The 237,800-nt window shown below is 42.1% G+C and overlaps 3 protein-coding genes across 4 annotated transcripts; all 3 read right to left on the bottom strand.

Moving 5' to 3' along the window:
* Nucleotides 1–35,416: 35,416 nt before the first annotated feature.
* On the bottom strand, nucleotides 35,417–40,079 carry Cox7a2 (cytochrome c oxidase subunit 7A2). Its single transcript, XM_075965133.1, has 4 exons — nucleotides 39,931–40,079; nucleotides 38,699–38,788; nucleotides 36,350–36,434; nucleotides 35,417–35,614 (listed from the first exon to the last, which is right to left on the bottom strand). The coding sequence occupies exons 1-4, from the start codon at nucleotides 39,946–39,948 to the stop codon at nucleotides 35,556–35,558; spliced, it is 252 nt and encodes an 83-aa protein (XP_075821248.1). The 5' UTR covers nucleotides 39,949–40,079; the 3' UTR covers nucleotides 35,417–35,555.
* Nucleotides 40,080–47,860: 7,781 nt separating this feature from the next.
* Nucleotides 47,861–76,320, bottom strand: Tmem30a (transmembrane protein 30A). Its single transcript, XM_075965132.1, has 7 exons — nucleotides 75,753–76,320; nucleotides 59,438–59,545; nucleotides 56,147–56,254; nucleotides 55,131–55,218; nucleotides 54,096–54,245; nucleotides 52,888–53,094; nucleotides 47,861–50,387 (listed from the first exon to the last, which is right to left on the bottom strand). The coding sequence occupies exons 1-7, from the start codon at nucleotides 76,275–76,277 to the stop codon at nucleotides 50,194–50,196; spliced, it is 1,380 nt and encodes a 459-aa protein (XP_075821247.1). The 5' UTR covers nucleotides 76,278–76,320; the 3' UTR covers nucleotides 47,861–50,193.
* Nucleotides 76,321–86,683: 10,363 nt separating this feature from the next.
* Filip1 (filamin A interacting protein 1) lies at nucleotides 86,684–237,398 on the bottom strand. 2 transcript variants are annotated; one of them, XM_075965131.1, is made up of 7 exons: nucleotides 236,949–237,136; nucleotides 168,388–168,666; nucleotides 128,551–128,724; nucleotides 127,312–127,490; nucleotides 101,574–104,379; nucleotides 98,642–98,699; nucleotides 86,684–87,868 (listed from the first exon to the last, which is right to left on the bottom strand). In XM_075965131.1, the coding sequence occupies exons 2-7, from the start codon at nucleotides 168,658–168,660 to the stop codon at nucleotides 87,828–87,830; spliced, it is 3,531 nt and encodes a 1,176-aa protein (XP_075821246.1). In that variant the 5' UTR covers nucleotides 168,661–168,666; nucleotides 236,949–237,136; the 3' UTR covers nucleotides 86,684–87,827. The 2 variants fall into 2 exon arrangements, with proteins under 2 accessions (XP_075821246.1, XP_075821245.1); XM_075965130.1 differs by lacking the exon at nucleotides 86,684–87,868 and having other exon boundaries at nucleotides 97,872–98,699; nucleotides 236,949–237,398.
* Nucleotides 237,399–237,800: the final 402 nt, after the last annotated feature.

Below are 237,800 nucleotides of genomic sequence, written 5' to 3'. Positions count from 1 at the left end.
CACCACCGTCTCCACCTTCTTTTCCCTCTGTCCTGGGTGCACTTAAAACCGATTTACAGGGTTTCCATTAACTAACTGTCTGTGCACGCGGCGGGCCTCTGTCTTTCCCAGTCTCCAAGCCGCTACTGAAAACTCGGACAGCCTCCTGCTCCCGGCTCATGGATGGGATGACTTTCCCAGGCCTGTCTGCCTAACCTGGTTTTTCAGGAGAGAGCTGGGCAGCTTCGATTCAATCTGGAGGGAGGGAGAGGAAAGCTACTGGTACCTTAGGGTCATCCCAACAAGTCACTCGAGAACAAGTTTTATTCACCATAGAAATTTCTTGCCAGGTTGGGAGCAACAGCTTGGCCCAAGTTGGAGATTCAGACTGTCAGCTCTGCCCTTAAAAATTCCTAGAGGTGAAAAGGATTAAGAGGCACACACACACACACACACACAGAGAGAGAGAGAGAGAGAGAGAGAGAGAGAGAGAGAGAGAGAGAGAGAGACGCACGCATGCTACCGAAAAGGCCAAATAAGAGCCAGACACTCTGCCAGCACACAGCCTTTTTCTATGGCTCCCCGATTCCCCAGCACTCCACCCCTTGGCCGCAGTGGGAGTCTGGCACTTGAGAATGCCAAATTGTACAAGACGCATGGGAGGAAGCGTCCAGCAGTCACACGATGTTATCCGAAAAGCGCTCGAGGACGGGTTCTTCTTACTCACGTTTGTGAGCTCGGAGCTCGCCTCGTGGCTTTCGGCCTCTTGAAGACCAGAGAAGTAGTTGCCTCTGCGGGATTGAACTAGTGGGTACTGGGAACAGGAGTACGCCCTGGACCCCGGATTTAATCGCCCCCTAATAGCAGAAGTTTAGCTAACGCCTGACGTAAGCCTTTCTTGCTTGCTTGATCTCACCTCGGCAGATTCGCTCTTCCGTTCTCTAGGCACCATAGTCTTCAGAATGACAAAAACTCTCTACACTATGTGTTCCTTCCCAGCCCTCTTGCGCCCTCGCCCCACGCACAGACTGTCTCTGGCCAGAGCCAACCGGAGCAAGAGTCTGGATGGAAAGAAACGAGAAAAATGAGAATGGCCACCTCTGCACATTCTTGGAGCACGCGAGGCCCACTCAAAAGCCACTGGGCAACTTGCACAAAGCACCCACACAGGGCGCAGGCTTTTCCCTCCACAGTTCTGATGTCTGACTGATCTCTAGCTTGTGATCGCATCTGGAGGGTGCAAACCCCAACGTGGGCGACACAGCTGATGGCTCACACCCCTGTGGTGCTTAGAGTCACCCAATGGAGCAACGAGCCCTGCAGGACCTCAGCTTCCAAGCCTGCTCTTCAGATCCACAGTGCCCGGGTAGGAAACAGAGTCCATCACGGTTCCCAGACACGTGAGGGAAGGCAGTAACAAGACAGAACAGAGAAGTTCCCAGGGCCATGGTCCCAGCACAGTGGAAGTGAAGGCCTACACCAGTCATGGAATACAGAGACAGAAAGACAGACACACAGACAGACAGAGGCACGCACAACGACACTCCCTATCTAGAAATGGAAAACTGCAGGAGTGAGGAGTGTCTGTCTTCCCAGGCTTCCTCTTGCTTAGTCTGCAGCCTGAAGACTGAGTGGAAGAAGCTTCTGGGCACATACATCCTCCCCAGCCTAGAGCAACGCAGAGGTGCAGGGCGTGGTGTGGGGAGGCTTCTTTTGTTCTGGTTATTCTTAAACAGGAAGGCTGGGAAATAATCGCTGCAATATATATATATATATATATATATATATATATATATATATATCACAAACCAACATCTGTAAAACAAACAAACAAAAAAACAAAAGCCTTCTCACCCTCAGAAGAACAATCCCTGCGCAAAATTTCAGGGTACTAGAAGAGGAAAGGGGAGCTAGGGGAGATAGGAACAGTTACAAATTAATACAAGGGCGCTTATTCCCAAGGGAATATGGGGCACTTCAAATACTCCTTCCCGTCTGAATTGTTTGGTCTCCTGGGGCCTGTACGCTTGGCTCTTAGGACAGTAAACCGGCAAACGCGGACGAACCCTCTTCTACTCTGTGCCTTTCAAATGGCGCATTTAGTCCTTAACTCCGCTTGGAATCCGTTAGGTTTGCAGGAAAGCGGTGGTTTTTGCTGACTGCGGCACAGCCGGTTGTAGTCGTCCAGTCTAGTTGCTTCCTGTGGGTCTTCCTCTTCAGAGGACACCACCGGGACCCACTCTCCTGGCTCTCCCTCTCTTGGGCTCCCACCTCTTCTCCCTCCGAGTCCTGGGTTCCCGGGGGTTCAAGATCCTGAGATTTCTTGTCACACAGCGCAACCTAGTGGCCAACTAAAAATCTAAATTGGGAAGTCAAAATTAGGGAGATGAACCTGAACTTTGAGAGTTGGGGGTGACTAGGGGAAAATCTTCCACTCAGCTACCTTACTCTTAGGACTGTTACTTCCGGGAGGTTGGACGCAAGATCTTGGCGTCTTAAGGCACTTTCTGTAGAAAATCCGGCCCTAAGACTGTGAGGCTCTGGACAGTTTTTGAAGTAAATGAGGAAAGAGCCATTTCAGGATGAAGCTAAGACTACAGCACCAATATTAACTTCCGGAAAATTAAAAGTGCATGAAATCAACTTAACTAAGGTCCCTGGAAAGAGCATAAACAGTTTCTACTTCCGCTGCTGTATTCTGAGCCGCCTCACAGAGAGGAAGGGAGAGGCCTGGCCTGAACATTCAGGCGTTATCCAACGCGGAGGACTGTGTGGGCCCAGCCAGTGCCTGTGAGCATCATGAGACAAAGGTCTCAAGAGAGGTTCTGCCTTTCCTCCACCTGGTTCTCAAGAGGCCGATGGGCAGCCTGACCAGGAGGAGCAGGAACCGAGTCTGAACATTTCCAGTTTCTGCGGGTAACTCTATGCATTTAATCAGCACCTTCTGTATACGGTCTGCCTTAGTCACTGTTCTACTGCTGTGAAGACACCTTGGGCCTTTCAAACAGCGCCAATCTCTGGTGACCAAGCACTCAATTCTACGAGCCTATGGTACCATTCTTATCCACCATCACACACGCTCCAAGCAGCCAATATTAAGATAATGAAGACGAGGCCTTTCTTCAAAGCTCTGTCAAATAACAGCTGGGCACCTAAGGCGACTTCATGGACCCTGATCGAGTATTCTGAGTACCTGGACCCCATAGACAACAATCCTGTCTCGCTAACAAGTTCAGGAACCCCAAGGCTAAAGCCATTCTTTTGTTTGTTTGTGTTTGTTTTTTTTTTTATTTTTATTATGTATACAACATTCTGCCTCCATGTATGCCTGCAGGCCAGAAGAGGGCACCAGACCCCATTACAGATGGTTGTGAGCCACCATGTGGTTGTTGGGAATTGAACTTAGGACCTTTGGAAGAGCAGGCAATGCTCTTAACCTCTGAGCCATCTCTCCAGCTAAAGCCATTCTTAAGGGAAAGAGTGGGGTGCAGAGCACGCCCATCTTCTAGGTAGGCTATCTTTATGGGTTTTTTTTTCCAGTGAAGCCAGAGACATTGCAGACCCAATCTCACTTCTGCTAAAAGCACAACCTCTCTGACCAGTGTCCAGGGTGTGAGCAGCTGTGGAGGAAAAACCAGAAAAACTTTACTAAGCAAGATTTCAGCTCAGAACTCATAGGTTGCATAGAAAATTAGTTTCTGAGCCATGTAGTCACAGGCAACACCTGGTTAAAATGGACTACTTGGGTTCATTAAAAGTCAAAGACTGCTTGAAATGTATTTGGAAGTTAGTTAACTCTGATATCTTTGGACAAAATGTAAAAGGTAAGAGGAAATAAATCCATTTACAAATGAAAAAAATCATGTGCCACTTCCTTCATTCCCTCAGTACAGTCAGCACTGAACACTCTCTCTTTCCAACACAGGAGACACAGAATCTCTTTGTTCGTAGCTGTCAAAGTGACCTACAGTGGGAATTTCTAGTCAGGCTACTACTGTCTACAGTCAGTATGTGCGTGCTGACATATATTTTCAATTTGTAGAAATTGAAATCACGGGAACTCGTGTTCTAAGATCTGATCTTTGCTCTCACCTGCAGCTTCTGCTTGATTCAGTGTAACTAAACAAAGGTTCCATTTTCTAATGTTTTCTAGTATAGTTTTATACATTCACTAACGCATCCTGTTAAGGACATGACTGACGCACAAGTCTCTAAAGCAGACATTGAAACGATCCTTAAACTACGGTGACGAGCGCCCTCTGGTGGAAACAATAACTAATTCCTTGATCTGGCTTAACTTCGTCAGCTATCCAGAGCATTCATTAGCAAGGGTTTCTCTACTCACAGAGTTCACCAAGGCACTCTGGGAGAGGTATTGAAGACCAAATCAAAAGAATCACCTTTCATACAAAATGTGTTAATGACAAGCAGAGAATTTGTAAAATTCAGGAAATAGCTAAGAGCTCGTGTCTGGAAGCTGAAGGACCAAAGTTAAAAATAATTTGGGGGAAAACAGGTGGAGCAGAAGATAATCAACACCGGAAGTAGAAACCAGTTCAGCTCATCCCAGTGACTCAGTCTTTCCTCAAACAAGTGACAAGAGAGAAAGAGGCGTATGCTTTGTGATGAGATGGATTTTATGCTATAGAAACTAATTAAGAATTACAAAGGGTGGTTTGAATGAGAATGGACCCATAGGCTCATATATTTTTGTACTTGGTCCATAAATCCACACCAGGTTCAGTCTCTCTCTCTCTCTCTCTCTCTCTCTCTCTCTCTCTCTGTCTCTGTGTGTGTGTCTGTCTGTCTGTCTGTCTGCCTCTCTCTCTCTTTCTGTGTGTCTCTCTCTCTATCTCTATCTCTCCCGTTCCCTCCCTCATCTCTACCTCCTGCTTGTGGATCAGCTGTAAGCTCTCAGCTACTGCTCCAGCAGCATGCCTGCCTGCCTCTTCCTGCCATGTTTCCTGTTAGGTTGGTTGTGGATTCACCCTCTAGTTTTAAATGCAGTGCTTTTCTTTTGTACATTGCCTTGGTCATGGTGTCTCATCACAGCAATAAAAAAATAAAATAACTAAGACAGACCAGAAAGTAGCATATTGCCATGACAGGCCAGATCCTTACTGCTTTGTGAGGGAAAGAGGAAAACTTTAAATCTTTGGACTGGAAAATCAGTTGAACACTGTATGCAAGGATTAACGGGCAGTCCTAGTAGGAGCTTGGAAAGCAATAGTACTGAGAGTAGTGTGGACTATGGAAGAGGCCTGGTTCAAGAGCTTTCAGAGGGGAACAATATTAGCAGCTGAACAAGGGATTATTCTTGGGATATTTTGGCAAAGAATATGAATGCTTTATGCCCTTGACTCTGCAAGAGGCTGAATTGAAGTGTTTTGAACTAATTTCATTGGCAGAGATGTCAGGACAGCCTCACAGTGACTCTGTCGGGTAGCTCTTAATGATCGCTTTTATGGAGATCCGCAATGAAAACGAGCAAGCAGGGCAGGGTCAAAGGAGGTACAAAATACACAATTTGTGGAGGAAAAGAGCGGCAGGGAACGCAGTGTTGAAGCCAAGCCTCATGCTCAAAGATGTAAGTAGTTTAGAGAAAAGGCCTGATGTTAAATGGAATAAAGTGAGTGGCTCACTTAAGGTAGGACCTCATCCTGCTTATCCAGCAATCCACAAAAAGAAAAGGCCGAAAGAATTTCTGTTCCAAAAGAGCAACAATAAGGAAAAGCTATGCAAATATAATTCAAGGAGGGGCCATATTCCATCCCTAGCAGGCCATGTGGTTCTAACTTTAGAGTCAAGTTGTGAAATCCTCTTCCTTGGTTAAGGAAATCTGCTGAGCCCTAGCGTATGTCAGGGGTATCCCTGCATGGAAGCCCGGAAACAGCACTGCATGAAGCTGTGAAGATGAAGCCTAGATTTTGTTGAAGACTCCAAGATGTTGAAGATGCCAGAGCCATGGGATATCTGCCAGGGAAAGCTGCATACAGGAAGTAGAACCAGCCCAGAAGAGAAAAGAGTATTTCAGTCGTTAAAGAAGGAACAGGAGGTTTGAGGAATCCTACAAGCTCTTTGACATGAGACAAGGAGCTACAGAGTTTAAAGTTTGCCCTGCTTGGTTTTGGTCTTGCCTTGGTTCAGTATCTCCTCACTACGTTCCCATTCCTCTATCTGGTAATGATTATGTATATTCTGTGCCACTGTAGGTGGGAAGTATTCAATTTGATTTTTGGTTTTACAGGGGCTTACAATTAAGAGATTGCCTTGGATCTGAGAAGAGACTGGGTCTTATAAATTTTTAAGACAAAGATTTGGGGGGTGGGGGGTTGAAGTTGAGCCAAATACATTCTGCACTATGATAAAGACTACAAACCTGTAGGGACTAGGAAAGGCAATGTGGTTGTTCAATGAGAACGGTCCATAGGGCTCAGATATGTCAACATTTGCTACCTAGTTGATGGGACTGTTTTGAGAAGGACTAGGAGATATGGTCTTATTGAAGGAGGTATGTCACTGGGATGGACTTTGAAATTTTCAAAAGAACAAAGCAGACCCACCACATCCCTCACTCTGCTGTGTGCTTGTGGATCGGATGTAAAGCCCTCAGCTAGGGCTCCAGTTCCATCCTTGCCTGCCTGCCACGTTCTAGGCCACGATGATCATGGACTCTAACCCTCTGGGACCCTGAGACCCAAATTCAAGGCTTTCTTTTATAAATTGCCTTGGTCATGGTGTCATGTTACAGCAATAGAAAAGTAACTAAGATGGGATTCTAATATTTTTATCCCTTTTGCCAGCTAACAAGTGTTACCTGCAGAATATAAGAAGCCGAAGACGGTTAAACACAGAATCAGCAGCAGTCACTGGGCAAAGCAGCATCTTTGTCCCATGAATGTTACATCAGAGGAACAGCACCTGAGTGTGGAATCTTTACTAAGAGCAGGAAGCTTGTTTGGCCTTTGTCCAGGAGGAGCTCCTGGTCTGCACTATGCTGGATACACCTGCCCTTTGCTCCTCAGAGAAATTATCTCTATCTTCCAGAACTTCTGCTATAAAGACACTCCCAAAGGGGTATCTTGGAACAAAGAGGGGTCCCTCTGTTGCACAGGAATGCAAAAATATGAGAAAACCATGAAGCTATGTCTCCCAATAATAAAAATTGTTGGGAATTCTTGGGAAGGAGCAAGCACTGTGTCTTTAAGTGATTCCTGAGAAATTTCTGAAAGAGGCAACTGCTAAATTGCTGAATGCCCTTACTACTTTCATTATAAGTAACTCAGAAGATTAAACATAGTGCTGTAGAAAATCATACAGTCAATAGCCTTTAAGTTAACCGCCCATTGGGCATGGCCTCTTATACTATTTATGCCGATGAAAAGCATACATCAGGTCTCTTTTCTGGCTGCCGGATTCGGTTTCTGTTTTCCGTTCCAGCAGAGGATTCTGATTTGTGAGTCTACCCCTAAATAAATCCATCTATTATTCTCAATTCTGAGCTAGTGTGGGATTTCTTTTAAACATCCTTCTTCAGCATGGGAATGATAATGATTTTAAAAAATCATGTCTAATTTCACAATAGAATTCCTGGCAATTCTATGGAAGAACGGCCTGTGCCAGCAAGGAAGTAGGACTGAAGGGAAAGAGTGCTGAGGTCCCTATAAGAGCAGAGTGTCTCACTCCAGGGAGATAGTTCACTGGGTACACGCTTGTCTCCAAGCATGGAGATCTGAGTTTGGATCCTCAGCATCCATTCAAGTGGAGGTGGCAGCATATGTCTGCAAGCTCAACACTAGGGGACAGGGAGCTGGGAAGTCAGGAGGATACCTGAAGCTTACTAGCCAGCCAGCCTCCAGAAAAATTCAAACTCCAGGTTCAGTGAGAGATCCTGTTTCAAGAGAATAAGACAGAGAGTAATTGAGGAAGCCACCCAGCATGGCCTCTGGCCTCTGGAAGGACACAGCTGTGTTCACGTGTGCACAAGCATACACACGTGCACACACATGCACCAAAGAACTCCAAGTCTCTCATCAAGAAATGCTGTTTATACCAACAACACACAGTGGAATAAGGCTGGCTTAATAAACAATGGTTGGTCCTTCTGAAGGAAGAAGCAGAGGTGGGGATGAGGAGTTCACGGTGAGCCTAGACTACATAATGCATTCTAGACTGCCACAGACGTCATAACAAGACTTTGTACAAAAAAAAAAGAGGAAAGAATAAGAATTGAAAACACATTTTAAGATGACCTAGCACAGTCAAGTGACAGAGGACAATGGTGATGCTATGGCCAAATGTGGGGAAGTGAATCAGATTCAGTGGTACAATCAAATGGCTTTAGATCTACTCCATATACAATCAAAATCCTCAGAATTTTTCCTAATAAAAAGTCAATTGGTGATTTTTCCCATGAGATAAAAGGTTTGCATTTCAGGATTACATACAGAAGAGTTTTTTAATATTTTTTCTACTTTTTTTGGGGATTTTCCAAGTATGGAAATCACCAAAGAACCAAATATACTAGCCAATCAGGGATATTCAAAGGGAAGGGATAGCATACTCATTCCTCAGATCCCAAGTAAGCATGTTCATGAATAAATACGTAATACTGCATGGTATACAAATAAGCATCTAAGAAACTCCCACCTTACTGTCAATCAACTGCCCAAGTTGATTGATGGCTTCATTCATTGTGTAAATTGAAAAGGTTTTCTGAAACTCTCATAGGCATCTACTTTTTCAAGAGAAAAGGAGTTGTCATTCTACTTATTAAACAACTTCCTGTCATGGATTTGTTTTCTCCTAATAGATGTAGCTTTTGAACACAATTTCAAAGTCCCCCCACGGTGAAAGACCTTGATCACCAGCGTTAGGAACAGGCAGGGAGCATACATGATAGAGCAGTACTGAGAAAGGCAAGTGTTGGTGCTGTGCTAACATTTCCACTCTGTTTTGAAACGAAACTTGGGTTTTACTATTTATTGTTACTCTTAAAGAGGTTGAATACTCTTCAGTACTTATTCTGACCACTCCATGGGAGCTAAGGGTAAGGGTCTCAGCAAATAAGAACTCGTTCTAAATTCAATGACAAGACAATCTTCACACCTGAGACCTGAATGGGCCATGGCAGGGCTAAGACAATGGGTCTTCAGCCAAACTGCACAAAAGTTTAACTCGGAGAGATGAAAATCCTCCCTGCTAACTATCTGAACTCTACCCTTAAACCAACTAAATTCCACCCCCAGGGAAGGCTAGAGCATCTCTGGAGTTCTGAAGGTAGTTCTTATGGCCAATGAGTAGACACACAGGAATCTGAAACATGTTGATCGAGGTGCCACCCGGAGGCTGGAGTTGAACACTAACCACTCTAAGACTAGTCCCCAAATCATAGTACAAGAAGATATTTACATGTGGATTTGATATAAGAATTAGAATTAAGGAAGTTACAAGGAAAGAAAGCTGATTGCCCGGGGTCAGAGAGCTGATATGCAGAGAAACCAGAATCAAAAGCCAGGCTGCCTGCTTCCTCAGCCTCTTGCATTTCCACTTCCATGTGGCACCCAGAAAGGATTCTGTTTACTGTCATCACTGATTTAAAATTTAAATTAGACAAAAACATGGAACAATTTCGTGTACCAATGGACACACTAATTGCTGCTCTATTTCCTTGTTCTTACTGAAGTTTACACTGCTACATACATACCCAAAAATGAGATTAGGCTGTTTCTCTTCCAATGAGCTGCAGTTCATATTTCACTGCATTGATACCTAACAGATTGTAAATATACTTCTGGCAAAGCAATGGCATTGGGTAGTCAGCCTGACCTGGTGGGGATGGAAATGTTCACAGCACTGAGATCAAGAAAACAAGGTTCTTTGACATCCTATAACCAATGCCTTCATCTTTCAGCAACAAAAGCTGAGAGCCACAGAAGTCAAGAGGCGTGCTCAGTGTCTTGTCGCTGTTAGCCACGCCATGAGTACACTCCAGGTACCCCCCTGGATGATCTTCTTTCAGCTAATTCTGGTACCCTGCTTCTGGGGATTTTGTTACTTTTACAAAACGTGTGAGAATTTATTACCTCACTGTCTCCAGAACGGGGTTGGAAGACAGCCAGGAAGGCTGACGCCAATCACAATGTATCTGCGTCTGCAACCTTTCAAAAGTGGAATGCAGCAAACACGCAATGATGAGCTACTAGATGAGCCTGGACCACCCAACACTGCCCAGCCAACTGACACAGCTAGCTGCAGAGAAGACCAGATGCTGGGGCTCCTGCTCCAAAGCAAGAAAACGGGAGGGATCTTAGGTCTTCATGCCGCATGCACTTGGCAGCACTGAGTATATACTCACGTTTTTAGGTAGAAGGACATAATATGGACAACAAGGCAAGATATGCCTATTTCTTGAGCCTTGGAGACCTTGAGAACATTACCTCACCTTTCCATACTCCTCTCCCAAGATTCCCAACACTGGCCCTCTACTGCTTTGGCAATAAAACATTCATATCAAATACTGAAACTCAAAAGAACTCATGAGCAGAGGTTCTCAATCTATGGGTTGCAACTTCTTTGAGGGTCACCTATCAGATATCCTGTATATCAGATATTTACATTATGATTCATAACAGTAGCAATGAAATAATTTTGTGGTTGGGGGCTCACCACAGCGTGAGGAACTGGATTAAGGAGTCACAGCATTAAAAAAGTTGAGAACCACTGCTCATGAGGCAGCTGGTCCATGTGTGCTTCCCTGAACACCTTGGACACTCAAGTTCTTTCTATATATGCTCTGTATAAGAAGGCTCTGTTTGAGAACACCACCTAAGGCAGCGTGTTTGCAGAGACATGGCACAGGGATTCCACTAAGGAGACAGAAGCAAGGGGCAGAAGCAGCTGGGAAAAGGGCTTATCTGGTGGTGTCATCACCTCCCTTTCTGAAGGTACTATCCTGTACATGAGAGTCCCACTTACTTCTCCAAGCCCACATTTCCAAATGCCCTTATCTTGGAGCATAGACTTTCACCATGTGTATTTTATAGAGACACAAACATTCAATCTACAAAAGCAACACTCTCTCTTAAAGAAGATTATGGTCTTGTGATCTTACCACTTTGGCAGCCAATCTTTTTCGTGGACTCTTTCCTCAGTAAACAGTTCCTGGCAGCCCATGCACATTGTGCCAGGCACTAAAGCCAAACCCTCTCAAAGTGTCAATATTCCTACTTAAAGACACCAGGCTTACCAAGAAATTGACATTTTTCCTCATTCCACTCAGTCTGGAGAAACAGCTGTCAAGCACAGAGGAAGCGTGCATCATTGTCTCCAGAAATTTCTTAGCTCTTGGCCTTCACGTATAACATAATTTTGACATTTGCTCTACTTGAAACCATGCTTTGAACTATGGAAACAGCAGGTCCCCAGGAAACAAAGGAGCATGGAATCCTCATGAATGATATCACTCTTGGACATGTGTTTTCCCTGGCAAGTCATTTATTCCATTAAGATTTTCATAACAACTTACATTTGATCTTTCCTATCACAGACGTCATTGAAAAGATTACAGGACACCTTTTTTTATAAACAAACATTATGCTGGAAAGTAAAGAAGGAAAAATAAGTGGAGCTATAAATGGACAGGAAATATAGGTTTCCAGAAAAATCCAGGAGTCTTATAAATGACTGTAATAGAACCACTAGTACGAGAAGACTCTATCTGTACACAGGAAGTAAGTTAGAGTAGGACTCACATGCTCCCAAACACCCAAAGGCTCTCTCTAGCACTGCAAACTCCTTCAGCTTCCCCAGAACCTGGGACAGAAAGCAAGCTTCTACCATACAATCCCAGGCTGCTTGGCATTTCCTGCTGTTATCATTTTTTTTCACTCGGAGACCTCCTCAAACCTTCTGCCCTAAGACTCAGAAGATAGCTCAGCTGGTAAACTGCAAATCATGAGGATCTGAGTTCAGCACCCACGTAAAGCCTGTCTTGGCAACACATAGCTGTAAGCCCAGGGCTAGGGGCAGAGACAGAAGTATCTGTAGCACTTTCTATCCAGCCAGTCTAACCAAATTGGTTAGTTCTTCATTAAGTGAAAGACCCTGTCTCAAAATGGTAGGTGGGAAGCAACTAAGGAAAACACCTGGTATTTACTTCTGGCTTACACACACACACACACACACACACACACACACACACAAACGTGTAGGAGAAGCCCAGCCCAATGGGAGGCGTGTTCGCCTCGGGCTAATGTTTACGTATAAATCTGGTGGGTGTGAGCCACGCCAGTCCTTTTTGTATTTCCTGCCCATCGCTGGATCCCTGGTGTTGTAAGCTATCCCTTCATTAAAATTTGCTGTTTCATATTAAGCTAGCCTGGTATTACGCCAATTACACAAACACACACACAAAGACATGCACACAAACACAAAAAAAAACCCTGAAAGGTGAAAATACATGTACATATAGATATATCAATGCAAGAAAGTGTGTGTGTGTGTGTGTGTGTGTGTGTGTGTGTGTGTATGTGTGCGTGTGTGTGCATGTGTAGTTCTGGGGATGGTACCCAGGGCCTCATACATGTTAGGCTTCACCTGGCTCCATTCCCATTCTTATTTTTATCAGAATTATTAATATATTGTCCATCAAATGAATAAACACATGCTATGCCTTTTTGTGGGATATTTGTACACTGTGTGAAGATATATTGCTGTGATTAGTTTAATAAAGAGCAAACTGGCCAATAGCTAGGTAGGAGGTATTTGTTGTAGGAAGGCCACTTGTTTGTTCTGGATGCTCAGCCCCAAAATAACCACATAGAAACTGTATTAATCAAATCACTGCTTGGCTCATTAACTCTAGCTTCTTATTGGCTAACTCTTACATCTCAATTTAACCCATTTCTATTAATCTGTGTATCACCACGTGGCTGTGGCTTACAGGTAAGGTTCCAGCATGTCTGTTCCCGGTGGCAGCTACATGGTGCCTCTTGACTCTGCCTTCTTTCTCCCAGCATTCAGTTTAGTTTTCCCTGCCTGCCTTTGTTCTGCCCTGCTATAGGCTCAAGCAGCTGTTTTTATTCATTAATTGTAGTCACAGCATACAGAGAATTCCACATCACCTCCCCTTTTCTGTCTAAATGAAAAGGAAGTGTTTTTTATTATTATTATTACTTGTGTGTGGAGGGGTAGCTGCCTGCGCAGGCCAGAAAACAGTGTGAGACCCCCAGGACTGGAGTAATAGGCGGTTGTGAACTCCTGATGTGGGTGCTGTGACCTGAACTCTGCTCCTCTACAAGAGTGGTATGCACTCTTAATTGTTGAGCTATCTCTCTAGCTTCTTTGTTTTGTTATTTTTTAATTTATTTTTTATTGCTTTATAAATAATACCATTCAAAATTTCCACTTCCTCCCCTCCTCTCACTTCCTTTCTGCCCCCCCCACACACCCTTCCCCCTCCCACTCCAGTCCTAAGAAAGGGCAGGGTACCCTGCCCTGTTGGAAGTCCAAGGCCCTCCCCGCTCCATCCAGGCTTAGGAAGGTATGCATCCAAATACACTAGTATCCCAAAAAGCCAGTACATGGAGTAGAGATAAAGCCCAGTGCCATTAACATTGGCTTCTCAGTCTGCCCCAATTGTCAGTCACATTCAGAGGGTCCAGTTTGATCCCATGCCTACCAAGTAAACATGTTGGAGACATGTTCACTGCCTCTGCAAGCCATGCACAGTGCCCCAGTTCCAAATGTGCAGAGGGTCTATGTCACACCATTAAGCAGTTTGTAACACATTGCTCACAAAACCCATTTAAGTGCTCCATAGCTGGAGCTCCCAAATGAGCCAGAGTTAGTGCTGGCAGCATGGCCCAGGAAGCTGCTATTTTGAAGCCGTGCAGTTTTTTTTCTGCTGCTGCTGAATCAGGAAGACCTCTCTTAAAGGAGCTTCGGCATGCCTCCAGCAAGCAGAGCCCATCTGGGAAAAAATACAGCTAAACCTTGTTTTTTGTGTCTAGAATTCCTTTCCAAGCCCTCTCAGGTGTTATGTGGATTTAGCTAGCACACGTTGGAACACCAATTTGTTGTAGGAGGCCACTTGTTCATTTCCAAGCTGCCCAGACTCTCAAAATAATCACACAGAAACTGTATTCATTAAATCACTGCTTGGCCTATTAGCTCTAGTTTCTTATTGGTTATCTCTTACAGATTAATTTAACCCATTTCTATTCATCTGTGCATCGCTGTATGGCTGTGGCTTACCAGCAAGGTTCTGGCTCCTTTGTTCCTAGCAGCAGCTACATGGATCTCACTTACTCTGCCTTTTTTCTCCCAGAATTCAGTTTAGTTTTTCCCACCTACCTCTATTCTGCCCTGCCAGGCCCAAGACAGATTCTTTATTAACCAATGGTATTCACAGCATACAGAGGGGAATACCACATCATAGGTGGTACTTCCAGACAGAGAAGAGAGTAGGGGGAGATAATTGAGGTACAGAAAGACACAAAGGGAGTAGAACATACTAAATGAAAGAAAGGTAAAAAAAAAACCATACGGTAAAATTTAGATTAATAAGAAAAAGTTAATTTAAGTTATAAGAGCTAATGGGACAATCTAAGGTAAGACCAAGCATTCATAATTAATAATAAATCTTCATGTCATTATTTGGGAGCTGATTGGTGGGTCAGAAAAAGACTCATTACAATATGTACGGTGGAATAAACTTACATATGAAAAGAAAAAACTGCTGGTAATGTGTGACATGGACTGTGCAAGTGAGAAGGAGTAAGATGCAAAAGCGTGAATACTACATATGATTTCATTTCTTGATGCCTCAGCACTAGAAAAATGAAAGGGAAAGAAATAAAAGGGAGGATAAGAGAGGAACCGTGAAAAGACTAGAATGTAACCCTAGCACATGGTGGAAATGTTCTATATCATAATTATGGGATAGTTACAGGACTGGGTACATTTTATGGCAGATTAACTCTTCTGGGACAGGCTTACTTTTGCTCTCCTCTCAATCCGGAATGCATTTTTCTCCCCCTTGGATATGATGACCCTAGGTTCTCCAGCCTTTGTCCTTTGGATAAAAACCCCACTGTTGGCTCCTATGGTTTTAAGGCCTTTGGAATTGAGCTGAGTCACACCACTCACCTTCCACATTCTCCAGTTTTCAAATGGTTGGTATAGGATTCAGCTTCCGAAACTGTGTAAACAAATTCTCTTAATAGGCTCCTCTAAAAGCTAGAAATAGAACTATAACATGAGCCAGCTATACCACCCTTTGACATATGTCCAAAGACTCAGTACCTTACTACAGAGATGCTTACTCATCCGTGTTTACTGCTGCTCTTTTCACAATAGCCAAGAACTGGAAACACCTCATTGTCCCACAGCAGTGGCACATTACACAGTGTAATATTACTTAGCTGTTAACAAAAGTGAACAACTTGAAATTTTGAATTTTGAAGGTTATTCCCAAATTCATCAATATTAGACAGTTTGTTTTTTTAAGAAATTAGATATTTTTAAAGATTTATTTTCTTTTTATTTATGTGTATGTGTGTTCACACAATGGTGCCAACGAAGCTCAGAAGAGGTCATCTATCTTATGATACTTCCGTTACAGATAGTTGTGAACTACCTGACATGGATCCCAGGAACTGAACCTGCGTCTTCCGCATGCAAAGCAAGCTCTCTTAACTGCTATGCCATCTCTGTGACCCAAAAAATTCATTTATTATTCTGACTGGCAGTGAGCTACAGTGTAAGAAATACTATATCAATATATACACTCTATTTTAGTAGATACTTCTTGATGACCAGTTTTAAATGACTGACCTGAGAAAACTTAGATAAGCTTATTGTTCTGTTACTATTTTATCAGAAAACACCCTAAATAAATTCATATTGTCAAAATTTTCCTCGAGGGGAAAGGGAGTAACTGCAAATTTCCAGGGAGATTGCTATGTTAATAACAAACAACTGCTACAAAGGACATCCTATCTAATTTCCTGAAACAGAAACAGTTTCTGGAACTGAATTTAGAACTGGGTCACAAGAACAAATTAGCCTCTAAACTATCGTAAAAATGAGTCAATCAACAGAGGATACTCTTTAAGAATGTGTTTACCTACTAACTGTGTAAGAGATAATAACCATCAAAAAATCTTCCACACGGTCCCTTATTTATCAATGAAAGCCAGAAATGTCTCTCACTTTATCATGATTGTCAACAATCTTAAAATCAGTGATTCAAATTTTACTCTATCTCCTTTACACAGACTACATTATCACACACAAAAAGGCTCCAATGTAGTTAATGAAAAAAAAATCCCTCTAACAATCTTTGCTTTTTCAAGTCCCTTCTTTTGTTCAAGATTAAAGCAAAATCTTAGATGAACTTGTCAGCCGAAGAGTTTGATTTTATGTTGTTGTTATTTTGGATTTTTTCGTGGTTTTTTTTTTTTTTTACTTTTTCTAATTTGGGAATTATAACACAATTATATTTCTCCCCTCTCTTTCCTCCCTTCAAACAGTCCTATATACCTCTCCTTGCTCTCGTTCAAATTCATGGTCTCTTTATTGTTGCTGCATGGAACTATGTATACATATATACATATATATTTTTAAATATAATCTGCTCAGTCTATATAATTTTACTTATACGTATATTTTCAGGGCCAACCATTTGGTATTGGGTAAGCAATTGGTGTGCCCTTCTCTGGAGAAGGGTAATTTCTTCCATTCTCAGAATTTCTTACATGCCTACAGTTCTTTGTGGAAGGCTGAGGCCTTGTGATCTTTCTCCCGTACATTTTTGCATGTCTGTCGGTGTTACGCTTGTTCAGCTCATGGTTAAGCAACCATGTTGGTGGGACATTTCTAGAAGACACAATCTCACAGAAACCTCTCTGATCCTTTGTCTCTTACAGTCTTTCCCACCCTCTCTTCCACAATTATCCTGAGCCTTAGGTGCAAGAGTTATGTTGTAGATGTAGATGTATGTAGGGATTGGGCTTCACAACTCTGTATTTTGATTAGTTGGGATTTTACCTAATGGTCTTTATCTTTTGAAACTAGAAGTTTCCTTGATGAAGACCAAGAACTACACATATCTCTGGGCATAAGGGCCAATATTTAGAATGTGGTTAGGGATTGTTGATGTGGGATGTCCTTCTATATGCTGTGAATATATTTTATTACCATTGGTTAATAAATAAACTGCTTTGGCCTATGACAGGATAGACTATAGCTAGGCAGGAAATCCAAGCAGGGATAAAGAGAGCAAAAAGGTGGAGTTGGGGAAACACCATGCAGTCACCAAAGGAGCAACATGCCAGAGCACCACTGACAAGACACAGGGCACGTGGCGATACACAGATTATTGGAAATGGGTTAATTTATATAGAGAGCTAGCCAGCAAGAAACCTGAGCCATTGACCTGCTTGTAAATAATACACGTTCCTGTGTGATTACTCAGGACTGGGAAGCCAGGAAATGAAAGCACAGCCTCAGCTACAGATTATACTGGTTTAGTAAAGTGGCACTGATCTTCCAAGATCCATTATTTCACTAGCCTTGGGTAGTTAGCTAGGTTTCCAGTATCAGGTATGATTTTGCTCTTGTTGAATCTTAAGTTCAATTAGAGAGTTGTTGGTTACCAATAAGATATGTGTGCTGCTACAAATCCTTAAGGCTGTTGTTTCATGCTTGTTGTTAATGTGGTTCACAGTTTGTAGGAGGAGATCATTCATTCATTCCAGACCCAAATAATCACACAGAAGCTATATTAATTACAACACTGCTTGGCCTGTTAGCTCAGGATTCTTATTAACTCTTACATCTTGAACTAACCCATTTCTATTATTTTGTATTTTACCATGAGACTCATGGTTTACTGGTAAGGTTCTGGCTGGCATCTGTCTCCTTCAGTGGCTACATGGCATCTCCCTGACTCTGCCTTCTTTCCTCCTCTGTCTGCTTGAAATTCCCACCTTGCTCTATTATGCCCTTCCATAGGCCAAAACAGTTTTATTCATTAACCAATAAAAGCAACACATATGCAGAAGGACCTCCCACACTAGTAATTGGGTAGGACTTTTGCTTGTTACCCTCATGTGTGTGCATGGAATTTTCAGGTATCATTAAAAGCAGTCCTTGGAAAGGAGGCTTTCAGTCTAACAGAATTTCAAAGAAGATCTACAATAAATACTTCTTAAAAATTCTAACAACAACAAAATAGAAGCATAAGATGTACTTTATTCCTACAAAGTTGGAATTACTCTAAAACAAACAACAGTTAGGTCAATATGATTGATAAATATAGTTGCAAAAATGCAAAAAAATATTTATAAACCAAATACAGGCACATATTGAAAACTTTACTTTTTAGCTGTTTAAAGTACATAGTGACCTGGCTGTTCTGATTTGTTCTCCTCACAGTCAGGGGGCCCATCTGACCTAGGATGGAGATTTTAGGGAAACTTAAACAGGCATGCTTGGGTCAGAAAAGGGGAGGCCATAACCCAACTCCAGAGTCAGCTTTTGTATAAAATAGAAGAGCATAAAACATTATTTTAATATGATCCATACTCCAAAAACACCTGAATCCCTACAAAACTGAATCAGAGGGTCAGAGATAAGATAAGATTTGGAAGTAAAGAAAGTTTAAAGATAAGAGACAAGTGATAAGGGATCACTTGTTTGTGTAGTGTACCAGTTGAAATAATCACAAGAATTTGAAAATCTAGTGCCCATCAAGCTGGAAGTCCTGGGTTCATGCTAGCTGCAGGAGCACAGCAAGCAGCAGGTGGTAGAGCAGGGGGCTTCTGGTGCCTGTGGGAGCTGCCAATCACTATTTCCTGCATCACCCTAGTCCAGCTGGAGTGGGGCAGAGGCATCCAGAGAGACCAGTGGTTAGAGATAGGAGCCAGCTGAGAGACAGAGCAAATGGGAAAGAAGACATCCATTCAGATCTTTTCAGCAGAGGAGGTGGGAGAAGCTTAGAGGAAAAGATGACAGACAGGAATTTCGATGAAGGGAGAATTGCTACATCTTAGAGACCTAGGAAGTCATAGAGAAGTGCCTAAAGTACAGCAGGCTCTGGGGAGGCAACCAAAGAGACAGAGACAGAGCAGGCAGCTCCTAAGGAAAGAAGAGGAGAGACAGTGGTTGGCCATGGCTGGGGCCAGAGCAAGCTCCCGAACAGAGCTAAGAAGCAGAGCTGGCTAACAAGGAGGCAGCCAAGGACAGAGCAAAGGGATGGGCAAGAGAGACAGAGCAAGCTCTGGGAGGGAGCTGGAAGACAGGGATAGCGAAGAGGCTGCCAGGAGTCCTAGAGGCCCAGGAGGGTGTAGACAAGTTGTCTGCTGTGACTTTTGTAGCAGTGGTAGAAGCCAAAAAAGCAGGCAACTCTGTACTGACTTTTACCCAGGTACCAGGAGACAGCATCCATGAGGTTCAGTGTCCCATGTCTGCCTGAGCCATAGGAAGTTTTTCTGTACCTACTGTCTACTCCCTGTCCTAGTAAGTAGCTGCTTCCAAATACCACATGGAAACTTATATTACTTATAAATGATCAGATGATACCTCAGGCTTGTTTCTACCTAACTCTTACATTTACTTATTATTTTTAAAGGTTTATTTATTTATTATTTATACAACATTCTGCCCGCATGCCAGAGGAGGGCGCCAGATCTCAGTACAGATGGTTGTGAGCCACCATGTGGTTGCTGGGAATTGAACTCAGGACCTCTGGAAGAGCAGTCAGTGCTCTTAACCTCTGAGCCATCTCTCCAGCCCTAACTGCTGATTCTTAACTCTTACATTTAAATTAGCCAATATTTCTATTTATGCTTTGTCATATGGCTCACAGCATGATACTTCATTTTCTACACATCTTGCTTGCTCAGAGGCTGGCTGGAGTCTCCTCTGACTCCATTTTCCTTTTTCCCATCACTCTCAGTTTGGTTTTCCAGCCAAAACTTCTTGCCCATCTACTGGCTTGTCAGCTTTTTATTAACCAGTGAGAGTAATACATATTCACAGTGTACAGAAGGATTATTCCACAGCATTTCTCCCCTTTTGTTTAATTAAAAAGGAAGGTCTTAACTCTTTCATAATGAGGTTTTAAAAATTATAATTACAATATCCAGTCCATTTGCATTTGGCAAAATAAAAGAAAATACTAAAATATCTAGCCTATCTTGGTGAGTCTAAAGTTTTCAATCTAATTCATTTTTTTATCATAACTAAGAAAAATGACTATCTAGTCTTAAACTCCACTAAAGATCCCAGAAGAGTGAAGTGTTACCTAACAACAGGGATTATTGCTACTTGGATAGTTACCCAACGTTCCTCTGTAACATTGGGGTATCTAACTCTGGCCTACATCCCTAGCATATCTGACAGAGTTCTTGTGAAGAAGGGAATTTTGAAGTACTGACCTACCTTGTCTTGGCAAAGTTTAGCAGTTGCCTTTCTTGTATCCTGCTGGTCCCATTTATCAGCAATTGAGGTAAGGGCAGTTTCTTTGCCCACATGGCTAACTTTTGCCATAGAGAAAACAAACTCCATACAGAGTTTCTTTGATGCCCATCATCTTCTCTGAAGTAGATTGGTGCTGCCAGTAACAGATGTGTCTCACTGTCACGAAAAGCCTGAGGTTATTAAACATATGAAATACCATAATATGTAGGTCTTTGAAGTGTTTGAAGACCATCTATTGAAATATATCTGTGTATGACCTTGAAAACATACCTAACATGACTATAATTTTGACTATTATAGATGACTATTAATTTGTATTTCTTAATTTTGTTAATTTTGTTATGCTCTAAGTATATTTTAACTCTTGTTTAAGGTATTGTGTTTATGCAGCTCATTTAAAAGTATAATGTAAATTAACAAATTTGTATCAATAAACTAAAATCCATACCAATGTAAAATATTTAAGACTAGGAGTTGCTTTTTTTAGTTAAAAGTAGATTCAATGATTTACACTTTTATCCTATCATTTCTATATTACCCCCTTTTTCCTTTCAGAACAAGATCCCTGAATCTAATCTCCTTTGTTTAGTTTTTCTTCCTGACCATTACTAATAACAATTTATAACCAAATCCCTAAATAATGACAAATATCCATAATTTATTTTGGGGAATGTGGGCATAGTTCTCTAGATTACTTTCTGTTGATTAGGGGTGCTGGTAATCTTTGGAGGATCCTGAGAAAATTTAGGATTATGGCCAAGTCCTGACTCGAGTATTTTGTGAGGCTGGATCATCTCAGCTTGCAGCCATTCTAGGTGCAGAATTCGGAAGAAACTGCAACAGAGGTGCTCTGAAATGTTGCGTCATCTGGGCCATCCATTCTCATCAGAGGTTTTTTTTTTTTTGCAAAGGACAAAAAAAATGGTGGAAGACTGAGTAGATTTTATTAGTCTTGGTGATCACATCCAATAAAAATATCTTACTATGGTGGCTTGAAAGAAAATAGCCCCTAAAGGGAGCACCACTGATAGGGGGTGTGGCTTTACCAGTGTAGGTGGGACCTTCTTGGAGCACGTGTGTTGTGGAGGCAGGCTTTCAGCTCTCCTTTGCTTAAGCTATGCTCAGTGTGGTAGACAATTCATTTTATGCTGCTTGTAGATCAAGTTGTAGAACTCTGAGCTCCTTCTCCAGCACATTGTTTGCCTGCTACCATGTTCCTGCCATGATGATAACAGACTGAACCCCTGAAGCTGTAAGCTAGCCTCAATTAAACGCTTTCATTTATATGATCATGGTGTCTCTTCACAGCATTTGAGACCCTTGGACACTTATATACTTGAAAACTATTGTAAAAGTGTATTTTACAATATTATGGGGGGGGGGCTGTGGTGCACACCTTCAATTCCAGCACTTGGGAAGCAGAGGCAAGAAGATTTCTGTGAATTCAAGATCACCCTGATCAACTACAGGTTGAGTTCTAGAACAGGCAGGGCTACACAGAGAAACCCTGTCTTAAAATATCTCTCTCTCTCTCTCTCTCTCTCTCTCAAAATTAGATTTTTCAGTGTTTTCACCAAAAAAGTAAATGGATTTATGCATTTTTTGTTTTGTTTGGGGGCCAGAGGTTGAAACAGGTGGCTTACAACCATCTACAAATCCAACTCCAGGGGACCCAGTACCGTCTTCAGGCCTTTATTGGCACCTGTGCTTGCATGCACATTCCCTTACATAGACACACACACACACACACACACACACACACACACACACACAACAATAAAGTGAGATCTTCAGAGTTGGAGAGATGGCTCAGCAGTTAAGAGCACATCTGTTATTTAAGGGGAGCAAGGTTCTGCTATCAACACCCACTTCTGGCAGCTCCCAACCACCTGTAACTTCAGCTCCAGGAAATCTGAAGCCCTTTTCTGGACTCTGAAGGCTCCTGTGCTCAGGTGTTTATATATCCACACACAGACACGTATATATATATAATTAAAAAATTCTTTAAAATCTTAAAGGAAATTTAAATTTTTAAAAAAAGGTCTGCGGGCTGGGGGGAGACTTAATTGGGGGAGGGGGAGGGAAATGGGGGCGGTGGCGGGGAAGAGACAGAAATCTTTAATAAATAAATAAATTAAAAAGAAAAAAAAAAGGTCTGTATATTATTGTTTGGTTAAAAGTGAGACATCCCTTATATCCAAAAAGGCTGGAATGTAATATTGAGTTGGAAGTGTCACTCCCAGCCTGCCAAGCGCTGACCACTCCCACAAGGTATTTAGGGTCGCACTGGAGCAAGGAACACGTGATTTTGGGTTTGTGTGTGTGCTCCCTCTGTCTTTCCCTCGCCATGCTCTCCCAGCCACCCAGGAGTGTGCTGTCTATTAAACACGGGCATTTAATTTGGCTTAATCTGGTTTGATTGGAGTTCTTTGCGCCAGTGGAGAGATATTTCTTAACAGTTATAAATACAATTTTACATGTAAGAATTAAAAAAATCAAGATCAAATTCTTATAAAAAATTTCTCAAATATTATGAAGTCAGATTGCATCCAAAGATGTTTATCCACTGTTCTTTCCTTCAAAAAATAATTGAAACATGCAAAGTGTAGAGGGAAAATGAGTAGAACCCTTGTATCTAGTGTAAACATTAGAATGAAATAGTTGTTTTCACTGTGTTTGGGGTAAACATCAGGATGAACAGCTGTTTTCTTGAAGTACTTAGACCTTGGAGAAATCAATGTGGAAAACTGTGATTGTTTTCTACTGTTTATTGAGTTGTTTTTCCAAAGGCACTTTACAGCTTTTGTGTGACTTCTTGCACTATGGGGTCCTGCAAACAGTGCCCATAAGGACAAAGGTTGCAGGGGTGTGATGCCATAGATTCGATCATGCGCTTTGGTATAAGGAACTTGTTTTACCCAAAAAACATCTTTTGTATAACAATCAATAAATACACTTCTAAATGGCTAGTCAGAAATTCAGTTCCTCAAAATTGTCCATGCTGCCACGGAGTCTGAATTGCATTTCGAGTGACCCTTTTTCTTTGAATATTCTGCGCAACCCAGAACACAAACAGCAAAGCATGCTTGTTACTGGATGTGCACTTAAGCAGTAGCTGAAAGAGGCAGACTTTTCCCCCTGGCACAATCAGCAAGAGAACTGGTATCCTTTCCTCCGTATCCAATACTGCCCTCTTGTGGTAACATGGCTCTTTTGCAATCCCTCACAATTTAAACACCCAAACACAGCAAAACCACTACGAATTTTTACTGTATCAGCTAATTGCTGAGTTGAACTGATTGCGCTCCAGTTGGGCTCTTTTAACTGAAATTGTTATTTACCATTAAAGTATCATGACATCTTGAATTTCAGCATTATATTTGAGAGTGCAATGGGAAAGAAAGCAAAAGAAACAAAGCAGCATCTGTTGCAAAGAGCTTCTGGCTGTTTTAGGAAGTAACTTCCTGGCAGAGGCTGACAGGAGGAAGTTCAGAATTCCAAGTTTGTACCTGATTGTAGCACAGGCCAAAGAACTTTGAACTATATATCTAAGTATCAAACGTCAAAAATCATGTCATGTCAAACACAAATAAGGATTTTCTGTAGCTACTCCACTGGTATAGGCACATAGAAAGACCCCACTATAGGCCAAGCTGTCTCTGGTGCTTTGAATAAGAATGACCCCACAGACTTATAAGTTTAAATAATTGGGGAGTGGCACTATTTAAAGGGATTAGTAGATGTGGGCTCATTGAAGGAAGTGTGTCACTGGGGATGGGCTTCGAGGTTCAAAAGCCCAAGTGGTTCTCCTCCTGCCACTTGCAGATCTGTGCGGAACTCTCAGCTCCTTCTCCAGCACACGTTAGTCTTCATGCTTCTCGCTGCCAATGGACTAACCCACTGGAACTGTGAGCAGAACCAAATCGCTTTCTTTTTGTAAGAGTTGCCATGGTCATGGTGTCTCTTCACGGCAACAGATAGTGGCTAAGACACTGCCACCCAGGGAAAAAGCAGTGGCCCCAGAACCATCTGGAAGGTTGTAAATCAGTGAGCAGTTCCATTTTGTTCTGCTGATAAAAGAACAATGTGAATGTCCTGAGTCATGGCATTATGAGTTTTCCATTTTATTTGCTTTTCGCTCTGACTTGAAGGCTTTGTGAGGGCTGCTAATGGGAATCCTGAAACAATCGGTACCACAGTGGTGGCTTCCTGGATTTGATAGGGTGGAAGCTGACTTCCTTTACTTTTAAATTAGAAGCAGAGGCAATCCTTTCATTTGTATCCAACCAAAATTCCTGCATGGAAACCCTAACCCCCAAGCCCCATAACTAGAGATCAGAACCAAGGGGACAGCAGTTAGGTGAGGTCATAAGGGTTGTGCCCTGCTCAGTATTGGTTCACAAAGGGAAGAGAAAACACAGTGTGTCCTCTGTGGACACACCAGGAAGAACCCTGTGAGAATGTGTCAAGAGATTGCATCTGCAAGTCAGAGAAAGAGAGCTCTTACCAGGACCCAAATGGGCTGCTACCTTAATATTGAACTGTCCCACCTCTGAAACTAAGGAATAAATCCTGTCCCGTGTCCCATTCAGTCTGTGGTTACCATTCTCTTACAACCTGGGTTGGCTGACACAGGTTACAAAGCTCTAGAAGGCATGAGTTATCACTAACCATGTTTGCCATGATGAAAAGGCGACTGTGGACACTGATGGAAGGTGTGTTATGAAATAGGATTTTAACTAGGCAAAGATTTTAACTATTTGTTGTGCTGTATTTGTTTAATTATGTAAAATTGTGTTGCATGGAGAGCCAGGCTTATTTGTCCCGGCCACCTGGCTAGCTTAGCCCTGAAATGACCACATAGAAATTGTATTAATTAAATCACTGCTTGGCCCATTAGCTCTAGTTTCTTATTGGCTAATTCTTACATCTTAATTTAACCCATTTTTATTAATCTGTGTATCACCACATAGCAGTGGCTTACCAAGTAAAATTCCCAGCATCTGTCTCCAGTGGATCCATGGCGTCTCTCTGATTCCGCTTTTTTTCTTCCCAGAAATCAGTTCTATCTTCTCCACCTACCTAAGTTCTGCCCTATCTGGCCAAGGCAGTTTCTTTATTCATTAACCAATACAGGCAACACACAGAGAGGACTCCCACATCAAAATTGTGTTCTATTTGTTTCACCTTGCCTGCCTAAGGCACCTGATTAATCTAATAAACACCTAAATGACCAACAGTTAGGCAGGAGGGGGATAGGAAGGGCTGGTGGGCAGAGAGGGTAAGTAGGAAGAGAAATCTAAGCTTTGGGGAGAAGGCAAGAACAGGGGAGAAAAAGATGTATACTCCTTGGGCCAGAAGCCAGGCAGCTTCCAGTCAGCCAGATAGGAGAAGCAGGAAAGTAGAACATACAGAAAAAGAGAAAGAAAAGTAAAAAGCCACAAGGCAAAATGCACATGAAGAGAAGCAGGTTAAGTTATAAGAGTTAGTGGGACAAGCATGAAGTCTCCATGTCATGATTTGAAAGCTGGTTGGTGGCCCAAAAGAAAGCCTGTTAAAGAGGTGAGAAGCGGAACATTCTGGAAACATTTCTGCACTCAAAGTAGAATTCTATCAGAGTATTCTCTTCCCCTTTCCTTACTAATTCTATTACTGAATGTCTTCTAAAACAATCAGAAAAACTTTTGGTCCTCACACACCTTGCTTCATAACACTTTTTAGAGACTGATTTTTTTAAGGTTTATTTATTATACATACAGTGTTCTGTCTGCACATATGCCTGCAGACCGGAAGAGGGCACCAGATCACATTACAGATGGTTGTGAGCCACCCATGTAGTTGCTGGGAATTGAACTCAGTATCTTTGGACGATCAGGCAGTGCTCTCAACTGCTGAGCCATCTCTCCAGCCTGAGACTGATTATCTTTTACACAAACGAAAAGCTTGCAGCAACCCTGAACCAAGAAACTTGAGCAGCACAGTGCTCATGTGAAGTACCTGTGTCCCATTTTGATAATTCTCAGTTTTCGAACTTTACACTACTGGTAAGCCTCATGTGGTGATCAGGAGCTAATGACCTTTTGTGTTACTATAGTAATTTGTGGTGGGGACTATGAACCTAACCCATACAAAACAGAGAGCGGAACTAAGATATGTGCCACTAAGTGGCCATCTACCATCTTTCCCATGTTCTCCTTAGGTCTATCTCCTGTGACCCTAGGATATTGAGATTATACCATGGCTTCCTAAGTTCTCAATGAGAGAAATAGTCACAAGACTCTCATCTTAAATCGGGAGCTGGAAAGGCTTCACTTAGTGAGCAAGGTGTGTCAAAACTCCACAAAGGCCAATAGCCAGGCTACTTGACCAAAAAGTTAACCATACTGCGAATACAAAGGGAAACTTCTAGAAGAAAATCTGAAGTACTGCTCTGGTAAGCATATGAACAGTAGAGAAGTGAGTCTTATTGCTGACATAAAGCTTCAGTGACCAGAGGAGACCAAACCAATCACATTTCCTTAAGCCAAGCCTACACCACAGCAAGTCACCCTTCAACTCTATGAAGGCAGGATGTCAGAAGGCTGCAGAAGTTATGGTAGAAGCTAGAATGCACTCTCCGTGATGCTGAGCCACCTGCTGTATCACACTATCCCCCATGATGGTCTGCAAAAAACAGGGGGAAGGCACTGGCTTGGCTTAAGAGACTTAAGAAAAAGAAACACCATCATAACATGAACATGCAAGGTAAGGATGCAAATCCTGTGTTGCATTATTCGGAGCTCGGAGCAGGCTCTCTAGTGGCTTTAGCTAAGATAACTGATGACAGCAGACACACTGAACAAGACTGTCAGATGAAAGAGATGCCATCAGGAGCGTCAGGACTAACAAGAAGTCCACACCTGGATTCAGATGCCAACAACAGGCTGGCTTTGCCGGAACTAAAGCACTTGGTCGCTGAAGAGCCATGAGAGATGAGCGACACTGACTTAGGAAGCTGCAACCGCTGCCCCTCACAGGTGACCAGGAGGTCAAGACCCCAATGAAGGAAGCCTGTGGACACGTGGGACGTACAGGAGGTCTACAGCTAAAAGTGGGTATGAAGACATGACCGAATTGCTCAAAGTTCCTAATATTTAATGGATGAAAAATTATTATTTTTTTATTTTCAAGACAGGGTTTCTCTGTGTAGGAGCCTGTCCTAAAACCTGCTGTGTAGACGAGGCTGGCCTCAACCTCACAGAGATCCACCTGCTTCTGTCTCCCAAGTGCTGGGATTAAAGGCGTGAGCCAATGCCAACAAATTACTTCTTATGTTCAAGCAAAAGGTTATATATTTAGACAAAATCAATCCTAGTAAAGGCATAAAAATGCTATTAAAGTGATAAAAGATCCAGAATATTTTATGTTTAGTTGATCAAGCATCATCAGAATTTGAGAGAACACGTTCCAATTTTGAAAGAAGCTCTAGGCATGCCAAACAATATTACATAGAACTCCTTCATGAAATGAAGATCCAATTGGTGTGACCAACCTTATTATCTTAGAAACTGCCACAGCCACCATTCAGTAGTCACCACTCTTTATCAGAGGGCGGCCATCAAAATCCAGACAACACAAGGCATTATCAAAAAAGATTAGCTCACCAAAGCACAAATGATCACAGGCATTTTGGTTTTGTCTTTGTTTTTAGCAAGAAGGTATTTATTTTTTCAGCTCTACCAGTGATTATTTGTAATTAGCTCTACTACTTTGTTTTTTGTTTTTGTTTTTGTTTTTTTGATTTTCGAGACAGGGTTTCTCTGTAGCTTTTGGTTCCTGTCCTGGAACTAGCTCCTATAAACCTGGCTGGCCTCGAACTCACAGAGATCTGCCTGCCTCTGCCTCCCGAGTGCTGGGATTAAAGGCATGCACCACCACCGCCGGGCTTTTTTCTTTTTTTACTACTTTGCTTTTTGTTGCTATGAAAAAATAATGACCAAGCACTGGGTGGTGGTGGCACTCGGGAGGCCAGCCTAGTCTACAAGAAGTAGTTCCAGGACAAGCTCTAAAACTACAGCGAAACCCTATCTCAAAACACAAACAAAAACCAAACAAACAAACAAAAAAAAACACTGACCAAAAGCAACTTGGGGAAGGAAATCATTTATTGGTTTACAGGTTATAATACACCATAAGTGCATGACAAGGCAGAAATAAATGCAGACATCATGGAGAAACAGCTTCTGGCTTGCTTCCTCTGGTCTGCTCAGCTACTTCAACAGTTCAGGACCACCAGCCTAGGCATGAAACTGCCTGCAGTGCGCTGGAGCCCCCTACACAAGCCAAATTGATGGATACAATCTCAGTTGAGGCTCTCTTTCCAAGAGTCTCTGGTTTGTGTCAAGTTGACAAAAACTAACCAGCACATTAGTGTACATTCATTGTAAAAGTTTCATTATGAAATCCTTGTCCATATATATTAATGTACTCTGGTGATAGTCAGCCTCCATCCCTATCTCTATCCCCTCCTCCCAAGTTTCCTTACCTCTTCTCAGACACTTTCATATCTTTTTAAATACCAGATTCTGCATATGAATAGACATGTTATTTCTTTCTAAATCTGGCTTAGTTAGCTTACCATGATTATCTCGTTCCATCTACATTGTTTTGAGAAACACAACTGTTCTTCTCTAGTGAAAAAGAAAACCCACGATGATGTATATGCCATGTTTCTTAACCCACTCACCTGTCTGTGGGCACCTAGACTAGTTCCCCAGTGGAGCTGTTGTGACTACGGCCCCGATAAACAAGGGTGTGCAGGTGTCTTAGGGACCTTAGATTTCTTCAAGAATTAGTTACATTAGTGAGGTAAGCTTCTCTGGAAGGAGAATTAACAAGGGTAAAGAAAGCCACCTGCCTTTATTCATTAAAATAATATCAAGAATATTTTCAACAACTCACTAAAGGGAAGACTGTACCTCCTACAAGAGGTTAATAAGGACCAGGCATCTTTTTTTTTTTCTGGTATTTTAGGTTAGGTTTTTAAAATGAGCTTTCTTGTTCATATAATGAAGTATTGCCAGTTATATCACATTAGTATCTTTTTTATTCTTTATTTTTATTTTTTTTAAAAACAATCTTTTCTACTTTTACATACCCTATCCCAGTTCCCACTCCCTCCCCTCCTCCCACTCCCCTAACCTTTTCCCCCCATCCACTTCTCAGGGAGGGTAAGGCTTCCCATAGGGAGTCAACAAAGTCTGACACATCACTTTGAGGCAAGACCAAGGCCCTCCCCCTATATCTAGGCTGAGCAAGGTATCCCTCCAAAAAGAATGGCCCAAAAAGCCAGTTCAAGCACTAGGGATAAATCCTGGTCCCACTGCCAGTGGCCCCAGACTGCCCAAGCCACACAACTTATCACCACATTCAGAGAGGCTAGTTTGGTCCTATTCAGGTTCCCCTGCTATCAGTCCTGAGTCAGTGAGCTCTCACTGGTTCATATCAGCTGTTCCTGTGGGATTCCCTATCATAGCCTTGATGCCTTTGCTCATATTACCTCTCTTCCCTCTCCTCTACTGGTTTCCAGAAGCTCAGTCCAGTGCTTAGCTGTGGATGCCTGCATCTGCTTCCATTAGTTGCTGGATAGAAGTTCTATGATGACAAGGTAGCAATCAATCTGATTACAGGGGGAGGCCACTTCAGGCACCCATTAGAGCTTAGGGTCTTAGCTGGGGTCATCCTTGTGGATTCCTGGGGATTTTCCTGGTGTCAGGACTCAACAAATCTTAGACTGAGAAACAGCCCATCTACTGTGGTTCCCCCAAAAGGTTAAGGTTTGATCTTCAGATAGCAGTTCAGTCATTTCTTACATTTCATTATATTAATGGCATGCTTGTAATCGGAAGTCAATACTCAAATTCAGCTATACATGTATGTGTATGTATGTGTGTGTATATATATATACTTTGCACTAAGTGTACACGTCTAAGTTCCCTTCCTTTAGCAGACTTCACTTACGCTTCGAAGTGACCATTTTCGGGCCAAAGCGATGGCTCTTCTAGTTCAATTCCCAGCACCCACGCCAGGCCTGCTGCCTGTAACTCCAGCTCCAGGGGGTGATTGCCTGTAGCCAATAAGAGCACCTGCACCAAGTACACATACCCACATTCACACAATTAACTTAAATATGTTTAAACGGAACTACCATTTTAGTAGGCAGTTCTCTACCTCCCAAGCTATCTAATTGTAAATAGTTTAAAATTTCTAATCTACCAGGAATGAGAAAATACCTTGGGTTTTGACTGGTTTTCTTCATTAACTGAATCCTTCAAAATATCTGACTTTGTGGAAATGGTTTCTTTTTTACGATAAGGATTTACAGGGCTAGAAATATGTCTGAACATTAAGAGCACAAACTGTTCTTAAAGAGGGCCAGTTTGGTTCCCAGTACCCATACTGTACGGCTCAATCACTGGGTAACATCAGCGACTGGGAGATCCATGCCTCTGAACTGAACAGGGACCTGCAATCATGCATGCACTGGAAAATACACACACACACACACACACACACACACACACACACACACACACACACACTTAAAAATTAGATATTTCAATTAAAAGAAGTAGTTGCTTAAAACCTACAGATCCAGTAGGAGGCATCAAAGGAGACTCAGGCCAGACTGATGCAGATATCTGAAACAATATTAAAATGTACATCAAACATAACCAGTGACAAAACCACATTCAAAGACAGACCTCTGTGGAGAAACTAACTGGCAATCTTCGCCCTGGCCCTTTCTTCTTCATTCCTTAGCTAGGTACATAGTAGATAAACACAGAACTTCAGACTAAAACAGATCTAAGCATGAGGTCTAGTTCTATATAATTGTCGTGCTTGGTCTGTTTCAGTGTCTATGTCTTGCTAGCAGTAGTAATAACTTTATGTGTCAGAGTATCTATGGTATTTTGTTTAGTTACATCAACACCATAGTTATCAAGTAATATTGTGTAATATTAGAAAACAAGAAAAGATCACTGTGGAGCTACACGTAGAGGCACAGCCATTTGCTCAAGTCTCTGGGGAAGAGGTAACAATTTCCGATTTCTCCATCTCCTGTGTTTCAACACCGCCTGTCTCCGTAATCTGAAGAGAAAAGGCAATCCCCCTTTCCATGATGTTTTTCTCTTAGGTGCCTTTTCGGTTCTCAGCTCAAATGTCATCTTGGGTTCTACCTCAATACTTTTAAGAGATCTCTCCATGGACCTCAAAGTCCCACAAGAGGCAGTGATAATGTTTATGAATTAACCCAGGTTTTTTTTTTTTCTTTTTTGGTGTTTTCGAGACAGGGTTTCTCTGTAGCTTTGGAGCCTGTCCTGGAATTAACTCTGTAGACCATGCTGGTCTCGAACTCAGAGATCCGCCTGCCTATGCCTCCCGAGTGCTGGGATTAAAGGCGTGCGCCACCATCACCCAGCAACCCAGGTTATTTTTATTTCTTAACCTAGAATACTAATTTTTTTTCCAAAAGTAGATTTTATGTGATTTGGAAGCAGGGATGATGGATAGGAAAGATTAATAAGTTCCAGATTATTGAAGATCTCTCTGTTCAAATCTGGCTAATTTTTATCCACTTTGCCTTATGGTCCATTTCAACAAACAGGCTCGTCTTCTCTAAAGCAGAGTACTGTAATAGCTCCCTCCTTGTAATACACTGCAAGACCCTACCTGACGGGCCTCATCTCTTGGTCACCCAAGCAGTACCTACTCTACCCTTTGCTTTGAACTCGGCCAGAAACCTCAGGGCATTTGCTCTGGATGGTTCCTTTTCCCTTGAATGCCTTTCTCCTTATACCTAAACTGGCTACAGGTATACTCAGCTTCTACAGTCCTGAGTTAAGCCCATTCCAGTTCTCTCCCCTTTGTTAGAAGAATAGAACTTCTAACAATTTTATACAATGAAGACCTTCCCTGAATGAAGACCTTCCCTGACACCGCTTGTTAAACTGTAAGCTTTCTATATCAGGAACGTGATTCTCCTTGCATGAATTATCAGTCTTGACATATACACAAGTCCTAGGTATAGGTCCATAAGATACTCTTCACTCGGTACATACCAGAGCCAGAAAGAGGATTCCTTAGCTAGATGCCTGCACAGCTGCCAGCTCTGTACATAGCTACCTCACTCCGAAAGCAGGGAAATCCATGAGCACTAAACCTACCCACAGCAGTACAATGCTTCTCATAGCCCTTGTTTTGCTAAATCTGTTTATATTCTGTATCCCCTAAAAAGCCCAATGTCAAAACCAAGAAAACTGACTTTGTGGCCTATTTCACAGACTTCTGCTCCTAGTAAACCAAACCCCAACTATACTCTGGGCAATGTTTTCAGCACCATCACTTCTATGATTGTGAGTTACTACTAAAGAAATAAAAGCTCAAATTCTGTAGCTGGCTGGGAGCAAACATACCTAGTGTGCTCTTTCATCTTCCCACATGGACCACTCAAAAGAACTGAAGTTGAAGCAGCCACCTTACGAGGAAAGCAGAGCTGAAAAGACGACAGGCACCATGTAATATGAAACTGTGACCCTGTGCTAGTCCTGTTGTATTTGACTGACAGGGCCATGAAGAAAAGCTACGAGTTCTTGCTCTCAAGAGCTAACAGCAGACACATGAAATTTACTGCATACTTGGTATATGGCAAACCTTTTCTCGTGCTTTCTACATATTAGAATAACTATATCCCACTTGCACAGATAGCACAGGCTTAGTAGCCTTAGTGCACCACAGCAAGTCACAGATGGAAGCTAGCCATATTAATTACAAGGCTAAAGTGGGGCCTGCTCTTAATTCTGAGTGAAAACTTGATGTGCACGACAATCAGGAACACTGGAAGCATGCTGAACAAGGGCTGACAGCCAAAGTTCTAGTACAATATGGAAAGCTTTCATATGCAAGAAAATAATCAGGAAGTCTGTGATGTAACCCTGACATTAGATTTCAAACAGAAGGTAGACAAGACAGACAGGGATAAATGATTAAGTAGACAGGAAACTGGAGATCAAAGTACAACTGAGTAATCTTCTGATGGAGGAAGGTCATTGGCTAATAAAGGAACTGCCTTGGCCCATTTTATTGGTTAGAGCATAGGTAGGTGGAGTAAACAGAACAGAACACTGGGAGGAAGAGGAAGTGAGCTCAGACTCGACAGCTCTCCTCTCCGGAGCAGATGCCTCAGAGAGACGCCATGCCCCAGCTCCGACCCAGGATGGACTTAGGCTAGAATCTTCCCGGTAAGACCGGTGCTCACAGATTATTAGAGATGGGTTGATTGGGATATCAGAATTAGCCAGTAAGGGCTAGAGTTAAAGGGCCAAGCAGTGATTAAAAGAATACAGTGTCCGTGTAATTATTTCGGGTAAAGCTAGCCGTGCGGGCAGCGGGGTGCTGGGGACGCAGCCCCGCCGCCCATATTACTACAAGCCTCACTTACATAGGGGAAGAAGTCTGTAGGGTTTCCTATATGCATATAGGAAACACTATAGCACTATACAATACTATACAATGTATCACAGTCATGTATTTAGTCAAACTGTGAAGATAAAGTATACCTTTTCAATCATGGAAAACTGGACTCAGAATCTTAAGCTGCCATTTATTTCAGCTTTATAAAATCGCAGTAGACTACTTCACCCACAAATCCAGATTAGCAGTAACTTCACCTCAAACAGCTTTAGTGTGTTAAATCTGGCAAAGTTGTCAGGCCCCAAGCAGAATATTGTGGCATAAGCTTTCAAGGAAATTTTATATAGAGTTGAGCCAAGTGTTTTAAACCTGGGATTCTGCCTCAACTTTGGGAGGTTGAGGCAGAAAAATCCTGAGTCCCAGGGCAACCTGGGCAATACATTGAAACATCGTCTCAGGAAACTGTTTCTTGTACAACTGTTACCAGGTTAAGCAGAGACAGTAAGTCTATGAGATATTAACATGAAGGTTATAGAACACTACCAAGCTACTTTTCCTCTTAAATGACTTTCATTATCATATTAAGTATTTTAAATCACTTATGAAAATGAACTGAAATCCCCCTTATACAATGCTACCATTCTTTTCAAATTATCATCAGTGGTTCTTTTCACCATGAGACACTGGCTGGGCCCAGGTTCTAAGCCACAGGGGAACACTTCCTCCACACTCAGAGACATCTAATGTTTACTTCCTTCTAAAGCTAGCAAGATACCTACTACAGCCAAACAACCCTTTAAACTGCAGGATCTAAGACTAAAATATCAGCAATTGGTAACCCCTTGAGAAAAATTAATAGCACAAATCTGCATGTTTTTATAGCAAATTTTAATTTGGTTATTTTAAATGTCTCAAGTTTTCCAAATAGTTTTTATTTTTGTCTAGAAATTTAAGTTATAAAAACTTTACTTATAGATTTTTCTTAATTCTGACATAGGTTATTTTTAGAGATTAGCAAGGTCACCCTGTAGAAGGGGGGAAAAAAAGCAAGTTTGATTCCCTATAGTCCCCCATAACTTTTATAAGGTTTTTAAGCTTATGCTAAGGATTAGAATAAAATCATAAAAACCCATTCTGCATGTAATAAGAGTCTTCAGAGGCCTCGAACACTCTAGTTCCCAGACAGAATACACCAACATTTCAGCAAAGACAAAGAAGCGCACACAGGCCCCACCTGCACGCCTCACGCAGCCCAGCACTTTACCCCATGAACACATGGAAGGGGGTAGAGAGCTAAGCAATATCCTATCACGTTGAAGACCCTCTAACTAATTCTCAGCTGCTGAAAGCAAAATTTCCTAAATAATGTCACAATGACAGTACTCTGCACAAATTCACAAAGGACGTTTTAAAAATTTTTTGTTCCTTATCTAAGATCTCAAGTGCTGACTCAAAACTGTGAGCAGAAATGTCTTCTTAAGTGAAAAAGGAGACAGAGCATGGTAAAGACTGCTTTATTGCTGACAGTTAGTACACGTCAATAAATAGTGATCCCCAAAGAGCTCAGTTACTCATCAGATTCCTGGTCCATCGAGCGCTGAATGCAATCGAACCATGTGAAGCCTGGGATGACCAAGTCAGTTCTGCTTCTTGGGAAATGCAGCCATGGCCAACTGATAGATGGCGTATGCTGTTCCTGAGAAACACACAGAAATATACTAAGGATTCTGAGACTTCGGTACATACGCTCAATATTGTAGCTCAAATGCTAATTTGCCATTAAGACAAGCTTAACGGCTGGGAATACAGCTCAGAGGTAGGGTGTTTGATTTCTAGTGAGAACACACACACACACAAGTCTCAATCATAAAAATGTTTTGATAGATGGTGAAATTTTAAAACTTAAAACAGTTTCATCATTACTTCATTTCTATTTATTCTTTTTATTTTGTTTTGTTTTGTTTTTGTTTTTCGAGACAGGGTTTCTTTGTGGCTTTGGAGCCTGTCCTGGAACTAGCTCTGTAGACCAGGCTGGTCTCGAACTCACAGAGATCCGCCTGCCTCTGCCTCCCGAGAGCTAGGATTAAAGGCATGCGCCACCATAAAGGTAGATATGTCACAATATTCTTCAACATAACGAGTGCAAATTTTTTAAAGCCCCTACTACTGGAGGCAGGGCAGTATGAAGGTCTGGGGAGAGGGGTTTGAGAACTAGAGACACTCATAGTAGGCTATCTCTATCAGAGCTTAACCACATACCTGCCAGGTCACGCCTGTTTGAGAGGTTAAAATGCTCTTGGGTAGTATACTCTAACTTGCTTATCTGAGGTGTAGTGAGATGGCATACACACAGACTGCCCACAATAAACACTGCCACAGCAGAAACAAGCTGTCACTGATGCTCCTGTCCTGCAAACACTCAATGTCTTACCACCAACTGTCAGAGCCATTGTGAGTCTGTAGAGGAGGGCATCAGCAGCCCCGCCCTTCAGATGCACTGGGATTCCATTATCCTCCTGGGTTAAAAAGAAGAAAAAAAAGACATTGATATATGTGTCACTTGTTTGCTGTTAAGAATCGGAATATTAATTATTCATATAAATTCCAACAGCTCCTGACACTCCCAGAATTTAAATAATTTAAGAGGCTTACAATTTTTACTCTTTATTATTTTACAATTACAAACAAGTAAAACACTGCCAACCCTTTCAAACTAATTTGAGACCTAATGATGTCTTCTTGAGGAGTATATAAACTTCAGAGCAGGAAAATAGTCCTTGAATTCAACAATGTAAATATAAGATAACAGCCCATTGATCATTAGGAAGTTTTTTCCCCTCTTATAAAAGGCGGGGGCAAGGGGCTTTGGCTTATAACATTAGTCGAGCAGCTTTTATATCCACTTAAGATTTTTGTTTTTATAAAACATACATAATACTTTTACTACTTAAAATTCTACTCAGGAAAAAAATTATAAATCACAATAAAACAAAAACCATTCGCAATCTAATTACTGATAAAGGTTAAGTGCTCTGTTCCACTCGGCCTTTCCCCAAGATACATTAACCATTAACAGTAGTTAGTATATATCACCAGTTTTAATTCATATATATATATATATATATATATATCAATTCTAAGTTATATGTACTTACTATACAAAAGGCACTATGCTATACAATGATGTCATACGCTATTTTCAAAAACAGTTTCTTAGTCCATTTAAATCTCTCTTCAATGGCTACATATTCTACCAGCTGAAAAATGTCTTAACTGAATTAGCCAATCTTTTAGTAATTTCTAGGTTGGGTTCCTTAACATCTTTTATCAATTTTCATACACATATGCATGTATTCTAAAGTGCCCTACAGAGAGCTTCTTAGATGAAAGGGCATGTGATTAGTTTATAATATTTCAACTACCAGCTAAAGCTAAACATCTGTCCCTAGTATACTACTGCTTGTCTTGTATAAAAATCCTGTGAATGGTCTGTCTTTCTCCCAAACCTGGCAAACACAATCTATTTTAAATCTTTCTATTTAGATTGAAGGGAGTGGGGTTGTCACTCATAATCGGTTTGCTTTAAGAAAACTCAGTTTCAAGAGCTGACCTAAAAGCTATAGTTTTTTCAGTCCTTTTTTTAATATTTACTTATTTATTATGTATACAATATTCTGTCTGTGTGTCTGCCTGCAGGCCAGAAGAGGGCACCAGATCTCATTTCAGATGGTTGTGAGCCACCATGTGGTTGCTGGGAATTGAACTCAGGAGCTTTGTAAGAGCAGGCAATGCTCTTAACCACTGAGCCATCTCTCCAGCCCCGTTGTTCAGTTCTAAAACAGTTAAAGCCAGGGTAATATAGCTTTAATCTATAAAACTGAAAAGACAATGACAGGGTTACAACCATTTCTTGGTGACACTCATATGGTCATATAGCCAAGCTGCTGTATAAGTCTGTGCCCAGAAAAGGACTGGAAGAACAGTACTGGCAGCCTTCATGGCTTTGAAGGAACCACCACAAGGCAATACTTTTCTGCTCCACCAGCAATAGGGGCCAGAAGGGGTCCCTCATCCAGATCTCCAGAGATGTCACATCTGGCTCAAAAGAAAGGTGTAGTCAAACCTCTACAGTTTCCCAATCCACTAGCTAGAATGTTTGGGGGGCAATCTACTGAACAGAAGATCAACAATCAGGAAGACAATGTCTGCCACATCCCACAGTAATCTTTCTTGTCCTGACAGCTGTGGCAAACTTAATTTGCATTTCTTACAGACCTGTAGTTCTTTGAATACCAATGATATAATCATACTTTGAAAAACTGCTTATCTATTCCACCTCTTTACAGCAATAAATCATATACTTTGAGGTATTGATTTCTCTCGTCGGGTCTTTTGAAGTTTCTTTAGAAACCTTCCCCACCTAAGATACTATATACTCTTTCCTGAAGGTATCTTATAACATCTACTGAATTTCTGCAATATACACTTTTGGTTTCTAAGCCTTTTCTTATAGTTTATTTTCTTACACCTATTCAAATATTTTCCAAAGAATGGCAATTCATCACAAATTACACACACTTACACACATATACACACACACATTCATTGATCTATGCATTTTTCCCACCTCCCGAGGTACTTGCTGGATACAGCAAATAGAGAGTCCCATATGCTCAAGCTAATACAAAAGAGGCTCTAAGATGCAGACCTCTGAATTTACTCCCTAAATCCACCTTCTGAGCTCTATTACAAATAATGATCACCTAAAATATTTTGGTACCTGAAACAGCTTTTGTTTCTCTGGAACTTTATTTTCAAAATTCCTCCGTGAAGTAGTGCTGATGGTCCTCTGGGCAATCTGACGGAGGGCCTGAAGCAGAAATTCACATCTAGTAACCAAGACTCAGAGCCTAAAGAAACCTTCAAATTGCCAATCCTTCACACTTTGAAAGGAAACTGAGCTTTAAGCCATATTTAACTCACCAGAGATAAAGACCAGAACCAGCACCCGGGCTTTCCAGATGCTGTCTAGCCTCTGCTCTGTGCTTCACACTATAATCTGCAGTCTCCAGAAGCCATTGCCTACACAACCTGTTCCTAAAGTCAATCAGTAGTATTTTTTTGTTGTATCAAAGCACAGGGAAATAAAGAATAAAAAATAGACTATATTAAACCATTATCATTTTGTATTCACCTATGTTAAAAAATATCTATTACTTGACCATAATTGGGATTAAGGATGTAACCACTGACAGCTTTTTCTTTCCTTTTTTTTTTTGCTTTTGGCTACCAGAATGATACTTATTAAAAATTATTTTGGAGTGGAGGGAACATCCTAGCCAAGTTCCCCACCAGCTACATTCCTAGCTATTGAAGAAAATTTTAATGGGGCGTAAGTCTTGTTTAAATGTAGGTTTATTTGAATCAGTAAACACGCATTTCACTTTCTAAATGGTATTGATAAGTTATTAAAACTGTTAAATAATTATAAAAGATAATAAAATCACATCTTTTCAAATTCCGGAAAAATATTTCACAAGCTCAAAGCAAGAAGTGTTAAAAGGCAATTCAGAATTGCTATTACACTTCAGTAGTGAATATCCATTAAATCCCAACCAAAATTAAATAATTTAGCTCTTTAGCTTACTTATGATTCAAGTAAGAACCATGTAAATTTATGTCTTTCCATTATGCCACAAAATAAAATAACAACAAAAAGGCACTTTTCTGCCTAGTGTTTCTGGTGTCAAAAATCCCCCGCACTGGAGCCTACAATCTCATCAATAATCACCAGTTAACGGTAGTGAGCGGGAAAGCAAATTTGGTCACGCTCTTCCCTGAACGTCTGCCCAGCAACGACTAGGGGAGAGTAGTCGGAAAGGTCAGAGGAAAAGGACGCGGCCAAGGTGACTCCGCATCTGTCTCCTGCCCCACTTCCAGCACGGCTTTCTGTCGGGGTCCCTGAGCCTCCGCCCCGACACCCCAGACCAGCCAAGCCCCAAAGCTACCTACCAGCAGATTCCGCAACATCTTGGCTCAGCTGCTGCCCACCAACCGCGGCTACTGAATGCCAAAAATCGGAAATCACCAGGCCGGAAACGGAACTCCCTCCTGGCGCTGCGCGTGCGTCCAGTAAGAGCGCTCGTTCCTGGAGGGGGAGGGGCTCGCGCTCCAGACCATAGAGAGCAGAAGCTGAAATAGAGCGGCTGCAGCGGCCGCTCTAGCCCCGGCCCTCCGGTCCGTCTGCACCACCTGTCTCGGCACTGCGGGGCCAGCAGCCGGGTCCGGGACTGGGGTCAGAGGAAAGCACACGCCGCCTGCGACCGGAGGGCGTCACGTCTGCAGCCTTCACTCTTTGGTGAAGCCAGGCTTTCCGGAAATTAGCTTGCCTTTTGAGCAGGCCTTTGAGCTGCTGTTTACAGACTGAAAGAACAATGGATAACCAGGCTACGTCATGCAAGCTTAAAAAAATACAAAAGCTTCTCGACACGAATACAGTCCAGTTTGGGGGTTTGTTTTCCACAGATGAAAGTGGGGAGTGTGTCTTTGTGCTGAGAACGTACTGGAAAAAAGCAGTGTTGGTATCCACAGGTATCTAGCACTTTGTCGCGCTAACCTTCGCGTGCTGGAAGCGCTTGCCGTGTTCCCAGACTGTGAAATTGGCTTCATTATGAGTCTAGGAAAATGCTGAAAAGAGGGGAGTATATTTTTAATTGAGGTTCAACACAAACACCGACTGCCTTTTGCTTTCTCAGATGGAGTTGTGTATTTTAAATAGGCTGTCGGCGTTTTGCATCGGTCTTAATTATTCCTCCTTACATCTGCCTTTATTCTCTCTTCTCATCCACATATATGTACAAGCAAAAACAATCTTCCCAGCATTACAGCAAATGTCTTTCCGCCCCTTTGCAAACTTAGAAATGATCTCATTGCCATTTCAGGTAAAAGCTAATGATAAATGGATTCAACAATAGTAAATAAAAACTGGTAACGCTTAGTTCCTTCAAATCCCAAGGTATTTTTTCATAAGCTACTTGAAGGGGCTCTAGCAGGCCCAAACATGGCTCAGGCAGGCCTTGCCCTTCCACCATTCCCTCTTCCTTGCTAAAAATTGTTGAGATTTTTTTTTTTTTTTTTTTTTTTTACTTAAAGACAGGTTTCTCTGTGTAACAGGCTTGGCAGTCCTGAAACTCACTTAGTAGATCTTGAACTCGCAGACGTGCAAGTGCTGGGATTAAAGGTGACTTACATTCTTAAAGTTAGCCCCTAAGGTCTATTACTTGGCCCCTTCCTCCTCCTAAGGCTGACTACCAAGGTTCAGCTATCAGGTATTGAACTCCAGCAATCAAAACTCCCTTTAGGCTCATCTAATTAGCACACCCAATAAAGATTAAACACCTCGTCCTAACAGGAGTTCCCCCTTTACCTTTATAGAATACTGTCATTTGCCTATGGCCACATCTGTCTCCTCTCTACCCAGAAGCAGTCCTTTTTTCCTCTGGGACAAATATTCCCTTCTCTCTCCCTCGTCCTTTATCTCCTGTCTTTGTCCCTCTGAAGGAAATAATCTTGGTGTTGAGAACTTGGTCTTGGGGTGTCTGGTGCCAATGCTTATCCTTTTATTCTTTTATCTGCTCTGTTAATTTGCCCAAGTTACCTAACACGGTCCAGTTTTTCTTCCTTACCAGGTTTATAAACACCCATCATGACCAACTTATTTTTTACCACCTCTGAATTATTCAATGTAACCAAATCTTTTAGCATAATTAACATATATACCAATAGTTGGGGGTGTAGAGAATTTTCTACATTTATTTTCTGTAGTTGGAATTCATTCGTTTGTTTTTTCATTTTACCACAGGCTATAAATTTCCCCAGGAAAGACTGTATACTTACCATTCCCCTAGCACTATTAAATTAAAGGCAGACCCACTAGCCAACAGTGAGTGCATACTGTTTGACAGACCTGGGAATACTGATTGTCCAAAAAGAACCACGAGTTCACATTAAAAGGACCTACTGTAGATACAGATCCTTACAGTCCTGTCACTTAGGAGTACAATTTTTTTCTTGCTGGATCATTCTGTAAGCAAACATGTTCCATGAAAGAAAGAAAGGAAGGAAGGAAGGAAGGAGGAAGGAAGGAAGGAAGGAAGGAAGGAAGGAAGGAAGGAAGGAAGGAAGGAAGGAAGAAGAAAGCACATATCCAAAGCAAAACAATGTTTCTATCCCATTCTCATCTTTAGAAAAGACTTTTTAAACTTGTGTGCCCTTTCTTTGGTACTAGTATTTTTCTAAATTCCATTTTAGACAAGCATCTGCATTACCAGCAACAGATAACACAGCTGTCATTCCCTGTAGAGTTTATTTTAATTTGGAAATAGACCAACAAGGCAACCTGAGTTTGAAATAAGGGGCTTTTAAGTTAGGTTTCCATGCACAACTCTCCTGAAGTCCTATTTTACGCTGCTCCTCGTAGTTTTTGATGGACTCCGCATGCTTTCAACAGCAAAATTTGAAAGTGTCCTATAGCAGCACATTAAAAACAAATACCTTGCAAAACCAGTAGTTTGTGACTTACTTAATTTAAGCAGCTGAAAAGCTTGGGGTTTCTAGATTAATTCACAATAATCAGTCTATCCAGCAATCCATGGAGAGTAGTAGGAAACTCCTTGGGGAAGGGGTGTGTGTAGCCCAGTAGAGTCTGGGCACAACCCCCAGTATCCATTCCACCCCGAACAACAAATGGAGATCCAGGTCTCTATGGAATAATTACTAGTTTTGTGTTATTAACAGATTAATTCCATGTTAATCATTCTTCAAGAGAAAGAGTAGATAACCTAGAGTTCAGGAGAGATATCAACAAATACACATAAAGATCACTGTAAAGATGGAAGTGAAGATGGTAACTTCCTAGAAGGCATAGTAGTGCACATCTTAATCCTAACACTCACAACGCAAAGGCAGGTAGAGTTCTGATTCTAAGGGCAACCTGGTCTACATGTAGAGTTCAAGGTCATCCAGGGCTACACAGTAAGACACTGTCTATAATAAATAAGACATAAAAGTGCTTCTTTTGTTCCAGAAGTGTGTAAGAGTCCAGAACACAATCTCTAAAACTCCCAATATAGCCAGTATAATTGACCCCTTGTCAGCTTGACACATAAGCACATCACCATTAGGTCATAACCTTTCCTTTCTTGTTCATCCCCAAAAATCTCAAGGTAATATCAACATCACAATATAAAACATTACAAATTTTTGTTTGGTGTGTGTGTGTGTGTGTGTGTGTGTGTGTGTGTGTGTGTGTGTGTGTGTGTGTGTGTTTTGAGATAGGGTTTCTGTTTAACAGCCCTGGCTGTCCTGAAACTCTACCTCCCAAGTGCTGGGATTAAAAGCATGCACCATCACTCAGGACTTAAAACATTCCAGCATTAAAAATTCCTAGTCTTTAAAAATGCAAACACTTGAAAGTTCAAGGTCTCTTTAAAATATCCAAAACTTTCTAAAACTCCAAAGTCTCTTTAAAGTTCAAAGTATCTCAACTGTTGGACACCTGTAAAAATAAAATCAAAATACTTTCCTATCCCATGAAGGAATAACCAGGGCCCAGTCACAATCAAAAACAAAACCAAAGTCCAACAGTATAAACTTTAATGTCAGAATTCTGGGATTTACTCATGATCTTCTGGGCTTCAAAGAACTTGGCAGTGACATTTCTCTAACTCTGTCACACAAAATTCATAGACTGTCTCCTAGGAGGCACAAGCCCAAGCAGTTTCACTCCATGGATGCTGCTTTCCTTGATGGTCATCCCAACATAGTGACATCTCCAAAATACTGGGGTCTCTATTGCAACTGGGTTGCAGCTTTATTAGGAGCCTCACCTGGGCTCTTTTCAGGGACTCTGACCTTACTACATGGTGCTACAACTAAACTTCCGTCCATAACCTTATCAGCCCTAGGGCTTCTAGGACTACACATTCACCATTGGCCTCTGTCGGTACCAAGTCTCAGCTGCTCTCCATGACCCCTCTGTCTTCAAAAGACCAGAGCCACCTGGGAAACTCTTGCACAAGTTGGCTGCCAAAATGAGATGCATTCTTGGCCCTCTCTGAAATACAGGTCTTGTGGGCAGATTCCAAGGAACTGTTGCTGCCCTCCATTACCCCTCCAGGATCTATGTCAGATGTAGATAAAGCAGGCTAGCCTTGAACTCATAGAGGGTTAGGATCCTTCTGCCACTGCTTCCTGAGTGCTGGCATTAAAAGCTTGTGCCATCAAGTCCAGCTACTGGTCTCTTCTTAATTACCACCAATTTTTCAACTGATAATCAGCATCAACTATCCTAGTAAAGCTAAGGCTTTTACTTGGTGGTACTGGTCACTTGTTAATCGCAGCCAACACTTAAGTTCCAGCTGATCAGGCTCAAGAGTCTTTAAGAGACTCTCAAAACTTCTCTCTGAATTTTTTTAAAATATTTATTTATTATGTATACAATATTCTGTCTGTGTGTATGCCTGCAGGCCAGAAGAGGGCACCAGACCCCATTACAGATAGTTGTAAGCCGCCATGTGGTTACTGGGAATTGAACTCAGGAGCTTTGGAAGAGCAGGCAATGCTCTTAACCTCTGAGCCATCTCTCCAGCCCCTCTGAATTTTTTACAACCCAGGCCTTCATTGTCTTCATTACTCCACTTCCAAGCTGGCATACAACAGTCCACTAAGCTCTCAGCACTAAACAGTTTTTCTAGTCCAAAGTTCCAAAGTCCCCTCAGAATCCTCCCCCAAAACATGGCCAAGTCTATAAATATCCTCACTATCTGGTACAAATTTGTGTCTGAGTTTCTACTGATGGGATAAAACTCCATGACCAAGAGCAGCTTGCAGAGGAGTTTATTTCAGCTTAGGTTTTCACATTACAGTCCATCACTGAGGGAAGCTAGGGGAGGAACTAACAGGGCAGGAACCTGAAGTCGGGACCTGAGCCAAGGACACAGAGGAGTCCTGCTTACGCTCCTCGTGACTCGCTCAGTTTGCTTTCTTATATATACCCAGAAATAGCACTGCCCACAGAGGCTGGGCCCTCTCCACATGGGAGTGGTATGTAAAATACGATTGTTTTAAAAAAATAAAATAAAAACAAAATAGCCCAAAGCCAGTCTGGTGGTGGCATTTTCTCAACTGATGTTCTCTTCCCAAATGACCTTAGAACTTGGGTAAAGTTGACAAAAATCTAGCCAAAATACCTAGGTTGGTATAATTTTTCTACATGCTTTTCATCCATCACTTCTTTTACTTCTCAAAACAAAATGTCAAGTAGGTGAGGAAATCCCAGTTTTACAAACAGGAGACAAAGCAATCTAAACATACAGCTTGTAAGTGCTCAATCATCTATGGATCCAACTTTAGACTTTGTATCGAATTTTTCAGACAGTGAACCGAATGCAGCGCAATTCTGACATGCAAGGCTAACTCTAAATTGAAAATGAAAAGGCAAATTACTGCTTTATAAGCTTCGGTGTAAAGGAAAGCAAGCAAACGCCAGGGATTAGTATAGAGTTTTGGTTCTCAAGTGGGGAGATGGAGAAGCTCAAATGTAACTTGACACATACTTGTAAAACTGTACTTCTACATTTCTGGTGCTTGAAATAACATGACATGTCAAGCCTGAAAAGATGTGAAGAGTGAGTTAATTTTCATTACCAAGACAGCAAAGATGGTGCCTGACCTCAGGAGTTTCTCCTGCTTCCTCCTACTGCAGTAAAAGAAGATGAGGGGAAAGGGCACAAGAGAAACTGACAGACACATCACCCTAGCCCAATTTCAAAATATCCTAAGTAAAATGTATTAGTTTCAAAAGGTTGCATAGTGTTGTACTGTTTTATACTACTACTGAAGACAGATGCATGCAGACCATATTGGTGGTTTCCAGGGGAAAGGGCACACAATGAGGATATGGTTCACAAGAGTTATTGGACATAGTGACCTGTTTGGCACCCTATTGGGAAGATAAAACTCACATAAGTATACAAAGCAGGAAAAAAAGTAATGTTTACCATAAAATCTTAAAAAAGTTTAAGCCCCCAAAAGGCAAGGAGATTATTGATTTCACAAAGTTCATGGAAAAAAAAACAAACAGATTTACTAAAACTAAAGTGGACAGAGGAAGCTGTAGGATGAAATCAGTATGAAGCATGCCTGTTGGTCCACGGTTCCTCAGAAGCTTAGATCTGGAGCAAAACTTACAGCAAAGGATAGACTTGGGGATAGGCCTGAAAATGCCTAGCTGAAAAATATACAACAGATCTCTACGGTGTATTTTTCTCAGTAAACTATAATTCTGGTCAAAAGTCATGGTTTAGGAGCTCACAGGCCCCAAGGGTGACGTACTACTGTTATTCTGCTAAAAGGACACAGAATCAAAATGTCCTTGAAATTCCTATTTTTACACCCATAGATTAGTATAGTTAATTAGAGAAGTTTCTTCACACAGTGGACGGCAGTTAACACAGAAACTCACAATTGACGATGTCAATAGAACATTCAGACAAAAATGGGTCATCTACAGCACCCCAACAAGACCCATCATGGAAGTCAGGGTGGAAAGACTAGAAAAGCCAAAGGTCGAGGAGAACAGAAACAAAATGCACGTGTGCACACACATACACACACTCATGTATGAGGCACTAAAGCACACACACACACACACACACACCAAACAGGACACAGCAATCTGAGAGGATCAGCATCTAATATCAGATTCATCAAAAGTGGTAGAAAGAAAATTGCTTTTGACCTGAAACTGTATTTGTAGTCAAGCTATTAGTGAAATATGAACGTTAAAAATAATTTATAAGTAATTTCTTTTTAATTATTAATTAATTTATAAATATAATTTATAAATAATTAAATAATTATTAATATATTTATTTTGTATGTCTGTGTGTATAAGTCTCTGGGGAACAAAAGGAAATTTCTGTTGAATTATTGTTTTTCATCATAATGGCTTTAGAATAACTATCTGACTTTGGAAACTGCACATAACTCACTTTAATATATAAAAGCAAATAAAGTCACCGTGGTCTCATTTGGTTTATAGACAATGTATTTATTTTAAAATTTCAAATGACATGATGAAAAATGTGCTTTTCACATTTATTGACTGATGGGTGCATGGACCAAAGTGAGCTTTAAAATATGTTACCAAATCATCCCAATCTACAACAGGCATTTATACATCAAAACTATGTAACAGCAACACCTTTACCCTCTAACACACTTAGTACTACCATGCTCACAAAGAACAAAAAGCCTGCAACTTAAAGAGCAGATGTAATAACCCTCAAGCAGTGTTTCTTCCATGCAGACAGCTGAGCATAATTGCCAAGTACCCACCTCTCACTTGTTCCTGCTTTTCTAGGGTTTTCGCTAACTGCCTCCTTGACTAGATTGCTATCACTGTCCATTCCCCAACCTTAGCCAGTCTGCCTAGAAGTTGGGTAACAATCTTACTACTTCCTGGTAAGAATAGATGATCTTCAGTAACGTAAGTCTTGTGATTATGTTGTCACTGATTAATAAATATAATAATTTGATAATTGATGACATTTTATCAAATGCACAGATAGAGAAGTTAAAACAGTGGTTCTCAATCAATGCAACCCCTTAATATACTTCCTCATGTTGTGGTGACCCCCCCAATCATAAAATTATTTCATAGCTACTTCTTAACTGTGATTTTGCTACTATTGCGAATAGTAATATAAGTATCTGATATGCAGAACATTTGATATATGATCATTGTGGGGGTCACGACCCACAGGTTGACAACCATGGAGTTAAAACCTGGTCTCCCTAAGCCTGGTTAAAACTGAGCACTAACCACTAGCAAGAACAAAGGGACATTTTTACTTTAGTAAGACACTTAAGCATAGCACAATTAATTTTGTTCACTTTTATTAATACAAACAGAATGTTAACTTTTAATATAACTAAGGTTACAAATAAACTGTCACTATCCAATAAACAAATAATAGTCACTTGAATCTTAATTGAATTATTCTCTATTAGAACAGTCATTTTCTCCAGTTTATTTTAAACTGTCTTATAATTTCAATGAAACATCTTAGCTTTTGCTTACTGAATAATTTTTTTCAGTTGGAAAATATCTCATGCCAAAACACTTCCTTGCAAATTAACACATTTTTCTAAGCCTTCTGCTTAGTTGCCTTGATGCCATCAACTTTTCTAAACATGAATGTCCCGTTTTCTTCATATATACAATAGTTTTTGATTTCCAATGACAGGAGCCAGGGAAGAATACAGATCATCAATGCACTTGTAAAACAAAAAGTTTCCATTGTACTTTTAAAGACTGTATCTTCTCCAGGGTGTGAAAATGTTAGGCCTCTCCAGTGCTTCTTCAGACCCCTTGGCCCAGGCAGAGAGATGCAGGTTAGCAGTCCTCTTTAAACAGCACTCACTCTGGGAAGACTGGCAGAAACATCTCACTCTTATGAAGAATCCCCCAAATAAACTGAACATCACATGCAAGAGGGACAATTTTCAGAATAATAGCATTCCGAATGACTGACAATAGTTTTAGAGAAAGAAGAACTTATGTCCTGAGAAATTTTTGTATATCCATCAATCAAGTAACCCATGCAAGTAATATTTTTATAAGTTAAAAGTCACCATGAATTACAATCTCTTTTAACAGAATTTCATATCATACAAAGCTTAAGTGTGTCACGTTTCTACTATGAACCATTGATTTTTTTTGTTATTTTAAGCACATAGTAATTTAAACTGAAACATTACTCAGATTTTAAAATATAACCGAAGGAAATCATAACCAAGTCTAAAAACCCAAGTATTTACTACATAAATATGAATTACTTTAGTGTAAAAACAATTAAGAGATTTCAATGCAATGAAGTCAACTCTGATTAATACATACATTTTCATGCATGTGAAAAAATAATTTACATTCACTTCAGGAATAACTTCCATAGCAAACAAATTACAGCATTTATTCAATAAAGGAATATTAAAATAATTCTAGTTAGAAAATAAAATAACTTCAATCAGATATATTATAATTTTTTATCATGTACATACTCCAAATCCCTGCACCACCCCCAAATTTAAGTAGGAAATGTATAGAACATCTTTTTTAAGGTTTATCTTAGGAAAACTAATCAAAACATTACCTTCATTAAAGAGAATATATATATATACACATATCCATATTTGTTTGACCTGTATGCGAAAATTTAATGAAATATGGAAGAAATTAGGATTTCAATTTTTTCTGGGCTATAATATTAGTACTAAGTCAAAATACTTACCTGCTAAGTAAGAACAGCTTGAGGTATTTCCAAGGCAGAGCAATTATCTTAACACTACACACCACAATAATGAAAAGTCTCTCTTGAACATTTACACCTGGTTTACAGTTGACAGAGGATGAGGGTTGCCAAGCAGCTGTCCCATCTCACCTAAATTCTTTCTTCCCCTACGAAGTATAAGCTTCCAGGGAGAAGATCACATAAAAACATTTCAAGTAGCTTGGACTCCGGAATGCAACATTTTAGTCAAATTAAAAAGAATTTAAAATTCTATCCAAGACCTACCTGATCTTTTTAGATATTAAAATTTTCTATACTGGACAAGGGAAGTACATTTTCTGAAATCAAAGTCATTATCAAATAACTATAATAGAGAAACTGAACACATGACCCCCTCAACAAGGAGGGATCTTAAGCCTTTACACACAACACAAGAAAATGAAGTGCTTTACTTATGTTTAGACTTTCTACAATCTGAACTGTAACCAAATTTCAAAAGGTTAGTTAAGTCATACACTCATACATCTCAGAAACCCTTTCTGCACACAGTAGGCACACGTAACCAACATCATGTCAATGTAATGTTATCAACACAGCACAAGCGTTTAAGCAGTAGACTCATTTCACATGACAGAGGCTGTATGCATCACACGTGGCCTGTCCCAATAAAAAGCAGACATTAGAATGCCATTTTAGCAGTTACAATATTGATATGATCAATATAACTAATTTTTATACCCGTCATATATTTTCATAAGTCATCCATATGTAAGAAGCAAAGGACAAAGGCTGTTTTGTTTTGTTTTTTAAATTATGTGCCAACTTCAAAATGACATACTAACCAGACATCAGCATTCAAAAGCTAGGTTGAAGAGGACTGGCCTTGATGCACATGCAGTAGATTTGTTTTCAGAGTATAAAATTAAATGGTGATGTCAGCAGTATTACTACTGTTTCTATATTTATGATTAATTACTAGTAGTACAACTCCCAGAAGGAAGGAGATGGATCCAATAGTGATATAAGCAATTCCCAAAAATGGATTTTTTCCTCCCATCCAAGATATAGTGCTTAAGATCATCCGTTTTCGTCCATCAAAAGAATGTACGGGGTAATCTGACAAGGGTATAGGAAAACTTTTTGTCTGTGGTACTTAGTATTTAAAACACAAATTTTAAAGTTAACATTTAAAGCCTATAATTCACTTATATAAATACCTTGCTTGTATATTCTGAATCACAATAAATAGAATAGACGGACAGACAAACGGATGGATGGAACTGTATTCTTTTGTTGTTTTTGAGACAGGGTCTCACTATGTAGCTCTGACTGTTCTGGAACTATGTAGACAAGGATGGTCTTGAAGTCATAAGAGATCAGCCTGACTTATTTCTAAGTGCTGGAATTAAAGACATGTGCCACTATGTGCTACAAATAAAACCAACTTAAAAATCTAATTTAGGAGTCGGGGCAGTGGTGGCGCACACCTTTAATCCCAGCACTCAGGAGGCAGTGGCAGGCAGATCTCTGTGAGTTCGAGGCCACTGGTCTACAAGAGCTAGTTCCAGGACAGACACCAAAACTACAGAGAAACCTTGTCTTGGAAAAAAAAAAAAAAAAACCTAATTTAGAAAAAAGTCTTCATATATAACTAGACACTAAACCCAGGGCAAGGCACTCTATCCCTGATAAACATTTCCAGACCTGATCTAGTGCAATAATATTACTAGTAAAGGCCAAAATGTTTTATCAAAACAATGAAATTCAGATCTATATAGTATCTTGGGTAGTTTTGCTCTTTTTTTATTACCTAAGAGAGACTAAAAGCTTCAAAGCAATGTAATATGGAAAAATATTTCAGATGAGCAGCGATGATGCCCAAATAGGATGTTAACAGACAAAAAGCAGAAAAAAATCTGAAGTCTTAAGCTCAAAGGGCATGTTTACGCATGTAGCCACAAGACAGAGCACTCTAAGTAGAGGGTCACAAAGTATGATGCTCAAGTTTTAGCCGGCTCACTTGATGCAATAACAAAACTCATGTTCTGAAAGAACTGACAGCTCAGACAGAGCAGAAGTCAAAAGTGACTGTTAAGGAGAGACCAGGGAGGAGAGAGGAGTGTGTGGCGGTGAACTATTTACATGGCCCATTCTAGGGTGCTGGCAAGAGAGGAGAGAAGACAAAACTAACACTACAATTTGAACTGAAGCTCCTGAAAAGGGGCACAGCTGCAGCGCCTCAGGCCACAGCCTGGAGGTGTGGCAGGCCCCACTCTAATTACGGAAATCAATCCTAGCCTAAGGCAGGAATCATGACACTTAATCCAACTCTGCAAGTACAGTATCAAATCAACTATGTCCTTCCTCTAAAAATATGGGCTTCCACTTTAACTCCATTCAACTGTGCTCTTAATTTCCCCTTACCTTGTACTTTAACAGCTAACTCCTGAAAGTCTGCAAGCCTCCAGGTCCCTGTCAGTCTTTGAGATGTCCTGCATTCTTCCTCAAAGTATTCTCAGTCCTCGGGACTCTGCTGTAGACTCCCCGCATGAGAACTCTCTGCCCTTTATGAAGTGCTCCAGACCTTCTCCTGTGTTCTAGAGTTGGCTACACACTGGCAAAACTGCTCCTCAACGGGCATAGTTTCAAAGCCATGCTGCACTCAGTCAGTCACTATTAGACCATGTTCAGTTGTATAACCAAAAGCTCAAGAACTAAAGGTTATCTTTATTTTAAAAATTAGCATATTAGTCACTTACTAATTTACTATACAACTCAAACTAGAAAACAAAAACAAAACCCTAGTGTCAGAGGCAGCTGAATCTGTGAGTCTGAGGCCAGTCTGATCTATGGGGACAGAGAACTCCAGGCCACTCAGGGCTGCATGAGAGCCAGTCTCAAATAACAAACAAACAAAGAATGTACTTATGGTTTATCCAGATAATAAAAAGTGCTAAAATCCAACACACATTTAAAAGATTAATATTTGGATATCTTTATGTTTACTGTGTATATTTGGGCAAAATACTTAAAATAATGGGCAAAATACTTAAAAACACTGAACTTTGTTAAGGATAAAAGGAACTGTCCAAGCCGGGCAGTGGTGGCGCACGCCTTTAATCTCGGGAGGCAAAGGCAGGCGGATCTCTGTGAGTTCGAGACCAGCATGGTCTACAAGAGCTAGTTCTAGGACAGGCACCAAAACCACAGAGAAACCCTGTCTCGAAAAAAACAAAAAACAAAAAACAAAAAAAAAAGGAACTGTCCAGTATTTCTTTTTTTATAAAAGTCTGCTTCTGGCCTAAAAAGATCACCCAGTGAGCAAAAGCACTTGATGTACAAGCATGATGAGGTAAGTTCAATTCCTGGAATCAACTCCACAAAGTTGTTCTTTTACCTCCACACATGTACCTTGGCACATGTGCACATATCATACATGAATGCATAACAATGAAGACCTTTAAAACTAAAAATGGAAGTATAAGAGTCTATATTCAACTATCAATACCACAAAATAAATAAATCTAGAGTACAAAGTAACATGCCACATAACTGACGTAAGACAATCAAACTCTTTGAAGCTCTATGTGTGCACACAACCATAAAAAAAGGATACTGTATGTGATGTTCAAATAGTACTGTCCAGCTGGTAATGTTGGGTGTAAATCATCTCTCCGCTCTATAAGACGATACAACTTACGAAAAGTAGGTAACGCTGCAGTACGCATCCAAACAATGAAGTCCTCATTTATGAATCCATTATTATCCTCATCAGGGTCTAGCATAAAAACTGGTTTATGCCAGTTTACTGGCTTTATTGTATCTTAAAGATAATTTGGGGAGGGAGAGAGATGTGAAAATAAAATATTCAATTCTATGAACAATTTCAATGAAAATGCATAGTACTAAAAAAAGTAAAAAAAAAACACAATCTGAATATTAGTAAAGCTATAAATATATCCACATCCTAAGGATATCTTAAAATCTAAAGAAAAGCCAATTCTATCTATAACAAAAACTAAAAAGACAACTGCTACCTCAAGAGACTACAAAAAGGATACTAACTAAATAAGAGGCAGATTACTTAATGCAAAAATATAATGTTAAGAAACATGGGGGGCAGTGAGATGGCTCAGCAGGAAACGGCACTTGCCACCAGATCTGAGGAATGAAGTTCAATCCCCAGGACCACATGGTTAAAAGGAAGAACAGATTCCCACAAGCTCTTCTGACTTCCACATATGCACTATAACACATGCATACATACATACATACATATATATACATGCGTATAAACACACATACAAAATAAATATATAAGTGCACAAATAAATTTTAAAAAGAAATATTGCATTACGAAACTAAGGCAGCACAGAAACAAAAATATACGTGCATTATAAAATGAGGGCCAATTAAAACAAACTGTCGCAGTTTGTAAAGACTACAGCTGAAATCATCAAAGAAATTCAAATCAATAAAAAGCACACATTTCCTTTACAATTTTAGTACATATGAACATTTACATAACTTAGTATAATGCTGAGAAAGAAAATGCTGTTCTTTAAAAAAAAATAAATGAATTAAGCCAGGCAATGGTGGCGCAGCCTTTAATCCTAGGACTAGGGAGGCAGAGGCAGGCCAATCTCTGTGACTTCAAGGTCAGCCTGGTCTACAAAGCAAGTTCCAGGACAGGCCCCAAAGCTACAGAGAAACCCTGTCTCGAAAAACTAAAAATTAATATTAATTAAGACTGAAGACAAAATTTCAGTTACGTTACTAAAACTACTAGGTTTTGAACAAGAGGGGATATTGGTCATGTTTTACCTTTAAATTTTTCTTCGAGGCTTTCTTTTCCAGGTGGATTTCTGAATTTCACATTTTTATCTGTCCACCAAGCAATACCTTTTCTCTTCAAAGGAATTGGTACAGGTGTGGGATCAGATTCATTGGCAACCAGAAACAATTCTAATGTATCTAAGCATAAGGAACAGAAGCTATTATCAACAACTACTAAAATCCATAGCATCTTATTTACTCTATGAGAAATGAGAATCTAGAACTTGCTCTGTAAGTAGATGACAGAGAAGGCCCAGGCTAAACGCACATCATTTTGAAAAACTTTAGAATCTTCGTTTACTAGACATCTAGGTCACTTTCCTAAATGACTAGCTGACATTAGAAGATCAAGAATTTTAATAACACTCCAAATAAAAGGGCAACAGCATCCTTTTTCTCTTCTCTTTCTTTGGCTACTATTGAATTCCTAACAGCTCCTGCCTTTCCCATTTTCTGTACTTGGTAATCACACATGGTATTCAGTTCCTGAAACATGGTTGGTACAAATGAACAAGTTCTGTTGAACCAACTATCAGGAACAGTGTAAAAACACACACAAAAATATTTCATTAATGTTTATATTCTAAAATGATACTATTTGTGGGGGAATGGGTTAAATAAATTATTCAAGCTAATTTTACTTGTTTCCTTTGAGGGTTTTAAAAATAAGTACTAGAAAATTTGAAATGCTTTGTATTTATGGTTTGAATTATATTGCAATAAGGCAATATTTTAATGGTATAAATCAGTGAAAGTAGCTCTGTGGTTTTTACTTTTTTACAAGAAATAGGAAGATTCTATTTTCTTCTCAGAGATAGGAATCTATTTTCATAAAAGAACATTCAAAGGGAAGCCACAGAGAATTTAAATCCTATTCATTATCTGAGTATTTTTATCTTGAAGGTGAATTTCATAATTTCATTCATATTACTAGACTATTACAGTTTCCTACTCCCAAGCATAGTTTCCTAAGTGCACTCAGTCCTATTCATTTGCCTACATGGATGTTTGTATCTAGCATACCGTTAAACATGCTGTTGGCAATAGCTCCACATGGAGCAATTGGTTTGTCTTCATTTCTTCGATAAGGTTCACATTCCTTACTTGGATTCTAGTTTCCAGGACAAAAAAGAAAGAGAGAGAAAGAAACTGTCATCTAGATATCTGGAGAAATGATGGGCTACTCCTAATTACTAATTAAAAATTCTGCCCCTGTATTTTCCCCACTCATAAAATATATGAGTCTGTAAAGAAAACAAGCTCTAAACTAGCACATTTAAATACTCAAAATATTCTTTAATGTCACAGTACTTTTTAAATACAATGCTTATTCAACTAGATCTACATAGCTATACATAACTTAACAAATTTAATATTTTGATTTTCTTTTTATTTCCTTTTTTGGTTTTTTGAGACAGGATTTCTCTGTAGCTTTGGAGCCTGTCCTGGAACTAGCTCTTGTAGACCAGGCTGGCCTCAAACTCACAGAGATCTGCCTGCCTCCGCCTCCCGAGTGCTGGGATTAAAGGTGTGTGCCACCACTGCCGGGCAATATTTTGATTTTCCTATCAACAGAGAAACCACAACCACAAAGATTTTTGATTGAGAAAATCTAAATGACTTATCAATCCAGCTGTGATACCCAATAAAGGGCATAATAGCTGGGAGTAAAGACATTCTAGCCTCATTAATAAAAACTGAACACAACCAATGCTTTAAATTTTGTAATTTGGAGTTAAATCTAAAAAATAAGACCCAAACAGAACACACTTACCCATCATTCATCAGAACCCCGTCCCAAACAGAGCTAGAGCCCAAACTCCCAATGACTACCAGAAACGAGCAGGGAGTGGTGGGCTAGAGAAGTTATTAAGTAAAAAAGCATTTTAACTAAAAACTTCTGTCAAAATTAGACATAACAAGTAATACTTTAGCATTAGTATCCCATGAGATTAGGTACTTTAATATTTCAGAATGAATATTTACGACGTTCCTACTTCACAGACGCCACATTTCTATATATCATCATTTTTACTTACAAGCAAAGCACTAGGGTCTCCATTTAACTGGCTATCATCTCGAGATTTTACATAACGACGATGATTTTGATAGAAGTTAGACAGTCCATAATACATAAACACATTGCCCTAGAGAAAACAGAAAGGGAAAAATGTTTTAACAAAAAAAAAATTTGTTTCATATTTTGTAAAACTTAAGCAATCAGTAGTGGTATGGAACAATGGTCTGTATTCTGTCAATTATATTTTAAATAAACACTGACTGGCCAGTAGCCAGGCAGGAAGTACAGGCAGAACAACCAGACAGGAAGTAGAGGGGTCAATGAGAACAGGAGGATTCTGGAAAGAGGAAAGCTTGTCTGCAGTTGTGACCCCGCCACAGAAGAAGCAAGATGTGACTGCCTTGCTGAATAAGGTACTGAGCCATGTGGCTAGCACAGACAAGAATAATGGGCTAATATAAGTTAAAAGAGTTAATAAGCCTGAGCTAATGGGCCAATCAGTTTATAACTAATGTAGACCTCTGTGTGAGTTCTTTGGGACTTAACTACTGTGGGAACCAGGCAGGACAGAAAACTGATACCGAGATGAAATAGCAACAAATTATACAACAAAAATTGTACAATTAAATATAAATGAATTCATAGTAGAACAACTATACTCTAACTCTTAAATTCTTAAGTTTTAAAAGAAGGGGAAATATTACTACCTTTGAATTAGGTACTGAACTAAGCAGTCCTAGGTACACTGCACTAACTGGCTTAGGAAAGCTATTTACCAAATACTTGATAATCACTGGAATTACAATTGTGATAGAGTATTTGTCGGGAATGTTCATGTGTAAGGCCCTGAATTCAATTTTCAACACCACAAAAGCAAACAAAAACACAAAAATAAATTATGCAATTGTAAATAAAATTAAAGAAGTTATGCTATAAAAGCACACAACTTTTAAACTATCCTTAAAGTGTTGTGTGCAGTCTGCAGAGATGACTCACTAGGTAAAGTGCTTGCTGCACAAGCATGAGGACCTCAGTGTGAATTCCAGCACCAACATGAAAGTCAGGCATAGCAACATCCGTCTATAATCCCAGAGATGGAGAATGATGGGGATGGAGGAAAGGGAGGAGACAGGCAAATACAGGAACCTTCTGGCTAGCCAGTCTCATTTAAATGACAAGCTCCAGGTTCAGATAGAAACTTGTCTCATAAAATAAGGTGACAGGAAGACATGCACACAGCATACTGCACACCTACACACAAGCATGCACAAATTATTATTTTCATTAAAAAATAATACTGAAAAATATTAGTGTACTCTGAGCTACTTTCAATATAAAATTTTCTCTAATTCAAATTGGTTTTTATCCAATTAGCATCTGACTTTCAGAAAAATGATCTGAAAACTCCATGCCCCACCACCACCACTACCAACACAGTGTTTCTCTGTGTAGCTTTAGACCCTGTCCTGGAACTCATTTTGTAGACCAGGCTGACTCTGAACTCACAGATATCCACCTGCCTCTGCCTTCCAAGTGCTGGGATTAAAGGTGTGCGCTACCACCACGTGCTTAACTTTTTTTTAAAGATTTATTTATTTGTCTATTTATTTATTTAATGTGTATATGAGTGTTCCAACTGCATTTACATCCTTGCACCAGAAGAGGGCATCAGATCCCTCTATAGATGGTTTCGAGCCACAATGTGGTTGCTGGGATTGAACTCAAAACCTCTGAAAGAGCATCCAGTGTTCTTAACCGGAGTCCTGACCTGAAAACTTTTTATTGTCCAAATAAACTGTAAGTGGAATAAGAGTATATAATTTCAATAGGATGTTACATATACTATTTTTCCAATTTTAAAGTTACTGTACCAAATATTTAATAATAGCATCTTTATACATATATATCCTTTTACTTTGCTCTTATTTTTGCTCATTACTCTGCTTCCCACCTTGCATTGGTCCCCTTCTGTCCTCCAAATATTCACCCCAATGCCATAGACTGCTAGAAATTAGCAAATTAGTAATTGTTAAAATATATTAAGTTATAATGCTTTATAATAATAATTAAGAGTGGTACTCTTATGAAATCAACTTCAAAAATATCTTGGGGAAAATAAATAATACCCATATATTGAATTAACTACAAGGTGCTAAGAAACCATCTGATTAGCAGCAGGAAAAATGTTCTTTCTCCTTTCTGATTACAACGTCTCTAGAGAGAGAAAGAGGAAGAATGAAATATAAAGAGAATATATATATATATATATGAAATATATATATATTTCATTTAAAGACTTGAATACTGATGGGTTTGGTGGAAGAAGCATGTAATCCCAGCACTCAGGAGGCAAATGGAAGATCATTAATTCCAAGCAAACCTGAGTTACACAGCAAGCCTAATGCTGACCTAGAACACATAATGAAATTATGCATCAAAAAGTAAATAAATGAATGAAAATGTTCATTTTTAAATAGCAAACCATAAACCCCTACACTCTACACAAAAGAGGAGATAACAGAACTTCTAAGTTGTTCAAACTCTCCCATTTCTTCAGACTCCCAGCATCTTTATAGTTTGCCCACCCACACTGAAACTGCACTTTTCAGTCTTCTCTCAAAAGGGTTTTCACAGCTTTGTCCAAAGCCAAAGGCACTGTTACATCAGTGCAAGAGCATCAATAACCACTAGATGGCTTCTATCCACCAGAAGCTATTAAAATTATCACTACCTGTAGAAAATCTAAACAAGGAAACTTGAACCTTGGCATGAACTATGTGACAGCTTTGCTTCCTGAAGAATGTTTTTAAACTGCATTTTCAGATGAAGAGCAGGAAAAACTCTATCCATGCCAATTCTGAAATTTTATATCCTTTCCCATATGCTCAGTTCCCAAGAACAGAAACCAGTATTAACACTACACGGGTGCACGAACACATGCACACCCACACCTATAGCCACACAAACACGGGCTGTGTTGAAATACCAAACTATAAAATATCAATAAAGTTATAACTTAAAAATACAAGCACAAGATTTCTACCATTAAAAATGTGGCTAGTGAATATCAAAAAGATGCCTTAAATTTTGTCAACAAAATATTAAAAGGCAAAAAATTCAAATAATGCATTTAGTTATCAGATTTAATTAATTTAATTATGCAACAACTAGATATATAGAATAATCTTCAAATGTCTATAGATTCAAATAAACTAAGCTGATTTCCCAATACAAATTAAGAATAAAAAAAAAACCTATTAGTATTTTGTACAGCATGCCTTTTTCTAACATAATACTTTAAGACACAAACCTCAAATGACTGTTCCAGTGTGAAGTTAATGGTACAAACACAAGATGTCACATTCGGAGACAAACATTTATTGCAGGGGCTGGAAGGTTCTGTTCCAGTGTAATCAATCTGTAAGAGAAAAAGGTTGAGCAAGCAGTTCCTTGGAGCAGAGAGAAACCTAAAACTTGCATAACCTACTATTAAAAGAAAAAGTCAGTCCAACAAAGCAGTGTGCATCCTAGACAAAACTGCTGCTGTGCCTTTATCAATGTGAGGCACTAAATACGAAAGAAGCTTTTGTGTACTGTTTTCAAAGTACTCCCTTTACACCCAAAGAAATCTATGTACTGACAGAACTGTAAGCGTAAGATTTGAAAACTCGACTTATAAAGATGCAAATGGCTAAGAGCTCTAAACTAATAAAATGCCAGATTCATAGATTAAAAACTTTTCTTCTTAAATATGACAATTTTAAAGACTCTCATAGTCACCTCTGTTTTCTACAGAACATTTCCAAATTGAGAAAAATAACAAAGAGGGGAAAAAAGGATGGGAGGAGGGAAGGAAACCTATGGGCTGAGAAAGTAACTCATGGTAGAATGCTTGCCTTGCATGCACAAGGAACGTACTTGATCCCCAGAACCATCAGAAATTGCAGAATACTTCTCCCCACCAAAAAACCTGGTGCTAAGTCTGTCACCAATTTGACCTTGGTTCCTGCATGCTTCAGCATAGGAATATCCCGGTGACTATAGTTTCTTTAGTTACTTGGGTGTGCCCTTGATTCACATCAGAGTTTACATGAAAACAAGATTCACTGGTCACAGAAAGACTAAACCTGTGACCAGGGGCTTTGGCTCAGCAAAACCTCTATGGAGAGAAGTAAGGCTATAAAGGTACAGTTAAACTACTATGCAGCCAGTATTCAATCAATTATGCCTAATCATGTAGTCCTGCACTTCAGTCATAGACTGCTGCACAGGGAACTTTCTGGTTGGTAAGGCACAAATATGTTAGAAACTTGATGTACCCTAAGTACACAGGGAGAAGGCATGGAAACTCTATGTTCAGACCCCACCCTTTGTGGTTTCTTCCAAAAACCTTCCTCTTCCCTAGCATATGGCATTTTAAGGAAGACAATCTTATGAGAGGCAGGAAGATGAGATCATGGGGACCTTCTGACTTTGGAGCAAAAAGTGTGTTTAGCCTAGGGAACTGTTTTGTATCCAAAGTAAGGCCAGTTATTAGGGACTATGCTTTGAACCTGTAACATCTGATGCTAACTCTGTCAAAACTGAATTTTACAATACCAGGTAGTCAGAAGACCAGCCCTCGTACCCAAAATTCTTCTTTTCCATTATAAATAAGAAAAAAATTAAACATACTTTATTTATTTTTTTTAAGAGTACTTTTAGTAGAATCCCCATATAGCTTCTGTGTGTAGAAGCACAGGCTAACCTGTTGTTACATTTGGTTAGGAAGTGTCACCTCAAAAGAGCCTATATACGTTGGGATCTTGCTTCTAGCTGGAGTGCTATTTTGTGATGCTCTAGAAACTGAGACGTGGCCCTGACTAGAAGCAAGCGGCTGGATAAGGTCCTAGGGTAGTAGCTTCCTGTCCCTGTCCACCTCCTCTAACTACTTCCTACTCACCATGAGTAACCCCCACTACATGTTTCTGCTACCATGATGCTCTGTCTCATTTCAGACACAGGAACAAAGCAAGTTATGAGCTGAATGTCTGAAGCTGTAAGCCAACATGAACGAATCTTTCCTTCCTTGAGTTGTTTTGCTCAGGTAACTACTACATCCACAATTAATATCTTCCCCCAAAGTGAGCTATTACAACAGTAAATGAACATTGACATTATCATAATCTTAAGTTTATAGTTTAAGGTTCACTCTTGGTTGGCAATTAACAACAGAGAATTATATATAATATAAAATACTTCAAATGACTTTTAAAATTTTTCCTGTCTAGATGGTGGTTGTGACATGTGGCTTTAATCCCAGCCAGCGCTCAAGAGGCAGGTGGATCTCTGTGAGTTCAAGGCCAGCCTAGTCTATAAGAGCTAGTTCTAGGACATATTCCAAAGCTAGAGTCTCTATAAAACCCTGTCTCGAAAAAAACAAACAAAAATCTGTCTTTTATCCATTCATCCTCTGTATTAAATCATAGTAAGCACTGCCTTTTTTACTGTCTTCACAGTTTTGTCTTTTCCAAAGTTGGAGTCATACTGTAGGTAGCCTTCGCACACTGGCTTCACTTGGTAATCTGCACTTAAGTTTCCTCTACATCTTTGCAGAGTTTGATGTACTATAGATTATTTATTCACCTACTAAAAGACCAAATTGTCTTGAATGCACAAAGATCCTCTTGCTTCTGCCTCCAGAGAGCTAGACTAAAGGCGTGTGCTACCATGCCCAGCAGTCTACAGTATTTTTTACAACAGTCCCAAGTGGTTAAGGCTCTGTCTGTCTTCTTTGAGGAACGTGTCTAATCAGGTCTTATGCTCACTTTTATCAAGCTGCTTCATTTTCATATTTTAAGTGTTCTTTAACAATTACCAGGTATTTTAAATTATTTTCTGCCAGTCTATGATGTATCTTCTAAATCTTGATAAGAATAAACAGTCCAAAAATTTAAAATAAAAGTTACCTTTATAATATAAAAAATTAAAATTAAAATTTGTACCTAGAAAACAAAACACCATATAAATTATAACATAATTTTTCAAAAACTACAATTGCCTAAGAAAACTTGGTTTTATCAAATTGTTAATGTCTTGTACAACTGTTTTTCACAGAAGCTTGTTAACTAGTAGAGCTGTGTTTTAATTATTTTTCATTGCAAATATCACCAATAAACAAGGCATGTAACTAAAAAAAGAAAACTAAATGAAGATAGGAAAGCACACATGAATTTCATTAGACCAGCAAGCTACAAATCGGTACCAAAGCCTGCTTGTACACATCAGTCCAATTACATACTAAATTTGTCAGAATAAGTCACAAAGGAAACTGTATTTTTAATTTCACATTTTCTTTCTCTTAAGACTTACCTATGAAATAAGTATAGAAACCTTTCAAATCACCCTCTTTAACTTGACCACCACTTGTTAGTGTTGAACCCTGAACTCCAATCACAGAGGAGTTGACCCAAGAGACCACTCTCACACCACAGGTGATGTAAAAGCAGAGGATTTAATTAATTCTGTAGCAACAGGGTCTTTCAGCATTCAAGAAGCCAAAAAAGACCCAGAATAGATGGTACAGGCTACTTTTAAAGCAAAAAGCCATAGAAACAAGGGGGGGGTGGAGAACTCTGGTATTGTTTTCCAACTATTGGGACTGGCTTATTCAAAGGGCTATTAACAATAACTGGTCTGAGCCAGGACTGGAGGGCAGCTGCCAGATCAGGTGAGATAAGAGGAAACATTTGAGGGTTACTTTGACCCCTTCCCAGGGACTGAGTCAAAACATCAGGAAATGAGTCAACATCTTAAGGGTTATCTTGCCCCAATTTCAATAACTGAGTTCTATCTGGAGAACATTCACAAAGACTCAGGGAGATGGAAAGTTTCCAACATTTCAGTACGTATGTGGGTAACTGTTAGATTCCTGGTTCCCAGGGGAGGAGAGAAAGCAGTAAAAGTAATAGTAAGCAAAAAGATAGACTTAACTAAACAAAAATAATCTGATGGAATTGGAAATCATATTATACTTTAGTATAATAAAACTTTGTATTTTATTAGAATAATTATTAAATATCAAATAATACTTAAAATAGCCATAACATTCATCATGAACTGCTGATTATAAAAATGCATTAAGCCGGGCGGTGGTGGCTCACGCCTTTAATCCCAGCACTCAGGAGGCAGAGGCAGGTGGATCTTTGTGAGTTCAAGGCCAGCCTGGTCTACAAGAGCTAGTTCCAGGACAGGCTCCAAAGCTACGGAGAAACCCTGTCTTAAAAAAAAAAAAAAAAAAAAAAAAAAAAAAAAACAAAGAAAAAAAGCATTAAAAGTTACAGCTTTTAACTTCAGGTAACTCTGAAAACAGTGTTTTTAAAAGTCATTATAATTAACCTTTAAATTTTAATAGGAGTAAGGCACAGTAGAAGGTACAAGAACATACAAAATAATGGCATATTGTACCATCAACAGTTGACAGTTTTCCTTTATACACATATTTTATCTGATCCTTACCAAAATCCTACTACACTACATAAAAAGAACATTCTCAGGAACTTTCCCACATGCTAGTCTAGACTCCATCATCTCTGACTCAAGCCCAATCAACACTCCTCCTACTAAACACCTTCCCCCAGGAACTGTCTTCCACTCTACCATCAGGCAGCCTTCATTAGCAAAGACAAAATACAAAGAAAGCTGTCAATTGGTTGGCACAGAAACAATCATTAGCAAAGAATCAGTACTTTTTAAAAGAAGTAAGAATTTAAACAAATTCAAGAAAAGAAAGAAAAATATATAGGCAACATTGGAAAAGAAATATTTAAAGATGATGAGAATAAACTTTGCATTGTGGAGAATTTTCAAGATGGAAAAGAAATGAGACAACGCTAAGGAAGGAAGTGAGCCACAAAGGCATGCATAGCACATTTTACTACTTTTATCACATGTGTTGTGTCTGACACATACACACTTAATACAAATCATCTTCAAGAGTAGGGGCTGAAGACACGGCTCAGCAGTAAAGAGCAGTAAAGAGCTCTTCCATCCCAAGCACCACCTTTAACTCTAATTCTAGGGGATCTAAGGCCCTCTTCTTACCTTTGTGGGCACCAGGCATGGATATGGTAAACAGACACATATACAAGCAAAATACTGGTACACATAAAATAAATAAATCTTTTAAAAAGTAGGTGACCCTTGTTGGGCGGTGGTGACACACACCTTTAATCCCAGTACTTGGGAAGCAGGGGATCTCTGTGAGTTAGAGGCCAGCCTGGTCTACAAGAGCTAGTTCCAGGAGAGAAACCCTATCTCGGAAAACTAAAAAAACTTGTGATTATGACTATTTTCCTTATTTTAAATAAGAATAGCACTTGGTTCAATCCCTAGCACCAAAAAACCCTGAGCACCAAACCAAATACACAAAACCAGTCCTTAATCAGGTGGATCTGATGCTATTTTGCATTTCTGAACTGACTTAAATTATAAGGCACCCCAGCAGGTGTACACAGAAGCATATAGGGTAAGAACTGCTGCAGAATGGGGGGTGGTGTCAGGTCCCCATATATGCGGTGTGAGAAATGGTTTCTACCAACCACAAATACTCCACTTCTACTCTTTCTTTAAAAAATACTTTAAAGATTTATTTTATGGACGAGTACTCTATCTGCATGTATGCCATAAGAGGGTATCAGATCTCACTATAGATGGTTGTGAGCCACCCTGTGGTTGCTGGGAAATGAACTCAGAACCTCTGGAAGAGCAGCGAGTGCTCTTAACCTCTGAACCATCTCTCCGGCACCCCCTACTTCTACTTATGCCCCAGGCAATACGACCCATGCTATGCCAGGCCCACTGTTAAAATCTTAACAGTGCCATGGTGTCACTTTATAATAATGATCCCTGTTACAAGCCAAATCTGCCAGCTGCTGCAGCCAAAGAACCCCACAGATGTATGCACCCCCACCCCCAGCATCTCACTTCTCACAGCTGCTGCAAACCGGAAAGGCTACACAGGTCTCACAAGGAAAGGGGCCTCCACCCTCACAAGCCCATGAAGCCCAAGGCAGCTAGACTACACTGACTCTCCTATCCAGAGTCTCTGTGATGCGGTCACCTACCACAGGCTGCATAGTAACACAGCCCACATCCTCACAGTTCAGGACTTCCCCTTCTATGGAACCCTTTAAGAATAGACACTTCACTTTGTCTACCCACTACTCAATCCTCATACAACTTGCTGTAAGATTAATAAATCTCTTATCTGAAGGACCACTGTCACTCTAGAACCCTCCTTCTGCCCTCCCTCTCCAAAACCTACACTTCAGTCCTAAGGAGAGGAAAGACAGAGACACCTGTGTGTCTCCTTTCCACTACCAGACTATCATTACCTTGTTTCATTGGCAAAATTGGTGCGTTTAATATAATGTAGAGCTGAATGTGGTCTCCCAAGAGAGGTTTTTCACTTGTTTTAAAAAAAAAAAATCCAAAATGCTTCCATCTATGCCTATCCAAGAAAATGGACAAAGAATTCTGACTGAATAAAAGGGATGGGGACTTTAGATCTACAAACCAGGACTCTTCTTTTCTAAAAATATTAGATATCTAAGACTCCATTTTCCTCCACCTAGGACAATAAATAAATAAAAAACACAACTGTCTCTGTGGCAGAGAAGAAATGGGAGCAGTCTGAGGCCCAGACCCTTTTACCCCTATGAAAGGACCTGTAATCTTGTCTTACACTTAATGTGCACCTTCTAGTCAGTCCAGTGGTTTTCTGTGCACTTAAGATAGCATAGTGGGAAGGAATTGGATTTTTGCTCCTCTCTCACTTAATCACACTGAAAAAAACCACACACACACACACACACAAAACAAAAACAAAAAAAAGACAACTTACTTTCCTTCATCAATTTGAGTTCATTCATTTCTTTTACAGCGTTGGGTTTATAGATCCAAGTGCTCAGAATGACTTAGCTATACAAAACTGTTTAATGGCTTCTCACTAAATTGCCTGTAGTCATAATATCAGCTGTGTAAAGTGCACCCTAACATGCACTACTTTAATCTGATCTATTTCCCCCTCTTCTCACTCTGCCACTGCCACACTGGCTTCTTTGTGGTTCCTTCTTCTAAACACACTCCTCCGCTGCTCTTACTATTTCTGCATGGGTAGTTTTCCCCAACATATCAATACTATTACTTAGGGTTCCCCAGCACATGCTATTTTGTGGCAATATATTACAATAAAATACATTCTAAGAGAGTGAAACTTTGTGGGACCTCACACTCAGAATTAATAATATACCTTAAGGTCACTTTTGACAGCTATCCATTGTGTACACAGCCTGTTTGTTTAACCTGCTTTTAAGAGAACAAAGTAGCAATCAACCTTGAGTGCCTGAGATTTCCCATTGTAGCTCAACGTTTACAATCAATTGTAATCAACAGTAGCTGTTACAGTAATACATAGCTGTAATCTCAAAGTGTGCACTTTTCCATGGCCCTGACCTATGCAAGTGTATAATTTGCTGAAAGCAGCAAACATGGAGGTTGAAAGCAATCTTCTAAACTGAATGTCCACTATAAATATTGAACACAACATTTAGATATTGCTTGATAAACAGTATTTGTAGTACTGTTTAGTGTCTGAGTCAGTTGTGGTCTGTTGAAATCAGTGACTTAATTTCCTTGTAAGCTCTTAAAAGATTTTTGTAAAGTATCCTTCATTCCTTCCCCCATATAATACTTTCTGTGCTATTCAATAAAGATAGGGCAAAGCCCTCTGTTAGGGACAGATATACACAGACGGGGGGGGGGGGGGGAGACAGAGAGAGTCAGAGTCATACAGATACACAGGGACAGACATAGATACCAGCACAAGAACAGAATAACAGATTCGCACAGATTCAGATACATGGAATGGTCAGAGAACAAAAGACACCAGAGGCACGAAGTAGAAAATTCAAGTCTGGACTTGCTTTGGTTAAATGACTCCAAAGGGAAGTTCTTTTATTTCTTTCCTTAATGTGATATCGAAGTATTACTGGTGACTTGCAAGTTAATCACTAATTTGTTTAATCCATGCACTACTTGAAACTGCAAACCATCCTTCAACCCTTCCTTTTCCCTCTGAGCATTTTCTTTTCTTTTGTTAAAAGATTTATTCATTTATTTATCATGTGTACAGTATTCTCAGTATTCTGCCTGCAGGCCAGAAGAGGGCACCAGATTTTATTACAGATGGTTGTGAGCTACCATGTGGTTGCTGGGAATTGAACTCACAACCTTTGGAAGAGCAGGCAGGGCTCTTAACCGCCAAGCCATCTCTCCAGCCCCCCCCCCCCTGAGCATTTTCTACCATCTAACACACCTCAAAAGCAGCAAATTAAAACGTTAATTAATGATTGATAAGAATGAACAAAATTGGCCGGGCGGTGGTGGCGCACGCCTTTAATCCCAGCACTTGGGAGGCAGAGGCAGGCGGATCTCTGTGAGTTCGAGACCAGCCTGGTCTACAAGAGCTAGTTCCAGGACAGGCTCCAAAACCACAGAGAAACCCTGTCTCGAAAAACCAAAAAAAAAAAAAAAAGAATGAACAAAATTGGGCTAGAGAAATGTCTCACACAAAATAATATGAGAATAATAATAGAATCGCATTAAATTAAAAACTAATAAAGTCCTAAAATATTAGTTAAGTTTTATTTGCAAACAATTCATGTAGGATGTTTTAAGAGAAAATTACACAAATTTGTAAGCTGAACAGAACTCACTTAAAAGGTTAAAGAAAAAAGTAATGATATTCAATATCCCTTACATAGTTTATATTATATATATTTATAATATAACATATTCTATCCTAATGTATTAGCAAAACCACATACCAAATTTGTTCTTCACATAAAAATAACACAATCTATTTTCCTATGAAATTCAACTCAATACTACATATTTACCCAGGACTTTCATGTCTAGAAGACCTAATTCTCATTTGGCTGATGTACCATTTTACTAGATGGTGAATATTACTACAACCCTGTGATGCAGAGAATGACTACTACCCAAGCTCTCACCCCAATTTTTGTGTTACTTTTCTTGTTAGCAGAATAAAGCTAAAATTTCCAGCCTGCCTTGGAGCTAGTGTGACTATGGTAACAAGTAGGGTTGGTGCAGTGTATCAGCTTCCAAGAATCTTTTTCCCTTAGCCCTTTGTTCGTCCTTCACTCTACACTGTTGATACCCAGAAAAGACAACCAGAAGTCTGGCCTCCAACTTGAACCTTGAGCTTGAAAGCCAGTCACAAAGAATTGTTCTGGTGGAAGCTTCACCCCAGCCCCTGGCATCCATAGACCCAGAGTATGGATCATTCTGGTGGAAGCTCTAACCCAAATCCCCTCCCCCATCTCTTTCCAAATCCTGCTGCATCTCAAAAAGCCAAATGATGACCCAGACCTTAGAGATGCTCAAGATCACTCCCATGGGGCATTTAAACTGCCCTCCCCCCCCCGCAGAAAACAGACACGTGGTTTTCCAGTATTCCTTGCCCATCTCCTCTGGGGGGGTGGGGCTGAAAATCAGGAGTGTTTTTATCCATTAAACCTGGGCTTTTTCTAATTCAGTCTGATTTGGTCTAATTTGGATTGCTGTGTTGGTGGAGAGGCTTATCAGGATGCAGAAACTTTTCTAGAATGTAAAAGGCAGCTTAAAAGCTTTATACAGATGGTTCTGTATCCACCATATTATGTTCCTAAGGCATGTGATATGCAATGAAAATCTTGACTGCCCACTGTTGAACTGCTGATGGGTATATATCATGTCAATCATACCTGCTATTGAATGCTGGAAGCAGAGCTTAGTGAACTGTTCTTGTACAAGCATAAAAGGTATTAAGAATGCTGAGACAAACGAGGACAATGGAGGTCCAATTAACAAGGTTTCAGAAGGGAACAAAAACTCTATCAGAAACTGGGACATGGGCCAGTGGTATGACATTTTGGACTATAATTTGATTTTTTCTCTGCCAATATCCTGAGAGCCTAAATAAAGTTTAATTTAAAGATAATGAACTGATTGGTTTGGCAGAAGAATGTTCAACACAGGATGGCATTCAGATTGGTGCTGAAGATGCAGCTGTGATACAGAGATCAGAACCACTGTAGATAAGACGCCTGTGCTACACAGGGTCAATACAAGCTGAAACCCAAAGAGACCTGGGGTATATCTCAAGCTGGCAGCAAAAGCTGGCAATAAGCATCCTCCATGTGATAGAAGATTGATATTGTCGTGAAGAGAAACTAAGAGGCAACATATGTCAAGTCAGAGTTCCCTCAAAGAAGTCATGAGAAGACACTGTAAGTAGCTGTGAAACTGAAGACTCAGACTCCAGGAAACTGAAGATGCCAGGGCCTTAGGGGGACTGCCAAGGCCAGCTACAGAAATGGAACCCAAACAATTACTTTAGAAGCCCCACTCAAACGCTGGACACAGAGCTGTAGTATTTGATGTTTCCCTGGCAGATTTTTGTTTTGCTTTGGTACAACTCTTTTATGCCCCTAGCTGTTCTTTTTTAGAAGAAAAATGTTTGCTTAGTATCATTATATGTTAGAAGTATGTAGCCTGGTTTTAATTTTCTAGATGCACACTGTTAAGAGACTGAACTTTTAAAGGGTTAGAATTTTTTAAGACAATGAGGACTTTTATGGCTGAACTGCATTTTAAGCCTTTGGGGACAAGGAATATCATGTCTTAAAGGTGATGTTTTAAACATCAAATTGACAAGTAGAATTGTGGCGGTTAGTTTTAATCTCCATCTTGCTATAGTCTAGAATCATTTGAAAAGGGACTCTCAATGAGTGGTTGTCTAAACCGGGTTACCCTGTGGTATGTCTGTGGAGAACTGTCTTGAACAGGATACAAAAATATCTAGACGAAAAGGGTAAGGCACCATTCCCTGGGTTGGGTCCTGAGCCACATAAAAAAGGAAAAAGTTCTTGGCTGCAATGTGGACTGAAACCCAGAAATGAGCTAATATAGCCCCTTTCTCCACCAAGTTCCCTTGTCAAGGTGTCTTATCACAACAAGAAACAAAACCAGGGCACATGCACTACCACATCAGCAAAAGCTCGTCTTTCTTTGAACTGCTCAGGCACACTCTGCTCCTGCCACTCACCTAGCAACGATTAATTTTCCTATAATGCTTCTTTGCTTTGCTCCACACCCCCATAGTTTTTGGGTTTTGTTTGTTTTTGTTTGGGGGGGGTTGTTGGTTTGTATAAATCTCTATGTAGCTAAGTTTGGCCTTGAACTCCTGATCTTCCTGCCACCCATCTTTTAAATGTTGAGGGGTGATACACTATCACAGCCAGGGAAGTGCTCTGTCACTAAGTGACATCTGCATCTCCTGCTACTCTAAATCATTTCTTCCCCAAAAGGAATGCTCTCTGCTGGAAAAATAAAATAAAATAAAAGGAGGGTGGGGAGAGTTCTGTCCTCAAACTTTTTCAAAGAAGTACTTTGTATATAGAAAATGTCCACAGCGGGCTGGAGCGATGGCTCAGAGGTTAGGAGCACTGACTGCTCTTCCAGAGGTTCTGAGTTCAATTCCCAGTACCCACATGGTGGCTCACAACCATCTTTAATGAGATCTGGTGCCCTCTTCTGGCCAGCAAGCATACAGTCAGACAGAATACTGTATACATAATAAATAAATAAATCTTTAAAAAAAAAAAGTAAAGAAAATGTCCAACGCTGATCAAAAATTCTTGATAAATAGAGAATGTATGAGTTTTCACTATCAAATAACCACTACATCCCCTGTCAGCTGAAACTCAAGGGGAGCCTGACTAATGAAACCTGCCAGTTGTAACATCCACTAGTTTTCAAAGACAAAGTCTACACAGGAGGAACAGTTCTAAACCTCAAAGGAAAAAGAGGCTCTCAAAGTAGAAGAGGGGATGCAAAACTCCTATTTTGAAAATTAACATTGTTTAAACGGCAAAAGTATATATATATATATATATATGCACAGTTCAGAATACAGTAAGCTTAAGACCTTGCAACTAGCTTAAATCCTAGTGAGGAAGCACCAGGGGCAGTACAGGACAGAGAGGGCTAAGGAGGTTGGCTAAAATGTTACAGACAACTATGAATGTTCCCCTAAGTCAACCCAAGACTTCTTAGTAATCCTAAAAGCACATCTTATTTCTACGTAATAGCAATGTGGTGACAAAGAGAAATTTGAAGGACGTGCATTTTTACACTGTATACAAGGAGAGCTGGAAAACTCCATTTTTGAATGTAGATTTACCTAAATGGAAATCAATAGAAGACCTAAATAAGTCACATAACAAAATGCTGACTAATAAGGCAAGTCACTTTAAGTATTAGTCACTTTAAGTTAAAAGGGGCATTTTAAGTACTTAAAGAATTTTCTGAAGTCCTCAGAATGAGTAATTTGCACTACCATTTTAGTATTAACTGCTAAATTTACCAGTACGTGTCTTTAAAACTCTGAATATGGGGGGGCGGATTGTTTTGTGTCTATAAAAGGTTAGAAAATAAATATTTTAGGATGCAGAGACAGAAGAAAGTTCTTGACTAAAAAGAAAGAAGGGTGCACCTTTTTGGCTGATGAAATTCAAGATATAATCACAACAGTTATATACAATTTCTTGGCAGCAACATAGCTCTACTTCTTAAGAACCTAATTCTTTGAGGAAAACATCCCATACAACTGTTACTTAAGTTGGTATTTCCTATAACCAAACTGATTGCAAATGCTCTTCTGGAAAATCAGTCTCAGTCCTGGCCCTAAAATAAACACTCCAGCAGCTACTTACTGGAAACAAAACCCTATTACTCAAAGCTCTTAATTGCCAACGGTTCCCTATTTAGTTACTGCAATATATTTGAGCATTAAAATCTTTAAATTTCTTAACATAAATGCCTAATCTTCAACCATCATTTCTAAGAAACAAGTTATCCTTCCTTGATTCTACACTAAAGTTTAAGTAAAAACAAGATTACTAAGTGCAGATGAAAGACTTAATCTTCTTCAAGATCCTTACAATCTAAAGATTCAAGCTAGAAAGAAATAAAAATATAGATAGCAAATTTTTATCAGAAACAGAAAATAATCAAGACAAAATAACACTAGAAAATGAAAGTTAAAAAAGGAGTATAAGAGGGAATTTAGCAAATTGGGGGAATGTTGCTAAGATTTCAACATTTTAGGCATTATTAATTTCATGTAAATGTTTACTTCTAGTTATTACTGAATTTATGTTATGTTAAATGTCAAATGTTGCTTTAAATAACACACCCATCTGACTCTAACGATTAATTAGTTTTTCTTTTACTGATTTTTGGATACTAGATCTTTGTCACCCAAGTTAGCACAGAATTACTGGATTCATTTGTACCTCAAGCCTGCCTAAAATACATGGGGCTATAGGAACAGCCCTCCTGACTGGGCTCTCTAAGCACTAATTTACAACCACATAACTTCACACTGATAAATGCTTTTGTAGAAGTTACAGATGGCACTTTCAAGTTAGCTTTGTATCTCAGCCTGGCCAAAAGTCTTAAAGGAGCCTTGAATCCTAATGCTGCCACATTAAAAGAAATACTCAGTATTTGCTACAAATAATAAAGATATTAAGTATTAAAAATATATTCATAATAAAAATATTTTTAATGGCTAGTTCTTTTCTAAAAACCTCATTTCACTTAACCTAGAAAATCTAAAAACCAACCAAATAAAATTATAAAATTCACAAACTTAGCCAGGTAGTGGTGGCGCACACCTTTAATCCCAGCACTAGGGAGGCAGAGGCAGGCAGATCTCTGTGAGTTTGAGGCCAGCCTGGTGGTCTACAGAGCTTGTTCCCAGACAGCCAGGACTACACAGTGAAACCCTGTCTTGAATTCCCCACCCCCCCCCAAAAAAGGAAGAAAAGAGAGGGAGGCAGACAGACAATTCATAAACTTAACAAGTGAAGTTACTACTAAATATGAGCATTAAAATAAAAAATATAAAATAAATAAAATTAAAGTAACTTTTACCAAAAAAAAAACACTGTTTTAAGGGGAGTCTGGAGCATTATAAGAGTAGTAATATTTTACTATAGTATTTCTGGGAGAATGTCCATTAGTTTTACTTAAAAATTTCAAGTTCTGAGCAAAACACTTAAAGCCAAGCATTTTGATTTACAAGTCTCCTTTGCCCCAGTAACTTAAACTAAAACAGAAATGAGGGTACTGCGCTTTCAAAAGGAAACTTAACAGATGGAAAGGAGTACGAATCAATCTGGGTAAGAAATGCTCATTTCCCATTTACCTTTATTTATTATTTTATTTTTGTTTCTTTTTATTTACTTTTGTTGTTTTGATATAGAGTCTACTTAGTTCTGTTTTTCCTGGAACTCACTATGTAGACCAGGCCCAGAGATCCATTCTCTGCCTCCCTTGTGTTGGGATGCAGACATGCATGTGCACCATGTCTGGCTATAAAACATTTCTATTATTTTAATGTGTACAAGTATTTTGTTTGCCTGTCTGTAGACCACGCTGATGTCTTTCTGATGCCTGCTGAGGCTGGAAGAGGATATGGGATCACCTAGAACTGTAGTTGAAGACAGCTGGGAGTCACTATGTGGGTGCTGGAAATCAAACCTAAGCACTCTTGCAAGAGAAGCCAATGCTCTTAACTGGTGAGCCAGCTCTCCAGTTCCTCCTGTTAACTTCGAATAAACCTCAAAGGTTTTTAGTCTAAGCCAGCAGCTAACAAAAGGTTGAGGAACTAGGGAAGTAACTTAGTGGTACAGCACTTTCTTGTGGCCCTGAGTTCAATGGCCAGGACACAGAGTAGGCACATGAACACGTATGTCCCTTTTGGAAAAGCTCTCTAGGTTTTTCTCATAACCCCAGGCCCAGTTTGAAATAATTTTGCTATCTATCCAACACTCAAATTTTAAGCATTCTATCTGCATGAGTTGGTGTTAATACAAAATTTCCAGTTCCTAATTTCCATTTTCTTTCATTTCAAATGTGGCATTTTAACATAGCATTGTTTAAACCAAAGTTAACCAAAAGTCATAACAACTATCTTGCTTCTGTGAAATCTTAGAAGAAATTCATTACTCGATTCATTTTAGAGATTAAAAAACTAGCCTTCAGAGAAATAAACTGCCCAAATCCAAGGTAATTAAAAGTGGCAGAGCTCAGATTTGAGTACTGCCGGACACAGACGGGAACACAAGTGTTTCACGTATGAGGATTTCTTTTATTATTATTTTTACATTCTGGAATATTTGTATGGTCTTCTCCATTTAAGCATACCTAATCAGGAAGTCTGCAATCGAAAACGTTCTGAGATCAAAACTTTTCTAGTGTCCAAACCAAGCCTTGGGTTTTATATTTTGGAGCATTTTAGGATACTTGTGCAGGAATATCACAAGGATAAAAAACAGGACGATAAAAATATATGCCAAAAACATTTGCTGTGAACTTGCTCTAGTCAACACACTGAAAACGATTCTAAGTGAAAGATTTTAGAAGTACACGCTAGCTACAATCCTTACTGTCATGAACACTAAAGCACTGTGCCGTTAAAATATAACAACCTTTCTTATATGTTAATGTTGTAAATCAAGCTATAAAAAGGTACCAATACTCCTTAGCTAAAATAACTGGGGAAGTCCAATTAAATCACACACGTAATCTTTATTTTTAAAATATGTACACAAAATGTATGTATACGGCAGAACAGAACAAAGCGGGGTTACTCAACATCACTCTTGGCCATCTCAAACAGACCACAGCTCCCTAAAATATGGAAGGGGCCCTGTAGATGTCCAGTACTGTCCACCACGCAGTACTTACATTCTTTTATCAGCCAGTCTTCGCCACTGCAGATGGATAACGATGCTGTGATTGTGGCAGTGGACAAATCAAATGTTTCCCCCGGTTCAGTGTTTCTATCCTGACTAAGTAAAATGTTCAGAAACAATGCCAGGGAAATTTTTTATAGCTAGACCCCAATTTATTCCGTGCGGAGTCACTGATATGCACAGTTTTAAAAAAAAATCAAGCAGGGAGAACTGGGGCAAATGTTGAGCACAATTGGAAATAAATACTGGCTAAAAGCAAACGAGAAGTGACGTTTCATGTTTTTAACTACACCACGGCCAGCAACTAAAACTATCTAATTAGCTCAAAATGAAAGTTACTGTGTGCTCTGTAACATGTGACAAATTTCTTCACAGAAGAATCAATACATCTATGACTCCGGGTCCTTCAACAAAGACCAATTTGTTAATCTCTGTGTCCGGGAATAATCCCCACCCAAGTAACAACAGTGACCCTGCGCGCTGCCTACGAGTTTTATCTAACTTTTTCCTTCTCTCCTGCTAGAAAAACAATTACTCTAACCCACAGACAACCACACAAACTACCCAATAAATAAATCTTGTCCACCTGACATTCTTTCCGTTCCCAGCCATGTAGACCGAAAGCAAAAGGAACCTAGACGCCAAAACTGCAAACTCAGAAAACCCGCAGAAGAACCCGAGGCGGCACCGGAGGGCGGGGCCCGCCTGTCACCTTCGGGGAGCCAGGGGACCCTCGCCACGCCCCTCCCTCACCTCGATCTCACGGATGTTGTTGGAGGTGACGAAGATGCCGATGCCAATGGGGATGAAGATGAGGCCGATGATGAAGAAGGTAGGCAGCACCGTGCCGGCCGTGAGGATGGGCTGCCAGGCGGGCAGCCGTTGCTGTTTGAAGGCCGTGTTATCCGGCCTCCGGGTCTTGGCAGGGCCCCCGGGAGGACACGGGGGCCCGCCGTCCACCTCATCCTTCGCGTTATAGTTCATTGCCCTCGGCCCCTGGGCTTCGGCTCGGCCACCTCCAGCTGGGCTGCCCAGGGGACCAGCCTGCCCACTCTGCCAGGCGCCGTTGCCGCTACTGCCTCCTCCGCCCGCACCGCCACCGGGTAAACGGAAGAGGCGGGGCGTGCTACTGCAGACCGCCTCTGACCGGAAGCGGGAGTCTTCAGGAGCCGCCCCAGGGAGGAAGAGAGAGGAAACAGGGAGAAGATTGAGGGACGAGGGGAGGGAGGGGGGAGGAGGGTTGAAGGGGGAGGGAAAAGGCGGACGCACCCTGATCATCTGCCCTGTGACGACAAAGTGAGGGGTTTAGGCCGGGCGCGCGACGACGTGAGCGCATGCGCGGCCCTGGGCGACGCCGCGGCGCTTGCGCCCTGGAACGCTTGCGTCTTCGCTTGCCACGGGCCGGGGGCACTTCTGTTTGTTGTCGTTATCATGGACACTGAGGTGTAAATTCGGCGCTGGGTGGATTTTTATTTTTAAGGCTACGCCTTCTCCGACGGAAATTGTAGCGTTCCAAAGTCCACATTGTTTAGAAGAAGGTTGATCCCTACTGAGTTTTAACTCGCCATTCAAAGTGCGGCTGTGAATTTAAGTGTGGAGACCCGTTTGATGTAAAAAAATCAGTAACGTGACCTAGTTTAGCTCTAACCCCTCGCTCCTAAACGATGCTCACTTTCTTCCCCTCCCATCAGTGATCTTCGTCTTCTGCACATTGATTTAGAAGATTTATTGTAAACGTAGTATCGATTTAAGTTGATAATTAAAAGGCAGAGCACTTGTTTAAAATGAAGTAGTTCATACTTGAACCTACCAAGGTAACACTCATAAAGAGACTAAACTGTAATCCAGCACTCGAAAAACAGTCGGGCTATAATACCAGGCTGGCCCCGTACAATAGAAAATTGGTTGACAGGAGGTTGGATTTTTTTTCTTTTTGCTCTTCTATATTTTGCAAATTTTCTCTTAAGAGCATGTAAGTTTACAAAAATAACTATATAGTATCTACATTATTAAATTGTTTGAAATCCAGACCATCTGACAACAAATGCCCACTTTTAAAAGGCTTTATCTACAGTTTTGCCTTTTGATTGGTTCTCATAATTTAGAATTCACAAAGTTTTTTTTTTTCAAAAGACCAGAAGCATTCAAGTCAAAAAACTTAGTGGAATATAATAGTTGGTGTGGTCTAATAATAACTAACTTGGTACGGTATGCTTTTCTGTCTGTGATTTCAAATTCTTATTTTCACAAAGATACTTTTGCTATCTTGCTTTGGCAAAATCCGTTTACCTTCAAGCTCAAATGGAAAACAGTCAGCCATAAAGAGGCATACCCTTCTATCTTTGTAAGTTCTGTTGATTAGTGAAATGTTCATCACAGTTTGGGGGTGATCCTGAAGTCTTTTTTCCCCCTCCCACTCTTGTTTGGAACGTCACACAATTAAATGTGTTAGTTCCTTTACCTAGTTTCACTACTCTACTTTTTAAGAATTTTACTCTACTTTTACGACTGGTTTTACTACTATGGTCAAGCCTTCAACCTACAATTGAAAATATTCAGGGGAAAAATGCTTCTGTGCTAATAAACGTGGAGATGAATTCCATCGTTACCCTTTCAGTGGTTATTTGCATTGGTTTGGGTATTAGAAATAGTATAACCTCGAGAGGGTTTAGAGTGTGTGGAGGAAGGACACAGGTCATTTACAAGAGCTACACCGTGAGAGTTAGATCCACAGGTTCCTGGAACTTCCCTTGAATACGGCAGGACATCTTCGCTTTAAAGCTTTGGTGCTATTGTTTTAGGAGTCCTGATCTGATTGTTCCTGGTGTGCTTTTCTGCTTCCTCTTTCCTTTTGTTTCTCGTAGGAGAGATTAACTCTTTGTATCTTTTTATTAAAAATCCAAAGGTGGCTGGGTGCTGGTGATGCACACTTTTAATTCCAGCACTTGGGAGACAGAGGCAGACAGATCTCTCTGAGTTCCAGGACCATCAGAGCTACATAGTGAGACCTTGTCTCAAAAAACAAAAAACAAAAAAAAAAAAACAACAACACTTTTAAAAAAGTGGGGTTTATGGTATTTCTTAACGCTGTCAAAGCAACATAGTAAGTACAATGCATGTATGAGCCTAAGCATAAAAAATAAAGTTGAAATGGTAAACTATATGAAAATCGTACAATCTGAAAAGTTAGTTTAGCTTTTGAAATATAAGTTACATAGTTTTCATCTTTTAGTTCAGTGACTGCATTATGTCACTAAGCCAGCAAGAAAAGAATGTAGAAGAATAGAAACTTAATGTTGCCTAGAAAAGTTGAAGGGGAATGAATACCACTCACTGTTCTTAGAACACAAGTTTCCGAGGAAGTACATCACCACCACCACCACCACCAAGACTTAATTTTTCTGTGTAGCTTTCTGTGTAGAATTTTGTAGGCCAGGTTTACCCCGAACTCCTTTCTACCTGTCTCTGACTCCCAAGTGCTGGGATTAAAGATGTGTGCCACCGCTGCCCCAGAGAAAGTCTTTATTGACTAAGAAATAGCGTAGATGCTTTTCAGTATCTTTTGCTCCACTTCTGCTCAGTTAAACACAGCTGCTTAGAGACTAGGGTGGGCCTAATTAATTCTTGAAGTATCCCTGATGATTTTTAGGAGGGTGATGCAGATTTTGTGTGATACATTTAGTTTACTATATGTATTATACTAGAGATACATTCAGTGTGGGTTTGAAAAAAATACTTTTAAAAACAAATCTTCTCTTAGTCCGGTGGTGTTGGCACACGCTTTTAATCCCAGCACTTGGGAGGCAGAGGCAAGCAGATCTCTGAGTTTGAGGCTAGCCTGGGCTACAGAGTGAGTTCCGGGACAGTCAGGGCTACACAGAAAGACCCTGTTTGAAAAAACAAATACAAAACCATCTATCTGGTCATGCATGGTGCTGCACATTCATAATCCCAGCATTTGCAAGGTGGAGGCAGGAGAATCAAGGCCAGCACCGGCTACAGGAGACCCTGCCTCAAAAATAAGGACAGAATCAAACAAACAAAAGACCTCTGCCTGATTTTTATGTAGCGTGCTTACTGAATTCTTAGATGCTTAAGAACCCTCTTGTTCTCATGCTGAGAGGTTGTTTGGCCTGATCACCACTGTTGCAGGCTCTTGCACAACCAGTCAGCAATCAGAAATACCAGCTAAACAAGATACTTTTATCGTGAGTCATTTAATAGGACAATGACACCAAATTTCAGAAATTTGAGGAGACAGCCTCCAAACTTAAAGAATAAGGTTTCCTTTCTCACTCTGAATGAAAGGCTGTCCAGCAAGACCCCAGACTTCACAACTCCCATTGCTTCTGACCTCTCAGTTGAGTTCATTCCCAACAGGTGTCATCAATTATAGACAAGAGCTTATTGTAACATACGGTGCCATCTCCACGTTGACAGCCAGCTGACATCTGTCACAGGTATAACAGAGAAATTAATTATTTAAAGGGGACTAGAATAGAAAGGGAAAAAGGCTTAGCTTATTCCATGAAAACCATAGAGGTAGAAAAAACTTGCCTTTAAAAATGTTCTCTCATATAGGGAGATCATTTTTAGACCTATTTTTAGACTTTTTTTCTTTCCATTTTGACAAGTTTTATATTGTTAGAAATTCTAGGAGTTGGAGGTACATTTCTTTTACTTTTTTCGTTGAGTCACTGCTACCTTTGAAGTTACATATTGCTTTAAAGTAACTCCGACTTCTGTCTGAGCTCAAGGGGACTTAACACCTGCCTCCACCCCCGCACTTATTATCTGGTTCTGAAGGGAATCTGCTTACATCTGTCTCACTAGATAGAAGCTCAAGGCCAGAGACTATTTATTCTTTTCTAAAGGCCCAACACTTGGCAAAAGGCCTGGAACGTAAAACATATTCAGTAAATCCAGAGCTTACCTGGCAATTCAGTGAATTCACATTGGAGGAGATTACTGGCCAACACACAATGGCAAGAGTGAGCTCTTTGCTTACCTGGCAATTCAGTGAATTCACATTGGAGGAGATTACTGGCCAACACACAATGGCAAGAGTGAGCTCTTTGCTCTGTGAGTCTACAGAGTGGTTGTAGGAGGCCCCTTTATGATGTCAAACACTAAGCTGTAGGGAAGGAAGTCCTCATTCCAGAGACAATGGAATAATGACCAAAGGCATCTTACACGGTATGCTTTGTTAATACTCTGGGCGATCAAGTTGTTCTCCAGCAAGAGTTTGGATCGCTGTGGAAACAGATGTCTCCAGTGACCTGAATTTGGGTGAGATACCTGTTTTGTTAACTGTGGTGATCTGAGAGAGAATGACCCCCATGGCTCACCAGGAAGTGGAACTGTTGAAAAGGATTAGGATGGGTGGCTTTCTTTGGGTAACTGCGGGCTTATTGGAGAAGGTATGTTACTGGGAGCAGGCTTTTAAAATCCCACTGCAGACCTAGTCTCCCTGAGGATCAGGATGGAGCTCTCGGCTACTTTTCCAGCACCGTGCCTACGTGTGTGCTGTCATGCAAATGCTCTTTTATAAGAGTTGCCATGGTCATAGTGTCTCTTCATAACAACAGACCAGTAACTAAGACTTTAGCTTGTACGGTTAGTTCATGTCTCCTGTTCTCTGCTGGAACCAGTGCACCACGTGGCAGCCAATGCCTGGCCCCTTTGAAAAGGGAAGTAAAAATGAACGTGTCCATTTCCCTTGTTAAAGCATCACAGACTGTCTGGTTCCCCATTGGTGGCCCCTGGTCCTTACAGACACCATATCTTCCTTTAGAATCAGGCATTCTGGATCTAAAACTTTCTGAGGGCACAGAAGTTTCTGGGAAGGAAGTACTAGCGAGCAGTGCTTTAGTGAAGAAGAACTTCATGTCTGAAGGACTAATCCTCAAAGAGCAATTCATTGGGTGCCTACAAAACATACGGAACTTGAATTAACTTATGGCCTCCTACAAAAGACATGAAAGAACTATGCATACAGAGCAAAAGGGGAAGAAAAAGAAAAAGGGGTAGGGAGAGGATAGGAGAGAGAGCAAATGTCATTGTGATCAGGGAAGAAGGTTTGAAAATTGGGACAATAGGGAACTTGAGGGAAAGGCCTCACTCTAGCAGGGATTGCCATTTAAAAACATTTATAGCTTAATGAAAACAGTAGAAATATCCAGTGATCACAGTTTTCAAGCATGTTATTACTCCATATACCTTTTTCATATGTGTGTTGTCATCATTTATGAAACATGAACATAAGATTATATTTCAGATTTGAATCTTTACTATGGTTTGTCAGTGGGAGAAACATTTGTCTATAGGTGTTTTAGTGGTAACTTTATTTTGCATTGTTATTTTTTATTTGTTTTTTTCTGTTTCTTTGGATTTTTTTATTTGCCTCATTGTTTTGCAGTGGGAGTTTTATACATCTATAAAAAATAAAAGGAGAATAAATTAAAAAAAAAAACATTTACCCATGGAGTTGGGTGTAGCTCTGTGGTAGAGCACATGTTAAACATGTATGAGAACCAGGTTGAATCTCTAATACATAAAAAAAAAAAGACAAGTAATGGTGGCACATTCATTTAATCCCAGCACTCGGGAGGGTGAGACTCCGAGTTCAAGGCCAGCTTGTCTACAAGAGCTAGTTCCAGGAAGGGCTCTGAAGCTACAGAGAAACCCTGTCTTAAAAAACTAAAAAAGAAAAAAAAAAGTATCAAGTATCTTGTATAAGCACGAGACGCTGTGCTGAAGCTGTGTCCAGTTTCTTGAATTCACTGTGGGCAATATGCAAGGCTTTTAAGAAGTGTATAAACTGAGCATAGATTTGTACAATCCCAGTTGTTATAGCTTCAGTCTGTCCCCCAGAGTCCAGTTTACTGAAGGCTTGATCCCAGTTTACAGTGTTTCTGGGCTGGGGATAGTAAAACCATAAAAGCCTATGGAGGAGGTTCTAGCAATGGGTGTTTTAAGGAACACTATTGCTGTGACAAAACCTGTGACCAAGGCAACTGAGGAAAGGGGGCACTAGCTGGGGGCTTACTTACAGTTTCAGGGGGTAAGGCCATGGTCATCGCACAGGCGGGCATGACTTGGGAACAGTAGCTGAGAGCTCTCATTAGAAATTCTAGCTACAAGCAGAACAAGAGACTGGACCTGGTGTGATCTTTAGTAACCTCAAAGCCCACCACCAGTGACACCCCTGCCTTAAAGTCACACCTCCTTCACCAAGGTGATGCCTCTCAATCCTTCCTAGCAGTCCACCATCCGGGAACCAAGCATTCAATCATATGAGCCTATGGGGACCGTCATTATTCAAACCACGACAGAGGGCGTGCACCTGAAGGGGATATGGGGATTTTGTTCCCTTATTTCTTTTTGCTTCCACGCTACTGTGAAGTGAATAGGCTCCTCTACAACAGACCCTCACCATGATACACTGTATGCAGCAGAGGCACGCACCATGGTACACAAAAGACCTAGGTTCAACTCCTAGCACCACCCACATGGCAGCTCACAATTGTCTGCAACTGTACCTGGAACTAGAAGTTACCCTGAGTCCTTTACTTGAAGAGAATGTCTCCATATTTGACATCTTTCCAATGTAGGAACCTTGGCTAAGTTTTCATTTCCAAAGTAGATGATGTACCCTGTTGCCAAAGAAGCCTGGGATGAAGGAGCTGTTCTGTTTTCCTTCCACATGGTCACTGACCTGAGCTCTAAGGTTAACAAATTCATTTAAATGTAGTTTAGACCCTGGAACCTTTTCTCTTGTAAAATTCAAATTAATAATGAGTTTTCAGCCAGTGTTCTTAAACCATGGTGCCCTCAGGGCTTCTCTTCTTCGTTTTCTTGATGGTAGGATATACTAGAAGCATTTTGGCTTAAATATCCTTCCTTTTAAAAAATGTTCTTTTTACATTTTTTTATTTATTTTGCGTGTGTGCATGCATCTCTTTATGTATGTGTGGGAGCTCCTGTCTCACAGTATACATTTGGTGATGAGAGAACACGTTCAACCATGTGTGGGTCCCAGGGATTGAAATCAGGCTGTCAGGGTTGACAGCAATATCCTTTTCAGTCTTGCTGGTCCTTTGCCTCTTTGATAGTTACATCTCTAACTAATAAACACAAAAAAACACATTCCTTTATTCCAAGCAAGGAAAAGGTAAGTTAGGACTAGCTCTGGGTATGGGCCATCATTTCTGGCACCAAGCTAAGAGATTAAGTATAACTCACTTCACCTCCATCCCTCTTTACGGAAACCATTTCCCAAACTTCCATTACCCCATGCCCAGCAGCAGAGCCTTGGGTCTGTTTGCTCTGCTGAGGAATCTGCCTTTAGTTTAACAATAGAAAGCTGTAGAATAGTACCTGAACACTGGTTGACACTGCCTTTGGTGATGGACCCTCTTAGCCAGTTCCCTGTCTTAAAAACCTGACAAGTTTAATTTTACTAAGGAATCAAAACTACAGTGTAACTGGGAAGAATAGCTTTCCTTTTGACAGTTATTTTGCTACCTCTACACAACCATAGTGAAATACACTAAGAAAATATGAAATGTGGAGCTAAAAAAACTATTTTAAAGCAAATGATTTTGAACAAAAGGAAGTTCAGGAGCTGGAGAAATTGCTCAGTGGTTTAGGAGCACTTGCTGCTCTTGCAGAGAACCTTGGTTTGGTGCCCAGCACCCACATCTGATGGTTCAAGACTACCAGTAACTCCAGTCCCAGGGGACCTAATGTAATCTTCTGGCCTCCTGGGTTATTTCATGGACATGATGCAAATAGATAGATCCATACATACATACACTTGGGCACATACACATAAAATAATAAGTAAATTGTTAAAAAGTTGTAAATTTATTTTAAATTGTTTTAATTTTATGAATATTGTGTTCTTATGTAAAAGAATATTGCACAATCCTTTTCAATTTCATTATCATTTTTTCATACTCTGGTGAGATTTCCATGAATGTATTTGATTGTAAAAGTAACACAGAATATCTTCATTGTAATCCAATCACCTATGAAGACCTGAAAACAGGGTATTACATTCACATAAAAGATAAATACGTAAAGTCATATGGCTTCAATGTGAAATAATAAACTTATGTACTTAATATTGCTTAAAGGAGGCAAAATAGAGAATGATAGGAAAATAGAATATATTTATAAAATCCCTCCAAAATATACTCTTGCTTTTGAAAGCTCCATTAAAATCTGAAGAATTCTAAGACTGACTGATCACATTATACATTTATTATACTGGAGAAACAAATACTTTATATTTTTTTTAAAAAATTAGATTAGAAATTCAAATTTGCAGTGGCAAAGTAACAAAATATATTAGATGATAAGGTGAAATTCCCCAAAATAACTTGAACCAAAAACAAAAAACAAAAAAAAAAAAAAAGGAGAAAATGCCTGTATCTACCATGGCATCCACAAACATATCTCTCCCAAGTGAAACTTTATTTTCCATAGACAACACAATTATTATGTAGTTAGGAAATAAATACTGAAAAATTTTAAAAACAAATACTGATGGTCAAAGAACTTCTAATTTTTATATTTTATTACAGATGTTTTTATTCTTTTCCTTCCAATTGTTCTTTTTAGCGTTGGTTTAGTAGCAAAGGTAAGAGGGTGTGAGCCTCAGGTACCAAGTATGATTTTAAGTTTCATTTTGCATTTCTGTCATTTTTAGATGTGTTGCTCAAACAGTTCATGAACATGCTCAAACAGTTCATGAACATGCTCAAACAGTTCATGAACATGCTCAAACAGTTCATTAACATACTAAGCTTCTGCTATGTTTTTTCTGCATTTCTGGGAAAGTTCACCCGTGGCATTGGGTAAAAACATCACATGCCTAATAAGCCATTTCCTCCTGCTTTGCCCTGACGTTTACAAGCTCTGCATTCCTGCAGTGGTGTCTGTGCTGCTGTTGGTGCTTAAACTAGATATCCCACATCACGATTTCTTAATGGCTGTCTTAGGAGTCAGCAGATTCATATTGCATGTACAGTCTGAGCATCCTGTGCATACACTCTATCCATTGTCTTCATCAAGCTCAGTGCTTCATGAACTCTTGAAAAAATGTAGAAGATACAATGAAAACCAAAATCAAATACACAGAAACTGTTATCAAGAGGAAAGGTATAGCCAGCATTGTGACTTATCCTTGTAATCCTAACGCTCAGGTGACTGAGGCAGGAGGATCGAGTTCAAGCCTATATTCAGCTACATAGTTTTTGAGGACAGCCTGTTCTAAATAGTGAAATCCTGTCTCAAAACACAAGTGTAAAGGCTGGGCTTTGTATTGGACGCTTTTATTCCTAGCACTCAGGAAACAGAGAGAGGCAGATCTCTGTGAGTTCTACATAGTGAGTTCCAGGCCAACCAGGGCTACGTAGGGAGACCCTGTCTTGAAAACAAAACAAAACAAAACAACAACAAATCAAGCATAAAACAAATTGATTAGTTCAATGGTACCTTGAACTAGAAATACTGATTATACTTCAGGAAACATCCAAATTATTCTATCCAAAAATTAGTCTCATTCAAGTTGATGACAGTAAAAGAAATTGGAGTTATATGATGTAATCTGGGTTAGTGCCAGAATTTTCTGTGAAGGCAGCTTACAAGTAGACAAGGTTGGTAAGATGTGATTGTGATCTTGGTCGTATTCTATTTTTTAAAAAATTAATGGTTTCATTTTACTTATCTGTCATTCATGTTTAGCCAAAGACACTTATTGTAAGGTAATCAGAAAAAGTCTCAGCATCTACCCAGATGACTGGTTCCAATATAATCTTCACTATCTTTACAAATACCAAAATTAATTACAACTCTGGTGGGAAAAAAAACCCATCAGATCCAAATACACATCTTAGTAATTTTTTAATTTAAAGCAAATAATTAAGCTTCAGGCAACTGTGCCACCTAAATACTTTACCTCCCTGTCAATATAAAAATACTAAATAAAGCTGGGCAGTGGTGACACACACCTTTATCCCAATAGTCAGGAGACAGAGTTAGGCAGATCTCTGTGAGTTCGAGGCCAGCCTGGTCTACAGAGTAAGTTCAGGATAGCTAGAGCTATACAAAGAAGCCTTCCCTGTCTGGAAAAACAACAACCTAAATAAAATAAAAACTGTTTTGTGATTGAAAATATTATTACATTTTAGCATTGTAATAAAACTTAACAACGCTTTAAGAGATCTTCACACACGTGTACTCCAGGCTTCTGGATCAGTACTCAAAACCACAGAAGGTTATGTGAGGCCTCCATAGTCATTCAAGCTCAGGTAAGCCAAACAGAGCACTTTATCTTACTTTTTAAAAAGCAAAAATAATTTTTAGAAAGTATAGTTCTTTAGTTTACAGTGTGTGTTGACTATGATTTGTCAGCCCTTCAGATTATATTCAAACTTCTAGGTTACACGAGGGAAGAAATGTAACACTGTGTTTCCCATTCCAGAGCCTGTGTCTGGCATGGGGACAGCTTGTGGACTATAGTGGTGAGCCTCCAGCACTTTATCCGGGTGATATAGTGGCTCTTCAGTCACACTAAGGTAGCATTTAGAAACTTAAGAGTCAACTCTGATCTTTAAAGTTATTTTAAAAATCTTGTTGGAAATATTCCCACTCCCTCGACAGTATTTTTTTTTCTTCCTAAACTAGAGGTTCAAGTAGACTTCACATTTTCACATAAACCTAAATTCAACAGCAGTTCTGACATTGAGACTTGAGTGATATAGTTTGGGCTTTTCATCCCTTAAAACTATTCTTAGCTAGGTATGATGGCACGTCTTTAGTCCCCGCACTTGTGAGAGGCACAGACAGGCAGATCCCTTGAGTTGAAGACCAGCCTGGCCTACACAGCCAAGTTTAGGCCAACTAGGGATAAATAACAAGGCCCTGTACCAAGAAGAATAGAAGAAGGAGAAGGAGGAGGCAAGAGGAGGAGTTGTTCTTAGACCTACACGGAGTTATGAAAGTCAACCAAAATCAATGGGAAACGATTATGTACATTTGGGTCTCCCTATTTTTTTTTAATAAAAAGTTGACATTTTCTAGGTCAGTTTTTATTTCCAAGATTTCATGGGGTGGGAATAATAAGTGGGAAACAAGTTGATGTCACAGCCACTGTTTTGTACACATAATTAAATAATGCAAATAGAAATAAAATTGAACGGCCAGTCAAAGCTGTTTGTTTCCCACACACAACACAGAGGAGAAGACACAAATTGGTTTTGAGACTCCTAAGTCAGAACATCTGTTTCAGTGAGGAGCCACAGTCAGGACCATAAGGTCACATGATTAGTAAAACTCCGAGTCTACTGTTTCTAGGTGTTACCTTAAAGTCGCCCTGGGAAACAGTGTTGCACTTCTTTTCATTAAAAATGAACGAAGTACTAAAAAGAAAATGATACGTTAACCTTGATACATATCAATACTTCGAAGAACTGACAGTGTAATCTACAGGTATATGTGCCATAGACTATGAGAAAAGAAACAATTTAGGGAAAGATATCACATGACAAAATGTATTATAAAAATAAATTATACAGCATGTGCCCACAGGCCTGAAAGCTCTGTAAAGAGAAGAAAACTTCCTTTGGCACAAAGCTTCAATTGCTTTTGCTACATGTGTTCATAATCATCTAGGATGTGGCTTTTAACTGATAAATTGTATCCTCAAAAAAAAAAAAATCACTGGAAGTCATGAGGTGTTTCCAGCCAGCGTCAGTAGCATGGAGAGCCTCAGTGATGACTGAGGGCTGCGTGGTGATGACTGAGGGCTGCGTGGTAATCTCATCGGGAGCTCATTCGCAACTGGTGAATGATGATGCTCTCTATAAAGAGAAAAAAGACAACACATTTTCAGTTAAACCCAAGTCGGCAGTTGATATGAAGACCAGTACCACACCATTTCACTAAAAGACCATAAATGTTAACACAGCAAAACAAAAACATGTACATGAGGCCAGTATCAACAGCTCTGCAGACTTTGCTGTTTGGGAGAACTTCTTTATACTTGCATGTGTGTTTTACTTCCAAAATAATTTTAAAGCTCTTTAAGAACCCTGTCTAATATACTAATAATGGTAGGTTGATCTTAATGAAAGAACTAAACACGAATATAGTAATTACGATATGCAAGTCGTGTGATGGTAAAAGACTTGCTGTGCAACTGTTCTCCCAGCTGAACACTTTCTGCTCTGAACAGTGCCCACACATCTTTAACTTATTTTTTCAATGCATGTGGATTGGACTGTTAATAAGGACATAGTCCCTTCATGTTCCAAAGAAGTCAAGAAACAATTTGCTCTCTGACTACTGGTTTTGCATAACGAATGCTTTTATATCTACGTGTACTCTTTTCGGCTAAATACATTATTTATTGAGCGAGTGTGTGTTGTGTAGATATGCATGCACCGCAGCACACCTGCGGAGATCACAGAACTTGCAGACTTGGCAGCCTCCCTTCACCATGCAGGTCCCAGGAGCTAAACCCAGGTTGTCAGACTTGCCAGCAGACCTCCCTTCTCACTGAGCCTCCTCACTGGCCCCATAAATTCATTCACGATTTTTTAAAACAATTTTTTTATATTCCTTTATGTTGTGTGTGTAGGAGTAGGTGGGTGTAGTGGTCAGTGGATGGATTTGCAGGCATTGGCTCTCTCCTTACTCTACGTGGATCCTGGGGATGGAGCTCAGGATCAGCAGTATGTGCCTTCACCCACTGAGCCATCCTGCCTGCCCCCTGATTCAGTCTTATAATAAATTTCAAAGCTGACTCGGTAAACAAAACAGTCCAGCCACATTGCAAACATTTAATATCACATTGTTTGATTGGCTTTCCTTCTATACTAGCCTTCATGGCCTCATAAACTTGTATCATGACAGTTTTCATTCAGTCCTTTTGAAACTATGTACTGAGATGGGACACCGTAGTAGGCATGAAGCTGCCTTGATGAGAAGACACAGTCCTGTAGACACTGAGCTTATGCGAAGCAGAAGAAAGAAAAGCAAGAAAATTGCTCCACCTTAAACCTTGACCTCTCTGCAACCTACAGCAATGATGTAAGTGCAGAAACTTCCATCAGGATTTTCCAGGAACATGAAGGGAGCAGCTGCAGTGTTGCTCAACTGCAGCATGCTTGCCTAGCACATGGAAGGCGCTGAGCTCATTCCACGACAACCTACCCTGCTCCCCCAAGAGAAGGAACTAGCATTTCCACCTATGTTCAATTCTAAATGCACACTTTTATAACTTTACTTTACTCTGGTAGTTAATATTTAAGTGAACATTAACTAAGCTGCATTACATCATAAACCTGTAGGTTCCTGCTAACTGGGTGGTGGGTGACCCTCCACAGAAAATGCTTTTGGATTCAGGTTTCATTAACTACCTACTGGAGGCCACTAGATGGAGATATTTTTATTCCCTTTCTCGGCCTTTCGGCTTGAATTTGGGTTTAAACGAAGTTTAGATGAAGAACATAAGTGTCTTATACTTAAGACATTTGAAGGCTTTGCACAGCTTTAAAAACTATATATACAAATGCATATACAAATGCATATGTATGTGTGTGCAGTTTTCTCTAGACCTAAAACACTTTTTAACACTCGAAAAATGGATCCATCTTCAAGCCAGAAAAGTAAAAGCACTTACAAGATATTATGTAGGTATCATCATCTAAGATTAAAGTACTATTTCATATTCATTACTTTTTAAAAAATTATGTAGTATGCATCAAGGAATCTTCAAAGGAACTACGTCACAGTGCATCTTCCCATTTCCTTCTTTAAGGACTCATAGAAACAAATGTCAGAGAGGAATCCACCATTCTTAGTGTGGATGGGACTGTTCTCATCAAGGATAAAGAATAAAGGTACCCAGAAATCACCGTAAGGTCCCCTGCACGGCTAATATTTTCAGCTTTTACACCTTTCTTAGTGTGCAAGGCTCTTCGTTCATAGAGCCACCTTCTCTTAATTCTGGCATTGTACAATCCACACAGAAATGACTTCAGAATTCATATTTGGTGAAGGGTTGGCCGAGGGTTTACACAGAAGAAACAACATCATGGTCTCACTCCTTGGCTTCATTGGTACACTTAAATTAGCAAACTGGCAACAAATGTGTAAATGTGTGTGTTTATAATAGACTGTCAAAAACACTTGTTTACCAAACAACAGGTTGTTATATATAAATTTTACCTTCATAATAAAAGATGTCTAATATCTGTAATTGCTTATGCTCTGTTTTCCCCAAATCTCGAGTGAACTCAAGTAAGAATCACTCATCCAACACCTGAAATTGTGAGAAATAAATATTGTACAGCATAAGATTTTGAAGTGTTTCAATAAATAGTCATTTTTTGTTTTATGTGTTTTGTTTTTGTATTTGTTGAGAGGCCAGCAAGATTGCTCAGTGAGATGACTCAAGTTTAATGGCTTGGGTTTGGTCCCCAAGACCCACATGGGAGAGAGAATGGACTCCTGTAAGTTATCCTCTTTCCAAGTTATATGACACACACACACACCAGGAAGAGGTAGAGGAATAAACAAACACATAATTCTTGTTTAAATGTTTGTTGTTGACAATGGTAACAAACTTGGCACCTCCTGCTAGACTTTCCTTGTATCCCAGAAAAGAACCCAAGTGTCAGACCCTGGGGCCTCTAAGAAGAGCTTAGAGGTTATTATGACCAGGTACAACTCTGCAATAAGTTTCTATTTTTATATAGAGATCTTTGTGATACATATATATGTGTGTGTGTGTGTGTGTGTGTGTGTGACACTTGTAATTTGTAAAGTATTTAATAAACAGTAAAGACAAATAATCATAGTTAATTACCACTTATTGGCAAACTCAAAATATCAAAAACACCTGAATTTGGGAGTTTCCGATACCCAGACACTGATCAACATAATTTTCTCTTTTTTTTTCTAATTGAAATAAAAAAAATCTTTAAATTGTGAATATCATATACATATAGAGGACACTGGATTTTTATATATTTTTGACAAGAATTTACCAAAATCTAAAAGTTTCCATTTCTTTCACTCATTATTGTGCAGTTTTCTCCTTAAGAAACTTTGGGCAACATAGTAAACACACTATTTGCTATTCTGATGTTGCTGTGAGACAGCGCTAAGCCATTATTTTTTTACACTAGCCGTTAGACAAGTTCCATGCAAAGTAAACTAAACGTCATCGGTTCCTAATTTTGCTTGGTTTCTGATCTTACTTTTGTGAGTGGTATCACAGAACTTTTAAAGCCATATGAATAGGATAGAATTTGGGGAGAAATTCAAGGAGCATTGACTTGCATTCCAAAGCCACAGGAATGGGATAGGACTTGGGGAGAAATTAAAGGAACATTTCCTTGAGCGATGGAGTGGGACAACCTAACAGCAAGTTGGAAATCCGCTTCTAACTCCCTCCCATGCAATGTGTGCATTTTTACTCAGCCAAAATATCTACAAAGGACTCTTGAGCTCTGCATTTTAAAAGGTCCGCTCTGGTAAATTCAACCAAACGAGTCAAATAGCTAACCTCTAAGTTCAGACAGCTCAGACAAAGCATGGTGGCACCTCGGGGCTTTGCATCTAGGAAGGAGGATGGCTTTGTAACCTTAACTTAAAGAGAACATTTCCTTGTGGCTGCTGTCCACCTGGCTGCCCTACAGCCTGCCTCCCTGTTCCATGACTCCCTCCCTAGCAGGGACTCTGTGGAGGACCCACACCAGCTTACTTCTTCCTCTTTGCAAGCTTTCAAAGCTCAACTTTGAACTCCCTGCTCTCTGGGTAAGTTTGAAATGACCTACAAATATCCTATATAACATCTAGAAAGGAGAGTAGCTAGATATTGCTGGGTTTTGTGCATTCCCGAGTTCCTTAAACTACATTGGGATACAATCCTATTATCACATTCAGAAATCCTGATAAAACATCTGTTTTAAATAGGAAGTTCAATAAACTTCCTCTGTTGGCTTGAGCTTCTACTCCTTCTTTTGGATTGAGTTCAGCTAATTAAAAATACTTCCGATAATCAGTTCTGTCATTTGTTCCGGAAAACTTTTGAACCAGATGATATAATCTCCCTTGGGGTTTCATAATCATTGAACCCTTCATTTAATTCCTTTCAAAATCAGCTCTTGCTCCACCATCAGCCCAGATAAGCCCATCATTGTTGGAGCCACCAACAATTATTACTAATGACTTATTTTTCAAGCAAGTCAATCCTTACCTCTACCATTGAATGCTATTCCCAGAACAAACAAATTTGAATTGCTTCCCTCAAATATAATATTATCTATAAATAAAAGCTAACTGATGGGAAAATATGTCAATTTTGAGCCCGTGTTGCCCAGGTTCTACTCTTTCCAGAACACAGACCAAATGTTCAAACCTATCTTTAAGTCTAGAACTGTTAGACTTGGGGTGCTGGAGCGATGGCTCAGTGGTTAAGAGTGCTAGCTGTTCTTGTAGAAGACCTGGGTTGAAATCCCAGCACCCACATAGTGGCTCTTAACCACTGATGACTTTAGTTCTCGGGAATCGGGTATTCTTCTGACTTTTGCAGTCTCCTGCATGCACGTGGTACACATACATATGATCCCCAAATACATTTAAAACTTGGGATTGGGGAGACAGCTCAGTTCATGATATTCTTGTTATACAAACATGAGGACCTGAAATTGGCCCCTGGAACTCAAACCAAATGCCGAGTATGATGATTTGCTTATAATTCCTCACTGGAGAGGTAGAGACAGGTGACTAGATCTTGGATGTTCATTGACTAGCCATTCAAGCCTTATCAGTGAGCAGCAGGTTCCAATGAGATAACCTGTCTCAAAAAAACCAAACCAAACAAAAAATTGGGGTGCGCGGGGGAGCGCGGGGGGGGATTCACTTTCTTACAACCACTTCCTAGCAACCACATGGTGGCTCATAACCACATGTGACTTAATTTCCCAGGGATCTGATGCCCTTGTTGACTGTCGTAGGCACCAGGTACATACACAGTGCACAGTCACACATGCAGACGAAACACCTATACATGCAAGAATGAATTGTTTAAATTGTAAAGACAATTGTCAGCTTTAACTGTAAGATTTGAATCAGCCCCTACTACCTCTGTGACTGCAGCTCTGTCTATCACAAATTCAGAACACAAAAAAATAGAGAGAGCCCCAATCAGAAAACAATCATTAGTTGTCAGGAGAGTAAAGCAGGTTCTTGCAAGCGGCTTGCTACATAAAGTGCAGTAATCATATTATTGCAGAAGGATTCCAGAATTATCTAGCAAAATGCTAAACCACAAGCCACAGTAAGGTGATTTGCCAAAGGACACACAGAGCTTTGGTGACAGGAAAAAAGTGCTACTGTAATCTCGTGATTTTCAGCCTTCTTAGTATCGCATCCACTGTTCATCAGCACCCTCTTTCTGGAGAGTCTCTCTAGTGTGTATCCTAAAGCCGAACCCTGCTTGACGGGGGTGAGTTTGGTTTATAAAATGAGGATTGTCCTTCATGAATCTGAAGAGAAAGTCCACCCTCTGAGGCATCCATCCTCAGGAAGAGGAAAGGAAGGGGAAGGGAGAGGAGGAGAGAGGAAAGGAGGGGAGAGGAGGAGAGGGAAAGGGAGGGGATGGGAGAGGAGGCGAAGGGAAGGGAGGGGAGAAAAAAGAGGGAAAGGGAGGGGAGGGGAAAGGAGAAGAGGGGAGAGGAGGGGAGAGGAGGGAAGGGAGGGGACAGGAGAGGAGTCTGGATTCAGTTCAGGCACAAGGACAGCAGCTGGGCAGCAGTCTTGGAGGACAACCAGTCCAGTTTGAAGGAGCTTAGCGCTGCACAGGAAGGCCTCTGGGGAGGAAATAGAAAACTGCTGTGTTTAAGTGTTGGAAAAATTACTGATCGGTGTTGGGCATACCAAATGGAGTGTTCGGGAAAACTAAAACAGATACATAGGAAACCAAACAGATGAAAGATCAAACAGAATAAAGTAATTATTCCTTGGCAGAAGTGTCAAGAGGAAGAGAGCACTCTCCTTGTGCACAGCTTGGCTCAGCAGGGAAGCATATTCAAGTTTCCTCTGCGCACATTTTACAAACACTTAGAAAATTTAATTACTATATCAAAAATATGTGACGTGAGCCAGGCGGTGGTGTGGCACACACCTTTAATCCCAGCATTTGGGAGGCAGAGGCAGGTGGATCTTGGTGAGTTCAAGGCCAGCCTGGTCTACAGAACTAGTTCCGGGACAGTCAGGGCCACACAGGAATCCTGTCTCAAAAAGCTAAAACAAACAAAACAAACCCAAAAGGATAAGTAAGTAAGCAAGTAAATAAATAAATAATCATGTTGAAAGGATGGATAAAAAGGATAAAAAGACACCTAAATGTTCACCACCAAAACAATAATAGGAAGACATAAGATATTTAAAATCTAGAACTAAGAGACGAGAGTACAAGGACATTATACTAATATGGAAATAAATGTTTGCACAAATGGGTAAGAACCGGAGAAGCGGTCCCCAAGGAAAACCTTGGGTCAGTGGGAAAAAGTAAGGAACAACTATTTTTGTTATCTTCTACCATTGGCTGATATTTTAACAATGTGCGTGGATTGTTTTTTATAAAGGAAAGGCTGAGGCTGGCAGAGCAGCCGAGAGCACGCACCCCGCACCTCCCACACAGCACCGAGAGCATGCATCCCACCCTGCACCGATCTTGCAGAGGGCTGGAGGTCCATATGCCCAGGTAGCTCACAGCTGCTGCTAACTCCACCTCCCGGAGCTCCAACGTCTCTGGCCTCTGCAGGGCACCTGCACTCACATGCATTTACCCACACCCATGCACGTGGCTAACAACTGTTTCTCAAAAAAAATAAAAAATTAAATGCTAAGGACAAATCCGCAGTGCGAGAGTGGAGGCAGGACACATGAACTGTCCTGTCAATAGTTTAGGTGGGCGTGGACGGAGCCAGCAGGAGCTGCGGAAGCCTGCACAGATGAAGGGAAGGGTGTGCTGCACTGGAAGGTTCTGCAGTGTATCTATTGCCTGCATAGAAATGACAGATAGGGGCTGGAGAGATGGCTCAGAGGTTAAGAGCATTGCCTGTTCTTCCAAAGGTCCTGAGTTCAATTCCCAGCAACCACCTGGTGGCTCACAACCATCTGTAATGGGGTCTGGTGCCCTCTTCTGGCCTGCAGGCATACACACAGACAGAATATTGTATACATAATAAAAAAAAGAAAAGAAATGACATCTAAAATTAGAATCTGAGGCTAAGAGTGTAGCACAGGGGTAGAGCACTTATGGAAAGGGGGAGGGGAAGAGAAAGGGAACCTCTTTGTCCCTCTCTCTCTGTTCTTCAGCCTCGGACACACATATCTCCCTTCTTTCATTGCTTCAGATAAAAGCTAGGATGTTACAGTGTTAGACCAGCACAGAACCATCTCAACAGCCCCATGTCCTCTTCCCATCTCTAGTTCTATGATTTTGCTCTGCACGGAAGGATGAGAAGTTCAAGTCTTCTCTACATTTTGTACTCCAGGATACATTTCATCACTGAAACTATGCATCCCCTCATATGACTCAATGTTGGGTCTTCATTTCATTCTTGAAAACAACCAAGTACGGGATCTGCTGACACCCTTGATGAATATACTAACATCTCGAGACACCCAACGGCTACACATCAACCCGCCCTCCTGCCAATATGACAGGAAGCCAGTGGCTCTGTTAAAGCAAATAACCTAGAGATGACACTCATAACATTGATATAACAGACATGCTGCAGCAATATCCCATGTCAGAGCATTCCCGGGACCATGTGTGGCAGGTTGTCACCGTCATGGACATCCAATATGTTCAATTGACTCACGGGTGTGGAAGACCTGGGTCTCCTCTTTAGCTGTGTGGGTCGTACCAGCACACCCCTAGAAAGCATTATCACAGTGAACTCTGTGGAAATGACATGCTCCCTACCTCTTAAGACTTTCTCACTGCAGGACCCGAGCAGCAGTGATACACGTCAGCCGTTGTGAGACTTTTATTTTAGCATACAGTAGGATTCACAACAGAGAAAAGAGTCTAAACTGTTAGCCCATTCTCTCCTACAAAAGCACATTAAGCAGCATATTAAAAAACATTTACCCGTGGAAGATGGAGTCAGGCTACATTTAATCCTCCATTTCCTATCCCCTGTGTACTCCACTTCCAATGTGTGATTTAAAACAAAGCTGTCCAATAAATATACAGTTGGTTCTAAAATTACAAAGAGGAACTTTCCTGGCGGTAACTTTTTGTCATTTCTGAAGTGGCTGTGTATTGTTCTGCCAAGTTTTCTTAGCGGTTGGACTTTGTACATGGCTCTATGCCGGATCTACATATGTAAACATCCTGTACATTCACTGTTTAGCCTTTCTGAGCACGCTCCCAGGGTGATATGAACATCCAGGAGGAAGTGATGTAACCATTGTGTGGGCAAGTGAAAGCGAGATCAGCAATACACACTGAGATTGTAAGCCACTTAAAGAAGGTCAGGCAGAGTCCAAAGGAACACAGCAGTTGACACTGTCCTTGCTTGAGCGGCTTATGTCGTAGAGTAGTGACAGTGAACACTTCGCAAACACAAGGTAGGCACTAGTAAAACAAAGAATGTCCTTGTCTTTAGAAGGGTTGGATGTCCATTGATTAGAGTGCAGAAAGTCAGTAAGAAACACAAGTTAGTATTCTAACTAGCAAATTAGCTAAGATCATACATCTTAGCTAATCTCTATCTCTCTTTAACCTTCCGGACCCAGCATTCTGGACTGTTGTTAGCATGGTTGCTAAACATATTTTAATGGATACTCTGAGAGCCAATGAACAGCTGGTGACAGATTTGCCTAAAGTGTGTCTAGATAATTGGAGGCGGCCACACCCACCGTCACCCAGACAGTTCAAGCCATGTTCTGCATGGTGTAAGGTGTCTGGTACAGAAAGGAATGCAGAGAAGCACTTGGCCGTGAAACACTGACTCACGGTCTGAAAACGGAGCGCACCTATTCCTTTTCCTATTGGCCTTGCTCAGATACGAAAAGTGTGTGCTGTCCCGGATGGATTTTGGAAATTTAAGAATTCAGAAACAAAAATGTACATCAGTAACTCTACTGTAAATTTGTAAATGTCACCTATGGGGCTCATAGTTTGGGCAAAACTGTGGCCTGCATGAGAGGATGGTGCGCTAAGCTGCAGTTTACCAGCCTGGAGTCCTTTGGTGGTTACGGGAGCGTGAAGCACAGAAGCACTTTTTCAAGATTAATCTCACAGACACACGGCGTTCTCCATTTACGCTCTGCCCCATGCTTATTAGAACATGCTCAAACACTAAAGAAAATGATTCAGGCATAAGTAAAACTGACAGTAAGAATAGAGTACTTCCCCACACCACATGTACCAACAGGTACGCGCGCACACACACACACACACAGACACACACACACAAACATGCACACCCCAAATCACGATCTGTTCTATCTACATCTGCAAACAGAGTCCACACTTAACTGAGGAAAATATTGAATTCAATTAAGGGATGATGTCAATTTTTCCTTGGCTGGAAAGTGTCTAAATTTGCATTGGGCTGTTTTTAGCTTGTCACCATTTCTGCGGAGCTTTACAGGGACACTTGGCAGCTTTATTCTACTGCTCTACAATGTCCACCAACTGCACACTTAAACAGGGCCTAGCTCTGGTCCTAAAGGCACAGCGCTATTGTCTATGAAATGCTGGGAGCGGCTCGAGGTGGCCACCACTTCTGGAATACACACAAACACACAAATAAATCAAACTCTCTTTTTCAGATTCCACAGTTGTCTCCATTTTATTTCATGTTCAAATTGTTCCCTGAAGTCATACTAGGAGGTTCTGCTTTTCCATATTTTAGAGGCTCTGTGATAGCTTTGAATTTTTCCCTTACATCACATATATCAAACTCAAGATTGGATAGTGTACAATGACAATTGTTAAACTCTCTCTTATTTCAAAATAGTTTTTTTTTTTGAAAAAAATTGCCGAAGTAAGTCTGTGAAACTTGGCTTACAATTAGAAAATTTGGGAGCCAGCCTTCAGCAGCACGTAACGTGGCCCCTAAGACATTGAGGGCTTCTTAACTGATGAGCGACATTCGATGGGGCCACACGCTAGAAGTAAAACTAAACTCGGGCCAGACCCTGTCTCAGGACCAGCGTTTTCAGCAAAACATTCAGCAAACAGCAATTCTGCTTCTCAGTTCTACTTCCCTGCATTAAAACAGATGCACAACATAGGGAAAAAACGCATAGCCATTAGGGGGTTATTTTATAAACAAAATCCTTAAAACTTAAATTAGCAGTACATAGAAAAGGTTGGCACAAACGAAGGAAGGTTTGCTTCCACAACAGCGGCAGCGGCCTGGCAACATACCCCCTTAGCCACTGCCCTCAGCCCTTCCCCCCTCCAAGAGAGGTAGTGCTGCTGGCTGCCGGTCTCTTCAGCTCTATTTTCATAGACTGAGTCTCAGCTCGAGGCTGGAATTTGGTCAGATTTCCTGCTCCTGGGGCTGCTACTAGTGATTTTCCAGCTTTCATACCTTTTGACATGGGAATGCGGGTGGGTGTAGGCCGCTGAGATGACCCATCTTGTCCTGACTGTAAGAGAAAACACAGACAAAAGGGATACGTTGGTGAGTTTCCCCAGTTATTCCCCTTAGCATATTCCTGCCACCAGGGAGCATCCGCAACAATCCCATGCCAGGGAAAAGGACTAAAAGCGTTGGAGTTGGCTTCTAACCTGCTCGGAATCCTTCCCTTTTCCCTTTCTTGAGACATCTATGCTGAATTTCCCTCTCAACCCTTCCTTCTTCACCTTTCTCAGCCCTATGCAAGATGACTTCACATCCTAGTTCTTAGAGGTATACCACTGTTCTTCCTTTCTGCCACTTCAGAGGAAGTGGCCCTTTTCACCTATTTATGACCTCAGACTTTTCTGTTTTAATCGGCACCCTGACCACATCCACCTTCCTACAATGTTCCTCACAGTGCATGGCTTTGGTCTCTGTATGAGCCTCACCAAGGCTTCCAGGCTCTGATGACTCCTTTCTTCTCCTGATAGTTCATTCGGCCCTGCCTACCTCCAAATGTGTCACCATGTCCTAGTCTCGGCCCTTTTATTAAGATTTCCACTTTCACCCTGAGAATCCCCTTGCTTGTAATTCCATGCATCCAAGCCCTAGAACACTGCCTCCTGACTCTTCTGACGTGCAGATCTAATTTCCAGCTACTCAGTGAACATGGACAGCATCATGCAGGCATCCCAGAAACTGTTACACTGCTTGCTGTCATCCCAGCAGATCTCCTTAAACAGCAAAAGCAGGAATCCCTTGAGCTACCCTCTGCATGTACTCTGTTGTAAAATCCTGGCTCTCCTGGAACTTGCTTTGTAGACCAGGATGGCCTGGAACTCACTGAGATCTACCTGCCTCTGCCTCCTGAGTGCTGGGGTTAAAGGGGTGCGCCACCACTGCCTGGCTTCCCCTTCCTTTTAAGATGGGTTTTTACTGTGTAGTCCAGGCTGGTCTGAAACCCGCAGCCCTCTTGCCCGTTTCCTGAGTGCTAGAATTACTAGAATATACCACCATGGCTAGTTCTCAGTTCTATTTTCAGTATGGCCCTATCTATATTGTCACCTTTTAATCCTATACGATTCCTCGAGCACAGGAATGGCACATGTCCTTAGACTGTGTTCTCTCCTATCTGTCCTTTCAATGTTTGATAGAAGTATCTTCCAAAAATAATGTAAAATATGTTCAGGTTCATTCATTAACTTTTCAGTGACTCCTTTGTCTAGTCAGAGAAACTAAATGCAAGTTTCATAAGCCAAACCCTAATTCCTGGGTGTGTTTGCATATACTGCACCTGCCTGTCCCCCAGGACCACTGCTACAACACAGCAGGATCACTCTATATGCCCCAAACACACCCGGCCCCTTCGTAGGGCCATGCCTCACACATTCTTCTTGTCTATAGCTCATACACTCCTTCCCATGCCTTCTGACAAGTGACGCCCCCTTTGGTAGTTCCTTGATGCTCGCCTTTATCACAGGATGATTAACTCCTCCTAGTCTTTCCTCACTGACTCGGGAACATTTACAGATCTCTATACACCAGCACCAACACCACAGTGGAAGAAGTGGGGCTGAGGCTCAGTACAAAGTAAATGAACGACTATCCAAATGAACTAGCATCACTAATTATATTCTAAGAGTGGTCTCCTAAACCTTTTTGTTGCTCTAACTTGTATTTTGTTGAATTTACCAAAATACATGGACCATCATCATTTAGGCCTGAGGTTTTTAAATGTTATTTGTGTGTAAGGGTTAGGCGATAGTCAGAGGGTAAGATTTTCAATCTGAACTTCGAAACGGGGAGAAGATGCCACAGCAAAAGAGTCTGCTCTTAAATACAATAATTTACTCCTCCACGATGTGTTTCCAAAGCCCAAAGACACAAGACCTCGCCCAGTGGAGCTACGCTTTGTCCTGCTGAGAAGCCCGTCAGCAGCATTGGAGGAGGCGCATTGGAGGAGGCTAACGCTGAGTGCTGTCTGACTCCAGCGGAGCCAGTCACTCGATGCTTTGCTGCCGAAACAATGGCCGGGTCTCACTGTAAAGTCTGTCTTGATTCTGTGTACAGAGAATTAGTGTAAACGATTCTAAGGATATGGGAAGATGGCTCATAGCTCATGTATTTAAATCATGAGTTCATTTTTGAGAGATTTCCATATAAGCTAGAGAATGTGTTCTGGAGCTAAGAATCACAGTTTCTAGCCTGTTATGTTGAATTAATATTAAAGAGGTACGTGCTGTTGTATAAGAAATTTGTCCCCCCCCTCCCCGCAGGACTTCCATGACACAAGATCTCCACAACAGCAGAAGCCAGAGGCCTGACCCATGACTCTAACTTGCAATGAACACTTGCAAGTACAGATGAATGGATTAAAAGGTAGACTGTATGACCAGGCCACATTACAGCTTCCAAGACAAGATGCTTCTCCCTCTCTCTCTTGTTTGTTTGATTGGTTGTTTTGGTTTTGATTTTTTTTTTAAGTTTGGTTTTGTTTGGGGCCGGAGGTTGCAAGGGCAGAGGGCAGATGTGAGGGGACGGGGAGATGAGTGGGATCAGAATATGTGATGTGAAATGTACTAAGAATCAATAATTTAAAAAAAAATCTCTTACATTCTAAGAAATTAGAACTTTTGCTGGACCTCACAACCAGAGTTAATAATACACCTTGAGGTCTCTGAGTCTACTGTGGACTCAGTTTATTTAATGTAGTTTTAAGAGAACAATGTAACAATCAATTTTACTTGCCTCAGATTTCCCATGTAACCGATATTTACAACCTAAGCTAAGGCATAGCTGTAATCTTAAATTATGTATTCTTCCCCCTCCTCCCACCCTTCCATTCTGCCCGCCACTACTCTCCAACTTGCTTGCACTCTGCCCTGGGTCCTCCCCTACTCACCACCGACTGGGTTCCTCGGGTGGAAGACGTTGTGACCGGGGTTATAGTTATAGTGCTGGTCACTTTGCTAGCACCGGGTCGTGAAGAGAGGTGGTTCCTGGGAGAGCGGAGGACTGTGCCGGTAGAAACTTCCTTCTCTGCTGCCACATTGACAGGCCTGACGGTAATAACTGGACTCCCGCCTTCAGCAGCAGGCCCCGGGGATCGTTTGAACTGAGAACCCAGGTGAATGTGAATTTTGTTGTCTTCCGTGGTGATGATATTGGCATTGGAGTTGTACTTCCGCACGGGGGTCGGAACAGTTTGTTTTTCTGGGGTGACTTTGAGGATAGTCCTTCCCACCGGCACTTCCTGGGATTCAGGAGAGACAGCGATTTCAGGGGGAGCTGCGGACGTTGACACCGTCATGATCTGGATAGGAGACGCGGGCCTGTCTGCAAATGCACCCCTTCCACCTTCCGGGCTCTTCTCTCTGGAAATAGTAGTAATTGTGACAGGGGACATGGCTCGTTCTGGGCCGAGAGTAGGATCTGCACTTTTGGGCTTTTGCGACATGACATTGGGTGATGGAATAATGGTGATCCTTGGTTTCTGATTGCCTAAGGTAGGAATGACGGTGGTACTAGAGAAAAACTCTTCAGACGTGGGGCTTGTGATCTCCAGGGTTGCAGTGCTGTTCTCATGGTCCGGTGTCACACGGATGTGCAGAGGCTGGCCCTGCTTTGGTGCTAGGACTAGTTCCCCGGGGTGCCCTGCACCTGGGTTCGACCGAGGCCCTTTCTCCTGTGGGGTAGAGGGGCCGTTTTCTCTTTTTCTCATCCAAGGAATCCAGGACTTCCTCATGGTGAGCTCGTTCGCTGCAGGGGGATACCTGTCGAGGACCGAGGATCGTTCCATGGGTTTCTTCAGGCCCACCTGTCGAAGATTACTCATGATGTGGTTTTCTTCCTGGAAGGATTTGCGAATGAACACAGCCGGGGTCTCCTCCTCCGCAGCGTCTCCGCACATCGCCTCGGTCTGCACTCCGGTGGAGGCCACGGGCACGTCCACCATCCTCCTGCCATTCCCGCTGGGCCTGAGAGCGCGGCTGTAGCGCTTGGAGAGCTCCAACTCTTTGGTCAGATTGAGAACCTCCCGCCCCATGTTCTTGTTCTTATTTTCTTCTTCCATAAATCTTTGCTGAAGGACCGAGTAGTCCACTTGGAGCTGCGACAGCTGGTCTTCTTTGTTCATCAGTTCGTGGATCTTCTCCTTGAGAGCCTGCACCTCAGCCTGCAAATCACGACTTTTAGCCTCCTCCAGCCGAAACCTGTGCCGCAGCTCGGCCTCCTGGCTCACAGCCTCTCCTTTCTCTGTCGCCTTGTTCTTGGCCATTTGGTGCTTGATTTCCTCTAGCTGCTGGGAGAGGAAGTTTGCCTTATCCTGCTCGGTTCTGAACTTCTGCTCCAGCTGGTCATACTCATCTTCTGTCTTCATCAAGTCCCCTTCTACCACCTCCAACTGCTGGAGACGCTTCTTCAGTCTCTCGATTTCAAGCGTTAGTTCCCGGATCTTGTTATCCTCAGGGCAGGTGAACTCAGGCCCCTTGCACGACCTACCTCGGCTTATTTCCCTTTCTATCTCCTCGATGCCATCCAGCCGCTTCTTCAGCAAGTCGACGCTGCAGCTCAGCTCACAGGACTTCTCCTCTTCACTTCTCAGCTTACCCATCAGTTCGTCTCGCTCTTTTGTCAGAGTGGACACCTTTTCCTCCATTTCTGACTTGAGTTTTAAAAGCTTCTTGCTTTCCTCGATTAGTTTTTCCGTAACGTCCATGACCTTTCCCTGCTCTACCTTGAAGTTTTTGTTCAAGCCGTCCACTTTCCTCTCTTCTTGCTTTATTTTTTCCATCATGTTCTTCCTCTCGTCTACCAGCATCACCGTGAAGGACTTCAGCTTCGTGAGGTCGTCCTTGAGGCTCAGCTCAGCCTTCTCCAGCCTGCTTTCCGAGCACTCGAGTTCCTTCACTCGACTCTTGACCACCTCCAGCTCGTTCAGCAGGTCTTTGGTGAGGTTCTTCTCTTTCTCCAGGTTCAGATGGAGCTGGGTACATTCCGACTTACTCCTGCTGAAGGCTTCCTCCAGCTTCTCCAGTTCAGACATCCTCTTCTGCAGCTTCTCCACTTCCAGTCGGAGCTCCTTGCTGTGATGCTCCTCCTCCTGGAGCTTCTTCTTCAGCTCCCTGCACTGGGCCTCCGTCTTTGTGATCTCTTCGTCCTTGCCCTCCATCTCAAGCACACGCTTCCGCAGGCTTTCCACTTCGGCCATGAGGCTGGAGTTCCCACACTCCCCTTTGGCAATTTTATCCCTCAGCTCCTGGAGCTCTTCCTCTGCCTTCTGAAGATTTTTATTGGTCTCTTCCAGTTCCTCGATCCTCTGAGATAAGCCCACCAGCTTGAGTCGAAGTTGTCTGTTGTGAGACTCTTGGTTAGCCAGTTTGGCATTCATCTCTTCGTGCTCCTGGGAAAACCTCGAGGCCTTGTGTTCAAAGTCCGCTTCCAACTTGAGCAGTTTCTGGCGGTCCTCTTTGGATTTGTAGGTGATGGCTTTGAGCTTCTCTTCCTCCTCCCTCAGCTTCTGAGTGAGGTCCTGGACTTTCTGACTCTGCAGGCCCAGCTGCTCAATGTGCATCTGCCTCTCGTCCACCAGTACGAGCGCGAAGGACTTCAGTTTCACAAGCTCGTCTCGCAGTTTGTTGAGCCGCTTAGCATTTTCTTTTTCTTTGCGGGCTTGGTAAGCCTTTTCTTGTTCAAGGAGCTTTTTCAACCTAGAAGCCGAAACATAAGCTCTATGTTAAGAGAGGAATCAGCAAATAGATAAAGTCTTAGCTGAAAGAAAAGCAAAAACAAGAATGCTGCACCACGGTCCCTTATTACTTCAGAAGAGTATGACGTACCAACAACGGCTTTCAGGAAAACTAGCGAGAAGCCAGGACAGTAGTTACCCTTGGCGAGGGGCAGTGACTACTAGGGGACATGAAAAGGGCTCAAAGGGCAGTAGGTTCAGTTTGATGATTTATTTTCTGGATTGCTTAATTTATAACATTTCATAAGCCGAACACGTGATATGAGTACCTTAGATTGGGCAACAATAATGACTGTATATAGTGCTTTCTGTGTTCCTGGAACTAGTGTGTACTTAATCCTAACAGGAACCCTACGAGAAAAGTACTGCTACTTCACCTTCATGTGGTGAGCACTGAGCGGGATATGGGTGCCCATGTGACCTGCCACAGACACACAGAGTGAACGGCAGTGCAGGAACTCAGCCACCAGGCCTCCAGAAGCCTTACTTATCTCTCCCACACCATCTAACTTCAAGGGAGAAATCTACTTAAAAAAAAAAAAAAGAGGTCAGAAAAGAACTTACAGGTCTTTTTATTTTGAACTTTTGAATGTAACTACACAAGCCAGGCATGGTGGCACATGTCTTTAATCCCAGCACTCAAGAGAGGCTGGTGGATCTCTGAGTTGTTCGAGATTAGCCTGGTCAACAGAGAGAGTTCCAAGACTCCTAAGACTACACTGAGAGATCTTATCTCAAAACAAACAAACAACAAACAAAAGAACAAACTTTCCCCTGCCAAAAACTACACAAGTCTCATCTTCCTCTCATCTTCTGGAGAGAAGGCAAAGCATTGCTTTCTGAAACAAGTGCTGCTCTCCTCAAGCATTTTCACTGACACCAAAATCGGCAAAGGTTTGACCAGTTTTGTGATTTAAACACTTTTTAAAATTGATGATTACGTAGAGAAGAAATCTAAAGGATGACCGAAGTAAAAATGTGGCAGCCACAGGAATTATATTTTGTAGGTATGAAATAATGCTTTCTCCATTTATGTATAGCCTTAAAAAGGAAGAGACGTTTGTCATCCTTGAGTTGGTCAGTTTGTGTGTCTTTTTGAGTCTATGTGTGCACATGCACAGAGCATCAGACTCCTTAGAGCTGTGGTTGCAGGTATTCATTCTGCACCCAGATTGGTGTGTGGGTCCTGGGATCCAAACCCTAGTCTTCATGGCTGCACAAAAAATGCTCTAAGCTGCTGAACCGTTTCTCCAGGCCTTAACATTTTGTTAATGGTTATAACTGAATACCTATAAAACAGAGTTAATATTAAATTCATTAGCCATAAGCCAATATACAAATACTCTTCAGCAATCATTATGTTTATAAGAGATACAAATTATAAACCACTAGCATGTGTTTAAGTATTCTTTCAATGTATTTTGTAGCTGTATTATCTAGAATGTTTTATTTCATGTTTATGACAAGGTCAGCTGTCAACCAAGTATATAAAAAAAATGTCTCATGTTGCCTGCCTGGCACAATAAATATCTGAGCATATTATAAAGCTAGTTAAAATAAATTTAATTGTCACATAATTCCTACAGAAATTGTTATGATGATGTCGAAGATTTTTATGGAATTTATAGAGCAATATTTTTCTGTTTAAAACAAAAAGAAAGCTTGCATTTGAATCCCACACATTGCTTTAAGTGACACCATAGCAGCTTCACCCTTGAAGTGAGTAAGGCATGAGTAAAAGGGCATTTGTTGGTCATTTGCCGTTACTACTTAGGGTAATGGAATGACTGAACTATGATAGACAGCAAAGCTTGTTTAGTAACCTAAGGCACAAGTAGGCGAAAACAGGGTGGAGAAAATGAAGAGAAGGAAATTGACTTTTCCAGGTGCAGCTGGGGAGCAATGCTGACAAGAAAACTTCTTCTAGGGAAGTAAGGTTTGAGGTCCTAGGGAATTGCTAAGTCTTACCACAGTTCAAGAAGTTCACTAATGCTCACTGCAATCTCTACCTTTCCATAGCTAACTCAACAAAGAAAGAAGGGTGGATGATAGATAGATAGATAGCTATTGATGAATGAATGGACAGATGATTCATCTGATAAAAGTGCTTGCTGCCAACCCTGATGATCTGAGTTCAATCCCCAGAGTCTATAAGGTAGAAAAAGCAAAAACAAAACCAAAAAATTTCCTAAAAGTTGTCATTTGGCACACAAGGATGTGCAAATGCACATACATACATACATACACATAAAGAATGTAACAAAAATGTAAAAGGTAGGTGACTTAGAGTTACATGTATGATAGGGCATGGAGAGATAGAGTATAGAAAGGTTTACTATGCAATGTGTTTAATTATTTTACTTAATTTTCATTTTGAACGTAATTATACCATTTTTATAAATAAGAGACATTATTGAACTTAATCAAAGGCACAGAATCAGGAAGGGAAGGTTGAGATTTGGACTAGATTTCTTTGAGCCCACATTGTACTTTAATAGCAATACTATTAAAGAGACACTACCTGGAGAGATCAAACTGATAAGATTTTGTTCGGGTTAACTTTACCCTGAATGGTTCAATCTATCCTGTCATTGTTAAAAATCCTTTTGGATTGTTTTTGTCACTTAACACTTATGCTTATACCTTGCATTATATCAATGGAAAACAATGACCCCAATCATTAATAGAAACCAAGGTCAATGCACATGGCCTGCCAAATGCTCTCAGGCTCCTCCCCCTGCTGGCATCTATCCATTTACTAGTAAGGAGACAGTCATTCAGTTATCTGTCGTATCCACTGGACTGTTCATTCTTTGTCTCCTCTGAGTTCACAGTCTTCCCCTATGAATATTTCTCCTGTCAATCTTTCCAGATGTTTGGACCCAAAGTTTAAAGGCAGTTTTTATTCTTCTCTTTCTCTTATATCTCCACATTTATTTTCTCGGTAAGTGTTATCATTTCCATCTTCAAAATAGGCCCCAAATCCAACTACTTTCCAACTCTGCCATTCTTTTTTCTCTCAATCAAGTCACTATTCGCTTTTAGCTGGATTGTTGCAACATCCTCTAATCTGACTCTGAGTTCCCCTTCTTGTCCTCTCTTGAGCTTTTCTGTTTCTAGAAGCCGGCGTGATTTCAAAGGGGCAGGAGAGAGATAGAAGGAGAGAGAAAGAGAGAGAACAAACTAGATCATACCACTCTACTTGGAAAAAGAAGGGAAAAAATTGGAAAGAGTACAGCAAGATCAGTTATTTATTGTGTGCATGTGTGTATGATAAAGACATATTTATGATAAATACATATGATAAATACATATTTCTGTGTGAGAGAGTGTACTCTCAATTAATAGTCTCCTTTCATTTAAAGCCTTTGTTTTCCTTTGGAGCAATAGCCACGTTGATCAAAGAATCAATGATAGCATACTATTGTTAATAAATAACTATATGACACATATCTCCAGTCCCTGCTGAAATAAGGGATGCAGGTAACTCTTACCAATGTCTCCCAGAAAGGAAACTGCCAGACATTGTATCGATACATGCACATCACATATGAAATGTTCTTATTGAGAAAGTAGAGGCTGGATTGTATCAGGCTCCTATAACTAATTAACAGGTTACCAGAAAGGTTAGAGCAAAAAACTGCTGAATGACGTCATGGTGATGAATATAAAACATTGGCAATTTATCCAATATGGAACCCAGTTTCTTCAATAAATAAATTTCAACATAAAAAAATCACCTGAGAGTCATCTTACCGGTTAAAATAAAATTAAAATCATTTCAATCTATTGTTGTGTGAGATTTTGTTTGTATTCTGCGACTAAAGCTTGGTTGGAGTCAGGGTGTGGAGCTAGTCACTAGTTAGCCATAGGGGTCTGGAGAACTATACGGAGAGACAGAGAGAGAGAGAGACTTGTGCCCTTTGAGACTGAGGAACAGAGAAAGGAGGCAACTGATGCCTGCTCCAGGTTCTCCGATCATCCAGGTCTTTACCCCGACATCTGACTCCTGATTTTTTATTGATTAGGATTAATTAGGTTAATGCTTCAATCAATGATTATCTATAGATTCAAATAAATTTACAAGATATACCAAAAAATCTTTTATATTCATATTTAGACTTCATTTTGAATGAGACAATTGAACAATTTGTGTTGTTGAGGAATTAGCAAATTTGAGATTTGATTACAGATTTTAAATAATATCTCTCAGATCATTCATCTTTCCAAAATATATATTGAAATATTTATGAGTGAAGACATAAATTAATGTGAGATTTGTATCAAAACATTCTAAGAGAGGAGGAATGGATAGAAGCAGGCTTGTGGCAAATTCATTGATGAAAAGGGTACACTAGTGACTTTATCTTTGAAAGTATTTGAAACTTTATATATGGAAATTTTTAATTCTTCTTTGAATTTTTAACTTCTCTAGTTCCTCAACTCTTAGTTCCTTTCATTTCTGATATTTTAGCCTTCCTTGTAGTATCATGGTACTCTGATATCTGTGGTTATGATTCTTCCATTCTTTCCCACTTTAAAAAATTAAATTTGTTAGACATTTTAAAAAATTTTCATTTGATTATCTAACTTGTGCTTTTAAGAAAGTATTCTTTCTGTTTTGATCCACATGTATTTGTGATGAACTATAGAAATGATCCCTGAAAGTATAGTCTTCCACATGTATTTGTGAATTACCTTTCTTTTTAAAGTCTAAGGACATACTCTTATGAAGAATAATAGAGAGGTGAGGTCCTGCTTTATGGTCGAGTCTTTTAATAAGCACAGTTTTGAAGCAGTTACTAGTTTATGTCCCTTCTGATGTAGGGGCCTGCATACACCCTCACTTTTACCTGGAAATAAGAGATGTACCGTTTCATGGCTTTTCCCCCCTTCACTTTTTTTGATACTTCTACTTTTCAACCATTTTCTCAAATATATTGGTGTTAATCCCAAGCAGCAATTGTCTCCTTAAGAAGGTATCTTTCGCCAGCATTCCTATTGTGAACTGCTATTGCCACTGAAGTCACCCAGGGCTTGTTCTTGGCCACATCATGCTAATTCCCACTCTTCTCAGCACTCCGGTTTTGCTTCTCCCTACCCCCAACTCTCTCGCTATATCTGTCTCTTCAAGAGAAAGGGCAGGTTCATACTAGCAAGGGCTTGATAGTAATTAAAGATGAATGAACCTTAAAAGAGTCAAGCTTGCATGCAATTTGAAGTCTTTAGTCACAATGCATTTTTTCCCAACTAGAGAACAGTCCACAGCTAAGCAGCTTTTTCTCATGATGGGACATGACTTTATGAAATGACTGAGGAATAAGAGCCTCTTTTTAATAAATCACCCTACTTCTTCAAGTCAGTGGCTATTATACTTATCCAGAAATAACCCAATACCCTCAATGTGCTGTAGAGAAGCTGGATGAGGGAGAGGGGGGCGAGGCAGGGTTATGCAGCTTCACAGTTAAGATTCTATCAGCATTTGATGTTGACTTTTTCTTCATCTTGGATTTGTGTTACTAAAATATTGTTTATCTTGATTACTGATTCTCTGGCAACTTCTCAAGTTTTATACTAATGTGAGAATTTCTCTTGCCTCATCCTAGACCTAGCTCTGATAACTGGGAGCTGGAGAGACATTTTGTATCTGTAAAGAATACATAAGAGGACACAGTTTTTGACCTTTATGAGTATATTAAGCTTACATTTTTTGCTTTGTTGTGTATGTATGTGTGTGGGAGGTGAGCGTGTGTGTATGGCATGCAAATGGAGGTCAGAGGACAATATACAATGTGGGGGCTGGGTTTCTCTTGCCACCATGTAGGTCCCAGGTACTGGACTCAAGTCATCAGGCATGGCAGGCAGCAAGTGCCCTTACCAGATGTGTTTGTTCTGTCTTTCTTAGTAATGAGGATGTATTTATAACACCATTATATTCTTTTCCTTCTGCCCTTCTGGTGAAGACCACCACAATTATAAACCATCTTCTCTAAACCTTTGACTCTAGTCCACTGTAAAGAGACAAGGAATTCAGTAGCACAAAAATCAAGAGAAGAAAATTTAAAAGTCAACTTGTTTCTAGCAGCTTTTGTGACTTTTTCTCACTTCACTAAGGACAGTCCTGTAGTCACAGTCATGATTTTATATGACCTGCAGGTTCCTGAGAAAATTCTGCTGCTTTATCAAGAAATCTGGTCTGGTAACAACTAACAGTCTCCAGAGCCTATTTTAACCCCACCCATTTTTAAGCAAGCACATTTTACAGGTCACTCCTGCTGTCTGGGCCAAGACTAACTTAACAAAGGGCTCTGCACACAACACCAACATCTGCACCAGCTCCTGGGACTTCACCTTGGGTACCAACTCTCCTGGCTCAAAAAGACACCAACCAACTAAATCTGGTTTTGAAGGGCACATCTGCTCTCGTGTCTCACTTATTCACCCAAGCCTCACCTGTACAACCAGGGCATTCCCTGTCCCATGCTTTCTGACAGTTAATGACCCTTCCCACGGCTAGCCCCATTCATAGGGCTGGTAATAAAAATATTTTCCCCCCTAGCCACCTGCCTTCTCATCTCCCTCAAGAAACTGATGCCTGAGGTCTCCAGGATGGCAGTAAACCAGATGCCTCTCCAACCACACCTCTCCCTGAGTGTGAGCCCACCAACTCCCGACTCTCTCCTCTTCCATGTCACCCCATGCCCACAGGAAGTAGCAAGTCTTGAGCCGGTGCCTCCTATAGCCAAGGAGTCTGGGATGTTTGGTTGGAAGCATCACCCCAGGCCCCTGTCTCCCCTTTATTCAAAGAGTCTGGAATGTTTGGGTGGGGCTTCAGCCCAGCCCCTGGCAAATATTTTGGAATGTTTGAGTGGAAAGTTCCATTTCAAGCCCTCTCCCCTGGGACTTGCCTCAGTCCAGACTCCACCTCCGAGAAAACCTGCCAAACAGTGACCCCTCCCCAGAGAGGATCAAGACCACTCCCACAGGTTATTTAAACTGTCCCCTAGAGACAGAACATGTGGTCTTTCAGGTTTTCTTTTTCCCTCTCCATGGTTTCCCAGAGGGCCACCCGGGAGTGCTGGCATCTATTAAACCTGGGCTTTTTCTAATTCAGCTTGATTTGGTCTGATTTGGATTACTGCGTCAGCGGAGAGGCTTATTGGGTGGGAAACACCTTACACCCCTCCTCTTCAGAATGTATTGCCATTGCACTTTTTAAAAACTTAAAATATGCTAAAATGAAGGTTTATCAAATACTTTCATAATTATATTAAGATTTACCTAGTTATTATTTTAGTCAATCTCGGGACAACTTGAAGGCTAATGGCGGGGGGAATCAAAAGTCAAAATGCTAAAACTCTAAAATATCATCCTTAATTTTATATTGATTTTTGACTATTCTTAATCCAGACAAGAAAGAAAGCTGAGCCCATTTCAGCTTTCAGAAGGGCAGTCAGTTTTACAAGTTAAGGGAGTGGGAATTAAAGATCCAGGCAGGCAGGCAGGCGGGCCATTGGTGAACCTAAGGTCTCCATCACTGTTGAAGTTGGGAATCTGATCACGTTCAGCACAGAGACAAAACTTTGCTAAAAAGTGGGGTTACACAGATGCACTCTGACAGCGCAGACCACGCCATTCGTCTTCAGAATAAGCCATGGGCATCTAAAACAACACCCTGAAAACCAGACTCTTTTTTGAGACACAGCGCCCTCCAGCCCCACTGAGCACTGACTCTAAACTGTTTATTTTGATATGCTTTGCGGAAACCAATGTTCCTCAACATTTTGAACAAAAAAAAAAAAAAAGCTAAAGCTGAACTTATTTTCATGGTTGTTTAATACAATCCGAGCTTACTCCCGTGCCGTGTGGGAAATCAAGCCTGTTTACTTAAGTATCTGTTATCACTGCTGCTCTAAAGCGTTTCAGAACAGCTTTTAGAGTCTTTTTACATTCTGATCACTGCCAGCTCTCACCAGACTTCACATTGCAAGAGGGAAAGATGAGCGGCACAGGCATAAAACCAGAACAACAATAACACTGGAAGCAACATTTAGCCTGAAACAAGCATAGAGTGTTCTGCTTTGTTTTGGCTTATCAAGAATTGTAACTACACGCTTAGCAAGGCTTCCCGTTCAAAGTGTTCAGGACACATCAGTTAAACTGACGGTAAGAAATAAGGGATTTCCCCCTCCATCAGAAAATCAGTGCTCATCATAACACAACAAGGTGCATCCTGGTCCCGTTTCAGCCAAAGGCTCTGAAGCATCAGCAAAAGTCACAATAAATGTGATTTTCGAGGGTTGTCACCATCCACATTTGGTAAAAGCAGCAGCCGCGAACTAAAAGTCTGTTGCCCCTATAGCCCCTGTCAGTTGGTCAGGATGCTGCAAATGTCCCCATCCAGCTTCTGAGGGGCTGTGCAGTAACTCTGAAGAAAAGGGGTTTGCTGCCAAGGAAAAGCGTGTGCTCTGAAGTGGCTGCATCGTTTAAGTCACAGCAGGTAGCTTTTTTTTTTTTTTGCTTGTTTGCTTGTTTGTTTTTAGTACAAACAGGTAGTAAAGGCTGCTCCCCAGCAGCAGGCCCTGCTCAGCCCCTTACTCCACAGGGAATTAACCATCACATTCCGCCCTGTAATCAGAACAGAGCAAGGTGGATGCTGTGTAATAAAGCAGCTTTGGAACCACTGGGCGATGACGTCATTCTTCCCATACATAGTTCATAACTGTGCAGATTTACTTTGGGGCAGTGAGAAGAAGGGGTGGGGCTGACCTGGGCTGGCAAGGCAGGCCTCTTTGAAGCGGGAATTGTGTTCAACACGGAGCAAAATGCACTAGGGAGAAAGCTGAAGCTGGAGGAAGCACGTGAGGTAAAGAACAGATGTGTGTAAAATGCCCTCACTCTTTCAAATTGCTAAGCCATGGAGTTTGCTCAGTACAGGCTGGTATCTGCATTGGGGAGGCTGAGAGATAAAGAATAATCAGGATTTTGATCTGAGCAATTAGAATACGGTCCTTGCAGAAATAGCCACTCCAGGAGGAATGGAGTTTAACAAGTAGCCAACAGTTCTTTTTAGGACACATTGAGTTGGAAAAGCATATTTAGCATCCAAATGGTCTGTCAGCATGGACATATAGATACTTACTTTACATGAAATGCACAACTTTTAGTCTTACTTTAAACTTATCATTTAATAATTAAACAAACATTGCTTCATTTAAAGACTAGCTTTTTTCTATAAATAGTGGCTGCTGTTCCTTTTGGAGACAAGGCCGCTGGACTACAGTTCCCAGCATCCCACCGAACTACAGATCCCTACTCAATGGAAAGCCACGCACGCGCAGGACATTCCCCCAGCCGCACCTGGATCCCCCTTTAAAAAACGGGGGAACGCCATAACTTGCCCCTTTTTCCTTTCGTCTCTTCACCCCCGTCCCTCACCTGTCGTCACCCCCCCATTAAAGTTTACCCACGTGGGACCACCATGTGTCTCGTGTTTTCTCTCCAACCCCGCAGAAAGAACAACAGTGGCCTTTCTTAAACTTTTGAATACAGATTAACTGAAATGTATACTCCAGTGTTCTATAGTGTATGTGGATAGTATTCATGGGATTTTGGTTCTCCAGACTGAGTCTTAAGTGGGTCAAGAATGGTCCTAACTTTTCAGAGTGCTAAATCTGAAGACAGCATTATCTGGCTTCCCCTGGGCTTCATGACGGAACAGATGGCACAAAGTCAAGTCTTCTCAAGATTGCTCTTTATTCCAGCTGATCATGGACAGAACTCCCAAGCATTTGTGAGAAAGACCTAGCTTAGCTTAGCTTATGGCAACCAGGAAGTTTGTGTGTGGCTGGTCACTTGCCAGCATACTGTGTTTCATCTCAGGTTCTGCTCTGTATTGTGAGGGGTGGATGCAGAGAGGAGCCAGGTAGAGTGAGCATGCAAGAACAGGCTCACAGGATGATAGTTTGGAGGTGAAGTTTTCAGTAGAGGTAGAGAAGTCTTCTTCCAGGATCTTCTCCTGGAAGTCTAGAGATGCATTTATGCATTTCACGCAAACGTATTGTTACATGCAACTATGCCTCTTTCTTTGAGACAAATACAACCCCAAACTCCTATGAGTTACAAATATCAGGAGTTATCAGAAAAACCAAAAAGCAGCGGAGAACTGAGCAAATTAGGAAGTCCTGGAAGGAGGATCAGGGTATATAGTTTAGGGCATGAAGTCAGAACACTTGCATGATTAGAGCACAGAATTTGGTGACATTGTAAGAAATGATGAAGGCTAAGGATAGCAAAATGCTGTCCCCTATACTCCCATATTAGATGTGGAAGAGCCATAGACCTTTATTCTCCAGATCAGGTTAGTGTGTTTTCTTACTCATTTAAGGAGAGGCTAAAACTAAAACTGAGCTGTCATCCCAGCACATGGAAGGTGGAGATGACAGGCAGCAGACAGAATGGGCAAGAGCACCTTTTTCTCTATTTTCTAAGAGCACACTTTGCCTTTGTGTTGTAGGGAGGAATCTGCAGGTCACACTGTGAACAATTTGTTCTGAGTTAGCCTTTCACGGAGTTATGTCCCGGGAAGAAAGTGATGCTCAGAAGCCTTGGGAATCTGTGATCCTACCACAGGGGGAGAGGATAATGAGGGGAAGTGCAGGCACCAGCAAGGAGAGAAACACCAATACCAAAACTGGAGTCTGCGGGGACAGGTAAGGCCAACTCCAGCATTCCAGTTATACCGGCAGGATGAACAGGAGTTTGGGGTCACCTCGGCTACATATTGAGTTCAAAGCCAGTTTGGGCAACATGGAATCCTGTCTTACAGAACAGAAAAATTGTTTAATTAGGTATGGCGGAGCATGTCTGCAATCCTGGGACTTGGAAGGTGGAAGCAAAGGACCATCAAAGGTTCAAGGCATTCCTCAGCTACAGAAGTTTGAGACCAGGCTGGAATAGGTGAGACCTTGTCTCAACATAAGCAGTCAAGTAAACAATAAACAAAACAAAAAAGTAAGCATTTAGCAAATTCTTACTATGCATACAGGAGCTATACAGAAATAGGAAGTAAATTCTTATATACGGTATTTCTGAACTTGAGAGGAAGGAGTTAAGACTAAAAGTTGACCTTTAGTTGAGTTGCAGCTGGAGCTCTAACACAGCCTCTGGATATTATTTAACTAGTGTCTAGGAGCTCACATCTAAGAACCAAACATGTTGTGCATTGAGCGTGAAGACCCAACCTTTGATTCATCTTTCCTGTTCAAACCTTTCACCAACACAAAGCACTTTCCAAACACAAGCGTTCCTGGAAGAGGAGACTGCACCCTTGGTTAAGGAGCCAGAGGGGAGGAAACTGCACACACTTGAAAGACCCCTGTCCAAGTTGCAGTTCCCTCTCGGTACAGGATGTGTAATGCCAATCTGAGGGCCTTCTTCCTCCCTGAACAACGGGCAAGAATGGAAATGCGATGGAATCCTCACTACAGTCCTAACACACAGCACAGCTTCCCCAGCCTTTCCTGAGCTCTTTCTTGGCGTATGGAGTGTAAAACACACTGACCTGGTCTTCTAATGGTGGCAGCTGGCTGTCAGCTCAAAGCAACACTCCAGAGTTTGCCATCCAACAGAGTGATGCAACGTAATCCCTTTTTAAGATCTGATTTTATCCACAGTGCTGAAAGACAACATCTACTCAAAATGATGTCTGTGGCCAAAGGCTGCAATTTGCCACCTTGAAGTTAGTTGTTTCTGAGATCTGAATCCCTGTTCTCTGTCTGGAACTTAGACATCTTGCTAATGCTTCAGTTAATTTAAAAAAATATATATTGAAAGCTGGTTTTGTGTGCTCTGACATAAAACTTGTCAGATAGATCATTACATTCAACTTTACAACTGCCTGTAGTACAGACAACAGAATCTATGTCTAGAATAGAGCATCAGAAAGCAAGTTGGTAGGAAGTCGTATTCGAGGTTGGCGTTCCAACATCTGGGTAGCCACTGAGGCTGTAATCACGAGCAGAAACTGTAGAGTACCATCATTTATTTTATGTATATGAGTCCTCTGTCTGCACATATGCCTTTATTCCAGAAGAGGGCACCAGATCCCACTGTAGATGGCTGTGAACCACCATGTGGACACTGGGAATGGGACTCAGAACCTCTGAAACAGCAGTCAATGCTCTTAGCCCCTGAGCTATCTCTCCAGCCCTCACTGAATGACTTTCACTGAATGACTGTAAAACCTCATCTGCTCCAGCTCCCGAGGGCTTGCTGATTAACCAGAAAATAGACTTTCGTTTTTATTTGTATATTTTCATTGTAATATTCAAATCAACTTTTGAACCTAGACATTAGAAAGTAAGCCTGTACTGGACTTTGCAAGTAAGGAAATTTGTATCTGGACGCCGGGAAGTAACATGCAAATCTGTGGATCATGTGTAAGGAAGTTTGTATCTGGACGCCGGGAAGTAACATGCAAATCTGTAGATCATGTGTAAGGAAGTTTGTATCTGGATGCCAGGAAGTAACATGCAAATCTGTGGATCATGTGTGCATTATTGATTGGCTCAGCTCCCAACATCAGGATTTCTTTTCTTCATTTTTTCCACCATTTAAAGCAGTTTGTTTTCATGCAGCTGTTGGGAAAAGAATTTATTCTCTACATTGTTGTAACAGTCAGACCAAATTGTGCTTACCCATAATTCTTTTCAAGATTTAAAGACTCTCCCGTCATTTCTTTTTTATTTATTATTTTTTTAAGCATAAGAAACTACAGAAATATAATGAAAATTTACAGCCTTGGCAACATTATTGTAGCAGCTTTCTTCCAACTGATACTTAAAGTTACCACATATTAAATTTTTCATAAAATTCTGTGGCTAAAAAATCAAAATACTGCTTTTTTTTGCTTTCCAGCTATATTTTTTACAATTACGTTTTATTTCTCTAATGTAGTTTTTATTACATAGGGTTTATCTGTCTTTTGGAAAGTTACAAAGTAAATGCTATGTTTTCCATGGACAATAACCAAAACTGTTCTATGGTTATTTCTTATGAGAAGAAAAGGCAGACCAGGCCAGAGGGAAATAACCCTGTCTACAACATGCTCACGTCTACACACAGAAGACAATGGGGGCAACAGCCTTTAATTCCTACCCACCTTTGTCAACTGATTTTGAACATCATGTTATAAATACACAGATTTCCATGGCTTTTCTGATCCTTTGCATTGCCTTCAAAGTATCTAAGTTGATAAAGTGTCATCTGTGGCTTCTCCAACTGTTTGTTTTAAGTTTTCCATTTCTTGGAGTCCATCTATGATTAAATTAAAAAATCACGTTCAAGCAAGAGTTTACTTTTTTAAAAAGCTAAAATTAGATTTATAATTTCATTTTATGTGTGAATGTCATGCCCACATGTGATGTATCTCTGCATGTCATGTGCATGCTTGGTAACAAAGGAGGTAAGGAGAAGTCATTGGATCCCTCTGGAACCACCTTGTGGGTGCTGGGAAACAAATCTGGGTCCTCTGTAAGGGCAACAAGTGCTCTTTACCAAGACTTCACTTTTTTTTGGATACTCTGCATTGTCTTCAAGATATCTAAGTTTGATACAATGTAAATTCCAATTTCCAGAAACTTACATAGTTTTCCTTCAAGTGTTTAATATAAAAAGACAAGTAGAAGAAATGGCTACTCGGGGGTATACTTCAGTCACTTGATGTAGCTAACACCGGGCATTTTACTCCATCTCTCCACTCTTGGAGGGGGAACCACACGTCACCAGGTCCTCTTTGCGCTTAACTGTGGATTTTGTCCTCTTTCCCCTCCTGAATTCATATGTCAAAGCTCTAATCCCTGATCTGACTGCTTTTAGAGATACAGTTTCGAGGAGGAAATGAAGTCGGTCAAAAAGGAGGGGTCCTAATGTGACCCTCCTACAAAATGATTCACATTTCTCTCTCCACTTCCCGCCCCATCTCTCCCCTTTAACTAAGGAAGCACTTGATGAGGAGGCAGCCATCTTGAACCAAGCAAAAGGAACTCCATCAAACCCAATCATTCTAGAATGCCGATTTCAGATTTCCAGGCTATAGAACTTTGAGAAAATAAATGGCTCTTGTTTAAGCCATCCAGTCTAAAGTATCTGTTATGAAAATACACACACACTAAGGCATCTTTGAACCCCATCTAAGAATCCCTTTAATCTCAAATTTCCTACATCTAATCTATCTGGGGTTTATATTACTCTATATCTTTGCCTTCTAGCCCCCCCAAATTAAACAAATACTTTTTGTTTGGATGGATAGATAGATAGATAGATAGATAGATAGATAGATAGATAGATAGATAGATAGATAGATACATAGATAGATAGATAGATAGATAGATAGATAGATAGATGGGGTGCATGCATGGATGGATAGGTGGATGGATGGATGCATGGATGGATGGATAGGTGGATGGATGGATGGGTGGGTGGATGGATAAAGGATGGATGGATGGATGGATGGATGGATAGAGGATGGGTGGATGGATGGATGGATGGATGCATTGATGGATGCATGGATGGATGCATGGATGGATGCATGGATGCATGGATGGATGGATGCGTGGATGCATGGATGGATGGGTGGATAGATGGATGGGTGGGTGGATGGATGGAGGATGGATGGATGGATGGATGGATGGATAGAGGATGGGTGGATGGATGGATGGTTTCTTGGTGCTGGAATTTGAACCCAGTGCTTCCTACACGATGAGCATGTGCCCAGCCGTTGAATGGTATCCCAGCCTAGAGCCTGCTCTTCAGACCATGCACCCCCTTACATAGCCACTTGTTTCTGTCCTCTTGGATAAGCATTTTATCTAACCAGGATGGAAAATAAGCGATGGAAGTGGTAACTACTTGATTACATACCCTCACTAATACTAGCAGCCCTGGAAAATAACCCAAATCCTTGCTTCTAAAACCCAAATGACAAGATAGTGACTCTTCTCTAGCTGAGGATCTTTCCTTTTTGTCAGTGGCTGCACTTGGTTGGCTGTTCAATGGGACAGGTGACAGACAACACAAGGTTAAAAGACTCGGTTATTACCACTCAGCAGTACTTTCTGACAGAACATAGGCAAAATGATGTCAAAACTATTATGATGAGCATTTTTAGAATATACTCCAAAGTGAATTAGTACAGGAAACTGTCTCCATGGCAAACATGCCCAGGCTGCATGTCCACTGCATCCTAAGCCTGGTGAGGTTATTCTTGACTCCTATGTTCCCATGTTCCAGCAGGATGCTGCTGTTTTCTTCCACTTTGCCTTTCCAGCTTGTCTTTTGTTGTTTTACTTCGTCTTTTCTTTCACAATGCCTCCAGAGACCCCCACAGAGGGCTAGGTGGTCACTATCAAGCACAGTATGTTATTTAGTGGGGGTCTCATGCCAGGACACGGCATAGACCCTAGTTTCTCTTGTGTCTACGTCATCAACGGTTCCAAACTAGATGCTTCAGAGATAAACTTGAGTTGATGTTGAAACATGGGAATGTATTACTACAATCAGAGCTCTTCCTTTGCTAGAAGGAAAGTAGGAAGGAGGGAGGAAAGGACAGAAGGCAGGAAGGAGGGATGACAGAAGAAAGGAGGGAGAGAGGCAAGGAGAGGAGAAGTGACATCAGACTGGCCCACTCTCTAGTAGAGTCAAACAGTCTGCACTGAACTTGAATTCTCCATGGAAGTCAAAGCCAGCGGTCCCTATGAGTAAGCGTCACGAACTGAAGTACTGGGTCTACTTCATTTTGTTATTGTCTGGCTCAGAAAGCATTTGAGTTGGAGACTTTTGTGACGTTTATCTAGATAACTGTTCACTTATCCATCTGGTTGTAACCAGAGTTTACTAGGAAAAATAAAAATAAAGTAAAATAAAAAACATCCTCTTGAAAAATACAATTTCTAAATATTTCTTGGCCTCTTTGGTGAAAGAGCAACTTAGTGTGTTGGGAGCTATTTGGTATTATCCCAAATAATAGCCTAATGAAAGGAAATAACCCTCAAAGTTTGACTGAAAAAGAGTGCTTCTGTAAATATGAACAATTCACATGACTGAGTTCTCATTCGTTATTGCACACATTTAAATTTCAGGTATCATTTGCTTCTCCTGGGGTTCTTGCAGAGTAAGGAAGGACACTGACATTTTTCATGGTTTATTAGACCCTGAAACAATGAAGTGCATTCTTGTCCAATTTTCTCTTAAGCGCTCTCCTCCAACGCTGTTCAACAAGAGGACATAAAAGTTCAGTAGGGGGGGCTGGAGAGATGGCTCAGTGGTTAAGAGCATTGCCTGCTCTTCCAAAGGTCCTGAGTTCAATTCCCGGCAACCACATGGTGGCTCACAACCATCTGTAAAGAGGTCTGGTGCCCTCTTCCGGCCTGCAGGCATACAGAATATTGTATACATAATAAATAAATAAAATAAATATTTAAAAAAAAGTTCAGTAGGTAGAGAACGGCAAATGGATGTGGGAGGAGAGGGAGGAGGAGTGAATATAATGAAAATGCAGTGAATGGACTTCTCAAAGAACTAATTTAAAAAATGAAAGAAGAAAGGAAGGAAGGGAAGAGGGGGGAGAGAGAGAGAGAAGATGGGGGAGAAAGAAAGGGAAAGGAGTTTAAATATGTATGACAGGTTGGGGCTGTAGTTCCACAGTGGAGAGCCTGCCTTGAATATGTCAGGTGCTGATTTCTACCGGAAAGGGAAACAAAGTCCAAATACGTTGACCCTAAATCTCTCTTAGCCAGGGTAAGGCCTATAATCTAGAAAACATTTTTATCGCCCTTCTTGACAGTAAAAGACAACCACAGCTGAAATTTAGACCAGCACAGACTACCCCACAGATCAGCAGGAAAGTGCCCACCCTCATGCTAAGTTAAAGGGGCTTCTCCTCCACTCAGGTCCCTCCTCTGGGCACTCCCTACTACAAAGGTGAAAGAGTTTCTTTTGAGATTCTGATTTGTACAATTATCCAAAACAATGAACATGTACTTGGAAACCTTGCTGCAATATTACGTGATGATGTCATCATTTATGTTGTTCCCAGCTGAGCCTGTAAAATCCAAAAGCTTTACAACCTGTGTTGAAAAGGATAGATTTAGACAGCACCCACACACTTTTTGATGTAACTGTGTTCTAGTCTGACATTTGTGGAGGTGCCCTGGTGACCCTCACAAGCCATGGAGCCCAGACAGAGGATAAAGTACAAACTCTAGAGGTGATATCATCTGCTCAGAATTATGCTTTCAAAGATCAAGGCCAAACACATGGGCCAAACTGAATAACGTATATTGTTAAGCAAGAAATCCTTCTTTACCCAATCTTACTTAATGCAAGAAGATACTTTCATCTTTTTTACTAAAATTCCAAACTAAACAGTACCTTTTTCATGTTGTCTTCTCTTTCCAACTTGGGACCCTTATGTGTAGAGGTAAATAAATATGTAATGTATGGTGATAATAAAGTATGACCAATCTTTTAACATAATAAAGAAGCACAGAACAACTTAATGTCCATTTGCAGTAATTAATTTGTAGAACACTTGTATTATATGAATTAAATAATCCCTGAAATGTGAAAAATAATTTCTGCACATATTGTCTTTATACTCAAAGGGCAATAACAAGATGATGGTTTAGGAGGCTTTATTTAGCTCTCCCATAAACATAAGGCTTCACTACATAATCACTCCCAGCAAAATACACCCTGAGTAAAATACTGCATATTCTGGGTAGTGATATTTCATGAATAAAACTTGCCTGAACACCAGAATGCAAAGCAGACACACTAGTCAGCCTTATAGGCCAGGCAGTGGAGGCACACACCTTTAATCCCAGCAGCCGCACTAGTTAGTCAGCCACAGAAGCCTGGTACACACCTTTAATCCCAGCAGCCGCACTAGTTAGTCAGCCACAGAAGCCTGGTACACACCTTTAATCCCAGCAGCCGCACTAGTTAGTTAGCCACAGAAGCCTGGTGCACACCTTTAATCCCAGCAGCCGCACTAGATAGCCACAGAAGCCTGGTGCACACCTTTAATCCCAGCAGCCACACTAGTTAGTTAGCCACAGAAGCCTGGTGCACACCTTTAATCCCAGCAGCCGCACTAGTTAGTTAGCCACAGAAGCCTGGTGCACACCTTTAATCCCAGCAGCCGCACTAGATAGCCACAGAAGCCTGGTGCACACCTTTAATCCCAGCAGCCACACTAGTTAGTTAGCCACAGAAGCCTGGTGCACACCTTTAATCCCAGCAGCCGCACTAGTTAGTTAGCCACAGAAGCCTGGTGCACACCTTTAATCCCAGCAGCCGCACTAGATAGCCACAGAAGCCTGGTGCACACCTTTAATCCCAGCAGCCGCACTAGTTAGTTAGCCACAGAAGCCTGGTGCACACCTTTAATCTCAAAACTGGAGAGGAACATAAAGGAGGATGAGTCAGGAACTCACTCTCTTTCAGTCTGAAGATTTCATAGCGGCAAGAGCTCCCTAGTGGCTTGGCTGCTGGGATTAAAGGTGTGTGCCACCACTGTCTGACCTGTATGGCTAACTAGTGTGGCTGTTTTGTGTTCCAGTCTCAGGAAAGCAGGATGAAAACTCACAGAGAGAGAGGCTGAAGAACAAGGAGAGGGAGGACAGAGAAAGGGGAGAGAGGCTGGGGAGCCAAAGAGGCAGGGCTACAACAGGGGCAACCTGATATCCTGCCCGCTCCCCTCAAGATCTAAACACAAATGCTTGTTTCAAAAGGACTGACCTGGAGCCTTTTGGTCATGTGGTTTCCAAACCTCATGTTTCCACTGCCAGATAGCCAGTCACGCTTCAAATGCGAGAGGAATTCAGAGTGCCAGTCTAAGCTCTGAGGAGCCTACTGGGTGTTTAGTAAGGTACAAGTGCACTGTGGTTCAGTCAGTAAAGTGTTATAGACCAAAGCAAACTAAAATCCCTAACAAATTCTTCCCTGACATGCAAAAGCTGGGTGACATTCCCCAGTGATGTCAGCTGATGACAGCGTGGAAGGCTTGTCACGATTTCTAATATTACCTGACTCCTTATACTGCACGCATAGTACCTTTCTCAGGAAAGGCGACCCTTTAGTAACCTGCCCAGAAAGACAAGGAGGAGAACTGTCCTGCTGCTGGCGAATAAACAAGCCTGATGCTGTAGACGGAGCATGGCAGAGCTCTCCATGAAGTCTGATGCTGTAGACAGAGCATGGCAGAGCTCTCCATGAAGTCTGATGCTGTAGACGGAGCATGGCAGAGCTCTCCATGAAGTCTGATGCTGTAGACGGAGCATGGCAGAGCTCTCCATGAAGTCTGATGCTGTAGACGGAGCATGGTAGAGCTCTCCATGAAGTCTGATGCTGTAGACAGAGCATGGCAGAGCTCTCCATGAAGCCTGATGCTGTAGACGGAGCATGGTAGAGCTCTCCATGAAGTCTGATGCTGTCGATGGAGCACGGCAGAGCTCTCCATCAAGCTATAGTTTTCTGGTTACTCTCACAGCACAGAACAGAGAAGAAACAGCAGAGGCAATTCTCCCATCCACACAGACAGATTAAACTCACTTCTAAGTGTACTGGCGCCGCTTCAGGCAGTCAGCTTTAACAGAGAAATCACAGGAAGGATGGACAGACAGTTGGTTCTAAACAGTTTACAAAGTGCCCCAAAATAATTTATACCGGTGCTTCTAAAGTTATTTGAAATGCTTCATTTCTGATATTTGATGTGATATATATATTTCTGTGGTGTCGTAGATCACATCCTGGGTTTTGTATTTTGTTAGACCAGTGTTCTTCCATAGGTTCCCCCCACCCACCCACTACCTCTGTCATTATATCGCATGTACATACCCATCAATTTCAGACATTTTAAAGAGTTAGCAGCAAACATGTTGCTATGTTTTTCCTGACAGTACTCCTACAGAAAGCATCTAACCAGATGACTGTTATAGGTACATGAATTTATATTGTGTTTAGAACCTGGTTTGTGATACTTGTTCCGGTTTGGATTTTTTAACCATGTACATGAGTGTTTCATTTGCACATGTCTGGAGCGTTTACTGTGTTCAGTGCCTGCAGAGGCCAAAAGAGGGCAAAGGAAGCGCTGCAGATGGTTCTGAGCCGTGGGTGCTGGAAACTGAACTAGGGTCCCTTATAAGAGCAATAAGTGCTTTTAACCTTGGAGCCATCTCTCTGGCTCCTGGGTAGTAGTATCTCAGATAGCCCAAGGTGTCCTCTAATTCACTATGTAGCCAAGGCTCTCCACCTCTCTAATGCTGGGAGGCCAGGGAGCTGGGGGAGGAAGATCACTTTGCCCTAGCAGGGCTTCCCATCTGCCGCGCTTTGGACACATGGGACTTTGTTCCCTGGGCCCTATAACTCAGAGACTGGGGGAAGGGAATTATTCTCCCAGGAAAAGCCAAACCAGCTCGCCTGTTTAAACGGGAAGCCATCCAGCTTTGGCTTACTCCATTTAAATGAAGCTATAAATTAGGAGTGCAGCACACAAAATTTCATTGTTTTCTTTCGTTTTCTTCCTCCCCAGGAAGTTCTGCACCCAGGAAGAGGTAACATTGCCAGTTACATTTTTTAAAAGTCTTTATAAATGCAACCTGTTCTGTATCATTCATTGACTTTGGCTACTGAGGCAAGGTTTCATGTAGCACAGCCCGACCTTGGACCTGTTCTGTTGCTGAGGCTGGCCCTGATTCTTCTGCCTCTACCAAAGGCTGGGATTATGGGCGGTTCAGCGTCAGTGGTTTCAAACACTGTAGAAGTCCAAGAAGCAACCATGTGGATGAAGGACAGGAGAAAAATAACTTAAAAGAGTGAGTCCAACAACTAAATAAAAAGCCTTACTAATGGAGGCAGTGGGGGGAGGGTCCTCTGCTTCCTGTGTGGCAGCCTCTGGTTTGAGGAAACAGTGTTACAAGAATGGGTGTGAGAGCGCCTATTAGGGAGCAGAGGAAGCCTTGAATGGGTGAAGTGTAGGGAATGTGTATTGCTGATGAATGGGTGAAGTGTAGGGAATGTGTATTGCTGATGAACGGGTGAAGTCTAGGGAATGTGTATTGCTGACCCAAGGAGAGCCACGTCTAGGACCCCAGTGCCTCAGCCCTAGAGGAGTGTCAGCCTTCCCTGGGGAGGCTCAAAGGGATAAGAAAGCCTTCCTCCTGGGCACTGCGGGACACTGATGTGTTTGTACAAAAACTGGCAGGGGCGGCTTCCTCCTCCTGGATGTTTACAGCATTAAACTAGCTGCCCGCGGAGCAACTCCTACAGAGACTAACTGGCCCTCCCCTGGGCTGCACAGAATGAACACAGAAGGTTCCAGGTTGTAGCAGTGGTAGGTGCTGGTCCATCAGCGTGCACCACCCCCAGCTAATCAGTTTCTCTCTGTGTGTGTCTGTGTATCTGTCATTTCTTCATTTCCTCACTTCCCCCAATCAGGGCTCTAGGACTTAAGTCCGGAGAATCATGGTAGAACACACTCAGTTTTTGTTTGGTTTCTTAAAGTTTTAAAGTGTGCAGCCTAGGGCTGGAGAGATGGCTCAGCAGTTAGGAGCAATTGTTGCTTTTGTAGAAGATGAGGGTTTCTTTTATAGCACCCACATAGCAGCTCACAACCATCTGCAACTCCAGTTCCAAGGACTCTGAGGCCCTCTTCTGACTTCCCCAGGGACTCCAGGCATGCATGTGGTAACACATATACATGTAGGCAAACCACTCATACATATATAGTAAAAAAAAAAATAAAAAGGCATGTGATGTTTTAAAAGTTAAAAAAGTAGTCATTTATATATACCCAATATTAAGATGTTCTACATTGGTATTAATGGGGAAGCTTCACTTATAATTAACAGTAAGAATTTACCTTTCTGAAAAATTGATTTCAACCCCAAAGAGAAATTTTACATTATTTCAATAATGTAAATTATTTTAACTCATATTATAGTCAATGTGTAATAAAGCTTTCAAATGAAGGGGCTTTCTTTTTAGCTTTGTGATTTTCAGGGTCTAAACATCCTAGTGAGAATATGGTACCATGTTTATGCGCACCCCAAGCTAAACATCCTGAAGAGAATGCTGCACCATGTTTATGTGCACCCCAAGCTAAACATCCTAGTGAGAATATGGTACCATGTTTATGCGCACCCCAAGCTAAACATCCTGAAGAGAATGCTGCACCATGTTTATGTGCACCCTAAGCACAGTCATGTGATAATCTCAGGTAAGTCTCCCTACCCCAATAACAACACCTGCCTAAGTGTCACATGACCACCTCAATAACTATACAAAAAGCCTTTGACAATATCTAACATGTCTTCCTGGTAAAAGTTCTCGAGCAGTGGTTCTCAACCGTTCTAATGCCGTGACCCTTTCCTCGAGTTGTGGTGACCCAAACCACAAAAGTATTTCGTGGCTACTTCATAACTGTAATTTTGCTACTGTTATGAATTGTAATGTAAATATCTGATATGCAGGATATCTGATGTGCAACCCCGGTAGAGCTGTGATCCACAGGCTGAAGATTGCTCCCGCAGAGAATATCAAGCTAGAGTGAACATAACTCAACATAATAAAAACTGTGTATGAGAAGCCCACAGCCAACATCATCACAACTGGAGAAAAACATGAAGCAACCCACTGAAGTCAGTAATGAGACAGCATTGTCCACTCTGCCCATCCCTTGTCCATATTGTATGTGAAGTCTTTTCCTATGTGAATCCCCTGAATTTCCTTCTCTCGCCTTAGGGCTCCAGCTAGTGCTTTGAGCGTGGCCTCTCCTGCGGGCCAACCAGGAAATGGCAGGGACCCAGAGATAGGCAGTGTCTGTGCAAGTTACCTCTCTCGCTCCTGCTCCAGCAGGTTGGTGAAGTCGTCGCTCTTGTTCATGTAGTCAGTATGCTTGTGCTTCTCGTTCTCCAGCTCGTACACGGTGCGCCTGTGACACTTCTCCGCCAGCAGCAGCTGCTCCAGCATGCGGCGGTATGTTTCCCTCTGCTTCTCCTCCAGTCTGTCCAGCTAAGGGAGCAAAGCCGGGGAAGAGCTTAGTGTTTGACTTCACACGCAGTGACTGTACATTGTGACTCTGGTCTAGGGGCCTATGACTTGATGGAGAACATTGAAAGGGAACCGGTGTGCCACCACCTTCTGGTATTTCTCCATGACAACAGGCTTTAAAAACTAGCCATCACAGCCTTAATGTTTTTGCTTTGTTGTTTGAGACTCAGTCTTGTTATGCAGCCCAGGCAGGCTTCAAGTTCACAATCCCCCTGCCTCAGCCTCCTGTGTGCTGGAATTACAGGCTTGTGCTTTCATACCCGTTTCATAGTGTTATAATTTACCTGCTGGCCTTCTAGGGGTGGACTCCCTAAATTTGAGGCCATTACATTATTTCACAGAAACTGGATAACATCTTCCTGATCTCGGAAAAGTTAAGGTGTCATCATGTACATGGAGCAGACCTCTTCTGGGTAGTAATCATCACTGTCATAATATAAGGCTCGTAATGACCTGAATTTCTAGAGAAAATATAGGAGGGGTCCATGCTAAACACAGGGACTCTCTTGAGGACATTTAAAGAGTACAGTTCTCAGAGCGAGCTCTTGCATATCCTACACCAGGCTGCTGCTTCTCTGTGGATCCCATCTTCATGAAACCCCGGCTTCATCAGCCCTCTTGTTCTATGTCATGTACTGTTGGCACAAAGTATGTGCTTAGGGAGCGCCTGCCCAAGGGGACCAGGTCTTACCATAGCAGCACTTCCTCAAAGTGAGAACTAGCAAGCACCTCACATTTTTAAATGTGCTATTTCTGAGAGGGGTAAATCAATAATGTATTTCAAGGGCATATAACATTCCTAGTCATATGGAAAAATATATTTCTAACCTGAAGCATACTTAAGTAAATGTTTGAAACTCCCATCAAAACTTACCTAGTACAGCGCATGAATTGCTTAACTATATTTAATTCTGCATTAGGGCATCATAACAATTTTGCATTTGGGGAAAAACATCAAAGCATATAGAAGGAAGATCTATGCAGTTTCTCACCAGGGAGGCTCTCTGGTACCCCGTTTTACCTCTGAGATGGGTTTCTCATAGACGTCTTCTCCTACGGACTTCTCTTGAGCGAGGATGGCATCTCGGTGCAGGACCCGAAGCACTTTCTCTGGCTCTGCAGATCCATAATGTGCCTCTAGGACCTCGGGCTTGGTTTTCTCTGTCTTCAGCATGTGGATCACATCTTCTCTAGCCTGTGGCCAAAAGGACAGCAAGGTCAGACAGCTGACACTGCAGACCGCACATTGCCCTCACAAAATCAGCACAGAGCTTACTGGGTGTACCTCATGCTTCAGGGCTCTTACAGATTCACTGGGAATTCTGTTCTGGTTTTTCTCCCCCTTCCCCAACAAATGCAGATTAACAAGCAGATACTCGACCGTGGTTGCTAGGAAGCAGGGGAGCAGAAAAAGCATTTGTGCTAATATTAACTACACAAAAATTGCTTTACTTAAGTAGCTCTGATATGGGAGAGGAGGCAGGTAGGGCTGGCCCTGGAAAACCTGTTTTAGTGTTATGAGGTCTGCAATGACCAAAATCCTCAGTTTTTCTATTTATGTTCGCAATGTAGTGTTCAAATCTGTTTTACAGTAAACCTCACTCCCTTTATTCTATAAACACGTTCATTGTAGTTATAACTCTACATGCAATCAACGAACAGCCATTCTTGCTGGTTTCCTTTCTTATAAGTAATTTGCTTTGCACAGAAGCACATGGTTGAGAACTCACACTGTGCTGGGCTAGGCTTTTAACTAACTAATTCATATCAGATTCTATCTTTTTAACACTCAGACTATCAGCACACAAGTCAGGTTGGTAGGTCATGGTTAGTTTTTCAGTTGTTTAGCTCTTCCTGAAGCTTTCCAGAAAACCACAGCTGTAGATCTATGTGGCACTCGCTGTCTTTGGTCCCCTCAGACAATGCATACACCTCTGGGTGCTTCTTTTTTTTATTGATTTGTTCTGATGCAGCTGACATTTGCTGTGTATTTCCCTCTGCACTTGGAGCTGCCTTACCAATAGGGTAGTAGGTAAACTGGTATGCGACTTCATTGCAACTGGCTGGGCACAGATCTCAGTCCGTAAAACAGTAAGAGAGCTTTTTCCTGCACCAGTGCTAACTGCGAGTTTAAAATCAGAAACACAGCCATTATGATGCATGTTTTCACAGGAGAGCTAACTAGCTAAATGCGTGTCTTAAGCTAAACGAAGTCCCAATCTGACCATTACAAGATTTGTGTTTCTTCAGCTTCTCATTTTGTCACAGTTTTTTTTTTTCGGGTTCCAAATTAATCTCATCCAGAAGGATAAAGATTAATTCACCAGTGGGCCAGCAGCGAACAAGAATTTTCATATTATCAGTGTTGCAGATACCTATAAATATACGTATTTCAAGATAATTTTGCGAAATATTAAATTTGAAGAACTTAGTAATTAGGAATATTAGTGAGAATATTAAGGCTGGAAAATGGGCTAACAAAAAAGTAGTTCATCATCACCCAGGGGAAAACACAGGCACCGCAGCAGTGCCTTGTCGGGTTAGCAGGGGACTATGTCTGAAAATCAGGGGCAGGAGTCAGGGGCCAAGGGCTAGCGCAATGGTTCATTTGGGAGAGTGTTCGCCATGCAAGCGTGAGAACCCGAGCGTGGATCTTCAGAAGCCCCATGAAGAGCAGGCACGGTGGCACATGTCTATAGTCCCACTGAGGGAGAGGCACAAAGGTTGCTTCCTATGGAGACTTCCAGTGTGCCAACCCCCATCATAACCAACTCTTTCACTTTCACATGTGATTACAAATTTGCCTTCCTTGTCCACAAGCCACTCTTAATGGTTTCTCCTTTCAAGATTGTCAGGAGCCAATTTCCTCCTAAAATCATTACAGGAACCATCACCCTGGGGAGTCTGCAGAGAACCCCACACCCATAATTGTGTTAAGAATCGTTCTATTGACAGAACCTACCCCACACCCAAATTGGCTGTTAATGAGAGCTATCTGTTAGCGGAACCCACCCCACATTCCAAACTATCTAGAGAACTAGGTGTGTCAACTAGTGACTTCCTGGCCTATGTGACCTGACCGAAGGTAACCTCCTGGACCCTGTGACCAACGTGAACTGCACGGCAAGATTCCATGCCCCCGCCCCCATCCCAAGCCAAACTCCTTACCCTATATAAGCTGTACCCCATCTCTAATAAACTGAGGCTTCGACAGGAACCCCCGCTTAGCCTCCTTCTTCTCTCCTATCCCATTATCTTCCAGATAGTGCCTCTCCGGGACCCTGGAATAACTGAACTGCCAGGCGGGTTACAACCCCTAGACTAAGTAACCAGCCAAGGCAATCAACACAAGATGACGTACATTTCCATCTTTAGTTAAAGAAAAAAAAATTGATCCCAGTTAGGGAAGTGATTAGAGGAGAAAGATGGTCATGTCCTTCACTTGCTGTTTTAACTGGCTGATGGAGGATAGGTAGCCAACCTAGCTTGTTGGGCACAGGCTGTAGCCCCACGTCTGATAACAGTATATGTGCTTATGTGGATGAGATGAGTGTAGGTGCCCTTCCTTCTGGAGATCAAAAGCAGCTGATGTACAGGAGGCTCCTGCACTATGGGGCCACCATAGGTTCGGATTTATACCTTGTCCAAGGTATTTGGCAGACAGAATAAAAAGGGGCGAAAATACAGCTCAGGTTTCTCTCACTAAATAAAGCTGCACCCTGACTAAGGGCTGCATCTCCTGGATGAAACAGGCTTTTTCTTTCCCTTCTCCCTCTCCTCTCCTTCCTCCTCCTCTACGTCTCCATGTGTATATACAGACGTGTGTGCTCACGTGTGAGCATGTGCCTGTGGGGGCCCAGAAGTTGATATCATGTCTTCCTAAAATCACCTTCAACCTTAATGTTCAGAGACAAGGTTTCTCCTAACAGTTCCCACTGTGCTTGTTCTGACTCTGTCGCATTCCTACCTGACAGAAGGAACCACTGCAGAGTTATTCACGAGCTAGCTCCACAAACCACATTCTGAAGACTTATCCCTCACTGTGGACAAAGTGTTCAGAAAGTTGGCTTTTAGACATAAACTGGAGTAAACACTCCTGACTATTAACTCAGACTAGTCTATGTGACAGAAGCATATATAGCAAATTTAAAGCACTAAGACAAACAAGAACTTGATTAAAACATGGACTATAACCTGCATTGCTGTATAATGGGATAAGCCCATCTTTAAAGAACCTTGGAATTACTTTCTGGTCCTAGACCTGAGTGATTTACACATGGTGCTGTAAACTAACTTTATCACCTATGTAATAAAACTCTAACAACTCCGTCACATAAATGTTGCCAGGATAGAAATAGATAAGCATTCATAGACTGACTGGTGTAGGATTTGGCACAGAGCAGGCCCTAAGTCGATGGAGACATTTACTATACTTTTGCTGGAGTATATTTATTGTGCATAGCGATCACCGTCATAGATACTTTTGTACAATTATGTAATGGGCTTTGATTGTATTCACTTCCCCATCCCTTCTCCTTTATTCCTGTTGTTCTCATTCCCCTAGTCTCACGTCTGCTTTCATGTATACGGTTTATGTAACCATACAAAATCTAGGATTCACAGAAGAGAGAACATGCAATATTTATCTACCTGAGTCCGATTCATTTAGCTTAATATCATGGTTCCCATTTGCATCCATTTTCCTATCAACTACACATTTTGTTCAACTCTATGATGGAATAAAATCCACTATGCACATACCATTCTTCTTTCCGCATCTGTCAACACCACTTACCCTGATCCATGACTTGGCTATTAAGAATAGCCCTGCAGTAAACATAAAGGTGCCAGTGTAGGGCTTGTAGGGATGGATGGCTCTGTCTGTGACTAGAGCACGTGCTGCTTTTACAGGGGATCTGGTCTCCAGCACCCAGGCCAGGCAGCTCAGAACTGCCTGTAACTTCAGCTCCAGAGGATCTGATTCCTTCTTTTGGCCTCTGCAGGCCTCTGTATCCACATAGTGCTCATAAACTTATGTAGGTAAACATATAAAAAGGTAAATATAAACAAATCTTTAATGTAAAAAAAACCCCTGCAAATATCTGTGCTGGCTTAGAGTCCATTGAGTATACACCCAAGAGTGGTACAGTTGAGTCATAGGGTAAAGATAAACTTTTAGTTTATTACAGAACTTCTACAGTGATTTCAATAGTGGTTGGACTAGTTGACAGTCCACCAATAGACAGCCTGCAACTTCTCCCTCCCTGAGCGAGTCCTTGCCAGCACGCGTTGTCTTTATGACAGCCCTTGTGACTGGGATGAGATGCAATCTCAATATTGTTTTCTCTGATGGACCATGCTGATTTTTTTACATATTTATTAGCCATTTTTACTGTATCTCTTGAGAGCCACCCTGACCACTGCATTGGCCCATTTACTGATTAGTTTGCTACTTTGCTATTTAGTTTTTCGAATTTTTAAATAAATTCTAGATTTTAACACTCTTTCAGATGTGTGGCTAGCAAAGACTTTTATCTTCTTCTGTAGGCTTCTCTCCACTTATTTTCTTTGGTGGGAGAAGCCTTTGGATTTAACGCAATCCCTTTTGTCAATTCTTGATATTATTCCCAAGCTATCAGATAGGCTTTGTCTATTCCTGTACCCATGCCTTCAAGTGTTTTCCTCTAGAAGTTTCAGGGTTTGGGGTTACATATTAAGGTTTTTGATCCAAGTTGAACTGGTGAGTGATTTGGAACCAGTTTACTCTTCCACATGCGGACATCCACTTTTCCTAACAGCTGTTGTTAGAGAGGCTGTCTTTTCTCCAATGTGTGCAATTGGCATCTTTGTCAAATATCAGTTTGCTATGGCTACATGGATTTTTTTATGTGTCTTTTTTTTCTATCTAGGTGTTTGTATTTGTGACAGTACTATGATGTTCTTATTACTACGATTCTACAATGTATATTGAAGTTGGGAATGAGTGTTAGTATTTGCATATTCGTACTGGCCTGCCCTTAAGGTCCTGACAGGATTCATCCTCGGCTGCAGCCATTAAGAGCACCTCCTGTGCACACTCTTGTTAAAGGTGGGCTTTGCGTACCTCCTCTCTCTCTCTCTCTCTCTCTCTCTCTCTCTCTCTCTCTCTCTCCCACCACTCTTGTCCCCAGGGACTGGTCTCTGCCCCTTCTCTCTCCTCTTCCAATAAACCTCCCACGTGAGCCTTGTTGCATGGCATGACTCCACTTCGCAGTTTTTTTTTAAATTACAACAATGGTATACCTCCAGCATTGTTTGTTTTGTTGTTGTTGTTGTACAAGAAGCCTTTGGCTGCTCGGGTGTTTTGCGCTTCCATATGAGAAAAGGAAACACCTATTTCTTTTACAAGAAAAAAAACCCACTTATTCTTAAACTTATTCATAATATGACACCACGTGTTACGTACTTTATCTTAGATTAATTGTTCCAAATACTAATTACCAAATAAAAGAGCTACAGTGTATCATAGACTTAGAGCCATTCTAGTCATAATGAACTTACTAAGGGGCTCCAGAAATGGCTGTAGAGATAGCATTGAAAAAAATTAGCAATACTTGTTTCTAAGATATTGCTACTTAAAATAATTTAATAGAGCAAATCAATTTTGTGATATCTTTTTTAATACAGTTGTTGTATTTACTTATTATTTATTTGTTACTTGTGTGTCCTGCAAATTGCCTTGGCATGCATGTGGAAGTCAGAGGACAGTTTTCAGGGCTGGTTATCTCTATTATCAGGTCAGGCTTGGCCCCAAGTACCTTTACATACTGAAGCCTCTCATCTGCTCTTGAGATGTGTGTGTGTGTGTGTGTGTGTGTGTGTGTGTGTGTGTGTGTGTGTGTGTATTTTGAGACAGGGACTCTCTATACAGCTCTGGCTGACCTGGAACTCACTGTGTAGATTAGGTTGGTCTCAAACTTGCAGAGATCTGTCTCTGCCTCCAGAGCGCTGCAATTAAAGTTCTATACACACGCCCAGCCTGTGTATAATATCTTTTGAACCAGTAGATTAGTGATAATGACTATGCGATGACAATAAATTTGTTCACTGCTTCAAATACATGATTCAGTGTAGGGAAAAAGAGCCTTCGCTAAAAAGATAAAACCACTTTACAGCTGCATTTTTAGAAATGCGTTGATTTGCTTGGTGGTGGCACATGCCTGCCATCCCAGCACTACGGAGGCAGAGGCAGCTGTTACAGATAGAAACCCTGTCTCAAAAAGCAAGCTAACTAACAAAACCCAAAAAAGAAATGTGTTAATTCTTGTGAAAAAAGGATAAAATCCCAAATGTCAGAAAGCTTCCATCCTTAAACATTATTTTCACAGAGAAGTTAAACCAGAAAGAAGTCGTTAAAGTCCAAGGACTCCAGGGAGCTCTCAATAGACCTTAAGGATGGATGCAAATGGACCAGAGAGAATGTTTTAAAAAGCGGCTCTCAGAATGAGCTGCCTCCTTCTGTGTGAGAGGAGGAAGGGGACTGGAGAACAAAGAGACAGCACCATGTTCGGTTTACTTGCTGACGATACCCAAATGAGGCTCGGGCACAGAAAGAAACACAGGAGTCTCATGTCTCTGCCAACAGACCCACATGCCCATGGGAGTCTTGTGTCTCTGCCAACAGAGCCACAGACCTTTGTGCCCTGGAGAACAAGGGGTGTGGTCTCAGCCGTTTGCAGTAGGAGCTGATTCAAAACATGTGGGGGCAGCATAGAGCCACCCTGGGCTACCCTGGGCCAGGTGAACACGGGAGTCACGAAGTCATGGGAGGGCATTTGGGCTTTGCCAGACAAGAGGAGTCCCAGGCATAATAAAACGACACAGGCTCAAAATCAGAGCTGAATCAACCATTCACTAAATAACCTGTGTACATTCACGTTGTAGAATGCGTTGCATTCAGGTATTACAGAAACAGTTGTATCCCCAGAAATGCGAGTCTGAAGGGATACTGACAATGGGAAATAATTTATAATGTGGTTCCAACAAGCAGGTGCTGGAGGAACGATGTCTATCCAGAACGGTTGACTTGAATCCGAGCTAACAGTAGGATGTGACCTGAAATCTCACAATGAGTGACGGAGAAGGGCTTAGTTAGAGTATATTCCGGGAACAAGACTATAAAGATGGGGCTGGAGAGACGGCTCAGTGGTTAACTGCACTTGTTTCTGAATAGGGTCCAGGGTTCAATTCCCTCACCCACATGTTGGCTAGCTAACAACAGTCTGTAACTCCAGTTCCAGGTGAGTCGATGTCATCTTCTCGGATGGGCAGCAAGCACATACATGGTTAATACACACACATGCAGGCCAAACGCTCCTGCTCATTAAAAAATAATAAGAACCTTAAGAAAAAGACCATGGAATATCCAAAAAGATGGTAGCACAATGGTAATGATGTCCTCACATTAAACCCTGTGAGTCACACGCTGAGTCACGGAGCAGCAAGAAACTTTGGACTTTGAATCCACAGGACAGGGACATGGTCAGATATATTTGTTATAAAGACCCAGAGGGGCCTCAAGACAAGGAAGATGTTCAGTGGGCAAGTCTGGTGATCTGAGATTTGAGTCTCAGAACACAGGTAAAGAAGAAGACAAAGTTGTTCTCTGCCTTTTTCTTCCCTCCCCTCCCCTCTCCTCCCTACCCCTCCTTTCCCTTCCTCTCAGTTATATGGGAGCTCTGTTTCTTATGTTCTCTTAAGTTCTCACTGATAGTAAAACACTTTTCTGAAACCCATTCGACCTTTGTCTATGAAAGTCTTTCTTTGAGTTCTCCTATGGCGTTTGATGGATTACTGATTGTCTGAGCCCAGGCCCTTGAGCCATGCACACCTGAGGCAAGAAACCCTCCATTGTACCATTGCTTTCCCCCACAACACTGTGTTTTAAACCATCTCTGCAAGCTTTTCGGCAACAAAGCTTCTTTTAGAAGCCACTGCTCTGGGACCGACAGGGCAACTTGTTGTTCTTTTGCCAAACTACAGTTCCCAGCGTTCTCCTGGATACGGACATTTCCCAGAAGCCTTTGCATTCCCCGTTAAAAGCGAAGGTCTTTACGAGTTCGCCCCTTTCCCTTTTCCGTTTTCCTAGTGTGTCGGCACACCTTCACCTGCCTGTTGCCCCTCCCCCATTAAAGTGCACCCACGTGGGACCGCCGTGTGTCTGTGTCTTTTCCTCGCGTAACCGTCTTCGTCTTCTACCTTGCAGCCAGAAATTAATTAACAACACAACTCAGCCCAAAGAGACAGCTGTGTATTAGGTCCAAAGCCCCTCCCACCAGTCACGTCTTTAGAACGCACGGGATTTGTTCACCCCACACCGCTGCGCTATCCACTCTACCCTGCCTTCTTGTGCGGTCTCCAGGCAGGTTCTCTTGGCCTCTCGCTATGCTTTAGCTTTAGCTGTCTCTGCTATCTTCTCCTGCTCTCCTGCTTTCTCTTGCTTCCTTATAGCCCTGGCCATGTCTAGTCTGCCTTCTTTTCTCTCTGCTCTGGACACTTCCAGAGGCCTCGGGATCTTTTCTCTCTCCTACCCACAATAAAAACCTTCCCCCTTGTAGAACGGTCTTGTCAGCAGTTTCTTCATTGTACACACTCTGGTATACACTGTGCTGTTAACTGAAGGTTCTTGGAGGTTCACTCATTTCCGGGGACTTGCTGCCTCCTAGAGTTCCTCCATGGTCTCCTGGAACTATCGGTCCCACTGACTTTGCTTCACCGAAGGATCACTGTCCCTTCAGACCAAGAGGCTCCCTGGAAATTGAGATGTATCTGCCAGTTCTAGACAAACCAGGCTCACCAGTTCTCCCAGTTTGCCTGCAAGTACGCCTCAGTTTCTAAGGGAACGAAATCCTGGGAAGCTGGACTGTGAAAATCCAGGCCAGACCCAGGCAAACAGATGCGAATCATCAAACTGTGGAAGACACCAGCGAGGAGACCGGGTAGTTAGTTCACAGTATCCTGTATGGACCAGAGCAGCCCTAACTGACCTAATGGTGCCTGCAAGCTGAACCTCAAAATACGTTCATTTAAAGGCAAAATGCAGTTATTGATTATTATGCCTGTTATTATTTTTTACTGTGTTTAAACTTGCTAGATTATGAAGTCTTTGAACAAAGCAAACCAAGTTATAATGAGCAGGGTGCAGGAAAAGCAACTTTGCTCTTCTACTCTCCTTCTGCATTTCTGAAATGGGGCACATGCACCTTAGGAGCAAAATGGGAATGACAATGACCCTCTGACCCTCACAGCGCAGCCTCCGGTGTCAGTAAGCTCACAGGGGGACTTCAGGAGACATTTCATAGCTTTTCGCCAGGTTAATATAATTTACTTGAGCTGACACATAGAAACTATACACACGTATGAGGAATCATGTCATGCTTCAATATATATTAATGTGTAAGTTCAAAACAGGGTGCACATTTACCAATTCTTTGTGGCAAAAAAAAAAAAAAATTCAAAATCCTCTCAGGCCCCTTACCCTGCATATGAGCAACAACAGAACAACAGACCTGTTTATTCCGCTCTCATTATGACTTTAAACTGTTGACATCTCTTTCACCTCCCAGAACAGTAACAACATTTTAATATTTACCTGGGTGTCTGTGATGAAACACAGACTTCAAAAAACACTGACCTAGGGAGGTAGCTCGCTGCAGACTCTCAGGTGATGTCACTTTGGCATCCTCCCCTGACTTGACTGGGAGGAGGCACATCCAGTGGGGATGGTACAAGCCACCCCTAAATAGTGACCTGGTGTGCTTTAAACATGACATTCTTGCCAAGAGCCGTTGGCTTTCAACAAAGGATATGTTTGAGGAAAAAGCCCAGATCTGTCTTTACTTCTAGAAGACCCAGAAGGATGCTCTGCCCAAACACCAGCACTCCTTTGTGGGATTTAGCAAACTTCTTAAATATAGCCCATCACTGTAGCGGGAAGGCTGGAACATGGCCGTTTTGTGAGCACTTCCCCATTCTGGGAACTCAAGTGTTCTGTATCTATTTACATAAGGTAATTTATTAGTTTACCGTCTATTTCCTCCTAAAGTGGTGAACCACTGTGAGGACAGAGGCTGTGTCTACTATCCCTCACAGAGTCCCTGCCACATGATAGGCACGCAGTAAATATTTGTTGAAATCAAGAAGAGTAAATTTAAGTTCTGTGAAGTGAGAAGGTCAACCAAGCTGGTCATGAACCCCTCAGAACAACCTTGACTACTAAGCCTTGTTCAAAAGCTCTAAATAGTTACATTTTGTCAACTTCCTTAGTCTTTCATCTGACAGCTTTGTCTATAATTCAGGAGTCACTTTGTTCTCCATAGTTTATTCCAAAAGAAAATATGTAAACTGAGTAAGGAAAAACAGTGCATTCCACTAGAATGTTGCAAGAGGAAACGGGTTATCTTTAAATCTCATACAAATTAAATTGCATGTTTATCCAACTTAGGTAAATACTAATGTTATAAGTGGATTAAAAGCTAAAAAGTTGTAATCTATAATGTTATTAGCTGTGATTATAGAAATTAAAGCCAGTTTTTCCTGGATTGTAAAAAGCAAAGCTAATGTGATTAATAATGTATCATACCAGGAACACTAAGGCATGGTTGATTTAAAGGGCCATTTGGTGCTTAAAAATGTTACTTTTTGCATTCTCTGAAATAATTTCCCTCTGCAGATGTATGGGACAGGGCAGCCTGATGTTCTCTGCAGAGCTTACTCACAGAAGCTTAGCAGCACACCCCTAGCCAAGATAAGTCTTTCATTAAAATATTTGGAAGAGATGTAATTTATCATGTTAAAATTTGCTTTTACATTCAAGTCAGCAGATTGATATTTTAAAAATAAAATATTCAACACTGAAATGATTTTTGTAGAAATGGAAGAATGCAAGTGAATATTCATATGGAGTCTTAAGCGTGCTATAATAATAACAAACTATATAATAATGTAGTTTTGTGAAAGAGTGACACCAGGGTCGGATGATTTCTGATTTTAAAGCTAATTACAAGACTACACTAATCAAAATGGTGTGGCACTGTCATTAAGACAAAGATGTAAATCAACAGAGTGGAAAAACCTGTAAATGAAGCCAGTCGAAAGATTTCCCACAAAGATGCCAAGATGGCTCAGTGTGGAAAGGAGAGTGCTGGATAGCCACGTATTTAGTAAAATTTGACCCTTGTCTTTGTGCATTTACTAAAATTAGCTCAAAATCCATCAAAATATAAAAGTCTCATAAAAAGCTCAAGAAAGTATTTTCTGATAATGAATTTGGCAGTTGTTTCCTGAATATACCAATGGCACAAGCAATGAAAGGAAAAACGTGGATTAGCTAAACTGTGTCAAACTCAGAACCGTCCAAGCATTGAAGAAGATAGCCAGCAGAGTGAAAAGCAACTTAATGAATGGTACGTGGCTGATGAAATCAATATGCAGAATGATAAAAACTTCTACAAGTCCAAAAATTGTGCACGAACAAAGGGCTTATACAGATGTTTCTCCAAAGGAAAAAAAATAAAAGCAGTAAAAAGACATGTAGAAAGATGCCCAATATCACAAACCATTAGAGAAATACAAATCGAAGTCACAATTAAATGATAGATATTTATATCATTAGAATGGGTGCTAACAAAACAAAATGAAATCAGCAGTAAGTGGTAGTGAGGTGTATGTGTTGGCGTATTCGGTTGGTACGATGAATAACCAGACCAGCTCCTAAGGTTCTGATATTTTAGGCAGGAAAAAAAATGATGCAGCCAAGTACAGAGGACCACGGAAGTCCCTCAAAAATTTGAAAACATTTTGTTGTATGCTCCAAAACTTTCGCAACTGGGTATGCACTCAAACTGAGAACAGTGGTTTTAATAGATATCGGTCCAAGTTCTTCATAGCAGCTATGCAGGGTCGAACTGGAAGGAGCTCAAGTGTCCACCCCCAGACGACAGAGAAACTAGATGTAGCAGACCCATCCAATGCAATGCTGCTCAGCTTTAAAAGCAGGAAAACTCTGACACACGCGACAGTAGCGACCAAGCGTAAAGATGTTACGTTAAGTCATAAGTCAGCTATAAAATGGCAAATGCGGTATGTTTCACTTACATGCGGTACTTAGAGCCATCAAATTTATAGAAACAAAGCAGACAGTGGTTAGCAGGGATGGGGGAACTAGGGAGAAAGCAATTAGTGGGTATTAGGTGAAGAGTTTCCAGTTGACAAGAAAAATACTTCTTGAGCTCTTTGGTGGTAACAGTTGCCCCACAAGGTCAACATATTTAATGCTACTGAATTACACAGCTGGAAATAGTCACAAGAGCCAGGGTGTGGTAGCACACACCCTTAGTCCCAGGACTCAGGAATCAGAGGTGGGCAGATGTAAGGCCAGCCTGGTCTACAAGAGTTCTAGGCCAGCCAGGGCTGCAGGGAGAGACCTTGTCAAAAAAAAGTACAATAATGACTTTTATAGGATTGCCTGTTTCCTTATGGTCAGTCATTTAAATATCACCATCATCCATGGATTTAAATACATTTTTTCCTGTTTTCTTTTCTGCACACATTGGGATATTAATAGTAAGAGTCGCTATGTCCAGGATTAGAAATTAGATAAGGTCACAGGTTCCCTCATGCAGGGCTGCGACAACTCCTTAAATTCCAAAGACTTGGGGGCCTGCCCTCAAGCTGCTCACCTCTTTGTGTGGTAACTCTCTATGACGCCAGTGAGAAGCTGAATTCGTTGAAATGCGGGAAATGCATGCAGATATTTTGTAGATGTTTCTCTAGCTCAGTAATGTAATGCTGTCAACATAAGCCATCTAGACAGCTCGCGGAGCTGATGGAACATCTCTGCTGTCGTTCTGCTCAGCAGGTGGACAGTTCCTCTCTCCCGGGCATTCCGCCCCTAGGGTTGCTTCCCAACCAGTTAGTAGAGCAGGCAGGAGTTTAGCCCTGGTGAAATCCATTGCTACAATTTCCTGTGGAGAATTGACTGGCAAGCTGGTCTTGCCACACGCAGAGCTGTTTGCATGACCAAAGCTTTTCATGGGAAAGGATTCATCCCAGGGAAGAAAGGGCACCATTTTGGTTGTAGAACAATAGAGCAGGTCAGAGGGGGAAAGGGGTGAGTCAGTCCCAGTGCAGGGGGCGGGGACGGGGGGGAGGGGGCGGAGGCGGGGTTTGTCATTCAGACTCCTGTCCATCCCACCCTGTCCTATTCCTTCCTGAGAGCCACAGTAAAAGATGGGCAACAAAATACCCAAATGAAAATTAGAAGAATTGGTGAATTAGAATTCAAGGCTTTGCAGCTTCAGCAAGAGGGAGGGTGGAGAGGAGGAGCTTGCCACCCCCAGTCATGGAGCACCCTCCAAGGGGAAACCAGCGGACACCTGCAGAGGAGCGAGCCTTGGGCCATGCACAGCGCACTGGCTGTACTGAAGCAAGCACCAACCCAGGCATCCACAGGCTTGCCACGGGTCAAGCGCAAGAAAAAGAGGCAAATGCCAATGGTGACCTAGAGGAGTGCAGGTGCGGCTATGTATGCCATTCTCTGGAGCCCTCTAGAACGTCCTAGAGAAGTCAGAAGAGATTTGGCATTCGTATTAAGCGGGAGTTGAGCAGAGGGAGAAGAAAGAAAAGGTAACTATAGAAGTCTTTCATACTGCTTTGGATTAGGACTGATAAATTCAGATACTGGTTTTTCAGAAGAGAAAGCATTAAATTTTTTTTAAAAAGTTAAGATTGCCTAGATATAATTTATACATGAGATTTATTAGAATCATACAGCATTGTGTTCCCCTGGGATGACTTGTTTTCTTCTCATTTCAGTCCCTACCTAAGTAAATTCAATATTTTTTCCATACAGGTGAACAGCTGGAAAAACTATAATTTAATTTAAACAAAACAAAACAACAACAATAATAAAACCTCAGCCATCCTGACCCAGATGAATATTTGGTAGAGGAAGAGGGAAGAAGAGAAAAGGAAGGGATGGGAAGAGAAATGAAGGGAAGGGAAAGGAGGGGAGAGGAAGGGATGGAAGGGAAAGGAAAAGAAGAAGGAAACAGGAGGGGAGGAGAGGGGAGGGAAGGGTAGAAGGGAACTGGAGGGGAGGAGAGAGGAGGAAGGGAAGGGAAAGGAAGGGAAGGGAGAAATAATGAGGACTTGGCCCTTCAGGAGATACAATGTGGTAGAAAGGGCATCCTACACCTGAGAATTTATGCTAGAAATGTACAACAGTTTGTGACCTGGAGGGAATGAGCCAGCCTTCGAACCCAGTCTCTTCACGCATCAATGGACACAGCACCAGCAACTTCAAGGACTGTACTTGACCTAAAGTGTGTAAGGTACCTGGTAAAGGAATGTTACCACTCTGGCCCTCTGAGAATCACACACTGGGCCTCTGCTGGTCTGTAGCTGTGGGACTTGGGTTGGTTGACGCTGACATGAAATGTATGTGTAGTTGCTAGCGTAGATCCTGGCATAGAGTGGATGTCCATCAAAAACAATTTCCTCTTTCCATTCCTTCATCTCAGTGAATTGGCTGATGTGGAACAGCTGGACCAATTGGGCAATACTACAGAAAGAAAGCCTTTCCAAAAACTAACTCAATAGGTCAAAGCTATGGGTGTTTTTTTTTCTCATTTCCATTGCTTTCATATCCCATGACTGCCAAAGCACTCATAACCATACCTTGGATTCCTACACCCTGAGCCTAACAGACTGATGGCAGCCCAGGCCAGTGTGACCGACCACCTTTTCTGAACCACTCTTTTTTATTTTTAAAATTAATTTTATACACGTGAGTGTTTTATTTATTTATTTATTATGTATACAATATTCTGTCTGTGTGTATGTCTGCAGGCCAGAAGAGGGCACCAGACCTCATTACAGATGGTTGTAAGCCACCATGTGGTTGCTGGGAATTGAACTCAGGACCTTTGGAAGAACAGGCAATGCTCTTAACCTCTGAGCCATCTCTCCAGCCCCACGTGAGTGTTTTGTCTGCGTGTATATATGTGTGTCACATGGGTGCCTGGTGCCCAAGGAGGTCCTAAGAGGGAGTTGGTTCCCCTGAAACTGGAATGAGGGATGGTTGTGAGCTGCCATCTGGGTGCTGGGAACAGAGCTTGGGTATTCTGCCAGAACAACAAGGGTTTGAAGCCCTAAGCCACCTTTCCTGTCTAAGGAGTTAGACTACACTGTCTGAATCTGCAGTTCACTCAATGTCAAAAGAACATGTGGCGGCAGAAGCAGTTTCTTTTCTAACCCTCTCTCAGCATTGTTAATGCTGCATTGATAAGAAGCACATTGTATACTGTCATGAGTGCATCAGCAGGCCGTCTACAGATGAGGATGTAACCAAAGCCATGTCTTTTGGCATAGGAAAAGTATAATAAATTAATAAGTATAAAAAGGAAATGCTAATTTTCCATTTTTTTAAAAAAAATTATAATGTACCTAAAAAGTTCCCACTTGATTTGGAATATCACTTTTTAAATACAGGCATTTCCTTAAAGAGCCATAGACATGGCCAGTTTATGATGTGCTGATGTTTTTCACAGACAAGCAATGTATGTATGTATAGAATGGATTTTATTCCCCTTTACCCTTTACCACCTTGCCTCATCTGCCTCCCTCCTCCCACTGAGACCCCTTGACTCCCTAACTAGTGCCTTTCTATGTTCATGTCTCCAAGTGACCTGCAGTATACATGAGTGTCCCCATTAAAATGGGCAACTCACTAGAGGTTACACCTCTGAAGAAATTGCTGTGTCTTCATCTGAGCGCATTGTAAACAACAGCAAAATCAAAATAAACTAGAAAGTGTGTCTACAATTTCACACTTGTGTTAGCGAAAGACACTTCTTTATAGTATGAGAGCTAAAAAAGGAAGGTGGCGCTCAGGCTGCTGGGGAAGATGCATATCAGGAACTGGGAACCTGCTTGTGTTACAGTTTTGGATTAGGGATTATCAATACAAGTTATTAAGAATTACAGAATCTCCATTGCAAAGTGAACAAGATCATTGGGTAGAGGTGCGGAGAAGGTCAGTGCTACCACTGAAGGTGCTTGGACATCACTTCACCAGTGCCCAGCTTTCTAGACTGGAAGAGGCTCTGAAAATAAATCCTCAGTAAGCAAACCCAGAGTCTTTACAAGTAGTAAAAATATTTAAAGCTAAAACTTTTTTTTTATTTATTATGTATACAATATTCTGTCCATGTGTATGCCTGCAGGCCAGAAGAGGGCACTAGACCCCATTATGAGATAGTTGTGAGTCACCATGTGGTTGCTGGGAATTGAACTCAGGACCTTTGGAAGAACAGGCAGTGCGCTTAACCTCTGAGTCATCTTTTTTTTTTTTTTTTTTTAAGGTAAAGTCTTTCTCTGAGTAGCCCAGGCCGGCCTCAAATCTATAGCAATCACAAGGATTATATTCTGGGATTGTAGGTGTGCACTGCCCTGCCTGGCTCTCATTCATACTTTCAAATTATGTTACTTGGGGGCAAGGAAGTGATCAGTTGATAATCTATGTTTAAAACAAAAAAAAGCTGGCACAACAACGCATACTTGTAATTTCAGATCTGGAAAGGAGACAGGCAGACTCCTGGGAGTTGCTGGCCAGTCACCCTAGCTATTGGAGAGTTTCAAGGCAGTGAGAGACCATGTCTCAAAAAACAAGGAGAAATGTCCTCTGAGGAATGACACCCATCCATGGCTGACCTCTGAATGCCTCCCCCCCACAAACTACATATCCCCCCAGATATGCCATTTAAACCAGAGAGACGAATGTTGTTAGATAAACATGATGCCATTATAATAAAAAAATTTAGAAAATCTCCTCTATTCTGAAACATTTATGTAAAATATAGAGCGTTCATAGAAGCTATTTTAAAAGTATACATCTAGTCTAAGACACTTCTTTCTGCAGTAGACTCATATCTGTCAAAGGGCCGAGAATGCATAACTGCTGGGTGTTTGGCTGTATATGCTCATCTATGTCACACACGAATGCACACACACATGCGTGCACGCACGCACACACACGCGTGCGCACACACACACACTCGAGAATGTCTCTGTGGAAATGGCACTGCACTCATGAACTTACTGAAGCTGTATTTACCTGAACCAGACCTGAACAAGCTCACGGCAACACTACCAGTCAACATTCTAACAAGCAGCACTAACTGGACTCAGTGGATTTAATAAAGGTAGAGAGGGTATGGAGGTGGAGGGGAAACCCACTGGGGTTCGGGAGACATGGGAGTGGAAAATAGGGGATAGATACGGAATATTTTTGTACGTGTACAAAGTTGTCAAGGAATAAATAGAAGATACAGTAACAATTGAACTTTCAGAGATCCAAATGATCCAACTTATATCCAAAGTTGGAAAAAGGAAAGGAAAAAATGCCACAACATTGAAAATATTCTCTAAGGATTCCAGACTTACAAATAGTTTATATTTTTCTTTATAACGTTTTAATCAGTACTGTCTTCCCCAAAAGACTCTTTTAGAGATTTTGCCCCTTAGGGCCCATTATGAAATTTAATACCACGGACACACCACGTGCATGTTTATGCACTAGGGCACTTTTAAGGGCCGTAAACCATCTAAAATTCTTCACACTTCCCAAGGTCCAGTTTTCACCCTCTGGAGAACAATGGTCTCACTGAGCACACAAGTTCTAAGTAATATAATTATAATTGGTTTTATTTAGGCAATCATATAAAACATTTTAAAGAAAGATTTGGAATAGCTTGTTTCAGATCAAAGGAATGTGTATGTCTCTTATAGTGGGATATGTGGCACCTGAGATTTTGAAGCTGGTTTTCTATTAAAAAGCTTTAAACTGTTATGTAAGTGAAAATGTTTCAGCCAATAAAAGCCTCGCTCTAGACACCTAACATGAGACTAACACATTCTGCAGGGAAGGACAGAGTTGAATTTAACAATAACCCATACTTCACTGCACAAGGACAAAAGTCTTATTAGGAACATTAACGTGTTTCTCTTATACAAGGAAGACTAAGGCTCTGAGAGATTTCACTTGCACGAGCTGGCTTTAGGAAGAAGGGAGGGTCAGACTGAGCGATGCGCTCTTGTCGTTCCAAGATGCAGAGCAGGTGGGCGACCGTTGGTGTAGGAGTGAGTCTGCTGTGAGCACACAGCGAAGGGAAGTCAAGGGAGAGGCCGTGTGGCTTCCTGGGCTGACCTCATCCGCAGCTGAAGCCTCTGCATCTGCTGCCATTTCCTCGCACCGCATCACTTGGCTGGCTCACGGCTCTTGCCAGAACTTTGAGCTTTGTCATCTTTTTAGTATCTTGTCTAAGAACAGCACACTCGGATCAGGCCACAGCTTGAGTCTGGGAGTCCAGCCCTCCATCTCCCTCTCTGCTGCCCAGAGGCCCCTGGCCAAGCCACGACTGCTGGAGACAGCCCTGCAGAACGACTTCTCCCAGTGCACTTTGAAGCAGATGAAATATGCACTCGTGGACATTCGTCTGTTATTTCCTGTGCTCACAGCTTTGGCCTCCTTCAGTGCCAGAGAAAGTGACGTCACTTTTCTCTGAAGAGAACAGACCATCAGAGTTTTGTTTTGTTTTTTGTTTTTTTTTTTACTGACATAATTAATTATCTGGAACTTGATGCTGGGCCAGAACATTCTCAAGGCACAGCCCCCGAAGAATTAACTCTGTTGTGCGCCCCATCCTTCAACTTTTAAAGAGGCAGGGTACCAGGTCGTTTTCCTTAGTCACTGATAATAGTGGTTTTGTTTGGCGATATCAAGTAGCTGAGAGTGAACTAGGGCACTATTCTATGATTTCACCAGGAAGACCTTCCACTCAGTGGGCAGCAAACTGCAAAGGTCACTGCAGATTGAGGACACAAAGCACAGTTTGTAGGGCTTAGTCTCAAGGGTGACAGGAATACATCTCAATTACTGGATAGATTCTAGGGGAACTCATGGATGCACAGCCAGAAGAAGATGATTAACGACGTTAATCATCCAGAAGGTGGAAAGCTCGGCTTCCCAGCCACAAAAACATAAAGCATTAGCATGTTTAAGACTGACACAAGGTAAGAAAACAACGATGCATGTTATGAGAGCTTTCACATATGTTTTTCCATAGATCTAAAACAAGTGAGCCGGTCACCCGAGGATGATTCCCCTTTGCTCTGCTGCTGGGCTTATGAGGTTATGTAAACAAGATGACACTGTCCCTACAACTGTGGCTCTGTGGGAAGCAGAGGGCACTGTCGATGACAGAAAACAGGCGGACAGGCTCTGACGCGTCCAGTTCTAGCTCTCTCTTCCTGGGCAAGTGACAGGAGTCTCCGTGTTCTCAGCTTTGATGGAAATGAAGAGTTAAGTCTGTGTAACTCTACAGAGTTGACTTATACCATTGCCTTTTAATATAGTAAAATATTACCCTCATCAAAGAAATTAGCATTGATCAATTTGAATTGCGCTTTAGACGTTTAGACCTATGACTAAGATTTTTAAAGATTTGAAATTATAATGGAATACGTGTAACGAAAACCAACATGACAGATGAGCCTAAAGAAAAAGTGAGCTGGGTGGTGGTGTTGCATGCCTTTAATCCCAGCACTCGGGAGGTAGAGTGTGGGCCCATATTTCATACAAAATATTTACAGGCAGGCTCTCTGGCCATGCTTAATTTCCAAGGCAGCTGCAACCCTGCCAAACGAGCTAGCCACCTGACAAAGGCCAGGATGTGTGGCTCCTTCTCCTTTGTTAAAATGTAGATCGCCTGGGGAGAGGTGTTAATTCCAAGGCTGGTGACTTAAGGTGCAGGTGTTTTCGGTAGTTCTGAGGTCTCCCCCCTAAAGAGAATATTAATGAGTATCCACCTTGTGTCTCGTTATTTCTCACACCTCCGTACCAGTCGAGTGAGGGGAAAAATAGTTTCTATATTGGGGCCTACGGACCCCGACAGCAGAGGAAGAAGGATCACAGTGAGTTCGAGCCCAGCCTGGTCTACAAAGTGAGTTTCAGGACAGCTAGGGCTACACAGAGAAAGTACAGATCTAAAAGAAAGAAACAAACAAAAACAAAAAACAAAACAACAACCCCCCCAAAAAAAACAAAAAAGAAAGGAAAAGAAGAAGGACATAGATATAATACATCCTCCAAATCCACTCACAGGGGAAAATTCTATCAACAATTTGAGGTAGATCATTCCAGAGCAGCGACATACACATTTTCTCCCCACCACATCCTGATATTATACGCCAAGAAGTGTGTGCAATGTTCCACAAGTGTAATCTCACTTAAGCCTCATAACAGCGTTTCAGACAAACACCACTGTCACCATCACTATGTAAATGAACCATCTGAGGCTGGTGCAGAAAAGATTGGTAATCTGACCAAGTCGCACAACTGGAAAGGGGTGGCTTCAGGATACTAATCTAGGCAATCTAACTTCAGAGCTGTTATTTTTAATATCAAACCATACTAGTTCTCTATATGCACATGTCCATTAGACCCTCTCAAATTATCTGTCTGTCTGTCCATCCATCAGTCCATCCGCATGCCCGCCCATCCATCCATCCATCCATCCATCCATCCATCCATCCATCCATCCATCTATCTATCTATCTATCTATCTATCTATCTATCTATCTATCCATCTATCCATCTATCTACAGTACTGGGAAGAAAACTTAGAGCCCCAACAATGGTAGACAAGTACACTACCACAAACTACTGCCCACAGCCTACCATTCAACTGTTTTTAAAAATCTTTTATTTGTGTGTGTGTGTGTGTGTGTATGTGCGCGCGCGCGCGCGCGCATACCCCCAGGGAGTCCAATCCCCTGAACTTGGAGTTGTAAGTAGTTTGAGTTATCTCAGGTGAGTGCTAGGAACCAAACTCTGATCCTCTGTAAGAACAGCAAAGATCTCTTAATCACAGAAATATCTCTTCAGCCTCTTGTTTTGTTTTTTTATTCAACAATAGTTGGGGAGTTAAGAAGATTGAAACTCCATTAACTCTAATACTTAATTCTTTTTAAGCCTTTGTTATACACACACCTCTTTTCTCAACTGTGTCTTTTTCAGTTTTCTCAATTTATTTTCTTACCTGAATCCATAAACCAAAATTTAGATCAAATTCTAGTACATCTTTTCCCTAAGAGAAGAATATACAGGTTATGTTGATCTTGAGTTCCATGTAGTTGATATGTTTGTAAAGATCTCCATTGTAATTTGAGTGTAGTAATTAAATCTTTTCTAACATGTATGTAATTTGTTCTAACTTCCTCGCTGGATAAAAGTTGGGGGACAAGACAGTCATGGTGGTATATACATTTAATCCCAGCATTTGGGAGGCAAAGGCAGACAGATCTCTGTGAGTTCAAGGCCAGCCTGGGCTACATAGCAAGATCCAGGACAACCAGGGCTACATAGAAAGATTCTGCCTCAAACAAACAAACACCACCACCAAAAACAACAACAGTTGGGGGACCAATCTACCTCTCACCTTTCCACTATGCCTGCCCACTACTGCAAGAGAGGTTATCTGTCTCCTTCTATTACTTCTTCCTCCCTTCTATGTGTTAATTTACTCATTTAGCAGATGTGTGTATAAGACCTTCTGCTAGCTATTGTGGTAATTCTGCAAAAACAGAAAAGATACCCACACGACTTTACAGATTGCTGGGAGTGAGATTTGCGAAGGCAACTGCTACAGCTTATTATCATCAAACCACCTTTTAGACGGAAGAGTGGAAGGAAAGTTCTGGAGCTTAAAATAACTGATCGGTCACCAGGACTGCTAAATATGAGTTCCAGTTTTTGTTGGTGATGGTGTAGTTTTCCATCCTAATGACTTCTTACTAGGCAAAAGATTGTGGAAATGTAAAGTAAGAAAGAACTATAGTTTCTTTTTAGTATATTTTAACTGTGTCTGCCTGCCTGTCTGTCTGTCTATATATGGATATGAGCATGTGAGTGAGGATATCCTTAGAGTCGCAGGCATCAGACCCCCTGGAGCTGAAGTTACAGGTAGGTGGTTGTGAGCCATCCAATGTTTGTGTTGGGACTTGAACTTGGATCCTCTCAAAGAATATAATATTCTCTCAACCACTGATACATTTCTTCAGCTTCCAAGGACAGAACCATGTTTTTTTAAAATTAAGGGCACAAAGGTTCAGAGAAGTCAATAATTTTTTTTCCAAATAATACAGCTAATTGATTTTTTTTTAATTATAGATCATAACTTGGGCCTCATCCTCAGACCAGAGATCTCTATTATGTTAAATTGCTAGTAAATACACAACAATAGTCTCAAGTAGTAATTAATTTATATACTGATCAATTAATTTTCTAAATGTAAAATGAGAATTTTTTTCTGAAATAGTTTATATATTTGAATGTTATTGGGTACACCAGAAAAAAGTTGGATATATGTTAATGGCCATCTATGATTATAAAATCAATTATCATCAAATGATTAGCTGGTATCTCACTAAAATGTCACAGAGCGTTCAAGTACATTATTTACCCATTAGCAACAGGGATGTAGTCAAAGGGCTCAAACATCTAATTCATCATTCTTACCTTAATATTCAGGTCAATGGGTATATAAAGCATCGTTTACAGCATGATTTCCCTTATGTGCACTTCCCATAGTCAACCAAGAACTGACTGGTAGGTTTGACAGTCCACCTGAGGGACGATGATGGCCAGCTTGATCTTGTGACAAGCTTGTGAGTAGCTAATTCCAGTCATCTATCATAGCAGCAATTAGGCCAGGCATGTGTGCCATGGTCTCATGTCTTGTCTTCCCTTATGAACTTTTGCCATAATAAATTAAACTCAAGCTGTATGGGACAGAATGACATTGATTCTGATGCTGGAAATATTTGTTACGCTAGCTGTTCTAATATTGCCAATGCATCTTCTCTTTTCAAAACCAAGGACCACTAGCCAAATTTAAGGTTAATAGCTGAAAACTTCTAGGAAAAGAACTTTCTAGATTATGATAGAATGGACAAGATGGCCCAAAGTCCCCTTGGCTTGTTTCAAGGTCCCTGTTTATCTGCACTCACTGAGCTGCTAGACATTATTGCCTCAGACAATTGATATGCACTGATCTCTGCTGAGAATTTTGTGGTCAGGCGCCTTATCTGAGCTGTCATCAAAACACTTTGTCATCCATAAATGAACGGTCAGATCAAAGCGTGGTGACGATGACTGAATAGAAGAGGCAGGTGGGTGAGGTAAGACAGCCCCGCTGCCAGATTTCTCAGCACTGAACTCATCATTTCTAGTTTAACAGTGGCCAGTCTGATTAATGGCATTGTGAGAAGATCCCTGGATCCCTTTCACATTTCTCCATGACTGTAAAGACGAACATGTACATAGGGTAGATACCCTTCTCTACTGACACTCTTTATACAGGCTTAATCCCAAGAGCTAATCTAGCAAAAGGGCCCAGAACAACTGGGACACGCCTGTTCGAGCCAAAGTCCTAGTGGCATGATGTCACATTCATAGAGATTAGTTCTGAATAAAACCATTTGAAATCATCTCTTCATCATGAATCTGTCATTGCTCTTCTAGATGTATCTCCAGAGAATTTACCAAAGCCGTGAGTGAAAGAATTACTCATGTTCTTCTGATACAAGCTCTTGGTATTTGGGGCCCAACTAAGAAAACAGAAAACTCACCCCCAAACTCAAATTGGCCCGTGCCTCTCCCTGTCACCACCTCTTTTGATCATGCATCTTTCCTATCGTCCTAACTTTTCTGACAGTGTTCTCTGAAACTCAGTCAACCACAAGCAAATGCGGTTATAGTTGCTAACTCTCCCGAGAATCTCCCCCGCACTTCACTGGTCTAAGGAAGGCATTTATATTTAGCAGCACGTTGGAATCACAAATCGTTGAGAATACACACATACACACGCCCAGAGGCAAATGCACACATCCATGCCTGTGTGTGAATGAAGAAGATGTCTGGCTTTTGCCTCCAGATGTTATTAAACTGCTATGCACAAGAACCATTACCTAAAGAAAACACAGTGATTCAGAGTGGATGGTTCCTCTTCACTCTCCTTGCTCCAGTGGGCTTGGAAGTGACAAAGATCTCCTCCTTGTTCTTGATCACTCTCCAGAACATTCTCTCGTGCCAGAAATATCCTGTCATTGGTTCTCATGTCATCACGAGACCAGCCAATTTCCTTTCGCCATTTTGTATTCATTTGCCCTTTGATTATCCGCTCTCCTTCCTTGCAGCTATTGCCTCTGGATTATTCACAAATCGATAATTCCCTCGGGTCAGCGCCTGTGTTCCAGCTGCCCCAACAAGCCAAGCGTCATCAGTTTTCTTAATAGATCAATTAAAAGAGTCAGATTAATGATTAAAAGTAGGAGGAGATTCACTAGTGTGGCCACATTGGAAAGAACAAAGAAATTCATTGGCACCCCTCCCCTCAAGCCCATCTTCAGGGCCCTAGAGTGAGGTTTAGATCAGTGTTGAGGGCCCGAGTAAGACATAGCCAACAAATACGGCCAATGTGTGACCGCACCCACCGCTTTCCCATCCTTGTTTAACTGCCAATCTCTTCTGCAAGGCGGACTGGCAAGTAACAAATCTCTTTAGTGCTCTGGGTCTAGTCTTTTTCTTCTCCCAAAATGAGATTCCTAGGAAATTACAATTTTGGGGAGGTCCACTGTCCACAATGAGAGACACAGTGTCTTTTAGAACCCTCACATTCATGGGGCCAGTTGCACGCTGACTTTCCTGGCCCCTGAGTCCTCTGTTCAAATGATCTCTCTCTATACTACCTTGGCTAATGAGTACTTCTATACTCATAATCTAGTTGTCTAGTATTACAAAAACTATAATCATCTATAATTTCAAGTCTGTACCACCATCTCAGCTACTTGTCATTGATTGTTTCTAGAACCTTAAATCTAACAGGATTTGATGATGGCAGAATCTATAAGCCATCGACTCTTCGATGCTTTCACTGGCTTTCATCCCTCCTTTCCCACCATGCTCATTTTCCTTCTCATCTTGCCTCAGTTTCCACAGCAGACATCTTCATTTTCCTGCTTCTTCCCTCACTTGATTAAACTCTCTAGGTCAAACACATATAGCCTTGTTTAAACCTAAGTCTTCGTCGCTAACGTTCAATTCTATATCTACAGCCGAAACACATCCTACCACGTTATCAGCCTTAACTGGTCAGCTAATGCTACCAACAAATCATTCCTATAGTTCCTGACCCCTCTCACATACTTTCCCATCCCTACTTCTCCCTCATCAAATTACTCAACACACGTTTCCTCTTACTCCCCAGCTTACTGAGAGAATTTAAACAACTGGGAACAAACTTCCCCAATATCCCACCACCTCATATTCCACTGTAGCTTGCTCCATAGAACGCATGTCCTGTGTGGAACACTTAAGTGTCAAAGGCATTCCAGTTTCTCATCGTGGACGCTGGGGCCTGTCCTCTCTCCACTGCTCAGCCAGGCACCAGCATCTGTGCTCTTACGGCATCTTAATAGCTCATTTGCATTGGCTTGGGTGTAAGTCAGCTTTGCCTTGCTGCGACAGAACACTTGAAAAAGGAAGGCTGAAGGCGGACAGATGTGTTTAGTTTTGGTTCAGCGTTTCAGAAGCTCATGGTCTCAGCTCAACAGCTTTCAGGCCTGGGGTGAGGCTGCATACCTTGACAGAAGCATGTGGCAGCCAAGAGACAAAGGAGGGTGGCCTAGATCCCAGTGCGTCCTTTGGAGGCTGTATCTTATAGAAATCCATGCCCACACAGAGACATATAAGTACAATAGGTATATAAATACGAGTCTGTTTCTATTGCTTGTGTGTATGTAGTTTCAGGGACGAATATCTTGCCAATAAGGGGATGGTCCCGAGAAGATGCTAATTTCCCTTCTTTAGCAGTCATTAGTGCCTGTAGTTCTTGGTCTAGAGGTGGGGCCATGAGAAACTTTTCCCCATCCATGTAATCTGCCCACTGATGTTGCCATTGCTTGAGTCTCATTTATGCAGTCATTTCAGGAAGAGACTTTCACAGTAAGCTTCATGGCATTCTGCTCTTACAATCCTTCTGGCCTCTCTTTCACGGTGGTCTCATTCCCTAAGCTATAGATGTAGGAACTCTGGTGTAAATATATCCAGGAGCTGCATTTCCCACAATCCAGTGATCTCTGCATTGTGCCCAGTTTCTGTGATGGTCTCATTTGCTGAACGAGAGACTTCTTTGATAAGAACTGAATATTTACCATGTGACTCTTTGAAGTATAAGCGCACACAAACATGCAGTTATTCTTTGCATCAGAACAAGACCCTCTTGGGACTCTACTTCCCCCGCCAGACCTCGCTTCACCTTTCTCCTTTCCTTTCCAAGAAACTCACTGAAAGAGCAGCTTGTACTTGCTCCAGGATTCACTCCTCAAGATGAGTGGGATTTCTTTGAACGTATTCTCATGAGGACTGTGCTTCAGTGGTTCCCCTGAAGCCTCTTACAAATTTAAACTGTGATGTCCCTGCCGCTAATCTCAGTGCTCAAGTCCCATTCTCCACTCTCCTTGCTCCAACACGACACATTCGCTTCTTTCTTAGTGAAAACTTAAACTCTGGGACCAGGTGCCAATTTCCTGCTGACCCCCTGAACCGCTCATCCCCAGTCTCCTCTCCTGACTCTACCTCATCTCCCCAGCATCTTATGCCAGACTTGTCTTCTCATCTCCTACCTGTAAATGTGTTCTCTTCGTGATTTCACTCAGGAGCCCACAGCCACAACCATAGCCTCGTTCCCTTGGCATTTACTTTTGACTCTTTCAGCCGCTAACTTCTGTGTGACCAAACGTCCTTACTAACCGCCCTCTGTTTCAGTATATAGCGTGCTTCCAACTCTCCCGACAAACCCCAACAGGTACAACAGCCACATACAGAAGAGTAAAGTAGTGCGCTTTGAACTAGAATGAGTCCTAGATGAATTAAATTCTTCAGTAGGAAAACTACAGGGAAGTGTTACTACCAGTAATAAAATTCTAAAACAATTCTTCATCTAAGAGAGAGAATCTAATTTTGATACCTATTAGAGCCATAAATGGAAGATTAATGTCTGGTTAACAACAAGTTACAATAAATTCTACAGAATAAAAAATGTTCCAAAAGCAAAATAAAAATTACACAGAGAAAATGTTTGACTTATTGCCCATGTCATAAAGAACTAACTGCTATATTAGTTTAACTTATTCATGTAAAACATCCATTTTCCAAAAGAGCAAAGAGGACAGATTAGTCAATGAAGTGGAAAGACAGACTCTCTGAGAACATTTGAAAAGATACTCAACTTCATTTATAAGATAAGTGTAAATTAAAACTACGAGGAAATACCCATTCCATCTACCAAACTGTCAAAGGAAATAAAACATCGAGCCGACAAAATACGAGGCAGCAGTTTTTGCCGGCAAACATGTGAAAACATAGAACCATGCAAGGCAAGTAAGCAAAAGACTGCAATAACACGCTCCATGTTTGAGGATTTAACCCACAGAGAATGATTTGCACATATGATAAGATAAACATACAAATGTATACGTGCAGCATTAATATGGTGACCAAGATTCATGTATACACAAACATACACAAGAACAATAAACGTTTTAGATAATCCCCAAAGGACTGTGAACTTGCGAATGTGTTTTCCTAACCACCAGTTCTAAAATCTGGGCGAGAACAGCGTCTTCTGTGATTGGTGCACATTGTTTCTTGCTTCCTTTCAGGCCCTTGATCAGAAAGTGTTTAACATCAGAGCAAGCATTTCCAGATAGCAACGGCTGCTGTTAGGAGAACATGATAGAAATCCTGCTCCGAGCAGGCAAGCACATGCATCGTTGGTGTGCAGCACTGGTCTACAGGGAGAATTACACGTGAGCTGGAAAGCCCAGCTGACAAATACTCTTTTGAAAAGAAGGTTTTGTTTTGTTTTGTTTTTTTTGGATATTTTATATACGTGAGCATGCAAGTGCCCAAGGAAGCCAGAAGAGGGTGTTGGGTCACCCCAAACTGCTGATACAGGTGGCAGTGAGCCCCTGGATGTGGGTGCTAGGGGCCACGCTTGATTCCTCTGTAAGAACAACAAGTTCCTTAACTACTTAGCATTTCTCTAGTCCCCAAATAGTCCTTTTAATTCAGAGTTTATGCCCTTCCTTTTTATTATACATGAATATTTTGCTAAAATTATTTCAGCAATTCTCCTCAGTGCTCTGTTTTCCTCTTCATTATTCACAAATTGAGCATAAACATTTCCTGCTGACAGAGACGACACACACGAGTCACTTGGAGTCATTCACAGCTCCAAGGCTGATCTGTTACTGGTTGACGTGGTACTTGTGAAGTTCAGTTTTAATCTAGGCACTCTGAGAGATCTCCTGCAGACCAAGGCAAGGGAAAACAGAGAAGACAAGAGAAAGTACTGAAGAGGGAACCATCCTTCATCCACCGACTTTATCCAGTGGGGGAAAACAGAGAAGACAAGAGAAAGTACTGAAGAGGGAACCATCCTTCATCCACCAACTTTATCCAGTGGTTTCCAAGAAAGGAGAAGTGAGTTAAAGAGGTTAAAGACGAGTGAGGGCATCTGTACACAATGTCAAGGTTTACACACAGATGGTGCCAGTGCAGTGCTATCATCAGCTTAATTTACTAGATTCTGGGCATTGTGTCCTGCATTGTATTTGGCTTTTTTTTTTTTTAATGTATTTGGATTGAATCCAGGACCTTACACTTGCTAAGTTCCTGGCCTATCACTGAGCTATATCTCTAGTCTATGCATTTTATTCTGTTTGTAAAGCCAACAAATTTCATCTTAAAAACTTTTTATTACAATGAAGGGACTACAGAATGTGCAACCCTAAAGGGAACACACACACACACACTATATATATATATATATATATATATATATATATATATATATATATATCCCCTCTCCCCAGACTTAGAGATCACTGTGGAAGAAGGGACGGAGAGAGTGTACATGACAGAGATGACAAGGAAACATTATCTTCCCGACCCAGCAGGGCAGCTACATACATGAACTCACAGCAGGGTGACAGCATCCACAGAACCGGTGCAAGCCTGAGAGAGACCAAATCCCAGCAGGGAGAAAGGAGACAGGCACACAATCCCAACACAAGCCATAGTGAAGTGGTTGGCAATTAGCTTCCGGGAGAGGGAGAGACAGTTTCCTCTAATGAGTGTAGGCCTTGGTAAGCCCATCACTCTCCAATGGACGGTCACACAAGGGTATCTCACAAGGATGGATATCTAGGCACCACAAACGGATCGTGTGGGATTAAAAAATAAGTGGAACACACCTTTAATCCCAGGGAGGCAGACTGATCTCTGTGAGTTTGGGGCCAGCTCTGCTCTAAAGAGTAGGTTCTAGAATATCCCGGAATGTTACACAGAGAAACCCTATCTTGAAAAACAAAATAATACAAAGTTGAGTGAGTAGGGAATGGGGGTTAATCTGAGAAGAGTTGGGGAGACCGAGTATGATTAAAACATATTGTATGAAACTCTCAAAGAACCAATATTTTTTTAAAGAAAACAAATTACATTACATTTATTTTCGTGTGTGTGTGTGTGTGTATGTGTGTGTAAACCATGTAGATCTTGAGAATCAAACTCAAGTCATCAGGCTTGGCACTGAAGTCTTTCTCTGAGCCATCTCCAAGCCTGACAATGTTCATTTTTAATATTAAATATTAACATAGTAATCATTCAAGCTAATGGATTTTTACTGTAGCATTTCTGAACGTGCACACAGCGTATTTTAACCACAGCTGCCTTCTGCCATCTCTTGATCTCCTGCCTCCCTAACTAAAAACACTTCATATGATAAAATGATGCCAACCAGAAAAATGCACCTGACAGAAACGCACCTCTTTTCTTAAATACTTTAAATCACCAACTACAAACCTGTTTAGGTGATTAAACTCCTGTTGCTAAGAAACAGGAAAAAAAAAGAGATCAAGATGCAATTGTAATGTAGCCTCAGTTCAGAATACGAATTAGAAACCAAAATGTAAGCCAGAGTTTGAAATCCAACAAATTAAAAACCAATTGTTTTCTATGGAAAGAATGCTGTTGGTAGATGACTTAACTTCTTCCCCTTATCTACAGGACAGGATTCTTTGCCCAGTATCTGCTTTCTTAACTCGGATGGCTAATACAACAGTAATACATTGCTTTCTTTGGTGTGCAGTTTGGTGGTTGGGTGCAATTTAAAACCACTAGCAGTCAGAATTTAGTACGAGGCTGAATGTTTAAAAGACAATTTAAAGGAGAGTATGATGCCCAGTCTATAGGAAAGTGTGGCAGGGAAAGAGCGCTAGCTTTGGAGCCCATGGGATGAGGTATGTCTTACAAAGACATGTTCTGGGGAAGTCTCATATGCCTCTGAGCCTGTCTTCTCCTCAACCCACCCAGAAGGAAACAGTGGTGACTAAATAGTGACTCTCCTGCCACACCAGGCAGCAAAAGATGGACAGATGGACACTGTGGATATTACCTCAACCCACCCAGAAGGGAACAGTGGTGACTAAATAGTGACTCTCCTGCCACACCAGGCAGCAAAAGATGGACAGATGGACACTGTGGATATTACGTTGATTTTTTTCCCTTTGCCATTTCACAGTCATTCATTTGTTGTAATATGGAAACACGCACCTGAGTAACCAGAAAGCCCACAGTGGGCCGCCCTCTCAGCTCCCCCAACTACACGCTTTCATGTGGAAGAGGTGCTGGACTCCTCAAAGGAAGGAAGTCCTGAGTAACCTGTTATTGCCACTCAGAGTCTGGAGATTATGATGGAGGCAGAAGTCCACCTGGTTTCTGCTAAGTGACAGCTCTGCCACTGAGAGTGACCTAACACATTCCAGAAAAACACTCCCTAGAGTGCTGCAGTGTAGACACTGGGACGGGCAGAAGGGAAGCCAGCGTACCTGCGTGATGACGTGACCAGATGCTTCCTTGGAATCTCCTGGTCCTGGCACCAGATGTTCTGTCCGAGCCAAGCCAATGCATTTAATATGTGGAGCCTTTTAGAAAAAGTAAGAGTCCACTTTAAAAAAAAAAATCTTAGCCGGGCGGTGGTGGCGCACGCCTTTAATCCCAGCACTCGGGAGGCAGAGGCAGGTGGATCTCTGTGAGTTCGAGACCAGCCTGGTCTACAGAGCTAGTTCCAGGACAGGCTCCAAAGCCACAGAGAAACTCTGTCTCGAAAAAAAAAATCTTATATTAACGTATAGGCATGATGACAGGGCCTATCCTGGGGAAGCCTGAAGTATACAATATTCCTTAACATGAACCAGTAGAAGTCTTGTTAGAAAGAAAGTACAGAAAATGATGGACATGAACTCACTTAAGTGAGGAACTGGGTAGGCTGAAGAGACAAAAGCATTTGGTCAGGAGAGTATTGGGGGAAAGGGGGCCTTAAATATTCCACCTGAGTTCATCAGGGACAGAGACTCTGCTGAAAAGTCAATGGCTATACACAAGCGCAAGGACTTTCATTCATCTAATTAAACTGGCTACTTAAATTAATTAGCAATAGAGAGAGATGACTCAGAGGTTGAAAGCACACTGCTCTTCCCAAGGACCCAAGTTCAATTTCCACATCCACCCTGGGCAGCTTAGGAGCGCCTCTAGCTCTAGCTCCATGGCAACCAATGCCCTCTTCTGGCCTCCACGGGTACTGCACTCATGTGCGCAAACTGGCACACAGACTTGTAAAAATAATATATATTTTTATATATTATTCCTCAGCATAACTGATTCCGTGACGAAAGTACCACTCAGGGTGTAAGACTCAGCGTGTAGACAGCACTACCAGGCAAAACAAAGACCAAATTAATCAAATTCATGGTTCTGACAAAGTCTCTAAATGTACTGGCCTTGCTCTTGGGCTTCCGCAGTTCTGTTTCTGGCTAGCTGCTCTTGTTAGCTGAAGTATGTCGATCCAGAACATGGTTTTCGTGCTTAAAATCTCACCCTGAGATCCTAAATACACAGTGTAGTCACCGGCTGACTAATAAAGACTTTCTATTGGCTTAGATCAACCCGAGCAGTCTTCTCTAGTGGGTACCCCAACAGGAGACCCAGCAGTACCAATGTATGCTTGACCTCTCCCCTGGAAGCCATTCTAAAATCAGGAGTCCCTTCTGCTCCAAATCCATTTAATGTGCACAGATCCTGATTTTACTCAAAATTGGCTCCATATAACAAATACACATATACAACAATAATTGGGGTTATTGACATAGATAATTGGAATAGTTGGATAGAGTTTGCTCAGCTGGAATGACTGATAGAAAAAGCAGGTCACAACAGAGAGGAGGGGTCTCCATCTTTAACTGAGCCCCCGGCAGACTATTTGCTTCTGTTCAGATTCCAGCAAACAATGAAAATACTTTTCTGAGAGATTTTTTTTATTAATATGTTTCCCCCAACCCCGATTTCTCAACACAATCAGAGTTCTGCCCTGTACTATCAGTGAGTACATTGTCCTCACTGCAGACTGATTCTATTAGGAACGTCAAATCCATTCCACCGCAAACAGTGAAAAATCAGACAGCAGAGCTCTTTGTCCAAATGCAGACAATACTGCCACCAGATCCTGAGGCTTTACAGACCACAAAAGGCCAGATCTGGTCTTGATTTTAATCAGAAAGCAGCCTGCCTTTCTGCCTCCTGAACTCAGTGAAGACATGCCATGCCCAGCACTCTGATCCCGTCAGTGGTGTGAGATTTCACCGGGCGCCTTGCTCAAGGTGACCTCAGTCTGATCTAAAGATGAAGCAGTTGAGAGCAGGTGAGTCATCGCGCTAAAAAGCCAGAAAGGGTAACTGAAATCCAGCACTCCAGAAGCATGGGGTTTCTACCGGAGGCCACGCCCCGTGACAAATGGAACCCATTTGGAAGCAGAAAAGCTGTAGCCGAAGAAAAAGGTGATGTATTGCACCCCTTCAAGACGAGCCTGTTGTGCTTGGCTGCATTGAGTGATTCCATCTGAGTTGATGATGCTCGTCTTCAGTGGAGTATGACAGCTCTTTTGAAAAATGACAAAAGGGGGGCTGGAGAAACGGATCAGCAGTCAAAAGTGCACAAGGCTGCAGGGACCTAAATTAGCTTCCCAGCAGCCTCATGGCATCAGGTGGCTCTCAACAGCCTTAACTCCAGCTCCAGGGGTCCAGGGCCTCAGGCAGCTGAACTGCTGCTGTGCTTGCACACAAACACATACATGTAATTAAAGACTGATCCAGCCTCCACCCCCAAAAAGATGATCAAAATACACAACCAAAGCAACCCCAACCAACCCTGGAATCATTATATGTGTGGTAGAAATAGCATTGCAAATATTTATGACCATTCTCAGTAATTCAATAACAACGTGATTTTGTATATGATGCTTATACTTTACATAATTCAAAAGTGTTTTGAACACATTAGAACATCAGTCTTGGTCTGGAGAGAAGGCTCAGTTCAGAAAGTCCTTGCATGAGCACACACATGTGCAGATACAACACAGAAACCTTTCTCTATTCACAGGCATAATCTTGTATACACACACTAAAATTGATCTTATGAATGCTTCAGATGGTGTATAACTATTAAAACATTTTGAGATTATCAGTCACCAATAGACTAATAAGGATGATATATGCCCAGGCCCTTTCTAGTTCCTTCTTTAAAGTTTTTGGTTTTTTGGCAACATAATATAAATATATAAGACACTTGTAGAACATATATAGATGGGATGCTATGATTGTACCTAACAAAATTATGCAGGATTTCAGAGCAGAACAAGGACAAGTGCTTAAGGGGAAAAAAGCATATAAGAGACTTCACAAAGGAAGTAAGCCTTTGGTGGTCTCGAAACACATATAAACTGGTTTTAAAAAAAAAGTAAAGGGGGGGGGCTGGAGAGATGGCTCAGAGGTTAAGAGTTAAGACTGCTCTTCCAGAGGTCCTGAGTTCAATTCCCAGCAACTACATGGTGGCTCACAACCATCTGTAATGAGATCTGGTGGCTCTTCTGGCCTGCAAGCATACATGGAAGGAATGTTGTATACATAATAAATAAATTTAAAAAAAAGTAAAGGATAACACATGACTATTTTCCAAAAGAGACCAAATTTTGTCTTGCAAATATTCTCAGTGTGAAAGACACAGAAGATCAGTTCCTCTTGGAATGGAGATAGTGTTTGAGTTTGTGTTTATGAAGGTGGGTGGGAGTTGTAGGAGAGTTGTCTACCCTGCCTATTTGGGTAGGAATGGTCATTTAAAGAACACTAAAAATGACTTTTCATAGCTAAGGAGTAAATCGTTAACAGAGACTACCAACCAGCCTGAGCAATCTCAATTTCAATCTAATAAAGGCTAAAAAGGCTGTCATACAAATCCCTAAGCAAAAGAAAATGACATAATCAAGAGGAAGATGCTGGCAAAAATTGTCCCCTTAGTCATCTGCTGACCTCTTGACCTCCAGTTCTCATATTTGACCAATGATTACAGACATGGTCTCCATTTCAAATCTGCCTTCATCGTAGGTCTCAACATTTAAAGGGAAGTTTAGTCCCTACCTAACCTCACTATTTCTTCACACCATTAGCTCCAGCTGCCTTCACCGCTACTTCCAAGACCACACTCAGTATCTAGCTATGCTAGTTGAGTCAGTGTCACGTCAACACCTATGTGCAAAGAGGCACATCTCCCATCTTCCCAGCACTCCCTTGGTCATTCCCCGTTGGCCTGCTCATCACACAATAGCTGGCTCCTCCTTGCTGGATCTTCACCCACTCTCTCTGCTTCCCTGTTCTTCTGTCTTTCCATTGTAGCCACTCTGACAACTTTAACCCTGAACTCAACACCATGGACCGTGTCTCCTTTTAAAAAGAGCAGTCGCGGCAGCAGATGCAGTCTCAGTCCCTGTACATCTCTCAGTAGTGACCATCTTATTCACGACAATCTTCATCTAACACCTCATCCTCACCAGGGCACGGGGAGTGGGGATGATTCAGCATGTGTAGGATCTTCTTAAGGACCAGTGATTAGCCCGCACCTCTCAGTGGGACAGACATCACTTTACTTGAGTGAGAAGAGAAAGCCTGTCCGGGAGCTCTTTCAACTGCCTTCTCCTGAAAAATCAAAGTTTTCATCCTCTTGTTACGCAGAAGATGGAGGGTTTTCCTCTATTTCAAGTTCAAGGTCCAGGTTAGTTCCCAAATCGTGACTTCGATTCCTTTTCCTCTGTCCCCTCCAAGATTCTGTCATCAACAATCCTTTTACTGCCTATATCCTTGGCACTGTGTCTTTATGGTCCTGTAACCTTTTAATCTATCAATGCAAGTAAAGTCCTTTAATCATAGAAAACCTTCCCTGACGTCATCCCCCTCTAGCCGCTATCCTTTCTCTGTTTTCATTGTTCAGACTTGTCCAAATAGCATCTGTATTAACCAAATTTAGCGACAATCACACTAGAAGGTAGGAAATCCCCCTGCGTACACCAGGGACTGAGGCGAGGCCCAGAGTCAACATTCGAGGACCAAGCAGCAAGCCTTTAAAATCCTACCACATTTCTCTGTAGGAGTTAACTTTCAAGTCACATTGTTTACATCTCTTAAAGAAAGTTCAAAGTAGAGAAAAGGAATGTGGTCGCTTCAAACAGAGGTTAACGTGTGTATTCTGAGGGCTTTTGCTGTGTGAAACATGTTTTACTGCTCAGCTAAGAAGGGAAGAAATTAGCCCCACAGGCATGTATGAGTGTTTATTTCTGATTTAAATACCTCTTAACCATTTTCTCTAAATTCTTAGATTTCTGGTAGACATGACTCTCTATTTCTTTAGCTTCCCTCCCTGACTCTCCCCCCCACACACACACACAACAGGCTTAGAATTGTTGGGATCATTCTGGAAAGCATTCCCAGTGGATTCAATTCAGAGAGCTCCAGCCCTCCCCAGGCAGAGCTCTCTGCTTAGACTGATGGACCTCTCAGCTCTCTGACACCTCAGGGTACAATAAAGAGGATCATAAGTTTGAAAAACTGTAAGTGTTTGAAGCTGTCCCATAATAATGTTCCTCGAATGTGGTAAAACAACCACTATAAGTGATTATTAATTGAAGTCCGGAGAATAAATGAATTGCCTTGGTGAGAAAGAAGAGCAGAGAACAGGCTTTCCGCTAGTAGATGGAGAAGTGGGAATGAAGAGTGAACAGACTTAAAGAAAACGCCTAGGAATTCTGAAACGGCAGAGCAGAGGGAGCTAACGTCTTTCGTGCATGTTCGACTGTTTCATAAGCCGTGTTTGAAATACATCACCTTCTGCCAGTTGCCTAGGGTTAGAGATTGATTTCTCAGTGTGTCGGCAACTGTGTGACGTAGCCTGCAGAACACCAAAGCCAACCGAATTCTGATCTATTACCTAAATGTCTTACCCAGTTTTCTCCGAGTCTCTGTATAAGCAGGGAGAAGAGAACAAAACATAACAGCAAAGGGAGAAATAATGAGACCCAATTTGAGGGGTTTTCCCCCTAACATGTATTGAAATAGATAAGCCAAGGGAATTTACAATAATAAAGGGCTTTTTTTGAGGCAAGAAGAAGAATTTATTCATGTCTTGTTTTTGACTTACTTTATAAGAATGTACTTTTGCCAAGTCTTTTGTGTTGTGGTTTTTATGATGTGAGCGCTACTCCCTTTGAAGTTTTGTTTGTTTTAGCACAGCCAAGTTGACTGGATTCTTAAAAGTGCTATTTTAGAATAAATACAAGGAGAAATGAATCATGGGGCCCAAACAATGGTTTGGGTGTACAGTTTCATTACTTCCAGTTTAGTCTGGGAAATATGTAACAAGTTTTTCACCCAGAGAGTAAAAATGGTCCAATTTATTAGAAAGCACGTGTTACTGGAAACAGTCAAGGACAGAACTGTAATAACAGAAACCAGCTTAGCAACCTTGATGCCAGCGACACTGGCTGGCCCTGGTGCTGTGACAACAAGCCTGTATCTGCCGAGGTATGGCAGTGAAAAGTCTGGAAGATGTTCTTCTCCAACAGACTTCATCTTTGTCTTGTACCTTTCACACCATCAGCCCATTTTCCTGTGTCTCACCATATTTCCCTGACTTATAGATGTGTCCCCCTAATTTTCCTACTGGCAGCCACTGAGCAGTGACTACAAACCCCCAGACTTGGCATAGTACCCAGGATGGGGCATTCCTACTGGCCCCATCTTTAATATTTGAACTTTGGGTTCTGATCTTGCTCTTCCCCTCTGATGAAACAGAATTCTTCAATTTCTCTTAACTTTCCATACAACATCTTTGGTTTGTGATTTTTACATATGAATTTATATGGAGGAAGTTCTGGAGGTCGAGGGTAAATATAAAGTTCCCATAGTCTAACCCCATGTACATTCGCAGAATGCAAGTGATAAGACAGACAGGATGTTGGACTGTATGTAGGACAAAAAAATTTAGATCTATAGCAACTATGACTGAAGGACTGACCCTCCTTGGGCCAGGGGCATAGCTGTTTGTGATAGAAAGGAGACAAAAGGGAGTAAGGCATCCACAATTTGTATTACCGTAACCGTATCATATAGAAGCCATCTCTAGAGCAAGGGCTGGGATGAGTCGCAGCCAGCCAGCCCACTAAGAGAATGGAGATCAGTGGAGGTCTGAGAAACAGCACACTAACTACTCCATGGACGCCGAGCGTCCCACAGTCCTGAGCTGACAATAACTTACTTCTCAATGCACACGCCTGCCTTTTCTCCCAGTCCCAGCCTTTTAGACAGAACGCTTTCCCTTCTCCTGGCCAGCAAGTTTAGCAAACAGCCAGCACATTTTCATCAGCCCACTCACACTTGCTAGTGTGAACAGCTTCCCGCTATTAGCCACAACACCCCCCTGTGACATGGTGGTGCCAACAGGCAAGTGTCTACTACAGAAACATCTCTGCATCTCGAGGTGCCTCTGTGTGCATGCGTCTGATGATTTGCTTTGCAGCTGAACTCACTATGGAACTCTCTGAAGTACCAGTTCCTTCACCATCACCCCTCTCCCCGATGAATGATACTCTACATTTTACTTTCTTGTGACTGACCGGGAACACGTGTAAGGAAAACATTCAATATTCAAAGAGATAAATTAAAACGCATGTCTTCGGGACATCTGTCTACTTACTTCAGGTTCCCTGGAGTATGAGCGTATCTTCTTCATACTAACCTAGAATGATACGTAGTACCACTACGTCCCCAATAGTCACGTGAGTGGCCTCGGAGTCCACCGTGACATAATAGAAGTGCCTGCAGGAGCCATAGAGGCACAACGGCCGGCACAGCTGAAACCATGCGAGAAGGTGGCCTCGCTACGGAAGGCTATGAAGGTGGCACACACCCCCTCACCATGCTCAGTCCCCAGTGGTCGCCGGGGCACAGCTGGCTAAGCTGGAGTCATCATTTAACTCTACCCCATAAATGTAACAGACAAAACTATGGCCATGTGTCTAGGAGCAGTGACATTATTTTTAGTAATGGTTGTGTTCTGGAAAGTTTCTCTTTTGCTGTGAAATTTCAGTGATTTTGTTCAGTTGTATTTGCTTGTGTTTTTCAAACTATTAGTTCTGTGTGCTTTATATTTCTCTTTACCCCAGAGGCTTCTTTATCTGGACACACACACACACACACACACACACACACACACGGGAACAGGCACACAGTAGTCACACTAACCATGAATAGGCTCTCTGGCACTGACAACACGGGCAAGGCAAGGAAGGGTTCCCTTCCTGCAGTTGCTAGTCTGCCCTTGAGGCTCCTACAAGCTAAAATAAAAACAAACGAACAAAAGACTAACAAAAGGAAAAACAATAACTTCATTCTTAAGTCATCCTGTCTTTGAAAAAAAATATAGTTACTTTTCCTTTACTGTCAGAATTAATTGTCTTAAGCTCAGAAATTAAAAAAAAAATTTACCTGTTTCCTGAATACCCCCAAACACAGACTTCTTCTGTTTCCTGAATACCCCCAAACACAGAATTCTTGAGATGGAAGCTAGAAAAGTTGGTGTGGGTAGGCAGAAAGACCCCTGGACCAAGAGCTGGGTGTCCTCTGAGTAGAGATCTGGACATATCAGCTCTTGGCTCCTAGCCTTAGCCTCATTTGTAAAATATGTATAATGATGTCTACATTTTACTGAGGTCAAATGAAATAACAGACTTTAAACTGCTTTGGGAAGCCATTCGGGCTCTTCACAATGTGATATATTTGCTGGGTCTCAATTCCTAAGGCAAGGCAGAACCCTGAGGCTGAGAATTACGAAGAAATGAAATGAGACGAAGCAGAAAGGCCGTTTCAGCAAAGCTCCGTGTTTCTTGCCCACTCTTCCTCCCTCCTAGAACACAAAAGTTCTAAATGCAGTGTGCCATCTCCTATTCCAACATTTCTACACCTTTCGGTCACAGCCCTGACCAAATCGGAGAGCCTTTTCCAGAATGGGAATCAACTATTGCTCAAGTATATCACGGAGAAACGTTGTGCTTCTAAGGAAGCTGGAAGCTGGAAGCTGGAGTCAGCACCTGGTCACTTGTCAATTTTTAAACAAATGCCTATTCGGTGAAAACCTGTGCCAACATTAGGATTTAGATATAAAGGAGGAAGATGTTTGCAGTCTGCCTCGCGGGATGGCGGCTAGGTCCTTACTCTCTCGGTCAGGAACTAGAAGCAGGCACCCTGAATGGTCTGACTGTACCTGTAGCTCCCCTTCCATTATGCTCAGGAGCTGGATGAGATCCTCCTTGGATAACTCCAGAGACTTCTTGGTCTTTTTCTCACTTTCTCCAGATGCTCTGAGGTGCCGTTTGACAGTTCCCGAGGCCATGACATCATCTTCCTTCCGATTTGCCTTGTTCTTTTTTGCCTCTTCTGAGGGGCTTTTATCACCAGCACTGTTGATGATGGAGGACTTGGAGCAGGAGATATGCCCGTTAGACGGACTTTCTCCGCCTTGGTTTCGTGACCTCATTCCCACCTGCAATACATGAAAAGAGACGTTCTTCACCATCACTGAAATTATTTTTGTCTAACTACTTAGAAACTTATACAATATTCCAACTTTGCCAGGAGAGAGAGAGAGAGAGAGAGAGAGAGAGAGAGAGAGAGAGAGAGAGAGAGAGAGAGAGAGAGAGAGAGAACGGTAGCCTCAGTGAATACGCTATTAATGTTTCCAGGAAAAATGCTTGGTTGGTCTTCAGGAAAAAGTAACAACATCTCAAGCCAAGATCAAGATTGGCACCAACTGTTCTCAGTCACTGGCAATGTACCTTGAGATCTCCCTTCCCAAAGCATTTTATTAATGAAATAAGCACAGATGTGAATTCTCAAAATTCATAGCCAGTAATCCTAAACATCATTAAGGTTACCAAAAGCAATAAAAAACTATTGCAGCCCAGAGAAATAAACGTGGCTTCCAGGACCCTAGAGTGCGATACACGGCAGAAAGAAGGGAGGACGTCTGAGGACGTCATGGGTGCTTAGTCACCAGCAATGAGCACATCCTGTCTCTCTGCTGAGATTCCATCTCACTAAGACATCAGATATAGGGAAAACAGCGCGGGATGTACGGAACTCACTGCATCGTGTTTGAAATAATGCTGGGAATCTACATAAAACCACTTCCTGGAAGAGTCAAACTTGAAGCATCACCAGGGGTGAGCTGAACATGGCAAAAACAGGGAAATCCTAGAAGGGACAGCGGACAATGATAGGGAATTTTATTTTCCACAGCCTCTTTAATCAAGGTGGGTTTTCGTTATCAGTCACTAACAGCGATAAAAATATAAAAAGTGGAAGAAAATGATCAATTTAAAAATAAATATTTTAAATAGTATTTTCTGGAGCAAAAGGAAAAAGCCACAGCTAAGATAGGAGCACAGTCCGTGGGGAGAACGTTCTAGTCATTATATGATGAATGCTTTAAGACTGTCACTCTGGCAAGAGAGAACAGGACCAACAGAGAAGCTGCAAGCCAACACACTGAGCTCGGAGGCGGAACTTAAGTACCTGGGAGAGAGCACTATGGCCTCAAAATTTGCCTAAGGCACAAAATTTGCCTAAGGCAGTGAAGCAGGTGGTCAGTGGTATTTGACTGACCCCTAGGCTCATCTATTTGAATCTTTGCTCCCCTGGTGGTGGAATTGTTTGGAAAGCATTAACAGGTGTGGAGGAGGTGTGCCACTGGGGGGGTGAACTTAAGGTTTCAAAAGCCTGCATCATTCCCAGTTAGCTCTCTCACAAGCTCTGTGCTTGGGGATAAAGTGGCTGGGCTACTGGTACAGAGCCACGCCTGCCCACCGCTACAGCACCATGCCTGCCTGCCCACCGCTACAGCGCCATGCCTGCCTGCCCACCGCTACAGCGCCATGCCTGCCTGCCCACCACCACAGCGCCATGCCTGCCGCCATGCCTGCCACCATACCACCACAGCACCATGCCTACCTGCCCACCGCTACAGCGCCATGCCTGCCCACCGCTACAGCGCCATGCCTGCCTGCCCACCGCTACAGCCCCATGCCTACCTGCCCACCACCACCGCCCCATGCCTACCTGCCCACCGCCACAGCACCATGCCTGCCTGCCCACCGCTACAGCGCCACGCCTGCTCACCCACTGCCACGCTCCACACCATGATGGACTCTAACCCTCTGAAATTGGAAGCCCCTCTTTCTTCTGAGTTGCCTCGTTCATGGGGGTTAGCCCAGCAATATAAAGTAACTAAAACACAGCCTTATTTAAAATTCACAGTATAAACACCCCTTTCCCTGAAACAGCTAAACAGCAAGATTTTCATTATTCATTCCAAACTTTGTTACTAGAACATAAATTGCCTTTATGAACCCAATCATATTTTAGGAACTAAGGAAAGTTTTCAAAACAGATTTTACAACAGATAAATAAGCACAGTATGGTATCTCCTTTCAAATAATGAATATTTAAGTCTTCAAATATATAATGAAAACATTTCATGTTTTTTTTTAAATTAACTCTTACAACGAAATGGACCCTGTTATGGGTGAGAGCTCTCTTTAACTGTAAACAATATGAACTGAAAAAGTATTCCTTGGCATTGGCACTGTCCTCTGAGTGACTCAGAGATTACGTCTCGATTTTAGAGTCCCTTTTGTGCTTCTCCAGTAAACCAAAGAATTGATGTTATTTTATAAGGGAAACCAAGGCACTTTGAAACATGTCTCCTGTACATTATTGCAGCTTTTTTTTTTGTGGGCTAAGTTTCAAGATGACTTTAAATGAGAAAGGAAGTAGGGCTTGAGAGTTGACTCAGCAGTTGCTACTCTTGCAAGAGGAGCAGGGTTCTGCTTCTCAGCACCCACATGGCAGCTCACAACCATTTGTAACTCCGATTTCACGGGATCTGACACCATCTTCTGTTCTTTACAGGCAAGGGGCACACATATAGTATACAGACATAAACAGGCTAAACATCCATATATAACATTTAATTAAAAATTAGAAAGAAACAGAACTTTAAAAAGAAGGAAGAGGGAGAAGAAATAATGAATGAAAAGTAAAGGGAAAAAAGAGGCAAAGAGATGGTGACTAGAGTCTCAAATTAGACTCATGACCACACTCAGCCAGCATGAGTTCCCAAACTGAGGCTCAGCAATTCCACACACAAAGCTGCTTCTCTCTGAAGGAACTCTTTCTGTAAAGCCTTAAGGCCTTTTCAGATGATAGATCAAATACTAATTTAATAACCTGGATTTAGAACACGAGTTAGCAGACTTTCTAGACAATTGTTCCCAAAGCATAGGAAGTAGGATGGTAATTTAAACCACCTGCCGCCACAGCCCTCTAATCAAAACACATGATTTGTGTCTGACCCTCAAGTATGTGTTTATCTGTGATATGTGTGTATGCTAATCACAGCTCTATTTGCAAAAATACAGAAAGTAGAATCAACTTCTTAGTTGTTGTCTTTACATTTGGTTCTTTCTAAACATCTGCACCTGAAGTGAGTGCTTTCAGGTAAGTCTTATCATGGCTCTGTATAAGTGAATTTTGTAGAAGTAAATACATAAATAAATAAAAATAATATGTAAACACCCAACATGAATTTTGGAATCTTCTGGTAATTTTACATCATTATTGATTGGAGAGCATGAGCTCAGGCTCAGTTCCACATAAATCCACTTTGGCCAACGGAGGACCTCCTGTGGGTGGACCCTCGATGTTCATTTTGTCTAAGCAAATATTTTTCTTGGTGTTGTTAAACTTTTGCATTGATTAATTTCCTTTTGACATTGATTCTAGCTCCTTTTTAATAGGGCATAACAGTCTTCTATCTTTATTTCCACAACACCAGTGATCAGCACCTTTCTGTCTCTGGAATACGATGGTCATCAGTGACGCCACACTAGTCAAGAAAGCTCAGGAGGAAATGAACCGGGCCTCCGAGGGAGAAAATGGGATTTTTCAGTAGTGTAACCAAGTACACAACGATGAAGAATTACTATAAGCTACTTTATTGTGTCTTGTAGGCACTAATGTCTTGGCAAGGTACCCGACAAGGTACCTTCTACTGCCTCCTTGAGAGAGAGCCATGCTTGTCTCGTTTCCATCCGTTCTCCATGGCCTCTTATGTACAAAGCCTGAAGCGCTTTACATGCAAGGATGACATCTAGCATCCCCAGCCACCTGAAAAGCCGGTGCTGCTATTCTGAGACTTGCAGATGAGGCCAATGAGGTTTAAAGACACAGGCTAGCGTCCCCTCAGTCACTCAGCTAGGAAGAGCTAGGATCTGTGCATATGTCTAACAGGGGGAATCAGAGGATGGAGAAAACACCACGAATGTGCAGGAGATGATGGTTTCCAGGTGTGCACAATGGAACCGGAGAAATGCATGCATATGTTCTCCTCCACAGGCACCTGTAAAATTCCTACAGCAATAGAAAATTTGGTTACTAAAAAAACCCAAAACATCTAATTTCAAACCAATGAACTACAGAGCTTGTAAGAGGATGACTTTCCTGAGAAACAATCTGATCAGCACTAAGGGTACAGGAGGTAATGGAAATAGGATGCAAGGTCTGAGCAAAGACGACCATGACATACGTGTGGACCATCTTAAAAGTCCCAGGGCCGTACAACAGCGAACATCTAATGAGAAATGGCTAAATCGAGTCTATTGTGCTTACAAGGAGGATAGACAGGTGGCAGAGAGTGTGGGTAGAGCCCCGCAGGCTGTCGGTGGCCTTCTGTCAGGCTGCAAGCTTGGAAACTATAGGTAAATTCCCTAAGAGAAGTCAGACACCTCTGGAACCCTCTCTAGCATATCCTTACGAGAGTTTCCCCAGAAAAGAGGGAGAATACACTGAAGATTCCCCTCAGGTTTTGCAGTCCATTTTGAAAACTGGTATTGTTTGGGGCACAGATTCTTCTCTTTCATAAGCAACCCATACTAACATAGCCCATTCAACACACTTCCTTTTCCCTTCGTAGCAACCTGTCAGCAGCACAGTGCACGGAATTTGCTGAGGAGAGTAGGAAAGAAAAGAAGGGCCGAATACCTTACGCCTTCTTTTATCTCCGGTCCTCCCTCCTCCTCATTCCTGCTGCCTTCCACACTGGGCAGTACCACAGCGTTCTGTCAGATGGGTGATATCGCATGAGTTACAAGATATAAATACAAATATGTGGTGTGGTTTATGCTGACAGGAGCAGCATCTCCAAAGCATCTGAAGAAAAGGCAGCAGCGATAGTTCAGTGCAAAGAGTTTCACCGAGGACAGTTGGGCTCCTAGTACTCGTGTCCTACAGCTTACAGCTGCCGCAGCTTCAGCACCAGCCTCTTATGGCTTCCATAGTCAACCCCCGACAGACAGACAGACAGACAGACAGACAGACACACACACACACACACACACACACACACACTACATCCTCTTTAAGATAAAGAAAAGAGGAAAATGGACTATTAAAAGTCCATTGTCGTCTCCAGTTTCCTTGTCCCTTCCAGACCCTAACCTTGAACTTTCCGGGCAAACTCACCCTCACACTTGATTCATATCATCTACTCCTTGTCCTGTGATGATTCAACACTACTCAAAATGCTCCCTAACCTCATCATCAGCAAAAACTTTTTTTCTGCATAAGTTTGGCTCTTTCCTACGCCCATCGGCTTCTCAAGCACCCAACCCCTGGCTGGTTTTGTTTTTGTTTTCTCTAGTCATTGTTTTACGAGCCTACTTGGTACATAAAATGAGGAGCCATAATATCATATGGATACATATATTTGCATTTTTAATTACTTCATAGAATTATAAGAAAAAAAGACTAGTACTAGTAAAGAGGTAACCCCATCACTACAGAGAGGCTATGCCTCACAGTGCGGCCTGGTGAAAAGGCCTAGCCAGTGGAGTACTGGACCATCACCAGAGAAGAATCCTCATTCTTCCCTTCAGACAGAAAAGATTTAAAATTAGTACTTTAAGAAAAGTGCTTAAAACCAGGGGCAAAAGAAATAGTTGGTTCTAGTTTTATGTCCTCCTTGAGTTAGGTCATGCTGAAGTTCCACAGCTTGTGCTGCCGTCGAAGGCCATGCTGGTTTCTGTGGTCCATGCTGTAGCAGTGGGCCTTGATGTCATTGGTCTGTATTGCCACTGGAGATCATGCCCAGGTGCTGATGCTGGAGGCCATTGAAGAGCACTCTTAAGAATGGTGATAGGGGGTTGAAGAGGGGAGGAGAGGCAGGAAGGGGAGCAGAGAAAAACGTAGAGCTAATAAAAATTTTAAAAAATTAAAAAAATGGTGATAGGGAATGTTCTTCATAGGTAATGGCTCCTGGCAGGGATGAGGGTGGGGAAGGACTCAATTTTCTTTAAGGGGCTGGGTGTTAGACTATCCTCCAGTGAGTATATGGGCAACGCAAAGTGGACTTGGTTTTGTTTTGTTTTTCTTCTTTCTTGCTTCTTCTTCTTCTTCTTCTTCTTCTTCTTCTTCTTCTTCTTCTTCTTCTTCTTCTTGCTTCTTCTTCTTCTTCTTGCTTCTTCTTCCTTCTTCTTCTTCTTCTTCTTCTTCTTCTTCTTCTTCTTCTTCTTCTTCTTCTTCTTCATCTTTTTCTTGTTCTTGTTTGTTTGGGGAGAAGGTTATAAAGGAGGGGTAGACCTGGGAGGACTGGGAAGTAAGTATGACCAGGGTGCATTATGTGAAATTTCCATTTAAGTAATAAAAATATTATGTTGGAAAAAAAAGAAAAGAAAAAAAAACAACCAAATCCCTTTCTCTTTCTCTGCACCACCACGTTATTTCCTGTGAGCATCTTGGTTACTCATCTCAATCTGATTAAAAATATCTCAGCTCATGAAATGTTTGAACATCTCTCAGATTTCCAGCATAACAGCTAACACAATTCAGAAAGGCTCCTGGGTTTACCCTAATTGTAACAATTTTCTCTCAGGTTTACACTGAATATTCCATGTTTTTCTTTTGTTCTTCACACTCTGTATCACAGATCTATAAAGTAATTTTTTACCCCTCACTGTCTACATTCTTTAAATCTTCAAAACAACCAGATTTTTAATTTTTAAAATGTTTTTCTTCTGCTAGGCCAGATCTAGCCAGAAAAGTTGACTATTCCACAAAATAGTCTCATGAGGCATTAGAATTTTGGAAAAGAGGATTTTCTGAGCTCCTGCAACCATGTTGTAATCAAAAGGCCAAAGAAAACACCACAACTGTGGCAAAACAGAAAAATATTATTCCGCCCTAGCCTAAAACTATGCTGAAACGTTTTAGGAAGTTCTGCTGAGTGTGGCTCAAGCATGATAGCAGCAGACCTATGTAAGTTTTCCAGAAAAGAAAAGTCTAAAAACTAACAAGGGACCAGGCCAGGGAAGCCCCACAGAGTTAAACGAGGTGTGGAAACGGAAGCGTGCTCGATGTGAGCATTACCCTGAGTGGCAATGGAGGGCGACCTTTCTCAACTCTCTTAAAGTCTCCGAACGTGAATTTTTCCTCAGTGTCTTCTGTGATGGCCTTTGCCCCCCTTTCACGAGCCCTCACCCAGTGCCCAAGATCCTTCAGAAAAACTGAACTCCAGTCTGGTCTCCCACGCGTTTCCTGTGTTCACGTATTTGTAAATAGACTTGCAGCTATCTGCTTATCACAGCAGGTTCATTTTGTTTTTACGTGTGAATAGTTGATCATGGGGCTGAAGAAAGGCTCAGCAGTTAAGAACCCTGGCTGCCCTTTCAGAGGACCAGACACTGATTCCCAGCACCCACACAGCAGCTGGCAAGCATCTATAACTCCAGCTCAAGGGAATTCTGATGTCCTCTTCTGGCTCCTAAGGGCACTGCACACACACACACACACACACACACACACACACACACACACACACACACACACACACAATGCATAGACAAACAAGCAAGCAAAAGACTCATATACATAACACGATTTTTAAAAATTTAAAAATATATTTGCTTATGAATTCATAAAATAGTGTGATCCATAAGTAGGAAAAAGGGGCCAAAGAAGGGGTATGAGGAGGACTATGGTCAATATAAAATACACACTTTTAAGAAAACATCAAAAAATAGACAGGTATACATAAGAAATTACTAACTTGCATTTTCACCATCATAATCATTGTTGTTGTTGCTGTTGTTTGTGAGACAGGGTTTCTCTGTGTAGCCTTGGCTGTCCTCAAACTCAGAGATCCACCTGCCTCTGCCTCCCAAGGGCTGAGATTAAACATGTGTACCACCACCACCTGGCTTGCAATATTATTTTTAAATAAAAGTTAATAAATGCAAAAAGACTACTCCACCCTAATATTTTAAATTGTTTTATGCTGGTTTCTCTCTGTGTGTACGTACACGTGTTTTCCGCATGTACATATCTGCCTATGTGCAAGCACACATATGGAGAACACATGTACATCACTGTGTGAGGCTGTACTCGTCTATGCTGAGGGTGTGGAGGTGAGGACAACTTGGAGAGTTGTTTTTCACCTTCTGCCAGGTGGGTCCCAGGGACTAAACTCAGGTCACCGGACTTAGTGGCAAGTGTCTTTACCGGCTGAGCAATTTTACTGGCCTCACCCTTGTGCTTTTTAAATCTCCTCTGACTAGTTCAACAAGTAGTCTTTCTTCTCTCTTATCAGTTGTGTGTGTGTGTATGCGTGTTGTACATACCTGTTCATGTGGGCATGGGCATGCGGTAGATAAGTGTGTGTGCGTACGCATGGAGGCCAGCTGTCAACATCAGGAGTCTTCAATTAATCTCCAACTTGCTTTTTGGGTTAGGACCTCTCACTGTAGCACTGAGTTGAAATCTCTCACTGGAGCTGGGTCATTCAGCTGGACTGGCTGACCAGTGAACTTCAGGCATCTGTCTGTCTAAATGCACTCCCAAACCCCAGTTTGAGGGTTACAGATGTATGTGCCATGGTGCCGGGAGTCTGAACGTAGGTCTTCATACTGCCATGCTTCTGCTGCCGGCACTGTACACACAGTGCCATTACCCCCAGGCCCCTTTCTTAGAAATTTGTACATTTGCTCTTCATATTAGTTAGCAAATATATAATCTTGAGACTTAACAAGATTTTTTTTGTATCATCAAAATACCTATTAATAGACATTGCTTTTCGAATTTAAAATACCTTAGGGGCTGGAGAAATGGCTCAGAGGGTAAGAACACTGGCTGCTCTTCCAGAGGTCCCGAGTTCAATTCCCAGCAACCACATGGTGGCTCACAACCATCTGTAATGTAATGAGACCTGGTGCCTTCCTTGCCAGCAGTACATGGTATGCTTAATAAATAAATCTTTAAAAAAATACCTTAGATAATAAAATACAGGTTTATAGAAATTATGGCATCCAGTAAATGGTATCAGTTGAAAATCTAGTTAGAATCAAGAAAGATTACCTATGTTCAGACGAGCAATTGTCAAAAACAACTGAAAATATTTGGAGAGTTTCCTAAGGCTAAAGCAATAAAAATTATTGAAGTTAACAAAAGCATTCTATTGCGAACACAGAGCATTAAATAACTGCATTTATTTCCAATCTCATCTGCAACACTAAAATAACAATAAATAAACGAAGGAAGGAAGTTAAGAATATAAAATAATTGTAGATGAGAGAAGTCATTGATTTCAGGAACAGAAAGTAAGCACACACAGGGGTACAGATTGCACACTAAAAGCCTGGCAGTATAGGAAAGCAGCCAGATGCAAAGAGCCCCCCTTTCCCCAGTTCCTCTGAAGTGAGCTCCCCTGGCTAAGAAGGTAACCAAGACACCCCAGATCTCAGGGTGCAAGTGGCCACAGCAAGAGACAAGGCGGACTCCTCCAACATGAAGCCAGAACTTCTAGTCCTATCCCTGCTGTAGCTTGTCAACAGTGGTCATTGTCCTTCCACCTCCAATCTCCCTGCTCACTGCTGCCACTGTGGCTCCCTTCTCTGCTGCACATGACTTCCAAATACCATTTCCTTCATCACAGGCCATTGGGTTCCTGATGGGTTTCTGGTGTTAGTCTTGTGGATTCTTCTAGAACATAAACTGTAGCTCATACAAATAGTTTCTGGCTTGCCTCCCTAAATCAAGTTGCTGTACACGAGCCCTTTCACCTCTTTCTCTTTAAAACCAAGGACACTGAAGTCCAGTAGCACACTGCTAGCAAATGCATCAATAAACCAAGGACACCGAGGCCCAGTAGCACACTGCTGATAAATGTATCAGCTGGGACCAGGACCTGAGTCTCCTTGGGTGTCCTTATTTCCTATGCGCAAATTACACCATAAAGGCCCATGGACCTGCAGCCTGAGCATCACAATTTGCCTCTTTTATTTGTCTATAGTATCTATTGCAGGGATTTGAGATTTTATTTTCTATTCCTTATTGTAAAACAATGCCAGTGTCAAAATATAAAAGAGAAAAGAACTCATCCATTTATAGACCGATATGTTCAATAATGATGACAGAATGGCATCTCTGACATGTTTTTCATGTATTTCCAACATCAATTGCTAATTATTAATCTTTAAATACATTTTAAAATACATTTATTATAAGTGTATGAATGCTTTTTTGTGTTTCTTGTTTGTTTGAAACAGGGTCTTACCAACCCAACCTAGCTGGCTTGGAATTCACGATGTCATCCAGGAGGGTTTCAAACACTAAACAATCCTCCTGGCTTAGCGTCCTGAGTGCTAGGATTACAAGCATGAACATTATGCCTGTTTATAATATTCCATTATCATAAATCTGAAGTCAATGTTAATTAGTCATTGTATATGATCAATAACTACAGATTGATTATATACCAAGGGCAAGGTCCTCAGATGTATATGACTATGATCTCTGTACTTTTCTGGTTATTTTGACTTTTATTTTTCCTACTTGACAAACAAAATTAAAAATGTGTGGAATGAGGTTCAATTATTTGCATGTATAATGTGGTCAGTACCTGGGAAAGTCTTAACTAGAACACAGGGCAATCCAGATTCTCGAGGTGCAAGTCAGAGTTTAAATGGCAATGTTTATCCCTATGTCAGAAACACTGATACAGAGGAATTCACAGCTCTCCCCCCATGGGCTGAAACACATTTATTTACAAGATATTCAAACGTCCACAGCCTCACACAACAACGACCAATGGGAAACCTCTCGATCTGAGACATTTTCTCTGACTTCAACTCATGTGATACTCATGTGATATCTTGTTTTCTAAGACCACATTCTCTTTCTCTTCTTCTTCAAGACTGCCTTTGTATTCCACAGTGCATGAGTCTCTCCCTACCCTGGGTAGTGGACGGGTGTGGAGGCTGGAGGTTATCACCTGGTGTCCTCCTCAATCACTCTGCATCATGTTTTGAGGCAGAGTCTCTCTCTAATCCTGAAGATCAGAGACTAAGCTGATGTGTCTGGTCAGTGAGAAGCAGGGAGCCAATGGTCTCTGTAGCCCTCAGGCAGGGGTCATAGGCACATGCTGCCGAGCCTGGCCTTGAATATGGGTGCTGGAGGCTGAACATGGGGTCTCATGCTTGCATAAGAGCTTTGCTGAGTGAGCCATCTCTCCAGGCCTTACATGAGACTTTCATTTTCAATGAACCTAAAGGGTAACTTGGCCCACACAGTCTTAACATTTAGCCTTTTAAATTGTAAAAAGTCACTGGCACTCCAAAGACATAACTATTATGACAACTGAATATTAGTTGGACCAGTCTTTCAGTTAGCAAAATGAAGACAGACTCCAGTTTCCAGATGAGCTAGTTATTCTATTAAAATAACTGCAAAATCTCACATTATAAAAATGTTTGTCTTATAGGGAAAACATTCTTAAATAATTTAATTACATTTTCGAGGAAACATGAGGCAAATCCCATTTGATAGCCAGCATTAGCCTTGGTTAGGGAAAGGAATGATGATATCATTGTTTCCTGCTGAGAAAGGAGAAAAAGGAAAAGCTGAACTGACCGCCCATGTACACACTGACAAGGACCCCATGTGTTCTGACCGCCTGCGCAGGTCAGGTGGATTCAGCTGTCCTCGCGGATGTCTTGCCTGTGGAATCCTTAGACTATGTATTCACATGAAAGGGTAAACAAATCACTTGTAATATAAGGGTATGTCTATTTTAGACGCCCAGGCTCTGTATTTTCTAATTGTCCTCCAACATTCCTTATTATAGATAAAAATCTGAGGCGCCCAAATTTAAAGCCAAACAGAACTAACTTAGAAACCAAGGAAGTAGAAAAGTAAAAAAAAATCACCCTCATCAACATGTGTGCTATGAGGGTAACCATAATCATCTCACTGTCTAAGATACTGATGGTGCTTACCACTCCGGCACTAGACCAAGAGACTGTGGCTTCTTTATCAAGCAACCATTTTCATAAACCTAGCTGGTAGGTGTCTGAGAATGCTGGTCTTAAGGTTGGAGAACTTTGTGATTAAATTAATTAAGGTGCTTAAGAATTTAACGTGTATAAAATACCACACAGAGACACAGAAGCTTCAGACCCAGCATGTGTCCAGGAAGTATATATGTGCGATGACCTTTGCAACATGGCTGCTGGACACCATTCTTCCCTACCTTGCAGCCAATCCACCTCAGTTCACCAACCAACCCCCAAACCTCAAACCAACCCCAAAACCTCGAGCATTAATAGCCGTGGAGTTTGTGCTCCCCTCTGTCCTATCCTTTTGCCATCATCACCCTGCACAAGTCACCTCTCCAAGTGACAATTTCCTCATCTGTAAAATGGGGATAACAAGGTTCAGACGCATTGTTCACTGAGTGGCGTGACGTTGCAAGCTTGTACTCTCTGTGAATGGGAAAGTCCTTCCTGGTAGTATCATGGCAGAAAGCACCACGCAGCGGTAGATTAACTGTTGGGGTTTCAGATACCTGTGAATCCTGCCATGTAGTTAAGCACTAAGGACAGGGCCACTTTAGATTCTGCAGTGAGCATCTAGGACTAGGATTGGCAACCTGTGTATGCAGACAGTGAATATTTCACACTTCATATGCTATATGACTTCTGGTACAGAAGTGACCAGATGTGTCTCTGTGTGATCTCTAGCCCTCACTTTGCCGACTCTGATCTACACTGTAACAAACTTAATTGATGGCGTGCATCTAAACTGGAGAAGAGCAGTTTCCTCCCGCTCCCTTCTATTCCCAGTCGCTGTAATTTGAAAAAAAAAAAAATAAGAACAGAGTGAGAGAAAAAAATAGGGCAGTCACGGCGCTCTCTGTCCCTCCCTCCTCCTCTTTCAGATACATTGCTGAAGGAATGAACATAAAAGGAAATGAATTCCCGTGAAGTTTTACGGCTACGACTCAAGAGGATTCCCACTGGCACTGCTCTGTGTCGTGAGATATGCAAACATTTAATCCAGATTTAGCAGTCTGTGCCGCTAGCACCACTGGGCATGTGTAAGAGACATAGAAGTGGCCAACTGCTCAGTGAAGCTGGAAGGCAGGCTAGATAGGAAGCCGGCATGCTAACACCTGAGTCGTTGGTACAGGGGGCTCTCAAGGTGGACCAGCACAATTGAGGCTGAGATGGAAGGTGCTGGCTGCCTGTGGCGCAGGTGTGAATTGGGATGGAGCTCCAGAGATGTTAGGAGACTCAGCGTGCTTCACCAAGAGTAGTGGGTTTTATGTCACCAAGGCTCATACTGGGAGATGACAGCAGCGAGCCCAGCAGCCTTCCCTGTCGTGTGAAATGAGCAGCCACACAGGCCCCTGCTTCTTGAGAATGATAATTATTCATTCCCTTTTTTTTTCTGCTTTGTTTTTGTGACGTGTATCATGCAGCCACGGATCTTTGAACTCCTGATCCTCTTGCCTTCACCATACAGAGGTGAAGGGTCCAAGCGTGTGCTACAGGCCCAGCTTGAAGTTCCTAATTACCTCTGGACACCTACCTCCCACAATGTCATTTCTCACGAGCTTTTTAATTAGACAAGCAGTCCTGACAGCAGCCAAGAGCCGCTTTAGCCCAGACAAAAGCTGGGGCCCTGCTGCTTCTAGCAGACCCCTCTCCCCTGCCGCCAGTGTACAGGGCTTCATTTATACCCCAAAATATGAAGGGGACTTTGAGAGAGGAGACAAGAAGACTGAAATGGAATTTTAATTTCACCTTAGACTAAGTCAAATTGGTAATAATAAATTTACCAGCAAATACTCAGGTTAACTTCCCTGCCTAAGGAGGGATTTAGAGGAGGGAGCTCAAGAGCAAAGTTGAAACCAGTCATGAGACAGCGAATGGGCCAGGAAGCTGGATCTGTGGATAAAGGTGGTTCCACGGAGCTCGTGGGTCTGAGCTTTCAATCTCTGGAACCCAAGGGAGAAGGAGAGAACTGACTTCTCACAGTTATCGTCTGATTCTCATACATGTGCCATGGCATGTGTGTGCACATGCACACACACACATAGAGATATACAATACACATCGTACATAAACATTACAATGGCAAAAATAAATATAATTTTAAAAACATAGAAAGAAATCAGGTAGTAAAATTGTGCCCTGAAGGTTTTTTTGGTGGGACAGGTGTCTTAAGTTTGAAATATGAAAATGTATATGGTTTTATAAACTATAAGTATAAAAGGATGTTTAGACCATGAATGTGACGTCTTCCTTTACATATCATCATGCTCAGGAGGTCTGGGGCAGAGCCATTCCAGCTTCAAGGCCATCAGATTCCTGGAGTGATGTGGGATTCCCCTCTGTATGCTATGAATACCATTGGTTAATAAAGAAACTGTCTTAAGTTTATTTTGCGCAGGGCAGAATATAAGTAGGCGGTGAAAACTAAACTGAATGCTGGGAGAAAGGAGGCAGAGGCAGGGAGGAGCCATGGAGCTGCCACCAGAGACAAACACAGTGAATGAAACCTTGCTGGTAGGCCATGAGCCTCATGGTAAAATATAAAATAATGGAAACGGGTTAAATTAAGATGCAAAAGCTAGTCAATAAGACATTAGATCTAATAGGCCAAAAAGTGATTTAATTAATACAGTTTCTGTGTGGTTATTTCGGGGCTGAGCAGCTGGGACTGAGCAAGCAGCCTCCTCCAACACTGGAGGACTTGTGTGCATAGACTGCCATCATTAGTAAATTCATTATAATATAATTATAATATTATAATATAATAAAAAAATGCAATAGACACTCACACCTAAATGCCCTTCACACAACAATTTACCAACGGAAATTTAAGTCTACCCTTTCTTTTAAATAGGGGAAGCTTTGGGCATACTTTAGTAACAGTCTCGTAACTGAGAATCTGATACAGAATCGCTCCTGAGACGATAAGCAATCAGAGACACGCAAAGACAGAAGGCTGCAGAGCGGAGCACAAGGGTGAGCTTTGAGGAATGATGTTTGTTTGCTTTTGCTGCAGTTTTGGCTTCTGTTTTTTGAGCAGGGTCTCTCACTTATCCAGGCTGGTCTCGAACTCAGCATATGACTTTGTGCATCCTTAGGAAAGCACTCTGCCTATGCAACGACACCCCTATCCCCCGACGTTTCTGAGCGGTGGCATTCAGTGAATCCATAAGGGATGAATGAGCTCCTTCCAGCTAAGGCAGGGAGACACAGGTGCCAGGTACCTGAGGGGGAGCTATGACAGGAATGTCAAACTGGAGGACAAGCACAGGAAAATCGCAAGCCTTGACAAGATCACAGTGGGTTAATACAGAGCTTGAATTTCCAGCCTTTCTGTGGCCCTGCCATCCTGTCATGTCAAGAAGAAAAAAAAAATAGCCTTTTTAGGAACCATGGCAACTAAATACTGGGAGCGAGGGCAGAGGAAGGTCAAGGAATGTTCTATAGTTACACATCAAGAAAGTACAAAACACAGGTTATTTTTAAATTTGGCTATACGCCAATAGTTTTCATGTCTAAAAATTAAGATGAGCATAAATAGTAAAGCCTGTTTCTCATGTAGCCATGAGAAAAAAAAATACTTTCCCAGTAATTCAATACTACCTTATTTTCATCAGCTGCCATTCAAGCCAACAAAAATGCCCAAAGTGAGCGTTTTCCAAATTTGTCACCAGGGAGGGCATCCTTCCCGTCCTCCCTCGCGTTCTGCCACCTCTGTTTTTGGTCCACAGGCATGACTCACCAGCCACAGGATGCAAAGGGGGCTGCTCTTCTGGGACTGCGGAGCTGTTTGCTGTCAGTACCCGCTTTCTCTCTCCTAATGACACTTGTGGCCACCAACGAAGATTTACCTGACAGCTGTCAACCAGAAAGAAGGTGTGGCCTGCTTGCACATTGAGTCTCCCCCACCGCACAGCCAACCGTCCTCGGTAGGCCAATCAGCCTACAGATTAGGGCTCATAGGCCAACTGAGGTAATGGCCCAAACTCCTCTCTGTCCTTTCTCTATCCTGGTGCCATGGGAATGTGTCCAATGTTGGACAGAAATATGTCTAAGAGGAGATATAAAGGACAAGCTCCCCAAATCAAAACCTCAGAAGAGGACTTTTTAATGAAAAGTCTCTTAAATTATTCTAAATGAAAGATCGCAACATATATGAACTGTGTAGAAACAGTAGAAATAGAAATTTTTAGAAATATTATAAACAGATTTTTATTTGAGCCAACACCCTAGCCAGGACTAAGAGTTAGGGTTTTCCATTTATTGAGAGATTTTTACCTAAAATGTAAAGCATTGCACAGTGTGTTTGGTAGATGGCTCAGACTTGCCTACATAGTCACACTGTTCCTCATTAGCTTTTTCATCTGTATATTGAGAATCACCAAGCCCTGTGTATGTATGTATGTATGTATGTATGTATGTATGTATGTATGCATGCATGCACTGATACGTTAAGCTAAGTTTGAGAGCAGACTGGATAACAGACAGACAGGGTGATTCATGAGAGCCAACGTCGAAGTCCTCTTTACTGTGCTTACTGGTGGTCTGTGAGTGCCAGGCGTTTGGTTCCAAAAGAAAGCACTGGTGTTATTTCACCAGGGGTTTCACAATCCAGGGAAATCGTTGCTGATGACAAGGGAAGTCATGGGCTGAGCTGGAAAAACTGAAAAGTTCTTTTGCTTCTGCTAGTTCATTGGCTAAAGGAGTTGTTTCCAGGTCAACCATGTCTCTCTCTCTCTCTCTCTCTCTCTCTCTCTCTCTCTCTCTCTCTCTTGGTTTTTCCAAGACAGGGTTTCTTTGTAGCTTTGGATCCTGTCCTGGAACTAGCTCTTGTAGACCAGGCTGGCCTCGAACTCACAGAGATCCATCTGCCTCTGACTCTCGAGTGCTGGGATGAAAGGTGTGTGCCAACACCACCCAGCCCCAGGTCAACTCTTATATTACTTTATTATAAAAGTGAAATTATTTATATTCCTATTGCAAGTAAATTCTACAAAAAAATATGAAAGAGTATCTTCCCTGGGCAGGGCACTATAAGTTTTACCCACAGGTCTTAATTTTTAGTGTAATCAATCACAAACTGAAAATGTACACTCTGTATTCTAGATACTGGTTGGTCAAAAAATAAACTTGAATCATAACAGAATGGTAACTCAAAAGACCCTGAAAAAAGCTTTGTGCACTTTTCTTCAGAGGAAGATTCTCTTTCATTTCTACCTCGGAATATGAATGAATTAATTGTTGTAGGGGTTTAATTAATAAAGTCATAACTGCCAGGCATTGCCCACAGCTGTAATCCCAGCACTCAGGAGGCTGAGGCAGGAGAATCACAAGTCCAAGGGCAGCTTCCATTATATAATGTATTCTAAGCTAGCCTGGGCTACATAGTGATACCTTAATTTAATTTTAAAAAAGCAAATCATGTCTGAGTCAACACAGATTCCACAGTTTTTGCCTCTTGGTTTCACAGAACAAGAATTAAAACCAGATCCCTGCATTAGAGTAACCTGGATGTAACCATTGACCTCTCAAATGCTGCTTCCACTTATGACTAAGGATCCCCAGGCTTTACTCAAAAACCCATTTTTAGAAGACTTCAGGAGGAAAGTTAGGAACTGGGTTCCTACCGCTGTTCTGACAGCTGGAGAGACAGCTTTCCTTTCCTAGTCTGTTTCTACCACGCAGCCTTCCTGTCATCACTGAGGTGGCTAAGATTCCATCAGTGGTACCAAGGAAGAAAAGGCTCCGAAGCCCCCCTGGTTTAACTCCAACACACCTGAACTTCCTCTGTGCCAGGAGAACCCATAAAGCCAGAATGTCAGCATTCAGGTTCCCAGGAACCACAAGAACAGTAGAGTCGCCACAGGTCACCTGAGGGTCTCAGAAGTGGAACACCAGCCACCTCTGAGCTTCTGATGGGGACAGGAAATCCAGCTGAAGAAAGTGCCCTTCGCCATACATTGGGATTTACTTAGTGGAGCTTTAAAAGATTGCTCCTGGATATACGAGGCAGAGAGCACCTTGCTCCTAAGCTACCTTTTAATGCTGACACCAGAGGATTTTCCTCACACATTTGCGTCGTCGTCTTGTGCTGATGACAAGAGGGCAGTTTGGTGAAGTTTAACTGGATACGTCTTTAGGGTATAGGTTTGGAAGGAATAAGGCAAGGAAGGGAGGAAGTGAAGGAAGAAGTGAGAAGAGAGGAAGGGAGGAAGGGAAAGACAAAGGCCACCCCCTCAAAACCACCCGGCCTTGACTGTCAGCATTTGCAGATCTGCATGGTGTAAAAACTCCACCATGACCCATTTCTAGCTACCACCACGCAGAAATGGGAGAGCTGAACCCATTCAGCCTGAGACCATGGCCCTCTGGCTGAAGTCCTCCACTGAGCAAAGGCCCGTGAATCCCGAATCATCATGGAAGGTTGCCCACACAACACCAAGTAAGGCATTATGAAGGCAGCACCGAACAGACAAGCTTGGCATCGCTCCCCGCTGCCTTCATTTCGCCCTCTAGCTGGGATAAGAACAGCTCACACTGGCCAGCCAAGCCTCTGAATATAATCCAAAGTATTATAGTTATTTAAAGTCATATTTCTGTTCCAAAACAATGGAGGAGCGCAGAGGAGGAGGGGAGGAAGCCAGAAGGAAATCGCTGTCCTCTTAAAAGTATGTGACAATAGGCTAGGAAGAAAAGTGCTCGATTGTGCACGGACAAACTTAAGACAAATGGCCTCTGTAAAAAAAAAAAAACAAAAAAACAAAAAAACAAAAAAAAAACCAACAAGCTGGAGTTTGAACCGAAGTCAAAGTTTTGTTCTTGTTTTCCTTTCTTTTATTAGAAATAAAGCTCAGTTCACGAGGATGCTGGCCTGCTTGCCTTCCTCACACCCGTCATTTTGGGAGGCCTCTTGGCCAGAGACACCTCACGTGAGAGCCCGGGCCTGTGATATTTCTGTAACAGTTACTGATATGTTGATGTAGTCAGAGATCGCTCTGTGCTCACGATGAGGTAATGGCCTCAAGCACAGTCCAAAGAGATGATGTCAAAGGTATATATACACACACACAAACACACAGTGACCTTGAAGCTCCCAGTGCCTGGAACGGAGCTGCACTTCCTGGTCAGGGTTCTTCGTGATTCGTGAAGAACACGTTTGAGCTGGGGAGAAACTGTTGTCAAGACCAGGAATTAGTCATCAGTAAGGTTGGCTAACAGGCTACCCTAGCATTCCAAAGCCGTTAACTGCTAACTGATTATCTCAGAAATTAACTGGTTTTCCCTCAATTTCTGGAGAAAGCCACTACAACCACTAACTTGTCTTTTTCATGGGGCTGACCTACAAGATTCGAGAGCACATTTATGGAAAGGGGAAATTTCAGAGAGGTGCCCGTCCTCGTCAAGGCTGCCTCAAGCATGCGCGTTGTAACAAGTCCTGGGCTGTCCCTGCAGCACAGTGACTGCTCAAAGGCAGCCAGTATCACCATCAGCAATTACAGAATACTCGCGTTTCAGCTGAGTTTAGTTGTATGCCTTCTACGGGATCTTTCCGGGCAGGAGATAGCTGTCAAAGATGGTTAAGGCTGGGCTGGAGAGATGGCTCAGTGGTTAAGAGCATTGCCTGCTCTTCCAAAGGTCCTGAGTTCAATTCCCTGCAACCACATGGTGGCTCACAACCATCTGTAATGAGGTCTGATGCCCTCTTCTGGGCTGCAGACATACACAGACAGACTATTGTATACATAATTAATAAATAAATTAAAGAAAAAAGATGGTTAAGGCTTCATGAGAACTCGTGGACAGCTACGAAGCTAAGAGAACACAGCGCCGTGACTGCATCATCCACCCAGCTGGGGTGGGAAGTCAACATCTGCCCCGAGTATCTGGCAGCACACCTCGTCAACAGCAGCAGAGGAGCGTGTTCAGCTGTAGATGTTGCCTTTCTCTTCCTGTCCTCCATCGCTGTACCACACAGTGATTAGAAAGCATAAGATAAATTTAACGGAAGTGTAAAAATGGAAGCAGAAATTGTACCAATTTTGTCTGCACGTGATAGCTCTGCCGCCCTCACCACGGCTTTCATCCCACAAGATCATAGGCTGCTTGCAGGCAAAAGCTGTCTGAGTCACTTTCGTGGTGACTGCACTGTTAGCGAGGGGCTTAGAACAGACAAGTGGTGTGTCTTTGTGTAGCGGAATTAGGTATGTGTGGGGGAACCAAAGTTAGGGTATGCCACACAAGGTCACGTGGACACTTCCGCATTACAGACTCCTACAAAGGTGTCTCTTTTCAAGGACGAAATAAGCCGAGCGTGAAAGTGTGGTCCGATCTCTCAAAAGTTCTTAGAATTCTAAGGCCCCTAGGAGAATGAGGAGCTATGGAATCTCCAGTGAGCTGAAGAGAAAAGGGGAGAAGAGGGCTGATAAAATGTCTCCGCTGTGGGGAAAGGCGCTTGTCCATCGACTATGCAAGCCTGAAAATCTGAGTTCCATCCCTGGAACATAAAGGTGGAAAGAGAGAACCATCTCCAAAGGGCTGTCCTCTGGACCTACGCACACACAGTGCTACAAACGGCGCACACTCGTGCAAGCATGCAAGAGCAATGCTTAAATGACAAAAAGATGAAGAATTTGTAAGATTTACAAGAAATTATAGAAAAATAAGGCAAACCAAAAAGGGACGAAAAGGTTAATAACAAAGCAGATAAATTCTGAATGACTTCATTGGGAAAGCTTGGGTTGTGAGCAAGACGCTGACCAACTTGATAGGTTAATCTCCCCACATAACCTCTGATGAATGCCTCCAGCCCTCCGAATCCTCCCCCACAGCACCGGTACAGAGGGCCTACATGGTAGCAATCTTTGCAGTCTGTGGAGAGGAGAAAAGCTAAATACTCTGAGAAAAAGAACTCATGGAGGAGGATGAGCAAATGTGAGCAGAATGAGAGGAGGCAAAGCCATGCTCTCTGTCTCTAAAAACTACACAACAGTAGCTGTATTATACGCAGATGTGAGAAGTTCTGAGAGGAAGAAGGTGGACAGGCTCTGGAAAGTCACAAAGAAGCCATCCTTGATAACATTTTACTACATAGATTTACTGATCGGGTAGTGCGTGTGTGCACGTGTGTAGGCAGACACAGTGTGTGAGCAAACACATGTGTATAGACAGGCACATGGTAATGGGGGCAGAGAACAGGCATGGAAGCCGGTCCTCTCCTTTTACCATATGGATCCAGAGATCAAACTCAGGTCATCAGTCTTGGTTGCAAGAAAGAGCCTTTAGGCATTGAGTCATTATCACCAGTCCCAAAGCAAACTATTCTTAATATATAGAATAAATGGAATATATTCAACCTTTGGGAAAAGTCAAGAACTCAGGTTTGCTGGGTGATGGTGGTGCACACCTTTAATCCCAGCACTCGGGAGGCAGAGGCAGGCAGATCTCTGTGAGCTTGAGGCCAGCCTGGTCTACAAGAGCTATCCCGACCCGCGGGATACGAACGGGGGGTCCCTGATAAACTTAGTGGAGAGGAACGAAAGGAGACAAGAGCCACGAGAAACGACGGAAAGACAGGATTTCTGATCAAGCCGTTCTGTTTATTATTTCCTCAGAAGCTGTTATATAGCAAAGGGGCAAAGGGGGGAAAGGGAAAGGTGTCAGGGGGAAGGGAAGGGTGTCAGGAAGCTCAGGTCTGCTGGAATTCCCGTCCCAGACATTCTTAGCTGATAAGTAAATACTGAGAATCTGTAATTTTAACTAACAAAGGAAAATGCTAATGAGTTCCAGAGCCTGGTTCCTGCAGGTTTCTGCTAGGAGATAAGACGTCAGGTTGATTTCCTAGACCTTGCAGAAGGGATAGAGGTAAATATTTTTCTGAACTTATGAGCTTAAGATGGCTGTAACCAAAATCCAGATCTCAAAATACAGGACTTTGTTTCCGGTACAGGCTCCAAAGTTACAGAGAAACCCTGTCTCGGAAAACCAAAATAAAGCAACAATAAACCCTTCAGGCTTGAAAGGATTTATATGAATAAACAGATGATCACTTTATAATAGGACCTTAAAATAGTTAGAAATATTAGAAGTAACACTAGCCTTCAAATACAATGTCTTTCAAATAAAATGTAAAAATTTACTGTTGGATCTGGGAGTGAAGCTTGGTAGTTCGGGCAACACTGCCAATGTGCAATGCCCTGTGTTCAGTGCCTAGAACCACATCTTTTAAAAGTCCTTAGGGACAAAGTTGGCGCAGCTGTACATTCAAACAAGAGCGTAGTAAATTCTTCCCAGTACTGAAACAGAAATCAAGCTGCTATCAAGAACTATCTCCTTGATTGGGCTTTCCGCCACACCCAGGAAACAGTAGAGCTGGCCCTGAATGGGCAGAGATGGGAGATCTGGGGACAAGGGAGCAGGACAACTGGCCTCACCCCTTCCTTGCCATTGCTGCCAAGGCAACGCAGGAGAGCTCACCTTGGTGGTGAGAACAAGGGAAAGCTGGCAGACTGACCAACCCTGCCCGGGCCCAGGCCCGCAGACACAAAGCTGCAGGATCTCCACAACACAGGGCAACAGCAGGATGACAAAGAGGAGTCCCACTGAAGGTCCAGCATCCATAGTGCTGCAGAAACCAGAGGCCTCGAACCAGACCAAGGACTCTCTGCAATGAACATTTGCAAGTAAAGTTATATGGACAAAAGGGAAGAAAGGAAGGAAGGAAAGAAGGAAGGGAGGGAGGGAGGAAGGGAGGGAGAGAGGGAGGGAGGGAGAGAGGGAGGGAGGGAGAGAGGGAGGGAGGGAGGGAGGGAGGGAGGGAGGGAGGGAGGGAGGGAGGAAGGACTCCCCAAAGTAACCTAAGTGGGTACTCAATGCTATTCTCAGAAGTCACCAGTTATTAAATGGAAATAAGAGTGTCAGGTGTAGACTACACAGAGGCCACAAAATAATGCAAGCGGCTGCCATTGCTTCTGGTTGCCCACCAGAACGGGATGACAACACCCTGCTGCACAGACTTACGTTGCAGGACATGGAGAAATCAAGCAAGAACTGGCCTGGCAACGTCTCCCTGACATCTAGCTTTAGAGTGCTTTAAGGTGCTGTGAGACCTGCTGGGGGGGTGGGGGGGAATGGTTAGCAGAGGTTTTGCTCCGCTGGGAAGGCTCTGAGATACAATATATACAATGGCAGGACTCTTACGGGAAGCGGATAAGAAGCCACTTTCTGATTGGACTTGAGGCCCACTCCACGGAAGGGAATTCCTATCTGTTACTGTAAACCTGATCAAAAGTCCATGACTGGGGAGTTCAAAGGAAGCTAATATTGTTGGCTTGCTAAATATGCATGTCACTAAACTGCCTTCTACATATTTATCTATTACCTATAAGTTAGTGCTGCTCTCAGCCTTCGAGAAGCCTCTTTTTTTTTTTTTTTTTGCAGTGAGTGATGGGTAACACAGAGATTTGAAACTGAGAATAAGTGACTGTTGAGTGCCCAGCGCTAAAGAGAATTTCTCTGTTGTCATCCCCCCACACTCCAAAGCTGAGGGAACGTTGGAGAAGAAGGGTCAGAAAAAATGCAAGAGCTGAAAGATGATGTGGAATGTTGCGAAGAGTTTTCTGGAAATAACACGGCTATTGTGCCCTGACTTCCCAGCAGCAGGAGTTGCCGGCACAAGTCTGGGCCCATCAACAAGTACGTTACGGATGGGAGAAGAGCTCATGAGGCCCCTACCTTTCCCTGAGGAGTGACAGGCAAGTTAATGGCTCCTTGGGCACAGAGGTCATCATAGTCCGCAGTGGTGCATTGCCTGGTAATTGTCCTTCCTCAAGCAAATAATTCCCTATTCGTATTCGTGCAGGCAATTCTAATTAAATGCAATGGGGTATGCGTGCACATGTGTGCATACACACACACCAAAGACAGAGACAGAAAAGAGGAAGCAGGAGGGAAGGAGGGAGGGAAAGCTGGAAGGTACAGCCCTTGGCCTTGGCTGTAGCAGCAGCGGTGACGAGGATGGTAGGAGCCATGGTAGGCAGCATCTTGGTGGTGGAGCTGATTTCTGGGATTCATTGGATGACTGACTTCTCACAGATCAGAAAGTACACACGGTATTCATCGTGTGCCACCTCCCAGACTACACAACTGTTTGGTGGGGCAGCTGCAGCCTGGACCAGCTACTGTCCCTCCCCATGACCTGGGCCACCACCTCTCTCTGAGTCACAGCTATGTCACCTTCTAGACAAGGTGATGGAAGCAATTGATGGGACTGAAGGGAAGAACCGCCACAGTTTGCTACCAGGAGGAAGGAATGGAAACGCGTCAATATCGCTCACATTTTCACCACTGGTGACAGACTTAGGAAGCACCCTGGGTAAAGGTGTCTGAATCTTGACAAGTCTGAGACTCCTGATGTTACTAACATAGAGGCAGCTAGGATGAAAAGGAATCCAGCTACATGAGTTTTACAAATACCTTCATTTTTTCCCAGTAGCTATTACTGTAACACTATGTATGGATATTTATGGACTTATGAATCATGAACTCTTAAGATGATTTTCTCAACGTCATCCAAGAAGCCAAACTTTGTTTGAAATGTCTTTCGTGTGGATGTAATAACGACTGGTGATAAATCTTATCATTAGATTTTTTTAGCAATGTGCCTTTAAATCTGACCCTAATTCCCCATCCCTCCAACTCCATTGTCTCCTGCAAGCCAGAACTTTATTCCTTTATTTCTGCCTGAAATTATTTTATACTTGGACCTCAGTGTTGGTGATTGAACAAGAGCGGTGTGCTGATTGACTGTACCACTGGAGCTCCCCTACCCCGGGCATATCTATCTTCTTGTAGGAAATGAGAATCATGCCATAGCCCTAAGATACGTATGAGCTAGCTCCCAGAAAGGGGAAGCTTACAAGAAAAGTGTCTGGACAAATCATTGAGGGCCGGGAGGTAGTTCAGCTGTAGAACGTTTAATTCCTGTACTACGGAGAAAGGAAAGGAAAACAAATAGCCAGTTAGATAAAACTCATTGTTGGGGAGATGATATAGCTTTGTGTCGCCAGTCCGCTGACTTGTGACTCCAGCTCCTCTGGTCTACGGAGGAAAGTTCATCCTGTTTCTATAGGGCATCTGACCTGGGGTCTCTAGACTTGAAGATCACCCTTGCACCTCATTGCCCTTGCAGAGCCCTCCTGCTCTGCTCTGCGATGGTGGAATGATAAACCTCCTTACAGCTAATGCATCTGTTCTGCACCCACTTCCTGCTCCTGACTATTAGTGCAGCACCGGGACACCCCACTACAGCACGTCTCATCAGTAGTAGGCTCACTGCAGTCGATAGGACAGCAGAGCCTGCCTTAGCTTAAGATATTGAATATACGGGAAATTGAACAACCAGGCACTGGGACCTGTGATGCCTGCAGGCAGAGTGGGGGGGGCAATATTATTGTTTGTAGCTGCAGATGAAGACTATACTTTTGTGAGGCTTCTAACCCTCGTCTCCAGTATAAGGGGGATTTGTTGAAAAGACAAAAGAGTTTGGTGGGAGGAGATGTGAAAGGATAAAAGGTTGGGGAAACATAATCAACGTACATTTTTATATAAAATTGTAAATGGATAAATGAACAACAAAAAAGAAGAAATAGATCCCAATGAAAAACAGAAGAAATATCAGCAAACCTTTCCTACTGTAGTCAGGAGACCAGCTAATGAATATTTCTTGAGAACTTATTCAATTCAAAGTATTATGGCCATTCTACCTCACCTTCATTCCCATGAATAGGAAACATATATAGTGGTGAGCAATAGAGGAATCGCTTAACACTGACCCCTGACCTCTTCAGGCATACCTACGCAGAAATATAAACCTACATACACATGTGCACATACATATGCACCACACACACACACACACAAACCCTTTACAAAATGAGGCTAAAACAACTAGCGGAAAGAAAGCTGACAGTAAATGTTTACGTCAAAGAATTAACATTTTAACTACCAATCTATTTTGAATGGAATGTGTCAAAGAAGTAAACAATTAAAATGGATTTTTCAAATGTACCAGTTTTTTTAAATTTAATTCCAGAAGCACTTTGCTAACATATGATCTGACCTGGTTTTGTGGACGATGACCTTGCATTGCAGGTCAGCTGTAGCAACACCTATGACGTGCTGGGTCCTGGGCAGCTCACTTCCCTTCTCCCTGTGAAATCAAGGAGGGGGCTACTGCTGACCCACTGGCTACGTGCAGCCTGTGAACATACCCCGATTACCCAGTGTGTTTGGAAATTTTGGAAATTACAATCTCAAATACAGTTTAAAAGTTGTATTGTTGGCAATAGAGGGCCCATTTTCCTAGGTAGCAATAGAGCAGGAGACGCAAGCAAACCTCCTATCCTCTTTTGATATTGCCCTAGACACATTCCTGGCTTGTTAACTGCCTCTCATCACTCGGGCATCTAAGTTTTCGTGAAACACATTACTTTAAATTTCCTTCAATTTTCACATTTTTACATTAAGCTGAACCACACAGACACAACAAAAAGTCCTTTAACCTCGCTAAGCCTCAGGTTTAGTTTAATATGGGAGTGACAGTAATCATTTCTGACTCCTTCCTGAGCATTACGGGGCCAGGATGCGGCGATGAACGGGAGCAGCGTGGCTCACTGTCTGTGTAGACGGTTCTTAATAAACGGGGGAAGCGACAACTAAGGCAAGCAGCGAGGGACATAACAAATGACTCAATCCTACGATGACCAGTGCAGTCCAAGGAAAATGAACCTGTTGACGCCTCTCTTCCATATGATTTTAAATCTCAGAGCTACGTCTCTCATTTTTCAGATGCACTCTGCTCTGTTAGCCCTGAGCACACGGGGATCCCTACATGGTGGGCAGCAAACTGAAAACATCGCTCTCCGCGTGTCTCTCCTTCTGGTGGAACCACCTGTGAATATTGCATTTGTGTAAGCTAAGATGCCACTCATTGGATTTGGTAGGTCTGCCGTCTACCACAGGTGACCCTTGTTAAACACAAATGCCCAACCGAGCAGAAAGCTGTGCTGAGTCATAGTCAAGTCTACATGGGCCCATGAGAGCTTTGTCCTTGGTATCCCAACCATTTCAAGCTGCTGAAGAATCTTTCTATCACATTACAGCCTAGCTCCTAAGACCAGCCATGCGCTTCTGGGACTCTGGCTGCTTTCGTAATGGAGCTGAAACAGACTCGCTTAGGTGTATGACCGCCACAGATCTGTCTAAAATTTGAGATGCATTTTTCAAGTAACTTTGATTTGTAAAATTGTTAATTTGTAGAAGAGAAACAGTTCTAACCCAACAATACTCTAGGCAACAAAATTTAAGAAAATGTAATTTGTGATCCTTTTGGTGAGTTGTTTTATTGTTTTGTTTTATTTATAAAGGTATCAATATTATTTAAATATTAATTAGATTACTTTGCATCTAATTAAAGAGATCCCAGCAAACATAGAGGGAGTTTGATTGATCATCATGAGTTCGAAGACAAAATGGGCAAAGTTGCCAAGTAAAAATAAATCTATACAGTCCTCTTCCTCTCACCTCTTCAACGAGCACACTAGCCCCAGTTCAGAGCCCCCAGCACTTCAGAGTTCTCACAACCATCTTTATAACACAAGCGCTTTGTGTCCATCCTCTGTCATCTCCCCCCCCCGCCCTGCCCCGCCACACACACACAAAAACCCTCTGCAGTCTCTTGTGAGCTAGACTGGCTTTATTAGTCACTATTCTATTGCTGTGGAAAGGCAGTGCGACCACAGCAACTCTTACAAAGGAAAGCATTTAATTGGGGTTGCTTACTGTTCCAGAGGTTTAGTCCCTTACCATCAAGGCAGTGAGCATGGGGGCATGCAAGCAGACATGGTGCTGAAGAAATAGCTGAGAGTTCTACATCTGGATCCTCAGGCAGCAGGAAGAGAGAGACACTGGGCCTGGCTTGTACTTTTGAAACCCCAAAGCCCACCCCTAGTGACGTACTTCTTTCAACTCCTACTCCAACAAGGCCACCCCTCTTATTCCTTCTTAAGTCATGCCACTCCTGATGACTAAGCATTCAAATATATGAGCCTATGGGGGGCCATTCTTACTCAAATTACCACACTGACCAAAGTTTCGACGTTCTCTTGCCACTTTCCCCACAGAACTCTAGATTCTAACTATGCCAACTGCTCTCATTCCCTGAGAGAACCTCGCTCTATCTGACCCCACCTCTGAACCTTCCTCCTACTCCATCACCACCTCTCAACTCAAGCACAGCTCTCTCTGAGCTGGTTTCCTAACTTATTTGTTTCTTTCTTTATTCTCCTAGATGTGATTCACTCGTAATTGTGAGGCTGCCGTGTTTACTTACCTAGTTTGAGTTTCTTGAAAGCAGGACCTCACTTTTAAATTATTGTATTTCTGGCATTCAAGATAGCACTTGGTAACTGTTAGCCATTGACAAAACAGAACCGCTGAACTCCTGAGCCCCACACATTTGAAAATTCTAGTCTACAAAATCCCAAGAACTTATCACCCTACAGTTAATGAATGATGTATTTTCGCCGACCATTCTGTTCAAAACAGCTGCTTTCTTCATTTATTCCTTTCGAACCCCTCTGTCGTTTGTATCTACTAACAACAGCAAATGAATCTGATCCTCATTGCTCTAATAAGTTCTACGAATTGGAAACATCTCAACTATTACAGTACATTTGCTGTGAATTCAGAGGGTGATCACATGGCAGCATACTTTAAATACACATTTCTAAATGCTTCGTTTAGATTTCAAATCACAAAGATATAAATTAAGAGATTTCTATTTATAATTCAACTTTTATTTTCAAGTCCCAAAATTTCGAATTTCTAACATGACTGATATAGATAGCTAGGTTCTTCAGAGAATAAATCTGTCCCTTGTTCTATTTACTATTCAAATCCTCTTCACAGTTATGGCATCTCTGCTAACCACATGCGGGGAGGAAATGTCTGTAGCTCCAATCATTATGAAATATGACAGGCTTTTATATTAAACGAGGCAAAGTCCAAATTCTCCACAGTGGTCTAACTGTGCTTCTTATGAGCTGAATGCTGTGGACGTAACCGCTGCCCTTCTTAGGAAAGTCTCGCTCTTGCATTCTTAGTCCGGAATGTCGATGATCTAACCTGCACTGCAGCCATTCACAGAGACGGCGCTGTCTTGAAGGGCAAGGCCCTGGTAGGGCGCGATGTGCCTGGGTGGTTTCAAACCCACGATGGCTTCGTCAGTGGCGAACGTTTCGTTTATCTGGGCTCACACCCCTTGACTTTTACTTGGACAGACCTGACAGCTCGGTAAGTCAGAACTGCCAACCTCTGCATGGTTTCTTCCCAATCCCCCTGGCAATAAAAGGAGACTAAACCTTGCTCTGCCCCATCTCACCCACGAAGATGATGAATCTTTCATTGCACTGTGGCCAAGGATGACGTTCCCCGGCAAATGCAAACCCGCGGCTAGCGTTCTGCCAGCTGTCATTGGGAGAGTCACATTCTTTACACCCGATGTGGCACATTTCCTCCATTGGCGACTTGAGCCAATAACTTCTCAAAATCTGATGCCAAAAGTCTGTTCAGTTCGTAAAAACACCTTTGTTTCTGGTTCCCCAGTCCTCACACTTCCCTTCCTTGGTTAGCATTGGTACCATATCAATGAAGTCACTGAGCCTCACGGGGGGGGGGGGGGGGGGGGGGGGGGGGCAGCTTGCCTCCCATAGAGCAGCGTGCTTTTCTGAGGTTCTGAGGAGGCATCTGGTCAGAACCAATGAAGAAATCATAAAAACACAGCTGGTGAGAACAAGCCAATAAACTTGAGTGGTTCCAAGGGCGTACTTTAGCTAAAAGGAAGCGTGACCACGGCTGAGAGGGTAAAGAAAACAGCTGAATATACTTAAAAGTCTTCTCTATTTTTTTAAAAAAAGTTGTTGTTTTAGAAATTGTTCTCTTTTAGGAATACGAGTAATAAACCTGAAAACTTGGGTTCCCTGAAAATCAGTTGTAATATACATTTATTTCCTTGAGTCTTAATCAGCAGGAAACATTTTTAGCGAATTCAATGACTCCTCATCTGTGTTCGTTTGAGTCAAGAACTACTGTTTGTCACCTCAGCATTTTGGATAAAGTCAAGGTCACCTAAACTGCCTGGGGGCATCTGGTGAGGGGAGATAGCACTGTCCCCCCCTAGTGTATTTATACCCGTGAGATTTACTTTCCAAGCAGAGATGGTTTTGAACATCACAGGACGTGACAAAAGACAGCGGCTACCTGTCCAATTGACTCTGAAGATGGATGGTGAGGGCGGGAAGCACTATGGTTCTGTCTGTAGCCCAGTCAGGCTTTCCAGCGGCCATCTCTATAGTGTCCTCACTGGAAGACCCAGCTGCGGCTCCATCTGAAAAGACCGTATCTTTAAACCTAAACAAACCGTTCTGCCTCTCCCATTCTTTGAAGACTACGCCCTTAAAAAAACAAACCAAGGGGCAATATGTGAAATATAGAATTCTCTCACAATTCTCCCTGGCATTTCTCAAACAGGAAGGAAACGCAAGGGTGCCGTCAAAGCGTTGCTGCAGAGAGCCATTCTTTGCAAACAGCATACTGCCCTCCACACATCTGAGAGAAAACAATGGTAATTCTATTTCAAGACAGCGTTCCAGACACTAAGTCACTTTGAAATATCTATTCATAACTCACCTTTCAGAGAGGCTAAATTTCCATGAACCTGGACGGTGAATATACAGCATGAATTTTCTCCTCCTAGAACACTAATTGGTTTGACTTCCTTCAGCTGCCAAGTCCAAGGCATCCTCAGATTCCTGCTCAACATCGTCTCAACCACCTCTGCTAACAGATCAGCGTTTCTGCATGCAAGACGCACTTGGCATTTTTGCTATCAATTCTTTTAGAATGAGGCACAGCAGTGGGCTTGCGCAGTATAATTGAGGTAGCAAATAGATTGTTTATTTCATCAAGATCACTTAGTGGGTAAGGGCACTTGATCTGTCAACCTGACTTCGATGCCAGAATCCACCTGGTGGAAGGAGAGAACCAACTCTTGCAAGCTGTCCCCGACCTCCATGTGTGTGGCCCCTACCCCAATAAATAAATAAACAGGCATAAATTAATAGTTTAAATAAGCGTGGGGACAGGGATACAGCTCAGGGATGGAGTGCCTGCCTGCATGTACAAGGGTCTGGGTTCTTTTCCAGCACAAGAGAAAATGGCAACAATGTTACAATGTGTGGTTCCCATACAAGACACATGGAGTTCAATACGCAGCACCAAGGTAAATCAATCTATTAAATTCCTATGTGAGCCTGGATAAGTCTAGTTGATTAAACTCAAAATGGGTAAAATAATGTGCCAACAAAGTTTGAAAAATAATAGTTATCTTACCATGGCAGAAATTCTGAGAATTACTCCCAATTTTTAACTTAAATGCTGAAGTCAAGTATTTATAACTCCCTAGAAATAATCATGGAATCTGGAATTTCCTTCTTAGTAGCATGATAACAGGTTAGAAATTTTTACTCTAGGTTAAAATGCACACATTTCTGTGAATTAAAAAGGATTTCACAGGGTGTGATAGCACAGGCTTTTAATCCCAGAACTTGGGAACAGAGACAGACGGGTCTCTGTGAGTTCGAGGCCAGCCTGGTCTACATAGAGAGTTTAAGGCCAGTTATTCCTTCTATTTTTTGTTGGATCAACTCATTTACTCTCAACTTTGTCCTAACCTAAGTCAGACATTGGTTTGAGGGCGAAGGAGAATATTTGTGTATTACCTCATAACGCCCCAAATATGCAACTTCTTCAAAGTACACAGTTCAGATCCCGCAGTGACCAGAAACAGTACCTGGGAGGTGGGAGCAACAGAAAAAGGGAGCTGGCCCTCAGAGTGGTCAAAGAGCGACCCTGGAGCAGCACACATGGACTTTGAGGAGATTGTAGCGGGGACAATGCCAAGCTGAAGCGACAGCCAACTCTTTCGGTGTCTGTACAGTGCCACATTCATCTGAGGAGGTAAAAGCCTTCCAGGCTGGATCCCAGACAGAGGGGAGCCCAGGTTTACACATCCCTCTCTGCCAAGGACACGAGGCTCTTCTTTGCCCATAAATCAAACAGTTGCCAGGCCCCCTGATGACATTGCACCTTGAGGAGAAAAAAAAAAAATCAAACTACAGAAAGTTTTGTTTGTTTCATAATGGGAAATACACCCAACGATCATTTTTTCTGTACTGTCTAAGACTTAGTGCTATTTGAGAAGAAAAATAAAGAAAAATGTTATGCAATGGATAATGCAGTGGTAGGCAATCAAATTAGAAAATGCAGGCAGAGATGCTTTGTAAATTGTAAACCAAAAAGATTTTAATGGCGGTTGCTATCACAATTCTCGAGTCTCACACCTACATCTCGCCAATGGGGAAAACAGCTGAAGATCAGCTTGGTTTTTTTTCAAGAGCATGAAGTCCCTTGCTCATAAAGCTCAGAAGGCTCTCCTTTGCCTGCCAGAAACAGTTTCACATTTTAGACTTTCATTCAAAGCTTCCCCATTTTGAAACATTTGCTTTTCAACTTATACCAACTACTAATGACTGAGTAGCCACAGAGGTCTAGACAGGTTGACTACGGCAGGGATCTATTCTGAGAAACACGCAGTTGGGTGAGTCCTCATGGTGCTAACAGCATACAATGGACTTATCCAAAACTGGATGGTGGAGGTCAGCTGCTCAAGGTGGCCTTTTGATCTAGACACAGAAAACAAGATATCTAGAAATAGGGAAATATTCTAAAATCATGGCAAATGATATGGTAGAAAGCAACAAACAAAGATCTCCTGAGTAAATTGGGAGCGTGGGAACCTTGGGAGAGGGTTGAAGGAGAGGGGAGAGGCAGGGAGGGGAGCAGAGAAAAATGGAGAGCTCAATAAAAATCAGTACAATAAAATTTAAAGAAAGCTATTGTGGGGGGAAAAAGAATTTCAATTCATTACATTTAACATAAAAAAAAAAAACAACAAACAAAAAGAAAAACCCAAAACAAACTTTTACTGGTAGCCATGATAAAGCATGTTTCTGTTCTGTAGGGCACATGTGTTTCAGGGTAGCAATCTATCAGTCTTATAAGCTCCAACATCCCCAGTGTTCTCTCATCCATGCTTTCTTCAGATTCTCTGCTCTCATGAAGATGGGAAATGTCAATGGAAAAACTGCCAGATTATAGATAAAATGAGGTGAGTTCAAGTTGAAAAAGGTTGGCCCAATACAAGACATAAACACAACTCATCTTTATTTGATCATCAATTTCACACACACACACACACACACACACACACACACACACACGCGCGCGCGCGCGCGCGCGCGCGCATACACACCTGGTTGCTTGTTTGAGGCAGGAATCTGCCTAGGTAGCCCAGTCTGGCCTGAAATTTGCAATCCTCCTTCTTCAGCCTTTGAGTGCTAACATTACAGGCACGCATGCACCACCACACAGTAAAACCCACATACACTTCTTTAAAGGATCCTCTCTAGGAACACAAAACCTGAGCTGCTGCCAAAAGGGCTGGGCCCTGGGTTTGCAAGACCCACGAGAGCAGCGAGCCAGAGGAACACTGCATGACGGGTTTCTTAGCGATGCATCCAGGGTCCTATCTGCAGACTCAAGCTGAAGGAGGAGCTGTGTTCATCCCGCTCATGCAGGAGCCGGAGCAGAAGCTATTGAGGGCTAGCCTGCACTATACTACCCTGCCCATCGTCTTTGCCCATAACACCCCTTGTCTCACAGCTGCCAATCACGAGGCTGCTGGGCCAGGCTCCTTCTCAAGAACCCGGAGGAGTCCCTTGTCCAGCAGGGAGCAGCAACCCTGCAGGTTCTGTGATCCGTGTCTGGAGCTGCTGTCCCCCTCGGTCTTCTCCAGCTGGGCTCCCCACAACACTTTCACAGAGTCTCAGCCTTTGCTTCCACCCCTGGTTACCTATGTAGAAATAACATGGCAGACAAGGAACCAGACCTTGAGGAGTTCTGACTCTTGAGGGCATCCTCTCAAAACGGTATCTCAAGAGTCAGGTCAGTGCTTTCTGACTCTGCAAGCCCGGAAGCTTAGCAATTGCTGTTTTCTTTGATTTCATTATTTCCGCTGAGAGGTAACCTGTATTCCTGCTGAGCTTTCAGCTCAGTAAGTAGAGGAGAATGAACTGCACTCACAAGTTTAAATAACACCCCCCCACACAGAGATACACAAGAGATACACACACACACATATAAATCCTCCCAAACAAAACAAAAAAAAAAATTACTTTTTCTAAAAAGACACAAAATGCCCAGAAAAGGTCATCCCTATCTTAATCCCATTTGTTATCCACAATAATTTTAACTTCTTCCATAGTGCTCAAAAGTATATATTAAAAAAAAAAAAAAGACAAAATTGAGAAATCTTGTTCGAGAATGACCTTTGAGAAGAACTAATCTCTACTCTGTTTTGTGGGGAAAGGTACTGGAGATTGAGCCCAAGCCCTCACACGCGGTAAACAAGCATTCTACTCCTGAATCTGGGGGAATTCGTGGCTAGCTGTAAGCCTTGCAGCTAATGACTTGCAAAGTTGGTCGTCGTCGTGGAGGCAAAACCAGAAGGCTGGTTCCATTTCTGTGTGGCCCGGAAATCTCACCACTGAAGGAGATGCACTGGAGTTACCACGAGTAGATGGGTAGCTACCCAAGTCTCCAAGACAGCACCAGTCAAACCTCTGGGTGGCCTCTGCCCAGGAAGAAAGAGCCATTTTTTTCTTGGGATACAATTCTCCTTCAAATATTTTTCTAAATCCTTTTCCCCCACTTCTAATTTTATTGAAAGGAAAGGAGGGGAGAGGAAACACGGTGGTGGCAGAGCTCTGATTATCTTTAGCCTCTAATCTCACTTCTTCTTTGACCTACAAAGACCCATTGTTTTTGTCACTGCTCCTAGATGTGGAGAAGTTACTGAAAGAGAAGCCACCCTGCGAAGTCAGTAAGTATTACAAAAGGAAAATGAAGGCACTGGTGATCAGACTACTAGGGTCTGTTCTGGGAGGAGGCCAGATGTCAGAGGCCTATGAAATAACACTGAGTGGTGTCCTGAAAATGTACTCATACGTCAATTCTTGCCACATACGGTTTGCTCGGAGGCTCCAAAGCAAGCGGCAGGGCTCATCTAAGTAAAGAGCCAGCCAAGATAATCTAATGACCTAAGACTCCGACGACACTGCGTGCTGTCTCTGGTCCGGCTTGGTTTTATATTAACAGACCGGATTTTATTGCTTGTCTTCTACAAGTGTCCTCAATGTTTCCTTTGTCACCGCTTTCAGAAATATTTTAACTCAGGAGCCGAATTTCCTTAAATGCGGTTCTTAAATTTTACATTCAGTGTGCTAGTTACTACCGTTATTTTTGTGTGCCAGGGCTGGGCTTAGGGGAATAATTGCTTTAACCACATTATTTAAGAAACTACTCGCTGTATGAAAAAGAAATCTTACACAAGACATAAAAATGAATTTTAAGATGCATTCTGTTGGGAGGATGGTGAGAAATTCTTGTGGCTGTCTGAGCCCCCTGGCTTTATTATTCAGTTGCCGTGTGCCGTTTGAAAGAGGAAAGACTTTGCCCTTAACACTGCTCTTACTACAGGTCTCCTAATCTCCGGATTGATGCTTTCAAACACGCCCTGGGACACCCACTCTGCCCTGTGATGGACAATACAGCCCACACTCCCTCACAGGCACAGGGTGTTTTATTGTTTTCTGACCCACTGATTTAGCAGAGATGAAGTTCCTTTGCAGTCTCACCGACTGACACACGGTTCCTGTTTCCACACTCAGTTTTCCCACACACTTTGCGTTCGTAAGAGAATTACATGATAATATTCAGAATTTCAAACCACTATGTGCTTCCTGGGAGTAGGCTTCCCCAAATATTTACATTAGTCTCTGCAAGTAAGTTAAGTAATTATAAGTAATTCAAGGCAATGTTATTTTGAGGAAGGATATGCTACTGACTCTTGGCTCTGATTTCCAAAAGTGCTTAGAGTCTGCCACAGCCAACAGCCAGCAAAGATCCCATGACTAGCAGTCCCCAGATCCCTCAAGTCATTAGCTTTTTTCTCTAGAGACAACCGAAAACCTCCCAGCAGGTAAGTCACAACACATCTCGTAAGAGGCTTCCGTTGAAACGCCAGTAAGGAGTTTGGCATGGACTGCTTGTCTGAAACCTTCAGGAAATGTTAGAGCTTGTCATGCTGACAGGCACCAGGATGTCATTTTTGCTAAGTTCCAGCAAATGTATGAAAAGCAAAGAAAGATGGAGACACTCTTCCTGGAACGTGGTGGCACCCTTAGAAGGAAGTCACCATCTGCTGCTGGAAGGGCTCCCAGCTGTCACATCTTCCCCTTGGCAAGGTCACGTATGTGTATTAACAGTTTTGAACAGAATCTAACTGTTGTATTGGTAGAAAATGACCATATTCTGAAAGAGTTTAATTTTTTTTCTTGGAATAAGTAATGTTAGATGTTGAATTGTTTTTGAAGACGAGAAGTTGGGATCGAGAACTTATCCTAAGGGCTGGGGATGAAGCTCACTTGGTAGATGCCTGTCTAGCATGCACAAAGCCCTGGGTTTGACCCCCAGTTCCGACAAAACAAACGAAACAGATGTGGTGAAACAGACTAGTAATCCTAGAACTTGGGAGACAGAGAAGGGAGAGACAGGTTCAAGGCCACCCTCAGGGACACAAGCTTCAGGCCAGCCTGGGAAACAGGAGCTTCTGTGTCAAAAAAAAAAAAAGTATTATAGAGGCTAAATATCTTAAAATTTCAGCTATCTTGAAATAATTCTCAGAATTATTTTCTAGAAAATTATTTCCATTTTCCCCCTGAATCTAGGGTGAGCCCTTATGCTAAGTCATGAGACTTCATCCCCAGTTTCTGCATCATGGTCCTAATCATACATTTTCATGTGGCTTATTTGGGGATGATCAAGGCAATATGGCCAAAGAAACCAGAACAGACTGAGCTTTTCTGATTGCTACCGAAAAAGAAAAGTCCACTGACTTGGACAGCTTGTTAGCCCCACCCATAGCTCCAACAGTCATTAATCATTTATAAGAGAGATAAAATATAGTACTTATGAAAATAGAACTGACCCAAAGCTGACTTATAAAAAACCATTTAATACTTTTAAGGTTTTCTGTGGCAAGTATGTTGGGCTTGTAGCTCCTGTGGAGTTTACCCTAATAGTTCCAAAGGTGATGGAGGAAGGTCATTGGCTGGCCCTCATAGGTTAGAACATAGGTGGGTGGAGTAAACAGAACAGAATGCTGGGAGGAAGAGGAAGTGAGCTCAGACTCTCTGCTCTCTGAAGCAGAGACACCATGCTCCCCTCTCCTGGGCAGATGCGATAGCTCTGCTCTCTGAGGTAGATGCAATGAACTCCGACCCAGCATGGACGTAGGCTAGAATCTTCCCGGTAAGACTGATGCTACACAGATTATTAGAGATGGGTTGATCGGGATATGAGAATTAGCCTATAAGGGCTAGAGTTAATGGGCCAAGCAGTGTTTAAAAGAATACAGTGTCCGTGTAATTATTTCAGGGCATAAGCTAGCAGGCAGCCGGGGTGCTGGGGACGCAGCCCCACCGCTCCTAACACTATACAAAGGCCTTTCTTTAACCTGAATTCAGTCCCCAGAACCAGACACACACACGCACATGCACACATACACACTCACACATACACACATGGACACACATACCAGTAGTAATAAATTTTAAAAAGAATCTAAATCTCTCTTTAAATCTAGATTATAGAGAGCCTAGTCCCGTGAAGACCATGCCTGCCCTTGCTCCAGTCTGAATCATCTTGCGTCATCATCAGACCTTACACTTAAGGAATCTGAGATAGAGAGGGGAAAAAAAGTATTTTAGTATTGGAATTTTAGCCCAAGCAAGTAGGACTTCAGAACCCATTTATTACTTCTCATGACACAAAATAAGAATATTTACTGGATTGGCCATAGAATTTTTCTATTATCTAAAATTATGTCTCATATATTAGAATAAAGATGAAACCAGACATGATGACACGTTCCTTTAAACCCAGCATTGGGAGGCAAAGGCAGGTGAATATATATTTGAGTTGGCCTGGTTTACGTAGTGAGCTCTAGGTGGGCCCGTGCTACATATAAGATCCTGACTCAGAACAAAAAATAAAATAAGATAAATCAAAAACAGAACAACAGAGCTGGTCAGTGGTGATGCACGCCTTTAATCCCAGCACTTGGAGGCAGAAGTAGGCAGATCTCTATGAGTTCAAAGCCAACCTGGTCTACAGAGTGAGTTCCAGGACAATAAGAGCTACGCAGAGACCCTGTCTTGAAAAACCAAACCAAACAAACCAAAACCTTCTAGAACCAGAACAACAACAATGAAGCAAGAAAGAAAAGAAAAAGAAAAGTATAAGATCATGCGTGAAAACTGTGAAGTTGAAATATTTATCTCTTAGCACAGAGTAGACAAATTGTATCGATGAGAAAAAGACAATCCTGAGAGGAGAAACCTGTAAGGCTGGGGGAGCATGTGAACTTGCTACCTCAGTTCAGGGCATTGCTGCTCTGAGTCACAGCTCATGCTCATGGCTGTCTCCCACACTATCTAAACCCCAATCACATGAAGAGAGGACTGCTGTATTCTTTGATAGACATTTCTTGGCACTTAGCATTTAATACACAGAAAAAGTAATGGTTCCCAGGTCATCTGCCAGGTCTCTTCTTTCAAGAGGCACTCTATAGAAGGAAAGATATTTACCAGCTATGTATCTGACAGAGAATTAATATCTCGATTCTAGAGTCAAAAAAAAAAAAAACTTCAAAAGTTAAACACCAAAAAAAAAAAAAAAAATCCAACTGTTCAACATCCTCGGCCCTGGAGGAAATGCAAAATGAAAACCTCTTTGAGATTCCATCTCCCCTCAGTCAGAATGGCAATTATAAAAAAAAAAAAAAAGTCAAATGCTGTCAAGGATAAGGGGAAAGAGGAGTTCTTATTCCCTGCTACTGGGACTGTGTACTAGAACAGCACCATGGAGATTTCTGGGGTTCGTTAGAAAATTAAAAATGGAATTACTATATGACCCATGAACACCACTCCTGAGCATATATTCAAAGAATCTAAATCAGCCTACTGAGAAGATGCTTGCATTCCTGTTTTTATAACACTACTCGGAGCGGCCAAGGCTTGGGCGCCCCTACATCCACCAACAAGTAAATGTGCATGCATATGCACAGTGGAGTTTTATTCGCTTTAAAGAACAGTAAAATTATTTATGATTTGCAAGAAAATGTGTAGAACCAGAGATAGTCACATTAAATCAGCCAGACTCAGGCAAATGTTTTTCTCATATGTTGAAACTACACATAACGTGTGTGTGTGTGTGTGTGTGTGTGTGTGTGTGTCATGGAAACAGACGGGGGACTGCGGGGGTGAGTGGAGGGAGGAAGGAGGGAGAACATTGTATATTTTCTCTGATATGTAGGATCACACACAATGCACTTTATTTGGTACACTAAAAGAATCAATAAAAAGGTCACTGAAATCATGAAATTATCCTGTTCTATCACAACTCAATTAGCTACAGTAATTGGGATGGGACAAAAAAGAAAGAAAAGCACCTAATCTTTCCCAAGGGTAAACAGCAGAACATCCTTTCCTAACAGGCATACATAGTTTGGGATTGCCCAGTCAAGACTGCGAACAGCTGAAATAAGCAGAGATAGAGAGTTTCCGGTGGTGACCCAGGCGATGCCTTCAGAGCTATTTTCTGGGAATCACATGATGGCGTAGTCACTATAACACATCCAACACAGAAAGCCCCCTATGCAAATGAACTATAAACGTAAGCCTTTGGATATGTCTTATCTCCGTTTACCTGTATAGTTTCTTTATACTCATAGCCCTTATTCCTGAGCTGGACTAGTGGTTTGTTATCACCTTATTTTCTTACTCAGAAATACATGTACATATTTTTATTTCTGAAAGAAAGTGATAATTGTATTGTTCACATTAAAGATTAGCCAGGAGTAAAAATAAATCAGTGTAGAGAAAGGAGGAAAAGGCTGAACAAAACTGCTATGCTCCCGTGGCTTTGAAAAAACAACAACAACCATATTTTATGAATTAAAACCATGGAACACGACCATGATGACTAAATATTCAAGTGGAAATATTAGGCTTCATAGAGGTCATTCTGGCACAGATGTCAGGCTGTTCCATGTCTGGTCTGAAGAACCCAAGACATCAGACCTTGATGTCATTCTTCAGATTACAAAGTTCCACGCCTGCTTATATCATGAGACAAAGGCCTGATGCCCACAAGCTTACAGTTTGTAAGTTATCCTTTCAGATAGAATTTCTCCCCAACACAACACTGATATCAACAAAAGAGGCCAAAGGGCTTGCTATGACAATTAGAAAATCCTAGGTGGCAATGGACACAGATGGCCCCCCTCAGACTTTGGGGTCTGTGGGGTCCACAATCAACCAGGAGCCTGCCTGGTGCCTCTGACGCCATGCAATCGGGCGCCCTCCAACACACCAAGTACTGCCAGAGCCCGGGCACGTGAGAGAGGAAAGGCAAGAGCTCCATGCCATGCCTTGTGACTTGGGTAGACAGTACTCAACCAGGTGTCACCTGAGACCCGGCCAAGAGCTCTGGTGCTGGCCGTTGGGCACCATGGTGCTGAGAGAGTGCAGGGTGGGGAGGTGGAAGAAGCAGAGAGGTGGAATAGGTTTCTTGACTGAGGAGAGAGGTGGATCCGGAGAGGTGGGGGCGGTGAGGAACGGCTGACGAGAACGGCCAGCTGGCCACCTGAGTCCAGGGAAATGCCTGGGCCTGGGCGCTGTACAGGGGCCTGTGGTGGGGGCACATTAGTGTCTGAGGGCTGTGTTTCCACAGGGGCCATATCAATCTGGGAGGTCTGCATGGCCACTGGGAGCCATGGTGACAACCTGGGTTGTTGCCAAGGTCCATGTCTGGGAACGCGGTCCTGCTGCAGTTGAGGCCTGTGTTGATGTCCCTGGTCCATGTTGCAGTCAAGGCCCACAGGGATGCCTGGGATCTGGGCCACAACCTGTGACCATGTTGGTATCTGAGAGCTGTACTGCTGCTGGTGCCCAGGCAGTCTTGGGTGACCAATACTGTCGATTGGGGTCATGGTATGGTCTGGACCAGGGTTGTAGCCAAGGGCTATGTCTGGGTCCATGATCCTGCCATCCAGGGACTGTGTTGATATCTGTGGCTCCTGAGACCATTGAAGACCATGCTGATGTCAGGGGTCTAGGCTGCCACCTGGAGCCATGTTGGTATCTGAAAGCCTTGCTGCTGCAGGAGCTACATCAGTCTTGACAGCCTGTGCTGCTACCTGGAACAATGGTGACATCTAGGCTCAGGCTACTGCCTAGGACCTTGACTGGGTTCATGGTCCTACCACAGCTAGGGTCTATATTGCTGTCCATGGCCTATGTCACCACCAAAGGTCACATAGATATCCGACATCTGGGTCACAACCTAAGTCTGTGAGGATGTCAAAGAGCCACGCTGCCACCAGGGGCATCCTGATCTGAGAGGCCTGTGCTGTCTGTCACCCAAGGCCATGGTGTCATCCAAGCCAGTACTGCTGCATAAGGCCATGTCTGGGTCTGTGGCCCTACAGAAGCCAGGTCTGAGTTGATGTCCAGGGCTCCTGTTGTCACCAAGGGCCATGCAGAGGACCAGGATCTGGTTGGTCACCTTGGACATGGGTATGATATCAGGGTGTGAGACCCACGCCACACCTGGGGCCATGCTGATGTGGGTAGCCAGTGCTGCCACCTGGAGTTCTGGAGACTTCTGGGCATTGCTACTGAGGACCATGTCTGGGTCCGTGGCCCTTCAGAGGCCGGGGTCTGGGTGGTATCCATGGCTCCAGTTTCCACCGAGGCCTCTGTAAATGCCGGGGCTCTGGACAGCGACCTGGGACCATGCTGATGTCTAGAGGGTGATACTGTTGCCAGGCCGTGCTGATCTGAGGGGTCTGAGCTGCTACCGAGAGCACTATCTGGGTCTCTGGCCCTGCTACAGCTGGGGTCTGTGTTGACACCCATGGCCAATGTTAGCACTAGGATCATTGGAACCTTGCTGTGCTCAGCCAGCCCCACCCTTCACTGGGCCTAGGATGGCTGGTCCTGCCACTTGCTGGATATTGCGGCAGGTTATCTGGCCATGTCCCTCAGGGGAAAAAGCTCACCTCCCACCTCCTACACTCAGGAAAAATGATCCCACTTCTCACCATAGGTGTGCAGGTCACCTGGGAAGCACACTAGAGCTGACCCTGTGGTCAGGGACACTGGTGAGACATCCCTGAAGGCATGAGAACAGGAGAGTTGACTCCATCTCCCCCATCTGCCATGTAGTGGTAGGGGTGAAGGAACCATGACTCCCCCACACTTATTACCACCTGTGGCAGGTACAAAGCTGGCCTTGGGGTCACAAGAATTGGAGAGCTGGCCCTGAACATCATTGGCTTCAGTGCACAAGGAAACAGCCTCTGCTTCCTGTCTGGGCAGCACAATAGAGCTGAATATCCCTGCCACAGCTCTTCTGTATAAGTCCTACAGCAATAAGGAGAGAGGGCTCTGCACATTGCCTGGGCAACACAGCAGAGCTGGCCCTGGCGATATGATCTGAGGGCCCGAGAGCAGGAGAACTGGCCCTGCTCCTTGCTGTAGACTGCGCTGGGTGAGTTAGTCAAGGCAGAGCTTAGGAGCTCATCCGGGTAGTGACGATGAAGGAAAGCCAGCAAGCTGACCAACTCAGCTACTCCGCAGGCTCAGAGCAAGGGCTATGAGTTGGTCCACTCCAACATCCACCCAATCTATGAACTGTTGCAGCATGTGAAGTGGATAAACCTGCAAATCCAAAACAGCGGGATCTCCATGACACAGGACAATGACAAGATATCCAAGAGGAGCCCCAGTAGGAGCCCATTTCCAGTGATGTAGCAGAAACCAGGAGCTTTGAACCAGACCTCACAGCAATGAACATAGCATGTGACTCACTGGGCTACACAACAGCTCACAACAGGTTCTTCTTTTGTTGTTGCTGTTGTTTGGGGGTTTGTTTTTATTCTTTGCTTTGGTTATTTGTTTTATTTGGTTTTTGGTTTCTCTTTTAAATTTGGTATTATTTGTGGAGGGAGGTTGCAAGGGCAGAGAGCAGACGTGGGGGGATGGGGACAAAAGTGGGATCAGAATGCATGATGTGAAAACCACAAAGAATCAATAAAAGTAAAAAAAAAAAATCCTGCATACAAAGCATCCATCCCTTTAAGAAGTACTGCTTTTTTCTTAATATCAGAATTAACACCCACTTTGCAAGTATTTGTAAAGCTAAATTTATGAATAGTTCTCCTAGTTCCTGTTAAGAACAAAATGGTATTTTTATCCCACTTCACAGCTAGCTAAATCTCACCTGCAGGTGTACAAAGACTTGCAGTTCACTAACACAGAATGTATCTGCCCACCGTCAATAACACTGTTTCCATCCTAGGTGGTTTTCACCAGCCTATAATTGCACCTGCAACCATCTATCCAACATCTTTGATTCTGTGTTTAAGCAGACATTCCAAGTTCAACATGTTATGTGCACTCTCTAGTCTTACTCCCGCAAAGTGCCCCTTCTATCAATGGTGACTCCAGCCTTCAGGTTGCTATGTGAGACTCTGATTTCATCCTTTTCCTCACCCTCATATCCTCAGATCTCAGAACTGCATATGTGAACCGCTTGCATTGCTTCCATTTTCGACCCAGCTCCATCTTCTGCCCGGATATTGCAACACACCAGTCCCCAGCTAGCTGCTGCTTTTGTTTCTGTCCTTGTCCCACTACAATGTTTTTGATCCCTTTTTAGAGACAATATCTCATTATGTATCCCATGCTGACCTCAAACTGACTGGTTCAACTTAGTCTTGAAGTTGTAAATTGTCTTGAGCTGCCTGGGTTCTGGGATTATAGGCATGAATTACCATACCCAGTGACAATGTCTTTCAGGTTTGTTTGTTTGGTTTTAATTGTTAACTGTTTCATATTGTTCTTTGAGACAGAATCTCAACCTGTAGTTCAGTGAAGTGTGCCAGCCAGCCTCAGGCCCCTGCCTCCATGCCTTCCCGGTCATGATGGACTACACGGCCCATGATCTGTAAGCCAAAATAAACCCTTTCTCCCCTAAATTGCTTTCATGGGGGTAACAGAAAGGAAACGAATCCACGGGATCACATAAGACACTCTAACCTAAGTGACAATAAAAGGTTAGAATCAAGTCATTTAAATAGAGAAAACCAGGGGAAGAAGGAGGCAATGACATAAACCAGCACTTCACAGAAGAACTTTTCAAAATAGCCAAGATATAAGCAGACTGCTGCTCAGCCTCATCTTGATCAGGGAAATTCCGATTCACTAAGCATGTTCACATGCAACTGGAGAGGACAGAGGAGCATGTAAGGCCACTTAGAGGTTGAGCTGAAGCCCTCATCACCTTGAAATTGTGTTTATATCCACCCCAGCCATTTAACCATGCGCCCAAGAGTCAAGTGCATGGATCCTTATTTCAACGATATTTGTAACTGTGAAAAATCAAACACAGTTTATGTATTTCTAAAAACAGGAATGACTAAAGAAATAATTGTGCATTCCTTCTATGGAAGGCCAGGTTGCAACTGTCTAAACTCAGGTGAACCTATTTGTACTGAAGGAAGAATTATATAAGTGATATTGGTATGTACAATAGCGTATACATTATTTTGTTTTCATTGATCTCAGTTTTGTTGTCGTTGTTGTGACACAGGTTCTTGGGTATCTCAGTCTTGCTTCAAACTTTCTATATAACTGAGGATGATCTTGAACTTCTGATCCTCCTGCATGTACTTGCCAGGTACTAGAATTACAAGCATGTGCAACCATACCTGTTTTCATGTGGTTCTGGAATCCAAACCTAGGGTTTCCTGCCCGCTAAGCAAGCATACTAACAACTGAGCTGTATTCCCTGCTCCTGTGTTATTCAATTGAAAACAACACACACACACATGCACAATCGTTCCTATGAGTAACTATGGAAAAGTCCAGAAGTATATTCATTACAATGGTAGTGGTGACTAGTTCTAGGGAGATGATGAAGAAAGAGAGCATTAGAGAGAAAGATATTCCAAGATTCTATACTCCAGTATAGTCTGCCAAATTTCAATGTTTAACATGCTGCATTTAGTACAGTGGTAATTTAAATTTAATGTACAAATCATGTTATGCCCTCAGGGTGAAACATAAGAAAATGAAGTTATAATAAGAGGCAGTATACTGCTTACTTTCCCCATTGCTGTGAATAAGGACCTGAGAGGAACAGCTGGAAGGAGGAATGATGTATTCTAGTTCACAACTGAGACGGTGCTGGGGCAGAGCATCATGTTATCTTGCCATCGTACCACAACTCCATCAAGAGTTCAATGCACTGATTGGTCAGAGCCTTGATGACCCAGTTGGAAACTATCACAGACACCCCTGGATGTGTGTGTTTCTAAGTACCAGTGTGTTTTGTTTCTTGGTCTAGTCAATTAACAACGATGAGTTAAAGTCAATGAACAACAGTCTTTGTCAATGTAAGCTATTTCTTTCCCCCATTCGCAGTGCTGGAGAACCCAGTCACACACTGGCCCTGTCATTCCTTGCCCGCGGTAGGATCGTAAAGATGACAGGTATCCTGGGCGCCCTGCTTCTGTGGCTGCTTTTCGGGTGACATGTGAGTCACTCACCCAGTCTCCCAGGAGACGTGTCCTTTAATTTAATTTCTGATCTGACTATTCTGGAAAGAGAATATGTCCTCTTAGTTTAAGTATAATCACAGGTTAATTAAAAAAAAAAAGTCTTGCTCAAATCTTCGTACCCTATTAACCGGCAGAACAAACATACAATCTAAGAATTACTCCTTTTTCAACATTTTGATTTGCACATTCAGTGTTTTGTGCTGCCAGGCTGATAGAATTTGATGTTTACTGTGAAATGTAAAACTGCAGGTCAAACATACAAACATTTATTCTTGATAACCACAAATGGCCTCTGGTTAAGATAGAACCTGATAATTTAAGGAAAATTAACTTGTCTAAAGTGAGAACAGAGAATAATTCATGAATGGACTTATTTTTCTTTCTCATTGCCCATTGGTCATTAGCTGTGACATGTTTAAACCGGTGAGAAAACATTAGCTATGGTTAATGGACTGAATAGATTTATTTATGAAGAAGTATTTAGAACACTGGAAGCGTCAGCTCCTATCCACAGCATCCAGAGCACATGTATTGGCCACAGAAATTACACAGCTTATACAGAGAATGCAGCGTATTCTATTTCTTCCCAAACCCAGCCGGAGACCATGACAAGTACAGGAAGCAGCATATTTCAAGTCTTTTAGCTTCATTTTTCTTTTCTTTTCTCATTGCTTACTTCAACATTTTCCCATGTCATTAATTAAGGTTTCTAGATTCTGGAAGGAAGTCTGGGGCATGATGAGCACAAACTTTCTCAGGCAGTCAGGTCTGGCCTGGTCAAGTCTGACTACTCCCAGACTCCCTGAACTGCAGAAGATCCTGCACTGCTGCTGGACTTCCTAGATATGCTCTAAGGAGGAATCACTTTTGACATTGCAAAAGTGTCTACTTTTAAGACAAGAACACTGCAGGTCCTTAAAATATGTGTCCAATAAATAACATTTGTTAAATACATCACAGACTTGTAAGAAAAAAGGAAACTTCATCAATAATGAAAAACTAATAAAAAAAAAACTGACTCTAAAATTTTAAATGGAAGAAGTGAGTTCATGACTCTGTGTTGAATGAAAAATTGACAGCCTCTCTTGAAAGCCACTTTATCTCTAAAAGAAAAAAAAATTGTCTCAACTATTCTTTTTCTGTTTCCTAAAAGACTTAAGGACCAACAGGATTCAGGCCATAGAACCAAGTGAGCTACGCAGCAGTTCTCATCCATGAGTAATCCTGTGGTGTGGGACAATGGTCTGTATTCTGTCAATTATATTTTAAATAAATGCTGATTGGCCAGTAGCCATGCAGGAAGTATAGGCAGGACAACCAGACAGGAAGTAGAGGTGGATCAATGAAAACAGGAGAATTCTGGGAAGAAGGAAGTCCTAGTCTGCAGTCCTGACCCAGACACAGAAGAAGCAAGATGTGACTGCCTTGCCAAATAAGGTACAGAGCCATGTGGCTAACACAGACAAGAATAATGGGCTAATATAAGTTATAAGAATTAACAAGAAGCCTGAGCTAATGGGTCAATCAGTTTACAACTAATGTAGACCTCTGTGTGATTTCTTTGGGACTTAACAATTGCGGGAACCAAGCAGGACAGAAACTCTGACAACAATCCTATCCCTCAGGAGACATCAGGCAATATCTAAAGCAACAGTTGGTTATCACAAGTCGGGTGTGAGTGTACTTGTGCCTAGTGGATGCAAGTAAAAGTTGTTGATAAACATCTATGGTGCCCAAGACAGACCGCTACAGCAGATAGTCATGGAGTCCAAAAGTCAGTTGTGTTGAGATTATGAAGTCCTAAAGGACAACATCATAACAGTCAGCAGTATGACTTTCTACCGCAGTTTATGCCTAATAACATGCTGAGTCAAGAAAAGTTAGCTATAATGTTAGAAAAGTCTTAACATTATAAAGGATGAAATCTCACAGAAATCTAAACCAAGTATACCTTCTTATACCAAAAAGTTATATTTCTAGAATCAAAGAAAAGTTTCTGACATTTAAAAAAAAAAGACAATTGTTTTGCCAAAGATGAAAAACTAAGTCTAATCACAAAGAACCATTAGAAAAGACCCCGAATGAAGGTCATTTACAAGACAAGTGACCTGTAATCTTCAGAAATGTCAGCGAAGGACTAAGGAAACGTTGTAGAATGAAAGAAATTAAAGAGATGCAGCTCAATGCAAGATTATCACAAGATTGTGACTTACATCATTTTGATGTAGAAGATTCAGAAACCAGAAGAGGTGAGGCTTCCACAGCACAGAGGTCACTGTCAGGTAGTAACCTTGTTTAAACTGTGGCAAACGGAAGCATGCCAGTGTTTGTGGGATAAATACTCCATCCTGAAGAACTGATGAGCTTACTCATACAGCATTCAGGAAAAAGTATACTTGCAACTTTCCTACGAATTTGTGACTTTTAATTTTTCAAACAAATAAAATAAAACCATTCCTGTGAAAGTAACCATGCTGGGAACCCACATCACCGTAGAAGGGGAAAACCAACTTTTAAAGTTGTTCACTGACCTTTACCTGCATTCACGCCCGTCACATACATGACAAAATAAAAAATTAATAATTTAAATAACATTTTATAGAGTACTTATTTATTTAACATTGTTTTATTAAATATTTATTTCTTGTCAAATTTGTAGAGTTGCCAATCATATGGATTACTGAAAGCAACACAAATTGTTCAGCTAGCTGTTTCCTCTTATTAAACATATTAGCCTATACTTTTTTTATTATACCAAAAATGCTGCAGCCATTTAAATATGACCCAGTCAACGTTTTCAGTTGAACTCAATACTCTATTGATTACCACCTCAAACAAATCCAGGGCCAAGTGAAGGAGGAGGTAAGTAGCCATATGTCAGACACAACAACTTTATGCTTTCAATAATAACAAACCATAGACACTGCAATAGAATAGAAGACCCAGGAGCAACTCACACAATTACAGCTGAATGTACGCATTGGGGGAAAGACAGATCCTTCAACAAATAATGCTGAGAAAACTGTTATCTACAAATAAAAGGATGAAACTAGACTAGTACCTCTTACTCTCTGCCCAAATCAACTCAAAATAGATAAAAGGCCTTAATGAAAGACTGGAAACTCTGAAAATACAAGGAGAAAAACACTTTAAAATATAGACATATCTGAAAAAAACCTCCAATACCTTAGGAGATAATTCAAACAATTAACAAATGGAATTGCATGAAATTCAAGTGCTCTGCAAAGCAAAGAAAAAAAAGATATCAACAGTGAAGAGACAGCCTCCCGAATAGGAGAGAATTCTTGCAATCATACATCTGGTAGGTAGTAATAGATCTAGAATCAACAAAGAAATCCAAATATATCAAAATATCCCATCAGTAAATCAGCAAATAAACTGAAAAGTTAGATCTAAAAAGAAGGAATGGCCAATAAATGTTTGAAAAAGTTTTCAACATTCTCAGCCATTGAGAAAAGGTGTAGCAAAAATGTATCGGGAATCCATCTCAATCCAGTCAGAATGGCTGTTGTCAAGAAAACAAATGACAAAGACGCTGGTGAGGATGTGGGGAAAGAGGACCCCTTCTTTGTTGTAGGGGGCCGCTTCATTTCCCGGCCTCCCAGACTCCCAAAATAACCACACAGAAACTGTATTAATTAAATCACTGCTTGGTCCATTAGCTCTAGCTTCTTATTGGCTAACTCTTACATTTAATTTAATATATAATTAATTTTATATTTTATCATGAGGCTCATGGCCTACCAGCAAGGTTCCACCATGTCTGTCTCCACCAGCAGCTCCATGACTTCTCCTCACTTTGCCTTCCTTCTCCCAGCATCCAGTTTAGTTTTCCCCATGTAGCTCTGTTCTACCCTATCAGGCCAAGCCAGTTTCTCTATTAACCAATGGTATTCACAGAATACAGAGGGGTATCCCACATCACTTCTTCACTGCTGATTGGAACCCACACTGCTACAGCTACTATAGAGATCCCTATTGAAGCTTTTCAGAAAACTAAAAGCAGAGCTATCGTAGAATTCATCTATACTTCCCCTGAGTATGTCAGGAATATCTGAAGGAACGTAAGTCAGCATAGCACAGAAATACTTCAATATCAGTGTTTATTCAGGCACTGTTCAAAACAACCAAGATACAGAATCATAAAGAGAAAAAATAGAGAATATGTATGTGTGTGTATGTACGTTTTATTCAGCCACAGAGATTGATGAAATTCCATCATTTATGCAAAAGTAGATGGAAACGGAGACCATGTTTAGTGTAATTGGTCAGACTCAAGAAGACAGATACTGAATGTTCCACGTGGAAACCAGATCCAAATACTTATATGTATATGACATTAGAATAGAGCAGGGGAGGCAATGAGATGGGGAGGAAGGGGTCTAAAGGGAGAAGCAGGATGATAGAGGGTAACAGGAAGGCAGAATGACAAAACTGCACATTTTCTCTCATACGTAGCATCTAGGTTTAACTACCACACACACACATAGGGCATGAAAGCAGGAGAAATATTGTGGTGGAGGAAAAGGATCAGAAGGAAAAGGGAGGAAAGACAGGGGAGGGTAGTGACGGCTGAATATAAGCAAAGTATAATGATATATATGTGTATAAATGTCAACATGAAACTTGTTCCTTTGTACACTAGCTAAATTATTGCTATTCTAAGAATAATCAATGCACCCAGACAGAAGTAAAAATGTAGCCTGATTTGCACAATTTTTATATATACTAGTGGTAAAGGATGTTCCAAATTGACTTTAAACGAGACAACAGGAAGCTGACTTGGAAAAGAGGAAGGTGCTTAAAAAGCCTGACAGAGGAGCCCACATGAGGAGTTCACATGGAGAAGGGAAGCAAGGCTTGCACGCAGACTCGGATGTGACATTCATGAGGGCAGCATAGCAGAGAGAGACCAGGGATTCAAGTGGATTTCAGTTATATAGAAAGTACAAGAATACGTGAAACTCAGCCTCAACAAAACAATTCCCACACATCACAGTGTGACTAGATAAGGGATACAAGAGGAGAGAGTACAAAACACAGACACGAGAATATTAGAGCTAGGCCCTTTAAAGAGAAGGGATGAAAGCATTGCTAGCTAAACTGGAGCAACCCCTGTAGAAGGAAGAGCCAGGCTATAAATCCAACAGTAGATACTTGAAACTGGTGATCATACCACACAAACCCTCCAGACGCCGTCTGTCCTTTGCATGTTTGTGATAAAGTTTAATATGTACATTAGATACAAATATGAGTTAATAACAAGATGTAATAAGTACAACAATATATTATAATAAAGTATCATCCCGTTCTTTCTGTCTCCATCTGTCTCTCTCATGTCTCTCTGTCTCTGCCTGTCTCTCTCTCCTTTTTTTTTAAAGATGTATTTATTTATTTATATGTATACAATGTTCCTCCTGCATGTATGCCAGCATGTCAGAAGAGGGCACCAGACCTCACTACAGATGGTTGTGAGCCACCATGTGGTTGCTGGGTATTGAACTCAGGACCTTTGGAAGAGCAGGCAATGCTCTTAACGGCTGAGCTATCTCTCCTTCTGAATGCACTTCATGTTTTTACCTTCTCCCCTTCACTATTCCCATGCTTTGGGAGTTTTACTCAGTAAAATAATGGCAGTTCCTTGAACACAACACTATGTTGCAGACGATTGATCCTATAACAGAGGTGGCTACTGATGACAACCTGGCCGGAAGTGTGTACAGCCAGGGTGATCCATATCCCAGGCAGGACAAAGCTGGGAGGCACAGGAAGTCACACCACTCAGAATACTACTGAATTTCTAAAACCTATGAATTGTTCATTTCTGACGCGTCCTAGTTAGCATTTTTCAGGTGGCGCTGTGTGAGATACTAAGTGTCTAAAAGCAGAGAAAAGCAAAATGATGCATGACAAGCACAGCTGCGTTTTTGTCTAGCAGTCACCAAGGAAAAGGTGGCAGCAGAGTGCACCCATTGCCGTTGTTCAGACTTCCACTCTAGTGAACAGTATTCTCTGTGATACTTGGCCTCAGCCCTCACACGTGGGTATGAGAAAGGTAAGCGATCTCAGGCTGGCATGACAGCTCAGTGAGTAGAGGTGCTTGCCGTTCATACCTGTCTATTCGAGGTCAAGTCCTGGAATCTGCATGAAGGTAGAAAGAGAGAACCCACTCCACAAAGTTGTCCTCAGACCTCCATCTGCACACACACACACACACACACACACACACACACACACACACACACACACACCAGGCATGCACACATAACAATAAACAAGTATAAATAGAACCGTCACTACATCTGGAAAGACAAGGCAAGCACACACCACTGCTGACCTCAGCCCCAGGACCAAACAGCAAACAAAGATGATGCAAATGGCAGGCTTGTCTTCACGAAGTGCCTAGCAACAGGAGAGGCTTCTCTCAAAGCAGGACAGCCTCTCATCCCACGCCCGGAAAAGAGGAATGTGAGCTCACAGGTCTCAAGGGAGTTTCCCCTCACATCCCTGCTCCATACCAGTCCACTAACTGTCAAGCATCTGGGAATCATGCACCTCCCTTATGGAGGGGACTCCCCTACGGGGCTCATCCAGCCTTGATGACACTGTATAATGTGAGCTATCAGTTTATGTGCGGACAATAATATTCCTCAGGAAACAAGATACCACCAAGAAGTCCTGGCCACTTCAGTGGTTACATAGGATGGGCTGTGAAGCCTGCTTCAAAACTCCAGTTCAGAAAGCTCCTTCCTAGGAAATCTACCAAGCAACTGAGGGAGTTTTTTAAAAAATAAGAGTCTTTAGGTCTGCCAAATTTTTCAGAGTCGACGTAAGATTTGAAAACAATAGAAGGAAAAGAAAACAATATGCTCTCAGAAACATCACATGTGTGTGGACTCTCCTATTTTTTCAGATTAGAAATATGCTTATTTTTCTTCTGATTATAAGCATTTTGTCACATATTGTTGAATTGCCTTTCAGGAAGCCTGTTCCTGTCACATTTCCCACCAGCAATATATAGCACCCTTTCCTATTGCCCTTACTACACTAATGTCGGAATTTTTGAGTCTTTTGTTAACATGCTGGCTGAAATCATATCAAATCCTTTTAACTTGAAGTTTCGACTCCCAGTAAGGTTAAACAATCTTCCACAAGTTTGTTAGAATTATTTATGTCATTTATACATTTCTCTATTACGGTGTTTCCTTTATTTATTTAAAAGAGCTTCCTATTTTAAAGATATTGATCTTGATTACTAAATCACAAATTGCTATTTGAATTTTAACTCGTAAAAGTTGGTGTTATTTCTGTCTTGTTTATCTTGGGTGAGACAGGTTTGCAAGTAGTTGGCCTTGAACTCACTACACAGCTAAAACTGGCCTTGAAGTCCCGATCCTCCTGCTGCAATCTCCCAAAGCATTGGGTTTACAGCATCTATCTGCATCCATGTCTTACTCTGTTGTTGGTATATGTGGTGTTTTTTTTTAATTGTTATTTTTGTTTAAGAATTTTCCTCAATTTTAAAAAAAGTCAAATTTATTTGACTATATTGTTCCACTGGGTTTCTAAACCTTTTTGTTTGATACTTATTTACGTGGGGGTGGTAGTGGGGTGTGCATGGGTGTCAGAGTGCACTGGAGGTCAGAGGACAATTTGCAGGAGTTGGTTCTCTCTTCCACCGTGTGGGCCCCAGGGATCCAACTCAGTTCAGTAGGTTTGGCAGCAAGGTCCTTTCCCATTGAGCTATCTCACTGGCCCAACTTCCTGGAGTCTTTCTTGCTTGTTTGTTTGTTTGTTTGTTTGTTTGTTTTAAAATCTAGATTAGGATGGTTCCCCCAAAACAATCTATCTACTTCTATGTACATATTTGAGGATTTTAAATTTTTGTTCTATTTTTTTCTAACTTAAATTTTTGATCTATTTAATATGTATTTGAGTCTGACATAGAAATTTAATTTCACTTCTCCGGAGTCTTTATTTCAACGCTGTTGGCTCAATGGCAATGCCACTGGAGGTTTGCTATGCCTGTGTTCCAACATTAAATTTTTATATGGCAAGGTGTGAGGGGGTTGTTTTGTTCTGACTTTTACTTTCTGTAATTTTTCCTTAGTCTCCTCATCTGATGTAAACTGATTTTGATACCACTATGAAAGTATTTCCTTTTTTAAAAAAACTTTTTATTGCTTCTCTGTGGATTTCACATCACGCATCCGGATCCCATTCATCTCCCTATCATTTCACATCAGTCCTCTGCCCTTGCGACCCTCCCCCCTCAAAATAAAATTTAAAAGAAAAACAAAAGGCAAAATAAACAAAACCAGAAAGAAAGAAAAAAGAAAAAAAATCTCACTATGAGTCAGTCACACAGTACACCCTTTAGTCTATACATTTTTCGCTGTAAGTGTTCATTGCTATGAGTCATTGGTCTGGTTCGAGGCCTCTGGCTTCTGCTATACCCTGGCTACTGGGCCCTCACTGGGGCTCCTCTTGGTTCTCCTGTTGTTGCCCTGTGTCAGGGAGATCCTGCACCTTTGGGTCTGCAGGACCGGTGCTCTCACATGCTCCGGCAGACCATAGATGGGATGGATGTGGCGGTGGGCCAACTCACAGCCCTGGTTTGGGGTCTGAGTTTTTCCTAAGTCTTCTCAACTGATGTAAACTGATCTTGATACCGGTATGAAAACGTTTTAACTTGTGTGGCTTCAATTGTTTAAAAGGCTTTATTATTTATTTATGTGTACATCTCTGTGTATACAGGCACTCAGGTGCTCACAGAGGCGGGAAGAGGGTGTACTCCCCGGCACTGGAGGTACAGGCAGTTGTAAGCCATCCAAAGGAGAGGGTGCTGCTGGAAACTAGAGTCCTCTGCAAGAGCAGGAAGCTTCCTCTCTGAGCCAACTCTTCAGCGAGGCAACATTTTCAACTTGTGCTTTAAAGCCTTCTCGGCTGGTTCCGGAGTTCATAGCCTCAACAGCAGTGAGGTGCTTGGCAGATCCAATATGTCTGAGTATTTTGTTCAAGTGCACAAACTTGTAAAAGGCCAAAAGCAAACACCTTGGTAGGATGCCTTCGCCACCCTTCTCAAAGCGCTTGCCGTTCTGGAAGAGTGTTAGCAGTGTGAGTGGTGCGGACCAGGAAGTTTTCAGTCCGCAAATGCTTATTTCCCGGGCTCGTTAAGTTCACTACAGTCTGAAGTGTGATGAAAATGTGTGTCTATAGTGGATTCTCTTCACGATATTTCTAAGACATTAAAATTATCACATGGGGAAAGAGTGTGACTTCCCAGCCCCCCCTTGGTTAAGCTACGTGAGCTTGTCCCAACAACTCTTGGCACCTTTCAATCGTGTTTATGTCTGCTGCATTCCCTGGGTTCTTCTCTGGCCAGCCCTATTTCCCCTTTGGCTTTACCATTCCTACTTTACCACAGCAAGAATCAATTTACCACATATATCACTTGACACCCTAAACTTGTAAGTGGTCCTGCTTCTGGGACCCCACAACACCAAGTGCTTACTGGTTACATGGTATTGAGGTTGGGCTGTTTGCACTTGTACCCCTGTGAGCCAGTACAGACGATGCAATATCAATAGAGCATCTCAACCTTGGTTCCTGTTGTGCTTTGAATACTAAATGTCCCCTTAGGGTTATGTGTTTCGACACGTGGTTGTTCTGGTAGTGCTGTTTGGGAAGGTTGTGGAACACTTGTGAATCCTCACGGAAGTAGTCACGGGGACAGACCTTTAGCCTCACTTCCTGTCCTCACTCATTTTCCTAGAAGTGGATGAGAGTGAGCAGCCAGACTCTGGCTCCTGCCGTCGCACCTTCATTATCTGTTGCCATATCTTTCCTGTCATGATGGCCTTTGTCTCCTAAAAATAAGCCAAAATACATCCTTTGACCCCTAAGCTACCATGGTCAGGGGATTTTATTATAGCAACGAGGAAGTAACGAAGACAGTGCCTCACAACACGAGCCTTAGCAAATATGTGTTTCTGAGTGAGATGCCTACTGAAAGAAGCAAGAGACGCGACGATCTCCTATTCTGTTCTTGGACTTGGTATCACCAGCTGCTTTGACGCTGCATTCAAGTAGCGGCACTTCACAGTTTCCGGGATTGCCTCTCCTCCACAGCTCCATGAATCCCACCACCCAACCCTCCTTCCTGCTCCTTCTGATAGGCTTTCCCACACGCTCTAAGAACTCAGAACTGCGTTCCATCCTTAAGCGCGTCACACCCACGTAGGCCAGCCGCTACTTGAGACCACTGTTTGCCGTCCAGCGCCATGCCACTGGGATCCCGTGTTCCATCTGTCATGGTCCCAGCTCAGCGTCAGTCTAGCCTCCTTTCTGACTACAGGAGTCTAACTGAACCCCAGGACTCGATCTCCAACAGGAACTGGTGGAGCAGATCCCCCTCTGCAGTCACTTGCTCTCACATAACCCAAATCCTTTGAAATCTCACACAGCAATAGACACGCCACGCTATGGAGAGAAATCCAACTCCTGTGAAAATGTCCAAAAACAAACTGAAATGAGATGTAATCCAGTTAGGCATCCAACTGTAGTCTTTCATTAGCACTGCGCGGTAAACAAGAGCTCTGTCTTTTGTCTAATTTGTTTCTCAAACGGACAAAATTCTTCACTCTCTGAGAAACCACAAGCCACTTTCGTCTGGCTGTTCCCCACCCTTGTCCTGTCTTCTGTTTGAGCTCAGAGTTCCACGTGCTCGTCTTGGTAAGAGGCCACCACAGTGCATCACCAGGAACACATGTGTGCCCTGGGACTTTCTTCCCTGGAAGCTGGGAACACTGATGTACATTACGGCATTGTTAAAATCTGGAGGAAGTGATGCAACGGGCGGGTGGGGGGGGGGCTGTAGCAGAGAAGGCAAGATCAAGCAAGTCCTCTCCGCGTTTCCTCTGGGAGCGACCCAGGGAGCGTGCACACGGGTGGGGGGACTCGGTGGTATCCATCAGCTGGAACTGTCAGCGCGGACATTCATTCAACGGCAGCTGTTGCTTCACCACTTGTAGGGGAGTGGAGCAATCTGACCTCCAAAATAGATTTCTGAGGATGAGAGCCCTTCCAGCTAATGACTACAGGAGAAGCCTGGTTGTGGGGATTTTTCATGAGCTCGTGTGAAAAGATGAGGAGCAAACAGTTGCCATTAAGCCTGGGTTGAGGCTTGGGCTGTGGTATGAAGGTATGCCAAATAGCGTTCTAGCTGGCTACCAGAAACGCGTCTGTACCTTGGTGATCAGAGAGACAGCCACCCTTACTCACCTCGTCACATCAGCTGCTCAGAGAGTGTTGGTCGATTTTAGTTTACTGTTTAGAAAAGGCAATAATGTCATCACTAGGGTGAGAAGCAGGAGAAAGGCCTGGAGCCACTGGGCTATTTTATTATCTTCCTGGTTTGGGGTGGGTAAGGAGGCAGAATCTTTCAATAAGAAAAACTGATAGGGAATACTTTCTCACGTCCATGATATTTAATGAGTTCAATTTAACAAGCACTTGTTCAATACTCGTAGATGATTCTAAAACCAGTCTCAAATCATAATTGAGCCTATTTTAGCATTTATTTGTTTATTATAAAATAATCACAATAATCTCTTGCTTCCTATTTGGTTTCTCTTGTTTAGAGAAATTTATGAAATAAAGTGTGTCGTTGATTTTTAGCTCAAGAAAGGTTCAGTTAGCCAGGTAATGTTTATAAATTTTCTTACAGGTATTCAAAAGCCTGCTCCGTGGAACTTGAAACTTATAGAATCCATTACAAATTAGTTCCACATGTACTACCTAGAAATGCTGATTTTACAAGCTCTTCAGACTGGATTGACCCACTGACCTGTCAGTCTCACATGACGGAGCAGCTCGCTCCCAATGCACCTGCTGCTATAGAAGGGAACTGATTAATCCCTTCCTGTTGTTGTGGACTGTGTCTGAGAAGCTGGGGAGTGGTATGGAAGCGCAGGCCGAGGACTCTTAGGCAGAAAGGAAGGGACAAGCCGGACTCACGAGGCACAGAAATGCCAAGAATCTACACTGGACTCAAATGTGTGGTTAGAACAACTGGCAAAGTAACGAGAACACACTCCCACGAGAAAGACATGAAGAATTGCATAGACCTCCAAAGAAGGAAAGGCTAGATCTAAGGAGCAAAGCCACTGGGAGAAGTCTTGAAGGCAATGGGGATGCCCTAACCAGATTACTCACTGGGAAAAAAAGAAGGCAAGACACAGACTTCATCCCTAGTCAAGCAAAATCCCAGGCGTGAGAGCTAACCACACCAAAGCCAGCTGCCACCAGACTCTGACGCTAAAACAGGGAGCAGCTGCGGTTACACCTTATACTCTCAGAGCAAGCTCCAAAATAGCAGAGGGATTAAGAGTGGACGAGCACAGGCTGGGGAGTGCCTGGACTGCTTTCAGACCTGCCACCTGCTAGCTCTGGGGAGCAAGGCAGATGCAATCCCCTCAGCCTCCTTTTTGGGTGGAATCAGTGTATGTGAGTACCTATCTCATCCACCTACTTTACAGAAGGCATCAATAATCGCTAGCTGCTAGAATGTTTCCTAGACCTGGGTGATAGAGAGGAATACACTAGGACTTGAAGGCTTTGAGTTCCGGTCCTTACTCTGAATCTAGCCTACCTCTGTGCCACTTCCATAGAACTGAGATGCGATCACAAAAATGAACCAGGAAGCTGTTACTGATCTCGAGTCCAGACCCTAAAAGCTAAGTCAAGATATGATGCTGGGGTCAGTTCACCGAAGACAGAAACGCAGCCACTAGGAGGTATGGGAAGTGCCCACTAACAAGCCCTGGGTAAGCTCTGTTCCCGTTCCAATTCAACCTTGAGAGGACTTGGAAGCTTCTGCCAAGTGACTTCCCCTCCAGATGCTTTTAGATAACTGGTTCTAGCACAGGAACACAAATTAGAGTCACGTGAAAGCCTCCACACAGATCAGTTTGAATCAGAACCTCTGGGGCCATAGTCTAGGCACTTATATTCTTGGAGTACTCCCAAGAGACTCAGATTCATAGGGTCCTGTTACCATTGGGATGCAAAATGGCCTGCGTGAACACTTGGTCTCCAGGTGCTAGCGCTAGTCCTGTCTTAGGTGCCTGGAACCTTGGGGCTGTGGCTTCACTGGCAGGAGAGGGTTCCTGGGGCTGCACCCTGAAGGTGGTATCTACTTTTGGTTTCCAGATTGAGTGCTCAGCAGCTTGCTCTACCATGTTATAAGCTCCCACTGCCACTGACCAAGCCACTGTGACGGCCATGCCTTCACGGCCATGATGAACTGCTCCTTCCGAAACTGTGGACCAAAGAAAACCTCTCCTCTGTTAAGATGATTCTGTAGGTATTTCTTCACAGGGACAGAGCATAACTAATACAAGAGCGTTAATACCCACCCAACTGGAGGCTGTGATGATCCTACTTGAAGTGAGTCTACAGGTACCCATGCTCCTCTGTATCATGGGAGAGATGGCCCCAGTCTACAAAACCACTGGCAGTGTAAAACTCAAAACCCATTCCTACTTACTATCTGAGCAGGCACAGAAGTGTTGAGAAAATTAGCAGCTCTTACAGAAATCTCAGTCACTCTTAAGTAAGTATGATAAATCGTTCATATCTTCCACTTAAGAGACATTCACTAAAGACAGTATGGAAATTATCACTCAGTTTTGTTGCCAAAAGAAAGTTAGGGTAATTGACTGACAGGGAAAAGCTTCTGGAAGCCACCCAGTCAAGCTCTTTATCTCCAAAGGATAGAAGACTAAGTATTCTCCTCCTTTGGCAATATTAGGTCTTTTAACTTAAAGGCAGGGAGGACTAAGGGGGAATTCTGAATTTACTTTAAGGGAATCTACAAATGAAGCAGAAAGCCTTGATGAAATCAATCACTATCTCACCATTTTGCCTCCGTTGCTCTGTATGAAACAGGTCTATGCCGCAAAGGAAGCCGCAGCTTTGCTTCAGGAAGACATACAGCCTATAAGGCACAGTGCAAGTCCTGTGCATCAGCCAAGAAAGTACTGGGAGGAGCACTCAGCTATGCTAACATAGTTGCCAAGACACTGCTTTCAACTTATAGAATTTCTCGGAAGGAAAAATTAATTCTATTATGCATCTTCATTCTATGTGAGACATTCTCTTTGGGGGAATTATTTGATTCACTGGGAAAATAAACTACTTACAGACTCTGGCGTAAGAAAAAGCAAAGCACTATATACTCCATCAAAATGTTATTTAGGGACACTGAGAGAAGACTCAGTGGTTAGGAGTACTTGTTGCACTTGCAAAGGACCTGAATTCAGTTCCCAGCACTCAAATAGAGCTGTTTACAACGGCCTGTAACTCCAGCTGCAGGGAGTTACAACACCTGGAGCTCCCATGGGCACCTGAAGTCACATGAACATACCAGCATACAAGTGTATACATATATACATAAATCAAAATAATAAAAATAAATATCCTTTATATTATAACTGTTCCCCTTTTCAAACAGTTCTCCTTTTATTTCAGACAATCCAGGAGGTAAATGCCAACTGGTGAACAGAATCTAAAACTTTCCCATTTCTGAACATCCAGATACTTAGCATTATGTAACTCTTGTGTTAAAGAGATAAAAGAATGAAAAGAGTATCCAGCAAAATGTCTTGGCAGTGCTACACAGTAGCCAAATCCCAGCTATACAGTGCATGTGTGTGTGTGTGTGTGTGTGTGTGTGTGTGTGTGTGTGTGTGTACACATGTACATATGTAGGCATGGCAGTCAAACCTTTAATCCCAGCACTCAGGAAATTGAGGCAAGAGAGCCGCTAGCTCAAGGCCAGCCTGGGCTACATAGTGAGACCGTGTCTCACAAACAGAAAAATGTTGAGAACTGTCAGGTAATTGTTTTTAAACTAAGAGGCCTCTCTGCTACATTCTACTTTGTTTTGTCTTTGGTTTTGATGGGACAGCCCGCTGCCAGTTGACACCTTCACCCAAAATGTCTTGAAAAGCAATCAGTCACTAGACTTGGTACTGCACTCTGTGCCCCAGCTCTTCTACATCTTGCTGGGTTGTCAGACTTCACTGGCCATTGAGGCCTTTTGGGAACTCTGGGAAAAGTCCCTTCAGTCTGTTTATTCTTTGCCTTTGGTGAACCTTCTGTATCCACAGGCACAGCGGAGCCCTTTAGTGTTGAATTCTATACTCTCCCTTAAACACGACTCAGCTACTGGGGGCAGGGATTACTCCTTGAGCCACTTCCTGCATTTCAAAAAGAAAACAAGGTTGAAAATAAGGCATAAAAATGGTCAAATCCCCTGACTTTGGATTTTATATCTGCCACTGGACAAATTAATTAGCATGTAGAAATCTTATTTTCCTAATCTATGAGATAGGGCTAAAAGTGGTAGATCATTTTTCTAGTATGTTAAGACCCTGAGTTCAAACTCCAATGAAGGGTGTCATCATAGAGTTGCTGTGAGAAGAAAATAAAGTCATTTACAGGATAGGCTGGCATACCGCCTAGCACAAAGCACTGGAGTGTAGACTGGCTGTTATTAACATCATTTGCATATATTACACACAATTGCATGTAAATGAAAATACATACAGCTATTGATATCTTTATATTATGTATCAAGACTTGGGGCTTAAGTGTCCAAGTTCCTGGTAAATTCCTGTTATGCTGGGTAATGGTCTGTTGAATGGGCAGAGTTTTGAAGGTCAGAATGTCTTAACAAGGTTGGGGAACACCCTAAGGAGTAAACACCACAAACACAGCCAGCAGAACAAGCAACAGGTTGCGAATCAAGCATTCCGTTTGGTGGTGCCCAAACCAGCAGACGATGCCTAAAGAGACAGCATGTGAACACCAAGCTTACATGATCCAAATACCAGGCTGCTCTTCATGCGTGGGTCCCTTACCTAACAGCTAATGGAGCCCAGAGAGCCCTGAATGCCTCCGGTGTCGCTTTTCGAGACTTATAGAATAATGAGGGAAACAGTGAGGCAGGCAGACCCTGCTGGCTGGACTGGGGAGCCAGGCCATCTTTGTTTTCATTTTAGTGTGTGTTGTCGTCACAGTAACTGCAGGCTCCAGACGCAGGCCCTGGGTGTCATTTCCTCATGTGCGTCTACTGCCACACTGAAATAGCATTATGAACTCAGCAATGCCTCTTCCTTTCCTGTTGTTCTGTAGCGCTCCAGCCCAAGCAGAAAGCTCGAAAGTGAGTTAGTTGAGACATAAGTGTATTAAAGAAAAAGAAAGTTAATTTATCCCTATTACTGTATTGCCTGTGACTCATGAGCGTCTGGGGGGGGGGGGTTATGTTTGCGAAAGTCTTGCAGATACACAAGATAAGTTAGCCATAACCTGATTGTGTTGGTGACGTCAGCAATCTGCTGCTCTCAATCAAATCATCTTCTGGTGTCAGATCTTTAGAAAATTACTATTTTAAAGAACGTGTTTAACCAGTCCTCCTATGTTCATTCCATGGCTTTTCTTTGGATTTTCTTTACAAAAGTAAGGGGTAGATGATTTATATGTCATACCTGGGAGGAGCACGCTGACAATGACGACAAAAGAAAGACCAACTATTCCTAAGTGTAGACATTTAAAATCCTCAGCCACAAAGCAGGAAGCATGATTTTCACCATGTTGAGACAAAGAGAAACTCAGCCCAGAAAAATCCTTCACCTTAAGGGCTCCATTAAAGGCAAATTACTTGAGATAAATTCTGTACTAGCTTTAAAATACCCTTTGGTTTGTCTTTCACCAGCCCCAGAAACATATAAATCACCCAGTATTGCACACTGACACCATTTCCCAAAAAGGAAAAGCGACACAAACCTACCCCATGCCTTGGTGTCGCAGTGGCTTAAACAAGGCCCTCAGGGATGGGGAGCATGGGGTGCTGGAGTAGCCTCATCTCGGTCCAGAGTTTCTCGCGTTGTCAATCAGAGCTTTAACAGTAAAACAACTCAATTCATGTTTGACTTTCCTCCTGAGTTCTGCCACAAGGATGCCTGGCCTTTGAAATCAAACTGCCCCAGCTACTACCAGAGACAGTTGCTCTCTGCCAACAGCCTTTCTCTTTCTTACTAGGGAAAGAGTAAAACTGACCATTTAAGGAAAAATTAATATACTTCAGTATGCTTGCCTGAAGTTCCTATATTTTGGTCTTAAAGCCTCTGCAGTGAATCTGCAAAGCCAAAAAAAGGGCTTCTCTCTCTCTCTTTCTCTCTCTCTCTCCTATCATCTATCTATCTATCTATCTATCTATCTATCTATCTATCTATCTATCTAACTATTTCCATCCTCCCTTCTCTTCTTTTCCACAGCAGGTTTTCACTGGAGAATGAGAGTTCTCAAACTCAGCTTACAGACTCCTCTTGTCAGCTTACAGAAATGGGATAGAATCGACAGGTCTAAACCGTAGTCACCACACAAAGTTTACTGCTACTATAACTACTTAGAACACACCCCCCATCAGAATGCTTCCTATATTTTGTTAAATTAGGTGTATACAGCATATGCATAAGCATCTTTGTGATGTGAAACCGTTATTGTTTGTCTTGTGGCTGATTTTCTTGTCATTTTTAAGACTGACTAGGATTAAGAGCAATGAATAGCAGGAATTCATTTCTATTCGGTAAGGATGATGTTAGCCTGAGATGACCTTTTTTGGTCTTTTCACTTTATCGGTTACTAAGTTAGTGAAACAAAACAAATCATCCGAGGGAAGAAGTAGAGAATAATATACTCAATATCATCCCCTCTATGGAAGTCGGCATGGCTCTGTATTACCCAGTGTAGCTGGCTGGGGAAGAGTCAGCCAAGCCCTAAGTATAAAGACATTTTATCTCCAAGTGCAAATATAGAAACAAGAACAGCCTATCCTGTGGGTGATTTCTTAACCTTTTTAGTAATGCTTCTAGAAGACACAGGACTGCTGAGTGATAACAGGGGTGGGGGTGAGGGTTGCAGCCTAAATTCCATCTGCAATTATTGGCTGCTGTTCAGACTGTCTGCTTAGGGCGCCCAGCAGCACTACGATGTCCCAACCCGGATTCCGACATAAAGAATGAACCCTCTCTTGCTTACAATGGTGAGCAGCAGTTTATGAACCATCTGAGGACTTTGTGTGCAACTAGGATTAGAACAGACAATCACACTTAAGGGTGACCGTAGAGGTGAGACTAAATGGGCTGGACGACATATCAAGCACATGCCTATGCCAGTAGCTGGTTAATCTTCAAACAACACAATGAGGACAAAACACTGTAACACTGAGGTAAGGAAGCCAAAGCACAGGGAATCTGTCCAAGGCCACAGCGAGTTGAAACCTGAGTCCGGGTCACCAGCCTTGTCTATTACTTGATATTCTTGACCCCTCTTCCATGACTCTATCTTTACTGCTAGAACTTCAATCAGATTCAAGGGAACAAATATTATTTCATTAGCTTATCTTTTATTTTGTTGACAAGTATTAAAATACCATATAAATTAATCTATAATGTAGATTTTATATCATTTTTCTAAGTTGTTACCCATGATTTTTCTCTTGAGCATTTTTGTTAAGGTTTATAGTAATATAAGCTTGCCCACCAGACCCATGGCTTTCTATTTAAAAACATAAAGTTAGGGAAGTTAAGTAAAGTGTGGATTAAACTCCGTAGTACCCTAACCTAAGTCTGAGGCACCTATTATACCTTTTATTATCTTTTTTATTTTTAAATAATCTTCACAAAACTGGAGAGAAGGCACTGTGGTTAAAAGTGCTCCCTGCTCTTGAAGAGTTCATTTCCCAACACCCAGTAATCACGGTGTACAGCTCAGGGCACCATGGAATCAAATGCCATCTCTGGCCTTCTCAGTCATCATCACACATACGGCATACAGTCACACAGATACAAACACATACACATAGACCAAAATAAATAAACCTGGGGAAGATAACCTACTTCTCTTGCATTGGATCTGAGTTCAATTCTGAGCTCCAGAGTCAGGCAGTTCATGGTGGCCTGCAACTCTAACTCCTATGGAGCTCTATATCTGACCTCATCAGGCGCCTGCGCGCGCGCGCACACACACACACACACACACACAAAACAATAAAAATAAAAATATTTTAAAGAGAAATGTCCATCTAAAATGAAAACCGCAATGTATAATACTTAGAATGTATAGACCCCAACATTTCATAATTAAAAACTATAAACCATGAGGAGACCATTGCTTAATGAATATATTAATTATTTCACAACTCCCAGTAGGAACCCACTTCAGAATATAAAGAGAATGCTTTTGTTTTGGTGAACACAGAGAAAATAGCCTCAAAGGCCTTTTATGTTCTTGCTGTCTCTCAGGCTGCAGGTCTCATGGGTGATTGAAAGTAGCACCAACAAACATCTGTGTTCTCTATACCTAGGGAGAAGATCTCCAAAATGACCGTGATATTTTAAGTGTTTTATTGTTCATGGCAAGATTTTAATTCATGACTCATAAGTAGAAAGAGTCATGATTTAAATAAACTGACCAAATGTACCCATATAAGAAGTTTGTCCCTAAAAGATGATTTTAAAAACTATGAGGTACAGAATTTAGAGGTTTAGAAGTCTGGGTTCCCATACTGAAGGAGGTGGATACATGTCTTTTTCGTATCATTTGTGAGGCATGCAATAACAGCTCTACAGTCAGACGTGTAAACACAATTAAAATTAGTAAAATACCAAGCTTTTTCATTGAGAAAAATTTTAGGTAAAACACTATCAGCCATACTTCTAGTTGGTTTCTTGATTTAATACATCCTCACATTCTCATCATTAGAAATCTGGAACCTAAGAAGTTACTAGATTGTCCTCAGTGTACACGGGGCCAAGAAGCTCCAGAACTACCCAAAAGATTTTACAGAACAATCCCAGCTTTAATGAGGCCACGCCTACCATGAAGAGCCCTAACATAAACAGCATTGGCGCGGTCAAACTGAGGAGCCACTTCCGGAATCTCTGTGAAGATGGGAGGGGATAGTCTGCATCTGAAAGGATAAACACCGTCTCTACTGGAGCAGAGTGTGTCCCAAGCAAGGTGAACGGCATGAGGAGGGGCAAGGTCTTAAAGTAGCCACTGTTTTTATCTGAAGAATGGTCCATGACCTGAAGTACCCGAAGCCAAGGGACGTTGCTGTTGAGTAGTGGGAATGAAACTGGAGACTTTAAGTAGGTGCCAGATGATGGAGGGTTTTTAAATGCCCAGTCTCAGTGGTTGGCAGCAACAAAGAGTCCCCCCTGGATAACCAAAGTGTAGACTGACAAGCACAACCAAGTAGAAACTTGATCAGCAGCGGTGTGGTCTGAATGGTAATGAGGCTGACGGTGGGTGGGTAGCATATCCAGATAAGAGCCAAAGAGAACAGCAATGGCGTCCTACCGCACTTACATGCTTTTATAGCCAAAGGCAAGAGGGGCCACTCCAAAACGGCACACACACACACACACACACACACACACACCACACACACCACACACACACACACACACACACACACACTTGAATGAATCAGGGGATGGGTCCGTGTACTCATGGAGGGCGATTTTTGTTCAGGCAGTGGAGGCAACCACGTGGTTTAACTTAGCACCTCTTCATTCTCAAGGGGAAACTTGGAACCATGAAAACAATTCATGATACTCAAAACTCCACTTCAGCAGACGTGGCCTTCACTCAGGGTCAAGCCCTGTGCTGTTATCTAAAAGCTGTCTCGCTGACTCCATAGAAAATCGAATGCCTCAAACCAGTGGTAGATTCCGGCCTTCCTGAGGTATGTGGAAGCCAGCAATGTGACCCTTCCTGGGATTAAACAAGAAAAATGCGGAGCATCTAGTCCTAACTTTTCACGCGTCTTCCAAGACAAAGATATTTCATCTCCAGCAAAGTACCACGGGTTTCCTCTCTGACCCGCAGGCCACACATGCACACTCACTATTATTTGTATATGTTGACTATATTGGATTAGCTTCTTTTACTTTGCAAACTAATCACATCATCAGAACCATGTAGCGTGGTGTAGATTGAAATAACAGCATTATTTCTTTTTCCTAAACACAAACTGTATGATCATCAATCGACTATTCTTAGAATAGGAACATTTACCAAAAAGGCTTACATATGCTCATTTGTCAAAGAAAAAAATTTCCAAACTGGCTAATGGAAATTCTTTTTTCACATGACACAAATGGGTTTTCTGTTTTGTTTTGCCTTGCTTTAAAGGCGGAGTCTCACTCTGTAGCCCAGGCTGGGCTAAAACTTACTATGTAGCTGAGGTTTGCTTTGAATTCACTGCAATCTTCCTGCCTCAGTCTCCCCTAGTGCTGGATTTCAAGTGTGAGTCTCCACGACTAGTGTTCAAATAATTTCTTTGAAAAAATGTTTTTCAGGGCTTTCTTTGATATTGTCCTTAGGTTTATACATCCAACCTCTCTGGATTATTTGAAGAAATAATTCATCTTCTTAGGCAAATTCAACCCCAACTATAGACAACCAGGAATCAGTATTGATTAGATCAGCCATTTGTAGCCACAAGCTGAGAGACTGAGTGTGAACTTGTCCACTGTAGGCAGTTCTGATTAAGGCGAATGTCACCTCACGAACGGGGAAACAACACACCCTCAAAGGACACCGAGCTTCCTTCACACTGCTGGAAATGCGCTCTTACACCCATGCAGCTTATGGAAGGATTTTTTCCCCCTAAAGAACTTCGGTCTAAGTTTCTTAAAGCAGAATCCACTGTGTCCGCAAAAAAGCAATCACTCCCTTTAATTAATTAACGCAACATCCTCCTGAATATTCAACTGCTGCACAAGCAGTGAATCAGCAGCGGGCATATCTTGCGCGAGTCAGATACATTTGGGCAACTGCAGGCAAATGAGGTCAGACCCAGCACAAGGTGTCCCTGCCATCAGAGAATCCGGCAAACCCCAGCGGCGCAAGGAGCAAGGAAGGGGTCAACAGCGCAGCAACAGGGACACCAGACAGGATTTTCCTCAGTTACCACACAAGCTGCTCGGCTATTTTCAATAAATAAAAGCTATTTCGCCCGCGAGGAAATGTCCCCTCTGTGGTTTAGCCACCCTGGCTGTGAGAGGAGTTCATCATATTCCTATTACCTGCAAGAACACGACTCACTCAGCAGGGCTAGCTTGACGGCTATTAAGACATCACAGAATGCTGTGTTTAAAAGGAACTCAGTATAACTGTGAAAAAGAGAAGTTTCTGATTTCTTTTTAATAATTCACACAGATTCTAAAATCCCTACACGTGCTCTCCCATCACAGAACAAGAGAAGTCCAAGCAAGAGACAAAGTAGAATTGGAGCGAATCGTTTTCTTGTGGAAACAGATTTAAGAGAGTAAATATATTCTTGGGGTGAAGGGGGGGTCTTACCTGCTGGCGGCTCCTTTAACCAAAGAAGTATCCTTTCTCGGAGGGCTTATCCCTTGACGAACCCAGTGGTTTGTCCCACAGCCCAAGAGTGGGTCCCGGAAAACTAGCCAGCCCAAAAGAAGACTGGGGAAAACGCTTTTCCCACTCTGCTGGGACTAGCCAGTAGCTGAAGTCATACAGGAAACGGCACGGAGTAGCTGCAGCTTCTCCTTCAACAGTCGGGATCAGCAGGAATTGGAAGCCGCCTATCTCCCACCCCGACTTTTGTTTCAAAGTTTTTTCAACTGTTGCTAGGTGTTGTTGGGCTCTGAGATTAGGTTTCTCCTCCTGCGGCTCCCGCACACTGTCAGCGCGGTGACTTTGTTGGGGCGCTGAGCTGCGCGTGCTATATTTAACCAGTGTTCTCAGCGAGGCCAGCCTGTCAACAGCTGAGGAGTTTGCAGCCGGCCCTGCTCAGTTCCTAGGCAGCTGGGTTATCAGCCCCGCATCCCGCTCACCCCGGAAGGATCCCAGGAAGCCGGCAGACCCTTTTAAGGACCTCTGCTTATTTCACAGAGGTAATTACTGTTTGCAGACAGCGAAGTGGGACTTGGGCTTTTTAATCTGAACAGAAACAGAGCGGCAGTTGTCTTAGGCAGAGCAATTTCCCAAGGCAATATTCTACTCAATTAGACTCTTAGATAAGTGTTGTGATTTTTTTTAATGCATCTAATAGTGCGCTACAGCGGTTGAGAAGATTCACAGAGATCATTTCCAAGCAGCTTTCATCATTGGAGAGTTACATTTATAGCTCGATCACTTACTCTTAAAAGACCTGCCCTGCTGCATATATGAGGGCTTTTCAAATAAGGC

This window comes from Microtus pennsylvanicus, chromosome 3 (genome assembly GCF_037038515.1).
Source record: "Microtus pennsylvanicus isolate mMicPen1 chromosome 3, mMicPen1.hap1, whole genome shotgun sequence".
NCBI classification, from domain to species: domain Eukaryota; kingdom Metazoa; phylum Chordata; class Mammalia; order Rodentia; family Cricetidae; genus Microtus; species Microtus pennsylvanicus.
The sequence above is the reverse complement of the archived record's forward strand: the minus strand, read 5'-3'. Positions and strand labels throughout refer to the sequence as shown.

Coding starts and splice junctions, on each gene's coding strand:
- Cox7a2 (XM_075965133.1), bottom strand. Junction 36,435..38,698: donor AGAAACAAAAGCTGTTTCAG/GTACCAAAATAT, acceptor TTTTTAACCCAG/GAGGATAATGGAATCCCAGT. Junction 35,615..36,349: donor AATGGCTCTGACAGTTGGTG/GTAAGACATTGA, acceptor TGTGTTTCTCAG/GAACAGCATACGCCATCTAT.
- Tmem30a (XM_075965132.1), bottom strand. CDS start 76,277: ATGATCAGGGTGCGTCCGCCTTTTCCCTCCCCCTTCAACCCTCCTCCC. Junction 59,546..75,752: donor ACAACATCCGTGAGATCGAG/GTGAGGGAGGGG, acceptor TTTCTCTTACAG/ATTGATTACACTGGAACAGA. Junction 54,246..55,130: donor TGCCAACAGCATGTTTAACG/GTATGCTAGATA, acceptor CCTTATGCTTAG/ATACATTAGAATTGTTTCTG.
- Filip1 (XM_075965130.1), bottom strand. CDS start 168,660: ATGAGGTCACGAAACCAAGGCGGAGAAAGTCCGTCTAACGGGCATATC. Junction 128,725..168,387: donor TAATGGAAGGGGAGCTACAG/GTACAGTCAGAC, acceptor TTTTGGCCACAG/GCTAGAGAAGATGTGATCCA. Junction 127,491..128,550: donor ATGAGAAACCCATCTCAGAG/GTAAAACGGGGT, acceptor TTGCTCCCTTAG/CTGGACAGACTGGAGGAGAA.